This window comes from Lygodium microphyllum, chromosome 17 (genome assembly GCF_053477565.2).
Source record: "Lygodium microphyllum isolate KBCC chromosome 17, Lygodium_microphyllum_v1.1.10, whole genome shotgun sequence".
In the NCBI taxonomy this organism is placed as follows: Eukaryota; Viridiplantae; Streptophyta; class Polypodiopsida; order Schizaeales; family Lygodiaceae; genus Lygodium; species Lygodium microphyllum.
In genome coordinates, this window is record NC_141151.1 from 81,444,281 (window position 1) to 81,732,638 (window position 288,358).

Here is a 288,358-nt window from a genome sequence, read left to right on the forward strand (position 1 = left end):
ATGGGAAAAGGATATTGGGAATTTGTTGCAGGAAATGAAGAAGAACCAGTTCTTCCTGATGTTCCCAATCAACAGCAAATGCAGGCATTCAAAGCATGGCATGAGAGAGCCAGGAAAGTTATGTATTGGCTGTCTATCAGCATTTCAGACTCTATGATTGTGCATATTCAGGATGCAAGTACGCCAAAGGAGGCACGGGATACTCTGTCAAAGATGTATAGCACAAATACGCAAGCCAGGAAAATGCAGCTCAAGCAAGAGTTGCACAATGTGCAAAGAGAAAATATGAGCATCAATGACTACCACATGAAGGTGAAGAAGATTGCAGATGCACTTGCTTCCATTGGGTCGCCGGTGGAAGATGATGATTTAGTTTCTGTGACCTTGAATGGTCTAGGAAAGGATTATGCACAGTTTCGGACATCCATTTCAGTTCGTGAAAGATTTCCTGATTTTGAGGAGTTGATTGCTCTTCTAATTTCTAAGGAGCAGAGAAATGGTGGTGCATCTTCTTCAGGAGGAACTTCAAAAGAAGCTGTCTTCTACTCAAATGCTGGAAGAGGTAGAGGCAGAGGTAGAGGAGGCCGATTTGGAGGCCGTGGTAGAAATCAGAATATGCAGCAAACTCAAGAAAACCATTCCTATGGAGGAGGACATGGTAACTCTAGAGGCAGGGGGAGCCAAAGAGGTCGTGGTGGATGGCAAAGAGGTCAAAATGCAAACAGTAATGTTGAATGCTACTACTGTGGTAAAATGGGTCATATGGCTAAAGACTGCTATAAAAAGCAGAATGACATCATGAATGGAAAACTGCAACAAGGAAATTATGCATCTTCTAGTAGACAGGGTGAAGACAGAAATGAGCATTTGTTCATGGTGCAGCACATGAACAATTCTGTGACAAGTGCAGAAGAAAGCAATGATGTATGGTATGTTGACTCAGGTGCATCAAACCACATGACAGGTCATGCAGAATGGATGGAGGATGCAAGGAAAATGGAAAAACCAGGATTTGTGGAGACTGGTGATGATACTGCACATCCTATTGTGCAGATTGGAAAAATTCCCTTGTCTATGCAGGATGGGAAAAAGAAATACCTGTCTGATGTATTTCATGTCTCGAATATCACCAAGAATCTGGTTTCTGTTGGTCAAATGGTTGAGCAGGGCTTGCAGGTCAGATTTAATCCTCATGGATGCTTTGTTGAGGATATGAAAAATAAAGGTCGCTTGATAGCAAAAGGAAAGAAGAAGGGCAGAATGTTTACGTTGGATGCAGACATGTCTGAATTGAGTGCAGCAATGTTTGCACATGGGACCGGTGTAGTTGCAGATATTGATATCTGGCATAAACGCATTGGTCATGTTAATGTACAGCGACTTAAATCAATGCAGGCCCAAAACATTGTTGCAGGATTGCCTAAATTCAAGGTTGCAGAAATGCATAAGGTATGTGAAGCCTGTCAGTTTGGAAAACAGGCAAGGAAACCATTTCCTAGACATGTTCAAGAGAGTAAGAAGCCATTGGAATTAATCCACTCTGATGTGTGGACTACTAAAGCTGCATCTCTTGGAGGCTGTCATTATTTTGTCAGTTTTATTGATGACTATAGCAGAAAAGTTTGGGTATATTTTATGAAAAAGAAAAGTGAAGTTTTTGGGTATTTCAAAACTCTTAAAGCTATGGCTGAAAAAGAAACAGGTCTGCAGATAAAATGCCTAAGGTCAGATGGAGGGGGAGAGTACCTCTCAAATGAGTTTGCAAGGTTCCTGCAGGAGCATGGCATAAAGCAGCAATATTCATGCAGTCATACCCCACAGCAAAATGGAATTGCAGAAAGAAAAAACAGACATATTGGAGAGGTGTCTCGTGCCATGCTCAATGAAAAAGACCTGCCAGATTTTTATTGGGCTGAAGCAGTTGCTACAGCAGTCTATATAATGAACAGGACTCCCACTGCAACAATACATGGGGTGACTCCAGAGGAGAGGTATACTGGTAGGAAACCAGATATTTCTCATTTGAAAATTTTTGGTTGCATTGCCTATGTACATGTGCCAGATGAGTTGAGATCCAAGTTGGATCCAAAAGCTGAGAAGTGCATCTTTATTGGTTACTCTCTGCAGCAAAAAGGGTATAGATGCTATAACCCTTCTACTCGTAAGTTTACAGTGAGCAGAGATGTTGTTTTTGATGAGATGAGTAGCTGGTATAAACCAGTAAATGTGATTGATGATGTAGATGCACAAAATGGTAATGCTGCACATAATTCACAACATCAGTCACAAAATATTAGTGGACTTGGAGCATCCTCTAGCAGTGGTTCACATTCTTCACCATGGACAGGTAGATTGAGATCAGGAGAATCTTCTTAAAGTAATGCAGATAGTGGTATGCAGGTATCACGAAAAGGAAAAGAGAAGGTTGATCAGCCCATGTTTGATGTGAATGCAGGTCACTCTTATGTGGATGGTGAATCCAGTGGCTCAGAACAGAGCATTGATGATGAGTTGGGTATTCCTTCTATTGTTACACCTGGAGTAAGGAAGACCAGGGATGTTTTGAGAGCACCTGGGAGTGAACCCACTTTGCGCAGGTCTACCAGAGTTAGGTATCCTGTGGATAGGCTGAAATATGATGGATTTACAGCCATTCACTATGCATATATGGTCAAGGTGATACATGAACCAGAACCCACTTCTTTTGAGCAAGCCATGGGAAAAGAAAAATGGGAGAAAGCCATGGATGAAGAAATGGATGCCTTGGAAGCAAATGCTACATGGGAATTGGTACCTTTGCCTAAAGGTAAAAATGCAATTGGCTGTAAGTGGGTTTATAAGGTGAAGCACAATGTTGATGGTTCTGTGAACAGATACAAGGCAAGATTAGTAGTCAAGGGGTATGCACAAACATATGGCATTGACTATGAAGAAACATTCAGTCCGGTTGCAAGGATGGCAACCGTAAGAGCAGTCATTGCTATGGCTGCGTCAAAGGGATGGTCTTTACATCAGATGGATGTAAAGAATGCCTTCTTGCATGGTGATTTGCAGGAAGAGGTCTATATGGAGCAGCCACCAGGTTATGTGCATGATGTTCATCCTGAGTTTGTTTGCAGGTTGAAGAAAGCCTTGTATGGCTTGAAGCAAGCACCTAGAGCATGGTCTGACAAGATAGGACAGTATCTTGTCACTATTGGCTTTCAGATTTCCAAGGCAGATTTCTCACTTTATGTGAGAAAAACAGAGAAAGGTATTATGCTACTTGTCATTTATGTTGATGATTTGATTATGACAGGTGACAGTGATGAAGATATCCTTCATGTGAAAATGCTATTGAAGCAGAAGTTTGAGATGAAGGATTTGGGAGAGCTGCGTTATTTCTTGGGCATTGAGGTGATTAGATCACCAAGTGGGATACAGCTCTTGCAGAGACAGTATGGATTGGACATGCTGTCCAAATATGGAATGACAGGCTGTAAGCCTATTTCAGTTCCTTTGGAGCAGAATGTGAAGCTGAGCACAGATGTAGGTGAGCTTCTAGAAGACCCTACTATGTACAGACGCATAGTAGGAAGTTTGATTTATATGATTATTACCAGGCCAGATTTGAGCTATGCTGTTGGATTGGTAAGTCAGTTTATGTAGGCTCCAAGGAAACCACATTTGGATGCGGCTAGACGCATACTCAGGTATGTGAAGTCCACATTGCAGTATGGACTATTTTATGAGACTGGGGTTCAGATACAGTTGCATGGATACACTGATGCTGATTGGGCTGGTAGTATTTCTGATAGACGGTCTACCAGTGGATATGTGTTCTCTTTTGGGAGTGCTGCAGTCACTTGGAGCAGCAAGAAACAGCCTACAGTTGCCTTGTCGAGCACAGAGGCTGAGTACAGGGGTGCAGCAATGGCTGCATGTGAGGTAGCTTGGTTGCATAAGCTACTTTATGATATGCATCAGTCTACAGATGGACCAGTTGTCATTTATTGTGACAACATGAGTAGTATACACTTGGCAAATAACCCAGTCTATCATGCTAGAACAAAGCACATTGAGGTGCATTATCACTATGTGCGAGAGAGGGTTTTACTAGGTCTTATTGATCTAGTTTATGTCAGCACAAAGGATCAGGTAGCTGACATATTCACGAAGGCATTGGGCGCAGAGAAGCTGCGCAAGTTCAGAGACCTGCTTGGTGTGCAGGAATTGGGATTGAGCTCGAGGGGGAGTGTTGAGATATCGAGCTCCACTCGTGATACGCCAGGGTGACCGTTGTGTATTTATGTCACTGACTTGTCAGTTGCAGACGCGGTTGGTACACCGCCCATGAATAATAGCTACATGATAGCTATCCTTATCTACTCTAGTTCGTGGCTCAGTTAGTATGCCACCTTAGTTAGTTGAGTTTGGTTTGAGACCCATATATAGGGTTCTTCTATTTCTTTGTACTTGACTTCTTTTGGCTTACACAACTAAGAAGAGGAAAACTGTTTTCAGCCTCCACCCTTGTGTGTCTTCCCCCATTGTGCAAGCAAGAAAGCTTCAAGCGAGACTCCTTCCTTCTCTCCCACAATCTTGACACCGAGGTCTCTGCCTCTGCGTCTGTGACCCTCTTTCTCGTTACCAGCATAGTCGTTTCCTCGGTTTTAAGGGTTATCTTTGCATTAGCCCTCTTTTTCCATCTCCTTCGGCTTTTCTTCCCTATTGAGGTTGTATCAAGGTTACTTGGCCCTGGTAAGGAGATGCCTGCTTGTTTCGTTTGAGCTCGCGTCATAGCATGTAGTGGGATGGGCATATCCTCACTACCGAAGGTTTCAACTCCAAAGAGTCCCAAAGGCACCAATGGCATGTTGGTAGCACTTGTTGATGGCTTCCGCCTAGGACAATCAGGAAACAGATGTGTGATTCCACACTCTGTGCATCGGAGATCCGCTTTGTCCTTGTTAGCTTGTTCTCGCTCTGGGCAGCGTGATGAAATGTGGCCTGGGTGGCCGCAAGTCCAGCATGTGATCGGATCCTGGCTTGGCCCTCCAAAGCCTCTGCCTCATCCTCTTCTTAAGGCCATCACCGGTACTGGCCGATAGTCCATTAGGACTGGGTTGCCCTCCTCGTTGTAGGATACATAAGGATTGACATATGCCTCTTCCTCATTGGGCTTCTCCACAAAGTGAACAGGAGCATCGCTAGGTGGGTGGGTCACAAAAGGCCCTGGTGGCCTAGGTATGCCAGTTGGGTTCATCTCCAGCCTAGGCATGATAGGTCTTGGGTCAGTTGGTGCTGGAAGAGCTAACTGGGTTCCCCTGCCAAAGAAATTAGGTGGCCTATTGCCTAAGTATGGAGGGTTGTACTGTTGCGTATACGGGAGTCTCCTCGGCATTCTACAGTGCGCTGCATCATGTCCGAATCTACCGTAATTTGAGCACGGCCGTGATCTAGGATCTTGGCACTCCACTGGGAGGTGGTTACCACCGTAGTACACACATTGTACATGCGATCTCATAGGCTTTCTAATGAGCTCTTGCAATCGCGCAATCTCCAGTTTCATCTCTGCCATCCCTTGGTCGTGGTCTACACTCTTTCCCTTTTCCTGCGCGCTAGCAGTTACTTTTTCCCCTAAGATGGCTGATCTCTTAGGGTCTCTCTGGCTCACACTATCTCAGTTGATAATCCTCATGCTACGTTCCCTCAGTTGATCATCTACGCATATTGCCTCCTCGAAGACTCGAGCTAGCATGTCTCGTTGTAAAGTGGAGTTACTGGCCAAAGCCTTGTAGAGATCCTCGCTTCGAATTCCGTTCATGAACACTGTAGACACTGCCCTCTCGGTGGGTCGCTCATTGGTAGGGATTCTCTTATAGAGACTACACACCTGGGTAACGTAATCCCTAACGTCCTCCTCCCTTTGACTGATATTCATCAACCTAACGATGAGGTTGTCCGAGTACCCTGCCTCCAAAAACCTCTTGATGAAGAGGCCCTTAAGACGAGCGAAGTTTGTACATTCTGTGTCATCTAGACTAGAGTGCCACGTCCTCCCCTTGTCGCCTAAGCACAGGCCAAAAGCTTGAGCTCGCTACGCAGGGTCAATAAGGCCGTTCGCCTCACATACTTGCTCGAATTGCTCCATGAAGTTGTACGGGTCACTGCTAGGTTCGTATCGAGCTAGTTGTTTTGCTACTATGGGGATTCTAGCTTGCCCTTTAGCTCCTTGCATGACTCCCAATCCTGACAGTAGCGCAGTGGCTAGGGCAGTAGAACTTTGCTCCACAGATGTATTGTCCATGAGTCGCTTTGCCACCAATTCACTCAACGTCATGCCAGCCTCTGCTGCCCGTTCCCTCTCTACATTCGGTCCGGACTTGGCTGCCCCCACTAGGTCTAGTACTCGTCTAGCCTCGTACATATCCACATCCTGTTGCAGCCTTCTAGCCCTCTACTCATGGTTGTAGGCAATTATGCCTTCCAATGCTCTCTTGATAGCTCTTCTCTCTTCTTCCAGGTTAGCCACCACTTCCTCTATAAGTCTACCTTGGATCTTAGTCCTGGTGAGTAGATCGTAGTCGTGTACTAGTTCCTGGACCGAAGTTGGAAATTCTCCTAAATCTAATTGGTCTTCCCCTTGATCGCCTCTTGATCCCGACATTGTTTCTGCTTCCAGCTCCATGAGTTTGTCGATGAATCCAATCAGCTCCTGTAGCTTCCACTCCTCTATCTTGTTGCTTCCCGTGTCTTTGTGTTTTCTCCAGGTACTACTAGTAGGGCTCTCAGGCACCTGTCTAAGTCTTGGGGTCTCCTCCTGCTAGTGGGTTCCTTAATGTTATTAGGTATCTAGATGTGTTCCTTTTTATTTGAAAGCAGTGTTGATCCTTACTCACACATTGTGCTTAGTGCTTTCGTGGTGCTTGGTGCAAAAACAGGCTTTTCTCTTTTCTTGCTGTGTAGGTTTAGTGGAGCACAAAAGTGAGATGCCAATGCAAAAAGAGTTAAATGCAAACTCCACCTTGTTTCTACCCACGTTCTGAGCCTAATTTGAGTTTTCAACTCGGTTCCTGGCTATTCTATGGTCCTTCTGCACCCTGAGTTCGATAAATCTCTGAGGTTCTAATGGCCCAATTGGGTTCTGGGGGTGTTCAGGGTTGCGTCTTGGGGTCAGGTCTGTGGTTAGGTCAGCAAAAGATCCTTATCTTTGTGTTCTGGCAAGATGGTTCGATTCTGGGAATCGGACCATGATGGTCCGACTCACGGTCCGATTCTGGCAATCGGACTAATATGGTCCGACTCTAACAGTCGGACGAGGGTTGGTTCGATTCTGGACTGGTCCGAGTCAGACAGGGGTGGGTCCGATTTCTTCGATCAGACGAGGTGTCTGATCGGACAGGCTGGTCCGAGTGGTTCGATCGGGCCGGATGGTCCGATTGGGCAGTTGAGTGTCCAATTATAAGGGGCAGTCCGAGTGCCACGTGGGATGTCCGATCAGGATGGTCCGATTCTGGTATCGGACCGGGATGGTCCGACTCACTCGGACGGTCCAACTCCAGAACTTGGGTGGTCCGATTCTGGCAATCGGACCACTGTAGGTTGGTTCGATTGCGTCAGCGGCGGGTGTGATTCCGGCGCGTTTGAATCCTCCTTACTGTCTGCTACACTCAATCATCACAAAACATCCCATGACCAATCAGAGCACTACTGGAACTCACTGGACTCACCTGAAGTAGCACGAATCGAATGCGCCTAGGATCGGGGTTGCGTTTCCTCGTCCTATGAACCAGAAACTCTCTTTCTCTCTCTCTCTTTGAGTCTTGTCCCCTGTTTTCCTTTTTCCAGCAGCAGCCAGAACCTCTGTTTCCTCTGGTTTTACCCTAATCTAACCTCAATCTAGTGCAGCCAATATGAAAAACAAAAACGCAGAACAGTAGTCCTAATCTAATGCTTCCAACAAACCCAAATACTTACCTGTTCCTCAGATTAAAACCTCCGAAGTCTCCTAGTTATCTCGAGCACTGGTTCAGGCTACAAACCCTACTTCAACGCTCGATCCGATGTGCATGGCGCTCAAAGCTCGATTCCACTGGTCCCGGCAACGTAACCAAAATGTGGGAGCTCTTCGAGCTCTACCCGAGACCTACGGACCACTTATTACTCAAGTGTTTCGAACTGAGCAGCCATGGCTACCTCTCACATAGCCGTCGCGCAATGCCTACCTTGTGGGTGTAGTGAGCTTACCTTGATGCTCGATTGAGTACCTTCCTCTCTCTTGCACCCCTGCAGCTCCACAATCCTTGAGGCAAGCTCAAGCAACCTCAATCCCTCTCCCATGAGCTTCATCCTCCATAGCCACGTTTGAGACAAGAGAAGAGAAGAGAGGAGGAGAAGATGAAGAGAGAAGATGGAGAGCTTCTTCTCCAAGATCCCTCGCCCTCACACGATCACTCCCTCCCTCCCTCACACTCTCTCAGTCCCTCTCTCAAGCACAAGCAAGGAGGCAAGAAGGTAAGAAACAAGAGGAGAAGAAGAAGACGCTGTCTGCCACACACGAGAATGCTCTTCTCATTCATTTTTTAACTTTATATACATGCCCTAATTTCCATGGGTGGTCATCCCCCTTTTTTACATGGCCGGCCATTAGCCTAGGCCCCTTTTCTCATTGTCTGTCTATCCTCCTAGCTTCCTTTCCACCGCCCGTCTGCATTTACAAATTGCACGGGTGAGAGCCCGGCGCTCTTTTACAATATTTCAGGGTGCGCCTTTTCCATTTTAAAATGCGCCTTTTCCCTTCAGCATTTGCCTTGGACTTTTAAGGTTTCCCTTGCGCTTTTGGTCTTTTTTCCTCTTCTGCCTTCAGTCGGGCTATCCTTTTTCCTGCATTTGCCCTGCGTCTTTTCCGCTTTCTCTTGCTTTCTTCGTGTTGGGGTTAACACTATATTTAAAACCATTCTCAGAGGGATTAATATTCATAACAATACAAAATGTATCCCATGACTTTTAGTGTGACAAGCAAGAACATAGACTTTATGTTATCCTCAAACTTGATGTCCTATGAGACAAGCTGGTTAAAAATAGAGTGAAACTCATTCAAATGAGTAGAGATAGGATTGCTCTCCTTTATACAAAAGTCCATAAGCTTCTTCAACCAATATAACTAATGCAAGAATCTGCTAATCATAAAGATCAAGGATATTCTTCCATAAGTCATATGCATCATATATCGAAATATATGATAGTAGACTTATATAACTCATCAAGCTTATCCTAATCATCTCTATCCCAACCTTTTGCTTAGACAAAGATAATATGATAGTGAACTTGCACAACTCATATAAAGGTCATCCCAATAATCTCTATCCCAATCTTTTGGCTTTATGCCCTTTGTTTTCAATAGGCTAGCCTACTTCTTTCACACCAAAACTTGCCATATTTGCATGTTCCAATATTGGAAGTCGTTATCATCAAGCTTTTCAATGTTCAAAATAGCACTATCAATTGATGTATGATAAGTACCTGCCATAATGACCGCAAAGGATTGCAAAGTATAAGAGTATGTGTTGCTATAATTACAACAACATAGTCCCAACACTAAGCAAAAAGGGTGGGTAAGAGGACACAAAAAAAAGATGGTATAGATGTCCACAAACTACAATAATCAAGGGAGTGCCAAATCAAAGTATCTACTCTCCAAAAGAATTTTGAAAACACTAATGATATCATTACTATAATAAATGCAACAGTGTGTGTCAATCTAACCATGGAAAAGTTAGCAATCTCTCACTTCCAAGGATATTTGAGTAGCAACCAAGATATACAAGATGCAACTAGCAACAATATATAGGCATAAACTATCGATACCAAAGGCTGTCAAGAACTCAAAGTGTCAGTAATCCATACATCCCATAAGCATATACATCATGCATATAAAAGATACCAGGAGTAACTATAGAGATTCACCAAATGCACAATGAATAGATCAAAAAGCAATAACACTTAATACATAACCAATATGAATGTATACATCACTAACAAATTGCTAAGAGATATAAGTACATGTATCTAAAGTATACAAATTCAGATTAGCCCACAAGCAGAAGTAATCGCATTAAGTAGCATACATGAGAGCATACATATAAGTCAAATGAGTTTCATTGTCTCAAAGAAACAAGCTCTACCAAGTAAATACAAGTGTTTGCTATTGAAAGCAAATCTAGAAGAAATGTAAAGTGAGTGAACAAAGCTCAAGACATAAGTGACATAGCATTCGGGAAGCCCAATTACAACATAAATATATTCAAGAGTATGTACATCTAATATGCCTTCAACTCGCAAGTGAATAACCATTGAAGTGACTGAGAAAATCTCAAACACATCAAGTATAGCTTAAATCCAAGCTTTGAAGCATGTCATAAGCATATATGGGCACGTAAATCAGCCAAGTAGCATATCCAAAGCATATGTAGATATAATAGCATAAAGATTTCAATAAAATGCTTATTATCCAAGGGTTTATAGTAGTAAAAAACTCTATAAATGCTGAGCTATTCCAACTTAGAATATCCTAGGAAGCTCCTCAATACATCCATTGATGATCCCAACACCAATACAAGCGCATATGAGCATTAATGAAGCTCAAATAGTGAAGAGATGGGATGTCCCAAACCTATATATAGTGGATCTAATGTGTATTATAGTAATGATAGACTAATACCACTATAATTAGGGCTCAAGATCAACCCACCAATGCCAAGATAAGTGTCAAAGTGTTTATTGAAGAGCTGGAGAGTAGAGCATAAGTTATAGTCAACCTCTAAATCCAAGATAAGGGATTGAAACCTCCACACAAATTGTGCTTGTTTGCTGATGCCAAGGGATGGAGCTAATGAAGTTCAAACATTTATTTTCAACACTCAATGTATCCCCCAGAAGGTCCTTGAGTATTTTGGAACAAGCTGAAGCAAGCCAAGTGAAGGAAAGACTCAATGCATACCTCAGGAAGAAGAGACAATGGCAGCCATGAGACCTTGAGACGAAGCTTCTTCATGAGATAAAGCAAATGATTGATGAGGCTCCTCAAATGCTTGCTCTAATACCAATTGAAAGATGAGTGGATTATGGAAGCATGAGTAGAAGCAAGAAGAGTGTAATAACTATGGAGGTTCAAGCAAGAAGAGAGAGACTAGTATGTGGGAACTCCAACAATCACAATATATGACATGCCTTTCCTTATTCTATTTTTCACTAAATGAATAAAGGATAAAGCAATAATGATGGGTGCTCACCACCAATAGTCTATAAGTGTATGGGTCTATATATAAGTAAATGTAGGCAAACATTTAACCCTTAAGAAAATGGGGATTGTGCCTAAGATTCCAACAAATAAACTCTTGATCATGAAGAATTTAACAATTCCGCCCACATAATCTTTCTTATTAGCATTATATTTATAGTTTTGGGTATTAAAAAAAACCATTATATTTATAGTTTTGAGTATAAAAAAAAAACCAAGTTTGAAGTTCAAATGCAAAAGTTATTGCTAGATGAAGCTATATGAACTTTCTTGTTTAGCAATCGTGGTCATGTTGTAACACATAGTCTTGGTTAGGATAGTCATGGTCACTTGCTACCTACTCAAAACCTATCTGCACTGCAACCAATCCTCCAAAGTAAAACAATCAATGTACTTGTCTAAGCCATGTATAAATCCAAATATTCAGCTTTACCTTACACAAGATTAAGGATGAGATATTTTTTCTTTAAATTTATTTGAGAAGACAAAGAATCTAACCTTCTACATGCTTTACTCATTCTCATTCATCATTCCATCCTGAACTAGCCTATTCTTCCCTATCTTGATGACTATATCTACTTTTTGGTGAGGTCCTCTATTCAACCATTCCATGAATTTTTAATGAGATCCTCTATTTAGTATATTGATATGTATGTTCTTGTCCCAACAATAGAACCAAAAATTTAGGTTCTTGAGAGCGGAGTTTTGAGCCCGGAATGTGCCTAAAATTTGCCAAAAAATCCAAAATTTAGGTGAAAAACATTCGACATCGAAGGCGGTGGTTGTAGCTAGGACGATTTTAAGTACCAAGTGAAAGACGGCTTTTAAAAGGCGCCAGAGCGGCACTTGTGGATTTTTGATAATTTGTTCGACTGCCGTGTAGTATGTTGGGAGCTGCTAGTCAGTGCGGGATGCCGAGACGGACGCACAAGATTTTTCAGAGGTCGAATCGGAGCCCGGATGCGAAAGAGGCCAAAACTTGGCCAAGATTTGAAAAGGTGGACAAAAATTAGGCCAAAAGGGGGGTGCCCTTTGGAACCCCCCCTCATTTTTTTTTCACATGGCGTGGAGATATGGCAACGCCTGCAACAACGACATGAAAAAAATTGGAGCCCCCCCCCCCCACAACTCGATTTTGGGCTGCAAGTAAGCCATGGAACAGATATACCCGGTAACTTCTCCTTCTTCCCTGATTCTATCGCCCGTCTTTACATGAGATATGGCTGATTGAATGAAGAGGTCAGAATCTAGTATGTCTCTCTCCTCCCTCTCTCTTCTCTATGGGCTATTCATGCGCACTATCTTGAAGGAGGAATCAGGAAGGAGATTGAAGCAAACGGTGATGGAGATGGATAGAGATGCTGAAGATTGATGTGCAGCATTGGATTGAGAGCAGTGGAGGCTCCGTTCACTGGTCATGCAGTCATTTAATGTGTCTCGAGTTTCGTAAAAACACGGTATGACTATTTTTATGAAGAAAATGAAGGGTTTTTGGTATTTTATGATGGTAATGATGTTCTTGTTGGATGAAAATTTGTTTGAGTGCTGGTTGCATCATGATTAATTGCTGTTCATCAGAAAATTTTGATTTTGCAATGATTTACATGCGCTATTTAATTCCCGTAGAACTCGAAATGCAGTTTTTAAGCGGTAAAATGATAGTTTTGTCGTTTCGGGTGGGTGAAATGTGTTCCTATGGGGGGAAAATGGAAAATAAATTAGATGTTAGTATGCTGAAGTGATTGGAACAGGAAAAATAAAAAAATAGCATATTTTATTGACAAATAAATCAAGAAAATAGAAAAAATAAATAAAAAATAGAAATACATTTCACAAAAATAAAAAAATAATAATGATTGTTTGTGGATGTATGGTAGTGGCAAAGCATGAGGTTTAGCCTGAGTTTGCCCTATCTCCTTGTCAAAGTTTGTGATTTATCGCTTTTCATACATCAAAACATAACAAAATGAACTTCTACACCTATGCAACGAAAGCAATACCTAAACGTAGGGGGTTGGGATGTTTGAATGGTGCGATTTGCGTGTTGATTGTTGCTGATTTTTTGATGCATATCATGACATAGAGTTTGTTGTATTTTAATTAAGAGGATAGTAGCACGAGTGTTATCTCGGTGCTATCCTTACATCATTGTAATGAGTTAGTGAATGAGCATTGGAAAGCCTGTTTGTACACAACATGTTTCTGATTGAAAATTATGTTTGAGCACTTTAGGATCATCTATTTTTGCATGTGCATGTCAACCATGGTATCAGAATACAAAGAACTGGATGCATAGCACCTGTTTTCGATGACGATGACCCACGCTTGAGTGTAGAAAGGCAACCTAAGCCGTAGGATAGATGTTCGTTTCTTGGGGAATCATTTGGTAAGGACACATGGTATTTCCTGGAATACTCTCAAAATGAAAGAGTGGAGTTTGTTCATTTGTTCTATATGTTGAGCAGTGCATCAAGGGGCCAATCCCTGCGATGTAGGAGAGCTGTAGTGAGGCCACGGTGATTCCACTGAGAGGTTGCCTCCCATGTATGTGATTATCGTGGCATTTATTGCCAATGTATATGGGTTCTCCCTCTATGGAGTTTATAGAAAGGAAAACTTTGGACAACAAAACTATAAATGCATAGATTAGGCTTTAGGACAGTTCGTCCTTTAGCAGCAGACAGACGCTCCTGGCCCGCGAGGCTGTGTGGGTGCATTTGTCTGTTATGAGCATGAGGTCCGTCTAGTGCTATAGCCAATGCCGGCCCATTTGAGGTCCCATCAATAGTGCATCTACCGAGAGCTGCCAACAAGTGGTGGTTCTCGAATCTAGGGTTTTTAGGGACCAAAAAGTTGGTTTATGTCCTTTGACAAGGACCATCAAGCCGAAATACAAAAAGCAGAGCGTGCTGAGAGGGCTAGACGGCGGTTGGAGATTGTAAGTCGCTATTCTCCTCAAAGGAGTAGCTCGATACGCATAAAAGGTAGTGGTCTTAGTAACCCAACTGCTGCATATAGTCCTTTAGGTGCAGGAGGAAGCACAAGTTCTTCCTCTCTTCCAGCAAGTCAACCCACTTCAAGTGGGGGTGTGATCCCATCAGTCCAAACTTCTATTGTCAATCTGATTGTCGTCATGGCACAACCCATTGCAATTCCTGCAGGGACGACGGATCTGCCAGCTTTAGGAGTTCCTTTGCCCATTTTTAATGGGTTAGTCGAAGAAGATGCGGAATTTCACATTTGTGAATTTCAAAGATTAATATTTAATTACCGCATCCAAGATGAGGGACATCTTATGATGTTCTTTAATATGACATTAAAAGGAAGGGTTGCAGTATTGTATCATAGCATAGAAATTGGAACCATAACCACAATCGACCAAATTTATGCACCTTTCCGAGGATAATATGCCCCTGAAAGAGATGGCCAATACTGGTTGCGTGTTTTGAATGTAACACGCCAAGAATCCCATGAGAATGTGAAAGTCTATGCCAATAAGCTTAAGGAAGAAGTGTTTCATAAGTTACAAACTTACATTCCTATTTCGCCGACGGCTGCCCAATTGCAATACTTCTTGCATGGATTGGATTTTAATATTCAGGTACAATTGAGCAGTGTGGCTTTGGTTGATATAGACACCGCCATCACACAGGCAGAAGGAGTAGAGTCACGATTACAAATGGCCTACTCCTCTCGAATAAATCTTAATGCGGGTCTAGTACCTAGAGGCAATTTACCATTGATAAATGGAAGTCACGGGATGCCTATGAATAACCCTAATGGGAGAGGAAGCAAGGTTCAAAATGTACCTTTGCTGCTAGCTCCTCCCAGTGTGACTATGTCTATGGCCAGTCAATTGGCTCCACCAAATGTTGGAGGCCAAGCTTCGAACCCTAATGTTGTTCTTGTGAGTCAACAACCAATGCCCAATCAAATTGTTAGGCCAATGGAACGACCGATAGATGATCAAGGCTATGAGTCGAGTGTCTCTAATGTCATTGGTGAAGTTAAGGATATGATGAAGCACTACACCGACATGATTTTTGAACAATATCGAAAAATAGCTGTTGACGTCAATTTCCTGAAGAAGCAACAGAATCTGATAGGGAGTCGACGCCCTGAAGAGGGTGGTCCCTTAAGATTCTGCTGTCAGTGGTGTGGCGGACAACATTTCCCTAGAAACTGTCCAAATGTTAAATGTGATATTTGTGGGAAGTCAGGCCACTTAGCTGCTACCTGTTGGAGTAAGATTAGTTCCCTCCAACAAGGGAGTAAACAACCAGGTCCAGTTAATTATAAGGCGCAAGGTAGTAACCTCCAGCAAAATGATGGACCAAGACAAATACTGCAAAGGGGAAAGACCACTATAGAGGAGTTGCCACAAGGCAATGGAGTTAGCCTTATCAAGGCTGTAGGCGTCAATAGCGCTGAAACCTCTAACCTACGAGCCGTGACAAGAGGCCAAAAGGCTAAAGAGGATGATAGAGATAATGAAAAATCGGTCGAGGAAAATCCTAAGCAAGGGGATAAGGGGACGCAAGTCGTGAATCCTGGTGTGGAAGGTGGACCTCTAAGGCCTGTTGATAAAAAAAGTCAATCCTAAGAAGGATGAGGAAGTGCCAAGAAAGAAGGCAAGATCTAAAAAAGAAGCACCAAAGCCGGTCCTGAGACCAAAGGAAAGGATGGTTTGGCGAGAAAAGAGAGCTTTGGCTACCTATCATGATTTTGATTTAGAAAGTTCTCTTTGTGAAGTCAAACCAGATGTAAACCTCTTACAGTTGATTAAATTATCTCCAGGAGTACGCAAGGAATTCAAGAAGATTCTGCGTATGGGTATATTGTAGAACCTTTGGGCATAGCACGAGTAGGGGAAGATTGGTTTTATCATGCTAAAAAGAATTACCCTATGGTTCCAGCATATGTGGATGGAATATTAGTGGAGCATGCTATCGTAGACACTGGGTCCTCCGTCAATATCATGAATTCAGAGTTGATGGAGAGGTTGGGTCTAGGCATCCAAAAAGATAGCTCCACCCTTCTTAGAATGGCTGATGATAGTCTAAGGCAACTAGAAGGTTGCGTTACTAAAGTCCATGTTACATTGGCAAGTGTAGAATGCTTCTTGGACTTTAGGGTGATAAGATTTGCAGGATGTCCTAACTATTGAGTCTTGCTAGGTAGGCCTTGGATCTTATGAACAAACTGTCAAGTCGATATATCCGCCGGTCGAGTGGTTCTAGGTAGAGGTGCTAATCGAGTAATAGTCGATGCTTATCCTGAGTCTCCTCAAAGTGAGAGAGCTCCTTTATCCTCTACTGAATTAGAGACAGCAGATGATCTATCTGGTAGTGAGACATCATCCAGTGATGAATCTAAAGAGGGGTCCACTACAGAGGATATTTATCAGATAACTCTAAATGAGCCGATAGAGCCGCAAGATAGGATAAGAGACGCGGATGTGATTGAGTTGGAACTTAGCAGGCCGAATGATTCACGGCCAATTAAATTAGGTTCCATGCTCAATTCAGCAGAAAGGGAGGACTATGTGTCCTTGATTCAAGAATTTTGCGGCATCTTTGCTTGGAGTTATGACGAGTTGAGAGGCATTCCTCCTAGCCTGGCTGTTCATACTATTCCTGTAAAAGAAGGCAGTCGTCCTGTGCGTCAGAAAGTAAGGCGTATGCCTTTTGAATTGAGGGACGGGCTGTTTGAGGAATTACAGAAGTTATGGAAAGCTGGTTTAATCTTCCCTGTACAGCATACAGAATGGTGTTCACCAGTTGTCATCAGGAAAGAAGAAAAACAACCAGATTCGACTATGTGTAGATTTTAGAGAGCTGAATAAGCAGACGATTAAGGATTACTACTCGTTGTCATTTATTGACCAAATTTTGGATCAATTAGCAGGTAGGGAAATATATTCGTTTATGGATTGCTTTGCAGGATACAACCAGATGGCAATTGCAGAAGAGGATAAGTTGAAAACAACTTTCATTACTATCTTTGGTACTTTTGCGTACCATGTGATGGCCTTTGGATTGTGCAATGCACCTGGATCATGACAACGAACAGTAGACAAGACCTTTGGTGACATCTCCCCAGATGAGTTGAAAGTATTTATTGATGACCTGGGGCAGCCATTGTAAGAAAGTGCTTTGAGCGCTGCAGACAATTTTGTATTGCTCTTAACCCACGGAAGTGTGTCTTTGGAGTGCCTTATGGGCTATTGCTAGGCCATGTGGTCAGTTGAGTAGGGATCGCAATTGACCCTGAAAAGATCAAGGTTATAATCGCTATGAGTCTACCACGCACTCCGAAAGAGGTACATAGCTTTCTGTCATCGATAGGGTACTATCGGAGGTTTATAAATGCCTTGGCAGAAAGGACGTTGCCATTAACGAACTTGTTATCCTTCAGCTGTCTATTTGTATGGAGCGACCCTTGTAAGGTAGCTTTCGAGCAAAAAGGCCCACTCTGTCTTTAGAGTTATAAACCAATCCCCATTAATTTGTAGGTTCCCGATGCTCACCCCATCATATACATATGGCCTTTTTCTCCATTTTAGTCCTAATATGTGATTACCCCTTTTCGACACCAGAGCCCCTTGGTTACATGTTGCCATAGGAGGGAAACTTTTGTACAAGATCTTCCTATGCTCAAAGGCGATATCTCAGCAATTGGGGGAGATACAATCTACTTAATTGTACCTATATCTAGGCACATGCAAAAGTCTCTAATAAATTTATTGGTTTTACATTACACATAAACATCCAATGCAAGTAGTAACCAATCAATCCTTCTCAAATAGTATTTTATTATTTAAATAAAAAGAGAAATTTATATATTTTATATGACTGCATTTCCTAAAATGATCGTATCAACCAAGTAGAAATTCAAGTATTCAATCTTTTGCTAAATTTTCCACACATCACTTAGCTAGAATTACATGCTTTTAACAATGTGTGACTAGGTGCAACCATTTGTTTTAATTTATAGAGTAGTTAAATAATTCTATATATTAATTTAATATTTTAAAATTTATCTCATTGGCTAAGAGAGAAACAATCTATAATTTCTTTATGTCAAAGTAGATATTTCAACTAGATTTTAACAAATTTAAGATATGTGTTAATAATTTAATGAATTATTTATGCATCATTATTAATACCAAGGTCATGCTTCATGCAAGAATACTAACATTTAGATTTTTACTAACTTATTAGTGTGCATGTAAAAATGTGATAAAAGAAATGCACCTTGGTTTTGGCTAAATCCTATGGTTTAAGGATATATATGTAGATAAATATCAAATAAAATATCAATTAATTTGGTATTTTAAAGCCATTAATCTAATATTCTATAATAAAGTTTATATTAAGATTTACATATGAATACCTAGGTGAAGAATATCCAATTTTGCGCATTGGAATGGATAGTATCGTTGGCCCTATTTCCCATGTACTAAGGGTCACCAACGATGAACCCACCATGTTAGAAGGCCCTATCTCGTCTAACATGTTAACCTTCTTATACAAGGGGAATACGGATGGAGAGAAAAAAAGAGATTAGTACAAGATAAAGAAGGTGGGTAAAAATATGGATGAGGATAAAAGAGGGTGGGTAAGAATTATGGCGTAGCAAAATACACATAATGAAAATTTAGACTTTTCTTGATCAACTCTCTCACATGAGAGCATTTCTACACATCACAATCACTGCACCTAGGTACCACCCTAGCCCTTTCCAACTTCACAACTTAGGGCATATTAAGGGTATGTCATTTTGATAGACATGTCTTCCTAAGCACTCACAACACCTTCCTTTATATAAATTGGGTCCTCAAGTGTGGGACAACACCTTATGGCCTTTGCCTATGGTTTGACCCATCTCTCAATTCCACTATCACTTGCACAGTGCATTGCACAGTAAGGTAGACACATCCCCTAAGAAGTGTCGTTTTGCAACACACTACCTTTTGAGAGAAACAACCCCACATACATGCCATATCCAAGAAGGGTAGGGGTGGACTTCAACCCTGACATCCATGGCAAATATGATTTCTCAAAAATATACAATGTAAATGCCACCAATCCACCGGAGGATGCCTTGACCTTCTGAGAACAACTTACGGGATCCAATTGCCCATTTTCTTAATGAGTTCACTTCTTGCTAAGATCCCGCCTCTATCACTACTTGTAACTATCTTAGATTACTTAGGATACTACTTAAACAGGATCCTACACCACAAGGATACCGCCTCCTGCACCTATTTTGAATCTTAATGCTGGCATAGAGATAGCAGTGCCATGGCTAGGTTGATGATGCGAGCTGCCCTCTTACCATCCTTTTGCATGGCTCTCTTAGAGGACATGAACAATAGTTGCTTCACTAGGTGCAACCACCCATTTTTGTTCACAACTTCTCTCTAAGTTAGAATGAACCTAAAAGGATATATGTAGGGAAAAGGCTTCCTTAGCAAGTCCCTTAAGCCCTCAACTTCTTCTCATGTCCATGATGACGAAGGTTAGTTCTTTGCTACTTAAAAAAAAATACAAAGGAAAAAGAAAAAGAAAAACGAAAAAAAGAGAGCAATAAAACAAATAAGAAAATCACAAGAGAAAGCAAGAAACTCACTACATGAGCACCACAGTCATTGCACCTAGGGGTCCTCAAGCTAGATGCATAATCCGGTGGCCTTGGTGGTTGACCGACTAACCCCCTAGCCCCTTTTTGATTCCCCACTTCATGCTTAGGGCACATCAAGGGCAGAACATACCTAGGAAGATCACACTCACCTATGGTTAGACCTATCTCCCTAAGATTTACCCATCGCACCTCCCTTATGCACGAACTAGGTCCTCAAGTGTGGGACAATACCTAGGCTTCGATCCCACCTCCCAATTCCACTAGCATGACCACATTACATTGCACGGTAAGGTAGACACATCCCCTAGGCAACATACTTTTATTTTCCTTTCAGGTAAAGATGAAGGTGACCAACCACTGATCTTGGAGGCCTCGTTGACATACCCTCGGCCTCCACCACCTCAATCATTCGATAAGCTTCTCTTCCATGACTAATCCCCACAAGGCCCCATCATCGACTCACATGACCACCCTTCAACTCTCCGATCCCTCATCAACAAAGACATGTAAGTGCCATGGGACTAGCACTCAACTAGGAGGGGGATAATGTTAACCCCAGTGCAAGATAGGAAAAAAAAAAGCAAAAATAAATCCAAGAAAATTCTGAAATGCGGACCCAATGAAGTCAATAAGAAGGAGAAAAGGCAAAAGGTGCAAAGGCAACCTCAGAAAAATGCAAAAGATGGAAGAAACATTTTTAAATGAAAGATGCCCCAAAAATTTTGTAAAAGAGCACAAGGCTCCCTCCTGTGAAAATTGTAAAATATATAGGAGCATAGGTGAAGGGATAAGGTAAATAGAAGGGAATAGGAAAAGAGGACCTTGGTAAGATGCTCGGTCATGTAAAAAAAGGGGATGGGTGCCCAAAGGATTTAGGGCTTGTTTTGTAAACTCAAAAAGTGAATGAGAAGCTCATTCTTGGTGTGTGGCAAAAGTAGCTCTCTTATTCTTTTCTTCTCTTCCTCTTGCTTGTGCTTGTGCTTGTGCTTGAGAGAGGGAGTGTGAGAGTGTGAGGGAGTGTGTGTGAGGGTGAGGGACTATGGTGGAGAAGCTCTCCATCTTCTCCTCTCTTCTTCTCTTCTCTTGTCTTGTGCATGTGGCTATGGTGGATGTAGCTTGAAGGTAGAGGGTTGAGCTTTCTTGAGCTCGCATCATGGATTGTGGAGCTACCGGAGTTCTTGAGGGAGGAGGTTACTCATTCAAGCATCAAGGTAAGCTCGCTACACTCCCAGGATCGGAAGCATATCAGCTAGGTGAGAGATAGCCATTAGAGCTCGCTTGAAACACTTGAAACAACAACCAGTCCATGGGTCTTGGCGATCGAGCATGAGCTCCTACTTCAATTTTGATTGTTTGGAGAGGAAAAGAGAGTGACTAGGCGAGTGATAGTCTAGCAAAGTAGATTGAACTCTTGAAGGGGTAAGGACTTTTCTCATGGCCTACTATTAAGTGCATAGGAAGCTTGAAATTTGTAACTAGGACATGGGCGGAATCAACAACTAAGGTAGTTGTTGTTGCTCTACTATGCTTAGGAATAGTAATCTTGAAAGCTTGGCCTTCAAAACAAGGCTCATTAGAGTAGAAAGAAAGTGAGTGTTGCATGATGCCTATTCAATAAACTGAGGATAACTTAGATATTGATTTGTTATGTTTGAATTCATTAGAAATTAGGTGATAAAAGAGAACTTGGTAACACTTGAAGTGTTAACTTATTATATGAGGGATTCAACTTGGGGATTCAACACAAAATCAAGGGGAACTAGGTTGAGAAATAGTGTGATGAAGTAGAGAAAACTATATTCAAGATGGAATCCCTCCTATGGTGTGTGATGAAGTAGAGAAAACTATATTCAAGATGGAATCCCTCCTATGGTTATGATCTAGTCATCACTTGAGAGAACTCAAGTCAATTGTTGAGCTTTGAGCTAGAGTAAAGAAGGAAGGAAAAGAGAAAGGGAGAACAAGAAAAGAGAAAGGACCCCTTGATTCTACACAAATGAAGAAGAGAAAAGGGGAAGGGACAAAAATGAGAGAATTTATTACATTAATCAAAATGACACAAGTTTGATGATAGATTTAGTGTGTTAGATAGGACAATAATTGGGAAAAAAGGCACCTTAACAACATAACAAATAATTGGGAAAGAAGATGACATGACAACAACATAACAACCCCACCATGCACGATGCTTGAGGGTAGTAAATTCCATTAGTGGATTGTGGGACCATTTGCAAGGATAGCCTTGAGTGTTAAGGAACTTGTGCCTCTCTTAAATAACAAAAGCACTAGAGACTAGAGATCAAGCATCCCTACTCAAGATCAAGTGGAAGGGAAAAGTCACGTACAATTACACCATAGCACTGACACGGATCTTTGCTCAAGGACATAACAAGATATACATGGAATCAATTGAGTAAAGCTTGACTAATTGAGGGCTCAAATGAGACAATCGGCTACATGGGCTTAAGGATACTAGCATAAAAGCCAAATGAAATTTGACTCAAGTACTCATAATTGAGTAGACTGATGTTTGCCAAAGAGTGAGAGTAAAAAGAGCATGAGAGAGAGTTGTTGCAAGATCAAGAAGGCACCATAGCCATAAGAGGAAGATAGAAGGAGGAGTGTGAGATAGACCATAGGAACATGCACACCATCTCCACCACCACCATCACTACTACCACCACACTCATCTCGATAGAAAACTTTTCATTGTGCTCTAGTGACTCATGCTATGATGCCATAGACATAGTGCTTTACCTTTTTTTCTTACACCTTTTGATTGCATGTTTGCAAAAGATTCTTAATCATAGGATTTCAACATTCACTACACTTGACATGTTCTACTTGTCTCCACACCACTAAAACCATGCACCATTGCATAAGTTTTGAGTATTCATAATAAGGCCCCTTGCCATTTTCAATTGACCTTGTCAATTACTTGAGACTTTAAACTTGGTGCTTGACTCCTTAGGAGTTGGTTGACTTAGATATTGACTCCTCTCACCTCAAAGAAACTCTAACATTTTGTTGCTCGAGTTTTAGTAGAACTCTAGCCTATCAAACCATAGCACTACTCAAACACAAGCTAATGGTCAAACTTGTATGCCATTTGATCTTGGGCTTACTTTTACACACATAGTCACTCAAGACCTCAAATGTTCAAGTCATGAAATAAAACTTTGACCTTTGATAATAGGACCATTCAAGAGCCTTGCCTTGGCCAACAAGATTTGAATGTCAAGAAGAGCATAGCGATCTAGATACTCAAGTATAGATCTCTCAATTGTCTCCGTCAACCAAGCTACTCAATCACCCACGCTCGAGACATCTCAACCTTAGAGACTACACCTAGGACCATTTACACACAAGAACAATTGAGTGTGCTTCACTCAAACCTTTTCTCTCAAGTCGACCTATCTAAGGGCATGTTTACTCAAGCTTGTGACAACCCCACAAGAAGGCTAAAGAATGATGAGAGTCTATATCTATTGATTTTGAAAACTTCTTAAAGGCTTGTCCCCACAAAGTTAGCCACTTGAGCAATAAAGTGAGACTTTCACCCAAGCACCATTGAAGACCCTATTTACACCAAAATACTCGAGTGGGCCTCACTTGAGCCCATGACCTCTTGAACACATAAGGTTTAGCCTCACTCATGCCACACCCTTGGGCTTGGAGGGTTCAACTAGGTGTAAGGCTTCCATTAAGGGCCTTGTCACCACCTAGTCAAGAGGAGAAATCCTCGAGTCCCAAGCATACTAGTCGAGATTCAACTTGACTGGCTTTGACAATAGTAGCCCAGTGCAAGAAAGAGAGCATGTAGCAAGAAATAGACAATATTAGAAGGCTTCTGAAAATGTAAGGCTTGCACGATCATCAACAAGTCCTTATTGTACAAGAAATTTTTTCTACAAAAAGTTCTAACATTAAGGCTTTCATGAAAGGGATATGAGATGAGTGAATCTATGTAGCAATGGCCAAAAACACCACTTTAGATACATCTACACTCAATGAGGTTTCAAAGGAGGCTGACAACCAAGCTTGTCAAGGCCTTGAAGCAATGTCAACCTTACTCTCAAAATATCAAATGTGTACACTATGGAGGTGATCACCTACCATCAAAATGTTTGCAAAACCACCATGAGTGTGCACAATTCGTTGATGCTTTGGGTATGAGGCAGCCTAAGACAAATCCTTTAGACACCTGCCCTATCCAAACATGTGCACTAACAATGTTTACCCAACATAAAATAGGGCACCCTACTATTCTAGGCCTCTAAAAAGTAGCCTTGTGAGGCCTTTCTAAGCCAAATTTAGTCCCACAAAGACCCAATTTCAACCCTTTAGATGCATTGCACACCCTGCCCACATTATCATTCACCCTTTGAGTGACATGCCGATCCACAATGTGAGAGGAACTAATCAAGGAGGAGTATACCAACCCATACATTACTTATGATGAGGAGTATAACATAGCCCTCATGGACTATTGACCCATACCCATCATGATATTAGGGTGAGGAAGGTGAAGGGCTCTAGCTCAACCTAAGGGCCTTATCAATTGTGGAAATTTCAAGGAGCTAGGGCATGCATCCTAAAGGTGTCCACAAAAAGTAGAACTTGACAATGATATTCAAGAGGATTAATGATGCCCTGAATGTACTCGAACCATCACAAGAAAAGGGCAAGCACAACCAAGGTCATTGTCTCTCTGTCCTCCTAACCTCTTGGGGTGGAGATGATAAATGACGAGGATACCATGCCTATCCCCCATAAACCCATCACACAGATGAGAGTAAAAGAGCTCACGTAACCGCTCTTGAATCCTCCAATGCTAATGGATCTATCATAGGGAAAAGGAATGCCCAAGAAGAGAAGAAAGAGAGACATATCCAAGATAATAGTACAAAGTGAATGGATCACTATAATGCCTACTAAGAATGTTAACAAAAAAAGTTGTAGCCTCTAAGGAGAAGTACCCTAATGTATAATGCTAACTAGAGATAATAGATAAGGTCAAGAAGTGGATACAAGAGGCTCAAGTAGTAGAATGCAAGCTTGAAGATGCTTACAATATGAGTATTGTAGACCTATCTAGCATTGCATCATTATCTCAACCAAAATGTGAGTGGATGCGACGAAAGAATTAGCATTGAATCTAATAAAACAAAGAATGAGCCTAGGATTGACAAATGAGAGGTAATACCATAATCAAAAAAGTAATTGCTTTAAAATCCAATCTCATTGCCACATTGGCTTCAACCAACATCTTAATGGTGTTAGGGTTGCTACTATAGAGTAGTCTTGACTTTTGGAAGGCATTCAAATGCCGGAGAGGTTTTTTCCAAGGATGACAATGAGTATGAGCAAGACAATGAATCTCGAGACATTAACTCACATGGAGAAATAATAGAATAGATAGTAGCTAATCCCAAGCCCAAAGGACTACTAGTATATGTCAGAGTAGTAAGAGTAAGCTCAAAGTTGGATTGTCCAGAGTACCTAGAGCATCTCAACCACAAATGAATCAGGTTTAATCCCATGTACCTTGTTCCTGTGCTCAAAGTCCTTATGATAGAAGAAGGCAAGGGTAGTGATAAAGACTTTGGACGAGAGTCAAACTCAACAAGTAAAAGTTAGACGATGACATAGATATCGATCTTGAGATCCAACATCCTAACAAGGCCAAACAAGCCAAGAAAAATCTATCCATACACCCAACAAGTTGAAAACTAAATGATATTTTGAAAGATTGAGACTCTAAGGATGATAACCAAAATAAGCCATAGGATCTCTCCAAAAAATTTACTTGGGTTGAGGGAGATTACATTGTTCTAATGCTTGGTACCAAGAGGAAGGGAGAATCTAGTGAGCCTATCAAGGGACCCACAAAGGTCAAGAGGTGAACCTTGCTAAGAAAGGGGAGCATCCCAAGGGAAGGGGAACATCCTAAGCCTATGTGTATCGCTAACCATCTCTCTATAGAGGATGATGGGAAGCTCATTGAACTACTCAAAGAATTCCAAAATGTGTTTGCCTAGGAGTACATTGACTTTACAGGAGTACCACCATACGGGCTTACCTATATCATATCAATGGACCCTAATGTTGAACCTATAAAACAAAGACCCTACCCAATGAGCCCCAAACATATGCACATCTTCTACGAGAATATGGATCAATTAAAATTAAAATATGGATCAATTACAAAAAGACGAATGCAGCTACTAAAGAAGAACTACTACTTATTACCATCCATCGAGTACATGATTGAGTGTGTGGCAAGAAAGGAGGTGTACAACTTCCTAGATTAGTTTTGATGTTATATTCGGGTGAGGTCCACTAAAGCAATTAGCACAAGAATACATTTGCCATGAAATGAGGAGTGTTTGTACACATAGTCATGCCCATTGAGAGCTAATGAATATGCCTACTACTTTTTGCTCATCTAAGAGGGGGGTAATGTTAACACTTGGTAATAGTAAAAGAAGTTCAAGGAGAAAGCCCAACACTAGAATTTAATGAATTAACTTTTGGGGAATATCTCCCTACAACAATTAAGGAGTAATTAGTCTAGATGTAATCCACTATAAATTTTTTTTAAAGAGAGCCAAGCTCACTTAATCCACTACTTTAACAATTATGGTGTAATTAGTCACCATGTAATCCACTATAAAAGTTTCTTTAAGAGAGCCAAGCTCACTTTTATGTGAGTTGTAAAAAAAATCCCATAGAGCTTTAGACAAGACAATTTGTAGTCCATTAAGGCCAGTTCTTAAAAGAAGGATCAACTAAAAGGCCCAACTAGAGAAATGGGTGCCTAATGTAGGAGGAAATCCAAAAAAGGGATTCCATGTATATAAGGTTAAAAAAAGTAATAGAAAGTCATTTTCATATGTGTGCCAATTGCTTATAAGCCTTCTTTCTCTATTTTTCACATTGACGGCTCTTGCTTGTTTTCATATATATATATATATGAAGCATTCATGGAGTCCACTATCCCAATCTCCATCTTCTTCTTCTCCTCCTCCTCCTCTTATAAGGGTGGTTTGAGCTTGGAGCCACTATGGTGTAGATCAAGCACTTAAAGTGAGAGGACCATACAAGGATCACAAGGCTCAATGAGAGGGAGAATGAGGTGTGTCTACTATAATCTCAAAACCATTCGGTTTACTTGCTTGCTTGAAGGAGTGAACATAAAAAGAAGAATCTCAAACAAGAAAGTAGAAGACAAAGATACCGTGAGTGTATGAGAGGAGTGAGCTTTTGGAGTGAGTTTTTTTGGCAACCACCATATTTTTATTCCATGTAGTCCATGTTCCACTCTGTGCAACCTTTTAGCTCCACTCTTTGCAAAACCAAGTAGTCCACTTATTCCTATTTCTACCTTTTAGCATGCTCTCTCTCTCTCTCTCTCTCTCTCTCTCTCTCTCTCTCTCTCTCTCTCTCTCTCTCTCTCTCTCTCTCTCTCTCTCTTTCTCTCTCTCTCTTTGATATCCTATCCTTCACATCCCCATATATATATATATATATATATATATATGTATGTATGTATGTATGTATGTATGTATGTATGTATGTATGTATGTATGTCACAAATCTCTTAACCTTCACAACCCCCTATTATTCTGACTCTATGTAGTGCATGTGTACATGCCCATGTGTGCACACACTTATGGACCTTATCTTAATCTTTAGGTGTATATACCCCTCTCCCTCCCCCTCTTTGTTGGTGTCTCACCTAAATGCCTCTCTTTCTCCATGTACATGCATCTCTTATATAGAATTTTCCCTCTATGGGAGAATAAATAAGTATGTGTGCATGCGTGGATGTGTGTGTGTTTAAAAAGACAACAGAGGGAAACAAATTGAGGGCTTAATATTATTGCTCAAAATTTTTTAAATCCACCTTTAGTAATCAATTTAGAATAGGATACCTAGTCTTAGTTTAAAAATATTTTAATCTTGAGTGTCAAAAAATATTTTTAAATAATTTGCAATTGAAAAGCATTGGGATGAGAGAGAGAGAGAGAGAGAGAGAGAGAGAGAGAGAGAGAGAGAGAGAGAGAGAGAGAGAGAGAGAGAGAGAGAGAGAGAGAGAGAGAGAGAGAGAGAGAGAGAGAGAGAGAGAGAGAGAGAGAGAGAGAGAGAGAGTGTGTGTGTGTGTGTGTGTTTTGAAAGATCTAATCATCCAAAGCTATTAATGTACAAAAGGCCCAAAGGTAATATTGTAAGAGAAAGTTGCTAAAGTTTAAGTCACATACACACACACACACACATAAATAAATAAATATATATAGAGAGAGTGTGTGTGTTTTGATAAAGGTGCAAAGCAATTAATGTAAGAGAGGGTTCAAAAATGCTAACAAACTCATATGTTAGGTAAAAACATCCGTGGATGTAGTTGATTTCATGGTGAATTTTGAAAGCATACAAATGAAAGGGTAACTATAGAGAAAAAAATCCATTCATGGAGATTACGATCCTCCTTCTAAATGGAGATTCTAATATCCTTAATGTTGAAAAGTAGAAGAATAATTGAGAAAAAACAAATGAAGTTTAGACCCCCTAACAAACGATTGGGGTTCAATTAGAAGAATTTATGGGAAATATTGCAAGTATGCAAATTAATTTGTAGAAGATGAACATGCACACACACAACTAAAAAATTTCTAGCAACTCTCTCCTATTATACTACAACACTACTTTTGGGCCTCTCCTATCTCAATTTGATATACTTTCCTTATTTTTTTTCTCTTCTCTCTTATCAATAGTTTTTAAAAAAGACACCTCTCTCTTGTCTCTCATCAATAATTATTTTTTATCTCCTCTCTCTCATCCAAAAGTTATTCTCTCTCTCCATTGAGTTTCAATACCCCTCCAATTGAAATTCTTTGGATTCAAAGTAACTCAGAATATTTTTTTTTATTTTTAAAGACTACATGACCCATTAACGAATTATCTACTCAAGGTGGATTAGAGTTTTTATGAGCAATAATCTATAAAGATATGTCTTTAGCCCTTTGATATACATAAGAGAAACCTACCTTGAGTGCTCTCTCTCTCTCTCTCTCTCTCTCTCTCTCTCTCTCTCTCTCTCTCTCTCTCTCATATGTGTGCGTGTGCTCATGCGCATTTGTGTATGTGTGTGCGTGTGTCTTATTAAGGATCACACACACACACACACACACACACACACACACACACACACACACACGATTAGTTCAAAGAAGTGTAACTATATTTTATAACCTATGACATGTTAGCAAAGATACACACAATGAGATATCAAGATGGTGCTCTCTCTCTCTCTCCCTCCCTCTCTCTCTCTCTCTCTCTCTCTCTCTCTCTCTCTCTCATTCATTGAGCATAGAATTCATATTTGTTTTCACCAATCAACATCCCTTCTTGCTAACACCGTAAATCATAAACAATTATGCAAGCTTTAATAACGAATTTTTGTTTTTTAACCAATATCTAGTGAGGTTGCTAGAGCCATGTACAAATAGAAATTCTAAGTTACTAATGGATGATCTTGTATGGTTCACTACACACACACACAGAGGTGATAATGGTGGTGGAGGTGGTGTTGGTAGTGGTGGTGCTGCAACTTGTGGGAGTGGTGGTTGTTGCACCAAAAGGTGGAAAAAGTGTACTATGTGGAATAAAAATAAAGGGTTGCCAAAACAAAGAAAACTTGCTTCAAAAGCTCACTCATTGCTATTTCCCAATACTATAAAAGAGTGGCAAGAAAGGTGTATGTATAGTAATGAGATGAGGTACAAGCATTTAATGAATATGGAGCATAGAATCATGTTGGCATGGTGCTAATTAGCATGATACTCTCCAAGAATTCATAATTAAGGGGGAGATTTCCCTCCTATTAAGCAATAATATTGTACTATCTATACTATGGTGAGAAAAAAATAAAACACTAATCTTATCTAGATATTGAGTGCTTAAGTTTCCCATATATTGGTTATCTCATATTGCTCTTCATAAAATAAAGCTTGTTAATCTACACCATTACTAAATCAACATCAATGTATCATTTGAAAACACCGCTTAAGAATATAGATTTGATACAATGACTCACTATAGTTGTTAAAATGGATATGGAGATTACCTTGACAACTTCATTATTAGCCATGAATGCCAAAGAACCCTATCATATATGTATATAGTTAGGAATATGTTTCTTCTATCTCCTACATAATACTCCATTGATAAGATATAGATGATGAATCCTAATCAATGGAAATGGGAATAAACATCCTTCTCCACGACCTATGTCAACTTCGACACTAAGGAAGTTGAAAAGGGACAAATAGAACGATTGATATGATAAGAAGGCAATGTGTCTATACATACTGCAATATAATGGAGCGATGAAGCCTTGCTAATATATTTGGAAGATCAATAACTCCCAAAGGTGGAGTAGGTGGATGCTCTCGAAGTGATATTTTTATACATCTAGGACTCGGATGGGCACCCACATATGACATGGATCACTTTGTGAATAGGTTTGGAACATGCCCTAAGGCTAAGGTAGTTAGAGAATCCCAAAAAGAACTTAAGGCTCAATTGTACCACATCTTCTATAATCACCACACTTGGGATTCTATCCCATAGGTCATCTCATCCACACATTGGGATGGTATGGAATGGTTGTAGGGGATGCAATGTACTATCTTTCAATGCAATGTAATGGCTTTCATCCACACATGTTCAATGCAATGCAATGGCTTTTTTTTTTTTTTTTTTTTTTTTTTTTTTTTGCATGAACTAGCTTTCAATCACATCTTGCCTTGATACTAACCATGGTTTTATGCTTGTGTAGCTAAGTGGAGGCATTGGTAAGTCATGAACCTAACCCAAGGTGTGCCCCCATGCCATTAGGAATCTCGTGGAGGATAGATGCCAATAGTGTGAATGGTTATCTAGGTAGATACTTAAGTTGCCAAGTTGGGTTTAGAAATGCTTCTATTGATATATGTAGAGTCACAATGGAAGAAAAACCTTTGTGCATCAAACATCCCCTTGGAGGGATGGAATGATAAAACCAAGATGTGTGGGAGTAATATACCATACACCCTATGGAGGGTGCATGACCCACCAAGTTTTGCCATGGCCCAATAACTTGAATTAGAAGATGGGAGTTCTAGATGATTGAGAGAAATAAGAGCATTAGACTAGGGCTACTACCACCGTTGTATACAATTTTCAATAAAACATGTTTCTTATCCATACTTGATGTATTGTCTAAACAAACCTTGTGAATTAACTTTCTAGCCAAAATGAAGTCCTTTTAAATGTCAAAAATTATAATAGGATGTTTTCTTAAATAGCCATAATAACATTGTGAATTAGCGAAAAGGGATTGATGGATACACAAATGGTTCCACTTAGAGAATAATGGACTCAATTTAAACAAACTTTCAATTTTGATGATGAAAACTTGACACAACTCTAACTTAGGAGTTGCCAACACAAGTCGCAAGCACCATGCATTACATGCCAAATATTAGAAATATGTAGTTTTGAAACACTAGCTTTCTTATCATTGACACGTGTTGGATCTTACACACGCTTCAAGCCTCTCCCTTTTTCTTTTTTTGATAACCCACAGTCTAAAAGAGTAGTTTTGTTTCAAGCAAGCTTTATAGAGTATATTTACATGTCAATACATGATCTTAATTTATCCTCTTTGATTATCATGTGCCCTTCATTGGTTAAACACCTTCCAAAACACTTGAAATACAAAAATGGGCATTGTTTTGTCATTAAATTAGACATCTAACAACATATGATTGATATTTGATTTAGACTCTCATGCTACAAACTATTAAGATATAGTTGCTTTCTATTATTCAAAAGTTGATTCAAGCAATGCTTTTTATGATTGGGGAGAATGTTATCTAATATTGTTTACACTTAACATACTAATCCCACATTGTACACCCACTCTTCATTTATTAGCTCATGATTGTTGTGTTCTAAAACTCACCCAAGGTTAATATTCAACAATGTTCTTTACAATACTTGAGAAGCCTTTTTGTGTATAAACAAGTAACATTCCCAAATATTATTTTCCAAGGATGCATTGAATTAGGCGGGGCATGAAAAAAACTTAGTAAAGCTTGTTATGACTTTTTGGGAGTTCATATTGTGTCAATCGCTTGAGGGTGAAATCTAGTGTTTTCAATATATTTGTTCAACAAAAGTTGAACAATATGGCATTAAAGCATGGGTCTCTATTGACCCAAGCTAGTAAAAGAAAATGTTCTAGTCTTTGTTAAGGGTTTTGAAGAATGTTTGTCCCAATTGTTGAGAAATATAATAGCCTAAGCCTTACAAGCAAAGCACAAAATGATGTCAATGGAGTGCAAAATCATAAAATTATTGCTTGCCTGGTTTCAAGGAACAAATAAAGATGCGTGTTTCCCAAGATAGCCTGCACAACCTTGGCATGAAGGGTGTATAGACTAGAAAGAAAACCCAAAAGTTACATCTAGACTAGCAATACATGATCAATATGATGCTGAAAAGACAAAACGAAAGGACTTTCTCTATCAATAGGTCACCACGATGGAACTTCTACTTTTGTTCAAAACTTTGGCAAGTACTTTATTTGCTTAGTACAATGAAGTCCAATTTTGATAGGATTGTGTTGGTACTCAACATTGTGAGAAAAGTTCATTCACAATTCAAAGGAACATAGAGTCTTCAAAGCCAACCAACCTTCTTGGGTCCCTGTGCTCATCCCAAATTGATGGATGCGCAGTGGAATTCATAAAATGATCAGTTCTGTTTTTGGTCTAGCACCATTTCCTTTTGCATGATGGATAACTCAAGGAAGGAAGGACTCACATTAAAGAAACGTTTGACGTGGTCCAATGGAGCAACTTCTTAGTTTGATGTGAAGAGGCTGTTCTATATATTACAGAAGTGATGAAATGATGGAAATTTTAGCAATTGCAAATACTAATCATGCTCTTTCAGAAGATGCTTAAAGAACCATAATACAAATTCAACCATTGATGGAGTGTGAGCCCACATGCTTCCATTGACCTTTGATTTGTTCCCAAACACCCAGTCCCCTACTAGGATGCAACCAGATCACACACAACATGGTGCCAATTGTCCAGTGGCCAGTAAACACTACAACAGGAATCACCACATGAATGCATGCCCCACAAGCTTGAATCAGAACCTTGTCTTTGAGCTTCAAATACTTCAACCAATTCGCATGTGTATGCACACATGCATGAGCAAATAAAACACTTTATACGTTTACATGGATGTATATACCTCTTATTCATCAAATTACTGCAACATAAATCTGATTGATACAGATGCATAATGTGTCTGAACAATTTGTATGACTGGAGATGCCAGAAGCTAATATTCTCAATCCATTGCCTAGAGATAGCTTCACATGGGAGGACCAGACTGGCCTATTCTCATACAAAACAGCCTTGGTGTGCTAACAGCTCCATCAAATTGCACCACTATTGACAATCCAGCTGCTTTGAGAAGTTAGCAGCGTTACATGTAGTAGCAATTACTTATACAATTTTCAAAATTTGAATCCACATATATAATATCTAATTTGAGACTGAATTACGATGATTAAAATGAGCAGCAGCAGGCATTCTGCATTATTGCATGTTTGGATTTCAAATGCTTTACATTGAAGAAACATTATACAACATATACAACCCCGAACAGATGCAAATATTGTGCTTTTGCACTGTCAAATTTACCAGGTCCTTACATAAACCTCTGCTATAAAGAACTTCAAGAACTTTATGCAACTTACTGATTTTAGTCGCTGTCAAGACCATAGTAGATATCAAATATTGGATCAGGTTGCTGAATTGTCTGTCTATTTTCATCCTTTTCTCCATGCAGATGTCGCCATTCCACAATTTTCCCCTCCCATGAAGAACTCACCAGAAAGGGATAATAAGGATGCCAACTGCAATCCCTAACTGTTGACTGGTGAAACCCACGCAGTTGGCCAACACATTGTCCATTGATCTGCACAGATACGTCATATCCTTAAAACGTATCACTCTCTCCAGCATAAATTTCAAGCAAAGAAGCTGTACAAGTTGTGTTCTAAAATACATCACCCCAAATTCCAAGCATAAGATTTAACATAGTTGCAGAATTGCTGAAACAAACACTTGCAAATGTTTGGAAACTGGTAGCCTGACACAGACATACCTCACTCCTGTAAAGTGGACTTAAATTTTTGGGGGCCTTTACAATACCCTTTCCATGATAGGTTGTATTACAACAAGAGCCAAATATGTTGGCAATGCCTCAATATTTTCTGATGGTCACTTGCCGTCTTAAACATTTTTTCCACTTTCAATGAGACTAGCATACCCTACAAGGCATCTTGCCCAGCTGAGCATGTTGACAATCTTCACCTGTATCTGAAAGCTGGAGGTTACACAAAGTGTTCTTTTATAGACAAATCTAACCCTAAAATTGTATAACCATCATAAAAACCCTAACCCAAGTGACACTAGAGTCTTAGGTGACTAGGGGTAACAAACGTCTTAAGTGACACTTTTAATACAATAATAAGTCTCAAACATGGAACCAATGCCATTAATGTGGAGCCAATGGGATGACCTACAAACCCCCCTCCATGATATGGGAGAACTAATCTAGAAAAGATGACAAAATCCTAGACTATTAAAAATATACAAGGTCATGGTTGCACAAATTCATCCAAGTGGATATAGCAACCCATGATAGTACTAAGTATGATAGATCATGGATCAAGGCTTGTTAAAAAGCCTAGAACTTTGTTTGAGGAAGCGCCTTCATGGAAAGATCTTCCAAGTATCTTCATTGGGTACATAAGACAATAATATATCTCTAGTTGACATTTGCTTGTGAACATAGTGGTAATGAGCTTCAATATGCTTTGAGTGGGCACGGAACATGGGGTTCCATGAAATGGGCAAAGCACTCTATCTATCACTCCAAAGAAGTGTCTAAGGCATGTCGTGAGCGTAGAGATTTTTAAGTACCTTACAAAGCCGAATACACTTCATTGTGGCTATGAATGCTGCTCTGTACTTGGCTTCAGAGCTGGAAGTAACAACTTTAGTTTGTTAGCATTTCCCTTTAGGGCATATGCTTATTCAATGGTGGGGTGACAAGGTGGTGCAGGTCTCCAAAAAATTACCCACTATTAACTTTAGTTAAGTGGTCCACTTAGCCGTAAAATGAGTTTATTCTAGAAAATTAAAGAAAAAGGCTGCTCTCTCTCTCTCTCTCTCTCTCTCTCTCGTGCATGCGTAAAAAAAAGGATAATGCTCTTGCATGCGATAGTGCACCCTTGTTCCTTATTGGTAGAACCAAGAAACAAGAGATGTACCTAAAAAGAACCAATTGCTACTATGAGAGGGACTCGTATCTGAACATCCAGCCCAATCACTATCTAAATGTCCATGTAGAGTAAATGAAGAATCACCCTTGTAGAAAAGGCCTTGGGTGTCTTTAAGATATCCAAAGACATGCTTCATTGCTTGCCAATGAAGTATTGAAGGGTTATGCAAGAACTTGCTCGAGTAAGGGACAACAAATTGAAGGTTTGGCCTAGTGTGACATAAATAGATCAAGCATCCGACGGCCCCTTGATTAAAAAGTAGCATCGAAGGGTCCACTCATTATTAGCAAGATTGTTAGCTCACGTGTGAGTTTGTGCATGCCTATCAAGGCTAGGCACATCATTATTATTTAAGACATTATTTTAGTCAACCAACATTTAATGCTGGCCAACCAGCTCCTCTATTTGGCCTATTTTGTCCCTATTTATAGTGGGACTCCTCCTCCTCAGTCATCATCATCACCATTCACCATGTGGACTTCTTGTTGGAGAAAGGAGCCAGTTATAGTGCCCACGCAACTAGTGACTCATTGTTGTACGTGACTGTCTCGTGTTTTGTATATGGATTCCATTTCCCGAGCACATCTTTGAGTTCTCTTCTTTACCAGTGTTCTTCTATTTTCTTTCTCTTTTGTCTTGTGTTCAACAGCTTATTTCAATACCCTAAAACAGTACCTCATCAGAGCACCCATCTTGCAACCTCCTGACTAGACAAAGGAGTTCCATGTTTACACAAATGCATCGGTCAAAGAGCTAGGCGTTGTCTTATGCCAAAAGGGTTCTTCCAAGTTGGATTAACCAATATATTATGCAAGCCAAAAGGTCACTAATAGAGAACGGAACTATACAGTGACAAAGCTTGAGTGCTTAGCAATGGTGTTTGCGTTGGATAAGTTTCGACACTATCTGTTGTCGACACATTTCAAGTTTTATGTGGACCATGAAGCCCTATCCTTCACGATGAACAAAGCAGATGTCAAGGGAAGAATGATGAGATGGGTCCTTTTGTTTTAAGAGTTTGATTTTGAAGTGGTCACTAAGCCTAGCCATTCCCATGTCCTAGCCAATCATCTGTCCACGGATCCCTCAAACTGCAGAAGTGGAACAAGATGATCCAGACCTCCCTAATGCTTTCTTATTCTTGGTTGAGACTGTAACTCCCTCGTATGCACACATAGCTAACCTCTTGGCAACTCAACATTATCCCCCTGGCATCTCGAGCCGTGAGAAGAAGAAGCTTCTGTTAGAATCAGCCCCCTACACCTTGCTAGGTGGTGCACTGTACAAGAAAGGAAAAGATGAAGTGTTGCAAAGATATGCTTCCATTGCTGTATCACTTCTGACATGCTATCAGATTGCAGGATCTAAGCTCCTATTGCATGCTTTTGTGCTGATTACACGCCAACTCTACCTCCTGTTGATTTGGCAATTGCTGCCTGCTGCAATTGCCCTGCCTTTTATCCTCTCAAGGCTGTGTTTTTGCACCATTCGTTTGAGTTTCCCCTGTTTGCTTCTTCAGATTGAGGGAAGAGCTTGGTAGCTTCTTCCTCTTTTGCTTTCTAGTCGAGGTGATGCGGCCATCCCTTACAACTCTCTAGTGCCAAAGAGGGAGAGTGAGAGGGTGGTAAGATGGGGTAGCTGTCATGAGGACATGTATTTTTAAAACCTCACTTAACATGTGGATTAGTTTTTAATCACATAATTAAGTAAATGTTGCACATGTGAAGTGCAATTGGGGTTAGAGTAAATTTATGAGCTTGGGACCAGAGAAGATCACAGGATAAGAAAAAGAGAGCAGCTGATCGTCATAGGCGTGCTTTGCACTTTGCAGAGGGAGATTATGTATTGCTGCGATTTGAAAAGGCATGGCTGAAAAAGATGAAGGGCAAAGAGGGATTGTATCCAAAGCTGTCTATGGGGATACTATGGGCCATTTCAAGTGTTGATATATAGAGCAAAGGTCTAGAGTATTACTTGATGCTTATGAGGGAGCTAGTATCTCTGCTCCTCAGTAATAGACAAATCTAGAAGTAGTGGATCTCGAATGTATTCAACATACATTCAGGATACTATAGCTGAACAGTATGTTTTGCCAGGAGATCACTATTTAGTGTACTAGATACTATGTTTGGTATGTAGATTGGTATGGTTTTCACTACAACTTTGAAATTGTACATTTGCATCCATTATGCTCAGTGTGTAATCAATTATGCTTGGTATGGCATTGGTTATGCTTGGTATAGCATCAATTAATGATCATCAGGGGTTGATTATAGAATGTTGGCTTTCAGCGTATGATCATTAATATTCATTCGTATTCAGCTGGTTTTGTGGACAACAACATGTCTTATGATGCCATTGATGTTTCAGCCATGGTTTATGCTTAGTTTTCGCTATACTATAGTTTGGTTTTGCCAAATGAGTTGAGCTCATGAGAAATGGACATGTCACATGATATTCTGGCAATGTTTTTAAGATTCTTTGCGAATCTTATCTTATGTTATGTTGGCTGGTAATTTTCAGCATATGTTGGGCATATAGAATGGTTGATTGTGCAATGTTGTCTTGACTATGATGCCCTATGGAAATTCTAGTGTAGTACTTTGCTTTTGATGCATTTGGCTGTGCAATTGAGGACGATTGCAAGGATTTTGAGGGAAAGGGCTGTCGTGAGGACATGTATTTTTGAAACCTCACTAAACATGTGGATTAATTTTTAATCACATGATTAAGTAAATGCTGCACATGTGAGGTGCAATTGGGGTTAGAGTAAATTTACGAACCGGAGACTCCAGAAAATCACGGGATGTCAAAGGCAAAAGTTGTTATAAGTTATATTGCACAGGTACTTAGTGATATCTGGTGTCAATTGTTGGCCTAGATCATTCATTTGGCCATAAGTGTCAATTGGTGACACTAGAGATGTGGCATTTAATAATACGTAATGCCGATCTAATGGTCAAAGATGGCATAGAGAGACTCGGGAGTGGAAGATGCCAAGCCAAATTAATTATTGGCCGGTTAGATTATTTTTCTGGGCACCAAAATAAAAATTAGATTAATTTTCGATAATTAAAGGCTGAAAATTACTATTTAATGATGGATAATGTTGAAAAAACCATTTGGGAAGCCTGCCATTTGGCAAACTTGCCCATATAGGCTGGTAAAAGGCTGAAGAAGAGGAAAAACGAGATCATTCTTGCTGTAGCAAATGTGGGAGAGCTATGAGCAGCCATGGCCAGCCTATTTTCAGCCATTGCAGCCAGCCACGAGCGAGTTTTGAGGAGGTGATTGCAGATTTGGACCCTCCACGGCTGGGCGACTGCAACTAGGTACAAGGTGACAACTGATTTGGATGTCTCATCCGTAGGTGACAACATTTAATGCTGTTGTGGCAAGGCAACAGCTGCATTTGACTGACTTTCAGTCATTCTTTGCAACAAAACTCTAAATTTTCCCTCTCTATAGCTTTCTTTCTCATCTCCTAGCCATTTCATAGCCTTGCTTCAAAGATCTCAGCATTTGGACAGGTTGAGAAATTGCAAATTTCTCTGCTATAAACCCTAATTTACAACAAAAATTAGGGTTTAGCAACAGCCTCAGGAAGCGTGCCAGAAATTGGAAGCTCCAAGACTTGGACTTTTTAGGGCTGAAGGTGAATTTCAGCTAAATTCAGATGGAGGACTAGCCAGCCATTGAATTTGGGGCCTTTTCATCGTGTTTGAAATGGATGAAGGCCAACTAAGTGCCCGAATCAAGGGGCAAAACAAATTGAAGACTTGCTGGTCACTTTGGACAGCAAGGGGAGTTTGGATTGCGAAGGGGATCGGGAGAATGCCATTGTAAATCTTCTTTTTCTTCAATAAAGCTAAAGAAATACCGAAAGGGGCGGCAATTTTGGGGCCAATTAGGTGAGCATTGTCCAAAATCAATAGGTAAATTTGTATTTTCAAATTTGCATTTATTGTTTGCTGTTGTAACTAAGTTGTGATCAGGGATTTACCACCCATCCACGTAAGGAAGGCTGGTTTCAGTAGCCGAGCCTCATCTATACAGGTAAGTAAGTGCACAAATTCCAGAGAGGGACATCCTTGACGCATTGACCGAAGTCTGGTAGGTTCAAATCTTGAAGTTGGTTATTTGCCACAGAGGGGGCTTGGCTCTTAGTCTTGTGCTCACAAGGGGACACTTTGGCGGTTGGAAATCCATTGTCACATATGTTCAGAGGCATTTTTGACAAGATGGTATTGTATCCTACGATGAGACATTCATGACAAACATAGAGACATGCTATGATTCTTCTCTACTTTCAGGAGTTGGAATGATCAATATTGACATCAGGTTCTCTCCGAGGCCCCTTGGCGGTGGCTTGATCACCCATTGCTTGGGTATCCATGGTTCTATGTTGTATGGACTATGATGAGTTATTATCCTTGTATTGCATTAGATCATCTATGATTGAGAGTGGGTGTTAGCAGGATTGTCAGCTCATGTGTGAGTCTATGCATGCTTGTCAAGGCTGGGCACATCATTAGTATTTTAGGCATTTTATGCCAGTCGATCAGCATTTAATGCTGGCCAACCAGCTGCTGTATTTGGCCTATTTTGACCCTATTTATAGTGGGACTCCTCCTCATTAGTCATCATCATCACCATTCACCAAGTGGACTTCTCCTTGGAGAGAGAATTTGGTACTAGTGCCCACCAACTAGTGACTCACTCTTGTACGTAATTGTCTCACGTTTTGTATATGGATTCCATTTCCCGAGCACATCTCTGAGTTCTCTTCTTTTGCAGTGTTCTTTTGTTTTCTTTTTCTTTTGTCTTGTGTTTAGCAGTTTATTTCAGCACTTCTATGCTTCCATTGTTGCACCACTTTTGACACTCCTATCATCATAAGAAACTTTGAAACCAAGCTCCAAAGAAGTAATCTTCAAATTGAAAGCACTAAAGAAGCTGTCCAATATACTTGGATGTGTCATGATGATGCCCCCTCAATGGTGGTGAATTGGATACTGAAATAATAAAGAAAATTGAAATATGTCATGGCCAAGGTTTGATGTACATTAATTCTAAATGATGCGATTTGACTAACATCGGTCCCAATGACAAGCACATTATCAACATAAAGTATGGAAACAAGAAAATTTGATCCCTAGTGTCAAATGTAAAGAGTACCCTGTATTGGCTGATTTACAAGCCAAGATGCAACAGATGAGAATGTATGCAGGTGCACCAAGCCCATGGACCATGCTTTAAACCATACAAATTCTTCCTTAAATGGAAACTTTTTGTTTGGAGCCTTTGACCTCAAATCCTAGAGGTGGTTAAACATGTATCTATTTGTTGAGATAGCCATGGAGGAATGCCATCTTGATGTCCATCTGATGCACATCTTAAGGCAGCAAGGGCAACAATACTCCTTACGGTACTAATGCAAGAGAGAGGGGCAAAGGCCCTCAAAGTCAATTGTTGTTGCTAGGCATAGCCCTTGACAATTAGGCAAGCTTTGCTCAATGTCGAATATGATATTCCAGAGATTCTTTTGTGGCAAGAACACGTCACATCATGTAAGTTCATATCTAGCGATTGGTGCCATCAAGCTTGTCATCGGCACCAAGCATATCCAACAAATCATCATTATTATTAATGCTGGCCATGAATGCAAATCAGTAAATAAGATGTCTAGAATGAAAATAAAAAAATTGAATCCTTGAAATATAGAGATGTCAAACCACTTGAAAGAATGAGGTGTTGGCCTCTTATTTATGCCAATAAATCTAGAAATAATAATTCTTCTCTTGCTAGTTTTGAGTAGTAGAGACAAATATGCTGAAATGGATGTCCAAATAAATAGTGTTACCCAATAAATGCAGCAAACAACAGTATGCTAGAATCAATGGTTGAAGGCTTATGATGCTCCAAAGATGTGGAAAGCAGCAGAAATAAGTAATATCCACCTAATAGATGCGCCCGGAATATAAAATGTGTCTTCAATGTTGGAAAAAATCACCAAGAAAAAATCCCAAATTGAGATTTTTCACTTGCAACAATGAAATTATATGTTTTGAGGCAAAAGCCCCAAATTTTGGGTGGCGAAGAAGTGAAATTGAGCAAATACCCCAAATGTTTTCAACTGATTGAAGATGAAATTCCAGAAATTATGAGGAATTTTTGTGTGAGTGTCACCCAATGTCATGCTAAATATTGAATTGAGCAGCAAATGTCATGAATTCCAAGATTTGCAAATAACCCCGAAAATTTGCTGGAAATTGAAGAGAAATTTGGGTACTTTTGTGAAATTTTTAGCTGAATGTTGCTCAATCTAATGCCAAACAACAAATTAGGTCTCAATTTAGATGAATTTAGTCTAAAATTGGCAAAAGCCCCAAGTTGCTTGTGCTTTCGTAGGCTAGGTTATGAGAGCTTCATTTTTTAAGTTGAATTCATTGTCTAGTCAAGGTCGATCATCCTTTACTGGTAATCCTTCGCTTCATGGCATGGTTGTAAATAGCATCTACGTTGTCTATCGCTCGCCTATCAACATCTTACATATAACTTTGAGATGTAAAGAGTCTCATGTCACTTACAAAATACATCTCATGATACTTAAGAGTTTGAACCAATCAAAGATAATTGAATGCATGAGTTAGCATGTATGACATAGTTTGTTTCAATAAACAAAGATTCTAGAGCCAACTATATAATATATCTCACAATTCTTTAAATTAGAATTAATCAAATGCAATTAAAGGCACATCTTAGCACCCACGACTCGCTATTGGAGACATTTAATAAAAAACCCCAAATTTGACGATGACTGGTGGTGAATTTCTCACTTTCCATGAAGAATTTCTCAAATTAATGAGAAACCCCAATTTTGGTGATGATCTCAACCGGACAAGGCCAATTTGAGAAAATGCCCCAATTTGGTCAAAAAATGCACTTGGGTGGGGTGATTCATATGAACAAGGGCTTATGTTTGAAGATACCAAAAGTTGGGAGGTGTCAAGGCATCTTGGGGAAGCTAACATTGCAATGTGAAGAAGTGTATCGATAGGTGAATGCAACGAGCTAATTGTTCATGTGGCGAACAAAAGGGTAGAAACTTAGGGAGCAAGTCGGCGTACAAGGAGATGAGCAAATCGGCAAATTCAAGGTGGAGTGTTTGCTAGAGGGCATGGGCTGCAAATAGTGAGGACCAAGGGACAAGCAGTGATTGGGCACAAGGCAGCTCATTGCCCACAATGGGAGACTAAGGACTGAAGGATCAATGTGTAAAAAAAGGGATCAAGAGGTGACGTTAATGGTGGCATGATGATGTGCAGCCATCCAAGACTGTGTGTGTGTGTGTGTGTGTGTGTGTGTGAGAGAGAGAGAGAGAGAGTCAATCACAAATGAAACCCAATGTGCCAATGAATGAATGAAAGTAAAATGCTCAAAAGACCACAATGAATAATGCCACACTTAATGTGCTATGTTTACACATTGTCCTTTTATAGACAAACCTAACCCTAAAACGGCTTAGCTGTAATAGAAAACCCTTACCTTGGTGACACTAGAGTCCTAGACAACTAGTGTATCTTAAGCAATAGTTTAAACACACTAATGAGCTTGAAACATGCAACCAGAGGCATCAACGTGGAGCCAATGAGATGGCCCACACCCCATCACAACCTTGGTCTCTATTGTGCCGTTAAAGACCATATTGAGGATTTTGCTCCATACCTCCTAAGCTTTGGGACAGTTCCATAGCCAGTATCTTTGCGTCTCCTCTAGCTCATTACATCCCACATATGTCCACAGGAACCCTACCATACCCAACCCAAGCCATGTACCATACATCTACATGCTCCGATAATGATAGCTGCAAACATTGTTAGCCTGCTCTTATTCAGTCTCAGTCTGTCATCTCCTGGTTGTGAGCTCCTGTCAGAGTCTGACAGGAGACAGAGGAGCTCTGTCAGTGTGTTTTCAGTCTGCTTTAGTCAGCATGTAGCCCTGGGCATTTTACAGCCCAGATCTGGGCTGTTTTTGGGGTGACTGCCCACTATTTTGGGGAGTCGGACCAGTTCTGGTCAGTCGGACCAGAACTGGCCAGTCGGACCAGATCTGGCCAGTCGGACCAGATCTGGCCAGGTCGGCCAGTTTAGCTGGTCGGCCAGTTTTCTGGCTGGGGGCTATATATAGCTGCCCCCCAGTCAGTCCAGCATTCATCTCATTCATGCTCTGCAGGTTCAGCACTGCTCCCTCCGTCTCCGTCTCCGGCATTGGTGCTGCCTCTGCTTCCAGTCTGTCCTGGTTCCCTCACTGACGCTCTGGGCTGCATGCAGGGACTGTTCTGTCCATTCCAGTGTATTCAGCATTCATCTCAGTCAGTGCAGATTTTCTTCCTTCATTCTCTGCTTCATCTCTCCTCTCCTCTGTGTTCGTGTTCTTCTTTCGCTGCGCACTCTCACATGGTATCATCGCCTGATTGAGAGCACGGAGGACGCGAGAAATACCTTACTGCTGCTGTTCACAGTCCCACAACAGCCAGGCGATTCCTTCAGGAGGCTGCCAACAGGTCTATTCCAGCCAGGCGACTGCATCAAAAGGCTGTACAGCCTGCGTTTGCTGTACACAGGGGCTGCCACGTCATCCAGTGACGCAGCAACCCTGCGTTTGCTGCCAGGCGACCTCCTCTGCTGCAGGGCGACCCTCCTACAGCCTGCGTTTTGCTGTTTTGCAGGTCGCTTCTACCCTGGCTGCTCCTATCCTGCAGGCGACCTCTGTCTGGGCAAGTTCCCGGTGCTGGTGGTCTCGTTTCTGGTGTTCGCCATCAGATCTATTTGCGTTTTGCAGATCCAGGTGGCTGTAGGCACTTTCTGCCTGCATCTTGGTGGTTGGTGACCACACTGTTGGTCCTATTTCGTCAGCGGCACAACTTTCTTTGGTATTTTGCAGATTGGAAGATGTCTTACCAGTTTTCAGGCTTTGAAGACTCAGAGGATGAGCTTCTTTCTCATCATTCCTCTGAGCGGAGGCGGGACTATTGTGAAGTTCGACAACGGGATGACCCTCCTCGCACTCGTCCTTCTTCAGTCCATGCATCTCAGAGGGTTCCATCTACTGCGAAGGTTTCTTCAGTGAAGACTGCATCTACTGTGCGGATGCCTTCCTTGATTCCCTCTATCCAGGTGCCGATTCTCCCTTCCTTTCCGAAGGAAGACAAGTTGGATGGTTCCAACTATTCCCTATGGTCATGCAAGGTGGCTTGCATCCTTGATACCTTTGATCTGTGGGATCTTGTTTCTTCGCCCATCGACCGACCCCCCATGGATTCGTCCGATGGCACCTCTATGGACCGTGCAGCCTTATGGGATCGGCTCAACTCTCGAGCCCGTTCCTTTCTTTTTATGAGTCTCCATGATTCTGTTCTTGTACATGTTCACAGGTTAAAGACCGCGGCGGAAGTATGGACAAAGCTTGCGTCTTTGTATCAGCACAAGACATTTGCCCACAAGATTTCCCTGGAGAAGAAGTTGCGGATGCTCAGTCTTGATGGTTCTTCTTCCATGAAGGAGCACATCACGAAGATGGAGGATATGCGAGGCGAGCTTGCCTCTCTTGGTCGTCTGATATCGTCTGAGGATATGGCGATGATTCTGTTGACTCAGCTGCCATCACCCCGCTATGATGTCTTCTACACCAGCCTCATCACCACGAGAACCCGTGAGACTCTCCTATGGGAGGAGCTTTCCCCGCTTGTCTTGGAGCATGACGAGCGACTCAAAGAGGTGGGAGCCAGTGGCTCCACCAAGGCATTTACGGCTGCCACAGGTGGTGGCAAGAAGAAGAAACAAAAGAAGGAGAAGTCCAAGGACAAGAAGGAGGAAGATAAGAAGGATGCGAAGGAGAAGAAGCCCAAGTGTCCCCATTGTGGGAAGGGCACTCATCCCGAGGAGAAGTGTTGGCAGAAGTATCCCCATTTGAAGCCTAAGGAGAAGGACTCCAAGGCGGCCCCAGCCACAACAGAATCTGCGTTTGTGCATCTCTTTGTTGAGGAAGACACTGCCCTAGCTTCTACCACTCAGGAGAAGCCTTGGCTCGTCGACAGTGGCGCATCTTCACATATGACCTTCCGTTAGGATTGGCTTCAGGATCTTCGTTCCAGAGGGGGTACAGTCACCATTGGTGACAATTCTACAGTTCCTGTTCATGGAGTGGGGACTTTACCTATGTTTTCAGACAGGCGGTCTTCCTCCGCCAAAGTGCTCTATGTGCCTGATTTGGGTTTTAACCTATTATCTGTGCATGGTCTTACTCAGTTAGGTACCCGAGTTATTTTTACTCAGGATGCAGTCACAGTGGAGGATGCTTCTACAGGTGATGCCCTTTGGACAGGTACACAGGAGGGTGGGCTTTATACGCTCACAGCCTTGGCTGCGCGGACTTCCCATGAGCTTGGGCTACTCTGGCATGCTCGGTATGGTCATTTGAACCTTGATTCTCTTCGCCGGGCTTCTACGAGGAAGATGGTGGAGGGACTTCCTGATTTCCCTCCTCTTCACACTTTGTGCCCTAGCTGCTTGAGGGGCAAGCAGCACAGGCAGCCTCACCCGCAGGTTGCTTCTAGGAGGGCTACTTCACCGCTTGAGTTGGTTCATACCGACCTTTGCGGACCTATGGGCACGGCCTCCCTTGGGAAGGCCAAGTATTTGATGCTGATTGTGGACGACTTTAGTCGTTATGTGTGGCCTTATTTCTTGGAGTACAAGAGCGAGGCGTACTCCCGTTTCTGTGAGTGGCAGGTGTTTGTGGAGACCCAAACAACTTCCAAAGTCCGTGGTGTTCGAGCTGATCACGGTGGAGAGTTCACTTCTCACCTTTTCTCTCAGTTTTGCAGGGATCATGGTATTCGGGTGGAGTATTCCCATCCGAACACACCATCAGAGAATGGTGTGGTGGAGCGTGCAAATCGGACCATGATTGAGATGGCCCGATCTATGCTGGAGCATAGGAGTCTTCCTCATTTCCTTTGGGGTGAGGCGGTGGCTACAGCGGTGCATATACGCAATCGCTCTCCGACTTCGGCGTTACAGGACATGACTCCATATGAGGCTTTCTTTGGAAAGAAGCCTTCCGTGTCCCATTTTCGCATCTTTGGGTGCGATGCTTTTGTCCATGTGGACAAGAAGAAGAGGAAGACGAAGTTCGACTCTAAGTCGAGAAAGCTTATCTTCGTTGGTTATAGTACGACCACGAAGGGATATCGGCTCTACGACCCGACGACGCGGCAGGTTGAGGTGAGCAGGGATGTGATCTTTGATGAGGCTTCGGCCTCTGAGGATCCGATTGATGGTTCTATTTCCGATGTTTCTTCATCATCGACGGACCCCCCCCCCACCTTCTCTCCCTTCACTTCCTTCCAGGATCACCCTTAGCACCCCCCCTATTCCTCCTCCTCCTTCGGCTTCCCTTACCCCTTTGGTGGATGTGCCTTCGTCTTCTACGAGCTCTTCTACCGCCTCTTCGGGATCTTCACGGGATACACAGCCTTCTTCAGATGCGGAGGATTTACCTTCACTCGGTGAGGGGGAGTCCCTCTCCGATTTGGGTGCTTTACAGGTTCCGGAGACCCCCCGGTCTCCCTCACAGAAGGAGTCTCTCAGGATTCCTTTATGGTATCGCTGGCTCATGCAGGATTCAGGTGTTACTCACTTTCCTGCTTTTTCTACAGGTCCTCGTCGATCAGCCCGTTTACAGGCCCAGCGGGATAGTTCACTATGTGTGAACTATGCTCTTATGTCACAGATTCTTCAGGATTCCGAGCATCCTGGTTTTCTTGTGCAGGGGAAGGAGGATCATGTCTACAGGCTGCGGAAGGCTCTTTATGGCCTAAAGCAGGCTCCTCGTGCTTGGTACCAGCGGATTGACCGCTTCTTTCTACAGAGTGGCTTTGCGCGCTCCGCTTATGATCCCAACCTCTACTTACGGGTTGTGGATTCTCTTTCGGTGTTCCTCATCTTGTATGTGGATGATCTTATTATTACAGGGAGCGACACTCAGCAGGTGGAGTATACTCGGTCCATTCTACAGCAGGAGTTTGACATGACGGATCTAGGGATCCTTCACTTCTTTCTAGGTCTGGAGATCTATCAAATGGCACAGGGCATTTTTATCTCGCAGCACAGGTACATCTCCGAGCTTCTTTCGGAGTTTGATATGGCTGAGTGTCGGCCTATCTCATGCCCTATGGACCCTGAGTCCAAGCTTTTGACAGCTGGAGTTCCTCTTACCGATCCCACCCGTTACAGGTGCCTTGTCGGCTCTTTTATCTGGCTGCTTCACACTCGGCCGGATATCTCCTTTGTGGTGGCTTTATTGTCTTCCTTTATGCAGACTCCTACCCAGGATCACTGGCAGGCGGCCTTGCGGGTTCTTCGCTATTTGCAGGGGACTCAATCCTTTGGGATCATGTATGGAGATGGGATTACCCTTTCTGGATGGAGTGATTCTGATTGGGCAGGTGATGTGGATTCGCGACGATCCACTACAGGTTATGCTTTCACCCTTGGATCTGGTGCTGTCTCTTGGAGTAGCAAGAAGCAGCCTACTGTGGCACTTTCTTCTACAGAGGCTGAGTATCGGGCCCTATGTTCGACCGCTATGGAGGCAGTTTGGCTCCGTCGCTTACTCGCGGAGATTGGCTTTACCCAGACCGGACCTACGGAGCTGCGCGTGGATAACCAGAGTGCTCTTGCTCTGGCCAAGAACCCGGTGTTTCATGCTCGTACGAAGCACATTGAGGTTCAGTATCACTATGTTCGAGAGCGGATCGTGGATTCGGAGCTGGTGGTGGTCTATTGTCCTACGGCGGGCAATGCAGCTGATCTCTTTACGAAGCCTTTGCCTCAGGCTTCTTTGCTTCATCACATGCGGTTCTTGGATCTTCAGTCTCTCCCAGGAGTTGAGAGGGGGTGTTAGCCTACTCTTATTCAGTCTCAGTCTGTCATCTCCTGGTTGTGAGCTCCTGTCAGAGTCTGACAGGAGACAGAGGAGCTCTGTCAGTGTGTTTTTAGTCTGCTTTAGTCAGCATGTAGCCCTGGGCATTTTACAGCCCAGATCTGGGCTGTTTTTGGGGTGACTGCCCATTATTTTGGGCAGTCGGACCAGTTCTGGTCAGTCGGACCAGATCTGGCCAGTCGGACCAGATCTGGCCAGGTCGGCCAGTTTAGCTGGTCGGCCAGTTTTCTGGCTGGGGGCTATATATAGCTGCCCCCCCAGTCAGTCCAGCATTCATCTCATTCATGCTCTGCAGGTTCAGCACTGCTCCCTCCGTCTCCGTCTCCGGCATTGGTGCTGCCTCTGCTTCCAGTCTGTCCTGGTTCCCTCACTGACGCTCCAGGCTGCGTGCAGGGACTGTTCTGTCCATTCCAGTGTATTCAGCATTCATCTCAGTCAGTGCAGATTTTCTTCCTTCATTCTCTGCTTCATCTCTCCTCTCCTCTGTGTTCGTGTTCTTCTTTCGCTGCGCACTCTCACAAACATAACCTCAAAACTCCTATGTAAGTCTCTAATCCCAATGTCCTGAAAGATCCAACAACTACATCTCATGGTTTAGAGTCTAAGCACTTGTGGTCATTTTGTCCTCTATACTAGAGTGAATTGAGGCTAGCCGACCTGATTTCAAGCGTCCACTTTTGGGCTCGCCAATTGATAGTCATCTCTGGCACTCCATTTTTGAATTTATTAGCAAGCTCCCTCCTCCACTTTTAGTCATCATCATTCACTTGCAAATAAATACTGATCTTGGTGGAGAGAGGGAGACCACACCCATTGCCGGTGACTAGTGCTCAAGCTTTGTACCATTCTTGTGCCTTCATATATGGATTCTATTCCCCGAGCATATTCTTCTTGAGTTCTTGTGTTCTTTGCAGTGATCTTCTTGTTCTTTGTGTTTCTGCAATCTATGACAGCAGTTACTTCCTACTTGCATTGCTGCCTCCTATCTTGACATGGTACCAAACATCCATGTTAGTGTTCTTGGTGCTGTTTACTACTGCAGGTGAGTGTTTTCCCCCTTTTGCTCCTGCTCCTACCTGCATTTGATTGCTGTGAATTCATCCAAGCCTGGATTTTTCAGCTTGAGAACCGTAATTTCTGCTGTAAATTAGTTTTTGGACAACATAAACACTGCTATACACCTTCAAACAGCTAAGCAAAACTGAGAATGGCTGAGATTTAATGCACACTTCTTGAGAAACTGATAAAACCTAATTACAGCAGTAATTAGGTCTGAATTCAGTAAAACAATGCCGAATATCTTCAGATTTGGTGAGATGAGGGAGAAAGACAATAAGGAGAGAAAAACCTTCAATCTAATGCCACGAAAGTGCTGTAATAGCAATTCCCTCTGTTTTAGAGAGACTAAGTCAAGTTACCTGCTAGTTTTTTGGGTCTTACTGCTGTTCAAAACCCTAATTTCTGCACAATGACCTCGTTTTTAGGATTTCTTGCTGTTTACAGCCCCATAATCTGTTCCAAAATCAAGTTGCCTTGTTGTCTTGATGCTTCAACAGCTGTCCCCTACTCACGACTACATTCTCCACCCTCAAATTTTCCCTCAACAGCCCCAATTGGGAGAACGGCCCAACATGGAAGATACACTTGCATGCAGCCCAAAACTGATGTAAACTTAACATTTAGCAAATTTCCATTTTGACTAGGACCTCCATGTGCAAAAACGAGCTACCTAGCCCTTGGCCCTACTCTCATTAAGAATAACATGCCAATCTCAATCAATTTAACATTCGTAACCTATTTGAACTTGAAAGTGTTGAAACTTTTCACAAACCTTAGTCTAGGACATTAAATCATTTAAATCTCTAATCTCCATGACACCAAATGCCATTTCCAAGGGGAAATTCGATATCTAACTCATGTGCCCCATCGGAACTTATTCATCACAACTTTTCCCAATGTCCCCCACTGCAAAGGCTAGGATTATTTTCACAGTGACACACATTTAACTTAATCTCACATTTACACCTCAAATGTGCACAATTTAAGTGTTCCAACTTAAGTATCCAAAGAGCATTAAGCTAAAATTTCACATCCTCATGATAGGGGTATTAGTGACAGCCACCTAGATGAAGCCCTAAAGGGTTTTTTTTAAATGGGGTGGTGATCATTTTGAAAGGGGGGAAGGTAAGCTCTTGTATTACTTAGAAGAAAGAAAGGTACAACATAGACACATCTCCAAACTATACCCTCATGATGCCATACGTATCAGGGTTCGTGATGGAGTATGGGGAATCACACCTAGAAAGTCAATTGAGCACACCACTTTTCCCCATATAGATGCATGTGGCTCCAACACCAATGTAGAAGCTACAAAGCCTTGAAAGTGGGGAAGGGGGAGAGGGAACCTCATACTCACCTCCCCCCTCCCCCTTCCCCCCTCCCCTTTTGAAAGAGCTTCTCGTCCCTTCCAAGCTTGCTGGGCTCTAGGCCACTAGTTACAAAGTTTTGCTAACCTATTACAAGCTAGGTTAAAAGATGCTTCCTAGTTCTATTACAATCTAAGTAGTGACTCAAGATACATTGGAAGTATTGGTAGGGTTCTCCTTGAGCCAATTAGTGAGACTTCTTTGCCCCATTCACAAGCCTCCACCTCTAAGATCCAAGTCACTTCCTTGAGGGGGCACCCTTTTCACTTGACGAGGTATTCAAGGTAACCCTTGTGTTCTTGAGCCAAAGGATTGCCTCAATTTCAAACAAGCCATTGGAATGAAGTAAAGGAACGTGCTGCCCCTATCACGTATCTGGGTGGAACTTGCATATATGAAGGCATAAAAGTCGTTATGCACACAAATGCTCTCTGGTAGGTTCAACTTGTAGGTGACTTCATTGAGGACTTCTATGATTCTGTATGGGCTGTAGTAGCAATGATTAAACTTGGTGCACATGCTCTTGGGCAGTGACATGTGCTTAGAACTGACTAGGACCATAATCCTCTTGGTAAAAAATACTTGTGTTTTTTGTTGACCTACATGATCATGGTGATTTTACTCTATTCTAGACTCTTCTTAGCTGCTGCATTTATTTATCTCCATTTCCTTAGGAACTCTTCTCCATCTTGGTGTCTTCAGCTTGCATTGTCCCCGAGGCCAAGGCCAAGGGGGAAATGACTTCCTTCCATGTGCCCAACTCCAAAGGGATGTAGCTTGTTGCTTTGTGGATTGAATTGTTGTAGTTAAACTTAAGTACATCAAGGTACGAGGCCCAATCCTTTTGATCCACTCGTGCATAGTTTTTCTAAGATGGTCTTCAATTCCTTGATTCACCCACTTGGTTTTCCCATCTATCTCAAAGTGAAAGGAGGATGAAAGTTTGAGTTGTCTCCATTGTTGAGAAGAGTTCCTTCCACATGTTGCTCATGAATGTGACAGCCCATGTACCTTAAAGATGTGTGAAGAAAAGATGGGTTACTTCCTTGGCAGTAAAGGGTGTTTGGCTGGGATGAAGTGTGCTTGAGTAGAAGTAGTTCACCACTACAAAGATGATGGTATAGACAAGGGATTTAGAGAGTTCAAACAATGAAGTCCATGCTTGTGACACCCCAAGGGTGATTTGATATGGGGCATGAGTTGAAGCAAGCCTCCTGGCTTATAGTGAGGGGCCTTCACCATCTGGCAAGTTTGACAAGTATTTGAATAATCAATGATCTCCGCCTTTACGTTGGGCCAAAAGAGTTGTCTCCTTAAGGCTTCTAAGGCATCTCCTTGTCACTTTCTAGCGCTTCCTTCACCAACTCTTGGAAGTTATTGTTGATTACACTCATTGCCCTTAAGTCTACCTCAACCAAGCCTTTGAAGTTTGAAGTTTGATGCCGATGCTAAGGCTGCGCCTAATTGCATATCTATGCTACCACCACCAATCTCGTTTAAAATTCTGTGGTCATGGCAAATATCTATCAGTCATGGCCAAGTGCTTTCACCCTTTCCTTTCCTCCCCATGTGGTGATTCAAACATGTGTCTGTGGAAGGTGACCTACTACCTCTACTAGACTCAATAATACATGCCATGTAGTTTAAAGACCACTCATACCAAAAAGTAATTTGCCTTCTAGGCTCAAGACATCAGTCACTGTGTTACTCCTCAAAGGGTAAGCCAAGATCAAATCCATTATGGAGGCAAACCCTTTGTCATCACATGTTTTAGCTCAGGGACCAACTCCTGCCAAGAATCTTAAACCATTACACCGCCTGAGCCTGTAACTGCTAGGCAGCCACTACTCCTGCCTTTTGACCTGCAGCAGGACAACTGTCCATGAAAATGATAGAGCAGTCATCAAATCAGCAAGCTTGAATAAACCAGCCAAATGGCTGTCTCTATATCAGTCTTAAGCTTGTTGACTCCTATCTCAAGGCCAGATGGCAGAGAGTCAAAGTGTCTGTAAACATCAATCCATTTTGCATTCAAATTGTTTACAATCTGCTTCCAACTGTTAAGATCAAAGAAACATGCCTGATCTACACTAACAGAAACTTACAATTTGCAGTTCAGGCACCAAATTCTTGTACCTCCCACAATCATGACCTTCAAAATGCATGCATCTTCTAAGTTTCAGATTTGTCTTCTATTTGAATGAGCAGAATAACTTCATGTTCTTGTTTGTTTTATTTATCTATTTGCCTTGTCTGCTTGATTGTTCAATTACCAGTCCTTTGTCAATATACATTGTGTTTGCATATATACAGGAAAAAAACGGTGGACTATTGAAATGATTTGTACCAAGTCATAGATGTAGACGCATCCATCATGTGATCCAGTGTATATATACTTCTGCCCAGTCCTGCAAAAGAATTATACAAGAACTGGTAACTCAAATCGTAAAGATGGTGTATCTGAATTGCCTATATTCATCAACTATCATCAAATTCAAAACAGTTCGCAAATGGAAAAGAGCAAGATTCCACAAAGCCATCGTACTTTGTCCTTGAACAATTTTGTTGTTTGTAACAAGCTCAACAAATATGATGGTTTCACTAACACAATTGTTTGTAATATGCACAACCAATAAGGACTCATAGTTGCAACTTCCAATGGCACAACGTGGTGGTCTCATTCTTCAACACACTCACTCTTTTAAACATGATGGAGTCACATAAGGCAACACAAAAGGTTTAACCTGATGTCTGAAGTCCCTATATTAATAAGCATCAATCGTTATAGTTGGAAGAAACAATTTCATATGCATGACAATTCTTGACAGATACAGGAATGAAGCCTGTTCGAGGTAAGTTGGGAAGAAAAAATTAAAGTAACTACTAAATGAACGCCAAAAAGCATAAAATATTATCTGTAGACAATAAGTGCAAAGTATTAGCAGATGTGTTATTCTATGTCATCTTTTTGTGTGCATGTCCTACTTGTGAGCCTCAGTTTGAGTCAGACAAGGACTTGCAGAGCTTTGTCACTATTTCAGTCTATAATTCACTTCATGTGTGTCGGTCTTCTTCATTTCAATCACATTAGCTGGAGACTGGAGTGTCTTCTCAACTTCATCTGGCAACTTCTTCACATGCACACTGATTTTAAGGAGTACATTTGCCACTTATGTCACATGGCAGCTGGGCGGCCTCATTTGCAGCCTGTAGACAGCCAGTTCAGCTGGTTGGACATCCTTTTGGACAGGTCAGCCTGTTTATTGGTCATTGCCTACTCAAGGTTTCCCTGATACATGCCTCCTACACACTCCACAATCATCCTCATTCTCACTCATCCTCCATCAAATCTTCTACCATTGGTCTGATGCCCTCATTGACACACCTCAACAGCGTGTAGGGGTGTTAAGCTTTAAAATCCATTATACGTTGATTAGCTCTTTATTACAGCTCCAAAACTCAAATATTACCAGCATCTCCTAGAGAATGTCAGTGTCCCATAAGTGAAAACCCTAATTTGGGAGGATCCACTCATCTATAAATAGACTGGCTACCTATCACTCAGCCCAATCCTATTTTGCAGACTATCAACGCATGTTCTCTACTGTCCACATCTGTTTTCGACAGATGTCCCAGTTGGAGGTTGTTGTCCATCAGCTGGAGCCATTAACCAACAATTTCCAGCCATCATCCACTACTTTGGAGTCACTAAATGCTGCACTCACTGCTCATCGGGCATCTGCATGCAGCCTGTGTTTTCAGTCCAACAGCTGTTGCCAGCGTGCCACATCCTGATTACTATTGCATTTCCTGTTCACAGCAGTTACCTGCATCCTTTTGACAATTTCCAACTTGCTGCCTACTCTTTCAAGCTGTCCAATCAAGTTTGGCATTGATCCGAACTCTCCAAATCTGTGTTTGCTGCTGCCATATGCATTTGGAGGTTGCATGTGACGTCTAGGATCTGTACAGAGTATCACACTCTCCGTCCTTCAAGGACACAAGAGTTCAAGGTTCTCTATTCACTCTAGATTTTGCATAGTGCGCGTACTACATTAAGCATTGTATTTATTTCATAAATTATTCTTTCAATTCTGTGTCTATTGTCTCTAAGTTACTCTAACCCTATTGAGTTCTTTTAGCAGCCTCTACTTCGTTGTAGGATTGTGTTTGCATTTTGTGTTCAAGTATTTCTTTACATGATATCAGAGCTAGATACTCTTTGAAGAGACCTAGGCCATTGATTGGAAAGCTCGACATAACAAATAGAAGCCTTTGAGATTTCACAGGCTAAGTATGATTTGATTCTCATGTACCGAGCCTAGCAAGCCATTAAAGGTAAACATAACCTTTTCCCTTCAGATGTTGCTCATAAATCTCAAGATGTTGCAAGATCATCAAAGCCTCCATTAGGGATGGGCATTGCGTTCCCTATTGGAGAAAGAGATCCGAAGTATATTCCATTCTTCCTACCTAATACATCCACTCCAATACAAGATACACAAGTTTCTACCTCTCACCCTTCTTTTGTTTCTACATCTTTGTCAGATTCTAGATACGTCAGGAGGAAGATGATGCGAGTTTATTGACTATGGAATAAATCCTGAAGAGGACCGATTTTTGTGTGGATATAAAAAACAATTTAGTACTTCTTCCAACTTTCTTTCTTTGAATCTTGCTTCATATAGTCAGTTTGATGTTGGTATCTCATCTTCATCTGCTAGGATTTGGTAATTCTAGGTAGTGCCCAATGTATTTCGTATGGTGTGGACACTTATTCAAGAGTCAATTTAGTGCGTGTACCTCGTGTCTTTAGACATTAAAGTAGTGACACTAGGAACTAAAGTAAGTTAGTTGGTGGAAGGCTGGTTAGGTCAACCTATGACCTAAACTAGTGTTGTACTTCCACTCTATCTTTCAATTCAGCAAGACTCAAGTACACTCTTACTCTCTTGCTTCAACTTGCTCATTGTCACTATCTTGTTTCTCTCCTCCATTGCTAGTCTTGTTTTCTCATTGTTGGTATCAGAGTAGCTTCTACATGCGGACTCCAAACAGCCACCATCAATTGGTGCCACTCCACCAAGTTCCTACTGTAGCCAACCAACATTCAGCCCGAGGAAGAGGAGGTGCTGCTGCCAGCTGACATAAGGAAGGAGTTGCTCAGCCCAACTCAGATGTCAGCTATGTCACTTGCCTTGGCTGTCCAGCCAGTCCAACTAGCTCCCACTCCCATCAGCCCGTGCCGCCACTACTACCCGTGTGCGCCACCACAGCTAGTTTGCTGCCTAGCCGCCACTGCCCTGTGCGCTTACCTACGCTGCTCTAGTCCAGTGCCTTTTTGCTGTCTCCAATGCTCACGCCAATTGAGCATTTTCCATAGCACCATCTGCACTTGCAGACATGCACTGTCTGCAATTTGCTTGCCGCGGACTATAGCCACCTGGCACCGCTAGCACCTATTCTTGCCGCCCAAGACCATCCGCCATCCTGCACTAGTCCGCCTCCCTTCTGCTAACTGCCACCAACACTTAGCAAGGCCACCACAAACAGTCCCACAGTCTCTGCTCAGTTGCATCGCCTCCTGCAGGCACATTTGCTACTATTCCTGCCACTCTTATTCTTGAGCCGTCTCTGCTGTGACTCTTGCTTGGCATTTTGTTGAATCTCATCTTGGATCTCACATTTTTGTCCGATTTGAGCTCCCACACACGAATCTTCACCAACAAGGCCAACATTGCACAATTTCTTCACAATTTGTGCTAGAAATTTGGGGCTTTTTGTTCCTAGGAGATCTAACACACATCCCGATGCAGATTTCAGCTTCTATTCCCTATTGGCACACATCCCAAGGTTATATTTAGTAGAAATTTAAGCTGTAAGGTAAAAATCTTTAATTTCTTTGAAATTTCAAGAAGGAATTTGGGGCTTTTGCCATGCACGCACTCCAAGACAGAAAATAAGTGGGTATAGCAGCATTTAATTGCTGCTACAGTCAGATTGAGCAACTTTTTTTGGAAAAATTCAAAAATTTTGGTGAGAATCGGCATTAAATTGCTGAAATTTGTACTTTTGTGGGCATGCATTATGAGGCACGTGTGATACAACAGTGCATTGCTATTATCTTTTGGCCGAGTGTTGGCATTTGTGTGATAGTTTGGTACTTGTTTGATAATCTCGTGGGATTTTTGGTACTCTAAGGAGTACAAACTCTACACTTCAGCATTGAAGTATTTAGCCACATATTTTTATTCATTACTAAGTTAGGGAAATAATGATCAAACAATAGTCTTTGTGTCCTCACTCAAGAGGACAAACTTGATGGCTCCAACTACCCATTGTGGAGTTTCATGGTTCGCAACCTTCTTGTTGCGAAGGACTTGTGGGACTATGTTACCAATGACTTGCAGCAACCAAAAGGTCTCACACCTTAGACACCTCAACGTCACACTTGAGGATAGGTTGCTAGTGCTACTGTTGCTACTGCTCATATCTTGGTTTCCACACCTCTTTGATGTTGTCGTTGAGGAGGGGGGGGGGGGGGGGGGGGTTAGCCTCTTACATTTACAGGTTGGAAGGCCTCTGGTTGCAAAAGGAGCATACTCGGAAGAATGTTGCATTGCGTTTAGGTGATATGGCTATGCTTTCCAAGTTTAAAGGCAATGGTAAAGCTAGGCAAAATATAAAAAAAAGCAAAAGGGTGACACTTGACAACCATCAAACAAGGCTCTTCAAGACTCAGATAAGTCTAGAAAGAAGGAAAAATGCCATTATTGCAAGAAGTCCGGTCACTATATTGATGAATGCAGAAAGAGATCGGCCAAGGAGAAGGAGAAAGACTACGATTTGGCTGTCCAACCAGCAAATCGGCAAATAGTGATGCTTCAACTAACTTGGTAGAGGAGGATTGTGCATTTCTCACATGCAGTTATGATTCTTCTATGGCTGACTCAACATTTAATGTTGTTAAAACGCAGTAGACATGGTATTTTGACAATGGTGCATCAAAGCATATCACTTCTAGGAAGTACTTGTTCACTTCTTTGCATTTAGCCCCTATTGGGAAGTGTGTCACATGCGCGAACATCAGCAATTATGATGTATGTGTCATTGGGATAGTCACTATTACTACTGCACATGGTTCTAACTTCATGCTTCTAGATGTTGTTTGTGTCTGGCATTACAAAGAACTTACTGTCTATTTTTGCCTTCAATAAGCATGGCTTTTAGGTCATCTTTAAGGATGACAAATGCATTATTAGAGACACAAAGATGGTTTATACACCTAGGCTGTCCAACACCTTGTACAAGGGTTTATTCTTGTTGGACACTTATGACTAACAGTCTCATGATGCTCTAGCAGTCACTAGTCTTACATCCGCTATGCAGAATGCGGAGCTTTGGCCTACCCATTATGGACATACCAGCTTTGGGAGTTTCATGACCCTTCAAAGGTGTCATAGGATAGATGCATTGCCTTTTGTGGACTCGAGAGATTCCAACTTTAGCATACTTGTTATGGACATACGAGCTTTGGGAGTTTGATGACCCTTCAAAGGTATCATAGGATAGATGCATTACCTCCTGTGGACTTTGGAGACTCCATCTCCTCATGCATACTCGGGATGTATTTTGGGCAAGATGCATAGATTTGCCTTAAAAAAGGATGGTGCAGCACGTGTTGTTAAAAAAATGCAGCTTATTCACTTTGATGTTTGTGGTCCTATGAGGACACCTGCACTTGGAGGTCATCTTTACTTTGTTGCATTTATCGATGATGACTACTCATAGTATACATGCGTGTATGGGTTGAAGACCAAATTTGATGTATTCATGCATTTTAAACATCTTGTGGCCAAACTTGCCAGTCGAAACTAGTTTAAAAGTACAGACACTTCACATGATAGAGAGAGGGAGTACATATCTCGTGCATTTGAGACATATTTGTTGGATCGTGGCATTATGCATCAAGCCACTATAGGAATGACTCCTCAACAAAATGGAGTTGTTGAAAACAAGAATCGCACTCTCATGGAAATGACTCGTTGTATGCCAAAAAGCAAGGGGATGCCTCATAAGTTTTGGTTAGAAGGTCCTCAATGTGCAAATCATGTATAGATGTTAAATCAGAGATGACAGCTATTAGCTCAGTACACTGTGTAGATAGTAGAGAGAGTGAGAGTGTAGACATTGCACGACACTTGATTAGATTCAATGTGCAAATCATGTATTGATGTTAAATCAGAGATAGCAGCTATCAACTCACCACACCAAGTGTAGACAGTAGAGAGAGTGAGAGTGCAGATAGTAGAGTGTAGACACAACTCGATACTTGATTAGGCTTGACAAGTGATTCTCTCCAACAAGTGGGAGAAGCAAAAGCCACATGCCCTCTCTGATCTACATAGTATCTTAACTCCTCTACCACTGCATTGTGGTCATCAAGAAGGACCATACGAGTCAAATAAGCAAGCTGGTCTGAACGGAACTCTCTATCATCCATGACCACCAATGACTTGTAGCCCGGATGTACCAATGCAGCAAAACCATGGATGGGCTTATGCATCCACGTCCATCTCCTCTCTGCTATCTCTAAAACATGTGCACACTGTGTCTCAGTGATCACTGTACAAGCATGTGCCTCCGCCAATGTCGCCCTAAAAAAGTAAACGAGAAGGCCCATGGTGGACCCCTTGCAATCACTCATATGTAACACCCTATAAAAGAAGTCACGACAATGACAACGGCACAGACTTTTTGCCAAAACTGCTCATTAAGGCACAAGCGTTGCATGGCTTTGGCCTCCTTTGTCTCATGCTCATCCCACTCATTCCATAGAGTGGACACCATTGTTTGGCACAAGGCGGACCGCACCTCATAAAGACGCTCCAGCAATAACCACATGTAAGCAAAGCGAGTTGAAGAAGGCTTCTTCAACTCCAATGTGCTATGCTCACAATACATTGCAAGCACCTTTATCTTTACCGTGAAGAATGTGAAAATTGATATAGCTTTGCGGACCACCCTCTTCACCCACTTGAGCTTCCCAATGTCCTCCATGAGCAAGTCCAAACAATGACTTGCACATGGAGTCCACACAATCGTAGGGAACTCAGCCTCAAGCAAACGGCCCATGTGCCGACAATTTGATGCATTGTCGGTAACAACTTGCACCACATTTGAGGGGCCCACCTACAACCACAATTTACAAATTACAAGTTATGTATAAATCAAACTTCAATTATGAATCATGATATTATCATAATGAAAGAAAGTGAAACAAATTGAAAACGCAAATTGCAATGTATACCTCAATGATAGATTGTCGAATGTGGCGGTAGATGAATGTGCCCGTCGTTTTTCTCCCCCTCTTGCCGGTATACGGCCCGCAAAAAGTAAGTACTGAGTGGACATGAGATGAGTATGTTGATGATGCCCCGTTTCTTACGATCACTCCATTCGTCGGTGAGAACGGAGCAACCATATTTTATCCATGCGGCCCGAATAGAATCAAGGGCTCTATCAATCCTCTCATTCTTTTCATCAATTTTTCTCGTCCTCATATTGTTGTATATGACATCGGTCCATCCTTCACATGGACCCACATTGGCAATGGCTTTTACCATCTTCTTCCATTGCTCTTGCTTTAGGACATTGAATGCAAGATTGCACTCAATCACCGTGCGTGCAATTTCAATGTCCACAAGTCGTTGCCTTTCTCTAAGAAAGGCAACCAATCTACGCACATGACCGGGAGCTTGAGAGAGAGACGATTGTCTCGCCGGCACCGCATGAGCCTTCACTCTTTGTCTTTTACCGGAGCCGGATGCGGATGTGAAGTCCCCACCACCAATGGTAGAGGCCTCTCACATCGGTTGAAGATACGCCCACATTGGATGCTTCCTCGTTAGTAGATAGAGGAGTTAGTGCCAATAAGCCACTTCCTCCTCCTCTTATGGATCCCCCTCTCATCTTGGCGAGAATCTCCTCCACAATGTTTTGAGGGATCTCCTTGCATGGAGCAACTTGCCCCCCCCCCGTTTTGGAAAGATGTTGGAGAAGCCGAGTTGCACCACTTGTATAGCGCTTCCTGCAATACTTGCATATCCAATGGTGGGAGTTGGACTTCTTTGTGTCCCTCTCCACATGGATCGCATGCAAATGCCTCGCGCTTCTCACGAGTCATGGTGATGATGACGGATAAAGAGGCCCCACAAAGAGAGAGAGAGAGAGAGAGAGAGAGAGAGAGAGAGAGAGAGATGCTTGAGTCTCGACTCTTGAAAGTTGAGAGGGAGACTTGAGAGGCTGGAGGGTTGGGGTAAAGTTGAAAGAGCAAGAGTGAACTGTGAGAGAGAGGAAATGGGAGATGCGAACGGCAAATGCTTTGATAGGGTGCGGAATAGAGGGGATGGGAGATGAGATTTGAGAATGGCAAATGCTTCGATAGGATGCGGGAAAGAGGGGATGGGAGGTGAGATTCAAGAATGACAAATCGCAAGTCCATTCAAGAATCAAGATCCAAGAGAGGAAGATGAGAATGGTAAGTGCTTGCTGAATTGGTAGGAGAGGAGCACCTTTTGTAGATGAGAGAAGGGTCAAAGTTCAAATAGTCAAAGAGGGGTCAACAGTCAAAGAGACGGCTGCCAGCTAGAAGGAATCCAAAGAGGGCTAGGGAGAGGAGTGCATGGCTGGAAAAGGGGGTGAGATGAGGTATCCAAGGCTTCCCACCCCACAAAAAGTGCCACATGCAAGCGGAGTAAAAGTGCGGGCGCAAGAAACATGTGATGCGGGACGCAAGACGTGCATGCGACCTGGCCTAAATAGGCCCTAAATATTGTACGAGTCCGTTCGAATACGTACTGTACCGTACTGTACGGTTTGTACCATATAAACCAGTCCATACCACGTACGAGGGTAGCTATGTTCAAAATGTATAAGTGAGAGTACAAAAGTACAACCCTTAGACTTTAGGGTTATGTAAGTACCTTAAGATCCGTTAGCATACAAAAATGTATAATGTGTGATAAGTGACGGAACTGTGAAACATAAACATAAATAAAGAGTAATATGACTTGAGAAAAAAACCTCTTACGGAGAGTAAAAAGTGTCCCAATGTTCTACTATAGATCACCGACGCTCCTATGCGAGTGTAGCCATTAGTAAAACCCAACAAACCCCCTTGGAATGAAAAGTGATCAGTATACAAGGTTTATCCACCAAAGGAGATCAAATTTAAAGCATTGTGAAATGCTTCAAATTTGTCTCAAGAAAGAGCTTTGGTGAAGATGTCTGCCATATTGTTGTTGGTAGGGCAACACACAAGGCTGATATCCCCTGCATGTAGCCTCTCTTTGACAAAGTAATAATGTATCTCTATGTGTTTCATGCGTGCATGAAACACTGGGTTCTGTGTCACTGCAATGGCACTTTGACTGTTAGTAAACAAAAGAGTTGGTTCTGTGGTAGATACATCAAGATCGACCAACAAATGCCTTAGCCATACACATTTAATTGTAGTAGTGAAAAATGCCTTGTATTCAACTTCACAAGACGATGTAGCAGCAATGGATTGCGTGTTGCTAAGCCAAGAAATGCAAGAAGAGCCAAAAAAGAAACAATTTTCACTTGTAGAGTGACAATAATTAAAATCTCCAGCCCAATCAAAATCACTGTAAGCATGTAATTGTAGCAGCCCCCCATTGGCATAAAGCAATCCAAGAGTCCTAGTGTCTTGCAAGTAACAAAAAATAAGTTTCATAGCTTGCCAATGTGACATGCATAGGCTATGTATATATCTACTCAGGGCTGAAATTGCAAACTGAATATCTAGCCTTATGTTGCATAAATAAATGAGACATCCAACTGTTGGAGCATACGTATGAATGTCAAACATGTCACTGTCATCATGCAAAGACAGCTTAGGTCTAGTCTCCATTGGTGTGCTTACTGGCTTGCAATCTTAGAAGCCAAATCTCTCAAGAAGTTTACCAATATATCTAGACAGTGACAATCAAATGCCTCTAGTATCATGAATAAATTGAATGCCCGAATAGTAATGCCAAGGCCCCAAATCAAACATTTCAAAATTTTGCTACAAATTTTTCTTAAATGTTGAAATTTGATTAGCGTGTGTCCTTGTGAGCAGAAGCTAATAAAGACAAATGACCAGCAAGGATCCCCCCTCTTTGCATACGTAAAGAGTAGACTCAAATGGGTTGTAAAAACCCTTGGCTGAGTAAGAAGGCATCAATTTTGGCATACCAAGCTCGCGGAGCTTGCTTCAAACCATACAAAGCCTTTTTCAGCTTGCATACCAAGTGTTGGGAACCTTCAACTACAAAACCCATGGGCTGCTAAACATACACTTCTTTCTGAAGTTCCCCATGTACAAATACAGTTTTAATGTCAAGCTAATGCATAATCTAACCATAATGGGCAGCCAATGCAACTATACACCTAATAGTAGTCATACGGGATGTAAGAGCAAATGTCTCCTCATAATCAATGCCTTTCTTTTGGACATAGCCTTTTGCCACTAACCTGGCCTTGTACTTATCAATGGATCCATTCACTTTTCATTTCAGCTTATAGACCCATTTAGTTTATCACCAAAATAAATAGGCAGCATCCCTTCAAACACATCATTTGCAGCTTGATATGAGTCATAACCAGCAAGAGACAATTCTGACTTTTCATCAAAAATCACATCTCTATTGACAAAAGCTTTCTTGGAAACAGGATCATACAATTTGTACCCTTTTCTTTCACTATTGTATCCCACAAATATGCACTTGACAGCCTTATTGTCTAACTTCTTTCTCAATACTTTGGGAATGTGAGCATATGCAAGACACCCAAAAGTACGGAAGTGACCAAAAGTATAGAAGTGACCTACTGAAGGTTTACGGCTATTCCAAGCCTCAAAAGGTGTTATATTTTTCAATGCCTTAGTAGGGCACCTATTCAAAAAGTGACAAGCACACATAACTACTTCCATCCAAAATCCCTGTGGCAAATTTTTAGCTTTTAGCATACATCTAGCCATCTCCATGAGTGACCGATTCTTCCTTTTTGCAACCCTATTCTGCAGGAGTACATGTAGCAGTATACTAATGCGCAATGCCTTTTTGCTTCAAAACATTATTTAGCAAAGAAGATGTGTATTCCCCCCCTTGGTCCGAATGGAGAGTGTTAATCTGACAGCCAGATTGATTTTTCACAAGAGCAGTAAAAGCCAAAAATGTATCATACACTTTTGAATTTTTCACCAATGAATAGACCCAACAAAAATAAGTAAAGTCATCAATGAAGGTGACAAAGTAATAACATCCACTCAATGACTTTGTCTGCATGAGTCCACACACATCCAAATGCACAATCTGCAACTTGGCTGTAGCTCTAAAAGCAACATCACGAGAAAAAGAAAATTGATGCATTTTTCCCAAAATGCATCCCTTACAAATGTGCTTAGGAAGTCTCTCCAAGAGAGGTAAGCCTTGCAACATCTGAGTACATTCCATAAGCATCAAGCTACCATAGTTAACATGCCCTATATGAGCATGCCACAACTCTGCCTGTGACAAAGTAGGAGTAATAGTAGATGCCAAATATACTAGTTGATCAACCGAATGGACATCTAACTCATAATGTCCATGACATAATGTGCCAGTAAGTACCAAAGTCAAGAATTTCTTATCCCTAACCATGCATTTATCATCATCAAATGTGACTTGCATTCCACACTTTGCTAAAGAAGAAATGGACAGCAAATTCCTATTTATCCTTGGCACATACAATGCATCTTGCAAACGAAGAGTAGAGGCATCAATGGCTTTCAAGACAATCTCTCCAACACCTCTAACAAGATAAGATGCATTGTTAGCGTATTGCACTAATTTGCCAATAGGAGTTGCAACAACAAAGGTAAATAAATTCCTACGGGATGTAATGTGCTTAGAAGCACCACTGTCAAAGAACCAAGTGTTGGCATCCTCTGTAGAGCCAAATGCTCTATCTGCCCAAGAAGAATCATAACTGCAAGTGTAAAAAAAATAGTCACGCTCAACAATGAATGCCGCGGACTCTGTAGTAGTAGCAATGAAAGGTGCATCTGAAACAGACATCCCAGATTTCTTCTTTTTCTCCTTGGCAATGCATTTCTTGCAATCTATAATGTAATGACCTGATTTTTATAATAATGGCACTTGTCCTTCTTGGTTTGTGTGCCCCTACTTCTTGATGTTCTGTGAAGTTCTTGAACTTTCAAAACTTTGTAGAGCATTCTTGGACTGCCTTTGCTCTTTTGTCTTGCCATAAAAGCCTATTCAGAGGCTACAACATCCACCCCACTATTTTTTCTTGTTTATTTTCTTCCAACAAAAACAAACTAACCAACTGAAGGAAGACAAGCGGTTGCAGAAAAATTCACATTGTGAGATTCAATGCCGTGTGAAAGACCAAATAAGGTGGAAAAGAGTTCAAAGTAATAGAGATCATCTGAGCATTAGAATAATACTCATCTACATACATTAATTGCTCGAGCAAGTCCTGAATTTTATTAAGATGATTCTGCATGGCATCACCTTCTTCCATTTTCACATTTTCAAGCTCCTTTAAAAAAGAAATGAGTATCATTTTTCCAGCAAACATATGCTCAAGTATAAGCCACACTACTCGCGAAGTAGTTGTAGAGTAAATATGTAGGATTATAGACTACTGAACTGCCAATGCAATAAGTGACAATGCTTGGGCATCCCTAGTGTCCCAAGCCTTTTGCGTAGTTGTTCTTTGGGGTGGTGGAGCTTGCATTTGACCACGACCTTCTTGTGGAGTAGCAAAAGGAGCCATATCTCCAAGACGAACTTCTTCCCCACTGACATAATCCCAAAGATTTTTTGCAACAAGTACATTCTTCATCATGAAGGACCATAGAGAATAGTTATTGTCATCCAATATATCCTCTTTAGATACATAAGTGAAGACATCACTTTGTCCTTGATTAGCCATGATAAATGTCACTCTTCCAAAATGCACAAGATCAATAATTTGGGTGTAAACTTCCATTAATCCCGTGCATATAAACTTATGGGTGTGAACACACCCTTTACTTGTACCCTAACATATAAATACACTTTTATTCTTTGTGTACCGTGAAACACATTGGTATACTCACATTTGATTCCCTCACTCTCAGCTCTCAGCTCTATCCTTGCTCATTCCTATCTCGCACTCCATAGCACTCGCGCAACAACGCATGGTCGTTCAATCAATTTCATAACGCGTTCTCAATAGAGGGAGCTCTAATTGCATCTTCTCAAAGGGGGCAACAGGGCAAGGGCAAATAAAGCTCAAATCAAAATCAAAATTCAAATCAAAACACGCTAGTGAATCCCAAAGAACTACTCAATCTACTCTCAAACTTGGATGGTAGAATGTACCTAAGAAGAATAGGTGTTGTCAACATTGTCAAAAGATTGGCCATTGTGATGATGAATGTCGATCTAAGGCAAGAGGTGCACAACCAAAATCTAAGAATCAAACCCCCGCACCCTAGTCGGGTAATCCCCAATAGGGGAATCAGGGTAGTGCCAACCCTTAGCAAGGACAGTGGCAAGGCCAAACCCACACTACCACTCGTTAATCACCAGAGTTCGCGAACTACTCAACTCCAGAGGGTTTGTTTGACCGGTCTGCAAAGGCCCACATCGTCTCCTTAGAGACATCAAATGTGAGTCTCATTCATATCTGCAAGCTGCTTCCTGATGAGGTGCCTGCAGAGGCCCACTCGTCACAACCCAACACCTCAACACCTGTTCCGCTTGCGGATGATGAGCTATGCATCACATGACTCCTAGAGTGGACATTTTTATTTTCCCAGCCCCTGCAATCAAGAGTGTTTATATAGGAAACAAGTCCTCGGTCAAGATTCAGGCCCAGGGTTGTATCAATTTTCCCATTGACCTGGGTTAGATCTCGCTTCGTTGCATGATGTCTATCATATCTCCTAGCTTGGGGTGAACTTGCTATTCATTCAACAGCTTTGCCACTTGGGGCGAGTAGTTTTCTTCACCATGGCCACAGTTGAGATCCTAAACTCTCAAACTCATTTGGTGATTGCTCAAAGGCAAGGCAGAGCCGAATGGCCTTTACCACATGACACACTTTCTTACGAAGCCGATTGCCGATGATTTGGAGTTCCATCACTTCCAAGCCTTAGTCACCACACGCGAGCCCACGGATTCTGAGTGTCTTTGGCATTTTCGTTTAAGACATCTTGGCTACAACTCTCTTTATGAGCTGTCACATAAGGGATGGTTGAGGGCCTTTCATGCCTAAAACTATCTCAAGAGGTCTGTAAAGCATGTCAACTAGGTAAGCAACATCATACACCCTTTCCTTAGCACTATATCACTCGTGTTGCTAAATCCCTTAGGCTCATTTATGTAGATCTTTGTGCTCCCATATCCACTACTTGTATGGCACATTGTACTTCTTTTTTATAGTCCATGATTTCTCTAGATACATGTGGGTGTACTTCCTAAAGCACAAGCAGATGGCTAATGGTACTTTAGACAAATACAAGGTTCACCTTGTAATGCAAGGTTTCAAGCAAAAGCATGGCATTGACTATGAAGAAACCTTTGCACCTAATGCTCGGTTGACATCATTTCGTCTATTGGTTGCACTCACCGCTCACCACAGTTGGCCAATCTATCAAATGGACATTAAAAGTGCCTATCTAAACAGTTATTTAGAGAAGGAATTCTAGGTGGAGTAACCTAAAAGTGCCTCTTTGAATAGTTATTTGGAGGAGAAATTCTATATGGAGTACTCTCCCATCTTTTTTTCCACTATAATTGGATTGATCAACTATTTCACTTTGCAGAAAGCTCTTTATGGGCTGAAGCAAGTGCTAAGGTCTTGATACTATAGGATGGACGAGTTCTTATGGTCTCATGGATACCATTATATCCCCTATGATCCAAATCTATATATGCACACCACTAGCGCACAGGCCACCTCTATCTTGCTATACATCGATGATATATTACTCACCTGGACCCTACGCCTATCGCACAAATTAAGGCACAACTTTGCTATATATTCAAGATGACAGACTTAGGATTGCTGTCTTATTTCTTGGGGATGGAGATTGTTACGTCCGACGGAATTCTTTCCGTCATAGCAAAAGTACGCCCTACAGCTTGTGGAATAGTATTGCACTGATCAGGCACGGCCCATGGCCACGACTCTAGATCCCACTATCCATCTGCACAAGGATACCTTGGGCCACCTTTTTGATGGTATCACAAATCCTCACTATGCTAAAGAAGGTAGATGGCGTGGGTCTATCCTCTCGTGGTCTCCTGGAATATCCCTGCATCCGTCCTCATGGCTCCATTACACTTCCACATTGTGAACTTCAAGTGTGTCTCATAGGGTGCCCCATCATGGGTGCCTATCTGTGTGATAATGATGCATCCGTCTCTATATACTGCCCATTTGCCTGCTTTGTGGGCCTCCATAATCTGCCGCATGCATTCTTTGCGATGGGCTACCTAGGCGGGTGCGAGATCATCCTCAAGGTATACTTTTGCTCCTTTGAGAGTCTTCTTTTTACAGAGAAAAGCTCATCGTGACTCCAGATCAGTAAATTTTATTATAAGGGGCCTGCCCTTTTCAATATCCTTCCCTATGCACCATACCTTTTTCATCATGGAGGGGTCCTCCACTCCCATTTTTTCGCATATGCTCTTGGTATCTTCTAGAAGGCCATCTCCCTCTTTCCACTCAACCAACCAATCGTGCAATGCTCTGATTTTCCTTCTCTTCTCCTCTTCAAGTGGTACATTCAGAGCTCTTTCTGTCAGAAGTGATGCAGCAATGAAAGCGTAAACATAAGCTGTAATAAACTACTAAAACACAAGACAAAAGAGAAAGGGAAAGAAAGAACACAATACAGATGACAACTCAAAAGTATGCTCGGGAAATGGATTCCATATATCAAGACATGAGGCAATACAGAAGCAATATGAGTCACTGACTATGGAGACACTGGCACCTGCTCCCTCTCCCCAAGAACTGACAAGTGATGAATGAATGTCGAGGAAGGAGGCTGACAATAAATAGGCCAAAATAAAAGGCTAAAATATAACTGGTCAAGCACCATTAAATGCTAGCCGACTGGCTACAAATAATGCCTAAACATGAAATAAACAATGGCAAATAAAATGCCTAAATAATCTCTAAGCCTAGCCTATTGTACCACAAGTGTAGACTCAACCATGAGCTAACTAATCTGCTAACACCCTCTCTCAGATCATGGATGATCTGATACAATACAATATACAATGATAATGTCGCATCAAAGTACATACAACAATGTCCATCAGAGTAGAACCATGGATACCCAAGTAGTGGGTGCGCAAGCCACCACCAAGGTGCCTTGGAGAGAACCTGATGTCGATGTCGATCGTACCAGCTCCTAAAGATATAGAAGATCATAGTAGCTCTCAATGTCTGTCAACAATGCCTCTAAAGTAGCACACGTGACCATCATGTCACCAATTCCGTAGCGCATAAATCACCATGAATTCCCCTTCTTTGGCTAGACCGCCAAAGTGTCCCCTCATGTGAGTTCCAGACGAAAGCTACCTGCTCTCTGTCAAGTAACCAGCCCATCATGAACTTGGATGTCAAGCTCCAGGATTTGTACCTGCCAAACTTCGGTCGATGCGTCACGGATGTCCCTCTCTGGATCCTGTGCATCCGTATAGAAATATAGAAGAGGCGCGATTGCCCCATCTCACCACCCTCTCACACTCCCTCTCTGACACTGGAGAGTCATGAGGGATGACCTCATTACCACCACTAGAAAGAAGCTGAGAAAGGGGCCACCAAGCCCTTCCCACGATTCGAAGAAGATCCCTTTCACGCCTTGGACTTCGCCTTGGCCGGAGGAGCTCAGTCGGAATCTGAGGCAGATGATGACTCGTCAGAGGAGTCCGCATCCCGCTTCATCTTTTGCTCCTTTTTCGTCCTGGAAGCCGCTAACTCGTTGCACTCCTTCCTTAAATGACCTTTCTTGCCACAATGGTAACACTGGGCCTTCGACTTCTTTGTCTTCGAACCCCTCTCTGAAGCTACAAGAGCCTCACCTGAACCTCCATGGAACTCGTCATCAATGGATGTGCATGGAGAAGCCATCTGTAGAGGATTTAGAAAAGAAGTAGAGAAGACAAAGTATGTGGAGAGGGAACACAACCAAAACACGAGCACAGACTACAAAAAGCAAGAGTTCACATACAATATAACCCAAAATCTGACCAAAATAAGACGAGCTGCTGTAAAAAGTCAAAAACTATCCAAAACAGCAAAAACGGCCTAAGAATACAAGCACCCAGCCAAGAGGAGATGCAGAGGCACCAAAACACAGGCTGAAACGGACACACAGGCTGTACGAATGCTGATGTCAGCAAAAAACGCAAGCAAAACAGGTCGCCTGGTTGGAACAGCAGCCGCCTAATCAACAAGGGTGAAAACAGTCCTGAAATCAGCAAGATAACACAGCAGGAACACAAATCCTGAAATCCGATACCACGTCAGAAGTGGTGCAGCAATGGAAGCGTAAACATAAGCTGTAATAAACTGCTTGGAAACACAAGACAAAAGAGAAAGGGAAAGAAAGAACACAATACAGATGAGAACTCAGAAGTATACTCGGGAAATGGAATCCATATACCAAGACATGAGACTATATAGAAGCAATGTGAGTCACCGGCTGTGGAGGCACTAGCACCTACTCCTCTCCCCAAGAACTGACAAGTGATGAATGAATGTGTAGGAGGGAGGCTGACAATAAATAGGCCAAAATAAATGCCTAAAATATGACTGGTCGGCCAGCATTAAATGCTGGCCGACTGGCTGCAAATAATGCCTAAACCACAATAAACAATGGCAAATAAAATGCCTAAATAATCTCTAAGCCCAGCCTATTGTACCACAAGTGCAGACTCAATCATGAGCTGACTAATCTACTAACACTTTCTTCTTTGTTGGCACCTTCTTTGCCACTTCAATCCATTTGGACTTTCCAACCAGCTCCACTTGTACTTATTTCACTATGGTTACCCATGTATTAATCTCCTTCATGATGTGTGTTTTCAGCTCATCTATTTTAGTTTGTACATTGTTGAGCATTGCTTCGGTGATTCCCCCCCTCCTCCCCCTTAAGGAGGTCAAGCCGGTTCCAATGTTCAGTGATCTCGTGCCCGAATTCTTCCATCACCCTATTTCTCTCTTCGAGAGAAGCTTCAGTGTCCACCTTCCAAGAGGTGAAGTGTGTTGTAATCTCCTCATAAATTTCATTCTTCCATTCTTGCATCTTCTTAGTCATCTCCTCCCTGATTTGTTGTATAGCATCATCACTCATAGCTGCCATCATCTCTTTGATATTTTCCATATCTCAATCCTACATTTTGCACACGTCTCGGAGCACCTCTAGGCCCTTCTTCAAGTGAGAGTCTATCACTTTGTTGATGCTGCTCCAGATAAATTGTGGTAGCTCATTAGTTGCTATAGGAGTTTATAATCATTAGGGAAATTTTGAAACCAAAAAGGGCACCATTTCATTAGTGTCCACTACTAACAAGATTAGTGACTAAGCCAATAGGACATTGCCATGAGTGGTCTAGTGTAACATTTGACATTCCACTAATTTGGCCAAACCTCATCTATCTCTAGCAAAAAGTTAAAAAGAAGCCTCCAAACTTATTTTTACAAAATAATTGCAACCAAATGGTATGTCATTAATCACGGAGTATTTCTCACTCTTCTCCCCTCTTGTGCACCTACTAGATGTTGGGGATACTCGGCTTTTCTTGGGAAATCCCGTTGTTACTTTCTGTTTTCTCACTAGCAATCACAAGAACGACATTGTCCAAGTGGCACCTACTAGATTGGCGTTCTCATCATGTAGCACACTACTCTAGGCATCTAATTGTGCAAAGTAGACTATTGGGTATGGAGCTCACATCTATGAGCAGCAAGCTATGGTGGATGAAACTCCATTTGCCAAGGGAGAGGTACGGAGGGGGTGCACGAGAGAGAGAGAGAGAGAGAGAGAGAGAGAGAGAGAGAGAGAGAGAGAGCTATATTAACGTCTACAAAAGACTAAAGCCAACTATGAGATCAAAATGTTACATCTGAAAACTCAAGGAATTTTCCATGTCCCAAAATAGCTATCATCTAATGCTATGACTATCTAAATGAAAAATAAGCAATGAACAAGACATCGTTGATGAGTACAAAATGATGTCTAAGCCAGATACAATGTGGAACTGCTCGGGAGGCACTCTCATCTCCCAGGATATCTCTCATGGGTCTATCTAGCATACAGAGGCTAATGCAGCAAGATTAGGTTTCCCTAGTGATGCTGTAGTATCCTCTGTATCTACAGATGATGCCTCCTGTGAGGGCGTGGATCAACTAGGCATAGGCAACAAGCTTTGCATCTCTCTGTGGTTGTGTCTAGGGTAGTGATATATTGATGGTGTGTGTACGTGTGTTGCGGGTAAGGAAGCCTAAACAACACCTATAACTACCCTAAAAGTAACCTTGAACGGTCACACATGGGCACTTTAAAACAACTAAACACTTTGGATAATCATGCATCTTCAATCGTATCGTGCTGGACAGAATGGATCGCACTAGTCAATCTGTCCATTAGATGTGGACGAAGACTTGGATTGTTCGGTACTCCTTACCTTGGTTGCCCTTTCTTGATGGGGCTTCACACTCAACCAGCATTCCAAGGACGAATTCTTGCCTTCCTTGAGGCAACTTTGGAGGCCATTTATTTCACAAATTTTTAGCTGGACATGCAACTCACTCTTTTCTTCAGGTGCTTCAACTTTCCCCCATCAACATTGACATCCTGGGGAGAGAGGGGGTGCTTACTTCTCCTTCCACTATCCAATGGTGAGAGGAGGCGGTATTCTCTTGGAGCTTACAAGATCTTGGACATCCATACCTTTGTATCATCATCCATTTCCATATTGTTGATCATAATTATAACAGGGCACTTGGGCAGCACTGAACAATTCCCTTCAAGGGCATTGTCCAAGCAACACCGTTGCATCACATTTCGCTTAAGCATGACCTATCACATTGCCCTCTATATTATCCCATGCTTTGGCATTATGTAAACATGTATCCATGCATATTCATCCCTTTTCATGCAAAGAGTGGTCAACTATCCACCATATTTATGGCAGCTCACATGGCAATCTTCCTAAGCAATCTGTATGGTAGCCCTACACACATACTCCCCATACTTTTCTTTTTCACCGACACCCACGAATGGTCAAGATAGCTTGTCAATTTTGGATATGTTGGATCTAACCATCCCTTTCATTCTTCCCAAGGGCATACGAGATAGCTTGTCAATTTGGGGGTATGTTGGATCCAACCATCCCTTTTATTCTACCCAAGGGCATACATACTTAATACGATTACATCAATCTCCAAAAGAAAAAACGAAAACAAAGGAAAAAAGTTCAAAATTTTCCATCCCCTTTCCAGATCCTAGTAGGCCACTAGGCAGCCACTGAGCACCCTTTGTTCAATGCCTTTGCCTTTCTGGGGTGACCCTTTCAGCTCCCTTCGTAAGCTAACAATCACCTATGCAGTCTTAGTAGTCCTTGGGCAGCTGATGTACACCCTTGGCCTCATGCCCTAGTTGCTTTGAAGTAGAATGCCTTGGGATGATTATGAGCTGAGCTATGCTTGCAATTCCTTTCTAATTCCAATTTTGGGTATAAGACAGGGTTTTGAGCCAACAAATGCATTATAACTTGATAAGCTCTTTATTACAACCCCAAAACTCAATACTACCAGTATTTCCAAGAGTGTGTCTGTGTCCCATAAGCAAAAACCCTAATTGGGAGAATCCACTCATCTACAAATAGACAGGCTGCCCATCACTCAACCTAATCTTGTTTTGTAGATTGTTGGAACCTATTTATACTATCCACACCCCTTTTTGGTGGATATCTCGGTCTGAGGTTGCTGTCCATCAGCTAGCACCTGCATCCAGCCCTCCATCAGTCAGCTGGTGGCTGTTTTCTGTCCTCCATCCCTGCAGATACTGCTGACGACTGTTCTACAGCCATCAGGCAACAATTTTCAGCAATCATCCACCACTGCCTTGGAGTGACCAGACTGCTGCATTTACTGCTGATCATGCATCTACAGCCTGTGTTTTCAGTCCAGCAGTTTTCACCAACCTGCCACATCATCATTACTGCTGCCTTTACTCTTTACAGCAGTCGCATGTATCCTTCTGACAGTTTCCAGCATGCTACCAACTCTTTAGATCTGTCTAGTCCAATTCAACACTAATCCAAACTCTCCCTATCTGCACTTGCTGCTGCTGTATACATTCGGAGGCTGCCTGCTGCATTTCAAAGTCTGTACAGAGTAAGACACTCTCTCCAACTCATACCCTCTACCTCGGTCCTTCAAAGACACGACAGTTCAAGGTTTTGTATTCTCTCTGCATACTGTGATTACTACAGTGAGCATTGTATTTATTCATTCATTATTCTTTCATCTTTTATGTTCATTATCTTTGTTTGACCCTACTCAGTTCTTTTATAAGTCTGTACTTTGTCATACAATTGTGTTTGTATTCTATGTAAGTCTTATACTTTGTCGTACGATTGCGTTTGTATTCTATGTTCAAGTGTTTCTCTACAACGCGCATTTCATCTTTGTTCTCTCTCTATGTGTTCCTCCTTCATTGCACACTCCCTCATGGTATCATCGCCAAATCGAGAGATGAAAATCCCACGCACTGCAGCCTTTTATCATAGATCTGCTCTGAAACCAGGCTCCTTGAGTTGGTGGACCCCTCCTCTGCTATCATAATCCCAAAAAGATGATGGAAAAATCAAATCCAAGCTTCTCCAACTTGTGCGAGTTGTTTTCCTCAGGGCAACAATCTACAATCGTAAACATCTTTCTTTACATCCCTTCCCTCCACCATCCCTTCAGAACTCCTATCTTTCTTCATCGTCTAATCTTTCATCCCATGGATGACCATCACAACACTGCCAGTTCAAGTGCCCATCCTTCCCCAACTCCCAAAGAAAGACAAGCTTGACAGCTCAAATTGGGCCCTAATGCAGTCCAAGATCAAGTGTATTCTAGGCACTTTTGACCTCTAGCATTTCGTCACACCCCCAGGCCCCAACTCTCCATCCATTATTGGATCCAATGATTGGATCTTCACTAGATTCAGCACTCTGATGAGACCAGCTCAATTCTCAAGCCTTGTTGTTCCTCTTCATGAGTTACTATGATACTATCCCAATCCACATTCAACATATCTGTAATGCCTCAATGTCTTGGACCAGGTTGTGTTCCCTTTACAGTTTACCAAATCAAGACACTCACCCATAGGGTAACCGTCAAGATGAAGCTACAACTTCTTTTTGTCCAAAATTCCCCAACCATAAAGGATCATGTCACAAAGATGGAGGAGATACGGGATGACCTTGCATTTTTAGGTTAGCATGCTAGCTGTGACTCTGTCTCTAGAGCTCTTTTCATTGAAATATGATGTGTTTTATACCACTCTTCTCACCTCTAAAGTTGGGGATACCATGGGAGGAGTTGATCCCCATGGTTCCAAGCAGCATGTGCAACATTGTGAGACAAGATTAGGAGGAGTAAGATCCATTAGACAAGCTTTTGCAGCTAGTACATCATTGTGGAAAGGACGAAAGAAGAAGAAGAAAAAAGAGAAGAAGGATAAATTCAAGTCTTACCCTCTAGTTCTGACAAAGAGTACAAGCACAAAAGCGTTTAGCAAGTGCCCACATTCTAGGAAGAGCTTGCATCATGAAGATAAGTCTTGGTAGTACCATTCTCACCTTCATCCTTGTGGGAACAATGAAGTAGAGAAACTCTTCTACATCCACATCTACTCCCATTCTAAAGACAAGATAGCTGAAGGAGAGACCTCTGCCCAACAAATGTGAAGGAAAACCAACTTGCACACAATGACAGCACCAAAGTAACAAAATTTGAGAAATTGCAAGCCACACACACACACGCACTCATATAGGAACCTAGATCTGCTATGACACCATGTTGATAAACACCGTGGCTCAGCAAACAAAGCAAAGAGAGGCCTAAGCATAAAAGCAAAGTGCAAAAACTAAAGTTGACAAGAGGAGACAGTTTTGCTAAACATAGAGGCAAGAACTAAAACCAACCATAAACTGTCCAAGTATGCAAACACAATTGACACTAGCTAGAAATTGTCCCAAGCCTAGGACACCCTGATACCTGCCCAAAATCTAGATCAACTCAGAAGTGGAGATACCCTAGAAGTCCGCGGCTTGAACAAAGGCAAGTTGACAGCAGGCTTCATGAAGATGACACCAGCAAAAATAAGTGTACAGAAAGCACCAAGGCTGCAAGGGCACTTGTGAAGAGAATAACAAAGAGATTAGGGAGGGACTTTCATAGGGTACAACTGATGCATGCCCTCACATGCAGTGACTAGACAATAGGAAAAAGTTTCATACAATGCACAAACAGTCCTTTCTTGAATAAGGTCACAGTTGTCAAATACAAAAGGTACGATACAGACTACAGTACAACGCAATAAAATACAGTGCTAAATCAAGTATGAAAAAAAAAGTAACTTGATTTTTAAAAAAACCATAAATTGTTATATGATAGAACACATGTTTAAAGTGGGAATAGCCATTTCATTACAAAATAAGATGAATACATGAGGGTTGCCCTCGCGGTTGCATGCGCTGTGCGCAACATGCGATACAAATTAGAGTCTAAAGACTAGTACATATATGAATAATGGATCATAGTGGCATGTGGATACAATGATAGTAGATACGAAAAAGAGAGAGACCTATGAGTCTATAGACTATGATGAGGCATCACTATCATCATCGTCATCATTATCAAAACCATCTAAGTACTCATCAAGAGAGTCTAAAGATGACTCCTCCAATTCGGATGATAAGACACTCTCTTACTCATCTCACTAATGAGGTTACCATCATCATCAAATGATGGCTCCCTAGGTGCCAGCTATGTAGGCAAGGGGGATGTCATTATGAGGCATGAGACGGCAGCTACTAGAGCCTCGCCTTACAAATGTCTGCAAGCCACTCTAACCACCCCTTCTCGATGTTAGAGGGCGCCAAATGACCATGCCCCTATTACCACCTCCTCACCCATGAGCACACTAACTACAAGTGTCATGACTATCTGCTGCTATAAGCTCTCTATAAAGCTCTATAAAGTTCATCTCCTCCTCCTCATCCATCTCCTTATGTACACTCAGAAGAGTGTCGCCCATCAACTTGAATGTATCAACATTCACCTACAAAATGCACATAAGATTGTAAATGCTAAAGTCTAAATTGTAAAGCATAAACTTTAAAGTTTAAAACAACAATTTCTAAATTTTATGGTTAAGTGTTTACTTGCTTTGGACTACCCATGCTCATCATAACTATCATGTGCTAAGCCAATTGCAAACCTTCATATGAATGAGAGAATAGGCACTCCAGGTTCTCTCACATACACCCAAAGAGTAATCCTTAGCAAGGACTCTCATGGCTAAGGGCTAAAGGGTCTCAAATGCCTATCCAAAGTTTTGCCACCAAAATAGAGGCTTCACAAGTGACTCTCTCCTCTAACAAGTGGGCGAAGTAAAAGCCGCATGTCCTCTTTAATCCGCATAGCATCCTAGCTCCTCCAGTACTGCATTGTGGTCATCCACAGGAACCACACAAGTCAAATAAGCAAGCTAGTCCGAATTGAGCTCTCTATCATCCATGATCATCAGTGACTTGTATGCCAGATGTACCAATGCAAAAAACAATAGATAGGCTTATGTATCCATGCCCATCTCCTCTCTGCTATCTCTAGAAATGTGCACGCTATGTCTCTATGATCACCATGCAAGCACGTGTCTCCATCGATACCGCTCTAAAGAAGTAAATGAGAAGGCCCATGGTGGACCCCTCGCAATCACTCATACATAACTACCTATAAAAGGAAGTCATGACAATGACAATGGCATGGACTTTCTGCCAAAACTACTCATTGAGGCATGAGCACTGCATGGCTTTGGCCTCCTCTGTCCCATACTCATTCCACTTATTCCATAGCATGGATACCACTATTTGGCGCAAGGCGGACTACACCTCATAAAGGCACTCGAGCAACAACCATATGTAAGCAAACCGAGTTAAAAAAGGCTGCTTCAATTCGCGTGTGCTATGCTTGGGATATATCGCAAGCACCTTTACATTTACCATGAAAAAGGTGACAACAATTGATGTAGTTTTGCAAACCACGCTCTTCACCCACTTGAGCTTCCCAATGTCCTCCATGAGCAAGTCTAAACAATGACTTCCACATGGAGTCCACACAATCATGGGAAACTCAGCCTCAAGCAAAAGGCCCATGTGCTGACAATTCAATGCATTGTAACAACTTACACGACATTCGAGGCGCCCACCTACGACCACAAATTACAAGTAAGCAAGTAAGAATACTTGGAGATTAGAGGGAGAAAGAGAAAGTTGAACCTTTTCAAGATTCAAGAATCAAGAGAGATAAAGACTTAGGGGGAAAAGAGAATCAAGATAGATATTTGAGACAATAGGGAGATAGATAGTTATACATATATTATAATGAAAGAAAGTGAAGCAAATTTAAAAGACAATATATACCTCAATGATAGCTTGCCGAATGTGGCAGTAGATGAATGCTCCTGTTGTTTTCCTCCCCCTCTTACCGGTGTCTACGACCCATAAAAAAGTGCCGAGTGGACATGAGACGAGTAAGTTTATGATACCCCGTTTCTTACGATCACTCCATCTGTCAGTAAGAATGGAGCCGCCATATTTGATCCATGTGGCACAAATGGGATCAAGGGATCTATCAATCCTTTCCTTCTCTTCATCAATCTTCTTCGTCCTCATGTCATTGTATGTGGCACTGGTCCATCCTTCACATGGACCCACATTGGCAATGGCTTTTACGATCTTCTTCCATTGTTGTTCCTTTAGAACATTGAATGTAAGATTGCACTCAATCACCGTACATGCAATTTCAAAATCCGCACGTCCTTGCCTTTCTCTAAGAAAAGGCAACCGATCCACAAACGTGATGAAACCAGCCTTCTTGGAATGGGTAGTGATAACCTGATTTAAGAGTTAATTACAGCAATAAATAAATGCACATAAAATGAAATACACACTTTACCATAACATTCTTGGACAATAGACTCCCTATTGGCCCCAAAATTGGCGCCTCTTGCGGTATTTCTTTAGCTTTCATTCAATTGGAAGGAGTACAACTTGAGATTCTTCAATCTCCTCCTACTAACCCATTGCTCTTGCTGTCATAAATGACCAACAAACCTTTTGGGTCATTTGCCCCTTGATTCACCCAGGACTTCTTCTCCAATTTGACCCTTGGCTGGCCAAATACTGCCCCAAATCAATTCGGGTCGGGATGGGCTGGCTCTTGAAATCCCTTGATAATCTTCAATTATCAGCTGCTGATTTCAGTCCCTTAAGCCTTCAATCTCTGGCACAAATCCCAAGGTGGCTACTAAACCCTAATTTCTGCTGTAAATTAGGGTTTACTGCAGAAATTTCAGATCAGCCCATCAAAAATAGCTGAGATCTCCTCCAAATGGCTAAGAATGGCTAAGAATGGCTGGGCATAGGCTGAAGGAGATAAGAGAATGTTGTAGAGAGAGAAAATTCTGAGATTTGTCACGAAGAACTAATCAAAATCAGCTGCTGCCCTGCTGTACCAGCCCCAAACAGATGCACCAACAACAATAGGAGTATCAAAGGCTGTGATCTTCAAGAGAAAGTGCATCAGCAACAATTGCCAGCTTCCCAAGGTCAAGAATATGCAATCTTCATCACCAAAATGGTCTCCAATGGTTGGGAAATGGCCCCAAAAGCTGGCAACAACAGTCCAACACCTCTTTCCAACAGCTCCAAAATGAAAAAACAGGATTTCCCTCTCCCTTCAGCCCTGTTTAGCATTTCCCCCACTTGCATGGGAAAGTTTTGCCAAGTGGCAGCTTTCTTAATCGATTTTCAACAATTTCCAGCCATTTAATTAATTTTTAGAATTAATTAATTCAGCCCTTAATCCATGCCCAGAAAATTGACCTTGCCTATCAAAAAATTAATTGGCTAGGCCATTTGCAACCCAAAGTGGTCCCATGCATTCATTGACCCTTGAACAAGCATTAATCCATTAATTAATGCCTAGTCCCTAGTGTCACCACTGACATTTAATGGCCAACTAATGGTCCTAGGGACAAACTGACACCAAAATTCACCTAGAATCTAACAAGTGTAACTTGTTACAACTTTTGCCTTTGACACCCATCTTTTTCACAGGGTCCTTCGGCCTTCAATTGAGAAAAATTAGCTTGCACCTCACATGTGCAACACATGTGCATCTTTTAATTGCACATTTGATTAATCCTTTAATCAAATGTCAATTAAACATAAGCAAAGCATCAAATTTTCACGTCCTCGTGACACATGACTAAGAGCTTGAGAGAGAGAGGATTGCCTCTCCATTGCCGTATGAGCCTCCACTCTTTGTCTTTTGCTGAAGCCGAATGCGGATATGAAGCCCCCACCACCAATGGTGGAGGCCTCTCCAACATCAATAGAAGATACGCCCACATTCGACACTTCCTCATTAGTAGGCATAGAAGTTGGTGCTGATACGCCATTTCCTCCTCCTCTTGTGGATCCCCCTCTCATCTTGGCGAGAATCTCGTCCATGATGTTTTGAGGGATTTCCTTGCATAAAGCAACTTGCCTCCCCGTCTTGGAAAGATGTTGAAGAAGCCAGGTTCCACCACTTGTATAGCGCTTCCCACAATACTTGCATGTCCAATGGTGGGAGTTGGACTTCTTTATGTCCCTCTCCACATGGATGGGGTGCAAATTGAAGGCCTCGTGCTGCTTACGAGTCGTGGTGCCGATTCGTATGGAGAGGCCCGAGGAAAAGTGAGAGAGAGAGGGACAGTGAGATCCTTGAGTCTTGACTCTTGAAAGTTGAAAGAGAGGGAGAGGGTTGGGGTAAAGTTGAAAGAGTAAGAGTGAGAGAGCGGGGATGGGATGGAAGAGGTTTGAGCCTTAAGCCTTGATAGGGTGCAGAAAAGAGAAGAAAGTGAGAGGCTAGAGCTTCATGAATCACAAATCACCATCAAGATTCAAGATTCAAGAGAGGGAGACGAGAATGACAAATGCTTGCTGAATTGGTGTGGAAGCATGGAGGAGAGAAGCACCTTTTGTAGATAAGAGAAGGGTCAAAGAGTCACAGAGGTCAAACAAGGCAGCCAACTGGATGGAATCCAAGGGGGGCTAGGGGAGGAGAGCAAAGCTAGAAAAGGGGGTAGGCTGAAGTATCCAAGGCATCCCACCCCCCTAAAGTGCCACGCAGGATGACACCCACCAAGAAACACACAAGCGGAAATGTGTAGGAACACACAGAAATGCGCTAGACACTATGGCCAGGAATGGCCAATTTGACTCTATGAATTCGTATGGATACGCACCATATCGTATTGTAGGAATCATATGGTACTGTATGAATCCGTACCATATCGTACGGTACGAACAGTACCGCACAATGTACGAAGGCAACTATGAATTATAACGTTTCAAAACTAGAAAAGGCTTCAAACTTTAGTGTATTGTTGAGTCCTATAAAGTGGGTTTACAACCATGGCTAGTTACTCTAAGACTCATGGCGTTTCTAGCCTTGATGCACTATAATTACAATTCTTAATTTATTTATCATGTCACCCTGGCTCAATTACCAAGGTCACACATGAGACATGACATAGACACACCCTCTTCTGGTCTCACAAATCATTTGTTGGCAAACAGTTGTATCCCGTCAGACTAAATTCCCAATATCTATTTCCCATATAACATAAACTTCTTTAATTCCAAACAAGCAGATACAAAGACAGATCTTGTCCACCAGTACGCTTTCACTGCGAAGCTTAGATCGCAATCCAAACAAATGATAGGCGAAGAGCTTAAGGCTAGCTGGAAAAACTTTGACTAGATGAAAGATAGATTGATAATGGCTTTGAAGGGATCTTCCTTTTATAGCCTGGAAAGGTGGTCAAGTCGGCTTGTCCGATCTATCATATTATGAACATTGCCTAATCAGCTAGAGAATATTCCCTTTACCGTCAGGCCAGGACCACTACCCTCGAACCCTCATCAAGGGACTACTTGCCCCTTAAAAAATGCCAGTTAGGGGACCGTGGACCCCTAGACCCCAAAATAGAGGTTCCTAATGAGTCCCACACCCCACAACAAGATGCAATGTGCTCAAATTGCTACCAACTTAATTACACTATCTAACCCGAAGGCTAGACCCAAAAAGGACACCTTTTTGCCATCCAATCACACAGATCTTATTTAGCATACAAGTTCGGACCTAACCAATGTCTAGGTTCACACATGGCTTCTCCTTAGAATAGGGCCTTACAACTTTGAGCACCATGGATCATTGGTGGCGCCATACAAGGGTGAGCATATCTAACAAAAACATTTCAGCCCTTAAACATTTAACCCCTAGGTAGGTCTTAAGTGAAATAGTCAAATAATTAGGTTAAGAAATATAATATCAAATAGTAGGTGACCCATATTTCTGGACAGAAATGGCCAAACATTTCACCTGCAGACTGAAAGATTTCAGCAGTAAAACGGTGAACCCTGTTTCATGGCTACTATGGGAATCCAAAAGATGATTAGCTAAGTGATTTAATAATAGATGCCGTATTTTCACAATAGATGATAAGTGCTGACCAGGGAAAGGAAGCAGTAGCCCGCTGTTATAGCTAATCTGTCCAATGGTCTGATAAGACCTATCTGGAAGAAACTGGCTCTCAAGGGCTTCTTTGTCATATTGGGTGATGGAGTACTATCTCAACTTGTTGATATTAAGCTGCAATTTATCTACAACTGCATCCCCAACCCTTCTCAAGTGTGTAAAAGATAAAACCCTTCAACCAAAATGGATGCAATGCTTTTGGTGTGTACCCAAAACATAATCAGGCAGCAGTGCTTATCAGTCAATGGTGTAATGAAGACTCCACTCCAGTGTTCTGGCAACCGCCTTGTCTAAAGAAAATATGGAAGCACTTCTTTCCATAAAAAATAAAGTGAGATGTATGTCAACACCCACGGATACTTGATTTTACATGTTCCAACTACCATGTATCTTTGGTGAGCAAAGCCATGCACTTAGCCATAGCCTTAAAACCTTTTTTTCTGATTGGCCACTGTTCCTGAAAAGGAAGATGACGCATTAATAAACATCAGCACAAGAAAGAGAGTATAGTTATCATACGTGAAAAGTGGTGAAAAGTAGCAACGAATGAGCGTCCGCAAAACCCGATGTCCTTTATAAGTCATAAGTGACTGGTCATTCGGATGCTTAATATCTTTTCCAAGGCCCGGATAATCCATCCATCTGTAATCCCAGCTGAATGATGGTATCTTCTTTCCAAATTTGCTACTCAAACAAGAAGCATTACATAGTTAGCAGACAGAAAACAATTTTAAACAAGTGAGGGTGTTTAATGTGCCAAGCAAAAATTAATTAAAAAGCATGAATTGCTGAATTTATAAAGCAGAAAACCACATCACAATTCTACTCTCACAAGGAGACCCAGCAATAAGATAATGCACCTCACACACTACAGCTGTTGAACCCTAGTGCTCATTGAAGAAATTTGATGCAGCAGTGGCATTGACAGCACAGGTGAGAGAATAGGTTTGTTATGACCAATGCACTATCCTGGAGAGGTTTTTCCTGTCACAGTGCCTCCCTTTTTCTAAAGAACCTTGTTACTGCATTTTTACTCCATCTATCAGATCAGACAAGCAAACATGCATATATAACACATCCATTCATACATGTGAAGTTTTGTGTGTGTGTGCACATGCGTGTGCGCGCACGTGCAAAACTTTTCACACAAGTGTTTACACAAATGCATTTTGTTGATAGAAGTTGACCGTGTTACCTTCCTGAAATTGTGTTTGCCATCTTGCGTATATCCCACAATTTGATTGTTTGATCTTTTCCATTTGAGATTAGATACCGTCCATCTCCACGACTATCTATATAGGTAATTCCTTCTAAATGCCCAATAAGTATTCCTGCTGGGCGACTCCTTGACATCAAGCACCTCCTATCCCAAACCTAAAATCAGATACCCGGACCCCCACCCCACAAAAAGAGGAGAAATATTTGTCATACAAAACAGCACCATTATTCTCCAGCTTACAGAACCAGCAGTCCAAGGAAAGTGGAAAGTGTCTTTCATATGTGGAAGTCAATTGATCATTTCAATTACTGACTAGAAAAAGAATACAGATCAAAACAAAAAGACAAGAGGTTATATGTACATACATAAAGACGTCCACAGGTTATATGTACATTCATAAAGATTCACATGGGTTGCACGTGTTCACATTGCAATTGCCTCTAATTCACATGGAAGTGAGAAAAACTTGAAATGCAAGTCCTACTTCAGCTTTAACTAAAACATGCATGTAAGTTATCACTCGTGATGTTAAATATAGATATCATTTGCTCTAGGTTTTGTTGTGCTAAGAAATGCACTTAGCCACTTAAATAGCCCGAAAACAAGCTTATTTTAGCCAAAACCCTAAAATGGGGAGCGGATCGAGAGAGTTAAGTGGGAGAGGATCTCGAACCCTAATTTTCTATAAATAGGCAGCCAACCCTCCACTCTTGTTCAATCTCGTTTTTGATAATTTCAGGTGTTTCAGCTTGCTGCCCACACCCCGTTCGCACAGGACATCTCAGTCGAAGCTGTCCATTGCTGTCTCCATCAGTTGGCGCCTGATTCCCAGCCCTCTTCACACAGTTTGGAGCTGATTCCAGCCAAGCAATTGCTGTTCCTGTGCAAACCTATTGCCATACAGCCTGCCACGTCATCACAATCCTGCTGCCTACGTTTTTAGTCTTTCTCTCTCTTGTAGGCTGTCTTGTCTGCGTTTATAGTCTTTCTCTCACTTGCTGCCTGCGCTTTTAGTCTTTCTCTCTCCTCACTGCTGTCTACATCAGATCCAACTTCTCACTGCTACGTTTGCTGGTGTTTGACATTCGGAGGCTGCCTTGCTGCAATTCGAAATCCGTTCGGAGTACGACATACTCTCTAGCTCATTACCCCTGCCCTGATCCTTGAGATACAGGAGTTCGAGATTCAATATTCATTCACTGCATAGTGTATTTGTTGCATGAGCATCGTATTATTCAGTAGTTATATCACTTCATTTATTTACTATGTTCATTGTCTCTGCATTTCTTTACAAGGTATCAAAACCTGGTACTCTCTGAGAAACCTAGGCCTTTGATCTGAAAGCTCTACACAAGAAGCAAGAACAATAGTAGGTTCAAATGACTTCAAACCAACAACACCGATTCAATCTCCAGAATCAACTATGCCGAGAACCGAGTGAGAGTGGGCTGATCAGCTTGCTCCACAAAGTTCCAACATGGTGTAAGACACTTCTGATTACATGGAAGAAAAGCTAGGCAAGCTAACCTCTGAAGAATATAAATTGATCATAGTTTATTGACGAAAGAAGATTGAGAAGCTCAATCGAAGGATTGCCCTTCAAGAAAAGCTTCTAAATGAAGATATGCATGAATTTCTCTCTTCAGATGTTGTGCATAAATCTGATGATGTTCCAGGGCGGTCGAGACCTCCATCAGGGACAGACTACATACACTCAGGCGTGACGGGATGCTTCTGGCGTGACGGCTCAAGCATGATGGCTCAGGCGTGATGACAGGATGCTTCTAGCGTGACGGCTTAGACGTGACTACTCAGACTCAGGCGTGACGGCGTGTGACGGCCGGTGTGACAACGGGATGCTTCTGGCATGGTGACTCTCAGGCGTGACGGCTCTCTCTTTCTCTAGCATGACAGATCTCTGACGGCTTGCCGGCGTGACAGATGCTAACGTGACAGATACTACATTCATTGGTCATGGTGAGCAGTCGTGGCGTGAGGGACCTAGCGTAAGGTGATGTACCTGGCGTGATGGAATGCAATCGTGAGCAGGTTTCTCTCACTCAGTCGTGAGCAGTCGTGATCAGAGAATGCAATCGTTCTCTCTCACATGCTGGCCTGAATGAATGAATGCAGTCGTGAGCAGGGTCTCACATACTAGTTAGCAGGAAATGTAGTCGTGTGAGCAGTCTCTCGCACACGGGTTTGAATGAATGCAGTCGTGAGCAGGGAATGCAGACGTGAGCAGTCGTGACCAGAGAATGCAGTCGTGAGCAGTAACTGAAAACGGTGTGAACGCATTTGGGCTTGTAAAAGATTACTGGGCTTGCAAAAATTTAGTGAGGGGTTGGGGAAACCCTGGAAATTTGCAAGAAATCGCAGAAATTGCTCTGATCTGACAATACAAAGTACAAGTTGAGTGGCTTTGCACACAGTGTATGAGAGATGGATAATGTAGACAAATACAAGCATCAAACCGTGGAAAATGAATATCTAGGAGACGAATCTAATCAAGAACTAACACAACCGTCCATGGAAGCAATGTTCAACACCCCTTCTAAGAACACACAGTACAAGACGTATGGCCATAGGGTCCGTGATTGGACCGTCTCCCCAGCATCTGACAGGAATGGAAAGACTTCACGCACCATGAATGAAAAGAAATACGAAGAAATTCATCTCATGATTCGCTCTGAATTACGAATTATGAGACAAGAATTAGAGAAAGAGATACGAGAGCAAGTCAAAGCCGAACTAATAGTAAATGAGAGGGCAGAAACGCAAGACATGCAGATAAAGATTAAGAATGACCTACAAGCACAAATGCTGTCCGAAATGCACGCGCTGAAAATTGAAATGCTGAAAGTTGTAGATGCCTACAAAGCTGAAATCTTAGAACTGGGAGAAGAATTGAATACATTTAAGAAAAAAGAAATGAACGCGCAAGAAGAACTATAAAAAGAGAAAGAGGCTTTGAAGGCATGTGAAAGGGAGGTTCACTCATGGGCAGCAGTGGCAAAGACAACACAGAAGCAGATAGAAGAAGCCATGGATTGAAACAATAAAAAAGAATAAGGGAACATCACTGAACAAGATTGAAGTAATGAATGCTACCTTGGAAGAAAAGGCTAGGAGACGGACTAGGGTTTTACATGTACGGGTAGTAGAATGGCAGGAGAAGAGCAGCCCACAGGAAGATGCTAAGACACTTGCTGACAAAATTGGGGCTTTAGATGTAAGTCCAAGGCTCTAATTCTTCACTTTGGAGATAGAGAGAAAAAAAAGGCCTTCCTCTCCAAGAGGAGAGCCCTCAAGGGTGAGAAGATTTATTTGGATGAGGACCTTACCCCAGCACAGATAGCGCATCGCAGAGAACACATGCCCAAGGTATTGGAGGCTCGCAAAGAGGGAAAGTGGGCTGTTTATAGGGATGGATGAGTCATCATCACTGACAAAAGGACTTCGTGACGGTATGGGGCCTATGAGACACTTCGGATGTAAATATGAAATTGTAATGGAGCCCTGCGCTTGGATACTAGTTACTTTGAAGATAGCTTCCGAAACATAGATATAGCAATGTACACAGAAACACACCAATGTAAAGGTAGCCGACTACCAGACATGCGGGGATACAGGTGGGAAAGTGCATTTCGTCCAGCAGCTAGAAAACTAGGAAGCACTAGGGGCTCTGGAGGTGTGGCCATACTATACCAGGAAGACCTCAAAGGGATAGTGCAAGTAATGAAAAGAGATGATGATGCACGATATTTATGGATTAGGATACATGCAGGAAGACTACGGGATATATTCATCGCAATATGTTGCTTTTCTCCTGCAAATTCTACCTATGCCACACGAGATGGATCTCCCTTTGATGTACTCTATGAAGATATCATGAGATATGCTAGCAGTGGGAACATATTATTAGTAGGAGATTTCAATGCACGCAATGGAGATAGACAGAGTGACTTTTATATGCATGACAGTGCCATGTTCAAAGAGATCGACATAGATGAAATAGGCCTACGCAGTAGAGCCCAGGATAAAGAAGTGAGTACTTATAGGTGAAGAGCACCCTGCCACGGCACAAATAGAACCACGAACCGGCTAGGTAGAGGCTGCAAATACATTGCTGGACACAAAACCTGCAAGAAACCTCTTCTTTCTCACCAAGAACCATGCTCTCCAAACACACAAGAGAGGGACACACAAGAAATTTGACAATTCTTCCATCCTCACCCTCTTCCTCTTCCTCACTCTCCATGAGAAATGAGCATGAAGCACAAGAGAGGGAAACAAGAACAAGAAGGCAAGAGTTGTGCCAAAATGAGAGAAGGAGAAATGAACCGTGAGAGAAGAAGATAAAGGAAGAGAGAGGGTGTAACCACCTCAACCTCCCACCTCCCCAAATCCCACGACTGCAACCACCTCCTTTTCCTTTCTTGAATTATAAAATTCAAATTTGCATACATGGACTAAGGTCTAAGGACCCTTCAATTTTTAGCATAAGACAAAAGGATTTGACATTTCATTTTCCTAGGAATATTTTATAGTGTGTCTCTTTTGGACTACACATTTTACATTGCTTCATATTTGATTTTAACAAAGGGGTACATTTGCAAAGTATCAATTTAACAAAAGATGTTTCCATGTGAGCACATTTTGGTGCCTTTATTTGCACTGATTTCCTGGTTATCATTCCTCCCATGCTTAAGTGTGAAGCGTCCCCGCGAACAAACTTGAAGAAGAACCACGATCAGCTCTTTGAAAAACTTCATCTTCAATCTTCGGTCTTCATTTTTTTCTTCATCGTCTTTTAATTGCCATTGGATAAGGAGGGAAATACACACAAAATAGAATCACAACTAGGACGTTGAGCCTAGGTTATAAAACACTCCAAACAAAAACTCGAAAGATAGGGCTTTTCACCAATTTGTGGACAAGAGCAACATCACACTCAATATAGAATGAAAGATAACCACGAATGAAGCACATAAGAAAACCCAAAAATGATATATAAATGAAGTACACCCTTACAAAAGATATTGATTTAGAGTTCTCCCACCCAATTTATGGATTACAGAAACGGAAAGGATAATAGGTTTTATTGAAGCAAAGAAATGAAAGAACCAAAAGTTGTGTGATTAGGATAGGATGATCTTGATGAAGGGTCATGGTCATGTTAGAATAGAAAAATGAAAGTGTGTGAAGAAGCCTTAAAGAAGATTTTGATTATGAAAGATTTAAAATCCTGGCTTTAACATATTCAAGATTGAAAGGATTAAACAAAAAGAAATGGAAATTGAATGGTCATCGTTACTGCCGTTGGGCGCCATTGCTATTACTAATGTGGAGCAGATGAGGATGTGGATAAGGAGGATGTTGCTACGTCCGAAGGAAAACTACGAGCTGTATTTGCAACTCTGCCACTTGCTGTTGCAATGTGGATATGGCACCCCCACACCCATATATTGGGTCTCGGACTCTGGCGTTGGCTTCAGACATCCTACTGCTCACAGCGTCTCCTCTTTGAAGTCGTGCTGCTGCTTCTTCTTCTGCGCTGGCAACGATGAATGATGATGATGCTGAGGGAGAGGAGAGACATCGCCCTTCCTTCTTGGGGGGAGATAAGGGGTTTGTGGCCGCTCGACATGAGGAACTACCCTCAATTCTTTCCTTTGCCCTTGCCAGTCTGCTTCTTCTTCTGTGCTATATTGATTCATGATTGATTCGCTATGTTAGCGCCTACCCTCTCCCACACGACCTTGGATGAATTGTACAATGGATAGGCAGTGGGGAAGTCGACGTGTTGCAAATGATGATTGAAAATGAGTAGTAAAAGGCTGTGGGAGCAGTGCTATAGCGTGGAGGAGAGAGGAAGTTGAGACGGTGGATAAGGCGAAACGAGTGTGGATAAGGCAAGACTAGATAGAGGCATTAAGGCTCGTGCAATTGTGCAGAGACAAATGGAAAATTGGCTATTGTAATGGGTATGACAACGATCTGCAACCATCTCCTTCTTCATCATCTCTCTCATTCTTCAAGATGCAGCCAAGAATGAAGCTTTCCATGATCCAAATCTGACCGTGAACCCTTTGAAGCTCTTGCAAACTTCATAGCCACCTCTTTCCCGGCCAGTGCACCAAATGAAGGGCACCCTGCCACGGCACAAATAGAACCACGAACCGGCTAGGTAGAGGCTGCAAATACATTGCTGGACACAAAACCTGCAAGAAGCCTCTTCTTTCTCACCAAGAACCATGCTCTCCAAACACACAAGAGAGGGACACACAAGAAATTTGACAATTCTTCCATCCTCACCCTCTTCCTCTTCCTCACTCTCCATGAGAAATGAGCATGAAGCACAAGAGAGGGAAACAAGAACAAGAAGGCAAGAGTTGTGCCAAAATGAGAGAGGGAGAAATGAACCGTGAGAGAAGAAGATAAAGGAAGAGAGAGGGTGTAACCACCTCAACCTCCCACCTCCCCAAATCCCACGACTGCAACCACCTCCTTTTCCTTTCTTGAATTATAAAAAGGACCCTTCAATTTTTAGCATAAGACAAAAGGATTTGACATTTCATTTTCCTAGGAATATTTTATAGTGTGTCTCTTTTGGACTACACATTTTACATTGCTTCATATTTGATTTTAACAAAGGGGTACATTTACAAAGTATCAATTTAACAAAAGATGTTTCCATGTGAGCACATTTTGGTGCGTTTATTTGCACTGATTTCCTGGTTATCAATAGGACACACCTATTGACTTTGGGAAGTGCACATGAACTAGCCATCTTTAATGGTCTGCCACAATGGCCAGGATCTGACAATTTGACATGTTGGAATCACAAAGGAGGGGCAAGTACTGTGGACTACCTGATGGGCTCACCAGCATTGACACCAGACATCCAAAATTTCAAGATATCTAAGAGGCCAGTTGGCATAGCAGCAGATCATGCTATTCTGACACTCATGCTCTCTTGTGTACATATGAAACATGAAACACCATGCCTCCCTAAACATCCCAAATACTACTTTACAGAAGACACCTCACACATCTATAGTGGTTCTCTGCAGACCAGTTTACATACATTGGACTTGAGTAGATCTCGTCGGAAGAATGTACAAGGGATTTAGCAAAGGCCATACATGGATCAGCCATGTATACATTCCCATACATCTTGCCCCGATGTAGACCCACACGATCTACTGCTCCCCAAAATAGCTGGTATGATGATGAATGTAGAGTCACCCGAGCTCGCTTACAGAGGGAAGTGGAGCTAGGCATTCAAACACATCACCCAGCAAAGACGTTCTTCAAACGCCTTGTGCGGAAGAAGAAACGAGACTACCTAACAAAAGCAGAAGTAGAGATATATCAGCTATTTTTGGGGCGGGACAGCAAGAGCGCATGGAAGATGTTTCATGAAAGACATCCCCCCATACAGATTACATCACCAGATGCTTGGATTGACTATGGGAGACAGTTGTATGACCTACCAAGACAACCACCTATGCAGCCCCCACAAGCTTGTAGGCCAACACAGTGGTCTTTCTTCACATGGAAAATGGTTATGGATGCAATCTATAGATTACAAAATGGGAGGGCACAGGATGAGAATGGACTAGTAGCAAAACATTTCTCACATGCTGGTGACATATTAGCACCCATATTAGCACACCAGACACCTTACAGGCCACACTGTGGAGTCACATTGGGTAGAGCCATTTTCCTTCGTCAAGCATGACGACCTCGTCTACCAGGACCACGTCCGAGGAGGCCACACCACAGTCGGATTAGAGCCATTATCACGAGACACCACAGAGTCACCACCAGGCATATCAGTGAAGCAGCTAGGGACCGCATCATAGCTGAGATCATGTGCAAATCTTGAGACCAACTACAGCCCATAGTTTCCACCACACTTTTGTACATGGCTAAATCAGATCTGGTTCTCCTTTCCTTTCCTTTCCTTTTCTATCGATGGAACAACACTACACACGGTTCAACCCTAGTATAGCCCCATCGTATAGTTATTTTCAGTATTGTTTCATAGGCCACCCACTTACCTGTAATGTTATCTTTACCTTACTGATGAGATCACATTAGACACGGATGTAATCTGGATTTTGTCTCATAGGCCAAATTGGCCTTATGTAGACGTTAATATATCTTTCTTTCTTTCTTTCATGCTCTTCCGTCCACTCCAATGCAAGGCACCTTAGATTCGTCTTTTGTTCCCTCTTCTTTTACCTCTTCTACTTTGCAATATTCTGGTAGAGATCATGTGGAAGAAAGAGTCTAGTCTGTTGACTACGGAAAAGGTCCTCTTGAGGACCAATTCTTGTATGTTAACACACGTCTGGGGATTATAAGAAAAAGCCAGGTACCTCTTCTTCTAACCTTCCTTCTTTTCAGTCTCTTTCACAAAATCAGAATGAATTTGGTATTCCTTTTTCTTCATTGATTGGTGTATCATCATCTTCACATTTCATTTCTAATCATTAAATGATAAAAATGAACAAAATGCATCTGTACCTCAAACACCACATTTTCAAAACCCACCCATCCCACCGTATTCTTCCGCTGCTTCTCCACTTCCATTCACACCATTTACATTTCCATTTCAGACACCTCATGTCGCACCGCACATCACACCGAGGGGTTATGGAAACATATGCATATCCTTTAGGACCTCATCCTTACCTCTGCCGGGTGGTGTTCCACCTACTTCACACACACTTTCAGGATCATTGCAACCTGAGTATCCCCCCCCCCCCCAGTCTCTCCCGCTTATTTGAAGAATTTTGAGCTTGCGACACCACATTATCCAGTAATATTCTGAGTTTAGCCATGCTGGATGACTTATGAATTTCATGACATTTATTTTTAATATATGGAGAAACTGGTGGCAAAGTAGTTCCATGGGACCCTCCTACCCGGATACTTCATAAAAGACAAAAAGCCCGCTTACATGTCGAGTAACATCTAGCCCAGTTGCATGTCGTGTGTTCAGCAGCATTGGCTTTCATCAGTGTCTATATCTTGATGGTGGTCCGAATGAGAGGGCTTGTGAGCTTATCAATTGAATTCTTCCTAACTTGAGAATAATCCCACTCACATGATTGATCGGTATCCACCCACAACTTTGACCCTTATTAAATGCTAAGTGGTGTAAAAGGTGTCCATACCTAAACACGCACTTTTACACACAATAATGTGTGTTACACACAGTGATAAATAAATCTAACAAATTTCCCTTCGGGTCATGGGTGGCTAAACCCATAACATGAAATATATGAAAAAGAAAAAGAGAAGGTCTTATCTCTAAGAGGCAGTGTCTAATCCCATACAATGATCCTGGAAAGGAAGCACATAAGTGAGAGAGATGCACCATGAGAAAGATCATGATATGGTCTACCAAAAAGCTTAGGGACCCAAAGTAAGGCATGGTTCAAAGGTGTGTGTGCATGTCTCAAAGACTAATTAAAAGCATGTGTGCCTCAAAGGCACTAGGCACATGACCAAAGGCCAAATACATGGGTATAACTTTTAGGATCAACTCAAAGGTCATGTGGTAAGTGGTCCCAATTCCTCCTGAGCTATAACTCCTAATAGAATCATAAATACAAACTACAAATCTTTTTGGATAAAATTCTAGGCAGAGTACCCCACGCAATAAGTGTTTGAAAAGGTCTTAACACATATATGGGCATGGTCAATGTCTAATTCTAAAATACATTTATTTATTTATTTAGGATTTGATTCAAAAAGCATGCTGATAAGGTTTTGCATTGTCAAGAGACAATGATTGAACAGATACATTAAGGGCCTTGTCAAAACTAGTAGGTGGCTCATTAGGGTCACTATCTGATAAGGTATTAGCAGTAGCATATTAGGCATGTTGCTTGTATTGCTGCTTGTCTTTTCTCTTGTAACCTGGTCAATAGTGTGGCCAATATGCTTACAATATCAGTACTTGATTGGTTGTTTCTTGGTGTAGAAGGCTACTGGTATTATGTCAGCATCTATGTTATGCCTTTCATTGCCCAAAAGGATGGTGACCATTTCTTCATATTTCATCTCTCGAGCCACCTTGAGAGTTGTCACAGTTTTATGGAATTATACTTCTTTCATCAAGCTATTAAGAAGTATAGCCTTTTTATCATCATCCTCCAAACAGCTATTGAGAGTGGTTAATTGTTCGTAAAGAAGACTTAAATGATCAAGATGTTGCTTAAGAGTCTAAGAAGGATTGTAGGAGATATTAAACAATTGCAACTTTATAAATAATTTGGAATTATTAATATCTCCCCCAAATGCTGCTTAAAGGCTTACCCATATCTCTTTTTCCGTTTTTGTAAGATCAAGGTGATGAAGAAGGTTGTCAAAGAGGCCGAGCCCAATGATGGTGAATGCGCTTTCGTTCTTCTTGAGCCATTCTTGATGAAGTTGTGCATTGCCCCCAACATGCTTTGTCTTGTTAGTGGAGATGACTCTCCATGCGCCTTCTCACAAAAGTATGAGCTGAATCTTTGTCTTCCGGATGGAGAAGCCAACGCCCGAGAATTTTTTAATTGCGATGCCATATCTTGACATCTCAATGGTAGTTGCCATGGAGAGAGCCCAAATTGAAAAATGACGAATTTTCATGGAGAAATTTGAGGAAAGAGGCTCAGATTTGAAAAGCCCAAAATGTTGTGCACAGCCCTTTACAAGCAAATGTTTAAACATTAATTGTCTAAACTTAGTCATGTGAAGTGGTCAAGGGTTGCAGATGACGATTACGTGGAGGATGATGATGTGCACCTGGTTAACAACAGAAAGCGCCAGACAATCTATAATGTGGCATGAAACACATGGCACAGGACCAGTGATCGGCCCCTGACGGGCACATGGGAGTCAAGAGGCAAACGAACACACAAGCGGCAGGCGGTCGTTTGTGACATGGATAGTTAGCTGTGCGGAGCTGTTAGTGCATGGCCGGCAGATGAAACGGAGAAAGATCAAGTTTTTGATGAGCAAAGAGGCTGAGGAGGAGGCAGGAAAGCACACTCTCTATGCAAGATGACTAGAAAGGTAGCGCTCAACACATGGTGACTGGTGCAGGAAGCAACACCCAACATGCAGCAGATGATGATTTTGAATAGGTGCAGGTAATGCAGTCCAAGATAGGCAGGAGAGGCGTAGAGACTAGGGAAAGGCCACAGCAGTCCTGGCAATGTTGCTGCAAATTGTGGTTGTCGCTAGGCAGCATGTCTACAGTAGATGCAGAGCTGATGTGGCGGACAGACATGGACAGTGTTTTTTGGACAGGGTGAAGCTCAAAACTGATAGGTGGTGATGAGCTCAAACAGTATGCAGTGCTGGCAAAAGTTGGGGCAGTAGCTACTTCTCCTCTTTTTCTACTTCAGTGCATCACCATGAACATGTAGCGAGAGATGGTGGCAAGCTAAATTGAACCCAGTCTGATACCATTGTTGGGCATGGAGCTCATGAAGATGGACCAACAAGCTATAGAGGGTGAAGCTCCATGGTAGAGAGAGAGAGAGAGAGAGAGAGAGAGAGAGAGAGAACTCTTGCAAACACACAAGCTAAATAGATTGATGTGATAGTTTGTGATGAAAGTATAGAGTGATAGGGCTTGAATGTATGGGCTGAGGTATTTACCTATACCTTCGACCCTTATTAAATGCTAAGTGGTGTAAAAGGTGTTCACACCTATACACAATAATGTGTGTTCACACACGGGGATAAATAAATCTAATAGTTCTTAATGTTCCATGCTTGGACTATCATTCCCTTTTGATGAGCAAGATTTGTGGACTTGGCCTTACAATTGAGCTTGACAAGGACTCCTTTTTCAGGTTCTTGATGGAAAGCCACAACACATGTTTTGTAAGAGGCAAGAGGAGAATGGTGTTTGAAAGATGCCAAGTTCCTGAGCCATCTGCTGTGTGTATCTTGCATCCGTGGTAAATAGCATAGAGATGCAATTCCTAGCAAGGCTTCACAAAGGGCAAAGGAGCCCTTAGAGCTTGTTTCTATAAATTTGTGTGGACCAATGAGCACAAAGGCACTCAACAAGGATCTTTACTTTATGTTAATCGTGGATAATTACTGTACAATAACATGGGCACATTTTTTGGCACTAAAATCTGAAGCTTTCTCAGATTTCAAGGATTGTCTCATCTTCAAGGAAAACCATTCAAGCAAGAAGCTTAAAATAACAAAGGTGGAGAGTTTGTCTCCAATGAATTGTCTCGATTTTGTGCAAATCAAGGGATTCATCAAGAGTGTGCTAGCATGAATACTCCTCAAAAGAATGGTATTTTGGAGTGGAAGAATCGAACTTGAAGTGCGAAGTTTTTTGCACAAAGCTTTTGTATCTTAGACATGTCGTCTCGGTTGTGATGGCATCCAAAAAACATCTTGAAAAAGTTTGAATAGTGTTTTATTTGTCTCTTCCAAGACCATTAGGTAAGTAAAATCCTTCTTGTATTTTACTAGTTTCTTTCACAATTTCATTAAGAATTATGCTAAGATTGTTACAGTCTTGACACAATTAGTTAAGAATATCCAAAACAAGAAAAAACACGATAGTCCGCCCAGTGTTTGGACTAGTAAGCTTGATCAATGTTTTCAAACATTGAAAGAGCTGTCTACTATCATGCAAATGTTGTAGATTACCAAGCCAATAACCATATGAGATAAGTGATTATGCTATAGGCGTTGCTCCTTATCAAGATGGCCAATATGTCATATTTGAGAGTCATAAGCTTACGGATGCCCAGACACATTACACCACTCAAGAGAATGAATTAATAGCGGTCATTCATGCACTTAAAATTTGGCATCGTTATTTGGATGACACCCAATTTATTATTTGGACTAATCACCATTTACTAAAGTACCCTTGAAATCCACCCAATCTTTGCAGGCGTAAGGCAAGACGGGTGGAGCTTATTCACTTTGAGATCCATTACTGGAAAAGTGTAACTAATATGGTTGGTAATACCTTTAGTTGGATCCTTCAAGTCAATGCTTTGTCTTTCTCCAAGATTTCAACTAATTTCCATCTTCCTCTCAAAAAACATTGCCAAAACGATCCTCATTTTAGGATCTAGCAATTAGATCTAGATGGACCTAGCAGCCTAGGAAGATTTAGCAGTCTGAAGGTCCAAAAATTGGTTATCAAAGTTTACACAATCTAGATACCAAAAAACTAGCTATTGAGAGGAAGATAGTGAAAAAGTATTCCATTCAAATGGATTATTATTTAAACAAGGCCAAGTGTGTGTGTTTAATGATGAGAATATCTGTAAAAAGATTTTGTATGAGTGTCATGACGCATCAAGCATAGGACACCCTAACCTACACCGAACTTCGAACTTTGGCCGGCCTTACTAAAAAAAACTTGTGGCCACACGTGAAGACTTTGGTTGAGTCTTACGTGCATAAGTGCCTACAGTGTCAACTTAACAAAGCTAATGACACAAACAAGTGGGGATGTTACATCCTTCACAAAGTCTTGATAAAAAGTGGAGTAGTTTCTCCATGGACTTTGTAGTAGGATTGTCCCATACAGATTGAGGTTGTGATGCAATCTGCATTATGATCGACCAATTAACAAAAATGAATGGATTCATTCTAACAAAGACGACCATTGAAAGCGATGAATTGGCCAATTTCTTTGTCTAGCACTTGTATTAACTTTATGGCTTACCTGAGGAAATAGTCAATGGCCATGATCCTAAATTCACTAGCCATTTCTAGCTAATGGTCTTTCAAAATTGGAGACTCGATTCTCCATGTTATCCTCAGAACATCCTCAAACCAATGGACAAACCAAGAGGAAAAATCAAACCATAAAGTATATTGGGTGCACATGTGTCTCATTGACAATCTGATTGAGAGTGTTATCTTCCTCCAATTCAGTTTGCTTATAACAATGCTAAGCATTTGGTTTTTGCTTAGCTTTTTTATGGTAATGTATAATTATGAGCCAAAACCACCAATTGTTATCGAGCTCAAGGGGGTGAATATGCAATCCTTGGTCAACTTTTAGCACAATATGCAAGAGATGATGATTGCGAGTAAAAGCATTAAAAGAGCTCAAAATCGTGCTACATTTTATACTATAACTAGAATCATAATCCTCGAGAGCTCCAAGAGGGCATTTAGGTTTACATTGAAGTCCCAAAGGACTCTAATTTAATAACTACTGACAAGTGCTATAAGTATCTTCAAGGCAATGGGGTTCCTTCCAAATTACCAAGAAAATAAGTAGTACGTCTCAAGAGTTGGATTTACCTCCACATATCCAAGTTCACTCGGTGTTCCATGTGAATCATTTCAAAGAATAACTAGGGGAAAGTAAATTGATAGTCCTAATTGAGGAAATTCCACAAGTTGCAGACATTCTCGTTACATTCCACTCAAACCCAAATTATTTCTTGACTATAGCACTAAAATTCCAAGTATTTAGTTAGGTGGAAGAACTGTAAAGAGGCGGCTGCTACATGGCAATCGATACATTCATTGAAGAGTCATTTTCCCCACTTTGTTCCTAAGGATATTGCTGAGGACAGCAATCATTCATAAATAGGGAAGTGTTACATCCTTGGACATCCAGATGGGTGCTAGAAGCATGGTCACAATGGTCATTAAAATGACTTAGTGCAAATGCACTAGGGGGACTTTAGGGTTAGGGCAATCAAATCTTATTTATAGGACCCAAGGCCCTATTGTGCAGATCATTGTGTGATCACCAATCTTGGACTCTTGGCCCATTGGTCAACACGTCCATACAATAGATTGGTATGGGATGGTAGTATGGGACGCCAGCTCTTGGGTATGGTCATGACCCGGCTGCTGCTAGGGTATGGTTTGTTCCATGTATTGTGTGCAAGTTGGATCCTAGGGGGACATTTCATTCTCCTTGTGCCTTGACCATATTCATGTGTCCCAAGGCTTAGCAATCTCTTATACAGCTTAGAAATGCTCCACTTTCAATATCAGTATTCCAGATTTATGCAATGCTCACAAGTGCTGCACTTTCATTGTCAATATTCAAGTTTTATGCAATAGAACAATCTGACAGTATCGTTATTTGATTGCTCTTTACTAATCTGTTTATTAACAAGAAATCAACATACATTGCATATGTACATACTTCTAAATCACTTCTGATCCTGTAAATTTAAACTTCATAGAAATTATAAGCTTTCCATAACCTTACCTACCTAATTCTTCAGATATTGCAGAGAAATGGTGGCTGAGTCTAAACACTGAATTATTTAAAAACAGACCTTGCATGTGTGGTCGTCACTTCCAGAGTAAATTAAATGGCATGTTTCATCAGCATATGTTACAGAATTCACATCATCCTGCATGAAAATCATAATTATTTATGCTACATGGAGAAAGCTTTAGTTTCAAGAACACAAACATGTGTAAGTTTCTGTCACTTAGAAGCAAAGAAACAACTATGATCACTCTAATGCTTCATTAACTACATAACTGATTCTTTACCTTATGAGCCTCCAGACACAGTATAGGCTTATTGATTTCCAGATTGTACACATAAATTGAGTTTTTGTTACTCCCTGCCACAATCTCCCTACCATCTTGGGAAAATTGGACAGAATATAATCCCAGTGAGTACTCTCCAGAACTTTCCATAGAAAAATCTAAACCCTCATGAAGCTCCTGCACAAACACCATAACTTTCAAATCAAACTCAGGTTTAGCAAAAGGGGAAGATAATTGTGTCACACATCTAGAGTTGAACATGACAAACATGCTACTAAAGAACTGCTTAGCAGCAGCCTTTATCACAACAAGATTAGCATATCGTAATATCAGAATGCCTAGACACTAGTGTATCACAGAATGTCCTTGCCCTTAAGAACTTTGCAAAGATTTGCTAAGTTGGTTGTGTCAAACACGAGGCACACGGGGAGTGCCTGCCCCAGGTGATCATACTGTCCCTCCTCACTCTCATATCCCTTTCTCTCAAATCAAGTGTAACACTTAATAAATAATATAGATCTCTTTACATATCTATCTAGCTACCTAAGTATTTAGCTACCCAAAACCCAATAATGTGGAATGTCCGAACATGAAATTTCATGTACATAAAGAAAAACCTTTTCATATGTAGTGACGGGTTTGGGCACAGAGATTGAGACAAATAGGTGTTACACGCACTGAGAGACAGAGAGAGTGAGTGTAAGTACAAGTGCCATAAGAGGAGAAAAGAATCAACTAAGTCTAGATATGTACAAAGCTGAAATACATATATCTATCCAACTCCCATCATCTGTCAGCAATGAGCAAACCGCTCTATTGGAAGACCCTTGGTGAGAAGGTCTGTAGGATTATCATCTGTATGCACTTTGACAAGCTCAATGCTCTTGCTGTCAAGTACATCTCTAATGAAGTGGTACTTCACGTGTATGTGCTTTGTCTTTGCATGAAAGACAAGATTCCGTGCTAGCATGATAGCACTCTGACTATCACAATGGAGAACAGATAACTCTTAGATGCCAAGCTCTCCCACCAAACATGAAAGCCATAAAGCCTCTTTGCATGCCTCAGTGGCAACCACATACTCTGTCTTTGTAGTAGACAATGCAACACACTTTTGTAGCCTTGAGATCCAAGAGACTGCTCCTCCTGTGAAAGTAAACACATACCTAGAAATGGGCTTCCTGCAGTCCGCATAACCAACATAGTCTGCATCCGTAAAGCCAACAACAGATGCCTTCTGCTTTCCAAAGCAGATGCACAACTCCTTTGTGCCTTTGAGGTATCTCATAATACCTTTCACTGCATCCCAATTATTCTTGCCAGGGGTTGCCACGTATCTGCTAACCACTCCCACTGCAAAGGCAATGTCAGGACATGTAGCAACCATAGCACACATCAAACTGCCAATAGCTGAAGCATATGGTAACTTGGCCATTTCAGCCTTCTCATCATTAGATGTAGGGTTGTCCTCTGCACTAAGTTTCACATATGGAGGCAGTGGAACCCCAATTGTTTTCCCTCCCCTCCATATTGAAACGCTGTAAAACTTTGGAGATATACTCTTGCTGAGATAGATGAGTAAGCCTTTCGATCTATCTCTGAGTATTCGCAAGCCAAGAACGTGATTTGCATCACCAAGATCCTTCATGTCAAAGCTGCCATGAAGACTTTGCTTTAATGAATCCAAGGCATGAGTATCCCTGCCAGCAATCAACATGTCATCAACATACAAAACCAAGATAATTAGGCTGCCATTCTGCTGCCTTCTTGGTGTACAAGCAGTGATCCACTTGACTTCTATGAAAGCCTTGGGATTGCATGAATGTATCAAACTTATGATACCATTCTCTTGGTGCTTGTTTCAGCCCATACAAACTCCTTTTGAGTTTACATACCATCTTTTCTTTCCCTTGTTCAACAAACCCTTCAGGCTACTACATATAGATGTCTTCATGCAGATCACCATGTAAAAATGCAGTCTTTACATCCATCTGTAGAAGCTCCATATCCTCAACTGTAACCAAGCCCAAAATGATTCTCAATGTAGTCATCTTGACTACAGGAGAGAAAATCTCATCAAAGTCAATTCAATGCTCCTGCTTGTACCCCTTTGCAACTAATCTTGCTTTGTACTTTGGTGAGGAACCAAAAGTAACCTTCATCTTGTAAACCCATTTGCATGGAAGTGTTTTCTGCCCTTTAGGCAACTGCACCAAGTCCCAAGTGCCATTTTTCTCAAGAGATTCCATCTCTGATAACATGGCTTTATACCATTTTTTGCTATTCTGTCTGTCCGTTGCTTCCTTGAAGCAAGACGGTTCACCACAATCTCTCAACATGACATAATCAGCCACATTGTTTGCACTAGGAACAAATCTGTCAAGTTGTCTAGTAGCCATTTTCAACGTGCTGTCCTGGCATTTCAGCCTGCAAATCAACATTAACAACTTCTTATCCTGGCTGTTCCTGTACATGTAGTGGCTCATTATCATGGGCAATAGCTGGCTGATCATTTCCTGCATTTACAGGTTCATTTACAACAAGTATTTGCTACCGTATAGTGGGCACATTTTACTGTCCAAAAGGTATTTCTTCACAGAATACAACCTACGGGCCTCCTCAGTCTTTTCAGGCTGTTTATGCATGCGATCTTCTCGGAAGATAACATCATTGCTGCATACTACTTTCCTTTTCTCGGAATCCCATAATCTATACCTGATTTCACCCTCGTCACCATATCCTACGAAAATGCATTTACAGGACTTTGGCTCAAGTTTGTTGCATTTTTCTTTACGAATGTGCACAAAAGCCTCACAGCCAAACACTTTCAGATGAGCATATGAAGGTGGCTTGCCCGACAATGCTTCTTGGGGAAGTCCCCCTTCCCCCCTCCAAAGACCTATTTGGTGACCGATTAATTAAGTGAATAGCTGTCATAACAGCCTCTGCCCAAAAACCATGGGGTAATGCAGCATGAGACAGCATCGTATAGACCTTATCTTGTATGGTCTGATTCATACGCTCTGCAACTCCATCTTGGGGCAGATTATGAGGGGCAGTGAGCTTCCTCGTTATCCCTTTACTGTCACAAAATGCCTGAAATGCCTTGGACACATATTCCCCACCATTATTAGAGCGAAGACACTTAAGTGTCTTATCTGTCTGATTTTCAGCCAATGCCAATAATTTTTTAAACTTGTCAAGCACTTCAACCTTGCTACGAATAGGGTAAACCCATAATTTCCGTGTAGCATCATCGACAAAGGTGACAAAATATTTATTTGTCCCTAAAGATAATCCTGGCATCTGATGTACATCCAAATGTACTAACTCTAGAGGAGAAGATTTCAAAGAAATAGACTTTTTGTGAGACGTTTGTGCATGTTAGCCATAAATACAATGATCACACTGCTCAAAATCAACATAATGAAGACAAGGCAAGTAACCCAAATGAGAAAGCACTTTCATTCATGTTTGACTTATGTGTACCAACCGGCCATGCCACAAAGATGTGAGAGTGCGCAACGGAAGAAGAACACGAACACAGAGGAGGAGAGAGAGACAGCAGAAAACGAAGAAAGAAAATCTGCACTGACTGTAATGAATGCTGAATACAAAATTGTGGACTGATCAGTCCCTGCACGCAGCTCAAAGCGTCAGTGAGAGCACCAGATCAGGCTGATGATGATGGCAGCACCGAAGACGGAGGAAGATGACGGAGTCGGAGTGTGCACCTGCCAAAGAAGGAGGGAAGATGATAATACAACTGACTGCCAAGTGGGAAATGGCTATAAATAGCCAAAAAACCCAAAAACTGGCCGACCTGAAATTTGAGGCCATAAATATGTCCGACCAGCATTTAATGCTGTTAAAAATGCCAGGAATGCTCAGAAAAATCCCAGAAAGGGTGGACAATGTCCGGCAGTGAGGCAGGCTGAAGAATGCAGAAACTGCCCTGGAAAATGCACATAAAATCCCGACTGGAGGAGAAAATGCACTGAAATGCAATAAACTGAGTGCTCTAAAATGAGCTACCTCCTCCGTCAAAACAAGTGATAGACAAGTCAGAGCTCCTAAAGTCCTCATCTGACTCAGACTGAGGCTCACAGGCAGGAGATGACAAGGCATGACAAACATGACTGCTAACAAAAGAAACCCTTGGTTGCTCGGTCACGGCAACAACATGGTCATGCACACTAGATACATGAAGTGGATACAAAGTATCACTCTTGCAACCTCTGGCAATCACTCTTGATTCCTTACACATCTTTCATTTTTCATCACCAAAGGTGGTAAGAAAACCGTCATCATCTAGCTGCCCTGTGCTAATCAAGCTCTTTTTGAGCTGAGGTACATGCCGTACACGCTGAAGTATAAAGACAGAGCCATGCTGAAACTGTAACTGCACACTGCCAATACCTGCAATCTCACATGCATAGTTGTTCCCAAGATGGACAATACCATATGGACCCCCTATATAGGCAGAGAACCCTTCACGATGAGGGGTGACATGAAAGGAAGCACCTGAATCGAGAATCTAGGTATGCATGTCATCATCTGTATCTGTAAGTAAAGCATGTGCACCAAAGTGTGAAAAGACAAAGAGTACATCACTCCCACTATCATTGTCATGAGTGACTACATTAACCTCTTCAATTTTTACACTACTTTTCTTAGGCTCACTGTCCTTCTTCTCTTCCTTGCAATCATTTCTCTTCTTATCTTTTCCTTTCTCTTTCTTTCATTTATAGAAATCACGTTAAAAGTGACCCTTCTTGCCACAATGATGACATTCAACATCTTTGCCGCGTGATTTACTGTTAGCAGTCATGTTTGTCATGCCTTGTCATCTCCTGCCTGTGAGCCTCAGTCTGAGTCTAACGAGGACATTAGGAGCTCAGACATGTCTATCATGTGTTATGATGGGGACAGCCACTGGCTGCTCGGCCACTTTTTGGTCACTGATGTGGGGCACCCATTTTAGGGCATTTTTAGGGTTTGCGCCCATTTTAGGGTTAGGGTTTGTCCTTTTGCCTATTTATAGGCAGCCCCCCTCCCCACTTGATCACTTGCCTTCTTGCAGATTCCGACACTCCTTCCCCGTGGTGGTGCTGCCATCATCATCAGCTTGATCTGGTGCCCTCACTGACGCTGTGGGCTGCGTGCAGGGACTGATTAGTCTCCTTCCGCCTTCCCGTTTGTATTCAGCATTCATTTCAGTCAGTGCAGATTTCTCTTCCTTATTTTCTGCTTTCTCTCTCTCTCTCCCTCCGTGTTCGTATTTCCTCTTCCGCAACGCACTCTCACATGGTATCAGAGCCGAAGGAGAGTACACGGAGCTGAGATTTACGCACGAGAACACCCACAACTTTGCGTTTGCTGCTGCTGTCTCTTCCCCAACAGCCAAGGCAGCCCTTCCAAGAGGTCACCATCCTTGCGTTTGCTGCAGGCGCCCCCCTCCAGAGACTGCCACGTCATCACAAACCACTTCCTGCTTGCGTTTTCAGTCAGGGCGGCCACTCCTACAGCTAGGCGACATTCCTCCAGGCTGCGTTTTGCTGATCTGACTGTCGTTCCATCTCCAAGCGGCTCTTCTCCTGCTGGCGACCTACTCCCAGGCTGCGTTTTGGTGCTGGCAGCTTCTGTCTTGGAGCTATTCATCAGACAACCTTGCGTTTTGCAGCTCAAGATGTCTGTAGGCCTCCCCAGCCTGCGTTTTGGTGATTGGTGCTCAGACTGCTGGTCATTTTTCGGCATCGGCAAAGTTTTCTTTGGTGTTTGGTGTTTTGCAAATTGGAAGATGTCTCATCAGTTTATGGGCTTTGATGACTCAGATGACGAGCTTTTGTCTCGACACTCATTTGAACGGAGGCGTGATTTCTATCACAAGGACCATCGTCCGGAGTCTATTCCTCTTTCCCGTCCCCCTTCTACTCATGTACCTCGGCGAGCCCCTTCCAGTGGGCCGAAGATGTAGCCTTTGGTACCCCCTATACAGGTATCCATACTTCCTCAGCTGCCCAAAGAGGACTGGTTGGATGGCTCCAACTTTTCTCTATGGTCTTGCAAGGTGGAGTGTATCTTGGACTTCTTCGATCTTTGGGAGCTTGTTTTTGTACCTATTCCCCAGCCTAAGGTAAATCCCGCAGATGGGACATCTATGGATCGTGCAGCCTTATGGAATCAGCTCAATTCTAGAGCCAAATCTTTCCTCTTTCTGAGTTTGCAGGATTTTGTCCTTGTTCATGTTCACAGGTTGAAGACTGCAGCAGACGTGTGGAGAAAGCTCGCGTCTCTCTATCAACAGAAGACGTTTGCCCACCGGATATCTCTCGAAAAGAAGTTGCGGATGCTCACTATTGATGATAGTCCTTCCATGAAGGACTACATCAACAGATTACAAGATATGAGGGATGAGCTTGCATCCCTCACTCGGACGATATCTTCTGAAGACATGGCTATGATTCTTTTGACTCAGCTGCCATCGCCTCAATTTGATGTCTTCTACACCAGCCTTCTTACATCGAGGACCGGTGAGAAGCTTCTATGGGAGGAGCTATCCCCGCTTAAGGCTAAGAAGAAGGACAGTTCTTCAGGCTCTAACTCAAATTCAGAGAGACCATAGTGCCCACACTGTGGGAAAGGGACACATCCCGAGGAGAAATGCTAGAAGAAGTACCCTCACCTTCGTCCGGGAGTGATTTTATGGCCTTACGAGGCTTGGCACACGAGTGATTTTCACCGAGCATGCCGTTGTTATTGAGGATTCTTTTACAGGAGCTGTCTTATCTACAGGTTGGCAGGAGAGCGGGCTTTACAGGCTCCATTCCCCTTCTTTGATACAGGGTCCTCCACAGCAGTCTCTTGCTACACCCGTTCCCGCTTCTGCACCTTCTATTCCACATGTTCCTTCCCATCCCCCACCTTCTCCTCCGGTGGTTCCCTCGTACCCCCCCTCCCTTTTAGCGGGAGGCAATCTCGGTGATGCGGCTGTGGATTCCCTAGTCCCTAGTGTTTTAGAGGGGGATTCCCAGGATCGTGAGGAGCTCCTTCAGAGCAGTCTACATCGACGAACTTCATCGACATTGGCATTCCTCTTGCCACCCCAGGATCTATTTCCTCTTCGGCCTTCAGCCACATCCAGGATCTGAGAGGGGGTGTTAGCAGTCATGTTTGTCATGCCTTGTCATCTCCTGCCTGTGAGCCTCAGTCTGAGTTAGACGAGGACATTAGAAGCTCTGACATGTCTATCATGTGTTATGATGGAAGAGGCTAGTCACTCTCAACTGGCTGTCTTAGGATGTGTGTTTCTTTTTTGCCTCTTTTAGTGGGCAGCCACTGGCTGCCCGGCCACTTTTTGGTCACTGTTGTGGGGCGCCCATTTTAGGGCATTTTTAGGGTTTGCGCCCATTTTAGGGTTAGGGTTAGGGTTTGTCCTTTTGCCTATTTATAGGCAGCCCCCCCCTCCCCACTTGATCACTTGTCTTCTTGCAAGTTCCGACACTCCTTCTCCCCCGTGGTGGTGCTGCCATCATCATCAGCTTGATTTGGTGCCCTCACTGACGCTGTGGGCTACGTGCAAGGACTGATCAGTCTCCTTCCGCCTTCCCGTTTGTATTCAGCACTCATTTTAGTCAGTGTAGATTTCTCTTCCTTATTTTCTGCTCTCTCTCTCTCTCTCCCCCTCCGTGTTCGTATTCCCTCTTCCGCAGCGCACTCTCACATTTACTGCGTCCCTTGCTATCATATTTGCCCTTTTGTTGTGATCTTCCCCTAGTATGCAAAGCACTGGAAGACTTGCTGGATGCATTGTTCTACCGATTCATCTCTTACATAAGTAGAGCACTCTTCTGTGCATAGAGTTCTTCCAATCTAGTCCATACAGCATATGCAAAATCCAAACCTTCAATGTTGAACAGCAAGGCATCAGAAATCGATAGCTCTATGATGGAGCATGCAAGCTCATTTAACTTATCCCAATTGTCCTGTTCCATGTCAACGGGCTTTGCTCCTTTGGTTTTGATCGGCTTTGCCTGCTTCTTTTGTAACAGGATATTGTAGCACTGCTTTTGCCAAACTGCAAAGTTATGTGTGCCTTCAAGCTTCTTTATGTGCATCAGATTACTGCTGTCATTGCTGCCAGCCATGATTTTAAGCCCAAATGTGACCAAAAAACCAGCAAATGCAGGCCCCAACTGTCACCCAAGTGACCAAGGTACAAACAAGTACCAATCAGCAATAAATGACCACGCAGAAGCACAAATTTCAGATCTGTAATTAAATTTTCAGAAGCACCAAACCATATGCTACAACATTCCACAACTCATTACAGCTGTTCCAAGGGCATATGCATAACATTACAGGAGAAATCCCAAAATTTCAGCTGCAATTTCTATTGTACATGTACCCACAGGCATAACATTTGACACGAATGGTCAAATGCCCTAAAATTTTGTGCTCAAAGCATCAAACACACATCTGCATTTTCTCTGTCGTGCATAGGACAGGTCAATTTTGCCAAAATAGAGCAATTTCAGTAAAACCCTCAAATTTTACCAAGTGTTGATGTCCAAATTGCATGGAATTCAACCTGCATGTACATAAAATGTCTAAATGCTGCACAAATTTTGACCAAACTGCAAAAGCCCCACATTGCACGGGGTCCAATGTGCATCAATGTCGAGAAATTCGGTAAATTTCAGCCCAATTTGTGCATATACATGAAAAGCCCCAAACGTCGAGGACAAAGTGTCACAAATTCCTACAATTTCTGAGACAGATTTGCTTGTTCTGCATCAAATTCCCCAAATTTGGGAAAAGCCCCAAATTTCTGGGCCAAGATTGCACGAAAATTGGAAGATGTGCCTCCACACGTGAACACCCGTCAGTGGGCAAAAGGAATTTCAAGAAGAAATTGATTTTGTAAGAAAATTATGACAGGTCCGTTGACGCGCTAGGCGGGTTGCGCGACTGATGGCCCGCTAGCAGTCGTCCCTTGCCTGTCGCCCGTCACACGTCGCGTCGTTCGCTACCAATCGCTGGTCATCGCCAATCGCCCACCTGTCGCGCAATCCTCGTTTGCAGGCTGCGCGCTACCCACTGCCCGTTGCATTTCCAATGCTCCGCTGGTCTTGTCACACACTCTCCTCGCTGGAGCCTAGCCCTGTCGCCTGTGACAAAATGCCGCTTGCTCGCGAATTGGAACTGTCGCCTCGACAGTTGCCTCCTCACCCAGCTCACGCTTCACATCTCGAGAAGCGTGCAAAACTTGATGGCTCTGATACTAGTTTGTAGTGACGGGTTTTGGCACGGAGACTGAGACAGACAGTCATTACACGTAGTGAGAAATAGAGAGAGTGAGATAGAGCAGAGACGAGAGTGAGCCCGTTTGTAGGTACAATAACGAGAGAGTAGCTTTAGGTTTTTTTAGATAGATATATATGTGTAAGTACAAGTGCTAAGGGTGTGTTCACACCCGAGCACATTTAAAGGCATGAAGCCTTTATTCCCAACATCGTAATCTCCTAGGACAGGGACCATGATCCTACTGAGTGTCCTGAGGGGTGCATGAAAAACACACAAACACACACGCAAGAAATGGGAACTGTGTGCCCAATCCATTCTACACTGTATTAAATACATAAGTGAATAGTACCAACTTGGCAAGACATTGCCTGTAAAAAATTCAATGACTAACCAGTAATCACACTGGCCCAGTAATGATAATCCTACATCAGTTAACCAATATAAAATATCCGGTCAGTCTTGTTGAGGAAGAGAAATCATTTGGTTAATGATTAAAATGCTAAAAGAGCCTAAGACAAAACACTTCAGGAAAATTGGAGCCACAGGAAAGGCCTGCTACATTCTCCCACTAAGGCTACAATCAAAACATCCTTCTAGGATCCAACCTACACATGGGACACAACAAAGCCGTGCCTACAACGTAGATTATAAAGGGAATGGACATTAGCACACATCCCTGCTGTAGGGCCTCTCTGCCCCCCCTGCTTCTGCCCATCATGACTCTGCTCACTTTGTCGGTGCTGTTGTTGCCTCCTCTTCCTATCACTGTGCCATCTCTAATGCTCTGTCCCATTCCTCCTACAAGGCTGAGGCCTACCATGTCCCTTGTCTTGAAAAGAAGTCTATCGCTAACATGCCCTAGGACTGTCTACTCCAAGATGGCCCATCATCTTGCCAGTAAAACACTGCCCAAGGAGGCCTGAGTATGAGACTCCTAACCTAGGAATCCACCATGAATAGATGGGATCTCAATGGTACGAGGAAGGGCATCAAGAGACCTTGTAGAAACAAAGACCCTGACTGATGAGTATTGAAAGGTGAAGTTTCGTTGTTTTCTTCTTCTTCTTCTCTCTTTTTTATGGTTGTCTTTTTGTGCCAGGGCAAGGGGTTCTTGAGATCACATTGGCAAGATCCTCTCTCTCTACTTGATGTGGCCACACATTGCAAATATCAGATAGGTAGGAAGACTTGGAAGGGAGATGGTAATGATAGTGTCATCCCCAAATGTAGGGAGATGGTAATGATAGTGTCATCCCCAAATGTAGAATAGTCCTAGCCCTTGACCCATCCATCACAAAAGGCTATTAAAGATCTAATGTCAAGCACTGCCACCATCTACCTAAGTTAGTGGGAAGTGGTTCCAATTGTGCAAGTCCTGGGTGAAAAGTCAAGGGGCAAATGGCCCGAATTGCTACAACAGAGGTTGGGGACCACTTCAAGCTACAAATGGCCTAGCCAATTTAATTATGGATGGGTGCATTTAATTTTGGGGTAGGGTCAAAAGGGCTAAATTATGAATGTCCTTCAATGGTACACAAGATAGACTGAAAGCTTTGACTTTCAATCAGCAATTTGATACAGCCTATCCAGGGGGAAACTTCATCGAGTCCTCGAAAATTCAAAAGGGAATCACTTTCTTAAAAGGGAATGCATTGCAGTGGTGGTCCACTCTTTTAATGCAAGGTAGAGCACCGTCAACATGGATACACTTCAAGCAAATGTTTGCATCGAATTGGTTGACAAGTATCTTTGAGGTGGACATCATGACAGCTTGGAACAAGCTGGATGCTAAGGAAGGCAAGAATTTGAAGCAATATAATAAGAAGTTTTTGGATGCATTGCTGCCTATTACTTTTTATCCCCCCGTACCCCTTCATGAGCAAGTGGAAAAATATATTTGTGGGCTGCCCAAGAAATTAGGGATTTTTGCATTAAATCCACTATGTCTAGCATGTCTCAGCCAATGCTTTGCTGCGTGGAAAGGATTTGGGCTTCCTAGAGAGTGGGGGAGAAGCCGAATAAAAAGTTCCTTAAGCCTGAGAAAAGAAGTAGATCTGAAAATCAGCCTAAAAAGAGGCCAAAACAGCAAAGAAAGGGCTCGAAAACACTGACACAACATAGAGAATTGATGGCTGAAAATAAATGTTTTATTTGTGAGCACAAAAGACACATTGCAAGGGACTGTCCCAATAGACAACAAGCTAGAAAATTAGAAAATCGGGGAGATTCTAAAGGAAAGAAACCTAAACCATCAGTGGATTGGTACCCGACGTTGTTAGTAATCAGCCCAATGATGATGCTACTAAGTTGTGCAAAGCTTGGGCAAAATTAGGAATTAGCATACATTGATTTTCTTTGATTATGGTGCAAGTGCCTATTTGTGGTGTTGCCTCTTTGCCTTTATTTCCCGACCGCACATCGAGCTCCCTTTCACACGCTCTTTATATTCCGGACTTGGGCTTTTCACTCCTCTCAGTTTATGGCCTTACAAGGCTTGGTACCTGGGTTGTCTTCATTGAGCAGGCCGTCTGTATTGAGGATTCTTCTATAGGGGCTGTTATCGCGAGAGGTTGGCAAGTCAGTGGGCTTTACAGGCTCCATTCCACTTCTCTTATGCAGGATCCTCCGAGGTAGTTGTCTATTGCTACACCTGCTACCGCTTGTGCACCCTCTTTTCCATAGGTTCCTTCCCATCCCCCACCCTCTCCTCTAGTGGTTCCCTCGTATCCCCCATCCCTTTCAAAGAGGGACGATCTCGGTGATACGGCTATGGATTTTTTGGCCCCTATTGTTTTAGAGGGGGCTTCCCAACGCACTGCTTGCCCGCGATCGTACCTCCCCCATCCATCCTACCGCCATAGCGCCTCCCCCCTCCTCTAGCTCCCCTTCCCTGGCCGCCACTACGCCTCCCTCCCATCGTTTAGCCGCCATCACGCTCCCCCTTCCTCCCGGCAGCCATCGCGCCTCCCCCCCCTTCCTTGGCCGCCACTGCGTCTCCTTCTTTCCACCTATTCGCCACTAGGTCCACTGCACCTCTATTATGGGACTAGGACTAAGTATTACAGGACTGTCTTTGTGCAGACACCCCCCTGGGAAGGAAGCACGAGAACTCACAATTCGCCACCCAGCCACGCTTAAGAAGATGCTCGAGAAACCCAACGTATCTCTCTTGCCAAACGTCAATTCCTCGTCAGTTATACAAATTTATAACTCACTTGCTTCCTAAGCTCCCCTAACCCCGTACGGGCGCCCAAAGCCCCCGGACGGTCATCTCTCGTGCTATTCCCAATAAGTTACATTCATTAATGTAACATTTCCTTCCCCTTAAAAATCAATTTCGTCCTCAAAAACGATACTTCGAAGGTCCAATTGTAAATTGGGAAACTTTTTTCTTAAAGTGCTTACTCGCTCCCATGTTGAGTTTTCTTCTGAACAATCTCTCCATTTTACCAGACATTCTTGATAAATAGTATGCCTTGTTCGTCTATTACAAACATTTAAAATTCTTTCTGCTTCATGTGGAATAGGTTGGTCACTGAATAGCTCCTCAATCTTATCATTTAAGACTAGATTATCCATACCACCCAGCTTCTTTCTTAGCTTGCTTATATGGAAAACTGGATGTGTTTCACTACTAGCGGGTAGTTGGAGCTTCTAAGCTTGTTCCCCCACCCTCTTAAGTATTGTGAAAGGACCACAATACCTGAGTGAAAGCTTTGGACATCGTCCCGTTTTCATAGTTTAAGTTTCTCCAGGCACTTTAAGATAGACCAATTCCCCTTCTTCAAAGGAGATGTCTCTTCGATGAGGATCTACATAAGCTCTAGCTCAGTCTTGAGCTTTCTTAATATTTTCTTGAGCAAATTTTAACATACTATTCATATCCTCCAAAAAATCCTTTACTGCCTAAACCTTTTCCTTATGCAATCCTACTACATGAGAAGCTCTGGGCTGAAACCCATACATTAGTATAAATGGACTATATCTAGTGGAAGAGTGTTTGGCACTATTATATGCAAACTCTGCTATCGATAAATACTCTTCCCAATTAGTTTGCCTTTTACTTACATATGCTCTCAACATATCTTCAAGGATTTGGTTAATCCTTTCAGTTTGCTCATCAGTTTATGGATGCTCCGCCGTACTCATACTCATCAGTTTATGGATGCTCCGCCGTACTCATGCTATGTTAAGTATCCAACTTCCTAAATACCGCACGCTAAAATTGACTATCAAATTTTCTATCCCGCTCAGAAACTATATTTACCGGAAGACCATACAATCGGTATATGTTCTCTATGAACAATCTAGCCGATTCTGGTCTTTTAACATCAGTAGAAGTTGGAATAAACCTAGCAATTTTGGTTAACCTATCCACAATCACCCACAAAGAGTCCTGCCCCTCTTGTGTCTTGGCTAACACGACAATAGAGTCCATGGAGATACTCTCCCATTTTCCCGAAGGAATCTCTAAAGGGTGGAGAAGTCCTCCCATTTTCAATCTTTCGGCTTTATCAACCTGGCACTAAAACATTTGCCTACATAGTCAAGGACATCCTTATTCATTCCATGCCAATAGAACTGCCTTTTAATAAGACTATAAGTCTTATTAACTCCTGGATGTCCCGCATTGGGGGTATCATGACACTCAAAGAGTATCTTGCACCTTATTTCTTCATCTTTCGGGACACATATCCTACCCTTGCAGAGTAAATAACCATTATCAATGGTAAAATTCTTCCATTTGAATCCCATTTGAGCAACCCCTGATGCTTCATTTCCTTGTTGAACATCCTTAGATCTTCCTTCCTCAGTGGAGGCCCTTCCATTTGGATCCCCATTTTCAATTGCTTCCCATATATTGGAATATGCTGGATCAACCTGGCATTTCCCTTTTAAGGATTCAAGCAAATCGGTAGAAAATTGACTAAAACTCAATTCATTTATGATGGGTATTCTACTGAGTGTATCAGCCACTGTATTATACTTTCCTTTTCTATACCTTATCTCATAGTCGAACTCTTAAAAGAGTTCGGCCCATCTGGCTTTTCGCCCTTGTAGATCTAGTTTTGGTCGTTAAGCCACTGAATGCTTTCATGATCCGACAATATCAAAAGTTTGGCACCATACAGATAGTGCCTCGAGTTCTTCATTGCATGTACTATTGCATACAGCTCCCTCTCATAAACCGACGAATAATTCCATTTTGCCCGGTCTAATTTCTTGCTTTCAAAAGCAGCCGATCGACTCTCTTGTAATAAGACCGCACCTACTGCCCTGTCATAGGCGTCAGCTTAAACCACGAATGGTTTATTGGGATCCACAATTAATAGTACTGGAGATGTAGCAATAGCTACCTTGAGTTTTTCAAAACTTTCATTTTGGTCTGTTCCCCAATTAAAGCTCTTCCCTTTCCATTTAAGTTGGTCCGTCATTGGAACAACTATCTTGGCATAATCTTGAATGAATCTACGATAAAATCCAGATAAACCTAAGAAGATCTGCAGCTCAACCAAGTTCCTTGGAGATAGCTATTCAATAATTGCCATTACTTTTTCTAGATCCATCTTCATTCCCTCATTCGAGATAATATGTCTCAAATATTTTACCTCTTGTGCGAAGAATTCACATTTAGTTTTGCTCGCATAATGGGAATGGGTTCTTAGCAATTGGAATACTAACCGTAAGTGTTCCAAATGTTCTTCTCTTGATTTACTAAAGATCAAGATATCATCCAAGAAGACTACTACAAAACGTCCTAGATAAGGCCGTAACACACTATTCATCAACTTCATAAAAGTAGTTGGTGCATTAGTGAGGCCAAAAGGCATCACCAAAAAATCATAATTCTCGTATCTAGTACGAAATGCCGTCTTAGGAACATCTTGGGCCTTAATTCCTACTTGGTGATAGCCTGATCTTAAATCAATCTTTGTGAAGAATTTTGCCCCTTGTAATTGATCAAAAAGATCTTCCATTCTGGGCATAGGAAACTTATTCTTCACCATTATTTTATTAAGTGCTCTATAATCAACACAAAGTCGCATAGAACCATCTTTTTTCTTCACCAATAAAATTGGCGAAGCCCAAGGTGAATTGCTGGGTTGTATAAACCCCTTATCAAGATAATCTTTGATTTGTCTTTCCACTTCTCGGTGCTATGTTTCACTTAGCCTATAAGGTGGTTTAGAAATAGGGTGTGTATCCCTATCTATATCAATTCTGTGAAACATCACCCCTATCTGGTGGAAGGCCACTAGGTAAGTCAAATGGAAACACATCTTTAAATTCATCTAACAAACCACTTAATTCATTATTTACATTCAACTCACAAACATAAGAAAATTGTTGCTTTATATTACAAGAAGTAAAAGTGTCCTGTACAAGGAGTGACCATAACATGTATACCTCACAAGCTTCCTTCTTCGTCAACTTCTGTACTTCAAGGGAACACATCAAAGGGTTATCAGATACTTCATGTTCACCTTGAATCACAAAAGTCTTACCATCCCTTTCAAATTCCAATGTATTATGATAATAACTACGCTTTAAGGATGGTTCCAATCCCCATAGCCACTCCCTCCCTAAAGCAATATCGGCTCTTTCCATATTCATAATCTAGAAATCAAGCTTATCTTTATATCCTTGGATCTCGATTTCCAAATTGGATACCATTGTATCCCATATTTTATTATCCTGACCTTACATCATACGAACAACATATTGATGCTCACTCTTTTGTTGGGGAAGTTTCAACTTTTTGACAAGTGCATAATTTATGAAGTTGTGGGTGGCAAAATCATCAATCATGACTCTAACCCTCTTTCCAGCTATCAATCCATGTACTCTAACTAAACCATATGGCCCGAAGGTGGGTTGCCACATAGAAGTTGACATACAATACCTGTGTTGCACGTCCTTGTGCAAGACCTCTAAAGATTTATACTTTCCATGCCCCTTTAATTCCAAGGTTTGTACTACATGGATTTGTTTATCTTTTCCCTTGCCCTTGTCCTTATCCTTTCGTTTATCTTCCCCCTTTTTCCTTTGAGGGCAATTCCAAGGAGCATGGTTAGGAGATAGGCAATTGAAATACAGCCTTTCTTTTTTGGCCTTATCAAAGTCATCTTGACGTAGCTTCGGCCCTACATATTGTTTCTTTTCAAAGGGTTGTTTCTTACCCTTAAGGATTGGCATTTTCCTTTTGGATTTGCCTACAAATTTTGAGGCTTCAAATTCCTTAGTCTTGGGCTCTGTATCAATGAGACTAGTGAGTGCACCTGGACGCGTATTATCTTCATTGATTAATGCAAATTTAATTGTCTCTTCAAGCGTCTTGGGTGAACTCCTTTTCACTTCCTTTTTACAGGCCTTGCCTAGTCCCTTTATGAATCCTCTTGTCTTTTGAAATTCATCTATTCCTTCCAATTCGAGAATTATCTCACGATACTCCTCGAGATATGTCAACAAAGGTCTTCCGTTTTGGTTGACAAAATCCCAATCTTCCCAATTTCTTTCCATTTCATTTTCAGGAAGAAATTCTTTCAAAAAGACCGATTCAAATTGAGCCCAAGTTTCAGGTATTTTATTTGCCTCCTTTAAAGTTCTCCACCATTTATATGCTTTTGGCCCCAAGGTTAAACTAGCCTCCAGCACTTGGAGATGTGGTGGAGTATTCTTTAATTTGTGTAAATCCTCCCATTTTTGGAGGAAATTAAAGATAGTGTCTTTGTTTCTATCTTTTTGCTCCCCATGAAACTAAGGGGGTTTCATATCTTTTAACATTGGGTTATCCCTTAGCTTTTGGTGGGGTTCCGTTGGGTCTCGCATAGTCACATCTACATCTTTCAATAAAGATGGAATATCTGAGATCTCTACTTTACCTTTATCCCTTTCTAGTAATAAGGCTAATTGGGATTTTATTTCGGTGAGTGCTTGAGTTAGCAACTCCATTTGAACCCCCTGTGCTTGCACACGAGCAGTTAGATCATCAAATTGCTCTTGTGTAGCAAAAAATTCTTCCCAAGGTTCTTCTTGCGTTTCAGTTTCATGGGGATCCACCATAGAGTGGTCCCCGGAACTAGAGCCTTCCGTTACCCCCTCTCTCTCTTTCCCCTGCATCTATACACTGGAATTGGAATTGGAAAGAAATTGTAAGAAATTTGGAAACAAAGGGTGGGACACTTCCCTGTATTTCGTCTGCCTAATTTCTGACAGGCAGTGTGACAATAAACGGGCCGTGGGAGGTGAGGTGGAGTTTTCGTGCTTTCCGGTCGAGCAGGAAAGCCAGGCTGCCTTGTCACGCTAGATGCGGTCCTGAATGTATTATATCGCCTGCAACCCAAAGAGGAGAAATTTACGACCGAAGGGGTGGATGTCACCAGCCACATGTATTACGGGGTTGCTTGAACTTGGGCGACGGCCCTAACAAATTACGGGGTCGCTTGGACCACCAGACACCAGCTAGGTCGCCCGTCTTCAAATCACGAGTAGCCCTTAGTAACGGCGCCCGTCTCCAATTGCAAATAATTCGCTCGTCTCTAGGTCGCGAATGGCTCTCCATGTCGCAAAATGCTCTAATACCAGTATTAGGGGACTGGGACTGAGTATTACGGGACTGTCTTTGTGCAAACATCCCCCCCCCCTTGGAAGGAAGCACAAGAACTCACAATTCGCCACCCAACCACGCTTAGGAAGATACTAGAGAAACCCAACGTATCTCGCTTGCCAGCCGTCAATTCCTCGTGAGCTATACTTATTTATAACTCACTTGCTTCCTAAGCTCTCCCAACCCCATACGGGCGCCCAAAGGCCCCGGATGGTCATCTCTCGTGCTATTCCCAATAAGTTACATTCATTAATGTAACAACCTCCCTCCTCCCGCCTGGCTGCCATCACGATTCTCCCTCCTCTTGGCAACCATCGCGCCCCCCCCCCCCTTTTTGCCCGCCACTGCGCCTCCCTCCTCCCGCCTATCCACCTTGGTGCCTCCCCCTGCATTGTGTGCCACCATTCCCTTGACGGGCTGCCCCCCCTTCTCGTCAGCCTCTTCCTCACACGCTTCACATCCCCCCTCCCCACCCTACTAGCAACCAGGAAATCCCTGCACGGCCCACCCTAGAATCCCCCCCACCCTCCCGCCGCATCCCTCGCCTTGCGGCTCAGCCCGTCAAGCCCCCACCTGTGGTATCAAGCCACCAGTGGAGTCCAACACTTTACCCACTGCTGGAAAACAGCAAACCCCCGCCCCCCATTCCTTGTCATCACCGCCCCTTGTTACTCCCTCCTTTTGCAGCAACACCCCCCGCCGATAACATAGCAACGTGATTGGTAGGTTCTCAGCAAGGACGCGCAATGGAAACCTCTGGTCAGACATCGATGTATTCTGCGAGAGCCCCCCAGTCAAACACCTTGCGCATCATTCTCTCTGAGGAATAGCTCTTAGTCGTCCGTGCCACAAAGTTGGAGCTAAAAGAAACAGCAATCTCTAGTCAGGTAGTAGGACATTTCCCATCCAGGGCCCAGCTTCGAGAGGACTGGCTTCACTCCACGCTATGCATCCGCATAGCACAAATCGTGGAGGTGGTTCTAATGGGTCAAGGAATCTTCATTGTTCGACTCACCTTGGCAGACGCAGCCCGTGAGCTACTGGCCAGTTCACCCTATGCTTCCACAAAGGGGGCCATCTGCATGGTCCCTTGGTACAGTGGCTTCACAGTGGAGGCATTCGCGCTCCACAACAAGTTCCTTAGACACCTGGTCATCCTACTCTTTCCCGGACTAGCAATAGACCAGTTAGTGGAAGACTTTGGACGGCTCTGCAACAATGTCCTTCCCATCTCTTTCGTGGACGCAGTGACAGCCGCCGCAGGAGTCCCAAAGGTACAGGTGGTAGTGAAAGAGACAAAGAATATACTACAATTTCTAGAGATCGAGCCAAGCGGACACTCTTTCAAGCAGCAGGCCATTGTGACGAGGCAGCCAGGACAATGCCTGCGTTGCCATGACTTTGGGCATCAGGCAACAAAAGTGCACGTGTTTCGGAGCCAAGGCGGCTTTGCCGACAGGCCCACAGGTGGATGCGGATGGCTTTACACGGGTCTAGAGACAACAGAGAGGGAGACGGTAGGGGGGGCGCAAGTCAAGGAGTGGCAATCTTCGTGGTACGCAAGTCAAGGAGTGGCAGGGTTTATCTACTAGCACCACCAAATGGACCAAACTACACTTTCTTCCTTCAAACCTCTCACACAGGAGATTGGACAATGACTTAGATAGAGGAGGAGAGGTGAAGAGTCAAGTGGCAGACCACGTCTCCCAGTGGATGGAAGAAGGAGGACTGACACTTTTTTCCCGGCAGTGGCCAAGTTCCATGATGGATATTAACTGATGGGTTGGGGCTGAGGTCCCACATCTAAGCATTATCTTTCGAGCCCCCCTAAAGTGGAGAACCCCGATGGATGTGATCGAGTGGCCCCTGGCATAGGCGACCCGTTTCTACCTGTGCACAGAGTCCCACCTCTCAGCCTACCTGATAGATGCCTTGGTGGTACCACCAGGCCCATTCATCACCCACATGGTCCGCCCGAGGGTTACCATGGGGGAATGGAGTTCACCGTCCAATCCAGCAACACCGGCGAGACCTAGCAGCCACACAGAGATTACTACAGGAGGCGCCAAGGGATCTCATCCTCCATGCACAGGAGGTATGCGCACGAGCAGCCATCGCTGGCCTAGAGGACAAGCGCTCGGAGTTCTCATTCCGCACCTCAGCAACCTTCGGGGGGGACACGATGTGCACGGAGTTTTTCCAAGTGCACCAGCCCCGCACCTCAAGAGAGCAAATACACAGCCTTCGGGATCAATATGGGAGGACTCGTTCTAGCCCAGACGAGGTGATGGAGATTGCCACTGACTACTATAGACGCCTTTTCCAGCAAGACATAGCCTCAACTAGAAGACAGCGATGTAGACAGCAAGTCTAAGATCATATACCATCCCTCGTCACAAAGGAGATGGGACGCTCCCTCCTAGTCCCCTTCACAAAGAAGGAACTAGAGGAGGCTTTCCATACACAGGATGGGCAAAAATGCCCGAGAGAGGATGGCCTCTCTAAGGCCTTCTTCACTACCAACTGGGAGGTGGTGAAGAACCCCTTACTGCTGGCCTTTCAGGAGATTTTCACTTCCACACGGATGCCAAGGAGTCTTTTGGTAGGTCTTATCAGTCTCCTCCCCAAAGGGGGAGACCGGTTGGAGCTATCCCAGTGGACACCGATCACCTTGTTGTTAATGGCCTATAAGGCACTGGCAAAGATGATTGGTAGGCGACTCCGCCCCATGCTTCCACACATCATTCATGACACACAGACAGGTTTTGTCCAGGATAGAAGCATCCTAGACAATGTCTTCACCTTCTTTGAGGCGACAGAGTGGGCCCAGCACAGTGGTCAAGGATTGGTTGTACTACTCCTGGATTTCAAGAAAGCCTATGACAAGGTGGATTGGGACTTCTTGGAGGACACCATGGTGAGGTTGGGCTTCCCCCAAGCATGGATCCATGGGGTCTCCGCACTTTACACATCGGCCACCAGCAAGGTTCTCATAGGTGGCAGGCGAGGAGAGGAGTTTCGGCTGGAGAGATCAGTACGGCAGGGCTACCCACTGGCCCCGTATCTGTTCCTACTCTTTGCAGAGGCGATGTCTCAATTCCTCGGATCACGTATGAGCGGGTTACGCAGCCTCCAACTTCCGGTGGGAGAGAAGACAGAGCTATTAGACTCAAAGTATGCAGATGATACATCACTTTACATAGAGGACGATGAGTTGATGCTGGAGAGAGTGAGACTAGCTCTCGAGGTGTTCTATACTGCAGCAGGAGCGAAAATCAACTGGCGGAAGTCGGTTGGTTTCCTTATAGACCTGGACTCTAGTACAGAGTAGGGAGTCCACTTGAAATTTAGATGGGTGTGCAGAGGGCACCGTCTGTTACCCAGGGTTTAAAGTGGGACTCGACATCACTCCCGCCCAACAGTTTCTTCCAGTCGACTCTATTCGGAAGAAGCTGACCTACTAGAGTACTGCTCGCGTTTCCCTACCGGGCCGAGCTCTGGTGGTCAACCAAATCCTCCTAGCGACGGCTTGGTACATCGCCTCGTGTTGGTGCTTCTCCTCGTCCTATGTGTCTCAGCTTCACCAACTAGTGGGGAACTTTCTCTGGGCAAGGTCAGATGGTTCCAGGGATTCTCGGGCCAAGGTGGCATGGGCGACCATCATCCGGCACCGATTAGAGGGAGGACTTGGGATCATTGACCCAAAGTATCAAAGTCTGGCCCTTTTGGGCAAGCTAGTAGTCCGCGGTCTCACACCAGGAGGGCAGACCTGGAAGGTCCTACTGCAGGAGGGTCTCCACAAGTGTCGACTGAGGCTTAGCGGGGATTGGAGACCGTCCTTGAGATGGATCTTCACGACGGCCCAAATCACGCCCCCCAAATCCCCCTTCCTACACAGCTTACTTCATGTGTGGCAGGGCCTCCGTAAGGCCCTAATTCAGAGCCCCCCCCGGCTACCAGGAGGAGATAGACCACCAGCCGGTGATCTGGAACCCCCAAGTCAGAGATTAGGAGGGGGTACAAATTGGCGAGCGCCCCCACATCCAGTGGGCTGATTGGGAGACCGACCCGGCTCGCATCATCAAGACCTAGAGGAAGGTGTACAGGATGGTGGACGACGAGGTGTTGGAACGGGCATTAAGTTGCTAGAGAGAAGTTGAGTTGAGGGAGGAGAAGGAAGATTGACGCATCAATACCTCAGGAGTGGCTTGGCCCCCTGATACAAGAGCCGGTAGAGCTCGGGGAGGTATGGGTCGCTAAGTTTTCATTGACAGGTATTCCCCTATGGCTAGCAAGTAGAGTGGGCGATGCCCCGCATGGGATTTTCTTCATCGTGCAAGGGGGGTGGGCTGGCCCTTAACAGAGGGCAGTAGGATGAGGGGATAGCTAATCTTTCGTGGAGGAGGATTCGGGTGGTTGGCCTTCAGGGAAAGACATGGCGACTAGACCCATATGTTTCCTGGAAGGAGCTCAAGGAGTGGCGTCTCTCAATTTGAGAGGGCATGCCACTTGATGAGCTGGAGTGGGATCCAAGAGAGTGGCTATGGCCAACCACTGTGGTTGCCAAGAAAACTGTAAACCCTAAATTTCTACAAAAAATAGGATTTGACAGCCACCTCCAGACGTGTGCCAATTGGTGAAGGCATCGTATACCGAATTCAGCACCTGAAATTTGAGTAATTGTCAAGGAATCAAATGCCAGCCCACTCATTGTAAATTGGAGTAGCATTTGGCCAATTGGTGGTTCCATTTGTGCAATTTTTGGATGAAAAATCAAGGGGCAATTGGCTCAAATTGATTGTTGATTGTTGGTACACCACATGGGCTTTTGGAACAGCAAAGGAAATTGTAAATCTCAACTTGTACTCATGCCATTAGCAATCAAGTTAAAGAAATACCGAAAGGGGCATCAATTTTGGGGCCAATAGGGTGTCAAATGTCTGAGATTATTAAGGTATTTTACGCATTTCAAGTTATGTTCATTTGTTGATTATTGTAATTAAGTGCTTAATCAGGGAATTACCACCCTCTCAAAGAAGGAAGGCTGGTTACAAGTACCGAAAGGGGCGCCAATTTTGGGGCAAATCAAGCAGTGATGATGCCTCACAGTATGAGCACTCGCATGGGAAAAAACGAAATCCAATACATGATCTTGGACAAGGCTCAGACCATGGACAGCAAGCTGAAAATGTTGATGTTGGGCAAGATTCAGAGCCTTCAAGACATAATGAGGCTGATAACCAGCAAAGTGAAGAGAAATTTAACAACCAATTCAAGAATCAGATGAGGATAGCAGCAAATCCACATACATGAATGTATGGCACAAACCCCTATGGTATGCAATAGCCAATGCATGATGTGCAAGGCCCAATGTATTCGGGTATGACTAGAAATATACAAAACCCTATGTATGGCAGCATTGGCTTGATGCCTAGGACACAAAGTAGCATGTTTGGTAATGCATCTACACCCCTTAATGCTTATGGGGCTCAAGGAATAAGTGATGGTCATGCAAATCGTTTGGTGTTGGTTTTGATGTCAATTCAGTGAATGCACCCTTGTTATCTTGACACCCAAAGGAGCAGCAAAAGACTATGATAAGGGTGGAAAAGCAATGAAGTTTGAGTCCTTCAATTGTGCACGATAAGTTGAAAGCTTCAACTTTCATTCAACAGTTTGAAACAGTCTATTTCTCAAAGGGAAACTTCACGGAGTCCTCAAAGATTCGAAAGGCAACCACTTTCTTGAAGGGGAATGCATTGCAATGGTGATCCACTCTTTTGATGCAAGGTAGAGCACCGTCAATATGGGTACAATTCAAGAAAATGTTTGCAATGATTTGGTTGACAATACCTTTGAGATGGACATCATGACAACTTCAAACACGTTGGATGCTGAGGAAGTCAAGAAATTGGAGCAATACAATAAGAAGTTTTGGGATGCATTGTTGCTCGTCACATCTTATTGCCCCATACTCCTTCATGAGTAAGTGGAAAAATATATTTGTGGACAACGTAAAGGGATCATGGATTTTTGCATTAAATCCATTGTGTCTAACATGTTTCAGCTCATAGAGACTACTACTACAGCAAATGCTTTGCTGAGTTAGAAAGAATCGAGCTTCCTAGAGAGTAGGAGAAGCCAAATAAAAAGTCGTTCAAGGCTGAGAAAAGGGGCAGATCCGAAAATCAGCCTGAAAAGAGGCCAAAACAAAAAAGAAAGGGCTCGAAAACATTGGCCCAACGTAGGAAATTGATGGCTGCAAATAAATGCTTCGTTTGTGAACAGGAGAGTCACATTGCAAGCGGCTGTCCCAATAGACAGTAAGCTAGAAACTTAGAAAATCGAGGAGATTTTAAGGAAAAGAAGCCCAAAACATCAATGGGATTGGTGCCCAATGTTGTTAGTGATCAGTCCAATGATGATGCTACTGAGTTGTGCAGATCATGGGCCAAAATTAGGGATCAGCATACATTGATTTTCTTTGATAATAGAGCATGAGCCAACTTCATCTCTGTTGACATAGCAACCTGCCTAGGCATCAAAGAGGATAAGATGGGACCCATGGGGGAAGTTGAAATGGCATGTAAAGGCCATGTAGAACCTGTCACACCACTCATTGGAAAGCTTCAGTTGCATATACAAGGATATGCGGACAGCGAAGAGTTCTTCGTTGCTCCACTTGAAGGTTATGATATATTGCTTGGAATGCCATGGTATCACCATATACATGCAGTGATTGATTCTCGTACAAAAGAGATTACTATTCAGCACAAGGGAAAGACACTTGCACTTGATGTAAAATCGAAAGGTGAGTCTATTCCTATTGTATCTGCAACTATCGTTTCTAAAGTAATGAAAAACCATCTTTTAGCGTACTTGGTTTTTACTAAGGATAAAGATGATAGTAAGAATGTTGAGAACATGTCTAAGTTAGAGATGGATCACATGTCATTTCTGAAAATATATACAGATTGCTTCTCTCTGTCACTTCTAGGGCAGCTACCACCTAAACGGCCTGAAGATTGTGGCATAGATCTTAATCCTAGAAATAGTCCACCTAATAAGCCACCCAACAGAGTTAGTGCAGCCCAATAAGAGGAGATTATGAGTCAGGTGAATGAGCTATTAGAAAAAGGATTGATTTAGCCTAGCTCATCTCCTTTTTGTTCTCCAATGCTTTTCGTGTAGAAAAAGGATGGTTCATAGCATATATACATTGATTATCATGCTTTAAACAAGATCATGATAAAGAATCACTTTCTGATTCCTCTAATCAATGATTTTATGGATAAATTGCAAGGGGCAACCATATTCAGTTGTATAGATTTGAAAAGTGGGTATCATTAGATACGCATTAGACCGGAGGATGCATCTAAGACAGCTTTCAGAACATCTTTTGGGTACATGAGTTTCTTGTCACGCCTTTTGGGCTTACGAATGCACTTGCCTCTTTCAACCAAATGCTGGATTTCATTTTTAGGCCACAATAGAGGATTTATGAGAACTTTCTTTGATGGCATGATTGTCTATTCAAAGAATGAGACAAAGCATAGAAGACACTTGGGCATTGTGTTCAATGAACTACGAGATCATAGACTGGTTATCGATGACAAGAAAAGTGAAATTTTTTTGTATGAAATCCACTTTTTGAGGCATATTGTATCAGCTGATGGTATTCACATGGACCCTGCAAAGGTTAAGGCAATATGATCATGGCCACCTTTGGAAAATGTGTATGAGATCCGCAGCTTCCTGGATCCATGTTCTTACAACAGGAAGTATGTACGTGGGTTTGCCAAAATTGAATCTCCGTTGTATGCCTTGCAAAAGAAGGATGTGCTATTTAGATGGACCACAGTGGAAATTTCAGCATTTCAAACGTTGAAGGATAACATGACTTCAAATCCTGTGTTTATGTTGCTCGATCTCAGAAAGACATTTTGGTTCTGTGATGCTTGTGGTGACAACATTGGAACTGTTCTCATGCAAGATGGCCATGTTGTGGCTTATGAGAGTCGAATTCTCCATGATGTAGAGAAGAATTTTCAAGTCTATGAGAAAGAGCTCTTGGATGTAATTTCTGGAAACATTATTTATTGGGGATTGATTTTAAGTGCAAACAGATCATCAAACTTTGAGGTACTTTCTGACGCAGACAAAGTTGTCAAAGAAGCATATGAGATAGGCAAATTCTCTCTCTATGTTTCATTTTCAGATTATATATATTCGTGGTTTAAAAAAATGTTGTGGCTGATACACTATAATGTAAGTCCCAAATTTCAGCAATCAACATGGTTTATTACACTGAGTTAGATCCATGAAAGAGCATTTATTGCTGATTCAAACTTTCCTAATGTTTATGATTAGTTGTGCAAGGCATGAGCACTTTGTGTTAAGAGAGGGATTTTTTATGATGCATTGACGACTATGTGTCATGAAGCAGTTGAGGCCTAGAGTTCTCACTAACAGTCATGCTCCTCCGTATGCAGGACACTAAAGTATTGATGCCACAATCAAGGCAATGGAGCATTTCTTTTATTGACTAGCTTTGAGCCATAATGTAGAGCAATGTATCAGGACATGCATTGTATATCAAAAGGTAAAACATGATAGGCAAAAGATATCGGGCTTATCGCAGCCTTTGCCTATTCTAGATAGGCCTTGGAAGAGCGTTGCAATGGACTTTTACTTTTAGCTTTTTGGAACACCTACAAGAAATGATAGGATATGGACTATCATTTGCACATTTAGCAAATATGCTATTCAAGTGAGAAAGAAAATAAAGGCTATCACTTAGTTGAGGCCTTTTCGTGGTGATGTGCCAAAGGATATGTCTGCTAAAATTCAACCTGAGGTTGAGGAGATGGATGAGATTTTGGTACCTAAGCAAATATTGGCACATAAGGAAAGAAAGGTTAGAGATGAAATTTCTTGGAGATATTTGGTGAACTTTCAAAACTATTCATCAATGGATGCAAAATGGATGAAAGAGAATGACTTGGCACACCATTCTCAACTGTTGCAACTTTACCTAGACCCCTTTTAGTTAGAGCCAACTTCAGTTTAGACTCACTCAAGTTCAATAGACCATCGATTCAGGGTATTACCTGATGCTCAAGAGGAAGGTAGGACTCCTCCATTTGTGGACATCTCTTCTATATAGTGGATCTTAGATCTATTCAGCATACATCCAAGGTACTATGCTGACAATATGTTTGCCATGGGTCACTACTCACTGTACTAGTCACTATGAGATGTATACAAATGAGTACGGTTGTTACCATGGCTTTGAAACTACACTTTTCATCAGTTTTGGATCAGTTCATGATCAATTGGGCATCAGTTTTTGCCTCAATTTTAAGATCAAGTTATGATCAATTTTAGCACACTTGTTGATCGCTTTGAGAACCGTTTATAGTCACTTTTGGGGTCAGTTTTGCATCAATTGTTGATCAGTTTTTGCAATCAGTTTGTGATCAATTTGGAGTCACATTTGGAGAAGTTTATGATCAATTCTCAGATCAGCAAATGATCAGATTATGCTCAGTTTTCAATGGTTTACAGCTGGCTCCATGGAAAACAGCATGTTACTAAATGCCATTGACAATTTCAGCCATGGTTTATGATAAGAATATGCTTTACTATAGTTGTGGAGTCAGAACAATTGAGAAACATGAGTTATGGATGCATCCAATGGGTTTCTAGCAACAATTCTAGATTGTATTTCAAATTTATATCATGTTTATGCTAGTTGGAAATTTTCAAAAAATTTGAGGCATATGGCAAGGTTAGACAACAATGGCCAATGTTGTGACTGTGATGCCTTCTGGAAATTACAATGTTGTATGTTTTTCCTTTGGCACAATATAGTGCAACCAAGGACAATTGCATGGATTTCTAGGGGTAGGTCTATCACGGAGACGTGAAATTTTAAGATGCTTTAATCTTGTCGATAACATTTGATTAAGTTATTGATTAAATTTGCAAGGTTGTTTAGCACATGTGATGCACATGGTTGTTATTCCATAGTAACAAGCCAAGGACCCCGAGAATGCAATGGATGTCAGATGCAAAAGTTGTGATAAGTTATGCCAGCTGGGCTTTGGGGGTCAGATTTAACCCTAGCACAGTTGTTTCGCCAATAAGTGTCAGTGGTGACACTAAAGACTAGCATTAATTAATTAATTAATGCAAGTCTAAGGATCAATAGAGGTCGGAGACCACTCTAGGTTCTAAATGGCCTAGCAAATTTAATTTTGAACGAACACATTTAATTTTGGGCAAGATCAAAAGGGCTGAAATTAATTTTCAGGATGATTTAATTCTTAAAATTAATTAAATGGCTGGATAATGCTGAAAAATGGATTTAAAAGACTGCCACTTAGCAAAAATGCCCATGCAAACTAAGAAAACATTATTGGGAACTGGGTCTCAACCATTCAGTTAGTTTACAGCTTGGGAGGGAGAGAAGGGAGCTGTTGGTCCATTTTCTAATCAGATAAGAGCAATTTGTTGTAGAAGACGACTATCTAGGAGCAGAAAAGGCATGGAACAAGAGGGTGACACTTTCCAAGGGCTGGCAACAACATTGTTGATCAGGTGACAGCATTTTGGAGGTACCCAACAGTATGTTATTGCATTAAATGCAAGCTTGAGCACGCAGCTACAAGATTTTAGGGTTTTCTTGCAAAGAAAATCAAATTTCTCTCTCATCTTCTTCAATAATTTCTCAAAGATCTCAGCATCTCTCAACCATTTGGAGCATATCTTAGCCATAGTTGGTGGACAACAAGAGGATTTCTGCTATAAACCCTAAATTTCTACAAAAATTAGAGTTTGACAGCCACCTTGAGACACATGCTAATGGAATAAGGCATCGTACACTAAATTCAGTACTTGAAATTTGTGTACTTGTCAAGAAATTTAGATGCCATCCCATGCCAATAGGAGAAGGTAGCGTACATTGAATTCGGCACCTGAATTTTGTATAGTTGTCAAGAAATTTAGTGCATCCCATTCATTGTAAATTGGGGCAGCATTTGGCCAGTTTGTGGTTCCAATTGTGCAAGTCCTGGGTAAAAAGTCAAAGGGAAAATGGCCCGAATTGCTTGTTGATTGTTATGACAACAAGGGACTTGTGGATCAGCAAAGAAGATTGTGGAATCTCAACTTGCATACTGTCCATTAGCAATCAAAGTTAAAGAGATACCAAAAGGGACATCAGTTTTAGGGCCAACCAAGTGTCTATTGTCCAAGATTGTTAAGGTAATGTGTGCATTTCAGTTTATACTCACTTATTAATTGTTGTAATTAAGTACTTGATCACCTTTTACCACCCTATCCGAAGAGGAAGGCTGGTTTCAGATGGTGGCAGTTTAGGCTAGAACCTAGATGAGAACAAATAGAGCTCTATACGGCAGCATTCAGGGCAAAAGACTAGTGCTACTACGATCTTCTCCTTCTTCTTCTTCTTCTTCTTCTTCTTCTTCTTCTTGAGGCGGTGGCAGCACAAGCAATGTGGCGATGGCCATGATAGTGCCTCCTGTCCCTTAAGCTTCTTCTACTTCTATTTTGCTGCTCTTCTTCTTCAGCAATGGTGGGCAAACATGGTGAACATACAAGATGGGCACATGAAGAGAACCAGCAAAAGATTGGGCAGCCATGGGCGAAGTGTAAGTCAAACCCACGCCATACCACTATTGGGTATGGGGCTCACATGTGTCCAGCAGGTTACAATGGATGGAACTCCATGGAGGTGAGAGAGAGAGAACTCTTGCAAGTACACACAAACTGAAAGATAGATTGGTAATGATAAGTGAGATATAAGTGGGATCAAAGTACAAGTGATTTTGACCCTTATTTATTGCTAAGTGGTGTAAAAGGTTATTCACACCTAAACACGCACTTTTATACACAATAATGTGTGTTCACACATGAGGATAAATAAATCCAATGGTAACTACTTGCCCGCATCCCAAACAATGCCATAAATGCATCTAATCTCTCCAAGATATGATATCACCAACCACCTGTCAACTGTTGCCACTGTCCTGACTCCTGGACTGCTTCAAAAATGGACAAAATGATGAAATAGGCATAAATAATCAAAATAGGGCACAAAGTGACTCAATCAAGGCATAAACCGCTTCATGAAGGCTCCAACTTGTTCCAACATGTTGTGAACTGCCAGAACTGACTGAAAACCAGTCACAAGAAGCTGCTGCAGTCACAAACCCTGACCTGGCTGAAGTAGGAAGATACTGAAAATTCATAGTAGCTGTACATGAGAGCTGGCTGAAGTAAGAAGGTGCTGACAATGCATGGTAGCTGGCAATGAGAGTTGGCATAAGTAGAAACATATTAAAAATGTGTGGCTACTCAATGCAAATCCCTGTACATTGGTGACTGATACAGATTATCAGCCTAAAAGCAAGATCTGTGGATTATGATAGGGACTGAGATATCAAAGAAAATAAAATGGATCCAGACTTCTGACCAGCACAACTGGAGAGAAAATTTAGTTATAAAATTGGGGCACTTCAGTTTAGGCTTATACTTTTTCTAATGGATTCTACAACTTACTGCAGAAATGCAAATTGACACCAAACCAACACCTATACCACTGTAGACTATCATCTAAAATGATGCACCTACAATCACGCTTTGCCTCAGCCTTTTGTCTCTAGAATAGTGTGTGCTCCTTCCTCCCTCCCTCTCTCACTTTGGAACTTCATAAACAAGAGTTAAACCAAAAAACATACCGTAATATTTGCAAGAGACTCCACTCCACTTTCATTACCAACATTGACAAGGTGTACAATGGGAGAGATTGTTGCATAAATCTGTTTAAAGAATCAGGAAGTTTAGTAAAATGCCATATATCTCACATTAGTGCCTTCAACAGATTAAAAACAAAGGCAACACTCCCCATATCTGCCATGATAATTAAGAGATATGAAAGGTCCCCCCCAAAAAAAAGCATCCCCTACAAAAGTGGACTCTTTCTTCCTCTCTTTTTTTTAAATAACACTATGCAAGAAATGTGAGATATATAGCAAAAGCTACAAGAACAGTCCTGTTGTCACTAACCACGTCTGGGAACAAACAAATATTGACTCAATATACAATCTTTAATCTTGGATTATGGAATCACAAATTATTCCTGAAAACTAACCTTCAGAACATGAAGGCAGAACTCAAAATGGCATAAAGTTGAGAAATACTCCTACAATTAGCTAGGAGTTTCAGAAAATGCAGCCAGGAGTTTCAAAAATAGATGGTCCGATACACAAAGAGGGTTTCATTTAAGTAAAGTAACAACAAGAAATAAGCCTTATACAGCACATGATAACTATGTAAAATGCGTGTAAGCATAGTTAGCCTTTTGCTGCCTATAGATTTTCAATGAGGACATGGAAAGTGCATTTGAACTTGACTTATAAAGCACTTACTTTAAATCATATATCACTATATCGCATTGAGGAATAAAGTTCATGAGGGTAATCTATCTATCAATCATGACACATCAATATCAACCTGTCAACCATGTAGCCCTACAAGCTTTACCAAGTAACAAGCCAAGTAAAGATGCAAAATGGACATTACTAAATCCTAGAAGCAAAATGTAGAAGAAAACTCTTCCAAAAAAACATCATTTCTTGTTTTTGTCTTTTGTAAGAAATTTGTTAAATGTTTTAATCACCCACATTTTGGTTTCCAAAGATGTTTTGTGTTACTCCAGATCATTCTTATATTCTACATCATTCATATTTATGTTCTTAAAGGCTTGTGCATGTTACACCCGCCTGTTTCTCTTGTAGTTGTTCCAATGCAAACATGCTCTCCTCGTATAACAGCTCTCTTACTGTGGTAATGTGGTACCTTAGAGATGTAGTTGTTTTTCATCCATTCAACACTTTTCCTAATACAAGCTATCATTCCAATTATCTCTTCCCCGTCACTTTATCTATGTTCTTGCTTCTTATGTTGCGTGTGTGCACTTTTGAATTCCACTTAATAATCAAGGACTAACAATCGTATCAAAGTAGAATCTACCTGGTCATCTCATCAACACACATTCAATTTATTGCCCATCACATCGCCATCTCATCAACACACCTTCACATCACCATCTCATCAACACACATTCATTTTATTGCCCTTCACATCACCATCTCTTCTTTGCTCTGTGGTAGCTTCTTTCTGCATCTCTATTCTTTACAATAACAGATTTTACCAAAAAGGAGAGCTGTCATAGTTGCAGCTTTAAGTAATTTAACTAATTTGGCAAGTCGTCAAATTGTGCAGTGTCTCTATAAATAAACCCTAAACATATTATGTCAGGTAAAACCCTATTTTGTAACAACAAAGAATACTGAGATGATAGGTGTACTTTTTTTTTAATGCAATATATCAGCTTTCTCAAACCGCATGTGCACTCCCTCTTAAAATTCTTTAAAAACCTTACTAGGCTTAGAAAACTTGAAGAGTAATTTGCTCTTTTAACGTTTTCATTAATAGCTACATGTCCCCAGCTTGACCATTTTGAAGCTGAAAATGTAAAGAATATAGAGCACCACCCAACCACCAAACAAAAACTCCAAAGCCACTATAAACACTTAGCATCTCAAGACAAGAATAATGAAATAAAGGTTAGTGCTCATATACAGAAAATCTCACAGATACAACCATACCTGTGGCCCTAGGTGGCCATACATTTTGTCACTTATTGCATGGCTTTCGCATAGTTAAGTTGTGCACATGTAAAGTGCAAGTTATTTTGGGCACACTGACAGTTCAAAACCCAAGTTGGGCAATGGGGACACTAGCAAAAGTTGTTACTAGTTATATTGGACAGGTACTAGTGGGTGCATTGTGACGATCTTGAACTTAGGCACTAAATGGGCCCTTAGAAATGACTAGTGGGTCATTTAGGCTAGGAAAAATTAAACACTTAACCAAGGTGGTTTCGTACGTTTAGTACGATACGTTCAGTACGCAAATATGTGCGTACCTTGTTTCTTACGTTCATTTAAAAATACATATAAAAGTATATATAAAATCAGCCTACCCACATATAAACTGTGCGACTTAAAGATAGATCATGGAAAGCACAAAGTTTCCATGGATTTGAGTTTAGACAACAATTGCAAGGCCATATAAGACTCAAAACTTAAAACTAGAGTCAGTAAACCATAACATGTTCGATTGAAATAGAGAAAAAGATACAAAATGGCATTTGCCATGGTAGATGCTATAGCCTATCACTCAATGCTCATAAAAAGACTAAATGAAAAAATATAAAATGGCTCATCACTCATGAGGACTCCTGATAAGGCCAGGATACATTGGAAGGTGGAGAGTCGCGCTCACTAGAAGAGGCCTCAGACACCTCACTCAAGTCCCCATCACTAATGACCTTCACGTCGTCATCGTACTCAGACTCTCTAACTAGAGCATCCTCTTTAGACTGCAACAACTACATGTGCACAAGAGGAACTCCCCAAGCCGAGCCTCACATAGGTCTTGATGGGTGGTGCAATGCTGGTCTCGGTACTCACAACTCGAGTAACAACTCGACGGCCCTGTTGGATGTGTAAGACTTGATGATCAATCTCCTCAAGCTCCATGTAGAGTTCCCTAAAGATAGGGATAGGAGAAACTTGGAAGAGAGAAGGGAAAGGAAGAGGGAGGGAGGGAGAGAAGGGAAAGGAAGAGGGAGAGAGAGAGAGAGAGAGAGAGAGAGAGAGAGAGCGGGGGGGTGCGCTTGAAAAGGTGGTGGCTTGAAGAAGATTAAAGAAGATGAGTACGCTGCAAACTGATTTGTGCGGTGAGATAGGGGGGAGGGGGCTGCCCTTTTATAAGGGCTGAGCCTTGAGGTGAAGGAGAAGAGGAGAGGAAGTATGATTCATGAAGGACAGAGGAGTGTGAAAGAAAAAGTGAAGTTCAAACTTCAAACTCCAAACAGTCCCAAAAGACAATCAAAAAGTAGCACCAATGGTCGAATTCTGCATGCAAACAACGGTCACCTTCTCGGTGCAGTTTGAACACATGGATCTTGTATAGAACCGTACAGTACAACTGTACTGTATTAAACGTTCCAAATGAGCACAGAATGCAACCCTACACTTAATGTCTAGACTAAGGTTAATGAAAGTTGGATAAACTTTCAACTTCAAAGGGCTCAGCACATTAATTGTGGATGGACAGTGGCCAATTTATGGATAGATGATGAGAAATTTTAAATTCCACAAATAGTAATGATTGGAAATTAGAGTCTAGAGGTTGAGATTACATTGGAATGCATGCCACACTGCCACTTGGCAAAAGAGAGAGAACTGCCCATGCACCTTAGTGAGAGAGAGCAATAGAAGAGGAGGATTCAGCAGCCGCGCTGAGGTTTTACCTTCTTTCGAAGAAGTTGTTGGAGCTCAGCTGGGGATGTGCAGCAGTTCGAGGAGTGAGAGTCACGCCAAGTGAGTGGGAGAATGAAAGTACGATAAGAATAAAATGTACTTATACTTGGGGCATATAAGGGTGCATTCATATGTACAACTGAATAGTGTGTGAGCACTATACACGGAGGTCAAACAGGACTTTATCCCAAGAGCCTCCCACTTAAAGGTCCAAAGTGAACCTCTAACCAACTCCCACTAGTCGTATGCAATGCTCATGCTGAGCTTTGCTTAGACTTTTAGTGAGAACATCTGCAAGGTTATCCTGTGTTTTAATCTTGGTCAATGTGATTAGACCATCTTCCAGAATCTATCTGATAAAGTGATATCGCACATCTATATGCTTTGTGCGTGAATGATACATGGCATTCTTAGCCAGATACACAGCACTATGGATATCACATCCCAAAATTGCAGTGCCCATAGACATGCCAAGATCCTTTGTAGGTCTGCTTACATATAGCTTCCTTAGAAGCTTAAGTAGCTGATATGTATTCAGCTACAGTAGTACTCACTGCGACGATGTTTTGCAACCTAGAACACCAAGAAATAGCTGCCCCACCAACAACTATAAAGACATGCACACTGGTAGACCTACAAGTGTCCAAGTCACTGCCATGTCTGCATCACAATAACCCTGCAAACTAAGTGCACCCTGCCCATAGCAAATATATTTTCTTTGTGTATCCTTTAGGTATCAAAGAACACACTTGACAGCCTCCCAATGTGTTTTGCTAGGATTTGACATAAACCTACTAACAACTCCCACTGCATGAGCAATGTCTGGACTAGTAGCAACCATAGCATACATAAGAGAGCCACAAGCTGATGCATAAGGGACTCCCTTCATAGCATTTGCTTCCACGTCATCTTTTGGGCTATTGGCTTTACTAAGCTTAAGATAAGGAGGTAAGGGTACCCCAAAAGGCTTAGCTTCAGCCATGTTAAATCTATCCAATACCTTTTCAATGTACTTTTCTTGAGATAAAAATAACAATTTCTGCATTCTATCTCTGCGAATCCTCATGCCCAAAATATGCTTTGCATTCCCCAAATCTTTCATGGAGAAGGCTGATTTCAGCTGATTTTTTAGAGCATCCAAGCTAGTCTTTCTTTTCCTAGCTGGCAACATATCATCCACATACAAAACAAGCATGATGGGACTACCATCTGTATCCTTTTGCATGTACAAACAATGATCTGCATGGCTGCATGTAAACCCATGAGATAGCATAAAAGTGTCAAACTTTTTGTACCAATGTCGTGGTGCTTGCTTCAATCCATACAGGCTGCATTTTAGTTTACACACCATCTGCTCTTTTCCAGGAACTAGAAAGCCCTCGGGCTGTTTCATGTAAATTTCCTCATCAATGTCACCATGCAGAAAAGCTGTTTTTACATCCATTTGGTACAGCTCTAAGTCCAATATAGAAGTGAGAGCAAAAAGCACACGTAAAGTGGTCATCTTCACAACAAGTGAGAAGATTTCTTGGAAGTCAATCCCTTCCTTCTGTGCATACCCTTTAACAACCAATCTTGCCTTGTACTTGGGTTTCCCATCAATTGTCTTTACTTTGTAAACCCATTTGTTTGGAAGATGCTTCCTTCCTTTGGGCAACGACACAAGATCCCAAGTATCATTTGCATATAGAGATTTATACTCTTCCTGCATAGCTAGCTCCCACTTACTGCTGAATTCACATGACTTGGCCTCTTTGTATATAAAAGGCTCACCCTCATCTATAAGTATCACATAATGCAATGAGGGGTCAAACCTATGTGGTTTCCTTCTTATGCGTGTAGACCTGAGTACCCAATGATCAACATTTTCAAGAATTGGGTCTACATCTGGAGGTGTGTTATTTTCAGCATTTATTGGCTGCTGTAAGCCATTTTCAGCATGTTGTTCATGCTGTACAGCACCTTTATTTTCAAAATCAACAAGTCTATGTTGCTGTCCATGACCTCCTTGTGCTCCTATTTGCTGTCCATCATCATCTGGCTCAAAAATAACCGGTTGATCATCAGTTTTAGCCTGTGGTACAGCACCATGAGGCTCATTTTCTGAGGTAATAGGTGGCTGCAAATTCTGAAATTTGATCTTTTTCATATTTTCATTAGAGGCTAAAGTACATTTCAGCAATTTTGCCTCATTAAACACAACATTACGGCTGCAAATAATTTTCTTGGATTGAGGTAACCACACTCTGTAGCCAAATTCACCCTCATCAGCATAGCCCATGAAAATGCCTTTGGTGGATTTTGGGTCAAGTTTGTTCCTCAGCTCATCTCTAACATGCACAAAAGCATCACAGCCAAATATGCATAAATGGTATATAAGGCCGATTTGCCAGACCAAACCTCCTCAGGGATGCCATTATTTAAGGACCTGTTTGGAGAGCGATTGCAAATGTGAACCACAGTTTTGAGTGCCTCTCCCCAAAATTCATGAGGGAGATTAGCAGTGGACAGCATGCACCGCACTCTTTCACATAAAGTCCTATTATATCTTTCAACCACCCCATTTGAAGAAGGGTTGTAAGAAGATATAAGCTCCCTCTTAATTCCATGCAAGTCACAAAAGGGCTTGAATTCAATAGATGTGAACTCACCCCCATTATCAGTTCTCAGGCATTTCAGCTTTCTACCTGTCTGAGTAGTCACAAATGCATGAAAAGTTTTAAAAACAGCAAACACTTCACTTTTCTTTTTCAACAGGTATACCATATCTTTTTGGAACAATCATCAATAAAGGAGATAAAATATGTAGTACCACCCAACGATTTCAAGAGCATACTACATACATCAGAATGCACCAAGTCCAAGACATTGAACTTATGAGAGACACCACAGTAAAAGAAATTTTTTATTTGCTTTCCAAACTGACACTCATACAAAAGTCAAGTTTAGATCCTTTTCCATCAATCCTCTTCAAAGAGGTAAGGACATCAAGTCCTTTCTGGCTCATATGGCCTAATCTCTTATGCCATAATTCCAAGTGACTGCCAATTTCAGCAACTGCAAAAAACTTGCCATTCAAAGCTTCTTGGTTCCTTCTGCAATCAACATGGAACCCTTTTTCACTTTCCACAAACCACCACCAAACAATGTAGTGTAACCATGCAAGTCAAGCTGACCAACAAATAGTAAACTCTTTTTAATGCCAAGCACATATCTAACATCTTTCAATACAAGCTCTTGCCCATTCTCTAAAGACAAGTATACAGTGTCAATCCCATCAATGCTACAAGCATGGTTATTTCCAAGATACACCTTTTCATAACTGCCTGCATTGAACATAGCAAAACACTCCAAGCAGCAAGGAGTTACATGGAAAGAGGCACCAGAGTCTACAATCCAAGTCCGAATGACACCATCATCAACTGACAAAAGTGCATCAATCACATCAGTCTTGGTAATCTGCATATCCTGCATGTGACATACAAGGGCATCATAATCAACTGCACATAATACAGCAGCCTCTGTATCCGAAAGCTCCTCTATGACCACACTGGAGGCCACATTGGCCTTTTCCTTGCCTTTGGCTGCTTCAGATGCATCTATCTTATCTTCCTTCTTCTTTCTCTCTCCTACATTCTTCTTTCTCTCTTGTTCCTTTTTATAATATCTACAATCAGGCTTCTTGTGGCCCTTCCGACCATAGTGCTAGCAAGTAATGTCATTATTTTCTTTTCCTTTGCTCTTGCTTTTGTTTCTCTGTCCTGCATTTTCATTTTTCTTTTCAGCCCTGCCTCTTACATTATAAGCTGAGTTGTTGCCTTCTCCACTAGACATACGTCTAATTTCTTCATTCAAGATTAAACCCCTCACCGAGATCGGGGTTATTGCTGAGAGAAACCACCAAGGTCTCCCAAGAGTCAGGTAGTGTCATGATCAAAAGATCGCCCTCAACTTATCAAAATCCAAATTTGCATCCTTGAGCTGATTTAAAATACCTGTAAATGCACTCAAGTGCTCAACTGCAGGCTTTGACTCATCTAGTCGCATATTCACCAACTTGCGCATTAAATGCACCTGATTAACAGGTGTGGTGATCTCATAAGTAGTTTCCAGCTTCTCCCATATTGCATAACATGTATCTAAACCCTTAATGTCTGTCAAGATGTCATCAGTGACACCCATCTTAATGTAAGCCACAGCCTTTTTGTTTACTCTGGCCCAATCTGCATCAAACATTTGTGCGAGTTTATCTTCCTACAAAGCATCCTCACAATCCTTTAGGAACAATATGCCCTGCATACGGTCTTTCCAAAGGTCAAAGCCATGACCATCAAACCATTTGATTTCCATCAAACTCTTGATGTCTAAACTGAAAGAAGTGCAGCTATTTCATCACGAACACGAGTAAATGCCCTGGACTGTAGAAGCACAAGCTAAACTAGTAAACACACTATTGTTCTTCCCCAAACAGTAATAAATCTCTGTTGTCTGTACATGAACCAGCCACCACACAGACAAAAAATGCAGAAATTTACCAAATTCTGCACAAAGCCCCAATTTTTTAGGTCCAAAAGTGCATAAATGTCAGCCAATCTGACCTAGCTAAGCAAAATTTTACCAATACATGAAAAGCCCCAATTTTTCAGGATCCAATGTCAAGAAATTTTACTCAAAAGAGTGAAATTCTAACAAATTTGGCAAAATCCCGAATTTAATTGAGGTCACCACACGCAATGTCTGCAATTTCTAACCTAAATATCACTGCCAATCATAGATGAGGTCAAATCTAGGAAAAGCCCCAAATTTTTGGGCTCAAATTTGCACGATTCTAAGACCTGTGCTTCCACGCACACGAACTCTTATCAAGGCAAGGGAAAAAGAATTCAGAAATTTGAGAGATTTTTTATTTTTTTAAAAACCGATTTCTAATTTAAAAAACGAGGAGGTCCATTGACCCATCAAGCAGCGGGTCACGTCTAACGACCCGGTGGCGTCCATCCTGCGCATGTCTAGTCCCCGTCGCCTATCAGCAACATGCCTCGTCGACCATCACGCCCTACCCACCACGAACTCCAACACTCCAGCTATCACATCTGCATGCTACGAACGCTAGTTCTCTGTTGGGCACGTCATCAGGTCGCCTAGTTTCAGACGGCGTCTTCACACCCTGTCGCCACAGAAAGCGCCTCCACGCTGATCGAACGCTGGGACTTGCCACAAGCTACATGTGTGTCACCTAAGCTGAGAGCCCACGAGTTCGACCAGTTCACGAGCTAACTTTGAGATGCTTTGGTCTCAGGAAGTGTCCACTCTGCGCTCTGATACCAGTTGTTGGAGCTCAGCTAGGGATGTGCAGTAGTTCACAAAGTGAGAGTGACAGCAAGTAAGAGAGAGAGTGAAAGTGCAATTAGATTTGAGTGTACCAACAGTGTGTTGGTACACAAAGAATAAAATGTATTTATACTTAGGGCATATAAGGGTGCATTCACATGTACAATTGAATAGTGTGTAAGCACTATACACGGAGGTCAAACGGGCCTTTATCCCAACAAAAGTTAGTGCCTTTAGAATTGCCAATAGAGCTACCATTCAAAAGATTCTCTCCCTCGTTCGGTAGTTGAGCTGAGGTGTTACTCCTTTTTGAAGCTATTGGTGCCATCAAATTTGCCATTAGAGTTACCATTCAAAAGATTCTCTCTCCAGCTGCTCTCTCTCTCTCTCTCTCTCTCTCTCTCTCTCTCTCTCTCTCTCTCTCTCTCCCCCCAAAATCTGAAAATATCCGATATTGCTTTGTTGTAACTAAACATGATTAATACAATAATTAAGGTTTCTCGACCATCTAAGGAAGCATGCCCATAAATTGGAAGCCCACATCCACATTGAGGTTGGTCCACATGCAATTGTTCTTGGTTCAATTTCTCCCAAATTGTGTTAGATTCAAGGGGCAAATTGAATCTGATATTGTTGGTCATTTGTAACAACCCAAGGACTCCAAATTTGTAGAGAGATCAGCCTACATCTCAATGCATTACAAATTCAAGCAATATAAGTTAAATAAATATTAAAGGGGCAGTGGGCACCATTTTTGGGGCCAATCTGGTGTTGGCATCCAATAATAAAATGGTAAAGTATTAATTTCAGATTTGTACATTTAAGTTTGTTGCAATTGCTATTACATCAAGTTACTTACCATCCTATCCAAAAAGGAAGGCCTACAACTAACCCTTCTTCTCAAAGGTCGTAATGACCTGAATTTACACTAATTACAGCAAGCATAAAATTCACATAGACGAATTGTTAACCGATCAATCTTGGACATTGGACAGTCGATTGGCCCCAAAAACTGGCACCCCCTTGTGGTATTTCTTTAGCTTCTATGAGGATTGAATGAAGTACACTGAGATTCAACTCCAATCTCCTTCACTATCCAATGCCTCTTGCTGTCATAAATAACCTATTGAGAAACCCTTCACCCGCAGTTTGCGATTTTGTGTTTCTGCATTTTGCGTTTAGGGTTTGCAGCCCCAAAAAGGGGCACCACCCTATACTAACTGTGCCTATTTATAGGCCACTCTCTCATTCATTCCTTACAGCTGATTCATTCAATTCATCACCTTTTCTCTCCAACCTCTCCACTACCCTCACACCCCTTCAGGAGGACATTGCGGTTTGTGGTTCGTGGTTGTCTTCGTCATCTTCCTTGTGCTACAGCACCCTTGTTCCCTTGTATCACATTCATTCCATTCATCAGAGTTTCTTCTCTCTTCTCTTCTCTTCTCAATGTTTGTTGAGTTCACTCCGTGTTCCTTCCCGCAAACCCTACTATCTCGCTGGTGCATCATCTTTTGACATGGTATCAGAGCTAGATCTGCTCAAATAGTGGCAAAGATCCTCCACTCCAGTGAAGGCAAACACCGATGGCGAGTTCAGCATCCACTTCTATTACATGTCCGTTTTCTAGTGTCGACACCCTCTGATCTCTCTCGACCTCCCCCATGAAGCACAAGAAGTCTTCTTCACCACCCAACCGTGCCTAGAAAGATGCTTGAGAGAGAACGACATCGTGACTCCTCTGCCAGCCGTCATTACCTAGTGAGTTATACTATTTTTTAACTCACTTACTTTCTAACCTCCCCTTAACCCCGTACGGGCACCCAAGGCCCCCGGACGGTCATCTCTCGCACTTGTTTCCCAACAAGTTACACAATAAATGTAACATTTCCTCCCCCTTAAGAATCGGTTTCATCCCTTGAAAATGATACTTGGGAGGTCCAATTGTAAATTGGGAAACCTTTTTCTTAAAGCACTTACTCGCTCCCATGTTGAGCTTTCTTCTGAACAATCTTTCCATTTCACCAGATATTCTTGATAAATAGTATGCCTTGTTCATTTGTTACGAACATTTAAAATTCTTTCTGGTTCATGTGGAATAGATTGGTCACCTAATAGCTCCTCAATGTTATCATTTAAGATTAGTTTATCCATATCACTCAGCTTCTTTCTTAGCTTGCTTACATGCAAAATTGGATGCGTTTTACTACCAGTAGGTAGTTGAAGCTTGTAAGCCTGAAAGGACCACAATACTGTCAGAAGTGGAGCAGCGGTGAAAGCATAAACATGTGCTGAAATAAATTGCTGAAACACAAGACAAAAAGAGAAAAGAAAAGAACACGATACAGATGAGAACTCAGATGTATGCACGGGAAATGGAATCCATATATCTGAACACGAGACAGTCGCATACAACAATGAGTCACTAGCTGCGTGGGCACTGGCACTGGCTCCTCTCTCCACAGAGTCTGCAGATGGTGAAGATGAAGTGACTGACTGAGGAGGAGCCACTGAGTATAAATAGGCTGAAAAAGTGGGGAGCAATAATGCTGGTCGGACAGCATTAATGCTGGCCGACTGGTGCATAAAAATGCTCCACTGGCATAAAATGCCACACCAGAAAAATACCTAAAATACCGAATAAAAATGCCCAGCCCAGATCAAGCTCAGACTCACACATGAGCTGATAAATACTCTGCTAACACCCTCTCTCAGATCATGAGTGATCTGATACAAGACAATAGTACAATGAAAAGGGATCATAAACTATACAACAGAGAACCACCAAGTAGAACCATGGATACCCAAGCAGTGGGTGATCAAGCCACCACCAAGGTGCCTCGGAGAGAACCTGATGTCGATGTCGATCGTACCAAACACTTGAAAATAGAGAAGATCATAGCATGTCTCTGTGTCCATCACCAATATCTTGCAGTAGCATACAAGACCATCCTGTCAAAAATGCCCCTGAACATAGGTGACCATGGATTCCCCGCCTTTGGCCAGACCGCCAAAGTGTCCCCTCATGTGAGCTCCAGACGAAAGCCTCCCGCCCTCTGTCAAATAACCAGCTCAGCATGAACCTGGATGTCAATCCCAACTCCAGGATTTGATTCCGCCAGACTGAAGTCGATGCGTCAGGGACGTCCCTCTCTGGAACCTGTGCACCTGTATAAAAGTATAGATGAGGCGCGGCTGCCCCATCTGAACACCCCCTCACACTCCCTCTCTGGCAAAAGAGAGTCGTGAGGGATGACCTCATCACCACCACTAGAAAGCAGCCGAGGAAGGGGCCACCAAGCCCTTCCCACGATCCGAAGAAGAGGATCCCTTCCGTGCCTTGGACTTCACCTTGGTCGGAGGATCGGAGTCGGAGTCTGATGAAGGAGAGGACTCATCGGTAGAGTCAGCATCCCGCTTCGTCTTCTGCTCCTTCTTCCTGGAAGCCGCTAACTTCTTGCAGTCCTTCTGCAAATGTCCCTTCTTGCCACAGTGGTAACACTGGGCCTTCGACTTCTTCCCGTCACCCCTCTCTGAAGCTACATAAGCCTCACCTCCATAATGTGCCGGAAGCCGCCCCTGTAATCTCAAGGATGTCTCATGCAACTTATCATCAGGGGAAGTGCACGGAGGAGCCATATGGAGAGGAGAAGAAGAGAAGTAGAGAAGAGATGGAATTTAGAGAGGAAACACAGCCAAAACACAAGCACAGACTACAGAAAAAGAGAGTTCACATGCAATAGAACCCAAAATCTGATCAATAGAAGACAAAATCTGCTGCAGAAAGTCAAAAAATCAGTCAAAAACTGCCAAAAACAGAGAAAACGGCCTGAAGGAACAGCCACCCAGCCACGAGAGATGCTGAATCAGCAAAACGCAGGCTGCAAAATGGAGAAAAACAGGTAGAAAACTGTCGCCAGCAGCTGCAGATGAAAAACGCAGGCAGCAGAGGGTGCGTAGGCAGCAGAGGGTGCGGAGGCAGCAGGCGATCGCAAAACTGCAAAAAACGCAGGCTGAAAACAGCCCCAAAACAGGTCACCTGGCTGCGACAGCAGTCATCTGATCAGCAGGGGTACAAAACAGTCCTGAAATCAGCAAGAAAACACAGCAGAAACACAAATCCTGAAAACTGATACCATGTCAGAAGTGGAGCAGCGGTGAAAGCATAAACATGTGCTGAAATATATTGCTGAAACACAAGACAAAAAGAGAAAAGAAAAGAACACAATACAGATGAGAACTCAGATGTATGCACGGGAAATGGAATCCATATATCTGAACACGAGACAGTCGCATACAACAATGAGTCACTGGCTGCGTGGGCACTGGCACTGGCTCCTCTCTCCACAGAGTCTGCAGATGGTGAAGATGAAGTGACTGACTGAGGAGGAGCCACTGAGTATAAATAGGCTGAAAAAGTGGGGAGCAATAATGCTGGTCGGACAGCATTAATGCTGGCCGACTGGTGCATAAAAATGCTCCACTGGCATAAAATGCCACACCAGAAAAATACCTAAAATACCGAATAAAAATGCCCAGCCCAGATCAAGCTCAGACTCACACATGAGCTGACAAATACTCTGCTAACAAATACTTGGGTGAAAGCTTTGGACATCGTCCCATTTTCATGGTTTTAGTTTGTTCAGGCACCTTAACATAGACCAATTCCCCTTCGTCAAAGGAGATGCTCTTTGGTGAGGATCTGCATAGGCTCTAGCTCGGTCTTGAGCTTTCTTACTATTTTCTTGAGCAAATTTTAAAATACTACTCATATCCTCCAAAAAGTCCTTTGCTACCTGAACCTTTTTCTTATGCAGTCCTACTGCATGAGGAGCACTAGACTGAAACCCATAACATTAGCATAAATGGACTATATCCACTGGAAGAGTGTTTGGCACAATATTTGCAAACTCTACTATCAGTAAATACTCTTCCCAATTAGTTTGCCTTTTACTTACATATGCTCTCAACATATCTTCAAGGATTTGGTTAACCCTTTCAGTTTGCCCATCAGTTTACGGGTGTTCCGCCGTGCTCATGCTAAGTTTAGTATCTAACTTCCTAAATACAACACGGCAAAATTGACTATCAAATTTTCTATCCCGATCAGACACTATATTTGCCGGAAGGCCATACAATCGGTATATGTTCTCTATGAATAATCTAGCCAATTCTGGTGTTTTAACATCAGTTGAAGTTGGAATAAACCTAGCCATTTTGGTTAACCTATCCACAATCACCCACACAGAGTCCTGCCCCCTCTGTGTCCTGGGTAACGCGACAATAAAGTCCATGGAGATACTCTCCCATTTTCCCGAAGGAATCTCTAATGGGTGAGAAGTCCTCCCATTTTCAATCTTTCAGCTTTATTAACTTGGCATTTATTACATTTAACCACATAGTCAAGGACGTCCTTATTCATTCCAGGCCAATAGAACTGCCTTTTAATAAGACTACAAGTCTTATTAACTCCTAGATGTCCGGCACTAGGGGTATCATGACACTAAAAGAGTATTTGGCGCCTTATTTCTTCATCTTTCGGGACACATACCCTACCCTTGTAGAGTAAATAACCATTATCAACGGTAAAATTCTTCCACTTGAATCCGATTTGAGAAACCCCTGATGCTCCATTTTCTTGTTGAACATCCTCAAATGTTCTTTTCTCAGTGGAGGCCCTTCCATTTGGATCCCCATTTTCAATTGCTTTCCATATGTTGGAATATGCTGGATCAACCTGGCATTTCCCTTTTAAGGATTCAAGCAAATCGGAAGAGAATTGAGTAAAACTCAATTCATTTATGATGGGCATTCTGTTGAGTGCATCAACCACTACATTGTACTTTCCTTTTCTATACCTTATCTCATAGTCGAGCTCTTGAAGCAATTCGGCCCATCTAGCTTTACACCCTTGTAAATCCGGTTGGTCTTTAAGCCACTTAATGCTTTCATGATCCGACAAGATCAAAAGTTTAGCACCATACAAATAGTGCCTCCATTTCTTCATTGCATGTACTATTGCATACAGCTTCCTCTCATAAACGGAATAATTCCATTTTGTACGGTCTAATTTCTTGCTTCCAAAAGCAACCGGTCGACCCTCTTGTAATAAGACCACGCCTATTGCCCTATCACTAGCATCAGCTTCAACCATGAATGGTTTATTGGAATCCACAATTAATAGTACTGGAGCTGTAGCAATAGCTACCCTAAGTTTTTGAAAACTTTCATTTTGGTCTGTTTTCCAATTAAAACTCTTCCCTTTTCCTTTAAGTTGGTCAGTCATTGGAACAGCTAACTTGGTATAATCTTGAATGAATCTACGATAAAATCCAGATAAACCTAAGAAGATCTGCAGCTCTTCCAAGTTCCTTGGAGATAGCTATTCAATAATTGCTCTTACTTTTTCTGGATCCATCTTCATTTCCTCATTCGAGATAATATGCCCCGAATATTTGACCTCTTGTGCGAAGAATTCACATTTAGTTTTGCTCACATAAAGGGAATGGGTTCTTAGCAATTGGAATACTAACCATAAGTGTTCCAAATGTTTTTCTCTTGATTTACTAAAGATCAAGATATCATCCAAGAAGACTACTACAAAACATCCTAGATAGGGCCGTCACACACTATTCATCAACTTCATAAAAGTAGCTGGTGCATTAGTGAGGCCAAAAGGCATCACCAAAAAATCATAATGCCCGTATCTAGTACGAAATGCCGTCTTAGGAACATCTTGGGCCTTAATTCCTACTTGGCGATAGACTGATCTTAAATCAATCTTTGTGAAGAATTTTACCCCTTGTAATTGATCAAAAAGATCTTCCATTCTGGGCATAGGAAACTTATTCTTCACCGTTATTTTATACACAAAGTCGCATAGAGCCATCTTTTTTCTTCACCAATAAAATTGGTGAAGCCCAAGGTGAATTGCTAGGTTGTATAAACCCCTTATCAAGGTAATCTTTGATTTGTCTTTCCACTTCTCAGTGTTGTGTTTCACTTAGCCTATAAGGTGGTTTAGAAATAGGGTGTGTATCCCTATCTATATCAATTCTGTGAAACATCACCCCTATCTGGTGGAAGGCCACTAGGTAAGTCAAATGGAAACACATCTTTAAATTCATCTAACAAACCACTTAATTCATTATTTACATTCAACTCACAAACATAAGAAAATTGTTGCTTTATATTACAAGAAGTAAAAGTGTCATGTACAAGGAGTGACCATAACATGTATACCTCACAAGCTTCCTTCTTCGTCAACTTCTGTACTTCAAGGGAACACATCAAAGGGTTATCAGATACTTCATGTTCACCTTGAATCACAAAAGTCTTACCATCCCTTTCAAATTCCAATGTATTATGATAATAACTACGCTTTAAGGATGGTTCCAATCCCCATAGCCACTCCCTCCCTAAAGCAATATCGGCTCTTTCCATATTCATAATCTAGAAATCAAGCTTATCTTTATATCCTTGGATCTCGATTTCCAAATTGGATACCATTGTATCCCATATTTTATTATCCTGACCTTACATCATACGAACAACATATTGATGCTCACTCTTTTGTTGGGGAAGTTTCAACTTTTTGACAAGTGCATAATTTATGAAGTTGTGGGTGGCAAAATCATCAATCATGACTCTAACCCTCTTTCCAGCTATCAATCCATGTACTCTAACTAAACCATATGGCCCGAAGGTGGGTTGCCACATAGAAGTTGACATACAATACCTGTGTTGCACGTCCTTGTGCAAGACCTCTAAAGATTTATACTTTCCATGCCCCTTTAATTCCAAGGTTTGTACTACATGGATTTGTTTATCTTTTCCCTTGCCCTTGTCCTTATCCTTTCGTTTATCTTCCCCCTTTTTCCTTTGAGAGCAATTCCAAGGAGTATGGTTAGGAGATAGGCAATTGAAATACAGCCTTTCTTTTTTGGCCTTATCAAAGTCATCTTGGCGTAGCTTCGGCCCTACATATTGTTTCTTTTCAAAGGGTTGTTTCTTACCCTTAAGGATTGGCATTTTCCTTTTGGATTTGCCTACAAATTTTGAGGCTTCAAATTCCTTAGTCTTGGGCTCCGTATCAATGAGACTAGTGAGTGCACCTGGACGCGTATTATCTTCATTGATTAATGCAAATTTAATTGCCTCTTCAAGCGTCTTGGGTGAACTCCTTTTCACTTCCTTTTTACAGGCCTTGCCTAGTCCCTTTATGAATCCTCTTGTCTTTTGAAATTCATCTATTCCTTCCAATTCGAGAATTATCTTACGATACTCCTCGAGATATGTCAACAAAGGTCTTCCGTTTTGTTTGACAAAATCCCAACCTTCCCAATTTCTTTCCATTTCATTTTCAGGAAGAAATTCTTTCAAAAAGACCGATTCAAATTGAGCCCAAGTTTCAGGTATTTTATTTGCCTCCTTTAAAGTTCTCCACCATTTATATGCTTTTGGCCCCAAGGTTAAACTAGCCTCCAGCACTTGGAGATGTGGTGGAGTATTCTTTAATTTGTGCAAATTCCTCCATTTTTGGAGGAAGTTAAAGATAGTATCTTTATTTCTATCTTTTTCCTCCCCACGAAACTGAGGGGGTTTCATATCTTTTAACACTGGGCTATCCCTCAACATTTGGTGGGGTTCCTTTGAGTCTTGCATAGTCACATCTACATCTTTTGATGAAGATGGAATATCTGAGGTCTCTATCTTACCTATATCCCTTTCTAGTAATAAGGCTAATTGGGATTTTATTTCGGTGAGTGTTTGAGTTAGCAACTCCATTTGAACCCCCTGTGCTTGCACACAAGGAGTTAAATCATCAAATTGTTCTCGCGTAGCAAAAAATTCTTCCCAATGTTTTTCTTTTATTTCAGTTTCATGGGGATCCACCATAGGGTGGTCCCCGGAACTAGAGCCTTCCATTACCCCCTCTCTCTCTTTCCCCTTCATCTATACACTAGAATTGGAAAGAAATTGTAAGAAATTCAGAAACAAAGGATGGGACACTTCCCTGTATTTCATCCGCCTGATTTTTGGGGCAATGTGACAATAAACAGGCCGAGAGAGAAGAGGTGGAGTTTTCGTGCTTTTCTGTGGAGCAGGAAAGCTGGACTGCCCTGTCATGCTGGATGTAGAAGAAGGTTTACTGCCGAAAGGGAAGGACGCCACTAGCCACGTGTCACAGGGTCGCCTGAAGTTGGGTGACGGCCCAAACGGATTACGGGTCGCTTGAAGTCAAGCGACGACCCAGATGGATTGCAGATCGCTTGGAGTCGAGCGACGACCCAAATTGTCTACAGGGTCGCCTGGCCCCTAAACACCAGCCATGTTGCCCGTCTTCGATCACAGGAGTCGTGACTTAAAGCTTTCCGTTTATAGTGCAGCGAGGCAGGACGTGGCCGAAGTGGTAGTTGGCGTGGCCCGGCTTCAGATCGCATGCCTCTGATACCAGTATTACGTGCCACTATTTCGTGTCTGTTTTCTAGTGTCGACACCCTTTGATCTCTCTCGACCTCCCCCATGAAGCACGAGAAGTCTTCTTCACCACCTAACCGCGCCCAGGAAGATGCTGGAGAGAGAACGACATCGTGACTCCTCTGCCAGCTGTCATTACCTGGTGAGTTATTCTTTTTTCTAACTCACTTACTTCCTAAGCTCCCCTTAACCCCATACAGTCGCCCAAGGCCCCCGAACAGTCATCTCTCACGCTTGTTTTCCAAAAAGTTACACAAAAAATGTAACAACTTCTCTTCTTCTTCCGCTGCATCAACACTCTAACTGGCAGCAGCTCCCTCCTGCGTTTGTTGTTTTCCAGCCTACGTTCAGGGCTGTTGCTGCCGCCTCCACCTCCCCTACTGCAGCGTTTTACTGCGGCGTTCTACTATTGCATTTTATTGCCGCGTTTTACTATGGTGTTCTTCTGCTACATTTTATTGCCGCGTTCTACTGCGGCATTTAACTGTGGCATTCTACTGCTATGTTTTACTACCGCGTTTTACTGGGTCATTCTACTACAACATTTTACTGTAGTGTTCTACTGCTGGCGGCTTAGCCACTCTGCTGGTTATTCTCTACAGCCCGACAGCTCCACCATACTACTGTTGCAACCTCTTACTGCAAGTAGCATCCTCCTCCCACTGGCACCTCACTTCTAGCCCTTCCACTACCCTCCTAGCCCTTGAGGTGGACATTGCAGTTCATGGTTCGTAGCTGACCTCTTCCTTCTTCAGCAAGGCACAAAGGAAACGTGGGACATGAAGTGGCAGGTGGGAGACGCATATACTTCGTGGGGGTGGGGAGCAAAGGTCGAAGTCGGCAAGCATCGGTGGTGTGTCCGGTGATGCCACAGTAGGAGCACCCAATAGTTTGGTCATTTGTTGGTAAAGAAGCCATGGGTACCATTTGGGCCACATAGATCGTTCTGCATCGGCTATCAAAGTATTATGCTCAAGGCAATAAGCTGCAACCGACACGCACTAAGTCCTTTCGAGCACATAGAGGCTCTAAGACCTTACGAGGCAATAAGCCCTCCTGGAGATGAAACCAGCCTTCCTTCTTGGAATGGGTGGTGATAACCTGATTTAAGAGTTAAGTACAGCAATAAATAAATGCACATAAAATGAAATACACACTTTACCATAACATTCTTGGACAGTAGACTCCCTGTTGGCCCCAAAACTGGCACCCCTTGCGGTATTTCTTTAGCTTTCATTCAATTGGAAGGAGTACAACTTGAGATTCTTCAATCTCCTCCTTCTAACCAATTGCTCTTGCTGTCATGAATGACCAACAAGCCTTTTGGGTCATTTGCCCCTTGATTCACCCAGGACTTCTTCTCCAATTTAACCCTTGGCTTGCCAAATGCTGCCCCAAATCAATTCGGGATGGGCTGGCTCCTGAAATCCCTTGATAATCTTAAATTATCAGCTGCTGATTTCAGTCCCTTGAGCCTTCAATCTCTAGCAAAGATCCCAAGGTGGCTGCTAAACCCTATTTACTGCAGAAATTACAGATCAGCCCACCAAAAATTGCTGAAATCTCCTCCAAATGGCTAAGAATTGCTGAGAATGGCTGGGCATAGGCTGAAGGAGATGAGAGAATGCTGTAGAGAGAAAATTTTGAGATTTGTCGAGAAGAACTGATCAAAATCAATTGCTGCCCTGTTGTACCAGCCCCAAGCAGATGCACAAAAACAATAGGAGCATCAGAGGCTATGATCTTCAGGAGAAAGTGCATCAGCAGTAATTGCCAGCTTCCCAAGGTCAAGAATATGCAATCTCCATCACCAAAATGGTCTCCAATGACTGGGAAATGGCCCCAAAAGCTGGCAGCAACAGTCCAGCACCTCTTCCCAACAGCTCCAAAATGAAAAAATGAGATTTCCCTCTCCCTTCAGCCCTATTTAGCCTTTCCCCACTTGCATGGGAAAGTTTTGCCAAGTGGCAATTTTCTTAATCGATTTTTAGCAATTTCCAGTCATTAAATTAATTTTCAGCATTAATTAATTCTGAAAATTAATTCAACCCTTAATCCATGCCCAAAAAATTGGCCTTGCCTATCCAAAAATTAATTGGCTAGGCCATTTGCAACCCAAAGTGGTCCCATGCATTAATTGACCCTTGGAGAAGTATTAATCCGTTAATTAATGCCTAGTCCCTAGAGTCACCACTGACACTTAATGGCCAATTAATGGTCCTAGGGGCAAACTGACACCAAAATTCACCTAGAATCTAACAAGTGTAACTTGTTACAACTTTTGCCTTTGACACCCATCTTTTTCACAGGGTCCTTCAACCTTCAACTATGAAAAAGTAGCTTGCACCTCACATGTGCATCTTTTACTTGCACATTTGATTAATCCTTTAATCAAATGTCAATTAAACATAAGCAAAGCATCAAATTTTCACGTCCTCGTGACAGGAGACCACCCCACTACGCGGAGGTTTCCCCCACCCACTTGTAGGTACAGTGGCTTCCCCGGCCCACATCTCCTCCTCAGTCCACTCTCTTGAGAGCTTGTAACTATTTCCCACCCTCTTCCACTTAGGTTCAAGAGGTTGTTAAGGAGACTGCTAGGGTTTGCACTAAGGACACACAAAGTGTACGACCACGACAGAAATACAAAGACACAGACACAGACACGATGGAAAAACTCAAACCCTAAACACAAAACTCCAAAATCAAACACAAACAGAAGAAGGGAGAGAGAGAACACAACTCTGAAGTGAATGAATGCTGTAAATGAATGTAAGAGTGTACAGTGTGCTCAAGGGCAGAGCAATGTCGGAGTGTGACGTCCACCGAAGACGGATCCCAAGTGAATGGCAGCAGGCTGGTCACCAAAACGCAGCAGTCTGGAGGCTGGAAACTGGTAAATGCAAAAGTGTACCACCGATCGAGGGCTGGAAACTGTGCACAGTCTGCTGTAAACAGCAAGCCGAAACAGTATCTGAGAGTGTCAGGACCTGCAATGCTGAAAACGCAGGCTGGCTGACCCTGGAGATGATGGACAGCAGGCTGAACAACAGTCTTGGACAGTTTGGAGTAGTCGCTAGCAGCTGAGAGCTGTCGCCTGCAGCAATGGATAGACTGAAGATGATGTGGCTGCAGTCGATGATGGCTGGACAGCAAATGGAGGCGGGCTGCAGGCTAGAAACTGGGCGCCAACAGCAGCAGAGGGTGTGTGGGCTGGTGTAACCTGCAAAACAAGGATGATAGCTGAATCGGGGCAGCCTGTCTATTTATAGATGTGGAAGGGCGCCCCAAAAATTAGGGTTTCCACTAAACTTTCTCGAACCGCTCCCCGTTTTAGGGTTTCCATTGAACTCTCTCGAACCACTCCCCGTTTTAGGGTTTTACTCTAAAAGAGCATTTTTAGTGTGTTTTGGGGCCGTTTAAGAGGCTAATCAGCAAGTAATGCATATTTTAGCTCAACAGAGGCCACTTCTGGGTGCTTTCTGGCCTCTTCTTTTGAGCCCCAGATACCTTCTTCAGCACGACCGGCAGCTCTTCCTTAGTCGTCTGATGCTTCGCAATCCATGAGCCATGAGTGGTTGGATTCCCTTTCACTCTCAGACTGGGATTCAAAGGGGGATTTTCTTACTTTGCCCTTAGAGGGGGCTTCCAGTTCTTCTTCGGCTTCAGAAGGGGATCCTACTTCTACTCCTTCCGATTCAGAGAGGGACCCTATGTGCTATGAAATTCTTTACACACCACCGCCTTTCACTTTCGAGGAGTGGCTTTCCTTTAAGTAGTCATTTCTTCTTCTCATACCAAGGATCTAGAGGATCTACCCAGATTAGGGCCCTTGGGTCTTCAGCAACAACTTGGTGGCTAGGCCTTCGTATTTCTTTCAGCATGGAGTCATGGAGCTAGTGGCTTCTCTCCCGAGGTTGAGTTTCGAGTTCTACGACTCACCCAGTCTCCTGACTATCTTCAAAGATCTCCTTTCAAGTGGTATTCTCAGATTACAGGGTGGATCTTCTTCGTCCCTTGGTCAACATGGAGCCAATTCCCAAGGATCGAGTACAGGCATATCCTTATAGTTCTCGGCACCACACAAAGTCTGACATCCCTCCTATGCATTACATATTTTCATCATCTTTGTACTAGGGCCCTTGGGCAAGTGAACACTTTCCCCACGAGGGACACTGTCCAAGTGGCAACTATTGCATGAGCATTTGTTGGGAATAAAGGGTCATCGTGCCTTTTATATGTGCACGGGTGTGAACACACCCTTAGCACATTGTACTTTCATACATATATCTATCTAAAAACCTAAAGTGGTACACTCATCATTGTATCGGAAAACGTGTTCACTCTCTACTCTGCTCTCTCACACTCTCTCTCTCTCACTCGGCATAACGACCGTCTGCCTTGATCTCCGTGCCTAATCGATTCCTATAAACTTGTATCAGAGCATAGAATGCACGCTCCCCGAGGTCAAAGGCAGCTCACGTATAGCTACTGAGTGTGTGACCGTCAACAGACAGGAAACGAGTAGCAGTTCCAAGTTGCAGTCGCAGGTAAAGAACGTCAGTAAACAGTCGAGCTAGTCATGAGTTGCAGGCATCGTGGGTAGTCAGGTGTGAGCAGGAGTCGCTGGCGGATTGCTGGTGGGCAACAGTCGGTGACGGACTAGCTGCGTGACAGATAACGGACTGCAGTTGATCGGGGGTCCAGCGTAGACTACGGCGACTACAGGCGTGACGCGATGGGTAACAGCGGGCGCTGACGAGCACGACCAGCCGGCGAGGTTCCAGGCTCACAGCGATGCCTGGCGGATCAACAAACCTGTCGAAAAAAAATCTTTTTTTTTAATTTATACCCACTGATGGGGTTTCGCACGTGTAAGCACAAAATCTCAAATTTGTGCAATTCTGGCCCAGAAAGTTGGGGCTTCACCAGACTGAGCACTGTTTGTGAAAAATTGAGGCATCTGCGTTGGAATTGCAAACATTGTGCGCATATGAATTGGGGATTTTGCCAAAATTGTTGAAATTTTGCTCATTTGAGTGAAATTTCTCAACATTTGGCCCATAAATTTGGGCCTTTTCCCAGATTTGGGAAATTTGATGTAGGACAAGCAAATTTGTCTCAGGAATTGCAGGAATTTGTGACATTTTGTCCCCGACATTTAGGGCTTTTAATGTACATGCAAAAAATTGGGCTGAAATTGACCCAATTTCTCGACATTGAGGCACATTGGACCCCGTGCAATTTGGGGCTTTTGCGATTTTGGCAAAATTTGTGCAACATTTCGTCACTTTATGTACATACAAGTTGAATTCCACGCAATCTGGACATCAACACTTGGCAAATTTAGGGGGTTTTGCTGAAATTTCTTTATTTTGGCAAAATTGGACGGTCCTATGCATGACAGAGGAAATGCAGATGTGTGTTTGACGCTTTTGAGCACAAAATTTTGGGGCTTTTGACCGTTCGTGTCAAATTTTATGCTCGTAGGTACATGTACAACAGAAATTGCAGCTGAAATTTTGGGATTTCTCATGTAATTTGATGCACATGCCCTTGGAACAACTGTAATCAGTTGGATAATGCTGTAGCACTTGTTTTGGCGCTTCTGAAAACTTAATTACAGATCTGAAATCTGTACTTCTGCGTGGTCATTTATTGCAGATTGGTACTTGTTTGTACCTTGGTCACTTGGGTGAGAGTTTGGGCCTGCATTTGCTTGTTTTTTTATCACATTTGGGCTGAAAATCATGGCTGGCAGCAATGACAGCAGTAATTTGATGCACATAAGGAAGCTTGAAGGCGCACATAATTTTGCAATTTGGCAAAAACAGTGCTACAATATCCTGTTACAAAAGAAGCAGGCAAAGCCGATCAAAACCAAAGGGGCAAAGCCCGCGGACATGGATCAGGATGATTGGGATGAGTTGAATGAGCTTGCACGCTCAACCATAGAGCTCTCAATTTATGATGCCTTGCTGTTCAACATTGAACGTTTGGATTCTGCATATGCTATATGGACTAGACTGAAAGAACTGTATGCACAGAAGAGTGCTGCAAGCAAAGTGTATTGGCTGAAAAAGCTTATGGATTTGCGTATAAAAGAAGGTACAGCAATGTCTACTCACTTGAGTGAGTTTAACTCCATTTTCAGCCAGCTGGTTGCCTTGAAGTTCATGATTGATGAGGAATTTAAGGCTACTTTCTTGCTTTGCACTCTACCAGAGAGTTCGGATACATTCAAGACTGCTATGAGCAATTCTAATGTGATCCTTTTGTATGCTGATATAGAGAGTGCTCTACTTATGGAAGAGATGAATCGGCACAACAATGCATCCAGTAAGTCTTCCAGTGCTTTGCATCCTAGGGGCAGATCACAGCAAAAGGGCAAATATGATGGCAAGGGACGTAGTAAATCATGTGGCAAAGATGTTGAATGCCATCATTGTGGCAAGAAGAGTCACTTTAAACGTAACTGCTACAAATGGAAAAAAGAGAAAGGAAAAGGCAAGAAGACAGATGATTGCAAGGAAGAGAAGAAGGACAGTCAGCCTAAGAAAAGCAATGTAAAAATTGAAGAGGTAAATGTAGTCACTCATGACAGTGACAGTGGGAGTGATGTACTCTTTCTCTCTTCACATTTTGGTACACATGCTTTACTTGCAGATACAGATGATGACATGCATACCTGGATTCTTGATTCAGGTGCTTCCTTTCATGTCACCCCTCATCATGAGTGGTTTTCCACCTATACAGGGGGTCGACATGGTGTTATCCATCTTGGGGACAACTATCCATGTGAGATTGCAGGTATTGGCAGTGTGCAGTTACAATTTCAGCATGGCTCTGTCTTTACACTTCAACAAGTACGGCATGTACCTCAGCTCAAGAATAGCTTAATTAGCACAGGGCAGCTAGATGATGATGATTCTCATACCACCTTTGGTGATGGAAAATGGAAGATCTATAAGGGATCTAGGGTTATTACTAGAGGTTGCAAGAGTGATATTTTGTATCCACTTCATGTATCTAGTGTGCGTGACCATGTTGTTGCCGTGACCGAGCAGCCAAGCATTTCTTTGTGGCATGGCCGGTTGGGACACATGAGTCAAACAGGAATGAAAGTGCTTTCTCGTTTGGGTTACTTGCCTTGTCTTCATTATGCTGATTTTGAGTATTGTGATCATTGCATTTATGGCAAACATGCACACACGTCTCACAAAAAGTCTCTTTCTTTGAAATCTTCTCCTCTAGAGTTAGTACATTCCGATGTATGTCAAATGCTAGGATTATCTTTAGGGGGAAAGAAATATTTTGTCACCTTCGTCGATGATGCTACACGGAAAGTATGGGTTTACCCTATTCGTAGCAAGGATGAAGTGCTTAACAAGTTTACAAAATTCTTGGGATTGGCTGAAAATCAGACAAATAAGACACTTAAGTATCTTCGCTCTAACAATGGTGGGGAATATGTGTCCAAGGCCTTTTAGACATTTTGTGACAGCAAAGGGATAAAGAGGGAGCTCACTGCCCCTCATAATCCACCCCAAAATGGAGTTGCAGAGCGTATGAATCGGACCATATAGGATAAGGTCCGTACGATGCTGTCTCATGCTGCATTACCCCATGGTTTTTGGGCAGAGGCTGTTATGACAGCCGTTCACTTGATTAATCGGTCACCAAACAGGTCTTTGGGTGGGGAGAGTTCCCCAAGAAACGTGGTCGGGCAAGCCACCTTCATATCCTCATCTGAAAGTGTTTGGCTGCGAGGCTTTTGCACACATTCGTAAAGAAAAACACAGCAAACTTAAGCCAAAGTCCTGTAAATGCATTTTCCTAGAATATGGTGATGAGGGTGAAATGGGGTATAAATTATGGGATCCCGAGAAAAGGAAAGTAGTACGCAACAATGACGTTATCTTCCGGGAAGATCGCATGCACAAACAGCCCGAAAAGACTGAGGAGGTCCATAGGGTTGTATTCCGGGAAGAAATACCTTTTGGACAGCAAAATGTGCCCGTTGTACAACAGCAAATACCTGCTGTAAATGAACCTGTAAATGCAGGAAATGATGCTGGAAATGATCAGCCAGCTATTGCCCATGAAAATGAGAAATTACATGTGCAGGAACAGCAAGGACAGCAAGCTGTTAATGCTGATTTGCAGGCTGAAATGCTAGGACAGCATGCTAAAAATGGAAATTTGCAGGAACAGCCAGCAAACAATGACCATTGGGTTAGGAGATCGTCTAGGGCTACTAGACAACCTGACGGGTTTGTTCCTGTGCAATTAATATAGGTGAGTATGTCGCGTTGACAAACTATTGGAACCGTCTTGCTTCAAGGAAGCAATGGAGAGACAGAATAGCAAGAAATGGTATAAAGCCATGCTGTCAGAGATGGAATCTCTTTAAAAAAATGGCACTTGGGACTTGGTGGAGTTGCCTAAAGGGCAGAAAACCCTCCATGCAAATGGGTTTACAAGATGGTCACTTCTGGTTCCTCACCAAAGTACAAAGCAAGATTAGTTGCAAAAGGGTACAAGCAGGAGCATGGAATTGACTTTGATGAGATTTTCTCTCTTGTAGTCAATGACTACATTGAGAACCATTTTAGGCTTGGTTGCAATTGAAGATATGGAACTCATACAAATGGATGTAAAGACTGCATTTTTACATGGTGATCTGCATGAAGACATATATATGCAACAGCCTAAAGGGTTTGTTGAACAAGGGAAAGAAAAAATGGTATGTAAACTCAAAAGGAGCTTGTATGGGCTGAAACAAGCACCAAGAGAATGGTATCATAAGTTTGATACATTCATGCAGTCCCAAGGCTTTCATAGAAGTCAAGTGGATCACTGCTTGTACACCAAGAAGGCAGCAGATGGCAACCTGATTATCTTGGTTTTGTATGTTGATGACATGCTGATTGCTGGCAGGGATACTCATGCCTTGGATTCATTAAAGCAAAGTCTTCATGGGAGCTTTGACATGAAGGATCTGGGTGATGTAAATCACATTCTTGGCATGCGAATACTCAGAGATAGATCGAAAGGCTTACTCTATCTATCTCAACAGGAGTATATCTCCAAAGTTTTATAACATTTCAATATGGAAGGGGGGAAAACAATTGGGGTTCCATTGCCTCCATATGTGAAACTCAGTGCAGAGGACAGCCCTACATCTGATGATGAGAAGGTTGAAATGGCCAAGATACCATATGCTTCAGCTGTTGGCAATTTGACGTATGCTATGGTTGCTACACATCCTGACATTGCCTTTGCAGTGGGAGTGGTTAGCAGATACATAGCAATCCCTGGCAAGAACCATTGGGATGCAGTGAAAGGTATTATGAGATACCTCAAAGGCACAAAGGAATTGTGCATCTGCTTTGGAAAGCAGAAGGCATCTGTTGTTGACTTTACGGATGCAGACTATGCGGGTCATGCGGACTGCAGAAAGTCCACTTCTGGGTATGTTTTTACTTTCACAGGAGGAGCAATCTCTTGGATCTCCAAGCTACAAAAGTGTGTTGCATTGTCTACTATAGAAGCAGAGTATGTAGATGCCACTAAGGCATGCAAGGAGGCTTTATGGCTTTCACGTCTGGTGGGAGAACTTGGCATCTTAGAGTTACCTGTTCTCCATTGTGATAGTCAGAGTGCTATCATGCTAGCATGGAATCTTGTCTTTCATGCAAAGACAAAGCACATACAGGTGAAGTACCACTTCATTAGAGATGTACTTGACAGCAAGAGCATTGAGCTTATCAAAGTGCATACGGATGATAATCCTGCAAATCTTCTCACGAAGGGTCTTCCAACAAAGCAGTTTGCTCATTGCCGACAGATGATGGAAGTTGGATAGGTATATTTATTTCAGCTTTGTACATACCTAGACTTAGCTGATTCTTTTCTTCTCTTAAGGCACATTGCCTTTAGGTGGAAGGTTGTTGGGAATAAAGGGCCATCGTGCCTTTTATATGTGCACGGGTGTGAACACACCCTTAGCACATTGTACTTTCATACATATATCTATCTAAAAACCTAAAGTGGTACACTCCTCATTGTACCGGAAAACGTGTTCACTCTCTACTCTGCTCTCTCCTGCTCTGTCTTGCTCACTGGGCATAACGACTGCCTGCCTCGATCTCCGTGCCTAATCGATTCCTATAGCATTCTTCAACATGTAGCATTGTATCTCCACCTCACTCTTCTCATTCCCCTTTTTGGGCCTGAGAGGGGGTGTCAAGAAACCCTTCACCCACAATTCGCATTTTTGTGTTTCTATGCTTTACATTTAGGATTTGCAGCCCCAAAAAGGAGCGCCACCTAGAAGAACTATGCCTATTTATAGGCCACTCTCTCATTCATTCCTTATAGTTGATTCATTCAGTTTGTCACCTTTTCTCTCCAGCCTCTCCACTACCCTCATACCCCTTTAGGAGGACATTGCGGTTCGTGGTTCGTGGTTCGTGGTTCATGGTTCGTAGTTGTCTTCATCATCTTCCTTGTGCTACGGCACCCTTGTTCCCTTGTATCACATTCATTCCATTCATCGGAGTTTCCTTTCTCTTCTCTTCTCTTCTCAGTGTTTGCTGAGTTCACTCCGTGTTTCTCCCCGCAAACCCTACTACTGTCTCGCTGGTGCATCGTCCTTTGACATAACCAACAAGCTTTCTCATTAAATTTGCCCCTTGATTCACCCGGGAATTGGCCCTTCAATTGACCCTTGGGTGGTAAAATCTAACCCCAAATGCAATTGGGATGGCCAGCTTCTTGAAATGTCTAGCGATTCCTCAAATTCCAAGTGTTGATTTCAAGTAGCCTTCAATTTTGTGGCACATGGCCCAAGATGGTTGCTAAACCCTAATTTCTACTATAAATTAGAGCTTACAGTAGCAAAAACACAACTACTCTTCACTGGGGTCTGAAAATGGCTGAAATTCTATTGAGGGATTTCTTGTGGAGAGAGAAAGAGAGAGACGAGGAAAGAGAAATTTCTGAATTCTGTCGTGATTAAGTGCTCAAATTTGCTACTACTCTGCTGGAAATGGCTAAATGACTAAAGTCCAACACCAACAAGAGCCCCACATGCAGTTGCTTGCCCCTATGGGCCCCAAACTTGTTGTCACTTGCTTGCAGACAGTCTACATGGGTTGTCACCTGCCTCCAATGGCCTTGTGATCAACTGGCAACAGTTCTCTGGCAATCTACAATGGCTAGGCCGATCACCAACAGTTGGAAAGTTGCAGCAGCAACTCTCTCTCCTACTCTGCCAACCTCCACAATGCTAGAGTGATCCTCTAATAGCCTCCAATAACCTTTCCCCCAATTACATGGGAAAATTTTGCCATTTGGCAACCTGTTTTACCACTTTGCAACCTTCTAAATGGACTTTTCAACAATTTAAATTAATTTTCAGAATGAATAACTTTGAATTTTAGTTTAGCCCTTTGTTCCTACTCAGAGAATTAGTAATGCCCATCCACAATTAAATTGGCTAGGCCATTTTGACTCCCAAGTGGTCATGTGCATGAATTGGCCCTTTAACTAAAATTGATTTATTAATTAATGGCTAGTTCCTAGTATCACCACTACTTATTGATCAATTAAACACCCTAGGCCAGAGCCGACACCACGCACCACCTAGTACATATCTAGAATAACTTATTATAACTTTCTCCTTTAATACCTATTAACATCTCAGGCTCCTTGACCCAGCACTCTGACTTAACAAACTTTCGCATCCCATATGCACCTCATTTGTACATGTTTCATTGACATCTAGCCAAAATGCCAAGCACAGCATTTTGGTTCCCCTCCCCGTGCGATGTCCGGTTTCATGGTTTCAAGTCTATCACAAGGACCTATATTTTTTATTACATTGCTTTGGCATAGTTAAGTTATGCACATGTAAGGTGCACATATGAAGTGCAAGTTATTTTGGGCACAATGTCACGAGGATGTGAAATTTTGATGCTTTGCTTAGAATTTCATTGTGTAGTAATCAAAAGTGCATATGTGAGTTCCACATGTGATGTGCAAATTAGTTGTTCCACAATAACCGGCCAAGGACCTCGAGATGTCAATGGGTGTCAAAGGCATAAGTTGTACTAGTTTATCTTTTGCAGGTACTAGGTGGTACCTCGTGTTAGATTTTGGATTAGAAGATTTTAATGTCAGTGATGACATTAGGAACTAGGCATTAATTAATTAATTAATTAATGCCAATTCAAGGGCTATTACATACTCGAGAATACTTGGATTTTCAATATTTAATTTAATTGTTGATGGGTATAGTTAATTTTCATGCAAGAATTAATAATTAAATTAATTTTCAATATTTTGATCATTTATCTAATTGGGCTGAAAATTGCTGGAAAATGCAATTAGAAGGCTGCCACTTGGCAAAACTTGCCCATGCAAGTGAGGGAAAGGCTATTAGAGGCTAGTAAAGCTTCACTCCAACATGGTGGAGATTGAGAGCGGAAAAGAGTGTTGTTACTGCAATTTTCAAGCCATTCCTAATCAGCCCAACCATTGGAGGCCATCAAAGAGCTGCCCCCAACTGATCACGAGGCCATTGGAGACAGGTGCCAATCCATGTAGGCTATCTACAAGCAAGTGACCACATGGGGGGGATCCTGTTCATGGTGCACTGCGATAAATTTGTTAGCGATCAGAGCCAGGCGGTCCAGTCGGACTGTAGCCAGGCTGTACAGTGGGACTGTGCAGTCGGACTGCCACGTGGCAGTCCGACCTGGTACAGTACAATCGGCAGCCGACAGGCAGTTATTTGGTGCCCAGTTCTTGGCTATTTATAGCCGTGATTTCCAGCAGTCTCCTACACATTCTTCTGCTCGCAGATTACAGGCTGGAGGCTCGCACAGATTCTATCTCTGTTCGCAGATTTCAGACAGGAAATCGTGCAGACTGCAACGGACTTCGAGGTGAACAGCAGGTTGCATCGTCGAGGTGGAGACACGCAGTCCAGCGCACTGCGCCCGTGTATATATCTGCATATCTTTGTATACAGCACACTTTATACAGCAGATCTTCATCTTCCACTGTCTCTTTCTCTCTCCTCTCTCTCTTTGTGTTCTCTCTCTCTCAGTCCTACGCTTCCGCACCGCTGCACTCTGACATGGTATCAGAGCAGTGTAGAAGGGCTGACTGAGTGTAGAACCAACCTGAAGAGGAGTTTCCATCGCGACACAAGGCTGTGTTTTCAGCGTTTGAGGGCAGGCAGGAGGGTTGTGCCTCGGAACAAGGCTGAAGCGAGCATGGGCGCGCGGGAAAGGAGTCCAGGTGGTAGATTTGCTGCTGTTTACTGCTGTTTGACGAGGAGGAAATTTGAGTTTTCAGCTTTCAAGTGCAGGTTTTGCTTTTTCATCGCCTCCAGCGGGTGAAGAAGTTTCAGGACACGGAAGAGCCCTAGCAGGCTGAGCTTTCACAGTCAGAGGGGGCTGCTTTTGCGTTTGTGAAGGCATTACAGGTGAAGATGTCTACAGAGATTGACTTGGAGTTCCAGACGATTATGGACCGGAAGGTGCCTGTCTTACCGGCTCTTCCCGCAGATCAGAAGCTCGATGGCGACAATTACCGCATCTGGCGCGTGATGATGTTGGCCATCCTTGAGTCATACGATTTGGCGGAGCTTGTACAGGAGATCGACCGGCCCTCGGTGAGAGATGAGTCCAAACTCTCTTCCGATGCTCATGCGGAGTTGGCCAAGGCACAGTCTCACTGGGACAAACTGAATGCCAGGATTCGTTCCTTTCTTTTTCTGTCTTGTACTACAACCGTGATAGCTCACATCGAGCACCTGACGGTGGCTCGGGAGATATGGCTGGAGCTTGATCAGATGTATAACCGGATGACCCTTATGAAGCGGGTTTCTTTGGAGGTGCAGATGCGGACCTTGTCCGTGAACAAGTCTTCTTCGTTGCGGGAGCACATCAACAAGCTTAGACAGCTTCAGATGCAGGTTCAAAATGCAGGGAAGCCGATTTCCTCCGAAGACATGGCGATCACACTCGTCCCAGTTGCCGCCACGATTCGGTGCTTTCTACTCTGCCCTCATTGCTTCGGGGCGAGAGTCCACTCTTCGGTGGGAAGAGTTGGTTCCTATGGTTTTGGACCAAGAGGAACAACTGAAGGGACAGAATGCTTCCAAGTCGGAGGCACTAACAGGTCAAGCCTCTCAGAAGAAGGGGAAGGACCAAAAGAAGAAAAAGGGGGATAACAAGTCAAAGAAGGACAAGGACAAGGACAAAGAATCCACATGCCATATTTGTGGAAAGACCGGCCATTGGAAGAAGGATTGCCCTGACAAAGACAAGAAGGACAAGAAGGATTCTGGAGCGGTGGCTGCACCCTCATCAGCTGCGTTTCTTCATCTAGCTGTCATTGAGGACTCTACACCGAATGCTTTTGATGCTGCAATGATAGCTCCCCAGGCTCGAGAGTGGATCGTAGACAGTGGTGCCTCCCAGCACATGACTCCTTCATCAGATGGTGTTGCCCATTTGCGACCTTCGCGTGGGCAGATTCTCTTGGAGATAGCTCTTTAGTGTCTATTGCAGGACGGAGTGAGATGCAGCTTATTCTAGATGGACGTGGTGGTACCCATACCTCAGAGGTCTTGCATGTACCAGGTTTAGGGTATCATCTATTGTCAGTTCATAAGATTTGTTCCCTTGGACTTATGGTGGAGTTTGACAGTGATTCGGTACGAGTCCTTGATCGTGGGTCAAGGAAGGTTCTCTCATCAGGATATGAGGAGAACGGCATCTACAAACTGAAGTCTTCTACCGCCCTCTCTACTCTTCTTCTTACCTCTCAGACATAGTCAGAGCTATGGCATGCTCGGTTTGGTCACCTTAACTATGATTATCTTCGGAGGGCGTCACGTGGACAGCTTGTTCGAGGGTTGCCAGACATAGTGGTGAGCCCGCAGCCATGCATCTCCTGCATTCGTGGGAAACAGCATAGGAATGCGACTCCCAACAAAGCTTCGCGGCGGTCTACTTCACCCATGGAGCTTGTATCTACGGATCTTTGTGGCCCTATGAGGAACAAGTCCTTGAGAGGAAGTTCGTACTTCATGTTGATCGTAGATGACTACAGCAGGATGACATGGGCCTATTTCTTGGCGTTGAAGTCAGAAGCTTTCTCCCACTTCAAGGATTGGCTTCTCTTTGAGGAGAACTGATCAGGCCGGCGCTTGAAGACCTTGCGATCCGACAAGGGTGGTGAATTTGTTTCTAATGAGTTTGCTCATTTTTGTGCAGATAAAGGTATTCACCAGGAGTTTGCTAATACCCACACTCCTCAAGAAAATGGCATTCTTGAACGGAAGAACCGAAGTGTGATCGAGATGGCGCGAATGAAGAAGGCAGATATGTATATGGGCTGTCGAATGTATCTTCACCGGACGATCTCTCTCCCACTTGAAAAACCAAGTGAAGATGACCAAAGGCTAGCCAACCTATAAATAGGCAAGAAATAATCAATTAAATAATCAAGTCAACCAGTTAAAACTAGACTACTGCAAAAGTGGAATCATAGCAATAAATAATGATTTAAAAATGTTGTGTGCTAATGCCTATGCCATGTGGCATCTACATAGCCTGCATGGCCACTAGCCAGCTGCATTAAACTATCCGACTTATATCCAAGAAATGTGTAACTATGCCCAAGCATGCTAACTGTACAATAGTATACTTACTGCCAATGCCCGTCCAAGGGATGACTAAATTTCTAATATCCCCTCTCAGATCCTGGACACGGCATAAGGCTCAATGACCGCGAGTGCCATCGAAGAACGGCCTCAAGAAGAGCCTTTGTACACAAATCTGCCAAGTTATCCTCCATCTTGTAGTACACCACATCAATGGTCTCATCTAAGATCTCCCGAATGAAATGATACCATATCTCAATGTGCTTGGACCTAGCATGGAATACGGGATTCCCCGTGCTAAGCAATGCAACTCTCATTCTCGCAGTGCAATGTAGTAGGACCTGCCAAGCTCTCCTAACAGTCTGAACATCAGAACTATTCGAGTGAAACAAGGATGCCCACTCTTTTTGGGCCATATATTGATGAGATATCAAATTATATTGATAGGCAAAGTATTAATACCTCTACTATTGTATGCAAATAATATCTTGCTCATCTCAAACACCCAAGAGGCGTTGTAGGACACCTAGATGCATTACATGCCTTTTGCCAAGATAGAGACCCTACAATGAACCTTCGAAAGACCAAGGTAATGGCATTTAACACCTTCACCTAGTGGATCAGACAAGTAGTGCCTCAGTTTAGATACGGCGAGGAGACAATGGAGCACGTCCAAAGATATATCAATCTAGGGATTACTTTTGTGTGGCCAAGATTGAAAGATTCACTATGAAGAGAGCAGCTAAGGATAGACTTACCCAAGACTATGCGGCATTAGCAACCATGGAGAACCAATGCACACACATATAGTTCCACAACCCTAGAGGAAGCTCTAGCTCTTAAACATTGATTATGCTAGCAATCTTATATGGAGCTCCTATTAGGAGGTCGAGCTGCTATCATAAGAGAAGATCCACAACAAATCTGAATGGGAGTAGATGGAGATACCCCTATTGATGATGATCTCCACGATGATTGGGAGTAAGACCTCAATGCCACATGAGACCATTATGTGAGATGGAAGCATCACCTAGTAGGACTCGGGCCCTTTTCCAAGCATTGATTTTTATGCACAAGCTTTGGAGCCTTTCGAGACACTGATACTCTAGACTTGCTCTAGAGTCATCTAGACAACTAGCATTGCAGGGTGACATTGAGTGTCAGTATGCTCAAACAAACACATGAACACAACTACATGGGCTATGTATAAATCACCTTCCGTCTCATAGTACAGCTTGGATTCCCCTTTCCAGGAGATCAGTCAGATAAGCTGAACAAGATCATTAAGATAGATATTATCCAACTACAAACAACCAACACTTGATTGACACCTACCAAGGATCTACAGACAAAGATGGCTTTCTACCACAAAGCATCTTCTATACTTATCCCTTGATGGTTTTGTGATCTGGCCGACGTACATGGACACACGCTTGTCCTATTAGTGTGCCATTGGCCAGCTCCACACTGAGATCTGGCTGAGGTACATGGACACACACTTGTCCTTATAGTGTGCCATTGGCCACTCGGCACATCCTGACACCAATTATGAATGTAGATTGATCACTATGGAGTAGATTCCCTTGCCAAAGGAGCAGATCTACCAGCTTTGCTAGCTTGAGCCCAGTGTACTATGAGATCAGAGGGTGCTTCCATTGCTAATTCCAAGAGGGATTTGAACAACTATCTGAGGTGATGGAGTTCGTAGATCAATGTTGCCTTGAACTCTTCCTCTTGGAGCTACGCTAACATAGAGGCCACCTTGTATAGTCCCAAGGGAGGCAACTTGGCGATACACAGCAACACACCCTTACTGACTTTTTCAAAGCTACAACTACATCTGACATTTCAAAGCACACACCAAATCAACATGTGGTTGCACTATAGGGAATCACCTTCAATAGAGCCATTGAGAGTGCAGAGCACCGGCCACAGCCCGCTGGTTCACATTGCTCGAGACACCACCAAAGGATACACATGATACCGCCATGCCATCAAGCAGCCCTACCTCGACACTTCACTTTATCCATGTAAATAGATCCATGAGAGATATCTTGTTGTTTCTAGTATTTTTAGTTATTTGATGTTTACTAGCTAGATGTTTCCTCTTACATTAAGGTTCTTTATTCTACTTGGGAAACATGATAGTTCCTTGAATTTCAAATGTATCTATTTCTGTCTCATATGGAGAATTGGCCTTTTGTAGACATTAATACAGCCTTCTTTCTTTCTTTCTTTCTCTCTCTCTACAACAAGCATACATAGATTCATACATACGAATTGAGTGTTTGCCAAGAATGTTCCAAGAGAAGCAACTTACAAGAAATCGTTGGTCATTTGACATAGCAGTATCAGTTACTGTCCATCGAAGCTGTCGTGCAAGAATGTCCTTCCGAATAGTCCACCCTTGATCCACATTATATATACGGATATGACGCTCCTATTAGTTGACCACAAAGGAAATTAACTATGTGCATACTTCTTTGATAAAGCATTGTAAAGTGATGTCTTTTTGGGAGAATATAAGATTTTTATAGGGCACCTGAAATCCACCAACAAAAAGAGAGCCATCTGCAGAAAACTTTCCAACATAGACTCTACTACTCATCTGATCAATAACTCTTGGACTGTCCACAGGTAGATATCTAGCTGTCATATGGCAACATTCAGCTCGAGACCACCGCCCAAGCTTTGATATGTTCATCTCTCTCCCAGACAGCATAGTTAAAGTTGAAACATATCCATCTCTGACAGGACCAAGTTTAACATATTCTTCGCTTGGGGAAACCCGTGCTTTTGTCAAACCTGTGATATCATGATCTAAATGGACTCTCTCTACCCCTGTCTCTCTATTGGACAGGGCTGATTGAGTTTGGAGACGCCTCCCTTTACCCTGCTCTTCATCTAAACACATGTCAGCTTCACATTCTGAATCAGAATCCTTGTTTGAGTCAGGCTCCTCATCGCTACTTCCCTCAGAATCCAGTTGCTGCCATGCCCTTCTTGTCCTACTATGTGAACCCTGATCCTGGCCTGCAGTTGTGTTTCCACTTCTGAAAAGGGGTCCCAAGCTTGGAATGTCTTGCATGCGGACTCTGCGAGCGAGGCGGACAGCTCGCAGATAGAAGCTAGAGGTGATATCATTTGTTCTTCCAGGAGACGCCATTATAGAAGACAAACTAAGAAGTGTAGACTTTGTTTTAAGTAGCTTCTTCTCTGCAACTGCTAGAAATCGCCATCACAGGGTGGAGGGCAGCAGCAGAACTGCTTGACAGCCCAATAAATCTGCAAGCAAAAGAAAAGTTCATGCACCTGTAAATGTAAATGTGCACTGTCAAATATTTAGGCTGAAGACTTCCAGCTTCATTGGGTGATTCGTTCAACATACTATTTGACAGAATTAAACCAACATAATTTGGTGAATTTACAGATCAGTATGATCCATCTCTTTGCTTGATCACAGCCTGTCTGATTGGCAAGGTGTGCTAAATATCATTCAGCATAACTAAACCACTAACCTACCTGATTAACTGAAGTGAAGCAGAATAAAATCGACACAATTTGGTAAATTTACAGATCGGTATCATACATCACCTTGCTTGATTACAGACCGCCTAATTGGCAATGCGTGCCGAATATCATCTGAAGCATTATCCATCTCTTTGCTTGATTACAGCCTGCCTAATTAGAAATGTGTGCTAAATATCATCTGGAGACCTACTTGGTTAATTGAAGTGAACGAGTTGTGTTACAGGTGTAACGCACCTAAAACCACAAAGTATATTCCGGATTAGACAGGCCAGGAACGCAAACCAGCGTGAACTACTAGCACAGCAGAATCTGATGCTGGAATTGAACCAGAACGAGCGAGTACAGGCGCATCCCTGAGATGAATGCAGAAACAGCAAAAAGGGGATGTTAGCTTCTGATCGAGAAGACCCTTTACCAAATCCTTTTACAAGGTGGTAAAGCACCAAATCGATGGAATTAGGCCTTGGCCGGATAGAAGATGCTCAGTTCCAAGTGGAGTGATGGCAGATTTATAGTTATGGCGCACCTCGAATAATGGAAACGATGAAATCCTAGCAGATTACGTCGAATAATGGACAGAGTGGAGCCTGCAACAGTGGGAACGACAGGAAGATAGCTCGAATTGGTACGGTCTGCGGCTCAAGGCTCACTTGGATAGATTAAATTTTGCCCCTTCTGTCTCAACCTCGATAGAGCTTAGCTTTCAGGAAACGAGGTGATGGTGCAGAACCCTGCAGAACGGGAAGGGGAGATGGGCAAAAGGGAAGATGAAAATTTACAGTGAGTGACTAGAATCGTGACTTGAGAGAGAGAGAGAGAGAGAGCGCTGTAAGTTATCTCGTAGCAATGCAACCGGCCTTGCCGGTCTCTCTCTCTCTCTCTCTCTCAATGCTCAGCCTTCGTGTGCTTTGCTGACCAAAGTACACAAGAAAGATACCACTTGCTAGTAAAATTGGCACCTCATGGTTATAGATCCTTTGCAGGTCCAAACTATTATGTCCATTGATCTCAAACTACTATGTCAGAATCCATTGATGAATGAATATAGCAACTACTATGTGAAAATCCATTGATTTCAAACTATCAAACTACAATGTGAGAATCCATTGATTTCAAACTATTATGCGAGAGTCCATTGATGAATGCATCTAGCATGATACCTTCCATTTTTAACACTCCTTATGAAGCAAACTATTATGTTAGAATCCATTGATTTCATACTATTAAGTCGTTCTTGAATGAACATTGCAATTACTATCTTAGAATCCCTTGATTCCAAACTAATACGTGAGAATCCAATGATGAATGAGTATAGCATGATAACTCGTGTTTTTGCACTCTTAACATAGCACTACATGCAATTATATGATGCTACAAATGAAGATAATGATCTATGTGGGACAATGGCCCATGAGAAGTCAAGTGGCCTAAACTTGTGTAATTTTTGATTAAAAAATAACGATATTTTCTATGTGTAAGGGAAAATTGGATCAAGCCGTTAAATTGCACCTTTCTCAAAAATTGAGGCTTTCAGGATATCCTCTTATCATGGGTGCATAGTCTCAATACCCATGGGTTGGGTTCTACAAGATGGCTTGCCAAAAAAGGTTGGTAGCTTTGATGAAATGCTCATGTCTCACTAAGGTAGGTCTTTGAGCTGACATTAAGGTTTGCACTAGCTACACTTTCTTCTTGGGAAAAGCTGTTGAAAGCATTTGTGCATATGCATCAAATGAGGGAAACTCTTTCTCTCAACACTCTTGTAATTTGTGCCCCTATTGAATCCCAAGTTTCACCCACAATCTTTGGATCTACAAGCTTTGACTTGTCATGTAGTACTATCTTGAACTTGAAAAATACTTAGTGATCTCATTTTTGGCTTCCCATAAAGATTCAAAGGCAGCATGGCTAAAGAAATCAACTCTAAAGGTGTTTACTACTTAGCAAACCATGAGCTATTCGAGACAATTCTCAATGCTAGTACTAGTACCAAGATTGTGCCTTGATCAAGAGTGGGTAGTATGCAAAGAACATGCAATATTTTCCAAATGCAATGTAGGTTGTTATACTGATGATGATGATGATGATGATGATGATGATGATGATGATGATGATGATGGAGAAAGTGGTATAAATGGCTACCCAAGTGAAGGCTACATAAATAAAATAGACCGTGATAACAAAATCCCTCCAAAATGTGATGAAAATGTTAAAAACCTACAACTTGAAGGCTAATTCTCAATGTTACGAAAGCTCCAATGCAATAAGATGAGGTTGCATACATCAAAACTAAATCCAAACTATCTTTATTAGCCATAGTTATGGCTCCTTGAAGCAATCATATTGCTTTGCTAACTGCATGAGATAAGATAGTGCATGCAATGATAAGTTCTCTACCCAATTATATCCTCCCTTTAGAATGAAGCCTACTGTAGTTGAATCCAATACTATTTTAGCCTACTCATGCATATCCATAATAGCACACTAGATACATGCCCATAGGCACATCTTACTAAGGCACCTTGCCCAACCCATGCCTAATGGCTTAAGCTCCGCCCAATTATATCCTTGTTTATGCCTACCCACACCAACACAATGGATACACACCCATAGGGTAATCATACTAAGATAGCTTGCCAAAACCCATGCCTAATGGCTTAAGCCCACTTTGCTTATGCACGCCTCATCCACTAGTCTAGGACAAACATATATTGTTTTTGTTCACATAGTCCCCCTAACTTATCCATGTCCATTTTATGCATGTCACACAAATGCATATTCTATGCAACACCCTACATGTCTTTCAATTTCTCTCAATGCAGCTAGCCTACAAGAAGCAATGTACGATCAAGAAAAAGATCAAGGAATGGATTACTAGTTCTTATTTCTTTATAGATCTAAATTAAAACTAATATGTTTGGCTAGGAGGGGCAACCCTACCCACAAACTACTTCATCTATTAGAGGACCATACAACTTTCACACTTTCATCTCATACGGGTATATCCAAAACAAAGATGCAATTAACTCATGAGTTAATGGAATAAGACATATATGCATGATAAAGATTTGGGTTACTTCCAAAAAAGGTAGGTGTAGCTAATCGAAGCCATTTGGTGTTCCTTTTTCTCTAGTACTATCTTGCTATCATGTATTATATGTAGGCCATTTATCTTCTAATCCCATGCATAAAATATAGATGACCATAGCAATGTTCTCTCCCTCATTCAACTTCAAACATATTGATGCATCTGCCAACTATTTTTCCTCTGCATCTTACAGTTGAATATCTATCAAATGCTTCAGTCATGCTCTAGGAAATCTAGAACTAGGTTTATAAAACACCTTAAAATCATGTAACCAATTAAATGATTCTCTTGTACTTTAAAACACATGCTTGGATCATAGGCCTTGCTATTGGGACTCTAAACCATAAACCACCAAAAACCTTGTGATCATGAGCGATTTATTGAAAGAGTGATACTACATTGTGGACCCAAGGAAACTCCTATCACAAACTCCAAATACACTTGCCCACTTCTAAATATATCCTTTAAAAAAACACCCTTTTTAAGATCATATCATCAATTTTTCGTCCCTTGTGCTTCAAGGTGCAAATTTGTGAGTGTAAGCTTCTGCAATTAAGGTAAACCAATCAAGGATCCATGAACACTTGCCCAATATTTATTTGAGATGGTGGAAACAAGCACTACAAATGATGCAAAAACTTTAGTGCTTCCACCCAAAGGGAATTAGTTTGCCAAAGGTCACCTTAGACACTCTCCAAGCCTCCATGGCACCACATGCACCAAATGACCATCCAAGAGTCGAGGGCCCTCTATAGGATCCCAAACCTTGCATACATTGTATGGAACAAACTGTCAAAGTAGCCCATAGATCATTCCATTATATCCTTGTCTACCACTACCAATTATAGCCTCAAGAATAGTTATATACACCCAATCATGTGAACCCAACTAATGAATCTAGAATAACATACCTCTCATGAAAGGAAATAACTTCTTACGTCATGGTATCCAGACCTGAATTTGCATTTGCATCATTCATTTTAGGTAAACAAGTTATCCTTTCTATATTTGTGTCAACATAATCCTACATAATAACATTGGTATTTCACAACATATTGACAAAAGCCACATCTCCTACAACAAGAGGGGTATTTGAAACCTTGGTTTGTAACCCCTTCAAGGTCAATTCTTTCCAACATCTTCTACTTCATTTCCCACCCTTAAAACTCATGTCATAACACTCATGATTCCATGTCTATAGGTTATATCTATGGTATGTTGTATTGTCATACATGTGTGTGCATGTTTACATGCATGTGTGTATGTCACATATGTACACTCATGATCATGTATCCATATATGTGTAATATTCAAGTCTTCTTGGTACTCTTAAACTTTGGTTATTGCTAAATTTTAACTTGAGAATTGAATGTTTACTCATAGAATCCACATGAATTACAAGGCTGCCATCACAAGCCTTCTTCGTGTATAAATACAGATCCATATCACTATAGGTATATCCTTGGGAATGCATGAAAGCATTGAACTTGTTTTACCATTTCCTAGGTGCCTGCTTAAGGCCATAACTGCTCTTTATTAACTTGTGCACTAGGTGTTACCTGTATTTTCCTCAAAGCCCTTAGGCTACTACATATAAATCTCATCGTACAAGTCCCCATGTAAGAAAGTTGTCTTGACGTCCATCTGATAGAGGTCTAGATCGAGCTATGTAACCAAAGCCAAAACCAAGTGTAGGGTAGTCATCTTGACGAGAGGAGAGAAAACTTCATCGAAGTCACACCATGCTCTTATTTAAAACCTTTAGCAACCAATCTGGCCTTATAGGCTGGCTTGGGGCATCCAGGGGTACTCTTCAACATGTACACCCACTTGCATTGCAAAGGATGTTTTCCACTAGGCAAAGGAGGCAAATCCCATATATGATTTTTTTGCAGTGAGGCATACTCTGACTGCATGGTTCTCTCCCAAGAGTGACTATCATCTTTGCGCATGGCCTCACCATAGGTAAGAGGCTCACCGATGTCTATCACAATAACAAAATCCATAGAGGATGCAAGCTGATTAGGGTGACGTCTATCTCTAGTAGACTAGGCTATGGAGCACATACTTCCTACCTAACTCCATGGTCTTGGGCCACTAATGTATCAACTGCTCCAAGTTGTCTAGCTAGTTATAAAGTAATAGGAGGCTCCTCTTGAAAGATTACCTTACGTACCTCAACAACATGCTCAGCCTGCTTATGCATTTTCTCCTCATGGAAAATAACATCATGGCTACGGATGACCTTCCAAGTAGCCTGTGGATTCCATAGGCAATAGCCCATTTCACCTGCCTCCCCATAACCAAGAAAGATGCATTTCACATACTTAGGATCTAGCTTATTGGACTTGTCCTTGGGACCATGGCAGAAAGCCTCACAACCAAAGACATCCAAATGAGTATATGATGGAGGTTTTCCAGACCATGCTTCCTCTTCAACCTGATAGTCAAGAGCACTATATAGGAATCAATTAATCAAATGTATGGTAGTATTAATTGTCCCAAAAGTGATGTAGTAATCCTGATTGGCTAATCATACTACAAACTTGCTCCTAAATTGTTCTATTCATGTGCTCACCTGTATTGTTCTAGGGTGGGTTGTAAGGGGAGGTCAACTGACACTTAATACCCCTCTCATCACAAAACTACTCAAAGGCTTCAGAGATGTACTCTCCCCCATTGTTAAAACATAGGCATTTCAACCCCTCTCATCACAAAACTACTCAAAGGCTTTAGAGATGTACTCTCCCCCATTGTTAAAACATAGGCATTTCAACCTATATCTAGTCTGATTTTCAAAAAAAGCAAGCCAACACTGAAAGGTAGCTAAAACTTTCGATTTCTAATTTATAGGGTATGCCCAGACTTTATGCGAGTAATCATCAATGAAAGTAACAAAATACGTTGCACCGCCTGACAACTTGCATAGCATAGGTCCACAAACATCAAAATGAACAAGAGCCAAATGCTCACCCATGTGCGCGGATGAAAGATACTGCAAGTGGGTAAGCATTTTCATTTCCTATAGTGACATGTGTCCAAGGTGATGATCCCATAGCGATACATGTGGTATTGCAGCCATTGCCAAAACATGGTCGATAGACGTAGATACAAGTAAGGGATAAAGAGTACCAGACTTTGCACCTTATTCTAGGACAAGATTCCCAAGGATAAGCTTCCATGAGGAATCACCAAAAGGGACAATATAACTTGCATCATCCAATTATCCTACTGAAAGAAGGCTTTTAGTCAAAGCCAAAACATGGTCTATACATTGTCATTACCCAATTTGATAGATCCTATCATTCTACGGTAGGAATGGAACCACTCTTGACGAGGGGTGACATGAAATGAAGTCCATGAATTAAGCAGTCAACATTGAGCATAGGTAAAGGAGATATCATTCAACTTGAAACATCAAGAGAAGAAGTTGCCAATATATAATCATCATCAGAATCAAATTGCACAACATTCATGTCTTCAATCTTGACACTGGACTTGCTAGGGACAATGTTGCGATCATCATTCTTTTCCTACACATTATCCTTTCCCTTATCTTTGTGCTTGTCATTATGCATTTTATGGCATTGTGGCCGAATATGACCCTGCTTTCCACAATAGTGACAAGTCAATGAGGACTTATGGCCACGGGACTTATTATGAGACTGTATATATGACTAAGAAACGAGGCTTCAGAGAGTCTCTCCCATGCCGGTCATTACCGCTCCTACTATTATTGCCTCTGGTTGTCAAAGCATGAAAGGTATGGGAAGCATCAACATTCTTTATATTAACCTCTTCATTCAAGAGCGCACCCTCTACATCCTGTAATTTTATCCCACCAATACGCATATTTTGACACATAGTAGTATGAAATGTGTCCCACGACTTGGGCAATGTAACGAGTAAGAAAAAGGGAGGAAGATTGTCCTTAAATTCAATTCCCTAGGAAGTCAAATAGTTGAAAATAGAATGAAAATTATTTAAGTGGGTGGACATGGAGGTTCCCTCTTTCATATGAAGGTCCATGAGTTGCTTCAACCAATACATTTGAGAGGTAAGGCTCTACTTATCATAGATATTGCGAATCTTATCTATAACTGCCAAAGCAGTTTGCCCGTCAAATACAACATTATAGTAGACCTACTTAGAGAGTGATAAAATGATTGTAGATTTACATAACTTATCCAATTCATCCCAATCCTCTCTATCAAAGCATTCAAGCTTTACATCCTCATGTCTCAATGGCTTAATTTGTAATTTCTACACTATAAACTACAAGATTTATGCCTTCTAATAGTTGTAATTTGTGCCATCCAACTTCTCAATGTTGAAGATAGCATTGTCATTCGATCCATTAGCCATAATGCAAGAGATGAAAGCACACCAAGACAAATAGATAGATGTAAATGATAGCATATAAGCCCCAAAATCACAACCAAATCAAGGGACGAGGAAGAGAAACTACCAAAATGATAAGCTGACCATAAACTATAATCAAGTAACTATCAAATCCAAATGATAAAACTAAAATGATAGGCTATTGTAATAAACTGGAGCAATATGCCAACAACCAATTATGAGTAACCGAGAAAGAAATCGTAGGAAAACAAACAGCATTAAAAGCCGTTACAACTACAATGTGTCAATAACCATATATACGATAGGTGTAGACATCATATATATATATATATATATATATATATATATATATATATATATATATATATATATATATATATATATAGACATAAGTGCTAGGTCCAAAGTGAGTGATTAAATTAGCCCAATGTAGGGTAATTGTATCCAATACATATCAAGAGCACATGTACATGAAGTAAGTCTTCCATGATCTCAGTGAAAGTATGCTCAAGCTCAATTGCATAAATCCAAAACTCTATGGAATATCCAAAGTAGCACATATAACTCCCATTGGAATAAAATTCAATTTCAAAGGAGCAATGCAAGCCCAAAACATCATACATGACATCCGAGTATCCAAGATACACAAACCATAAGCTGAGAGCATAGAACCCAATAGAGTCTTCAAGTTCGTAACTGTGTAAATGATAAAAGTAACCAAGGTATGTAACCGCAACCAAGATCAATGTAATAGAGCCCAAATTTTAGCTCAAAATCATACCATAGCATATTGGGAAGTATGTGTAACAATCGAAGTAGCAATACATCCACTGAGTATCCCATAAACTATCAATGAGTATTAGGCATAAGCTTTTCACTGCTAGTAAATGCTTGCTGCCCTGTTATTACAACATTGAAATGATAGTGAAATCTAAGGTATTTCAAATAAAAGGGGTCCCAAAAACATAACCATACCATCTAGGCACCAAAATAGCATATCCAAAGCATCAAACATGAATTATAGAATTTATTGTTTGTTGTTCAAACCAGAACTATTTTTTTCTGTACAAAACAAAGAATAAAAAATTACATGCAAGCAACTCTATGAGTGCCTAGATCTATAGTTCTTATCACACTCCTCATTTTAGCTATAGAACATCTAGATTTGATATCATATACAAAAGTTATGGCTAAAATACAACATTGCTATCAAATTGTCATAATTGTCCATGACTTCTATAGCATGCTCTATATCCACTCAAAATGGGAAAAATGGCTACTTCTCAACTCAATAAGTACTCAATATGGCTCAACTAAGCCTTGGGGAGCTTCTCAATAAGCACGGAGCAAACTAGAACAAGCTAGAAGAAGGAAAAACTCGGTGCATACCTTGAGAGAAAGAAAAAATGGTTGCCATGAAACCTTGAGTTGAAGCTTTGAATTTAGGCTGAAGCAAAGGATGAAGAATATTGTTGCTAGTCATATATAAGATTCAATTTGCCCTTTTAATAGAAAAGTGTAAAAAAGTCAAAATTTGAAAATATAGAATGACTTAATAGCATAGGTTGAGAGAGGGAAATGGGAAATGCACATTAACAAATTGTGCCTACTTTACCTAAGGACAAAAGCAGACTTGGATTATGTTAAGATGACTTATAGCATGGAGTAGGCACACATGACAAACATATTGTGAATGCAACCATCCTAAGAGAGGGTTGGAGTCATTTCCATACAAAACAAACATTGCAAAAGAGCATATGGATCTCTTCCCAATATCTCTACTTATGGGAGACAGATTGTTAAGCCCACAATCTCTTCTTTTGTAGACCTCCATCTAAAGCATCTAATGCACATTTTTAGAGAATGAGCAATAAAATTTTGTAACATGGATTATAAAAGAATTGAAATTTTTGTGATGCATTGAATATGATATTTGAAGGATTAAAAAAGTATATAGTAAATTATTCCTCGTTGACCAACCTTTGGCCCTTGCTACTCTCATCCCACATTTTAGAGGGGGACGTGTTAGTTTTCAAAGCTAAAGCTTAAGAAACATTGAATTGGCCCATTACTTGAACTTAGACAAATGCAAAATCAAAGGTCAAAATGAAATCCAAGTTAAAATATATATGAAGAGAAGCATGGAGTTTAACCTAGTGTAGAAGTGATAATGCCTTGATTCTCAACCCTGGGTTTTGGGGTGGCATGGATTAAAGTTTGGACTTCAAAAAATGAGGACACTTATGAAATTTCTTAAGTCTATGCAAAAACACACATATTTGGAAATTGCAATCTTTGCATCTAATTATATGTGGACCAAAAGCATGTCTATTGTATACAATCGCCTACATGTCAATCATTTATGCAAATGCAAGAAATGGTCATGCAACCATCCAATCTTGGCATCACTTAGCCAAATTTGTTGAAAATGTCGAAGGAAGACAAATCAAAACTTACATAAATATTGCACAAGAAGAGTTTTTTTCAGAAGGATAATATGTATATTACATGTGGAGACCTTTATTCTCTAAGAGACCATTTATTAATGGCCTCATAGTTTTGTGACCAACCCAATTAATTATTTTAATAGAACTACGCACTTGTGTGTGAAGAACATTTTAAAGGTTGCCACACCCTTTAAAAGGAGTTTATATTTCCCCCTTGGGAAAATGTGTTGGCCTTAAAAAGGATTGTCCTAATAAGATTTCATACTTCTACCCTTCGTAAAACTACACATTTTAGTTAAAACGTAGTGCTACTCTTAAGTCACCCCTCAAAGTGAAATTAACGTTTGAGGAATGATAGTAAGTATCCCTAAGGAGACATCAACATCAAGGACCTTTAATAATAGTCAATAATTTTCATGAAGTGAAAGGCCATATCCTTTTGTCATTATGGCACATGCACCAACACATTATATGCATGGGAGGACTCATGAATGCAATATGTATTTAGGAGCATGCAAACATCAATCAAGGAATCAAACATCACATTTGTCGTGTGGCCCAAGAATACAATTTAATAGGATATTTTGTGTGTGTGTGTGTGTGCGTGCTTTTTTTTTAATAAAAAATCTTTGTGATTCTTTAGATACATAAGTATCCTTAATTCACTAGTGAATTTATTCATTGTAAAGTGTACTTAACCTCTTTGTTTCAAGATAGAACATTTATAATTTAGGAAAGCTACTAACACATATAGAGGTGAAATAATGAAACTTGATTTAGACACATTTTGTTTTAGCAATTGCCATTCAATTTGGAGTAAGAATAACAAGTTAAAAAATGGGATATGCAAGTAATTAAGAGCATCTTATCTTACTACTATATTATTTTAGCTATAGGTTCGGAAAGCCCCAAACTTTCAGAGGGCTTCCCGAACCTACCCCCTTTTCCAAACCTCCCTTTTTCAATCAAATCCCCTCCCCTCCTCTCTTTTTTACGTGCAATATCTTATTTTCTCTTCCCCTTCCCTTTTTTCATTAAAGCCTTCTCTACCCCACCTCCCTTTTTTAAATTAAAACCCCTTCCCCTCTCTCTCACTTATAATCTCTCTTTCTTTTCCCTATCCCTTTTTTAATTAAATTCTTCCCCCCCCTCTCTCTCTCTCTCTCTCTCTCCTTTAATTAAATCAAACTTATTTTTATATCAAAAGTCTTTCTCTCTCTCACAGCTAGATTAAACTTTTTAATTTAAAATTTGTAATTAAATATTTTAAAAGGTTTTTTAAATTTAAAGTTTTTCAAACATAATTTTTCACACATTTTGAGAATGAGATAGAATAAAAGAGAGAGAGAGAGAGAGAGAGAGAGAGAGAGAGAGAGAGAAGAAGAAGAAGAAGGATAAAAAGAAGAAGACGGAAAGAGAAGTGGGAGAAAGAGGAAAGAGAATAATATTTTTTAATTAAATATTTTTCTTCTCCCCCTCCCCCCTCTCTCTTATGTGTAGGACCTAGGTTTTCTCTCTTTCTCTTTGTTAGATTAAACTTTTTAATGTAAACATTTTATTTAATCAAAATAAGGGGGAGAGAGAGAGAGCAAAAAAAAGAAGAGGAGAGGGAGGGAGAGAGAGAGAGAGAGGAAAAGAAAAAAGAAAAAGAGAGGACAAAGATAGAGAGATAGAAAGAAGAAAATGAGAGAGAAAATAAGAAGAAGAAGAGAAAGATTTTGAACACAGTGAGAGAATTATAAAGAGAGGAAAGATAAAATTTAAAAGAAAGAAAGAGAATTATAGAGAGAGAAAATATAAAATTTAAGAGAGAGAGTGTGTGAAGAAGAGAAAAAAGGAAAAAAGAGGAGAGAGGGGGAGAGAGGCAGAGAGAAGAAAATGAGAGAGAGAAAATAAGAAGAAAAATTATAGAGAGAGAATTATAGAGATAGGAAAGATAAAATTTAAAAGAAAGAGAAAAGAAAAAGAAAATAAAAAAGAGAAACTTTCTTTTTAATTAAAATAAGGAGAGAGAGAGAGAGAGAGAGAGAGCAAAAAAGAAAGAAGAGGAGAGGGAGGGAGAAGAGGGGGAACAAAGAGAAAGAGAATTATAGAGAGAGGAAATATAAAATTTAAGAGAGAGAGAGAAAGAAAAAAGGAAAGGAGAGGAGAGAGGGGGGATAAAGACAGAGAGAGAAAATAATAAGAAGAAGAGAGAGAACTATAGAGAGAGGAAAGATAAAATTTAAAAGAAAGAGAAGAAAAAAAATAAGAGACAAGAAAAAAAGGAAAAAAGAGGAGAGGGGAGAGAGAGAATAAGAATAAGAAGAAAAAAGAGGAAAAGAGAAAGAGAGATGGGGAAAAAGAGGAAAGAGAAAATTCTTTTTAAAATTTAAACATTTTTTGAGAGAGAGAGGAAGGGTGAGAGAGAGAGAGAGAAGATAAAATTTAAAAGAGAGAGAAGGAGAGAAGAAAAATATAAAATTTAAAAGGGAGAGAGGGAGAGAAGAAAAAAAGGAAAATTAGGAGAAAGGGGAGAAGAAGAAAAAGGGGCGAAGAGAGAGAGAGAGAGGAAAAGAAGAGAGAGAATATAAACATAAAGAGAGAATTATATATAGGAAAAAGATAAAATTTACATACTTTAAGAGAGACTTGGGGGGGCGAGAAAGTGAAAGAAGAAGAAGAAGAGAGAGAGAATATGTAGAGAGAATTATAGAGAGAGAAAAGATAAATTTAAAAAGAGAGATAATAAAAAATAGAGGAGAAAGAGTGAAGGAAAAGAGAGGAGAGAGAGAGAGAGAGAGAAAATAAAAAATTTAAAAAGAGAATGAAGAGAGAGAGAGAGAGAGAGAAGAAGAAGAAAAAAGAGGAGAGGGAGAGAGAAGGAAAAGAGAAGAGAGAAGGGGGGAGAATAAAAGGAGAGAGAGAAAGGGAAGAAAAGTGGGGAGAGAAAAAGAGAGAGAGAGAGAACCAGGAGAAAAGAAAAAATAAACTAAAATAGAAGGTAAAGAAAGAGAGAGAGAGAGAGAAACAAAATTAGACATAGGGAATTTGGGGGAGAGAGAGAGAGAAGAAAAATAGGAGAGAGAAAGATGAGAAATAGATTGTTGAGCGAAGTTGCTGTGTGATAGCACGGCTGCTTGCCGCTTCGAGGCAGCGAAGCGGCCTAGCGTTCTGTGCGCGCGAAGCGCGCACAGAATGCTAGTAACTTATTAATGATGAGTGACAACTTAGATGGTTGGGGTGTGTGTGTGTGTGTGTGTGTTTTAGAATGTCTTGGGCTCAATTCCCACATTTGAATGGCTCTGCAATGTGTTATCCTACAAGATGAAATGCCCCACTTTGGGGTTTTAATAAAATATGCTGAAAGGCACATCACTTTTAAAAAAAGAACTAGAGCACAACCTGCTCTTCATTGATCCCTCCTCTTCCCCTTCTTGCTCCTTCAAGCTTAGGAAATAATGTTTCCAAATCACGAGCTACCTCTTATGTGCCACACGGTAGAATAGAGGCTAGCTAGGTTTTCCGCCTTATGAAATGACCTTTCCAACCATATGAGCTATCCTCGATTTACTACACGTTTGAATAGAGAGGCTAGCCAAACAAAATGCAAATATGAATAAAAATATACAATGACATAAGCTACTTCATGGTAGCGAGAGATGCTTCTTCTTAATTTAAAAGCATCTAAGCCTTGTCCTTTATGGATAAATACACAAATAGTTAAATATTATATATGCATGAAAAGTTATCAACAAGACATGAAAGTAGATGTTGATGTTGTGTCCATGTGATTTTATAAACTTTGACTTAGGTTATATAGATTAGCTTATCGAGTATATACTCTAAGAAAATAGATTGAATACTGTGTACATTCTTTGAGTCCAATGAGTCAATGGCATTTACTTTGTGATTCTATTTATAAATGAGGCCTAAGTAAATGGTATTTTCAAGAAGAAAATCAACGTGATCTTAGTTTCTACAAGAGCTATTGTCCAAAGATAGTTTATGTCAAAAACATCTAAGCTATAACATGTGGAGATTAAAACTACTCTTTGTCACTTGGGAATCCTAACATACTGTGCTTGCAAATAAGAAAATCAACATGACCTTGCTTAATTTAAGAGCCAAAGTTTTTATGCAAAGTTAGTATATGTCGAAAAAATTGTGCTTCAACACATAGAGTTGATAATAGTTATTCATTGGTTGGTTATAAAGAACAATTGGTGACAAGCACATGATTGTAAATATTACTCGTATTTAAAAAACCTTTGATCAATTGTAGCACAAATTTTGACTTGGGGATATCTATTGTCTAGACTTTCAATGCAATTACTTCATAGGGCTAAGAACCAATGTAAAATAAGGCAAAGGGGACCTAAAGAGCCATTTTTAAGGCTAGATAGGTTTACTATGTCAATTAAAGCTTGTTAAACACAAAATACCATGTGAGAGTCTACATGTCTTATTAAACTAGTTCAAAGAGAAGTTATAGTCAAAGATATTGATCACCACAATACTTGACAATTTTAAGTAGCCTTTCATTCCTTGAGAAACTACATGCAAAATGAGATTAGGTTACAAGATTAGTTGTGTTGAGAAAAGAGCTAGCATCATTACTAGTTAACTAAGGGTTAAAACATATCCCACAATAATGGATGTGGAAGTTTGAATAACAAATGATTAAAAAAAGGGCACAACTATAGGTTTTATGATGTAGAAGGCTACACCATAGTCAAATCTATACATGAATAAGTTTCTTGAATTATTGTAAGAGATCACAAACCATGTCTAAACTTACCATTACTTATGCTCACCAAATAGGAGTTGCTACTTGCTAATGTATCAAGATCCAGTGTTGGCGGGATTCAAATGCTTTTAGTAGGGAGGTCAAGTTAGCATGCAGAGAACATATACATTCAGCATGAGGCCATTGGGGATTCTCTTTGAAGGCCGTACTATTCCTCTTAACCTAGATAAACTTCAATGTCATTGCACACAGAAGTACAATCAGTTTCCATGAAGCATAATCCAAATTGCTATTGTCTCACCGAACAGGGCCATGGTGAAGGTAGACTCCATTAGTGCCTTTCAACCATTTTCTAATCCTATGCCAAATAGGGTTGACTGTTGGGAAGTCCCAAAAGAGATGTTTTCATCCTTTGGATGCCTTTTATAGAATACATAGAGAGGGGTCACAAGGATCTTCTAGGATAGTCTACAAATTGTTGCCTCTTTTACCTATGCTCTCTGTCTCTCTATCTCTCTAATATGGGCATATGCTAAACAAATTCTATTAGGCTAGAAATGATAACCAAAAGTTGACTTGGAAAAAACTAAGCGGTTTGCTAGACCTTGCCAGTTGTCTAATGGTACACACCATTTATGTCCATCAAGAAAAGATTCAACCCTTTGTTCACCTTCCAACTTGATAGGTAGGGACATCCTTCCAAATCAACACAGGGAGACCGTCAATGGACCTTGCACACACTCTCTCTATCTACTGCTTAACTATTGCTCTCTCTCTCTCTCTCTCTCTCTCTCTCTCTCTCTCTCTCTCTCTCTCTCTCTCCCCCTTCTTTTCTCTCTCCCTCTATTGTTTACTTCTCTTTGCCTATCTCTGTTTGTGGTGCATGATACCCATGTCTTTTGCGCGCGCGAGAGAGAGAGAGAGAGAGAGAGAGAGAGAGAGAGAGAGAGAGAGAGAGAGAGAGAGAGAGAGAGAGAGAGAGAGAGAGAGAGAGAGAGAGAGAGAGAGAGAGAGAGAGAGAGAGAGCGCTCCACAACCACATCAATGGCAAATTAGGATTTCTGAGGTGGGGAGAAATATATTTAAGGGTGGTAAGGGTCAGGGTTTCTCCAACCATGTAGCTAATGTTTTCAACCACTCCAAGACTTCAAGGGTGCATGTGGGTAAGGTATTTGGAATCTATCATGGGAAGAGTAGTATTAGGACACTTAAGAGGTGTAGTGTGAAGCTCAAGCTTACATTTTTAAGGGTAGGGGATTTTTATTTTAGGTTTATTACATTCCATGAGGGAGATAGGATACTCATGACCCAATGAAGTGGCATGAGGCTGGGGGTCCACTTAAGGTATGGGGGCTTAGGGTCTTTTGATTAGGTAGGTGACTGGTACTTTCAGAACATGCTCTCTCTCTCTCTCTCTCTCCCCTTGATTTTTTCTTCTATTTTTTGTGGGAATATTTGAATGAATGAATGAAAAATTCCCTTCCCCCCTCTCTCTCTCATTATAAATTAAAAAGTAAAAAAGTTCCCTCACACACACACACACACACACACACACACACACAATGTATTTTAATGTGGAAGGGTTGATAAATGAAATATTTAATAAAATCCTTCCCTCCCTCCCTCCCTCCCTCCCTCTCTCTCTCTCTCTCTGTGAAAGTGAGTTAATTAACAATAAATCTCTCTCTCCCTCCGTGTTTTTAATGTGAAAGTGATTTAATTAACAACAATTCTCTCACACTCTCTATATGCTCTATTGTGGCAACTATAGCTTGTCATGCTTCCCCTATGCCATATCTACATCATGATGTGCATTGAACTTGTGCAACCCTCCTATGTTGCCTACCTTTTTTAGTGTTTTGCTACCATATTCATCGCCTTGTTGTTCTAGTAGGCATGGCACTACAAGAGTTGTGCCAACAACTCCCATCATGCCATTGCTACAACAAATTCACCCATTATCACACCTTTGAGAGAGAGAGAGAGAGAGAGAGAGAGAGAGAGAGAGAGAGAGAGCTATTGTAATTGCTCTCTCTCTTTAGACCCCTTGTTGATATCACCTACCTAATGCCTCCCCATTGTTGTGTTTACTCTTCTCTTTATATTTCTGTTTTTCCATCTCTGTCTCTCTTTTTTCCTCAAAGTCTCTCTATGTCCCTCCCACACACACACACACACACACACACACACTCTCTCTCTCTCTCTCTCCCTTCTTTTTTCTTCCCTTTATTTGTTTTACTCTCCCCTCTCTTTTTGTCTTCTTTCTTTATTTCTCTCTTTTACCCTTTTTTTCCTCCTCTATATATTTCTCTCTCCCTTTTTCCCCCCCTCTCTCTCTCTCCCTCTCATTCTCCCTTACTTTTTCCTTTGTGTGTTTCTCTCTCCCCTCTTGTTTTCGTCTCTCTCTTTCTCCCCCTCTCTCTCTTCCATTGCTCAAATTTTTGTTTACACACACACACACTCTCTCTCTCTCACATCATGGATTGGAGTCTTCCAATTATCTAAAAAGGGTTTCATAATCACCATATGTTAATATTACCCCTCTCTACCCATGCACACTCAACGCAAATCCTAACACAATATTCTGCATCACTTAGAGACGCATACACAAACCAACTCTCTCTCTCTACCCTTGCACGTATGGATCGTAATATCCTTCACCTGATAACGCTTACACACGACTAAATGTACAACATGTTGAAGTACATGTGGCTGTGTTGCCGGGGTAGGTGGATGACGGGGCAACGACGGTGGAGGTGGCGCACTTCACTTGGCTTATAGGGAGGCGGTAACGGCGCTTGCGGAGGGCGGGAAGGAGGCGGAGAGAACGAGGGGGCTTATGTTCACCCGGATATCGCCGCCAGCAGCAGCAGAATAATCGTCATCATCGAAGAGGGCCTAGGAGAGGTTCTTCATGGTCAGGAGACGGTTGGCCATCAGCTGCATGTCCACTAGCAGGGCACCATGTTGGCTTGCATCCAGGCGGTTGCATAGTGGGAGCTAGCACTAAGCCGCTTGATCATTGCCGATGCCCACCAAGAGGGAGATGTTGCTCTCCACAATGGCAGCTACTGCATCCATTGCTTGCTGCTCGTCCATTGCATCTACCTTTACCTGGTGGGTTGGCGTGCTATGCTAGTTTGCTGCGCCAGCCCTCTGTCCCGTTGTACCTGCGCCCTCTGTCCCACGACGCCTGCGCCTGCTTGGATGCTGGGATGAGAGAGAGCGTGTGTGAGCGCGCGCGCGTAGAGCTCTCTACTTGGATGCACATTGAGAGAGAGAGAGAGAGAGAGAGAGAGAGAGAGAGAGGCCATTAGAGCTCTCTCTCCCCCTTCTTTTCTTCTTCTGTACTCACGAAGAGAAAGAGACCCACTCATCTCCTTCTCTTGCACTCTTGGAGAGAGAGAGAGCTTTCAACTTGCGAGCTGTAAACAAAGGGGGAATATTTTAAAATAATAGGTTTGGAAGATGGGGTGGGTCAGGACTCAGGAGGCCCTCTGGAGGCTCTATCCTCCTACAACCAGTTTAATATAATAGTAAGACTGGTTACACACCAAGTAATGGACGGCCAACCCCCGTCCAGAGTGTGGGCATGCACTTTTTGAAATTGGGCACGAACATGGGTGTCATACTTTACACACCAAAGGGACACAGTTTGTATAAAAAAAAAAAACTTATAAATGTTTTGATTGGTTGCAAATGCAAAAAATACACCCTTGTCCGCCACTTTACAAAGTGGGCAGGGGAGACTCCCCATCCAAAAGTGGGCGGGGAGTTCACCTGTTTAGCAGGTAAACAACAGGTCATGTCCTCTCCAGTGTGTAAAGGATTGTGGACGCCAACCTTTAAATAAGTGTTTTGATTGGTCAAAGCCAAAGTGGGCGTCCCTTTTTTGGTGTGTAACTGGCTTAAGATCATAGTATAGATTGTGCCAGCCATTTCAACCCCAAAAAGTTCAAAAAAGTGAGTGTGACCCTCATGCTTGAAATGTGAAGAAGTAGAAAAAGGAAGGAAGAGAGTAGTTAAAGTGATGCTACCTACCCCCACGCTCTCTCTCTCTCTCTCTCTTTCTCTCTCCCTCTATGTGTGTGTGTGTGTCCCCCCCCCCCCCCCCTCCCTTTCTAAACACCTTCCCTATTTAAGTATACTCCAAACTCTAAACTTACTTCTTACATATTATACAAACAACATATCACCCTCTCTTATTGTTTCCCACAATAGAATGCATGTTTATGAGAAAATAGGGAAAACTTTGAAATTTCCTTTCAAATTGTATGCACATATAGCCAAAAAAAAGAAAGATCAAAGAGTAAGAGCTCATAGACAGGTGTAAGGTTAGGTTGCCAAAAACAAATCTTAAATCCCTTTAGTATTTTGAGTGTAGGAGCTCAAAGAGCTCCACACCACAACATTGCATATTGGAGTGCCCTTCCATATTGGATTAACATCTCAAATATGGAAGGATACTTGATTAACATCTAAATTATAGTGTGTTCAAACTACACAAGCAATGAGGGGTATGCTTTTATCATCAAGTCTTATATATTATCAATGTCGTTCAAGGCAACCCTTAAGCCCAATATCTAGATTGTGCATCACTCATCACTCTTGTAATTGTCAATAGTTAGTTTCTACCACATGACATACCTCGATGTAATGTTCAAGCAAATACGACACCTTTCAAGCAGAGAGAGAGAGAGAGAGAGAGAGAGAGAGAGAGAGAGAGAGAGAGAGAGAGAGAAGGATCACTGCTAGTTTTCTGATGCCAATAGGTTTGCATCATTTGGGCATTAGGCACGACTGTTAAAGGCATCGACGTGACCCTTAAAGACATTGGCACCAAGTGAGCGAAGCAATGGAGATGTCATCATCTAAGAAACCTTCAAACTCCTCATTGTGTGCATGTGGGGGTAGTTTGATGAAGGAAGCTTCTAGATGCATCCATCATAGGGCATCAATGCACAAAAGATACTTGTGTTGCTACATGTGTTGTTACCCACCCATGTATCCATGATGTTGATCATGTCCGATAATATTATGGGCTTCCATTCTTGCAATATGATGTAGGTGTCTTAGAGTTTGGTAACCATTGTCTTCTAAGGCAAGGTGGAGGCCATATTGGATTGTAGCTATGGTGTCCACTTTGATATCATGGCTACACGTACTACGGTTATGGCCATAATTAATTGCAGATATAGCAAGGAAGAGAGGTTTATGGGGTTTATGGCGAGAGAGAGAGAGAGAGAGAGAGAGAGAGAGAGAGAGAGAGAGAGAGAGAGAGAGAGAGAGAGAGAGAGAGAGAGAGAGAGAGAGAGAGAGAGAGAGAGAGGGGGGGGGGGGGGGAGGCAACATGTGCACTCACTAGAGAGAGAGGAATGTGGATTAAGAGGCATGAGGTCCCAATCACTATTTTCACTACAATTTTTTGGAATGTAGTGGCTTTTGTTTTGGAATGAAGTAGTTTTTAATGAGAGATTTTTAAAGGAATGCTAAAATAAAATAAAGAAAATAAGATTCAAGTGTTGGGAGCTTTGAGAGTATTCTACACTTGTGATGTAGGATTGGTCTTTAGCGGGAGATTTGAAAATAAGTAGTATTGATTGTAATGCATGTATAGCACACGCGCGCGCGCGCGCGCGCGCGCGCACACACACACACACACACACACACACACACACACACACACACACACACACACACACACACACACACACACACACACACACACACACACACACACACACACACACACACACACACACACACACACACACACACACACACACACACACACACACACACACACACACACACACACACATGAGGAGGAGGAAGATTTTCACATAGCAACAACAATCTTATTTGGAAGATGCACTAATATGTATTTTATTATCTAGGTTTTGAGATCTTAGGGACTCAAACTTGAAATTTGGAAATAATTGCCTTGCCCATTTTGTCATCATGAAGGCAATGAAGTATGAGTGTATATTGTCTCCACACTCTTTTTTGGGTGAAACCACTATTCATTATATTGTCAATATGGAAATAGAGGAGAAGTAGGGAATGCCAAGTGAAAAGGGAAAGTGAGAAGATGAGAAGTGAGATTATAATCAACTCATAGCCTTAAATACCTCATTTAATCTAACGTCAGGATAAATGTTTTAGTTTTATCCTCCATAGCATGAGCTAGAGTTAGAGTATGGTCACTTGCTTATATATGAGAGTGTTCTTGAGCTTGAGAGTGTGAGAATTCACCTGTTGCTCTCCCAAACGCTTTTCTTTCTCTTCTTCGCTCTCTTGCTTGCTCTAGAGTGTGATTTTGTGGATTGATGAAACATAAATCAAAGGAGTCCATTAGAGCTTGCATCATGGCTTGGGAGACCATGGGGAGCATCTCTCTAACCAACAAAAGTGCACTGGCATAAATGGAACCTATAGCGAGTGCTTGTATGCTCTATTGAGATCTCTTCTTTGTCTTCTTGTATTCTTAGGGATAAGACTAAAGGAGGTGAAGAGAGGCTAAAGGAGATGGTAGAGGAGTCTAGGTTTAGTATTATATTAACTTCTCTAAAAAATAGTAACTACTAAAGTCTAAAAGGTTAATGAACTTTCCAAAAGCGCTAGGAGTTATTAATCATCATTTTAAAAGTTATCAAAAGTAGTAATTTAAAATATAACAACTATCAAAAATAGTAAGTAAAGGTTGATACCTAAAAATAACAAGAACATCCCAAGGTGGGAGTAAAAAATAACACATATGTTTTTGGAGATATTTAAGGTGCCATCATTTTTTCTATTTATATTTTTAGTTCCATGACTAGGCCACAACATTTTAGAGTTAGATTTGGAATACTTATAGCATGTGGAGAATAATTATTCTTAAATATGAGCATCAAGCTCACTCTTGTGAAAATTGTACAAACTCATAAGTGAAAGTAAAACATCTTGCAAGCTTGTGTGCATAAAAATATCCCACATGCTAAATAGGAGAATCCCATGCATTTTAAAAACATGAGGTCAAGCCAAGAAGGCATTGTTTAGAAACTGGACATTGTGAGTGGATAGTCAAGGGAATAGGGTTGAGGGTACCCATCCAAAAAGAAACCCTACATATATAATGTATAAAAATGACTAAAGAGCTACATCTTGGCTATGCATACTTTGGAGAGCCCTTCTTCTCTTATCTTTTTCTCCTTTTTTCCAACTCCATAGAGAGAGAGAGAGAGAGAGAGAGAGAGAGAGAGAGAGAGAGAGAGAGAGAGAGAGAGAGAGAGAGAGAGAGAGAGAGAGAGAGAGAGAGAGAGAGAGAGAGAGAGAGAGAGAGAGAGAGAGAGAGAGAGAGAGAGAGAGAGAGAGAGAGAGAGAGAGAGAGAGGAATCAATTTTCTTCCTTCTTTCTCTCCCTCTTCTTCTTATTTACATGTGGGAGAATAGAACAAAGGGTCAATGAGGAGCAATAGTCAAAAGGAACTTCCATAAATTGTGTAGCTTGGATCAACCAAGCATCAAAGCTCTTTGTAATCTAGATTACAATGAAGGAGTGGCTTGACTGAGTATTCTTGTGCTCTCTTGTTTTCTGTTCTTATTTGCTTGCACCCATGTGAGGTAGAGCTCAAGAGAGAGTATCAATGAAGAGGAGAATCCATCAGCTATATTCTTGGTTTCCTTCTACTTTTTTTCTTCTTCTTTGCTTTCACTTGTAGAAGAATATAAAATGGATGAAGGAGGTGCAAGAGTCAAAAGCAACTTCCATTGTTTGTGGACCTTTGCTCGAGTAAGTATCAAAAATTCATCTTTGAAATTGAGATTATAATCAAGAAGGAGAGGCACCAGTGAGCATTCTTGCATTCTCTTGTTTTTGATTCTTATTTGCTTGCATTTGTGGGACAAGTAGAGGAGTAGGCAAGAGATAGAGAGTAAGGATGGGAGGTAGAGCCATTTGCATGTGAGACAAATGCATCAAGTGAGAGTGAGGTCTTGAAAGAGTAAGAACATTTCATCCATTTTCCACTATTAAGCTTGTAGAGTGCATTAGTTTGGTTTCGTTGTTGAGACTAACAAAAATCACTTAGCAACAACAATCTATTTCCTTACCAATTGGATGACTAGGAAGAAGTGGTCATTGCTTAGAAGGATTAATTGGTAATATACTATCCTTTCAAGAAGTAATAGCTTGTGAAACCCATCTAACTAGAATAGGAGGAACCAATTTGTTGGAATTGGGAAGAATAGGAAACATTAAAGAAAAAAGTTAATAGGTTAGGAATATAAAATACTGTAAAATAATAAAACTTCATAAATGTGTTTATATCGCATCTCTTATGCATTGGACGTATTTTGGGCTCAATGGAATATATAATAATCAAGAAAATGACAAAATTTGCTTCTCTTGAGAAAAAAAGTAGATTTTTAAAACCTATCGATAGCAATCTAAATGCATTCTAGACTTATTTGATTCATTCTACATCTCTTCTACCACTTGAACATATGATTAGTCATACTTGGAGGCATTGCATTACTCTAAAGTCGGATTGCTTAAGTGTTTGACTTGCAATCATCATTTTGATATTAGGAAGCTTTTTAATTGGATTTTCATACACACCAAGAGCTTATTTGATGCATCGAGAGCAAAGAAATCATTCTAACATAGCTTGAGTATCAATGATATAATCTAAACATTGAGTAGAAGGGAGAATAAGCATTGTTTGATTTGTCATCATGAAATACCTTGATTATGTTTTTGCTTTTCCCCAATGATGGCATTTGAATACTTTCCTCAATGATGGCTCAATGATGCATGCTTTTGGGCTTTCTGCAATTGTTGGTTTTCAATGATTTTTAGATTGCACTTTTCCTTAGCAATGCATATCTTGATCAATGGTTGATTGTGCTCTTTACTCAAGTGACTTTCCTCGAGGACACTCACTCAAAATGACATATGAAGGCTATAAATACATGTGAAAATAGTTTGAAATGTTTGGCTCCACCATTAGAAATGCACGTTAGTATAATCATCGATATATAGCAATGCCTATATTAGCACATATTTTGACATGTGCAAAAAATCATGATGATGCATATATCAACAAACGTAGCTCTGTGTGTGTGTGTGTGTGTGTGTGTGTGTGTGTGTTGTCCTTACGCATTATGTTTGTCCTTAGTATGGGCCCTAGTTTTTACTATTTCATGTGTAAAGCAGTCTTAAAATGCCTCATGAAGTTGTATGCCTCATGAAGTGTAGTTTGTAGATAGTTGTAAAATGTGACATGAAGAGGTATTGTGTGTCTTTCTCACATATGGATCATTAGTCTTGATCACGACTAGTTATATGTTAGAGTAATTTCTTGCTTAGCAATACAATATGACAGTGGACACCATGATTCATATCTCTGTTTTTATCTTATTTCTAGCATATTCTTATATTTCTATCTTTGATTTGCCATTATGAGTGTTGTAGAGTGTAGTTCTATGTCTTTATGTAATTATTTTTGGGTTTTCTATGAGTTGCTTGATGAGGTATTAGGTATTTTCTACACTATTTGATGTGATTTACTCTATTCCTATATGATGCAATTCAGTCCTATTATTCATTCGACATAGATTTGGGGCAGAAATTTTGTGTGTGCGTACATGTGTAGAGAGAGAGAGAGAGAGAGAGAGAGAGAGAGAGAGAGAGAGAGAGAGAGAGAGAGAGAGAGAGAGAGAGAGAGAGAGAGAGAGAGAGAGAGAGAGAGAGAGAGAGAGAGAGAGAGAGAGAGAGAGAGAGAGAGAGAGAGAGAGAGAGAGAGAGAGACCTTGAAAAGGCACAATCTTTGTTGTCCATGTTTATTATCTTATCAAACATGGATTGATGTTCAAACCTACATGAAATGCTGACAGGCATGCAAAGAAAATTTGTATTTATCTTCAAAAATTCAAATGAGATATTTAGACTTTTCATAAGATAACAAAGATAATACTAAGTATGGAATGAAAGCACTATGAAAATACAAGTGATACAACAACAAATGCATATGTATAAATGGAAAAAAATATGTATATAATACTAAGTATAAAGTGATGAGATTCCTAATCCAAGATCTCATCCTCCTATAATCATTGTCTCTCAATGTTATAATAAGAAAGAGATGCATATTTAGGGTTTCTTAATTTAAATATAAAATGCAAGCATGTGTATGCCTATAATAGTTGATCACTTGTTTTCCTTGCACCATAGCCTCTCTAGAGCCAGTTTAGCATGTGTCACCATGCATGCTCCTTCTCTAACTTGGTTGTTGGATTATCAATGAACCTATACTAGAAAAACAAAAAACACACAATAGATATCACTTATAAAATTAGCAACTAGAAGAAATTAAAGACTAATATACTTATAAAATCTGTCTCTAAGAAGGCCCAACCAATGCTCCCAAAATGTGATGCCAAGCTAGCTATGAGTTGTGCATGTGTTATCTCGTTTTGTTGCTTTAACTTGTTGAGATTTTCCCTTATTTCCTTGTGTATCTTCTTTTACTACTCTTGATCAAGCTAACCAATTTTTCCTAGCCTATTATTATAGGCACCATGTGCTTTTGAATGAATTTGGGCTAGGAGTTTTACAATACACATCTATATGCAATCATTGGAAAATCTATCAAGAGGGGATGGCTATGGAAACTCCTCTTGGAGAATGCTTATGGTATAATCCTTTAATTGGGGGATCCTCGTCTCTCCACCTCTCGACTATGTTGTGCTTATATATCTATATATGAAGCTCATCTAGCCTATTGATGACTCTTTTCCCTTTGTTATTCATGACCGAGTGACCTATACAATCACAAATCAAGTATCTCTATCGTCACACTGCAATGAATAATCATTGTCTTAATGTTTTGGAAAAGTAAATCATTATAAAGTAAATTTTCTTATATTCATGAGATGCTAAGTTATGCATATACAAGCTAGAATCTAAGTTAGGCTAGATTAGGTATGTATAAGCAAAATCCCCATTTATCCTGATAGTAGATTCGCACTAAAGAAATATCAAAGAAATGTGAGAGATTTTTTAAGCTACACATAAACATCCACACATTCCTATTTAACATAAACTTAAAAGATGTAGTAAACTTAAGCTTAACAATATCATAAACTCAAAGGCTTGGGCTAATGAGCTTAGTTTACACTAACCATTCTATACTGTTACTTAGATTTGGTGATCTCTTCGTCGAGTTTGTTGGACAAGGCTTGACACAATTTTTACAAACGATAGATGGATGAAATTGAGAACACCTTACAATGTACCAATGCAATAAAATTATTATAAGTTTAAAATCAAAAGTAAATTATAAAATAAATGTTAATTAATAAATCATAAATAGATAAATCTTATGAAAAAGTAAACTTAAATATAAAATTATTTAATTACAATAAAAATTAATTGAGAGAGAGATTATGTGAATGTAGAGAGAGAGAGAGAGAGAGAGAGAGAGAGAGAGAGAGAGAGAGAGAGAGAGAGAGAGAGAGAGAGAGAGAGAGAGAGAGAGAGAGAGAGAGAGAGAGAGAGAGAGAGAGAGCGCAATGTGAGCGAGTAGAGAGTAAAGAGCAAAGAGGGAGCATAGTTTTAAGAAAAGGCAATAAACCACAATAAGATGAGAGAAAGTACAAAGAGTAGAGTAAGAAGGTGACAAACTCTAATAGGCTAGGTATAATGAGGCATGTTTGGATGTGACAAACTTTGACAAGTGGAGGTTTTCATGCATGAGAGAAGAAAACCCAAGAAGATACATGTATACCAAGAGAAGATTCTCTTGTTTGAGAAGATGAACTATTATACTAGGCATTAGCCCTACCTCGAATGAGTGCCATGATTCATCTCTTTGTTTATGTTCCATTTCTAGCATGCACTCTAATTTCTATCTCTAATTTGTCATTATTAGTATTGTAGAGTGTGGTTCTATGTCTCTATGTCATTGTACCCGAGTTTTTTGATTGATTGCTTGATACAACATTATGTATTTTCTACATTGCATGAAGCAGTATACTCTATTCTTCTATGATATAGTTTAGTCCTACTATTCTACATAGATTTGGGGCTGAAATACTTTGGCCATCGTGCCATGCTTTCTTGAACCTCTGGTATGAAAGTTTAACAAAAAAATGCCTCTGTTTGATTATAAAAATTTGAATTCTTTTGCAAAAACCTAAAATAGAGATATATTACTCGAAGCAACATGATGCAATCTAAAGTCCTATTATTGTTTTTCTATGTATATGTTATACAATTACCCATATCAATCAAATGTTATTTTGATTAGGAGAAAATCTAGGGAACTTCGAGAAGTGTGGGCAAAGCAATAGTAGCATGGAGAAGTGAAGGATGATAGTAAAGTAGTGGGAGGACTCAATACAGTAGATCAAGAATAGTTTTCACATTATAGGGATGATTATGGAGATGCAAGTACGTCTAGTATCGTGACAATCTACCGCTGGTACATCTACGGAATCTCCCACAATTCCTCTGACCTGTTCAAGTTTATCAAGCTTGTCAAATGATGAGGAAACAATGGTATTGTCGAAGGATCAAGATACTCCTCCTAAGCAAGCATTTGAATGATTGTAGCATATAGTACTTGGGAGGATAGTACATCTGCAGAGTACAAGAGTTGTAGTACAAAATTCTTTGAAATTCAGCCCTTTATCCCCATAAATAAAGCTTAAGCAACAGTACACAATGAATCCTAATTAGCTAGTCAATCCTAAGGTAAGAGCCTTCAAATTCTCTAGTAGGAAGGGAGAAGACCTAGTTTGCCATGTGGCTCAATTTTAACCAAGGTGGATTGCAAGTGGCTTTAGTACCATGTATAGGGATCAGCAAGCCATTATTGATGTTTGAGTTAAAGTATGAGCATACTATGAGCAAGTCCACTAGAGTACTTGAAGATGATGTCCAAGAAGTTAATTTGGATGTTGAAGCAAAGTCTAAACCTATTAAAATGAGTATTTTTGTTGAGGAAGATCTCAAGGAGCAACCAATTCAGTTATGTAAGGAATTCCAAGGCATTTTTGCATCAGAATACGTTGATATGAAAGGTTTTGACCCATAGGTGTGTCAACCTAGGATCAATTTGAAGGTTGATGCTGAATTCATAATGCAAAAGAGATGCCTCATGAATCTAAACGATGCTAAATAGGTGAAGGAAGAGATCGACAAATTGCTCAAAGTTAGCTTTATTAAGCCTATGAATGAGGTCACTTGGCTCTCACCTATTGTACCAATGCCCAAAAAGAATGGGAAAGTAAGGGTCTATGTTGATTATAGAAAATTGAATGTAGCAACTGCCATTGGTCCATTTTCTTTACCATTTATGGATTCTTTGCTAGATGATGTGATTGGACATGAGATCTGTAGTTTTTTGGATGGTTTTTTAGGCTATAGTCAGATTAGAGTGCATTTAGATGATGTGACTCGACATGAGATCTTTAGTTTTTTGGATGGGTTTTTAGGCTATAATTAGATTAGACTGCATCTAGATTACATGGACAAAACATCTTTTTTATAACTAAATGGGAAGCATTTGTGAGGATTATTATAAACTTTGGATTAAAGAATGGATCACTGGAGCTCCAGAGGGCAGTGCATAAAACTTTTGATCCATACCACACTACCTTTATAAGAGTCTTCATTGATGTTTTCTATGTTTTTGGTAAGAAAGCATCTAAGGCTTTGTTTTGAAAGATGCCATAAATTTGGAATGTCTCTTAACCCATTCAAATCAATATTTGCTGCAAAAAGAGGAGTTCTTTTAGGACATATCATCTATGTGGAAGGGATGGCAATAGATCCAAGGAAAACTAAATCAGTTGAGAAAGCATCATCTCCTACAACAATTCAAGAAGTCATGATATTTGTGGGACACATTAAATGGCATAGTAGATATCTTTAGTACTTAGCCCATATATGTGCCCCTAACATTGCTCACTAAGAAGGGTGTACAATTCATATGGAGGGAAGACCAGCATAAAGCTTTTGATATATTTCAAAAGATGTTGTTGGTGACACCCATCTTACAACCCCCATAGTGGGATATTCCGTTTCATCTCTTTGTTGATGCTTCGAACATTGTGGTGGGAGAAGTCTTGATGCAGGAAAATATTGTAGGTTGGTTTACACCCATCTACTATGCTAGTAGAAGGCTTACAACTAGCAAAGAAGAATTATATTGTGACTAGGAGAGAAGCTCTTGGAATGGTATTTGCATTATAGAAGTTTCGGCACTATGTGTTGGGAAATTGAGCCATTTTTCATGTGGATCATCAAGCTCTACTATATCTTCTTAAGAAGCCATAGCTAACAGAAAGGTTAGCAAGGTGGATGCTCTTGTTGTAAGAGTTTGACTACAAAATAGTGCATACATTGGCAAAAAGATCATGATGTTAGCTAATTTTCGAAGTAGAATTGAGTCAACAGACCCTAAACAAGGGGTGAATGATTATTATTCAATGTCCATGTACACGCCTTTAACTCATTCTATGATCAAATGCTTAAGTTTTTGCTTGATGGAGTAATGCCCACAAAATTGTCTAGAGATCAGTGGAGAAGGTTGGCATCGCAAAGTAGACACTTTAAGGTTATAATGGGAGTACTATATAGGTAGGGAATTGATAATGTCTTGAGAAGATGTGTTCCTGTGTTGAAGAACATCCCATTGTAATTTATGAAGCACATGTAAGATTATCAATATGACACCTTAGGTGAAATCGTAGGAAAGAAGATCATCCATGCACATTTATGGTGGCCAACTGTACTCAAATATGCTTATCAATATGCAAAGGAATGTGTTACTTGTATGTAGGGAAGTCAACCTCAACCAAGGGATGGGATGCATGATCATCGCATTGACTTTGTAGGCCCAATAAAACTTGCAGCTACCAAGATAAAAAATCAGTATATTTTGGTGTGTATAGATTATTGTACAAAGTGGGTTGAGGCTAAAGCTTTGTGGGATAATACTATAGCAAGTGTCACATAGTTCCTTTACTCTGATATCATGACACGGTTTGGATGTCTTATTGAGTCAGTTAGTGACAAGGGTAAACACTTTTTGAATGAAGTTATTTGAGAGTTAACTTCCATGCATATGATTCTTCATAAAAAATCAACACCATATCTTCCTTAGGCAAATGGACAAGCGAAGAGCTCAAATAAGATTTTGCTTTATGGATTCTCAAGAATATAGTAAGTGATAACTGCAAAGATTGGGATACTAAATTAGATTCAACATTGCGGTCTTTCGAAACTACTTATAAAGTGACCACAAAACTTACTCTGTTTAAGTTGGTTTATTGCCTAGAAGCTAGCTTAAGAGTGGTAGTAACTCATCGGTTAGTTCATGTAGATTCATTAAGGATAGATTGGAAAAGTTAATGTAGCTTGATGAGGATAGGATAATTGCACACTATCTGTCAATGCTAGTGCACTCAAGACAGTAAGCCTAGATCAATAGACATATAAAAAAGAATATATTTAAGGAAGGAGACCTTGTTATGGCCTATAATTCTAAGCTTGGCAAGCATCCAAGGAAGCTTAAGTTGTGGTATATAGGCCCATATGAAATTATCAAGGATGTTGTCCAAGGGACTTTTCTCCTAATAACACTATAGGGTGACATTATAGAATCAACTATTAATGGTTTCGGGCTATGAAGATTGATCCAACCTGATTATGAGGATTCAAAGCAAGAGTGAAAGGACAAGATAACAATTGTAGTTAATATACTTTAGGTGTCTACAATGATACCTCAAGCAATAAACTATGATTTTTTGACTCTCTTGGTTGTTTGTAAGTTTGCAAGAATTCATTATTTCAAGAACTACCAAAATACCATTGTGATATAGTTACAGATGTCTTTATTCTTCAAGTTATTTTTGGCTCCCAACAAAATGCCCAAGTTTTGGTCTGTTGTGGGAGGTGCAGGATATCATTCATCTTTCCATAGTCCTGTTGTAGGCAATGTGAGAGTTTATGCTATTGCAATATTTTGTGCAAACAAGAATTGTTCATGAGAACATATCTTATGGTCAACATGTTTTTAAGGCCTTGTCACAACATATTATGTTTTGGGTCAAGTGGTATTTTAAGGGTCTTTGGATGTTTAACCAAAAGTTTATGGTTGATGAGACATGGAATGGACTAAAACTAAATGGAGGGAGTTGTCCACTTAAACATGGAATGGCTGCAATACCCTTAGTTGATTCTATTCTTTACATGGACACATCAAAGCCTAACACAAGGGATTGGTTAATGCAAATTAGTCTCTTGAAATTTGTTGAAGTGCCTTGGTCATCTTGGACCAATAATCCTCATGCCATACAATAGTTGTCTATTCTCCATGAAATGGGAAAAATAGGATGTAAATTAGACATCACATCTTCTCTTTTATCCAAAGTTTTTGCTCTTGAACTCAATGATCATGTCAAGCATTGGCATTGTATGGAGGAAGCCATGTAGGAGGAATTCAGTAATACCACAAGTGCAAGGAATCAGTACGTACTTCACCATGCTAATCCTAAGCAGAGATATTTCATAAAATGATTTATGGAAATATTTTTGCTTTTCATTAAGATTGATACCGTTACCAGGGATACATTTGGAATTTTATGGTATGTTGAAAATGTGGCCATGCCCGATTGGCGTGGGACATTGCATGATAAGTTTATGCAGGAGGTAAATGTTCCTACTATGAGGAAACAACATCAGAAAAATTGCATTCGCTCAATGTGTGGAGCTCTATATGCGCACTTCTAGGTGGTATGCCCTGACATAACACCTTCTTTAGGTGCTGGACATCAAGGGGAAAAGCTTACTAGTTGTAAGAAGAAGAGGATGGTTGACAGCATTCTTATTGATGCCCATGACAAAGATATGGGTTATTTTGGTGCGTTGGGTGATAACGAGATTGATCATGCACGTTAATCACTTACTGCTTTGAATGTAGGATTCAATTTGCATTATGCATAGTAGGATGTTGCTTTTGTTTCTTCTATGCTTGTGGACTTTGTTGAGTGTCTCAATGATGATACCAAACATGACATGTCTTATGATGATGTTGTTATCACAAGTATGAAGAAGAAAGTCAAGTTTTCTAAAGTCAAGATGGAGACAATGCATAAGACACAAGGCTTGATGTAGTAGCAAGATGTTATGCATGTAGAAAGGAAACGAGTAGTTATAGCTTATGTGCCTAATAGTCTTGGAGAAGCATGCTCTATCATGACATGATTGCATAAGTTCATGATGGATATGTATGCAAGTGGAGTGGTTAAGCTTGATGTGGTTTAGTTATTATAGTAGCTATTGGATTGTGAAAAGTCAAAGAGGGATACTATGACAGTTGAGATGGATAAAATAATGTAGTTGCATGAGAGTGAGATAGATGCACTGATAAGGAAAATTGATGAATGGACATATGCTTCATAAATATAAGATATCTTCATGTGCTTTCAAGTAGTGAATAACAACTATGTAGGATAGGTTTCAAAATGAGATTGATATGGAAGCATAAGAAAATGATAAACTCAAAATAGAGAGGATTCTCTTGGATGCACGAATGCAATCTTCGTTGAAGGTCAAGAAGTAACCTCGAAGTAACTCTTACATGACATGAAAGTGGATTTGGATGGTTCGATATTCATGGAGAAAGATCTAAATGCCATGAAGAATGCATTGAATAAGTCTATGTGTGATCAATGGAATCTCATTGCAGGGAGAATGTCTCAAGTAATCTCTCAGCCATATGCATTGATCTGGAAAGGTTTTGTATTTGAGAATTTGGAAGCATTAATACATGGATTCTTTCAAGAAGACGTTGGATGGATTGCAAGTTGAGTATGATAAATTGTTGGTTATGCTTTTTGGTTTGCAGGGTTTTAAGCCACAAGATAAAGTTGAAAATCTGTCATTTGAACTTGATGCCATAAGATCTGATATTAGTGAGGTCTTGCAAGATGTCAGTTAGCAAGTTAAGATAAGAGAACTCACTGTAGACAAAATTCATCAAATTGATATAGTACCTTTTACATCACATAATCATCATGTACAAGAACAATCTCATGTGATGTCCACTAGTGAGTTTCATGATGCTCATGTTTGTTGAGAGTTGTGCAATCACACCCATGTATTGCCTCTTTGTATGGAGCAATAGGGCAAGACTCATACAGTTTACTAGGAAAAGGTGTCTGAATCCCATAAGCACAGTGGTGGAGAATGCTACTATCCAACTATTATAAAGCATTGCACTTGACTATCACTTTCAAGAGTTGAATGCAATATATCATGATGCTTTCTTCTTTTAGTTAGTGTCATTGTCATTGTTAGTCTCTAACACAATATTGTGTTTATGAGTCCAAGCCTCCATCTTGGAACCTAATTCACTTGAATAACAGTTGGTCTCTTCAGTCTATGTCATCATGAGTCTTGTATTCATCTTCCAACCTCCATAGCTCCTATCATGCTCTGGATCTGTGCTTTTCACATGGTATCAGAGCTCAATTGAGCATGGCTTAGCTCTTCTCTTTGCTCCTCTAGTCCCTCTCCATCTTTGTTCAAATCAGTACTTGCTTATGTCTACCATAGCTAAAGTGCACCTACCCTACTTGGAGCTCTTAGATCTCTTCAACCAGGTAATATTTTGACAAGCTTCCTTCTGGAGGCTTCTCTTCCTACTCTTGGATCTCCTCTCTGTCACCTCAGAGCTTGACATTGCTTACCACATAGACTAGCATTGCTGAAATTCGTCGTTGTTATCTTGCCTATGCTTGTCACTATTCATACCATTGATTCTCCTCTTGCATGTAGTGGTTCTTTTTACAGCTATAGAGCATTGGAAGCCCATCACATAAGCTTTCTCTTGATAAATTTTGAGCCTAAATAGTCCACTGTGGGAGCTACTAGAATAGAAAAACCATTCTTGTCCTGAACTCCATAGCCATTTTGCTTCAATATTTTTTTTTTCCCACTTCAATTTTTCATTCTTCTTAGTCAGCTGGAGTTCCTGTCACTCAGATCTAAAGTTTCTAGCAAGTCAAACCTCAGGAAGAAGATTTGGAGCAACCCACTTGAATTTAAACAATCCACTTGAAGATCAAGAAGACTACTTGAAATCAGGCAACATCAAGCATAAAATCAAGCTAGTATCTTTTGATACTATTTTGCTTGTGTCTCTTGACACACTGAAGTATAAATCTTTTTGTTGGATATTCTCAGTTATTTGAAGAGCGATTTCCATCATGGGAATGACCAAAATCAAGTCTTTTATGAGGATGCTTCTCATGAAGAGTGACATAATCATTATTGCTTACTTTAACTATATGGGAGACTTGTTTGACCTACTTGCAAGAAGAAATGTAGCTGCCCATACTAAAGTGCAATCAATGATCTTATTTGAAGACTCTGAAGGAATTTCTACTGCCTTAAAGATGATACCTTTGCTTGAGGGGGACATGAAGACTAATGTAAGTAAAGAATAAGACCATAGAGACCATGAAGAAGAGGACCAAACGATCAATGCAAGCAAAGCAATGAAGAAGAAGAAGAAGAAGATTAACCATGAAGACACTAAAGTTGTAAGCAAAGTGAAGGACAACAAGGACAATGAATAGAAGATCTATGCTAAAAGAAATGTAAAAATCACAAGGGCGTGTTGGTCCTTGACCCAAAATTTTACTAGACTTTTTTGTTGTATGTACTTGCCTCTAATGCGCCTTGTAAAACTTCTCATGTAACTTGGCACTAAAGCCTTTGTACACTTTGTGAAGCCCTTGTTATAGCCTCTGGATGTCCACCATGTTTTTGATACCCACACTTAGCCTTTTCTACGAACAGCCTCTGGATGATCACCATGTTTATGGTGTGCCCACACTTTGCATGTGGTTTCTCACTAAAGCCTCTACATGCTTTGTGTCTTTCTAATTGTGATTGAGGAGGGGTGTTGAGAGTTATGCAATCACACCCATGTGTCACCTCTTTGTATGGAGCAATAGGGCAAGACTCATACAATTTACCAGGAAGAGGTGTATGAATCCCAAAAGCACAGTGGTGGAGAATGCTACTATCCAACTACTATAAAGCACTGCACTTGGCTATCACTTTCAAGAGTTGAATGCAATATTTCATGATGCTTTCTTCTTTCAGTTAGTGTCATTGTCATTGTTAGTCTCTTACACAAGATTGTGTTTATGAGTCCAAGCCTCCATCTTGGAACCCAATTCACTTAAGTAACAATTGGTCTCTTCAGTCTATGTCATCATGAGTCTTGTATTCATCTTCCAACCTCCATAGCTCCTACCATGCTCTAGATCCATGCATTTTAACAATGTTGGGGGTAAAGGCACCTATGCCTAGCTGCCTGTGTATTTCTACACTGACAATACCCATACCTACACAGTGCAGGTGATGGGTGCCCATCACTGTTACCATTCTTTATTCTTTCAGTGATATTTGAATAAAGGGGGCCAGTAACACATTGTGACTGTTGGAGTTTGCACATCTTGAGTCTCTCTCTCTCTTGCTCTCTTGCTTCATCCGCCATAGCTCACACCTCTCTTGCTTTTGCCTTGCTCATGCTTCCACTTGGGCTTCTCCCATCAACTGGTGTCAGAGCCACATTCTCCATGAGTTTGAGCTTAATCCGGCATTGCTTCAGTTCTCATTCGAGTTACCTACAATAGGGTTTCACCATTGACAACCATAGCTCCACCTCTTGAGGTTCATATTGAGCTCTCATTGCTCTAGACTTCTCAGGACCTATTGGGGCTAGCAATCTAGAGCCTACATTGAGCTTATTTCAGAGAGTATTCATCTCAATATTCAGGCCTAGAAATATAAATATGTTTTTTCAGTTGTGGTTACTTTCAAGCACTTGTGCTTGCTCCGGCATTGCACAAAGGCTTTGGCATTGTTGACCACTCCTCTTGGCATTGGCCATTAACATTGAGCATTGGTTTTTAGTCATTGAACTTCAGCTAAAACTGTGCAAATAGGGCAGTATGCTATCATAAAATAGGGACAACCATATCTTCAATGTTTGGAGCTCATATATGCTTCTCGGGATACTCGTATACCTATGTTTTGTTGCCAAATACTTGGGGATCATATGCCATTGGTTTGAGATGGTATTGGACTGATTTAATCACTCTTTTAGCTTAGTTTTCTCATAGATATCATTGCTATCATAACATGGTTGAATGCTATTTATCTAGGAAATGTCATGCTCTTGGCTTATATGATTCTCCCGGGATGCTCATTTGATGCTGGACACTTGGGAAATGTTTGACCAATGTATTAGAATGCTTTTGGATAGATTTGAGCCCATATTTAGCTCAATTTTACTATGATTTTTACTGTTGTAATAAGTAGGGCAGGGCTGAAGGTTATTTTATTAGTAAAAGCGTATGCCTATTGCTTGTTGATGGTTTCCGGCTACTTGGGATGGTACATTGATGTCTATGGTTGATGCCACATGCTTGGACATGCTCCTAGAATGCTTTTGGGTTCCGATTGAGCTCACTCATGCTTAGTCTTGACATCATTTTACTACTATACATACAGTGGTCATCAAGCTTTTAACATGGAAAGTCTATGCCTAATGCTCTTTCATGCTATTTGGGCATTCTATCGGATGTATTGGTGCATGACATTGAAGCTTTATGCTTGGTTATGCTTTTGAATGCATTTGAGCTTTGATTTGAGCTTACGACATTTGACATCTATCGTGAATTACTTCATTGGATGCTTTAGAGGTCTATGACCTTACGGGCTTGAAGCTTTTATTGGGTCTTATGCTCCCAGCTATGTACTTGATGTATCTTGGATGCTTGGATGCCACTCACAAGGATTTTAGCTTCGTTTGCTCATCTGACATCTGATTTTGTTCCAGTGGAAGCCACTTACTTGACACTTGGATGTTACATTGAGCTTTGGATTTTATTTGCATTGAGCTTAAGTATGCTATACCTCATTTTTAGCATCCTATAATTGCAGACCATTATATTATTTATGAGAGCAATCTCCTCCATTTGATGCTATTTTGGTCATAGTTTGTGGACAGCTCATTATTTGGTCTGTATCTCTTGTTTTTAGCTTGTTTTGGCAGTGGTTCTGGGGTTGTTTGTAGGCATTACAATAGCTTTTTTAGTTTGTATTGTGCCTCTTTTTCCTGTAGTATGGTTGGTCATTCAAATGATAGTGCCATCATCTTTAACATTGAAAAGCTGGATGGTAGTTATTATGGCTATTGGAAGACCCAAATTTGGTAGGTTTTGGTGTAGAAATCTCAGATTAGATCCATCAAATGTAAAAGCATTAAGCATGAAGGTCATGATCAAGATGTGTAGGATGACTTAGATGAGCTTTGCAGGTCCACGATGTCGCACCGAATAATACGCGTGGGGGTTCGTAAAAGTCACTCGCCATAGGGACACTTAGCAAGATGGGAGCAAAAGATGATGAATATTTGAAGTAAAAGAAAAGCTAGAATTCACATTTGATTGAATACAGGTGATGACGTGATAAGGTGAAATTGGAAACAAGAATTTCTATCTTCACAAAATCCAATTCACCAAATTCTTGCATTCAAGAATAAATTTCATGAGTCTTTCTCAAAGATATTCAAGGCTCATTGCTTACAAGAGAAGGTAATTTTGCCATGGTTTTAGCATGAAAGAGAGGTAAATTGAAGTATAGCAATGATATGGAACTTCCAAGTATTTAGGATGAGAAAGCCTTTTCCTTGAAGACAATTTGATACCATCACAGTATTTCTTTAGAACACCTTCTTCAGAGATAAGGCTATCGTTGTCACCACCTTGGAATGTGACTTAGAAAAATTTGTGATAGGTCCATCACAACTCCATAGAGTCAATCCCTCTCCACAATTGAAGTGCCTCTTCTTGAATATCTCCAATCTCTTCTTCAATTCAATCAAGCTCTCGTCCCTCCAAGCCTCCATGTCCTTTACCATCTTCTTCCAATTTTTCCACCCTTCACTTGCAATCAAGACATGAGATAGGAGTGCATGATAGCATGAATAGCTAGTCACCTTTAGAATTATACATGCGAAGTTTTCTTCAATATGAAGTAGCAGTCTCGGGGATTCGATCATCACAAATCCTTGAAAATGTCAGTCCATTGGTGCCACATAGCGAGTATGGAGTAAAATCGATAATCTGCTACATCATTGGGCGAGGAGAAGTGACTGAACATGGAGATGAGGCACCGCATGGAGTGGGGGTGCGATACGATGGCTGTTCGTGCAAAATTCATGCGACCACATCAAGGCTGAGGATAAATATCAGTATGGGCCCCCCTCTTTGATCGATGTGGAAGGGGGGCCCTGCTGATCAGCGCCCGCTCAAGAAACGTGAAAAACTGTTTTCATCTTTCCTCGGTGCCCCCATGGCCCCACCCCTCGCATTTCCAACAAATACATGTCAGCAGTTAATACAATGCCTTTTTCCTCCTTCAGACCCGCTCAACCCATGTCCTTTGTGAATGTTATTTTTAAAGAGCTCATGCTTGGCCCTAGGGCTATGTACCACATATTGTGAAGGAGTCATAAGCTTGGCCCTGTGGGTGGCATAACTATACTGTTATGTAGAATAGTCAATCCTAAAAATAAATCGACCTCAAATGATTTGTCTTTTCTTCCTAGGGCAAATACATTTTCAACTATATTATGTCACATAGGTGAATAGATGACATTTTTAAAATAGCTAGTGTGATCTATAACTGCATAGGGGATGCCTTTATATGGATTTTCATATGGAGAGGTTGGTTAAATTCTAAGAAACAAAAGCATATTCATATATGCCCTTCACTAAAATGAATCTTTTTTTCACATTAGGAGTTCTATGAGTTACCTAAATTATGTACATCTTGGAATTGTTAATATGGGATATCTACATGGAATTGTTAATATGTTACTAAGTATATCTACATGGAAAATTTCCACTGTTTAATGAAGTATACATGATAAAATTTGTAGAGTTGAAAAACAAAACTTCCCAAGATTGAGTTATGGAAATGTTTATGGCCACTTGCACATGCAACCATGTTCTTATGTGGCAACATTCTGCCATCCCTCTTCGTGTTTACACCATTGATGGTATGTAAAGAATATGTTCACCTTATTGTCTACACTACCTTAACCATGGATGGTAGTTCAATTTTGATCTTGCTTGCCAAGATGTTAATCATATTGTCTTCATTGTCACACATGTTTCTCATTCTCCCTTTTTCCCCATGGAAGGTTGCCTCTTTGGGTTTCATTTGATTGAATGCTACTCCATGTTGGTTGATGTTTGATATTCCACAAAAAATAGATAATTTTTTGTGTATACTTGGATATTTTAATTCATTTATGATGTCATTTTGCTACAATATACATTATACTTGTTTATTCTACAAGTTAGTCATCACGTAACTTGTCAATGACATTGGAGAAATTTAGCTCAAATATGTGTTCTTTACAGAATATACAAGGAGAAGGAAAATAGACACAAATGTACCTCATGCTATCATGGCTCATAAGGCCTACTAAAACTACAATAGTAGTAGTAGAAAGTTGGACATACATTGTCCATACAAAGTTTCATGGAGTGAGCTTTCTAGGTACAGAAAGCAGGACATACATTGCCCAATATTCGGAAGGATGTTGTAGCTGCTAGTTTGGATTGGAATGTGTAGTTGGGGAGATGAGACTTAATTAGTCCCAAAATGATTGGATGCATTAGCATTAAGGTAAGCAATAATCTACTCGTGGTGTGGGTACCCACTTCAAGATAAGTAGTACTTTTCTATCCTAGGATGTGGATGCAAAATGGAGGTTACTTTGCAAAATGTAGTGTGGATGCAAATAACTCTGCAAAATGGAGGCTTGGGGCATCAGACTATGGGCAAGATGCTTTTGCTGTGTTGATTGCATATTTTGAAATACCCTTAATTAGCTATGGGCAACATTGCTCTTCTATCTATATCATAAAGGAACCTAGTTTGACTCTGGCACATGGAAAATAGAGATCTAGGTATAGGAAGGAGAGATAAGGTGCAAACTTGGTAGAAGAAGAGGTATATCCCTACTCTAGAACCACAATGCTATGTGGAAAGTAGAGGTCAATTGGCATTGTGTGGAAAGTTTTTTGAATAAATGGAAATGGCGCAACTATTTTATGGCATTATGCCTTTCATTGATTATCCTTTTAATGAGGCATGATGTCCATTTGGAATTGGTATGTTTGAGAGAAAAAAAACATACAAGTTAGTCTTTAAGAACTTATTCAATAAATTCACGTTTGATGTGGATGTAGAATGTTATTTGAAAGCCATCTTAGTATATACTCTAACTATAAAGAAAGCTATGTAGGATGTAAAAAGTGGTGAAAAACAATTATCATGTAATCACAATGTTATCTCCCACTCTTTTTGAACAAACCTTCTCTCAATTAATTATGAGCAACAATCAAGCATCTAAGTGTGCGAAATAGTAAAGCGTTAATAATCTTCTTGCCAATAAGGAAAATGGTGTCACATCTTTTGGTTGTGGTTGTTGTGGTTTTATAGAGATTTCTCTCTTAATGAATAGCTTGGCTCGTTGGATAGAATTATTGAATCCATCATTGATCCTTTGCAAGAGAGTTAAGGGACATGGTCTTGTCCTTGCAAGCTAGACTTTATGTGGGCATATATCAGTCAATGCAACAAATACCCTTTCTAAAAACAAGGAGTTGAAAATGCATTGCCAAGAAGATAGTTTGCAATACTATATCAAATCCTCCATCTCACAAGTGGCGCATCCAAGTATTAAGTCAAAAGTGGCCTTTCTAAGTATTTCGTATAAGTTACTTTTACAATGAAAACACTATTGAAAAGAAGAATGCACCATCAATCACAAAATGTAGTATCATTTCCAAGAAGATAGTTTGCAGTGTTGTATCAAACCCTCCATCTCACAACTATTGTTCCACGTACTTCATATAATTTGCTATCACAATTTAAAAAATTAGAGAACAACAATCCAAAATCAATCACAAAATGGGTAGTGTTAGTGAGGCTCTTTTCAATTTGTATCAGGCACAACATTTGCCTCAGAAGTTGCGTCTGAATCAAGGCGTGCTTGCATAGATACCCTCTTATGCTTTGGAGGAATTGGAAATGGTGTGACATCTTTGGGTTGTGGTTGTCGTGGTCTTTTGGAGAGTTGTCTCTCAATGAATGGCTTGGCACATTGGATAGAATTACTAAATCCATCATCGATCCTTTACAAGGGAGCTAAGGGATAGGGTCTTTGTCCTTGCAAGCTAGAGTTGATTTGTTTCAACTTGAGGCAAGCAAATGACTACTCAAGCACTCAAGATGCATTGCTAATTCAAGATCTTTCTCTATCATAAAGAGAACATCTTTAGTATATGTTTTGATACTTCAAATATAAGAAATCAAGGTGTATTCTATTGTAACTGTATTTTACCTGCTAAAGCCATTGCTTCACAAAACTTTTCTTTGGCACCTTGCAATGCTTGGCCTGCAAATTGAGATAGATATGATATACATATATATCTAGAAATAACAAAATACCATATATACTAAAGGTTTGATTGACTTACCATGATCTTGTATGTCACTATAAGTGTCGTCTAGCGTATTTGCATCATTCTGTATAGGTGTAAGACTACTCTCAACAATGCTGGTAGGTTGTTCCATATTCATACTTAGAGAAGATCCTATTTGATAAGAATTGATATTAGCATCGAATAAATGTATTCACAAAAATAAGTCCATGTACCTTCAAAATTCTTGCCTTCATTGTGGTCGATGTCAGCTTCGTCGGCAGTCTCGTTCAGGTCATCGTCTGCAGCTCCACTCTCCTCCTCCATCGTGCGAGCTCATCTCGTCGTTTCCTTTTGTCTCTTCGTCAGCTTGCGCTCGTTGCAGCTTTGCAGTTCTCCTTCCAACGTTGTCCTTCCCACCTCCTGTGCAGAGCTTGCATCCTCTTCCTTTTATAATCGGCACAACACCTAAAAGCTCATGGCTTTCTTATTACGAAAAAAAACTTCTGAAAAGCATCGTACAATATTGTCAGTGATGACGCCGCCTTGCTGTGTTCTCTGCATTGAGCGCTATGAGGAATAGCCAATCTAATCGTCTTCATCTCGTAAAAAGCTTTGAGTTATAAAAGCATCTCATATTGCCGAGATTCGTTGCCCTCCTCTTTTTCCTCCTCCATGCTAACCACTTTTGCCTTACCCCATATCTTGTCCTCATTTTTCTTTAATTTTTAGACTATTGGTCCTATTCGTAGGTACCATCCAAGCCTCCATGCGATGGGCCCTACAATAATGCCACCTTCAACCTTGACACTACCATGGATAGAGAAAAAGAGAATGAATTCCTTCTAGATTAAGGAAGTACAAAGAGTCCTCATTATGTATAGTCCATGTAGGCGTAGAGAGAGACAGAGCCATTGTTTCTGTTAGCTTTCGTTTTCCTTTCTAAATTGCATTGGGTAGCTCCAATTTACACGGCTATCTTAAGCTTGTGAAAAACTTTGCCAAGAAGATAATGCCAGGATATATAAAAGATAGAAGGACAGTAGTCAAGTCTCCACTATCTCCACAAAGAATGCAAGTGTCCAATGTAATGATAGGCAATAAACTCTAATGTTCATGATATGAGCGGTTAACCTTATTGTATTCAAGGTCCCAATATTTGACTTGCTTATCATCACTAGCAGAGAACATGAAAGGAAATCTTGGACTAACTGCAAGCCCTCGTACTTGCCCAATGTACCCTTTTAGCTTTTGTAGACTGCTAAATGTTAATCCAATTTCACATATGAAGAGACTTATCATCTGCACTGGCAACATCCGAATTACAAGTCACATGGGGAAAGACCAAAGCGAAGGATCAACATTACAATCTTTTCCTCAAGTCCTTGAGTCTTCAAAACAGAAACCTTCATGTGAACCTATTTCCCATGCATTCTGCCCTATCAAGAACATGCTTTGGAAAACAACTTCATGTCCAATCACTTATGCAGTTTGCAATTTAGAATCCTTGCTATGCAATCAATCGAGCGATGCTTCCACAAAAAATATTATGAATACATTAAAGAAATTATGCCTAGCCTATGTGCTCGTGCGTCATACAAATGCAAACAAAGAGACACACACAACAGAAAATAAATTCCTAATGACGCTGTCTAATGTGATCAATTTCTTGGTGGAAAACTCTGCCCTCAGATTTGTAGTGGTGGACGTGCAGCGTCATGACAATGATTATCATGTCCCTCAATAAGCAAGTTTATTATAATGTTGTCACAGATGGGCAGTCTGCACGGGATCTTTGGGAGGAAATCCGTAATCTCTATGATAAGTAGAGCCCTGCTTCTTAGATGTATTGGCTAAAATAGCTTATGGACCTTCGTGTGAAGGAAGGTACTAGTGTTTCTTAGCATTTGAGAGATTTTCATTCTATCATTGGCCAACTATCATTGCAGAGTATTGACTTTAAGGACAATCTTCTAACTTTGTTCTTGTTGGTCACACTGCCTGAGTCTTGGGACACATTTCATACCGCTATGTGTGCAAATATGCCCAAGAATGGGTTGAAATTGCTTCATATAGAGGGTGCACTCCTGACAGATTCTTGTTCTTCTCATGCTTTGACTGTTCGGGGTCACCATGATGATAAGAATAGGAATGACCGCCATGGTAGAGACTCACAGAAGTCTCATTCTAAGTCTTGTTGGACAGTCTCGTAGTAAGGCATGTGGACATAAGTTTGATTTGACATACCATTATTGTGGGAAAGTAGGACATATCAGGCCCCACAAGCAATGTCATAAAATGTGCAATGACAAGCACAAGGAAAAGGACAAAGGGAAAGCATAGGACAAGTCTGATGATCGTAGCATTGTCCTTGCTAAGTTCAGCGTTAAGATTGAAAATATCAATGTAGTACATCAACATGACTCTAATGATGATTACATACTTGCAACTTCTTCTTTGGATGAATCACAACAGCTGTCTGATTCCTTGCTTGGTTTTACGTAGTGTTGGTTGATGGATTCAAGGGCTTCCTTTCATGTGACCCCTCATAGAGAGTGGTTCCACTCCTATCGTAGTATGATTGGATTTGTCCATTTGGGGAATGACTCGGCATTGTAGATAGTTGGTATCGGTGATATTTGACTACATTTTGGTTCAGGTAGTATGTTTACTTTGCATAATATACATGTATCGGCTCTCTTGAAGAGTCTTATCTCTATTGGCACACTGGATGATGAGGGTTACTTTGTTTTGTTTTGAGATTCTTCTTGGAAGATCACCCATGGGAACCTTGTTCTGACACACGATGCCAAGTCTAGCGCTTTATATCCCTTTGTTGTATCTAGATTCGCAGATCATGTTTTGTCCATGGCTATAGTTCCATATTATCTCTTTGGCATCATCGCCTTGGGCACATGTCCTTTACTCATTTTTGCAGTATCTTTTGCCCCTTGACTATAAGTGTTTTGAGTCATGATCATTGCTTGTGTGGTGGTAGTAATATGCATAAGAAGTCTGGTACTCTATGCATGGGTAACCCTTTGGCCCTTGTTCATTTTGATGCTTATGGACCTATGCCTTGTTAGTCGCATTAAGAGGTGAGAAGTACTTTGTCACTTTCATTTGATGATTACTCACATAAGGTGTGGGCATGTCCCATAAAGCTAAAATTTGAAGTTTTGGCTACCTTTTAGCATTGGCTTGCATTGGTTGAGAGTCAGTTTGTGTATATGTTGAAATGCCTATGGTCAGATAATGGGGGTGAGTATGTCTCTAAAGCATTTGAGTAGTTTTATGATGAGAGGGGTTTTACACATCAATTGATCGCCCTAGCCACCCCACCCCAGAATGGTATGGTTGAGCGCATGGATAGGACAATACAAAAAAGGGTATGTAGTATGCTTAGCCAGGTAGGCTTATCACAACAATTTTGGATTGATAGTGACTATTGCCGTACACTTGATCAATTGATCTCCTTGCAACCCTATTAATTTTTAGGTTGTAGAGGAGGTGTGGTTTGGAAAACCTCCCTCGTATGATCATTTGCATATCTTTGGTTATGAGGCTTTTTGCCATGTACCCAAGGACAAGTGCATAAAGTTGGATCCAAAGTTTGTGAAATGCATCTTTGTTGGTTATGGGGATGCATGTGTGATGGGCTATCACTATGGGATCCAAAGGCTCGAAAAGTCATCTGCAGCCATGATGCAGTCTTCCATGAGGAAAAGATGCATAAGCTTGAGTAGATAGTTGAAATATGTAGGGTTACCTTTCAAGAGGAGCCTCTTGCTCCCATACAACCAACTAGACAATCTATAGTAGCAACAGCAACAGCTGATGCTCCAGTAGCCTCGGAATTGCAGAAAACCAAGCGGCCGAAGCAAGCCAAGTTGCAACAATGGGCCGCGGAGCTCTCGGATTTGAAAATGAGGAGATTTATATGCAACAACCTAAGGGCTTTGAGGAAAAAGGAAGGGAACACCTAATGTGTAGATTGAGAAAGAACCTTTATGGCCTTAAGCAGGCACCTAAGGAGAGGTACCACAAGTTTGATGCTTTTATGCATTTACATGGATATACACGCAGTGATATGGATTGTTGTTTGTATAGAAAAAGACTTGTAATGGAAGCCTTTTGATTTTGGCACTCTATGTGGATGACATGTTGAATGTTGTTGGTAGAGCTCCTGATGAGCTAGATGCCTTGAAAAGTCAGCTCAAGAAAAGTTTTGAGATGAAAGACATGGGACATGCCTCGCATATTCTTAGGATATGCCTAACCACTCTTAGGGGCTTCTTTACTTATCACAAAAGGAGTATATCTAGAAGGTCCTTGAGCGGTTTCATATGCAAGATGTTAAGCGCATTGGTTGTCCTTTGCATTCTCATGTGAAGGTGAGCCAGGCCAATTGTTTGCAGTCTGATGAGCAGAGGGCCGAGATGGCCAAGATCCCTTATGCATCCACAGTGGGTAGTTTGATGTATGCCATGATAGCTAGACATAGCTTTTGCAATGGGAGTTGTGGCATGCTATATGGCTACACCTGGCAGGTGGCATCATTGGGATGATGTTAAGGGTATCATGAGGTAGCACAACAGGTATGTGCATATGTTATGGTGGCTAGGATATAGGAATCATGGGGTACACTAACTTGGATTATGTAGGACATGCAAACATTAGAAAATCCACCTCTACATATGTGTTTACCTTTGCTAGGGATGGTGTTTCTTGGATGTCCAAGGTGCAAAATGCACAGCACTCTCTATTACAGAGGTTTATGTTGCAACCACTGAGGCTGTAAAGGAGGATCTCCTCTGGTTAGGCCATATGGTGGTGGCAAAGCTTGGTATGATTGATGTGGTTCCTATACTGCATTCGAATTCTATGAGTGCTATCCAATCAGCCAAGAAATTGATATTCTATGCAAAGATGAAGCACGTTGAAGTGTGGTATCACTTTATCAGAGAGGTCATTGAGGACAAGTTTGTTGACCTTGTCAAGATCTCAACTAACCAAAATCCTATAGATTTTCCCACGAAAAGTCTCTCAGCAAAGCGTTTTGCCTTCTTTTGGAAAGTTGATGGGCGTCGGATGAGATGACCTCTATTCTTGATCCTATTGTTCTCTATGTCCACATTCCCTCTTCACTCGAGACACATTCTCCTTTAAGAGGGAGGTTGTTGGGGGTAAAGGTGCAGGCGCCTAGCTGCCCATGTATTACTACATTGACAATATCCACACTTACACACACTATAGGCAATGGGCACCTATCACTGTCACTTCATTTTTTATTCTTTCAATGACACTTGAATAAAGGGAAGGCTGATCACACATTATGACTATTGGAGTTTCCACATCTTGAGTCTTTCTCTCTTGTTCTTTTGCTCCATCTACCATAGCTCACACCACTCTTGCTTCTGCTTACTAGTGCTTCCACTTGGGATTCTCCCTTCAGCTCATGAGTAATCTACCTCATGAGGTGTTTTGATAGCATTGTTAGACTTTAAATTTCCATCATACTATGATATGTTTGCCTTTGTTTGTCTTGACTGTCTTTTGGGTGGTTCATGCAACTATATATGAGATTTATGAGTATGCTACTAGAGAGGCTCTACTCATGGTTTCTTTGTGTGGCTTACTTCATTGTGCAAGGCTTTGGGTAAGACATATCTATTTTACTTGATATGTCTCTTTTGATAAGGCGTTTGATATTGTGATATGGAAGGGTTTGGCTCATGGCTGTGCCATCCACCCATCGGGATGTGCCAGGTGTTAGCCATTGGCTTTTTGACACATTATCTTTTCCCTTAGCATGATCTATTACCTTAATCTTTACCATTTTCTATATGAACTATACTTAAAATGTCTCATGAAGCTAGATGCCTCATGAAGTGTAGTTATGTAGGTAGTTTTCAAGTCTAACTTGAAGAGGTATTGTGTGTGTCTTTCACGTTTTGATCATGATCCCTAATCATGACTTGTTGTATGATGGAATTTCTAGATAATCAATGCAATCTGATAGTGGGCACCATGATTCATCTCTTTTTTCTGCTTGAGTATTAGCACACACTCCAATTTCTATCTCTAATTTGTCATTATTAGTATTGTAGAGGGTGGTTCTATGTCTCTATATCATTGTACTTGAGTTTCTAATTGATTACATGATATAGCATTATGTATTTTCTACATTGCTTGAAGCAATATACTCTATTCCTATACGAGGCAGTCCTACTATGCATTATGCATAGATTTGGGGCTAAAATGATGCTACCTAATATTGATAAAATTTATATGAGAAGGAGGTTGACTCTCATTATAATGTTTAATGTAACATTTTCTTCTCAAACTTAATAGTTTCTCTTTCTATTTTTAAAAATTATGGGTCTTCTATGCACCTACCATCTATATGCTATTAACATTTGCCCCCCTTCTAGAGGAGTGCTAGTCCCATGGCAGTCACACCAAAGTAGCTCCATGTGGTTGGAAAGAGGTGTTGGGACACTTGATGAGGAGGTCCTAGCAAAGGAGGGATATAGGTAGGTGATGAAGGGCAAGGTAAAGGGGTGGAGTTTGCAAGTTGCAATGAAGGGCGGATAGTGTCATTGTGGGTTACAAATGTTGATGGCTCGCAAGTCTACCTTTCATATTATTGTGCTCTTACTAAGCAATATGTCTGCCTATTTATTGTAGTGAGTGGTGTGCATACTGTGCAATTGGGAGATGGATCAAGTATGCTTGAAATGTTGTCCCACACTCAAGGACACGATTGATGAGAAGTTAAGGTGTTATGGTAATCTTAGGGTGACAAGTCTAGTGAGCTTGCTCGAATTGTCCTGCCATTGATGTCCCTTGAGGTTGTGATGTGGGGATGTGAGCTAGGGGTTTAACCCCTAGGTATAGTGGTTCTATGTTGTGCTCTCTCTTCTCTTCTTTTTCTTGTATCTTCTTCTTCTTCTTCTTCTTCTCTTTCTTTCTTCCCTCCTTTTCTTTTGGAGATATAATTAATGGGAAAAAGTACAAGCGTCACGCTACTCAAGGAGTGTCCTGAGTGTATGTTGGAGGCACCCCTTACTAAGTAGATACTCTTTGATAGAGGTTCATAGTTGCAATTGTAACTCTGGGTAGAAGGAATGTGAGCACATGTCAAACTTGGTATCCCCCATGTCTTTTAGAAGGAATGTGAGAACATGTCGAACTTGCAATCCCCCATGTCTTTTAGAAGGAATGTGAGAACATGTCGAACTTGCAATCCCCCATGTCTTCTAGAAGCTTTATATAATATATGGCTAGTAAAATGTCCCAAAGATGGAGTTAGATCATAGCTACTCGATCAATCCTTGTATTTACATCAAAGAACAATGGAGTGAGCTTGTCTTCATATGGTGTGATGGACTATTGCAATAACAATATAAAAGGTCTACAATCATTACATATCGTAATGAAGGAGGGATCTAGCAAATTGTTATACAAATGAGAAAAGGAAGGTATTAAATCTAATGGCTGGAATAGATATGATCCATTTACATGTGTGCCACTAATATTTGAGATCCCAAGAAAGTTGTACCTACCTTGTTCATCTTCTTTAAACTCTTTGCCATATTGTTGGGGGTAGGATAATGGTATTGATTTGCTTTGTCAACTTCACTTGAGTAGATGAAGGCCTTCAATGCCTTCTTGTCATTTTCAAGAATGGGATAACTCCACTTTAATTTTCTTGGCTAGGCTTCCCTCAACTTTAAATTTAGATACCCACTTTTACCTCCCTTTGCTAGGCATGCCTTTTTGAGGACACAATGTGTAATCGAGTGGCCCATTTTTTAGATATGCTTTTTCCTACTTGAATGATTATTTGCACTATGCATAGAGGGTGTGGTTTTTAAATCTTTTTCCTTCAATAATTTTGAAATTGAATAGCATAATCTCTTTGGATCCTTCTTTTTCTTGGTACCTTTCCATCATCCATTTCAGGTTATGATCTAGGAACTCAAGAGGGATAGGATGATCAATTACCTTTTATGTGACCAAGCCCTTAAATTTTGTATCATGGGTTCAAAATCCTCTTTCTTCGATGGCGCTTCATCAATTAGTTGCTCTTTTTGCTCCCTCGAGTTGAATTGTGGTAGGTCCACTAATGGTGTCATGATTACTATTATTGGCTCTAAGGTAATGGAAGATATTAGAGGGGGTGAGTTAGGCTACAATAGCTTGATTGCCTATAGTTCATGATCCTCATACCCCTTCTATTGCAAGTGATGGATGAAGTTTTGCTTGGTTGGTTCTTAGGCCTAATGACCTCCTTTTTTTTGCTACATGCATTTCAAGAGGCATGTAACCATTTCGAGTCGAGCCTTGAGTTGATGTGGATCATCTATATGTGAAATTTGGGTTGATAGTGTTGCCTCTCTAAACTGCTCTTGTTGCTTGTCCATGACAAACTTATAAACATCCAAGAAAATCTTGTGTAGAAGTTCTTCAAACAATGTAGTTCCTAGGTCAATGGAAAGCTTCATAAGTGTGATCTCATGCATCAACTATGTTTTCCCTTCCATTGAGGCAATTGCCAGAGTCCTGGTAGCTATTATTTTTTGTAGATTTGGAAAAGTAGTTCTTCACTATCCCTCGGCCAAAAATTACTTTTGATTTTGCTCATAAGTGTGATCTTATGCATCGGCTATGTTTTCCCTTCCATTGAGGCAATTGCCAAAGTCAAGCTAGTAGCTATTGCTTTTTTTAGATTTGCACAAGTAGTTCTCCACTATCCCTTGGCTAGAAAGTCCTTGTGATTTTGTCTTTCTTATGATGCTACTTTTGTCTTTTCTTAGAAGAACTAGAGCCTAAGTTTTGTCAGTAGATGATTCATTTCAAACACTTTCTTGCATAGCTTGTCCACTTTTGCTTCCATACCCTTAACGTTGCCTCCTTTTCATTGAGTCCCATAGCCCTCTCTTAAAGAGTGGATTCCCTTTCTTACAATTGCTTTTGGAACTCTTTTATCTTTTTTTCTAACTATATGATAAACTTATTGCAAGCTCCTTGATTTTCCTCCAATTTATATTGAATCTCTTACTTTTACTTGAGGTCTTGTACTCTATCTTTTCTAAGCTTGTCATATATCTGCTCGAAGGCTTCTAATCCGCCTACTCTACCTTGTTCTTTAGGATGTTCCTATGTATTTTTGGTGGATTCAATTAGGTACTGTTTTTCTTGTGGTGTTGTGGTGGTCACATATAGTGAAGTTTTTGCCTTGGCTAACTTTGATATTTGTGCTTGCATTTGTTTCCTCTATTTCTTTAAGTTGTGAGGAGATCTGTGTCTACTTGTTCAGATTCCTCGACAACTTTTTCTTTCTCTTTTCTAGAGCTACTTTCCCCCTCTCTCTATTATGATCACATCCACTTGCTTATGCATTGACTCAATAGATTCTCTTATAGGGCTACTTGTTGATACTCCTCCCATTCCTTTCTCATAAGGTTTTCCCTACTATCAAACTCCTCCTTGGAATACTTAAGAACTTCTTTGAACAAACTCCCATCTTTTGAATCTTTGTCACTACTAACTTCTCTACATCTTTTGTGTCACTTTGAATGCCCTTTTGACTCTTTCTCTTTCTATTTTCATTTTGGTGGTGGTGTGGCACCTATTGGACCCTTTGACAATCCTAATATGGAAGGGCTACTAACTAATAAAGATTATTGCCATAATTGATGATGGTATTTTTTTCTTCCATGTGGCTTTTATCTTGGTGTTTATTTGCAATCTAGCCATAGAGCCTTAAGATCTTGATTTTTCATATATCATATTCGGATGTATTCCAAAAGCCGTCTAAGCACTCTAGACTTAGCCTTTTGGAGGGCCTATTATGAAGTGAACAAGTGATGAATCACTTGTGTTGTGACTTGCAACTCTTCTTCTTGCACACGGGCCAATAGTACTCCTTCACTCCTAACGATGAAATCCTTCCACTGTTGAGGCACTTGTATAGATTCCTTGGTTTATACATATTCTCTTGACTTTGACCTTATGCCCAAGGTTTTTTCCACCACCTACAAATTGAGCTCAATCATGGTCTCAGGCTCTCCCAGTATTTCCCTTTTTTGATAGAGTATCTAAACTTGAATCCTCTCTTATTGGGATTATAGTACCAAATGGCTATCTCACAAGATGGGAAATGAATGTTGTGGGTAGTAGCTTTGAACCTCTCTATGTTTCTGAGAGCTCAAAATCAAACATAGCCTATTTCATACATTTGTACTATTATTCCGAAATCGGTGTGTTGTTGAGCATTGCAGATAGCCTTGTCCTCATTCAAGGGATCCTTGATGAAAACATGCTGATTTTCACTCCTTGGTTGTTGTTGTTTAAAGCACCTTGACTTTGCAAGCCAAAAAGTTTTTTATGAGTTCTTTATAATAGTTTTATTGAAAAGAATTTTTATTTCCTTACCAAAGAATATTTCTACACCTAAAAGCTTGGATTGTATATGTTGGAATAAAAAAAACTTACCATATCCTTACCTTCACATCATAATTATACTTGTTGGTTGGCCTTGCCAGCTTGATCTTTTGGTCACGAAGTTGACCTCTGAAATGGCATCTGAAAGCTGGCCTCTTAGTTGCTTAGGTCTTGAATGTTTAGAGATCTTAATTATGGTCTTTGGTCTCTCTCTCTCTCTCTCTCCTCTTTTAAAATAGGAGGAAGCTTCCCAGCTTGGGAGAGTAGATCATAATGTGTGTGGAGAGTTTAATAATTTCAAAGTTTTAGTATTATATAAAAATGAGATTGATGGTTTTTTATTTGTATACAAGAGAAGAGGGTTCTAGATTTGATTCTAGTTTAGTGTCGAAACCTAAAACGGGCCTGACACTGGCTCTAAGGCACTAGACGGGCCTCTACGTACACTACAAGGGAATGGGGCAATAGTGACGGCCATTTGTAATGCAAAAAAGTGGTGTCGCTAAAAGCGTCGCTAATAAAACTAGCGATGCAAATAGCGACGCATGTAGCGATGCTTTTAGCGACGCATATAGCCACAAAAATAGCGACGCCGGTCTGGGGAAAAAGTTTCGAAAACCCGAGCGTAACATTTGTCGAGAAAACATTTGCGAGAAAGAATGAAAGAGAGAGAGAGAGAGCTTAAAGCTTTGAGAGAGAGAGAGAGAGAGAGAGAGAGAGAGAGAGAGAGAGAGAGAGAGAGAGAGAGAGAGAGAGAGAGAGAGAGAGAGAGAGAGAGAGAGAGAAGGAGCTCATCACCATTGTCATCGCCGCCGCCGCTATACATGAAGAAGAAAGAGAAGTGTGCAACGGAGAAGGGAGGGAAGGTGCAAAGAGAAGGTACAAAGGGTTTCATCTTCAGGCCTTCGAGGTAGGTACATTGCCTCTTCTTGCTTTATTTTTGTGTTCTCTTGTTTTCTTTTTTTGTTTTTCTTTGCAAAGAGATACATGGAAAGAGAGGGAGGGAGGAAAGAAGGGAGAGAAAGAGAGAAAAAGAGAGAGAAAGGAAATAAAGAGAAAGAGGAAGAGAGAAATGAGAGATGAAGGGAGAGAGAGAGGATGAGTGAGAGAAACAACGAGAGAGAGAGAGGGGGGGAAAACAAAGAGAGAGGAAACAAAGAAAGGAAAATAGAGAGATAAAGAGAGGGGGAGAGAAATAGAGAGAGGGAGAGGGGAGGGGGAGAGAAATAGAGAGAGGGAGAGGGAAGGAAGAGAGGAGGAGAACATAGAAAAGAAGGGTGAGGTAAAGAGAGGAAGGAGAGTGAAAAGAAGAGAGAGAGAGAGGGAGAAAGAGAGATAGAGAGAAAAAATAGAGAGCGAGAGAGAGGGAGAGAGAAATAGGAAAACAATGAGAAAATGAGAGAGAAGGTTAATAAAGAAAAGTAAAGGGAGAGGGGGGAGAGAGAGATAAAGAGAGGTGGGGTGACATTTCTTTTAATATCTTTGTTTCTTAAGTTTTTTATTTTCTATCTTTGATTGTCTTTGCAATGAGATGAGTTGAGTAAGAGTGGGGAGGGAATAAGGGAGATAAATAGAGAGAAGAAGGGAGGGGAAGGAAGAGAGAGATGGAGAGAAATAAAAAACAGGAGACAGAGGGGCTTCATAAAAATTTGTCAAAACCCGAGCATGGCATTTTACAGGTTTGTAAACAAGCAAGAGAGAGAGAGAGAGAGAGAGAGAGAGAGAGAGAGAGAGAGAGAGAGAGAGAGAGAGAGAGAGAGAGAGAGAGAGAGGTCGCTGCCACCACCAATCCACCACAAAAAGAGAGGGGACAACTGCAAAGAAGAAGGAGGAACCCATGAAGGAGAAGAAGAAGAAGGAGAGAAGCGCGAAGGGATTCTTCTTCAAGCTTTGAGGTAAGTGCATTATCTCTTCTCTCTTTATTTTTCTCTTTTCTTTACTTCTCTCTTTCTTTTTGTTGATGAAGAGTGTATAGAGAGAAGAAGTGAGAGAGATCAATGTACGAAAGGGAGATTGAGAGAGAGAGAGAGAGGTCGCTGCCACTGCCAATCCACCACAAAAAGAGAGGGGACAACTACAAAGAAGAAGGAGGGAACCCGTGAAGGAGAAGAAGAAGAAGGAGAGAAGCGCGAAGGGATTCTTCTTCAAGCTTTGAGGTAAGTGCATAATCTCTTCTCTCTTTGTTTTTCTCTTTTCTTTACTTCTCTCTTTCCTTTTGTTGATGAAGAGTGTTTAGAGAGAAGAAGTGAGAGAGATCAACGTGCGCAAGGGAGATTGAGAGAGAGAGAGAGAGAGAGAGAGAGAGAGAGAGAGAGAGAGAGAGAGAGAGAGAGAGAGAGAGAGAGAGAGAGGTCACTGCCACCGCCAATCCACCACAAAAATAGAGGGGACAACTGCAAAGAAGAATGAGGGAACCCATGAAGGAGAAGAAGAAGAAGGAGAGAAGCGCGAAAGGATTCTTCTTCAAGCTTTGAGGTAAATGTATTATATCTTCTCTCTTTGTTTTTCTCTTTTATTTACTTCTCTTTTTCTTTTTGTTGATGAAGAGATGTATAGAGAGAAGAAGGGAGACAGATCAACACAAGGGAGATTGAGAGAGAGGGAGAGAGAGAGAGAGAGAAGCTGCCATTGCCACTACCATTGCCACCACATCCACTAAAAGAGAGGGGACAACTACAAAGGAGAAGGAGGGAACCCCCAACCTTTGTCTCTTCTCCATCTTGCCCTCCTCGAGCTTGCATGGTAGGCATCAAGTAAGCATGTCCCCGTTTCTCGAACATGGAGAGGCCTCATGCCAAAGCCCGCCACCTGGAGTACAAGGTGGAGCCTCCTCTAGTGCAACACCATAGAGCACAATGACCACCAGAGAAGAAGAGGAGATGGAAACCAGGCACTATCGCCCTTGGGGAGATAAGGAGAATGCAGTGTGGATACGAGCTTCTCATCCCGAAAAGATCTTTTCATAAGGACGTTGTTCAAGAAGTCATGAAGACTTGGAGCTAAAAGGGATGGAAAGATTTTGGACACGAGTGCGAGACAGCCCACCAGTAGGAAGGTAGACTGCTGCAGCTATGACGATAGAAAGAAGAGCCTACATGATGTACTACATGTACCTTCTATTACCAAGAATCTATTGTCGATTGGACAGATGGCAGAACGAAATTTGCAAGAATCTAGTGGTTGGATAGATGATTTCAATTGATACACATGGCTATACATTCGGAAGTACAAGGATGAGGTACTCGATGTCTTTAAGAAAATGGATTTATAAAGAGAAATGCAAGTCAGATGGTTCATTGGAAAGGTATAAAGCCCGGCTCGTTACAAAGGGATATGCATAGTAATACGGCCTAGATTATGAGGAGACTTTCAACTCGGTTTGCCAAGATGGAAATGGTGAGAATAGTCATTGCATTAGTGGCTTCTAAGGGCTGAAAATTATGAAAAGTGGATATAAAAAACACATTCATGAATGGTGACTTGCTTGAAGAGGTATATATGGAGTAGCGTGAGGATTATGTATACAACCTGAGGTGTATATGGATACTAGCTAGCAACCCCATCTATCATGCTAGATCTAAACACATAGAGATTCATTACAATTTCATCAGAGAAATGGTACTTGTAGGACAGATTGATCTACTTCATGTGAAGACACAAGACCAGGTAGCCGATATCTTTACCAAATCACTTGGTAAAGAGAAATTTGTTTGTTTCATGGATCTACTTGGAGTACAGTAACTAATATGAGCTCAAGAAATGGAGTTTGAGAAGGGGGAGGATGAGCTTGATTCTTTTGATCTTAAAACACCTCCATCCATTGAGATTCAGGGTGAAGACAAGAAAGAAGAGATAGAAGATGACTTAGACGTAGGTAAAAACAAAAAGGAAGAAATAGAGCTTAGAGACACTACCACTCCCTATATAAGGGTTTCTAGCTCCAACACCATGGTATAACTCTTACAGATGTCCAAATGCTCCCCCAAAAAGGCTTGAACAATTTTGGAATAAGCTGGAGTGAGCAGAAGATCAATGGGACTTATTCATACCTCAGGGTCCTGACTATAATGAAAGCTTGAAGTGAAGCTCTTCTTCTTGGGCCTAACAAGTGATAAAAAAGCTCCTTGAGTAATACTTTTTTGAATTGATTATATCTAGCTTTTGTAATCACAATCTCTTTTTCTTCTCGGGCCTAAGCAAGTAGTGAAAAAGCTCTTTGCAAAATACCTTTTCGAATTAATTATATCTTGCTTTTGCAATCAAAGGATTCAGTTTTTTTTAAATAATCTGATACACAATTTTTAGACATTAGATGTAGCTGACATTGGCAAATGAATTATGCAAGAATATTTAGTGCATATAGCTAGAAGGGTGGCAGGGCTACATGCCCTGCCATCTATTTTTCTCCCCCTCTGTAATCGTCGATATTTGCATCGCAAATTTACTCTACAATCGTCGCTATTAGCGTCGCTAACCCAATTAGCGACGCATATAGCGACACAAATAGTGACGAATCGATCGCGTTGCTAATAGCGACGTGAATAGCGATGACGGGGGTAATTTTTTCCATGAATAATTTTGTCGCTTTAAACATCGCTATTGGGTCTTCTAGGCATGCATTGTAGAGTAAAACACCTTCCAGTCGAGTACATGGATCCTAGATCTAGGCCTTATGCCGATTGCAATAGGTTCGGCCATGATGTAGTGCATTGTTGATTGCCAAGGCGGTTGCCATATCCACAGCCATACAATCAACCTTACTACCTGGGAAATAGAATACCAACTTATGGAAGGGGAGCTCCATTAGCTCTTCTAACACCCAATGATTCAAGGCCATCAATCCCTAGGATGGACATAAACCCTACAAGCATACCTAGACCACCTGGACCCTTTGTGACCGACCCACTGAGCGACGCTCCAATGCATTATGTCGAGGAGCCAAATGAGGAAGAGGCATACGTAAACCCTTAGGTCTCCTATGATGAAGAGGGTAATCCCATTCTAATGGATTTTGGACCGATATCGATGATGGCGTTAGGTCAGGGAAGGGGTAGAGACCTAGGAGGTCAAAACCAAGAACCTATTGCATGTTGGACTTGTGGCCACCCAGGATACATCTCCTCTCGTTGGCTTGAACGAGAGCAAGCTAAGCGAGAAAAGGTGACCTGAGATGCCCTAAGTGTGAAATCACTCAATTGTATGTTGAGTTCCCTAGGCAAAAATTGTCCACTAGATCAGGTATTGTGCCATCCGTGCCTCCGGGACTATTTGGAGTCGAGATGCTTGATGACGAGGCCACTCCCATCTCATTGAATGTCATGACTAGGGTGCGACGAGGCATGCTGGTATCTCATTACCTGGTGTCGTCGTGTTGGGGGTTGAAGGTCTACCACCGGGGTTTAGAGCAGAAGAAGAGTGAGGGATTCAAGGTTAGGAGAGGGAGAAAAAGAACGGGGTTTGATAAGTCTTGGGTTTTAGAGATGATTCAGTTGGAGAAGAAGACCTCAAGCTTTTTCATATACTTAGCATACATGAATGGAATTAAAGACTTTGACTCGATCACATCAAATGCATATGAGGTAAATAAACCAATACATATAGAGATTTTATCTCAGATTTAATCCAAATGCATATTTCAAATGCAAGCTCAAACGGTTTCTATTTCATGAATGCCAATGAACAACAACTCCAAGATACAAGTATTTGAGCGGTAGACTCCTCTATATCCAAGACATAGATAAAAAACTCATGAAATGCATTATCAAAGCTTATAATTTACTTCAGCCCTGTTTTAAAATAGTAATTTCCAGCCCATAAACAAGCTCCAAAAATGCACATAATCTCAAGAATAAACTTCTCTAATCATTCTCAAATGAAGTCTTGATGTTTAGAAGTCAATTCTATCACTTACAGTTGCATAGATCACTTGATTTCCCTTCAAGTGGACAAGAACAGTGGGCTACCCTATTTATGATAGGTTTTAGCAGTCCAAAACAGCCCCATACACCTCAAAATATCTCCCCTTTGCTTGCCCCAAAGTCACTCAAGTACTTGGGCACAAGACGGGCTTCATTGGACCATGAATATGGTAAAAGAATGGAAGAAGATGTACATAAGAGCAAGCTGAATACTTTATCTTAGTTTTCCCCTTTTATGGACTACCATACCATTCATTTTCGTGATACCAAATGGATGGGCCAGAAAGATTCTCATCTTCTTTGTTCGTATCTCCTCTCTTTCTTCAGTTTGCTCAAAGTTTGCATGATTTGGAGCATGCACCATGGCCTTCAGCTCACCCTCCATCTGCCACAGGTATACAAGCTCGAAAAATGCGTCGAAAAATGCGGGCTGCTCTTCCTTCACTTCCCACACAAAAGTTTGACCATTTAGGTCACTCACAAGTCACATAAGTCCATTATATCAGGTCCCATACAAACCTAGTGGACTTTTGGGTACTTTTCTTGATTTCCAAGCAAATATTCCTCATGAACCATGTGACATAACCTGCAGACTGTCAATTACCTCTTGTTGATCAAGTTGTGGGTTCCCATAGACTTAATTTTTGTCAATTTGCATGGTACAACTAAAAATTGCATGTCAAGTTACAAAGGAACTTATGAGATTAAGTGATATCTAAGTCAGATGTTGAAAAATAATGACATAAATTATGTAAGAAAATTTCTTATGTGGATGTTAATGAAGTTCTTCTACAAACATAAAGACTCTATAATTTATATAATGAACATAAAACTTTTTGACATTCACCCCCTCCTAACCTGCACATCCTCCAGCATGTGCCATTTCATGAAATTGCAGGTTAAGGATGTTCTTATTCTGACATATCTCCATCTGCTTCCTCTAAGTCTTCTTCATTTTCCTTGTCTTCAAGTAGATGGCTCACATCCAAGTCATCAAGCTCATAAGTAGAAGACTCTCTTCGTTTGAAGAGTTTGATACGTTTGCCAGCTATTGGTAACTTGACCATGGATCTATCCATTTCAACCAAAGTGTAAGTAGCATTATCATGCACCACCTTCACCACATATGGTCCAAACCATCGCTTGGCTAGCTTCCTATGAGCACTATATTGATTGTCTAGGCTGTTGTCATAGACAAGTACCCAATCATTATCTTGAATAGCTCTTGGATAGAGTCGATGATGCTTGTCAAACCTCTTCTTATTCTTCAATCTTGTTGCCTTCAGCCTTTCAATAGCTGCCTTGACATCTTCTGGCCTTCTTTCAAGCTGCCTTATGCGCAAAATCAACAGCTCTTCTCTATTTATGCCTTCATCCCAAGGCAAGATACTCCATGTGATAATAGACTCCTCAATAGGTATAATAAGTTGTTGCCCATATATTACTTCAGCCGGCATATAACCTGTTACTGTACTATGGTTTGTTCGATCAGCCCATAACGCGAATGGAAGCATTTTAGGCCATTCTCTCATCTTTCCTCTGTAAGATTTTGCCAATGCTTTGAGAATTGGTTGATGACCTCTTTTACTCTTACCATTGCCTTCAAGATTGTAGGTTGATGTAAGAGATAGCTTGATTCCCAATTGAGCAAAGAAATGGCGAGCCTCATCGGCATCCAATTCTCCTCTATCAGCAGTTACTTTGGCAACACAGCCATACCTGCAAAATACTTCCTTAAGTAAAAATCTACAAACAGCTTGAGTGGACTTTGTTGTAAGGCTTTTCCTTCCACCTGATTTGTGAGATCTTCTCTAGCAAGCACTAGATATCTCATGTTTCAAATTCCTGTAGGCATGATTATTAAATCAATAACCCATTTTTAATGAATAGAGAAAGGAAAGGTAGGCTGAAGCCCATCTCTATGCTTAACCATAGAGTACATTTGACAAACATGACAACTCTCGACAAAATGCTCAATGTCTTTATACATGTTTTGCCACCAAAATTTCTCTTTTATTTTGGTAAAAGTGCCCCATATGCCTCTATGGCCAACCAATAGGCTTTCATGAAATTCTTGCGTGACCTGTCTTTGAGTCTTCTTATCTCCTAGGACACGAACATGCGCTCTCCCTTTCTTCTTCGCATGTCTCCAAAGGTAGCCATATTTGAGAAAGAAGCCATAAGCCTTTCTCCTGATTCTCTTGAACTCTTCATTAGTCCAATCTTCCTTCTTTGTCATAGTGTTCATGAATTGGCCAATTTTTAGCCAATCATCTGCATAATATTCTTCTTTAAAATGAGAACAAACTAAAACAAAACATTGAGCATGCTGTCTTTCAGCTGCCCACTGTCCTTCCATGGTTGTTTCTTCTATCTTTGCTACTGTAAATTCTGTTACAGCAGCTGAACTTGCTCTACTTGCCATAATTAATGATGTTCTTGCATTTATGATAGTTGTACCATCATTAGGAATAACTGTACTTGCTATTTTCAGATCTGAACCTACAATTACAGCATCATTTTCAGCAAATATAGACTCTGTTTCTTCCTCATCCATCATCTCTTCTTCATCCTTTTATCTGGCACGTGAAAGCATGTCAGCAACTGGATTATCTCTTCCTGCAATATGTTTCAAATCAGGATTTAAGGATTTAATATAGGCTATCCATCTTAGCATAGCTATGTCGGGAGTGGAATAGTTGGCAATCATGCCCAAGAGTGGAAGACAATCTGTTTCAACTACTACATGTGTGCCCATGAAGTATTCCTGATCATACTTTAATGCAGTTACAACTCCCCAAAGTTCTCTTTTAATTTGAGTATATCTTCTTTGGCATTCATTAAGAACCTTTGCTCCAAAGCGGATTGCATATCTATTGCCCTCAAGATCATCTTGACCGACTGCCCATCCTATCCCAATAGGACTTGTGTCTACCGTGAGTATGATAGGCTGTCCATTAGAGTAATTAGCCCTCTTCAAGATGGGGACTGAAATCAGCAATTTCTTCAATTTTCGAATAGCTTGGGTATGCTCTTTTTTTCACATAAACCTTTGGCCTTTTCTTAACAGTCGATAAAGATTTTCAGCAACATGAGCGAAGTGTGGGATCCAAATAAGATAGAAAATACATCCTCCAAGAAATCTTCTAACCTTCGAAATATTTATGCATTTTTCTCTCATTTTGCTGATAGCATCAATCTTGATTGGAGAAGGCTTCCGGCCATATGGGCCACACATATGCCCAACCATAAGAACTTCTTCGACTCCAAAAACAGATTTAGCACCTGAAAGAGTAAGATGAACTTCTTCCAATTCAGACAAGATTTGAGCACAATCTTTAATATGATCGAAAACAAACTTGTGGCATCTATGCTCATTGAGCTCTTCATTCTTCTCATGAATTTCACATCCTTTGATTGGTACATCATCAAGGAAAGGAAGAGTTAGTTGGGGAATATAATCTCTCAATACTTTATGCATGGCATTCATCATGTGAGCCACTGAATTTGTAGCTCCTTGAGGTAGAGTACACATGCGGACTAAACCAAGAGGCATCTTCATTGTGGTAATGTCTTGGCTCTCCAAAGCAAGTTGAAATTGGTCATAGCCCGAATATAAATCACCCATGGAATAAATTTCTCTACCTACAAAAGCCTCAGCAAATTCATCAACAATTGGCCCCGAACCAACATTTCTAATAGTGACTTTATTGACAGGCTGTAAATCTTGAATGAATCACAATCCATTCTTCTTAGGCACGGTAAACCATCGGTTGGAATACAGAACTGAAGATGGCTCCAATATTGGCATCTTTATCTATTCATTTAAAAGCTCCAGTAACTTAGGCAAATGAGCCCTTGGTACTGGAATTGATTTAAGATTCCAAGGGATGTGTGGGACTGTGAAAATCACCATTGATGCCACAACACTTGGATCCACACAACCAATTTCATGAGGCTGAAATGAAAAAGCTTTTCCATGTTTCTTTAATATCTGCATAAGGCTTGCTTTTTCAGCTAGCAAGAGAAAATAGTCTTCACCAATTTTTAGCTTTTGTAAGCTTTCAGCTTTGTAAATTGGTGACGAATATCTTTTGGGTCACGAAGACTTGGCTGTTTGGATGCCCTTTCAGCCAGTCCCTCACTTTCAGGAGATAGTGGAGTTGCCATCGGCTTGACCTTCTTGTCAACTGTCTTATACTTCATTTCTACTCTTGCCTCATCCCTGTTTGGCTGTCCAAAAGCTTCATGATTAGCAAATTCTTGAATTATGTCATAAATATCCAATGTGCATACCTGTATGGACTGATTTTCAGCCTGATTTTCTGAATGAACAACTTCATGTATTTCAGCCAATATATCATTATAAATCAGCCCATAAAATAGTCCTGAAATTTCTTCATTTTCAGCTAAAATATCAACTTGCTTCAGCTCCCGTTCCACATGACATAAATGCTTTCTTTCAACCCTATTCATGGCTGAAAACTGTTTATAACAGGCCACACTGTTGGTCGTAAATGCCTGCAAGTCAGCTTTTGGCATAGCCCCCTTTACATGTGGAGGAAAATTTTTATGACGTGAAGCACTGCCATAGCCTCCACTTACAACAGTGCAACCCAAAAACCCTTAAATTCTTGGGCATTAGGAGGCATAGGATGATCTCTCAATCGATCTCTATTTCGGTGATGATTTACATATATAGTCAGAAATTGGACAGCTTTGTCATTATCCTTACTTCTTATCCGAGCATATGATGAACCATCATCAAGGGCCTTTGTCTCCAAACGGGACTCAAAAATAAAAGGTTGACCAAGAATGATAGCATAGCTACAGGAATCTTGAACAAAGAAATGAAATTCATCTTTTACATTACCAATAGTAACCCGTACATAAGGACATGCCACATAGAGATCGCTAGAAGAATTATTAGCTGCTTTCATGCGCCATCCTGGGTCCACATCTATGGGCCATCCGCCATTCTCATAGAGACTTCTTAACATGACGTTGATCTCCGAGCCATGGTCTATAAGGGCAACGCATGGAGTCTCTCTTTCTCCAATCTTGACAACGGTTTCAATGGTCGCCCTTGCCCAATGGGTACAGGAGTAGTGACTTCTTGGAATAAAATGAGTATCAATCTCTTCTTGCATGTTGTGAAGACGAGCTTCTTTCTTTTGCATGGGCTGCTCTTTGGATTGAGAAGACCCCACCATAACATTCTCTGCAATAGCTTCTTCAAGTTCTGCTTCATAGATGTCTTCATCTTTGGCTTCTATGGCTGCAATCAATTCTTTGATTGCCTCCAATCGAATCCCTTGAGTATTCAGCTTCTCTTCATCGTGCAAATACACATGAAGTGCTTGCAAAAAAGCATGCACAAATTCTTCAATTTCTTCACCAACATATTGTCTTTTTCGTTTAATTACATTAATTATTACATCATGAAATCCTTGTTTTGCAATTTCGAGAATTTCACCCAATGTAAATTCAACTTTGCTTCCAAGGATCCTTTCTTCTAGAATCTGCTTGAGATCCGCCACAGTCTCTATGTTAGACTGCAGCTTGTAGCCGAGATGTTTACATTTTCTCTTTCCTTTCGTTTTCTTTGCTTGTGGGGCATTTTCCATATCATGCTCTGGCGGTGGTGGTGGATTTTCAGCAACCTTCTGCTGATCTGGTTTACTTCTTGTCACACGTTTGGAGTTGGAAGTATGTTTACTCTGGATGCTGGAATTCCTACTATGAATGCTGCTATGTATGCTAAAGGAAAAAATGTTGTTGCAGATATTGAAATTTGGCACAAACGCATTGGACATGCAAATGTACAAAGGCTGAAATTAATGCAATCCAAAGGGTTGGTTACAGGTTTGCCTACATTTAGAGTTGTAGAATTTCATAAGGTATGCGAAGCATGTCAGTTTGGTAAGCAGGAAAGACAACCCTTTTCACATGATAGAGATGTAAGCAAAAATATCCTTGATGTTGTGCATACAGACATTTGGGGGCCTACACAAAATGTATCTCTTGGAGGCAGTTCATACTTTGTCACATTCATTGATGATTGTTCTAGCAAGCTGTGGGTATATTTTATGAAGGAAAAGAATGAAGCGTTTGAGCACTTTAGAACTTTCAAGGCTGCAGTTAAAAGAGAAACAGGCTTGAAAGTAAAGTGCTTGAGGTCAGATGGAGGGGGAGAGTACCTCTCGAATGAGTTCAATGATTTTCTGAGGTCTCATGGGATAAAGAGATAGTTCACATGCAAGTATACCCCACAACAAAATGGGGTTGCAGAAAGGAAAAATAGGCATATTGCAAAAGTTGCACGTGCCTTGATGGGGCTGAAAAGAATATGCCTAAGCATTTATAGTCTGAGGCTGTTCATACTGCTGTTTATATTATGAACAGAACTCCCACGGCTGCAGTTCATGGGATGACTCCTGAAGAATGCTTTACTGGCAAGAAGCCTGATGTATCGCACTTGAAGGTATTTGGCTGTGTTGCATACATTCATGTGCCAGATGAGCTACGAAAGAAGCTTGATCCAAAGGCAGAAAAATCTATTTTTATTGGATACTCTTTAGAGCAGAAAGGGTATTGCTATTATAACCTTGTCACATGTAAGTTCAGAGTGAGCAGGGATGTCATCTTTGATAAAATGAGCAGTTGGTATGCATCTAGTGGTGATGCATTGGATGATGATGATGATCATGACACTCATGTGCAGGCTGAAAAGCAAGAATCACGGACTCTTAGTGGACCAGAGACATCATCTGGTAGTCCTTGGTCTGGGAGACTAAGGAGTACCTTTACATCTTCAGGTGCATCTAGTAGCACTACATGTAAAGACAAAGGAAAGAATAAAATGTCAGATGGCATTGATGTAGTTCTTGATGGAGACTCCAGTGGCTCAGAGAGCTTGGATGATGAGCTTGGTATTCCTTCTGTCAGGACACCAGGTGTACAGAGAGCTCATAGTAATGTAAAGGCTCCATTGAGTGATCCGGTGGTACGCAGATCTAGCAGGGTCAGATACCCTGCTAAAAGATTTGGTTTTGAAGGTTATGCAACTCACCATTATGCTTATATGGTGAAACTAGTTGAGGATGTTGAGCCCACATGTTTTGAGGATGTTGTTGGTCATACTCATTGGGATGCAGCAATGGATGAGAAGATGGCTGCATTAGAGGCCAATAAGACTTGGGATCTAGTATCATTGCCGAAGGGCAAGAAAGCTATTGGATGTAAGTGAGTTTATAAGATTAAGCACAATGCAGATGGTTCTATTAGTAGGTACAAAGCTAGGCTGGTTGCAAAAGACTATGCCCAGACATATGGCATAGATTATGATGAAATCTTCAGTCTAGTTGCTAGTATGGCAATTGTCAGATGTGTGATTGCTTTGGCAATAGCCAAAGGTTGGAGGTTGTAGCAAATGGATGTGAAGAATGCCTTCTTGCATGGTGATTTGCAGGAAGAAGTGTATATGGATCAACCATCAGGCTATGAAGATTTAGAGCATCCCACGTATGTGTGCAGGTTGAAGAAGACACTCTATTGGCTCAAGCAAGCACCTAGAGCATGGTCTGACAAGATTAGAGAGTATCTTGTCAACATTGGCTTTTATGTTTCTAATCTGATCACTCACTTTATGTGAGAAAGGGAGATGCAGGTTTGATCATCATAGTCATCTATGTGGATGACTTGATTATTACAGGTGATAGTGATAGTGGGATTGTTGAAGTCAAGGATTTTTTGAAGAAGAAGTTTGAGACGAAGGATTTAGGTGAGCTAAGGTACTTCCTTGGCATTGAAGTGATCAGATGTGATGATGGTATATGGCTGTCCCAAAGACAGTATGGCTTGGATATGTTGTCCAAGTATGGTATGACAACATGCAAACCACTTTCAGTCCCGTTGGAGCAGAATGTAAAGTTGAGTGCTGATGTTGGGGATGAGATAGAAGACCCTACTATGTTTGGGAGGATAGTGGGGAGTTTGATCTACATGACCATTACAAGGCCAGACTTGAGCTACGTTGTTGGTCTTGTGAGTCAATTTATCCAAGTACCTAGAAAGCCACATTTGGATGCAGTCAGACGCATATTGAGATATGTGAAGTCCACATTACATTATGGACTTTTCTATGAGGTAGGTATAGATGTACATGTGTTTGGATACATAGATGCAGATTGGGCTGGTAGTATGTCTGATAGAAGATCTACTAGCGGATACATGTTCTCTCTTGGTAGTGCAGCAGTTTCTTGGAGCAGCAAAAAGCAATCTACAGTTGCTTTGTCGAGTACAGAGACTGAGTATAGAGGTGACGTTGTAGCAGCATGTGAGGTAGTATGGCTGTAAAAGTTATTGGCTGATTTAGATGTGCAGGTGGAAGGTCGAGTTGTCATTTATTGTAACAACATGAGCAGTATACAGTTGGCTAGGAACCCTGTGTTCCATGCCAGGACAAAACATATTGAGGTACACTACTACTTTGTGAGAGAGAAGGTACTAGCAGGTGAGATTGACTTGGTGTATGTCAGCACACATGATTAGATAGCTGACATCTTCACGAAGGCATTGGGTACAAAGAAGCTTCAAAAGTTTTGAAGCTTACTTGGAGTTGGAGAGATGCAGTTGAGCTTGAGGGGGAGTGAGATGACAAGCTCAACACATGCAGACATTAATGATGGACCGTCTGGTTAGATGGGTCCACATGTCTACGCTTAGCATGTTGGTGGTCATTATGACTCTCACATGGCCATTGACTCATTACTTATTATATTAAGGTTGTTACACCTATTTATAACTGGCATAGTTATAGCGCCAGTCGACTAGTGTAGTCGGTTATGCATTGTTTGACTTAGTAGGCCACTTTCCTTTATGTTGTATCTTATCTATACTTTGTGTACATTGTAAAGTGTGTGGAAGAAGAAGAAGAAACCAGTAAGAAAACGTTTTGGCCTCCATCTCTCTTCTTGTCTCTTGAGTGAGCTTCTCCTTATACATTCTGTGTGTATTCGGCGTAGCATCTTGAGCAAGTCCCCCCACCATACGATTCTTGACATCAATAGCTGCATAGGCTGTTCTTGTTGCCAAATCCTCCAGTCTTTTCTTCATGCCACTGTTACCAAAATTTGGCTCAAGAGGAAGCCCAGTTTCGGTTGCATGAATTTTACCATCCTTCCAGAAGACTAATTTTTTGCTCCTCAGCTTCATGGAATGCACTACACTCCCTCTTATCATGCTGTAGGTTATCACACTAGATACAACATCTTTTGAAGTCTTCTCGTACGAGTCTTTGGGCAATTTTCTGTCCTCTTTCTTCCACTTTCACATCAAGCCTTTCCACCTTGGAATTAATCTCTGTTAGATTAAGATGGAGATGCCGCATGCTCTTGATCAGCTCGTCCATAACATCCTTCTTTGGCGGTGGAACAATAGGATTTCTTGGTTGCTCAGCCATAAAGACAGGAGGTCAAGATACATGAACAGACTCTTTTATGGTTTCAGATGGTGCAGAGGTAGACCCCCACCTTAGGTGCATCTGCTCTCTTCGAGCAATCATATTAACTGCTTTAGTGACATCACCCCAAGCAGTCTTCAATCCCGTCTCAAAGTCAGGATCTTCAAGCCGATTAGTTAGCTTCTCTTGAAGAAAAGGATCCGCAGCCTTCAGAAACAATTCCATATTCTGGCTTTCCATGCTCTACTAATCATCAGGATCTAGTTGAGCAAATTTGCTTTCAAATTCACGGTGAAGAGCAGTGGTAGTTAGTTCCTTATTGGGCCTTTCAACCCATTCAGTGAAGATTTTCTTTGTCATGAGACCAGAATCTTCAAGAAAGAATTATTCTCAAAGAGCCTTCTTGAATGCAGACCATCCCTCATCTTTTTGAAAAAGACCATGAATCTGGTCTTGGAGGCCATGCACGGCCAAACGGGCAAAGTATCGGCTCCAAGCATGATGAGGAACTCCAAAGAAGACCATCTTGTTAGTATAGAGGCGGATAAAAGAGGACACATTTTGCGCATTAAATTGCTTGAGCTCTTGTCCAACTACTTCCAAAGCTTTAATGGAAGCAGCATCATTCCGTGCTTCATCTTGTCTCCTCTATTGCTGCAATTGCATCTGCTGCTAAAATTGCAATTGTTGTTGTTGGCTCTCTTGCATCAGACGAACCAACTGCTGCAAGGCTTCTCCTCCCGAACTTGATGATTCTCCTATTGTACTTTTCTCTTTTGCAGCCGACCTTCACGTCGGGTTCACCACCACTGTCATCATATTGGGGATTTAAGGTCTACCACTGGGGTTTAGAGAAAAAGAAGAGTGAGGGATTCAAGGTTAGGAGAGAGAGAAAATAATGGGGTTTGATAAGTATTGGGTTTTAGAGATGATTCAATTGGAGAAGAAGACCTCAAGCTTTTTCATATACTTAGCATACATGAATGGAATTAAAGACTTTGACTCGATCACATCAAATGCATATGAGGTAAATAAACCAATACATATAGAGATTTTATCTCAGATTTAATCCAAATGCATATTTCAAATTCAAGCTCAAACGGTTTCTATTTCACGAATGCCAATGAACAAAAACTCCAAGATACAAGTATTTGAGCGGTAGACTCCTCTACATCCAAGACATAGATAAAAAACTCATGAAATGCATTGTCAAAGCTTATAATTTACTTCAGCCCTGTTTTAAAATAGTAATTTCCAGCCCATAAACAAGCTCCAAAAATGCACATAATCTCAAGAATAAGCTTCTCTAATCATTCTCAAATGAAGTCCTGATGTTTAGAAGTCAATTCTATCACTTACAATTGCATAGATCACTTGATTTCCCTTCAAGTGGATAAGAACAGTGGGCTACCCTATTTATGACAGGTTTTAGCAGTCCAAAACAGCCCCATACACATCCAAATATCTTCCCTTTGCTTGCCCCAAAGTCACTCAAGTACTTGGGCACAAGACGGGCTTCATTGGACCATGAATATGGTAAAAGAATGGAAGAAGATGTACATAAGAGCAGGCTGAATACTTTATCTTAGTTTTCCCCTTTTATGGACTGCCATATCATTCATTTTCGTGATACCAAATGGATGGGCCAGAAAGATTCTCACCTTCTTTGTTCATATCTCCTCTCTTTCTTCAGTTTGCTTAAAGTTTGCATGATTTGGAGCATGCACCATGGCCTTCAGCTCACCCTCCATCTGCCACAAGTATGTAGACCCAAAAATTGCGCTAAAAAATGCGGGCTGCTCTTCCTTCAGCTCCCACACAAAAGTTTGACCATTTAGGTCACTTACAAGTCACATAAGTCCATTATTCCAGGTCCCATACAAACCTAGTGGACATTTGGGTACTTTTCTTGATTTCTAGGCAAATATTCCTCATGAACCAATGTGACATAACTTGCAGACTACAAATTACCTCTTGTTGATCAAGTTGTGGGTTCCCATAGACTTAATTTTTGTCAATTTGCATGGTACAATTGAAAATTACATGTCAAGTTACAAAGGAACTTATGAGATTGAGTGATATCTAAGTCAGATGTTGGAAAATAATGACTGAATTATGTAAGAAAATTTCTTATGTGGATCTTAATGAAGTTCTTCTACAAACATAAAGACTCTATAATTTATATCATGAACATAAAACTTTTTGACACCGGACCTAGCAACCTTGACCCAGCCTCCATAGGAAAGAGAAGTCGTAGGAGGAGAAGGAAGAGAGTTGAGATAAAAGTCGCACTCACTACTAACATTGCCACTATGTTACCAAAGGGGAAGCAAGTCACGGACGTAAAAGTAGATATATTTGCTCTTAAGATAGCAACAAAGGGAAGTGCCAAGGTTGGAGAATATCCCAATTTGAGGCACCAATTAGAAGTGGTTGATAAGGTAAAGGAGTGGGTGAGAGAAGTCCAAGTGCACCTAAAAGATGTAGAATCCATTGTGGGAGATGAAATCGATGAGCTCTCTAGTGTGAGCATATTGGTCTCGTGTTGAGATGGCAAGCTCAACACTTGTGGACATGGATGATGGACCTCCTGGTTAGATGGGTCCACACGTCTACACTTAGCACGTCGGTGGTCATTATGCATCTTACATGGCCACTGACTCATTACTTATTATATTCAGGTCGTTACACCTATTTATAGATGGCATAGTTATAGCGCCAGTCGACTAGTGTAGTCGGTTATGCATTGTTTGACTTAGTAGGCCACTTTCCTTTTATGTTGTATCTTATCTATACTTTGTGTACATTGTAAAGTGAGTGTAAGAAGAAGAAGAAATCAGCAAGAAAACGTTTTGGCCTCCATCTCTCTTCTTGTCTCTTGAGTGAGCTTCTCCTTGTGCATTCTGTGTGTGTTCGGCGCAGCATCTTGAGCAACCCCCTCCACCACGCGATTCTTGACATGGTATCAGAGCCGTGCCATTGAGAGAGGCTGATTTCGAAGGTTGAAGCAAAGGAGAAGAAGCAAGGTTCGAGCAAGCAAGCCACGGGCAAGAAGCTCTCCCATCCTTCAACTCTTTCTCTTGGATAGTGCCTGTGGAGGCACCGGAAGCAGGGCAGAGCAAAAATCTCAGATTGCAGTGAGATTTGGTGTGCGCGAAGAGCGCTGTGTATTCTGCAGATTAGCCCTTAAGGGCTTTCCCGCAGTTATTTTGGGCATCTAAGGCCGTTTCAGGGCCCGTTTTAGAGCCGCAAGGTTGCGGACAGCAGTTTCAGGGTACGCTGTGACTTCGACTGTATTGACCGAACGTGGGTGCGCAGGTTACAGATTTCAGATCTGTAAGTTCAAAGGTGTTTACCAGTGAGTAAACACAAGGTTTATCTGCAAACTGGTTGCAGATTGCATGTATTGTTGAGCAGATAGTGAAAAAGACTGTCTGGTGTATTGCTGTGCACTACAGGTCAAGGGTTGCAGAAGATTTGCTTGCTGTTTGGTATTAATTTTGGGATAATGGCAGAGAACAGTGGAAGCCCCATCATTGAGAAGCTCGACAAGAACAACTACCCTTCATGGAAGTTCCGTGTCACGAACTTCCTTATTGGAAAAGGCCTCTATGAGTTTGTTTCAGGTGAAGAAAAGGAGCCGGAGATGAGTGATCCTCCAACTGCAGAAGAGACAAAGGCACGGAAAGAATGGAATGCAAAGGATAAAAAGGTCATGTATTGGTTGTCTGTAGTAATTGACAATAATATGCTGGGACACATTAGAAATGCAGAGAATTCATATGCAGCTTGGACCATACTTGAAAGTATGTTTTCTGTAAATACAAAGGCACGAAAGATTCAACTCAAGCAAGAGTTGAATACATTAAAGAAAGGGAAGATGTCTATCAATGAGTATGCACTGAAGGTAAGAAGCATTGCAGATGCATTGGCAGCGATTGATGCAATGCCTGATGATGATGATTTGGTGTCGTCTACCTTGGGTGGACTTAACAATGAAAAGGCTTGGAAGTCTTTTGTAACTTCCGTATATGTCAGAAAGCCATTTCCAGATTTCGATGAATTGGTCTCCCTTATGATCACTGAAGAGATCAACATGCAGAGTGAGACATCTGAAAGAAGTGGTGAACAGGTCTAAGCTTTCTACTCCAGTTCTGGAAGGGGACGTGGCAGGTTCTCTTCAAGAGGCCGTGGTAGTGACAACCAGCAAAATAGATTGAATCAGCAATTTGGCGATATGTAGGTTTCAGGAGGTCGTGGTAACTTTAGAGGCAGGGGGAGCTTTAGAGGAAGAGGTGGATGGCAGAACAGAGGTTCTAACAACTCTAGTATTGTGTGCCACTACTGTGGCAAAACAGGTCATATTGCAGCCCAATGTTATGCTAAGAGAGATGATATCCGCAGTGGTAAGTTGCAGCAAGGAAACTATGCATCGTCTTCATGACAGAATGAAGACAAAAATGAACGTTTGTTCGTTATGCAGCATATGCTGAATGCTGTTACAGGAAAGGGAACACATGAAGATGTTTGGTATGTTGATTCAGGTGCATCCAATCATATGACCAGCCATGCAGAATGGTTTGGAGAGATGCAGGATTTGCAGAATGCAGGTTATGTGCAGACGGGTGATGACTCATGCCACCCAATTTCACACATTGGAAAAGTTCCCTTGTCCTTGCATGATGGTAAGACAAAGAGTCTTTCAGATGTATTGCATGTGCCATCTATTACAAAGAACTTGGTGTCAGTCGGTCAAATGGTAGAGCAAGGGCTGCAAGTCAGATTTAATGCAAAGGGCTGCTTTGTAGAAGACTTCAATGACAAGTGCAGTTTGGTAGCAAAGGGAAGTAGAGTTGGACGTATGTTCACTCTAGATGCTGGAATTCCTACTATGAATGCTGCTATGTATGCCAAAGGAAAAGGTGTTGTTGCAGACATTGAAATTTGGCACAAACGCATTGGACATGCAAATGTACAAAGGCTGAAATTAATGCAGTCCAAAGGGTTGGTTACAGGTTTGCCTACATTTAAAGTTGCAGAATTTCAGAAGGTATGTGAAGCATGTCAGTTTGGTAAGCAGGCAAGACAACCCTTTTCACATGACAGAGATATAAGCAGAAATGTCCTTGATGTTGTGCATACAGACATTTGGGGGCCTACACAAAATGTATCTCTTGGAGGCAGTTCATACTTTGTCACATTCATTGATGATTGTTCTAGAAAGCTGTGGGTATATTTTATGAAGGAAAAGAGTGAAGCTTTTGAGCACTTTAGAACTTTCAAGGCTGCAGTTGAAAGAGAAACAGGCTTGAAAGTAAAGTGCTTGAGGTCAGATGGAGGGGGAGAGTACCTCTCCAATGAGTTCAGTGATTTTCTGAGGTCTCATGGGATAAAGAGACAGTTCACATGCAGGTATACCCCACAGCAAAATGGGGTTGCAGAAAGGAAAAACAGGCATATTGCAGAAGTTGCACGCGCCTTGATGGCTGAAAAGAATATGCCTAAGCATTTTTGGTCTGAGGCTGTTCATACTGCTGTTTATATTATGAACAGAACTCCCACAGCTGCAGTTCATGGTATGACTCCCGAAGAATGTTTTACAGGTAAGAAGCCTGATGTTTCACACTTGAAAGTATTTGGCTGCAGTGCGTATGTTCATGTGCCAGATGAGTTGCGGAAGAAACTAGATCCAAAAGCTGAAAAGTGTGTCTTTATTGGATACTCTTTAGAGCAGAAAGGGTATCGCTGTTACAACCCTGTCACATGTAAGTTCAGAGTGAGCAGGGATGTCATCTTTGATGAAATGAGCAGTTGGTATGCATTGGATGTTGATGATGATCATGACACTCATGTGCAGGCTGAAAGGCAAGAATCATGGACTCTTAGTGGACCAGAGACATCATCTGGTAGTCCTTGGTCTGGGAGACTAAGGAGTACCTCTACATCTTCGAGTGCATCTAGTAGCACTACAGGTAAAGACAAAGGAAAGAATAAAGTGTCAGAAGGCATTGATGCAATTCTTGATGGAGACTCTAGTGGCTCAGAGAGCTTGGATGATGAGCTTGGCATTCCTTCAGTGAGGACTCCAGGTGTGCAGAGAGCACATGTTAATGCAAAGACTCCATTGAGTGATCCACTGGTACGCAGGTCTAGCAGGGTGAGATACCCTGTTAAAAGATTTGGTTTTGAAGGTTATGCAGCTCACCATTATGCTTATATGGTGAAACTAGTTGAGGATGTTGAGCCCACATGTTTTGAGGAGGCTGTTGGTCATGCTCATTGGGATGCAGCAATGGATGAGGAGATGGCTGCATTAGAGGCCAATAAGACTTGGGATCTAGTATCATTGCCAAAGGGAAAGAAAGCTATTGGATGTAAGTGGGTTTATAAGATTAAGCACAATGCAAATGGTTCTATTAGCAGGTACAAAGCTAGGCTGGTTGCAAAAGGCTATGCCCAGACATATGGCATAGATTATGATGAAACCTTCAGTCCAGTTGCTAGGATGGCAACTGTCAGATGTGTGATTGCATTGGCAGCAACCAAAGGTTGGAGGTTGCAGCAAATGGATGTAAAGAATGCCTTCTTGCATGGTGATTTGCAAGAAGAAGTGTATATGGATCAGCCAGCAGGTTATGAAGATTTAGAGCATCCCACGTATGTGTGCAGGTTTAACAAGGCACTTTATGGGCTCAAGCAAGCACCTAGAGCATGGTCTGACAAGATCAGAGAGTATCTTGTCAATATTGGCTTTTATGTTTCTGATGCTGATCACTCACTTTATGTGAGAAAGGGAGATGCAGGTTTGGTCATCATAGTCATCTATGTGGATGACTTGATTATTACAGGTGATAGTGATAGTGGAATTGCTGAAGTCAAGGGCTGTTTGAAGATAAAGTTTGAGATGAAGGATTTAGGTGAGCTAAGGTACTTCCTTGGCATTGAGGTGATCAGATGTGATGATGGTATATGGCTGTCCCAAAGACAGTATGGCTTGGATATGTTGTCCAAGTATGGTATGACTGCATGCAAACCACTTTCAGTCCCGTTGGAGCAGAATGTAAAGCTAAGTGCTGATGTTGGGGATGAGATAGAAGACCCTACTATGTTCAAGAGGATAGTGGGGAGTTTGATCTACATGACCATTACAAGGCCAGACTTGAGCTACGCTGTTGGTCTTATGAGTCAGTTTATGCAAGTACCTAGAAAGCCACATTTGGATGCAGTCAGACGCATATTGAGATATGTGAAGTCCACATTACATTATGGACTTTTCTATGAGGCAGGTATAGATGTACAGGTGTTTGGATACACAGATGCAGATTGGGCTGGTAGTATGTCTGATAGAAGATATACCAGTGGATACATGTTCTCTCTTGGTAGTGCAGCAGTTGCATGGAGCAGCAAAAAGCAATCTACAGTTGCTTTGTCAAGTACAGAGGCTGAGTATAGAGGTGCTGCTGTTGCAGCATGTGAGGTAGTATGACTGCAAAAGTTATTGGCTGATTTGGATGTCCAGGTGGAAGGTCCAGTTGTCATTTATTGTGACAACATGAGCAGTATACAGTTGGCTAGGAACCCTGTGTTCCATGCCAGGACAAAACATATTGAGGTACACTACCACTTTGTGAGAGAGAAGGTACTAGCAGGTGAGATTGACTTGGTGTATGTCAGCACACAGGATCAGATAGCTGATATCTTCACGAAGGCATTGGGTACAGAGAAGCTTCAAAATTTTCGAAGCTTACTTGGAGTTGGAGAGATGCAGTTGAGCTTGAGGGGGAGTGTTGAGATGGCAAGCTCAACACATGTGGACATGGATGATGGACCGCCTGGTTAGATGGGTCCACACGTCTACACTTAGCACGTCGGTGGTCATTATGCATCTTACATGGCCACTGACTCATTACTTATTATATTCAGGTCGTTACACCTATTTACAGCTAGCATAGTTATAGCGCCAGTCGACTAGTGTAGTCGGTTATGCATTGTTTGACTTAGTAGGCCACTTTCCTTTTATGTTGTATCTTATCTATACTTTGTGTACATTGTAAAGTGAGTGTAAGAAGAAGAAGAAATCAGCAAGAAAACGTTTTGGCCTCCATCTCTCTTCTTGTCTCTTGAGTGAGCTTCTCCTTGTGCATTCTGTGTGTGTTCGGCGCAGCATCTTGAGCAACCCCCTCCACCACGCGATTCTTGACATCTCGCCTACTCATATAGAATCCAGAGAAGTTTTTGCACCCCAGACTGCACCACAGATATGAAGCCTAGGTGCCGTAGGCGAATAGACTATCTAAGAGCAATGGCAAAGGAGCGTAGAGCATAATGGAAGGCAAGCAGCTAGTAGCCTGCTTACAGCATTGATATCGGCCGCTGTGACTTTGCTAGTGGGGGATTTGCTTAGGCAAAGCTCCTCATTATGGCAAGAGTTAAAGAAATCCTGCATGCATGGGGTAACCCTCCCGAGGGAGACTGCAAGGTTTAATGTCATACTGGCTAATGGCATGAAAGCTAGGCCATTCGGGGGGATCTTGAAGGACTGGCCCTTGAAAATAGTGGGTGTCTAGTTCTCAATGAACTTCATAGTTATGAAGGGAGTGGACTATGATATTCTGCTAGGCCGACCCTGGATGCAAAATGCACAAGTAATTGAAAACTGGGGTAACAATATTATATTCCTAGATAACATGATGGAGGTAGTCAGAGTTGAGATAGAAGACCATGCTGGTCGACTTGGATGCCATCTCCTCTATTTGAAGGGAGACTCACAGGCCATGAATTTGTATGGGCCATTAAAAATGAACTATATTCCATGTCCTCCTGAAGAGGAGCATGAACTATTTTCAAACGAAGAAGAGGATTATAAGCAAGCAAAAGAGACAACAGGTGAGTCTAGTAAAACCACCACATCCTAGCTATCAAAGGGTGAGACCCCACCTTCAATGCCACTTTGCATGATGGCTAGAAGCCCTAGTACACAACAAAATTCTCTACCTTTCATTATACTTGCTAATAGACTTGAGCAAGGGATTCTTGAGTACTTGATAAGGAAGCTAGTCTGTAACCCAACCCGCCAATCTCAAGCCACTCCAAGACTTCATGGATGAGCCAAAATGGCAATAGACCAAGGTGTACGGAAGAAACCTCAGGTACAATCGAGCACTAATCATGGATGAAAAAAGAACTAAGAATAGAGACCTAGAAAACAACGAGCAATCAAAATGTAGTGATTCAAATGACGAGTATGAGGATTGTTGCTCCACAAATGAGGAAAGTGAAGAAGAGGTTGAGACGATAGAGTATGATATCGGTGGTTGACTAATTGAATAAATAAGAGTAGACTCCAAACCGCGGAGAGCCAACACTTTTAGAATTGAAAGAGGAGTCATCAAAACTGAATGCGATCGCACTTGGTTGGATCACTTAGGCATGATGGATTATGAGTAAGAAGGGCTAGTCTAGCCAAGTGCTGCTCCTCTCCTTAGAACAGAATCAGCCTCAAAGCTGTGATCGCCTAGGGAGATTCCCTCCTCTAACGAGGGTTGCAATTTTATAATGCGCAATCGGAAGTAAGCTCCAAGAGCGATCTAGAGATACCCCAACCACCTAGAACTAGACGTACCAAGGGGGACTTGTCGGTCCATCCGAGGTGTAGACGATTAAAGGAGGAAAGGAAAGAACAACCAAAGGGGTTGGAGACCAAACCAGAAAGAAATCCCTAGGACCTGCCAAAGCGCGTCACTAAATTCAAGAAGGGAGATAGGGTAGTGATCTTGTTGGGAGTGAAGAGGCAAGGATAGGCAAGAGAATTGATAGCAGGGTGGCTTGCAAAGGTCAAGGAAGTCAATTTGGCTAGGGAAGGGGAGAAGCATCAATCCATGTTCATAGCCGATGGCCTCTAACCAAACAAGAGGAGGCTGATCTTGTCAATAAATTGATTGCTTACCACTATGCATTCTCTATTTAATAAATTTATGCCAATAAATTAATGACTCACTTTTCTTTAAGTGTTCATGATGATCTAGCATGGCCATGAGACCATTTAGAGACCAGTATTCCTAGTGCATGACTTAATGGGGTGATTAGAGCACTGTGATGGGGATATGTGGTACAGGTAGTACAAGTTATGAAGGGGGAAATAAGTGTTTGCCAAGTGTAAGAGTGTACACAAGAACCAAGGAGTTACACATAAATAAAGATGGATTGAGTTCTAAGAAGAGGAAGTGTATTAGCATTGTGTATATGTATTTATGTGTGCATCCGAGACGCCTGGGAACGTTTACTTGTGTATAATGAGCATTGCATTCATTTGGGGTCATCCTCTCCCTTACAAGTCAAGGTTTAAGTTCTTTTCTTTCATTAAGAAAGATGAGATAGGTAATTCTCTCACTAAGAAAGACAAGAGACGTGATCCTCTGGAACTAAGGAGAGAAGTGATTTTCTCTTTCTAAGGTCTAAAATGACACAATCTTTTGTGTGGAAGTCAATCTTAAGATTGAGACCCAAGACAATCTAATGAACTCTCCTTAAGATGGTTGCATGGACCACAAGTTAAGAGTACAGTTTAAAAAGCTGTTTTTCTTAAAAAGTTAAGAGTACGATATCTAAAAATGGCCTCGTGGGTTATAGGAAACAACGAGATCTACAACTTTTGTGTTGGACGTTTTTTCATCCGAGCAATGCACAGAGAGATATCTCAAAATTGGTGCTGCAGAGTAGGTCCTAGAATAGCCACATCTTGCATGAAGATCAACCTTTCCAATGTTGGCACTCAAGTCTCTCTCCAAGAAGAGAAGCTCTTGAAAGCCTATAAAAGAGGAGGCTCTCCTTGGGTGTGAGGGAGGTGAAGGAAGCATCACTTTGCATGCATCCAAGAGGAGAAGAGAAGGTGCAAGTGCTGCGAAAGCTTTGCTGAAATCAAGTTCCAAGAGGATAAGAGAAGCTGCAAGTGTTGCACAAGCTCTATTAAAATCAAGCTCCAAGAGGAGAGCCCTACACATATTGTGTAGAAGAGGAAGAGACTCAAGAAGGATCAAAAGGTGCCAACTTCCAAGTTGTGCAAGTGTTAGTCGGTTGTATACCGTGCAAGGAACCATGATCTTGTTCCCAAGATCTACAAGTAAGAATTGGTTTATGTGTAATAGAGGAGCTTGCTCCTTGTCAATAATATAACTCCACTGGGGAGACTAGCCCATCTTCCAATCCCTAGTGTGTTGTCAATCTCTCTATCTCTCTCTACATCTTTCTTTTCTCTGATTTTTTCTCTCTTTGGGGCAGCATAATATTCACCATATATATATATTAAGTATATAAGAAAGTCAAGCGTGTATCTTGGATCTTATAACAGTGGTGTCTATTTTAAGAAAAATAGGTTTTTAAATTGTACTCTTAACTTGTGGTCCATGAAACCACCTTAAGGAGAGTTCATTAGATTGCCTTGGCCTCAACCTTAAGATTGACTTCCACACAAAAGCTTGTGTCATTTTAGACCTTAGAAAGAGAAAATCACTTCTCTCCTGAGTTCTAGAGGATCACGTCTCTTGTCTTTCTTAGTGAGAGAATTACCTCTCTTGCCTTTCTTAATGAAAGAAAAGACCTTAAAACTTGACTTGTAAGGGAGAGGATGACCCCAAATGAATGCAATGCTCATTACACACAAGTAAACGTTCCCAGGCATCCTGAATACACACATAAATACATATACACAATGCTAATGCACTTCCTCTTCTTAGAACTCAATCCATCTTTATTTATGTGCAACTCCTTGGTTCTTGTGTACACTCTTACACTTGGCAAACACTAATTTCCCCCTTCATAACTTGTACTACTTGTACCACATATACCCATCACAGTGCTCTAATCACCCCATTAAGTGATGCACTAGGAATACTGGTCTCTAAATGGTCTCATGGCCATGCTAGATCATCATCAACACTTAAAGAAAAGCAAGTCATTAATTTATTGACATAAATTTATTAAATAGATAATGCATAATAAGCAATCATTTCAGTGATAGATCTCATTGCTCTCTTACGAGAGTACATATACATGTTTGCTTGGAACTCAAAGGAGTCAATTCAAGAGTTGTAATGCATAACATTCCAATGAGTCCTAATGCAACACTAGTAAAGTAGTGACCTTACCCGATGAATCTGAAGCATGCTCATGCCATCAAGGAAGAGATTGATAAACTATTGAAGGCCAAATTTATTTATGATATTGAGCGCATGGACTGGGTATCACCAATCGTGATTGTCTTAAAAAAGGAAGAAAAAATTCGAGTGTGTGTAAACTACAAAAAAGTCAATGCCGCAACTAAGAGAGACAATCATCCATTACCCTACATAGAGCACATGCTCAAGAGAGTAGTGGGAAAAGAAGCCTATATTTTCCTGGATGGCTTCTTGGGCTATAACCAAGGGCTATAACCAAGTTCAAGTACACCCTAACGATAGACACAAAATGGCATTGGCCATGGAATGGGGTGTGTTTGTCGATGTAGTCATGCCGTTTGGACTGACTAATGCACATGCCACCTTCCAACATCTAATGTGCACTATCTTCAAGGACATGCCTAAACGAGAACTAGAGGTATTTGTGGACGACCTATACGTACACTCTAGTTGGGCAAAACACCTAGATAATCTTCCTATAGTCTTTGAATGGTGTAGGTTGTATTGTCTCTCTCTGAACCCCTTAAAGTGCCGATTCTAGGTAAAACATAGATGTATCCTAGGGCATGTGGTATCCAAGAATGGAATTGCCACTACTCCAAATCAGGGTTATTGTCGACTTGCCACCACCAGCAAATTATAAAGGAGTTCAGTGCTTCCTGGGACACATATGATACTATTGGTGCTTTGTGTCTTAAACTATGCATTGATTACTAGACCACTTTACAAGTTGCTGATCATATTCGAGTGGATCAAGGAGTGCCAATGCACTTACGAGAAACTAAAAAAGGCTCTCACTACTGCACCTATTTTATGAGCCTCAGATTGGAACATGACCTTTCACGTGCACATTGATGCATCAAAGTTTGCTATGGGAGTTATTTTGTGCTAGCTTGGTGAATACAATCTTGATTATCTAGTGAGCTTTGCTAGCAATCAACTCACTTGATACAGAGATGAACTACTCCACGATGGAAAGGGAAGGCCTAGCCATGGTATTTATTGTAAAGAAGTTTTGGCATTATCTTTTGGCCGCGCCTTTCACCTTCTTTGTGGACCATCACAAGCTTTTCTTTATCTTGTAAATAAACCCTATGCTACAGGTTGCATAGCTAGATATCAGCTTCTGCTTCTAGGGTTTGAATTTTCTATGGTAGTACGCAAGGGCAAAGCAACATTACATGGCTGGTCACATGTCCCACATACCCACAGGAGAAGCTGCTGGACAAGGGATTGTTAATGACCTACCCGATGTGCACCTGTTTAGCATGTCCAAAAAAAAAGACTTGTTCAAGGTAGACTTAACACCATATTGGGAAGATGACATAGTCTAGATATTAGAGTAGGGATTGCCTAAGAGGCCTATTGAAAAGGCTAGGCTAAAGTGCCTCATCCTTAGGATTCAACCCTATCAATTTATCACCGACCAACTCTATAGGTTAGGATAGGATGGCTTATTGCGAAGATGCATATACGAGCAAAAAATGCATGATGTGCTAATGGAAGTGCATGGTGGAATTGTGGGAGGGCACTTCAACAGAGGTACTATAGCCTGCAAGGTGCTTCAATGTCAACTATGGTGGCTCACCCTCTTCCACGATGTTGCTAAGTTATTTAAGCACTGTGATGAGTACCAAAGGGCCAAGATCCCTATTCGTAAAGATAGGATGGACTTGATCGTAGTCATAGCACGACAATCCTTTGAGAAATGGGGTATTGACTTCATTGGGCTGATTAGCCCCATAGCCTAGTACTCCCAAGCAAAGTACATCATTGTAGCAATAGATTACCTCATGAACTGGGCCAAAGCTCGAGCCACCAAAAAAGAATGATGCTAGGACTATGGTGGCTAAGTTCCATTGGGAGCAGATGATCTCACAATTCGGTTGCCCCATCGAGCTAATTAGTGACCAAGGCCACACACTTCATTAATGAAGTAATTGCTCATTTTCTATCCACATTCCTGATCATCCATAGGGAATCATCACCTTACTACCCTCAAGCCAACGGTCATGTGGAATCCATGAACAAAATCCTAGCAAATGTCTTGACCAAGGTGGTCTCTGCCTAGAGTGGCGGCTGGGATAACAAGCTCATGGCAGCACTATGAGCCTATAGGAAAGCCTACAACACAATAGTGGGGCAAACACCCTTCAAGCTAACCTACAGGACTAAAGTGATCCTGGCAGTAGAGTTTTTCATTCCAAGCTTGAGAGTAGCAATACAAGAGAGATGGGATGGAAAGGAGGCATGGCCGGAATGCCTAATAGAGCTAGAACATCTTTTTGAGTGCCGGCTCTTAGCTACCCATGCGCTCATCTATGAAAAATCATGATGCAAGAGTTGGTTTGACAATTGTGTCAAATAATGTGACTTCGAGAAAGGTGACCTTGTGTTGCTATACTCTGTGAAGGGCCATAAGCAAAAAATGAAGTTTAGAGGATTAGGGCCCTTCAAAGTCTGCAACATTAGTTGAATCAGCAATGTTGAGCTCGAGACCTTAGAGGGCGAGGGCATAGGATTCTTCAATGGTAGTTGGCTCAAGAGATACTACCCTCCAACCCATCTATTGCATGAGCCGCCAATGCTACAACCCCCTATAAATGCAATAGTGGCCACTATCACAAAGATTAAGGACACGGAAGATGAAGTAGTAGCACTGCTTACTTGTAAATAACAGTCGCTGCTAAAAAAATACATGCTTTCGATGCCTTGATTGATGAGGAAGCTAACTTCAACATCGCATTGGACTCTTATTGGTTAGCCCCAATTGCAGCCAATGAATGCTAAGCTCAACCCGTTCGAGGGGGGGTAGTCCTACCCAGTGCTGGGAAAGTGCAAAGTAGCAGTCTCTATCGAGATTGAAAGCCTCTCCATGATTTTCTATGTGCTACCAAACACTAAGGATGCTTGTATGGAATCATTATTGGGCCGTGCTTTCAAGAAGCAAGCCCATTGCAATGTTGACTATGACTCGCAACGCATTCACCTTGCCATTAGGAATGTTCACATAGTGATGGCTTTTAGCAAGGGTAACGTAGCTCCATTGTAGCATACAATGCCACCGATAGAGGAAACAAGTGCAAGGTCTAAGGAGGGGGGTTGTAATCCCACCTTACCAAGACAAACCGCCCGCAACCCAAAGGAGACACATCCAGGACCACTAAGCAACAAATCAAATGGGTGTCCAAATGACAACCAAAGCTTCCTAGAAGCCAACTTGCACGAACTCGTAACCACAAAACCTCACATCTTAGGCCTAGGAGGCAAAGTTGGCACTACCAAAGCAGATAAACATTCAAGCACGATCAGTATCCAAATACCTATTGCGCGCTCTCAAGGCTACTATGAAGGCAACAAATGGATTTGGTTTCCCAAGACTAGGAGCTGCATGCGTGCTCTTTAGTCCAAGCCCTGTAGCGCATCTCCAAAAACTTTGAAGCCACCTAGAATTGAGATACTGCTTAAACTAAAAGCCACCAAACCCATGGAGTCTCAATGGGTCTATCGACCAAAACCACAGCTTGTTGCTCCTCAACGAACACAACCCGACGCTCTCAATGTCCCTATTGTTCCACAAACAAGAAGCAATGCAACATCGAAGCCCCCAAAAAAGCCCCTTACACAAGTCACCATGAGAGCTCTACTGATCAATCCACGCACTAGACATCAATTGCTGAGTTATCTAGCCCAATCAAACCCCAACCTCCTGCAAGACTTAGAACCTTTTACGAGCATTGATCTATTCTCACTTTGGCCTCTGATTTAGCCAAGAATACGAGGGATGACTTGGTTACTTGCATTCGACGATTGGATGCTACCTTCACTATGCTTGCTAAAAGCTATGAGCGATTGGACTTAAGTTTCCTAGAAGAGCCTTTGGCAACAATTGATGTACACATGCTGCCATGCACTTGGGAAAAATAAGAAATCATGTTTGTTAAATTCCCCATGGTAGTTGAGAAGTTGATTGCCACTGGAAATTCTCAAGAGCAAGCTCACAAACAATGGCTAATCACCTCTTATAGCAAGAGCGAAATCTCTGCAACCCATCAGAAACTAGCTGAGATGAAAACATTAGATGACTCTGACTCTTCTTTTCTAAGAAAGACGGTATGCTCTCCATCTCCAATGGAAGTAAGAGGGCTGCCAAATCATGACCAATGCCGAGCAGAGATGCGCCATCAAATTTGCAGAGTATGATCCAACTTATGTAGTTCCTACCTCCTTCAGAGTGTTGGCCATCACCCATAATTGACCCTTAGAAGATCATGTTATGGCCCATCCTTACTTGGATTGCATCTTGAGTGAGGAAGAACTATACATTGCTAGCCAGGTCAACTTTGGCGATTTCCTAACTGATGTCGTGACCTACATCACATGTATCAGCATTGAGCCTTAGGACATGGATCGTTATGCCACCTTAGAGTACAACTCGGAGTTTTACCCTTGACTCATGAAAAAGTAAAAGCATCATGCCCTTGCGCTTAATGCCCTTAACCCTTCATCCTCCAATCCTAGGAAGGATTTGTATCGTTCTTCCGGGGGGGGGGGTAAGGTGGAAAACAAAACCTTTGCACTTGAGAAGAATAGTTAGGAAATGCTTTCTTGGAATTTACAGACTGCTTGAATAAAAAATTTCCATTCTATCTTTGAAGTCTTCTTATTTCATTGCGTAAAGTTGCAATCTTTTGCTTTCATGTTGGAAAATGGTCTTGCAAGTGAACTAATAGAAGTCGTTGTATCTTTGCAAGAACCCAAAATGGTAGCACAAATTCCATTCTCAAAAGAAGAGCATAATAGGTATCGATTGGCCGTCAAGACAAGAGTCTTTAACCAACTCAAGTATCGTAGCATCAAAAACATGAAGGTACTAATAAATGTTTAAGATGAAGGTAGCATCAACTCAAGTATCGTAGCATCAACAACATAAAGGTACTAATAAATGTTAAAGATGTAGTGAAGAGGATAATCGACTAGTACAACCTTCACAAATATGTGGAAAGAGCTAGTCAAGAGATTGACCACAACCGATGCACAAAGTTCTTGAGGACCTTTGATGCAAAGAAGGGCAGTGGTACCGTAACTGCTAGGTAAGGAGGCTCTCCCAGGAAGGTCGAGATTACATTAGGGCCAGAATTGGTGGAGAAATCATTAGGGCTGGCGAATGTCCAAGGAAAAAGTTAGAAGAGGATGTTTATAGCATATTGAAGATGACAAAGGAAAGGGTGCACGCCAACAATGGAATTAGTGTTGAGATGGCAAGCTCAACACGTGCGGACATTGATGATGGACCGCCTGGCTAGATGGGTCATTATGACACTCACATGGCCACTGACTTATCACTTATTATATTTAGGATATTACACCTACCTATAGCTGGCAAAGATATAGCTCCAATCGGTTAGTGTAGTCAGTTATTCACTGTTTGACTTAGAAGGCCACTTTCCTTTATGTTGTATCTTATCTATACTTTGTGTACATTGTATAGTGTGTGGAAGAAGAAGAATAAATCAGCAAGAAAACGTTTTGGCCTCTATCTCTCTTCTTGTGTTCTTGAGTGAGCTTCCTCTTGTGTATATAGTGTGTGTTTGGTGCAGCAGGTCAAGCAAAGTTCCCCCACCATGCGATTCTTGACATGGCATCAGAGCCGCGCCACTGAGAGAGGCTGATTTTGAAGGTTGAAGTGAAGGATAAGAAGCAAGGTTCGAGCACGCAAGTAACGAGTAAGAAGCTCTTCCATTCTTTCACTCTCTCTCTTGGATAGTGCCTGTGGAGGCATCGGAAGCAAGGTAGAGTGAAAATCTCAGATTGCTGTGAGATTTAGTGTACAAGCAAAGCACTATATTTTCTACACATAGCCCTTTAGGACTTTTCCATAGTTATTTTGGGCATCTGAGGCCGTTTCAAGCTCTGTTTTAGAGCCGCAAGGTTGTGGACAAGAGTTTTAGGGTACACTATGATTTCGACTGTATTGATCGAAAGTGGGTGCACAGGTTACAGATTTTGAATCTGTAATTTTTTGAGGTGTTTGTAGGAAGAAAACATAAGGTTTATCTGCAAACAAGTTGATTACATGTACTATTGAGCAATCAGTAAAAAAGGTTGCTTTGGGTATTGCTGTGCACGTGCTGTGAAAGATTGCAGAAGACTAGCTTGCTATGTTATATCCTTGTTTGTGATACTGGCAGAGAACAATGGAAATTCCATGATTGAGAAGCTCAACAAGAACAACTACCCTTCATGGAAGTTCTGTGTGACGAACTTTCTCATTGGAAAGGGCCTTTATGAGTTTGTTTCAGGTGAAGAAAAGGAGCCAGAGATGGGTATCCCTTCGATTGCAGATGAATTAAAAGCATGGAAAGAATGGAATGTGAAAGAAAAAAATGTGATGTACTGGTTATCGCAGTCATTGATAATATGATGTTGGGATGTTGGGACATATCAGGAATGTAGAAACTTCACAGGTAGCTTGGACAATTTTTGAGAACATGTTTTCAATAAATACAAAGGCACGAAAGTTTCAACTCAAGCAAGAGTTGAATGCCTTGAAGAAAGAGAAAATGTCTATCAATGAGTATGTATTGAAGGTGAGAAACATTGCAGATGCTTTAGCAGCGATTGATGCAATGCCTGATGATGATGATTTGGTTTCATCCACTTTGAGTGGCCTTAATAATGAGAAGGCATGGAAATCATTTGTTACTTCAGTGTACGTACGGAAGCTATTTGCCGATTTTGATGAGCTGATCTCTCTCATGATTATGGAAGAGATCAATATGCAGGGTGACTCATCTGAAAAAAATGGTGAACAGGTTCAAGCATTTTACTCAAGTTCAGGAAGGGGACATGGTAGATCCTCTTCGAGAGGCTGTGGTATGGGACATGCTAGCGATAAGCAACAAAAGAGGTTCAATTGGATGGCAAAATAGAGGTTTTGGAAATTTTGCTATTGTTTGCTATTATTGTGGCAAAACAAGCCATATTGTAGCCCATTGCTATGCTAAGAAGGATGATATTCGCAGTGGTAAATTGCAACAAGGAAACTATGCTTCATCTTCACAACATAATGAAGACAAAAATGAGCATGTGTTTGTTATGTAGCATATGAAGAATGCAGTTACAGGAAAGGGGACACATGATGATGTATGGTATGTTGATTCAGGTGCATCTAATCATATGAACAGTCATGTTGAATGGTTTGGAGAGATGCAAGACTTACAAAATCCAGGTTATGTGTAGACAGATGATGATTCATGCCACCCAATTTCACACATTGGAAAGGTTCCCTTGTCCTTGTTGTATGATGGCCAGACAAAGATTCTGACAGATGTATTACATGTGCCATTAATCACAAAGAATCTAGTGTCAGTTGGCCAAATGGTAGAGCAGGGGTTGCAAGTCTGATTCAATGCAAAAGGTTGTTTTGTAGAAGACTTTAATGATAAGTGCAGGTTGGTCACAAAAGGAAGTAGAGTTGGTTGCATGTTCACTTTAGATGCTTGAATTCGTACAATGGATGCTGCTATGTATTGTAAAGGAAAAGGAGTAGTTGTAGATATTGAAATATGGCATAAACGTATTGGACATGCAAATGTGCAAAGGTTGAAATTAATGCAGTCCAGAGGATTGGTTACAAGGTTGTCTACTTTTAGAGTTGCAGAATTGCATAAAGTCTGTGAAGCATGCCAGTTTGGTATAAGCAGGCAAGACAACCCTTCTCGCATGATAGAGAAGTGAGTAGAAAGATACTTGATATAGTGCATACAGATGTTTGGGGGCCTACACAGAATCTCTCTTGGTGGCAACAAATACTTTGTCACATTTATTGATGACTGTTCAAGGAAGTTATGGGTATACTTCATGAAGGAAAAGAGTGATGTGTTTGAGCACTTCAAATCCTTTAAGGCAGCTGTTGGAACGGAAACATGCTTAAAAGTGAAGTGCTTGAGATCAGATGGAGGGGGAGAGTACCTCTCTAATGAGTTTAATGGCTTCTTGAGGACTCATGGGATAAAGAGGCAATTTACTTGCAAGTATACCCCACACAAAAATGAGGTTGTAGAAAGAAAAAATAGGCATATTGCAAAAGTTACACGGGCATTAATGGCTGAAAAGAATATGCCCAAACATTTTTGGTGTAAGGCTATCCATACTGCTATCTATATTATGAACAGAACGCCCACAGCTGCAATTCATGGAATGCCTCCTGAAGAATGCTTTACTGGCAAGAAGTCTGATGTATCGCACTTGAAGGTATTTGGATGTCTTGCATATGTTCATGTGCCAGATGAGCTATGGAAGAAGCTTGATCCAAAGGCAAAAAAATGTATTTTTATTGGATACTCTTTAGAGCAGAAAGGGTATCGTTGTTATGACCCTGTCACAGGTGAGTTCAGAGTGAGTAAAGATGTTATCTTTGGTGAGATGGGCAGCTGGTATGCACTTGATGGTGATGTATTAGATGATGACAATAATCAGGATAACTATGTGCAGAAAGAAAAACAAGAATCACGGAGTCTTAGTGGACCAGAAACATCATCTCGTACTATACCTACAGTGAGCCCTTGGTCTGGGAGACTAAGGGGTAGCCCCACATCTTCAGGTGTATCTATAAGTGTTACATGCAAAGACAAAGGAAAGAAAAAAGTACTGAATGGTAATGATGCATCTACTAGTCATTTGGGATTTGATGGAGATTCTAGTGGTTCAAAGAGTTTGGATGATGAGCTTGGTATTCCTTTAGTCAGGACACTAGGTGTACAGAGAGCTCATAGTAATGTAAAGGCTCCATTGAGTGATCTAGTGTTACGCATGTCTAGCAGGGTCAAATACCCTATTAAAAGATTTGTCTTTGAAGGTTATGCGACTCACCATTATGCTTATATGGTGAAACTAGTTGAGGATGTTGAGCCCACTTGTTTTGAGGATGTTGTTGGTCACGCTCATTGGGATGCAGCAATGGATGAGGAGATGGATGCATTAGAAGCCAATAAGACTTGGGATTTGGTACCCTTACCTAAGGGTAAGAAAGCTATTGGCTATAAGTGGGTTTACAAAGTCAAGCATAATGTAGATGGTTTAGTTAGTAGGTGTAAGGCTAGGCTGGTTGCAAAAGGCTATGCTCAAACATATGGTATAGATTATGAAGAGACATTTAGTCCAATTGCTAGGATGGAAATTGTTAGGTGTGTGATTGCCTTGGCAGCATCCAAAGGTTGGACTTTGCAGCAAATGGATGTTAAGAATGCCTTCTTGCATGGTGAATTGCAAGAAGAAGTGTATATGGAGGAGCCAACAGGTTGTGAGGATTTAGAGCATCCCACATATGTGTGCAAGTTAAAGAAGGCACTCTATGGGCTGAAGCAAGCACCTAGAGCATGGTCTGACAAATTGAAGAGTATCTTGTCAATATTGGATTTTGTATTTTTGATGTTGATCACTCACTTTATGTGAGAAAGGGAGATGCAGGTTTGGTCATCATAGTCTTCTATGTGGATGACTTGATTATTATAGGTGTTAGTGACAATGGGATTGCTGAAGTTAAGGACTTCTTAAAGAAGAAGTTGTGGTATATGGCTATCTGAAAGGCAGTATGGCTTGGATATGCTATCCAAGTATGGTATGACAGCATGTAAGCCTCTTTCAGTACCATTGAAGCAAAATGTGAAGTTGAGTGCCGATGTTGGGGATGAGATAGAAGACCCTACTATGTTTAAGAGGATAGTAGGGAGTTTGATTTACATGACTATCACAAGGCCAGACTTGAACTATGATGTTAGCCTTGTCAGTCAGTTTATGCAGATGCCTAGAAAGCCTCATTTGGATGCAGTTAGACGTATATTGAGGTATGTGAAGTCCACTTTACATTATTGACTTTTTTATGAAGTAGGTAAGGACGTACAGGTCATTGGATACATAGATGCAGATTGGGCTGGTAGCATGTTAGACAAAAGATCTACTAGTGGATTCATGCTTTCTCTTGGTAGTGCAGTAGTTACATGGAGCAGCAAAAAGCAACCTAGAATTGCTCTATTGAGTATAGAGGCTGAGTATAGATGTGATACTATGGTAGCATGTGAGGTAGTATGGTTGCAAAAGTTATTAGGTTATTTGGATGTGCAGGGAGATGGTGCAGTTGTCATTCATTGTGACAACATGAGCATCATACAGCTAGCTAGGAATCCAGTGTTCCATGCTAGGACAAAACAATTGAGGTGCATGCCACTTTGTGAGAGAGAAGGTACTTGCAGGAGAGATTGACTTGGTATATGCCGGCACACAAAATTAGATAGTTGACATTTTTACAAAGGCATTGGGTGCAGAGAAGCTTCGAAAGTTCCAAAGCTTACTTGGAGTTGGAGAGATAGAGTTGAGCTTGAGGGGGAGTGTTGAGATGGCAAGCTCAATACGTGTAGACATTGATGATGGACTGCCTGGCTAGATGAGTTCACACGTTTACACTTAGCATGTTGGTGGTCATTATGACACTCACATGGCCACTGACTTATCACTTATTATATTTAGGTTGTTACACCTACCTATAGCTGGCAAAGATATAGCGCCAATTGATTAGTGTAGTTGGTTATGCACTGTTTGACTTAGAAGGCCACTTTCCTTTGTGTTGTATCTTATCTATACGTTGTGTACATTGTATAGTGTGTGAAAGAAGAAGACGAAATCAACAAGAAAAAGTTTTGGCCTCTATCTCTCTTCTTGTGTTCTTGAGTGAGCTTCCTCTTGTGTATACAATGCGTGTTTGGCACAACAGCTCAAGCAAAGTCCCCGCGATTCTTGACAATTAGCTTAGCGGACATTCCTGATGCTACCGTCCAACTGCAAGCAAAAATGGTGCATGCACTCTTCTCTAATCATAGGTACAATGCACTCATGATGAGAATCCAAGTGCCCATGCTTGAAAGCATTACAGTAGGAGCCCTAGAGGAAATTAACATGAATGCTTATGTCCAGAGGATGATTGAAACTTCAGCCAAGGTGCTAGTATCCATCCAAAAACCGGCAGGGGGCGAGTCATTGACTGCCACCTCCGAATCTGACCACATTTGCATGCATCCAAAAATTCGACCATAGGGTTTGGCAGGATACAAATCACCATTATCCAAGAGGTAGTAGGAGAAGTGGAAGATGAAGAGGAAGTGGGGAAGACCCTTGAAAAATTGCCACTCCACAAGCAGGGTCAATCAAGCAAAAGAACAATGAATGAGGGTGGAGAACAAGAGACACCACCTAGCTGAGGAGGGCCAAAAAAGTTGCAGATTAAGATCCCTCTGAAGAAGCAAGTGGAAGCTAAGGAGAGGATGATGAAAGAAGAAAAGGTTGCACTAAAAAAGAAGCAAGATGAGTCAAAAAGGGCGGAAGAAGAGAGGGTGAAGAAATGGGAAGAAGAAGCAAAAATACTACGCAAGGAGGAGGAAGAGGACACAATGAAAGCTATTTGCATGTCAATAGAACATTGTGCCAAGGAGGAGGAGCTAGCAGCCATGAGCCCATTGATAGACAAGGGACCAAGCACCAGTGCCAAGGCCAAGGAGATTGAGCAAGGAAAGGGCAAGGGCTTACTACATTCAATCCCACCAGTTCTCATGGCCCCAACCGCAAACCATAACAACCACCCAAGGCACCACAAATACAATGAATGAAAGCAATTTAATGGCTTGGGTGCAGTATCTAGTGGGTAGAGTGCAAAAGATAGCCCCATAGCCAAGTGTAGGAGCTCCAACTATGGGAATGAAGAGATCGGCAAGTGCAAATGCCAATCAAGACAGGATCCAAAAAAGCAGAAAGTAGTGGCATCAACAATGTCGATATCTACAACAATGCTATCGTCAATGGGGTATGACGAGTATGTTAAAGAGCTCCATGCACAACAGTTGGAAAGGGCAAAGGGAGAAAACAGGACAGTTGTGGCTAAGCTAGAGGATGAGAAAGAAGCCTCAGCAACATTCCGGTTGGAGAGGATGCGCCAAGTGGTAGGGTATCAAAAGGAGATCTATGAGCTGAAGGAAGAACTTTAGGCTAAGGAAGAAAAAGGCAATTGGCAAGAAAGGTTTGAGGAGGAAAGACAAGAGCCCATAGGGCTGCAAAGGGAGTATAAGCTCCTTATCATGCAATAGGAGGAATTAAGAGAGCAGTTGGAAAGGATAGAGGAGGCAATGGATAGACTTGCAACATAAGACACCTCCAAAGCTCAAGAAGAGGAAAAGCACCGAAAAGAAATGAGGGTTTGGAGAACATGTTGTTGTCAGTGGCATTGGAAGAGCAAGAAAGGTTGAAAGGTAAAGTGAAGCACCTAGAAGAGGAGAAAGAAACTGTTAGCCAAAGGTGGAAAGGGCAGGAGTTAAGAGTGGTGGCTTTAGCCAAAAGACAAAATGAAAGTCTAGAAGGAATGAATCAAAGAACCAAAGAGTGGGAAGCTAGGAGCGAGGAAAGAGTGAAAGACTTGAAAAACCATCTAGCCCATGCGGAGAGTAAGAGAATGCTAGTAAAGAGTAGGGCAGAGGCCATGGTGAGGACGAGGATGGTGGGGCCAACAACATGCCTTCCTCAACACCATCTTGGATATCACGCAACTAGAAGAGGAGGAGGCCATGGACATTTTAAAGAAGAAGTTAGAAATTGCTCACAGAGCCATAAGGCATGAGTTGTACACTCAAACGTAAGAAGCAGAGACCCATCTAAGCCAGCAAGAGCAAAAAGAATACTTGCTAAGGATAGGGTTGATAGCATGAGAAGTAGAGTTATTGGGGTATTAGGAGGAATAAAGACCACTAGAGCTTGCAAGGGGAGAAGAGTAAGAACTGCCACCTCTACCGAAGGAGAGCAAGATTTCGAGGTAGGCAAACAAGAAGAAGAACATGTCACACTATTGAGATGACAAGCTCAACACATGCGGACATTAATGATGGACCGCCTGGTTAGATGGGTCCACACATCTACACTTAGCACGTCGGTGGTCATTATGACTCTCACATGGCCACTGACTCATTACTTATTATATTCAGGTTGTTACACCTATTTACAGCTGGCATAGTTATAGTGCCAGTCGACTAGTGTAGTCGACTATGCATTGTTTGACTTAGTAGGCCACTTTTCTTTATGTTATATTTTTTCTATACTTTGTGTACATTGTAAAGTGTGTGGAAGAAGAAGAAGAAACTAGCAAGAAAACGTTTTGGCCTCCATCTCTCTTCTTGTCTCTTGAGTGAGCTTCTCCTTGTGCATTCTGTGTGTATTCGGCGCAGCATCTTGAGCAAGTCCCCCCACCACACGATTCGTGACACCCACAGCCAAGACCCCCACAATCAAAAGCACAACAAGAGGTTCCACAAGAAGACCCAATGCTAGAAAGGAAAGCCAAAGTTAGAAAAAAGAGAGAAAAGATGTTGGAGCAGGTACGAAGAAGGCTACGGGCACAACCCTTATCAATCCAAGAAGTTCCTATCCCAGAAAAATAAGAATTCTTTCTTGTCAATTGGAAGATGAAACTTGCAATGTGGGAATAATGGGAAAACAAGTGCAAACCCTTTGAGTTCACCTTCCGATTCCCACCCGCAATGAGCCGAATGCTATCCCTTAGAGTGGTGGAAGAGGTGATAAACATGGGTAGAAGACTGGGGGACTAATGGAACAAAGAAAGAGAAAAGAACCCAACACTATGGAGGATAGAGTCACTAGAATATTGGGAAGATAAGGCCAAGAAAGTGCCCAAGACTGTGAAGGGGTATGAAGCACAACCTAAGTGGAGGAGAAGAATTTGGGATGCAAATATGGATGTGTGGATGTCTTTTTGCAGCACCCTATCCCTATGAGAGAAATGACCCAACCTACATGCCATATCCTAGAAGGGTAGGGGTGGATTTCAATTCTGACATCCACGGGTGCTATGACTTCCCCAAAACATATAATGTAAATGCTACTAAACCAGAAGGGGCCCTCACATTTTCTGTAGATGACCTTAGGCCCTCCATCTCCCACTTCCTTTACTGAGTTTTCCTCCTGCCATGACCCAGCCTTCATTACAACATGTGATTACCTTAGGTTACTTAGGGTGTTGCTCAGATAGGCTCCTACCTCTCAAGACTATCACCTATCACCCCTCTTTTTGGACTTGATTGTCGGCATAGAGAGCTGCGCAATGGCTAGACTTATGATGCGAGCCACACTTCTTTCATCTTTTTGTATGGCTTTACTAGAAGATATGAATGATAGCCAATTCACTAGATGTAATCATCCCTTCAAGTATAAGCAATACCTCTCGCTTTTGATGAGCACTACAATCACCTCACCTAGAGGTCCTCAAGTTAGGTGCGTCTGGTGGCCTGGGTCAGCCTTCGTGCCCAACCCCCTCGCCCTTTTATCCCCCACTCCACACTTAGTGATGCCAGGAGGCATATTGCACGGTGGATTTCGTGAGGTTTTACGGTGGATTCCGTAAACTTAGATGACCGGGGCTCATACACAAAGATGCCAGGAGGCATATTCTACGGTGGATTCCGTGCCACGGTGGATTTCGTGAGGTTTTACGGTGGATTCCGTAAACTTAGATGACCGGGGTTCATACACAAGAGGATTCTTTGTGCGAGAAGTTGATGGGGACACCTGTCCTTTTCGGGCGTTTCATTAATTTAGTGTGTACATGGGTGATTCCATAGCGGGTGATTCCGCAAAATGCATATTAAATTAATAAACGTTTATGAATTTAGAGTGCGCACTCGTAATAAATTAAGGTTAGGATTTATTTCTAACCAGTTGATTTATTTATGTAGCTGAAAACTGCTAGGTATTCACTTTTGTCGGTTTAATTGTATTATTTTACTAACGATTGTGAATGCTTCAATTGATGTGTAGAGATAGCAGCAGTGGCGGAGGAAAGCATTGGAGTCTAGCGAGTATTCGACCTTTGGATTATATTTTGATAGGCGCCACGCCTATATTTTGTTATGTCTATTGAGACATTGATTATTGATTATTATTTTGTATGCGCCTATGCGCACGGATATGTTATTTCTATTTGGACATTGAGATTGGGCGTGCCAGACTCTATGGGCACCGTCCATTAGCTTTATTTTCCTATTTTTGTAGAAAGCAAACTCAAAAGCTAAAAGCTTGTCATATTTTTGTAAATTGGGCTATTATTGAGCATGAAGATTGAAATATACATAAAATACATGCTTTGTGAAGCGCTCACACAAGGCATGGGGGAGATTGAACCCAATTTGTCTCTTGCCTCTTGTCGTGCATGCTTTTACATGGTTTTTTGTGCAAAAAGGTAGAGCTCATTGTTCTTGGGGACCTTCAGGGATTCACTACGTGAGCTATCTGCGACCGATCTGCGCACCACTTAGGGCTCATCAAGGGGAGGGCACACCTAGGGAAGTCAACTTCGCCTATGGTTAGACCTATCTCCCTAAGCTACACCCACCTAGGTCCTCAAGTGTGGGACAACACCCCAGGCTCCCAACCCCCAGTTCCACTAACGTGGGCACAATGCATTGCACGATAAGTTAGACACACCCCCCAGGCAACATACCTTCTTTTCCTTTTCAGGTAAACTCAACCAACTACGACAACCCATCGACCTTGGAGGCCCTACCACCCACTCACTCTACTCTTGGCCTCCACAACCTGAACCACTTTGATATGCTTCTTCTCCATGTCTAATTCTCACAAGTACCCATCATCAACCTCCCTGACAACCCTTCAAGCACCCAAGCCCTCATCAACAAAACCCACAAGTGCCATGGGACTGGCACTCGACTAGGAGGGGAGTAGTGTCAACCTCGGGGTAAGAAAGGCAAAAAGTAAAATGAGGGAAGCAAAATAAAATTTTAAAATATGGGGCAAAGCGGAAAAAGGTGACTCGGAAGCAGCAGAAATAAGAGGGAAAACAACCCAAAGCACCAAGACAGCTTAAAAACCCAAGGCGAGTGCAAGAATGAAAGATGTGCATTTTAAAATGCAAAGGTGCCCCTAAATCTTTGTAAAAGAGCACCATGATCCCTCCTATGCAATTTGTAAAGAGTGGATGGGCATGGGTGAAGCCACAATGTAAATAGAAGGGAATAGGAAAAGAGGACCTAGGCTAAAATAGCCAGTCATGTGAAAAAAAGGGTGGGTGCCCAAAAGGAATGAGGGCATGTATAAAAGCTAAAAAGTGAATGAAGAAGCTCATTCTAGTGTGTGGCCAAAACTAGCTCTCCTCTTCTCCTCCTCTTCTTCTTCTTGTTCTTATTTGCTTGAGCTTGTGCTTGAGAGAGAAAGTGTGAGGGAGTGAGAGAGTAGTGTGTGAGGGTGAGAGACTATTGTGGAGAGAAGCTCTCTATCTTCCCCTCTCTTCTTCATCTTCTCTTCTCTTCTCTTGTCTCATGCACAGATTTGGAGCATGGAGCTTGGAGCTTGAGGATCGAGCTTGCTTGAGCTTGCACCTTGGATTGTGGAGCTATTGGAGTGCTTGAGGTAGAAGGAACTCGATCGAGCATGGAGGTAAGCTCACTACACTCATAGGTATGAGAGCGCGTATGGCTATGTGAGAGATAGCCATTGCACTTGGCTTGAAACACTTGAAGTAATAAGCGGTCCGTGGGACTTGGTGGCCAAGGCTCACACATGTAGAGATAGCATCTAGGTCACAGGTGGGGTTTCCAAGGCTCAATCTCAATGGGGATTTCCTCCTTTATATTTCCTAGAAAGACCAAACCATTGCCATAGTCCTTGATGAGAGGTGCACTGCACATCCATGGTCAGTTGAGCAATAGGTGGTAGCCAACTCCTTTTATGACAACAAAGTTAACCTTGAACTATACCTTAGCAATCTTGACTAGCCGAAGTCTTAAGACTCGCATTGGTTTGACTTTGAATCCATTGGTGACAATCATATTAAAATGCACTAGCCCAATTAATGGATTTTCCTAGGCTTGGAGTATACCTTGATTAACTATACTTATGCTAGCTCTAACATTAACAATTCCTCGGTTGTATGGTGTCTCTAAGAGTTTCCATGGAAAGAACATCATGTCACTTAGCTCCATCCTGGAATGTGTTAACCCTCAAAGCACTTAGAATTGGAGGTGTCTTGAAGCCAAGTTATGGAATGTGGTGATATCTAGTGGGATTCATTCTTTCTACCCAATATTTCAAGCCATGTCAAATCAGTGGGCTACCTCTTGATAAAGTTCCAAGTGGAATAATAACTTTTGTGGATGCAAGGGCTACAATGATAATAGGTTCAATAGTCCCATATATATATATATATATATATATAGTGGCCTACTTGCATTGGAAGCAAGATAAGACTCTTGTTCTATGGGTTGTAGGTCATTTAGGGGCTTTGTTGTGATTTCATTAGGTTATCGTGGCTTCTCTTAAAGAGATCTACTGGATAAGCTTGGAATGCTTAAGATCTCATCAGCCTGTCCTATTTGTAACTCATCTTGAGTTGTCTTTACCCACTCCTTAACCTTGTTAATTGTAGCTAGTTGTTGAACTGGATCAAGATTTGCCTTGGTTTCTTTAGTGATCTGTGGTGCTATTGTACCACTCTTTGTACTAGAGGGGATAGCTGTTTGTGGTGACATTCTTGCCAATGACTAATCCATTCATTCCTTGTGGAGACTTCAATGCTCACTCCCCTAATCTCACTTTGTACGTGAGTGGTAGCATGCATTGAAATGGTAATGCTATCTTCATCATTGCTCATTTCCATTGCAAATAGGCTCAACGGAATTGATGGCACTATTGCCTTACTATTGCTTGCCTTACACTTTGGATAGTTAGGATACATATGTTTGTGATTTTGCATTTGGGGAAGTGCTCGCCAATGTCATCCCCCTTAGACAATTCTTGTTTCAATGGACATTTCAAGGAAATGTGTCATGGTTGCCCACAGTTCCAACCAGTGATGGGGTCTCTGTGGATGCCCTTTGTTCTCGTAACAAATGACATGATTTTGTATTCCTCATCCTCCATCAATTCCTCAATGAAGCAAAAAGGGGTATTGCTAGGTGGGTGCATGATAATTGGTAGGGGAGGTGCATGGTTTCCAGAGGGTTTAATTTTAGCTTGTCACATAACCATTAGAGGGGTCAATGATCTCAATTATGGGATAAGTTGGGGCTATCTAACATAATTAAGGCCATAGTTAAGATTTTGGCAGGCAAAGTTAGGGCTAGGGAGCTTACATGGGGCTCTAAAATATGCAACTTGATGGCCAAATTGTCCATAGTTAGTATATGATCAAGGTAGTCGAGGACATTTTGAAAGAAGATGGCTCTCGCCATAGTGAATACACTACACATTTTGGTGGTATGGCTTGGAAATTTTGAGTGATTTTGCAATCTTGAGTAGTGCATGCTATCGCTTTCTAACGTTAGCTATCAAGTCCTAAGTTTTCTTTTTTTATGTGCAACTTTGTCTCGTAGGTATATCCTGATAGAATCCATGAGATTTTTTGTCCCTACTCCATTTGTAGAGGTGAAGGTTACCCACAAAGATAGTCTCACCTAGAACATTGTTGATGTTGGAGCGATCAAGTTCAGAGTTCCCAACCAAGATTTCATAAATCCTTCATCATGAGTGCCCTTGATGAAGGCTTTTGTGACTACCTTGGCAGTGGATGTCTCTATGGTAAGGACCCATTTGTAAAAACTTTGGATCTTTGAGATGTAATCTCTCATGCTTTCATCTTTCGATTGCTTAATGTTCATGAGCCAAACAATGATCCCATACCTTGGCTTTGACGAAGCATTTGATAAATAGGTCACTAAGCAGTACACATGAGGCTTTCTAGTGGCCTCTAGACTAGTAAACTAGGTTTGTCTCTTTTCTTGTAAGCAAAGTTCAAAAGCTTGCACTTACTTGGCATCATTAAGGAGGTTGTTGGCCTCGTAGACTTGCTTAACTTTTTTGATGAAGTTGTAAGGATTGTCATTGGTGCAATATTTGTCTAGTTGCTTTGCAACTAATGGAACTTTTGCATGGTCTATAGCATTTGGATTGTTTCCCATTCTAGTTACAATGGTTTATGCAATGTGGGTCTCTACTTGCATCATATTAGAATGCTCGAACAAGCATCGTTGCATAAGATTCAAAATCTTGTGATGAGCTTGTGGTCCTCGCATTGAACAACATTCTGCGGATACTTTCTATTTTTGCTTGTATAGATGCAAGATGATGTCTAGTGTTGTTATTAAGATCCAACAGTTGGTTGAGGCTGTTTGTCCCTTGGCCTTGTAACTCTTAGAGTTTCCTTTCCACGATCTCAGGGGTCATGGTTGGGATGTCAAATTCCACAGTGTGTTGGAAGTTGTCGATCATGGGGCCAAGAAGTCATCTGAGGTGTCTCTTGAGCCCTCAGTTCTCTCCATTGTGCTTGGTGTTGTCCCCATGGTTTCTCTTGCCTCTAGGTGGTGGACTAACTAGATAACCTAGTTGATAAGGTCGTGAATAGGGGTGTCAATATCTATGGATTTGTTAGGACTGGGTCTCCAGTTCATGAGGGAGTTGGAAGGTCACATCCACTCCGCAAGTACATGTACGTATTTTGGGTTTTCAATTTGTACAAATATTCTTAAGAAGAGTCACATAGACTTTTTTTGGCTTGCAAGCTCCATGGGTGGCCTTATCACTATGGTCTTATAGTAGGGCCAAAAATTGAATTCTAAAATTGTTGGACTGAAGTGTATGCAATTATAGTACAACTAAGGTTGAGTAATAGAGAACATCATCATGGCTACTGCCATTGCCAACACAGGAAGTGCCTGTCTGGCCTCCAGATCCTCTTATTCTTCATCAACATCGTCATCGGCTCTCATCTTCGACCGCAGAGCCCGAAAGCCTTTCCGCCAGCTCTCGTTCCACAGACCACCATGCCTGCTACACCACGATCTCAGGAGCCCACACCGCTCGTCATCACACCGGCCTTTCATGGCATTTGCCTCGGCGTCCTTCCAGAAGCTGTCGGAGGCAGAGACTGTGTCTCTGAGCCAGGACCTCTCCAAGGTGCCTGCCTCCCCTGGGATTTATGCCGTATATGATCAGCAAGGAGAGTTGCAGTACTTAGGTCTCACCCGCAGGCTTTCAGCCAGCCTGTCCAACCATGTCCGGGACCTTCCTGACCTCTGCTCAGCTGCAAAGGTACATATCCATTGTGATTATTAAGTTATGGTTTAGAGGTAATTGTGTGATTAAGTTAAAGGTACATATCCTAGTGTTTAAGTTATGGTTTAGTTGTAATTGTGATTAAGTCATGGTTTAGTTACCACTGCAACATGTCTCAGTTCCTACCATTTAACCAGGGTAAAGGGGCCCATAGAGTTTCATCTAGTAATTTTATACATCACATGGAAAAAAGATCACATGGCTTAATTGTCTAATTTGCATTAAGCTCATCTATACAGTACATAAGAATTTGATTCCCAAGTAGGAGAACAAGTAGCTGAACAGCGAGTACTGCTGCCATGTTAGGTGCAAGGGAGAATAAATGGTCATCTCTCTCAAAGGCCAAATGCCAAAGAACCATAGAAAATAGCAAATTTCAGTCTATGTAGTTCTATGAGATGTGCCTTTGAATGTTGGAATGACACTTAGCCAGATCCCAAACAGCCCTCCTCCAGTTTGCATGGGAAGTTTTGACAACTGGCAGCCTGTTTTGCCACTTGGCAGGTTTCCAAAAGTAATTTCCGGATTTAATTAATTAATTTTTAGAATTTAAACATTTGAAAACTAACTAATTATTCTTTTGACCTTGCCCAAGAACTGGCTAGTGCCCATCCACAATTAATGTGCTGACCCCCATGGGATATTGAATGTCCCAACATTAATTGGCCTTGGACCTAGCATTAATTTATTAATTAATACCTCGTCCCTCTAATGCCACCACTGTATATATAATGGCCTAGACCCGAATTGACACTAGGCACCACTAGTACCTTTCCGACATAACTTTGCACAACTTTTGTCAATGTCACCCATTCATCACCGAGGTTACTAAGGCTTCATTGTCACTATAAAAATACACGTCCTTGTGACAACCGGCACGTATGGAGTACATGGAACGTACATTTAGATGTGATGTACATTTGCAGGGCATGTATGGGGCACATGGATGGTATGCAATGTACATTTGCGGGTCATGCAAGAGATGTACATTTGCCTAAGATACATGTGGTTTTTTAGCCAATGTACGCTTTACATGAGTATCATCTAGTACATCATTACTGAGGTGTATTACTTTGACTTGGTGATGAGAACATGTGGATGCATCCCAAATGCTTTTGACAGTGGTTATGATTCATGCATGTGGATCATAATATAGGACACCTATTTCATCAGTCAAGGAGATAAGACTTACTTGTTAAGTCAGACATAATCTTTTCAATGGAGAGTGGGTGGCACTAGATTATAAGTTCCATAAAGGGACCTGCATTTTGACTAGATGTGCGACTATCTATGGAAAAATAGACCACTTTTCCTTCACTCCCAAGAACCATTTGTGCCCTAGATGCATGAAAGTGCTTAAAACGTTTTAGATTTGATCAGTCAAATAGAGGAGCTCTGAATGTATATAGCTATGAGCATGCATGTGCTCTTCCCTTTTACAGGCTCTCACCATTATTTCGGCCTTCCATTGCTTCTTGCTTTTCAGAAAGGCAAATAGAAGCTGGAAAGTAAAGTGAATAAAATGGTCTACTCTTGTATTGCTTGACAATTTGCAGATGTGTGTAGGCAGGCCGCAGCAGTCACATGTTGAATTGGGCAGTATAATTCTGCTGCGTTTCTTGATGATATGTCTAGTGGAAGTGTTATGTATGTGTAAATAACTGTTGCTGCAAAATTTATGGAATCCTCATATAGGTTGCAGGTTGTGAGGTTATTAAATCTAGTGGTCTCCTTTATGTGATTCTTGGCATCTCAATTTTCTTTGTGATGTTTGGAATAAAGCTAGCACTATCAAAGAAATCAGATGATAAGTGCTAAGAGTATATATGAAAACAGCTGACGTTTGTATGCCAGAGTGACATCAGAGTTTAATGGTGGGCTTTTTATTTGTGCTTTATTTCTTATTTACAGTTTACTGTGATTGACGCTCAAGAAAGACAAGCCTTGGTGGATGCATGGAAAACCTGGATGGAAGAACATTTAGCTTTGACAGGAAAGGTGCCACCTGGAAATGAAAAGGGGAATGATGCATGGACAGCAAAGAGACCAAAGCCTGCAAAACAGGACATACGATTGACCCCAGGACCTCATGTGAAGCTGAATATCCCTCTGGAGGAGTTAATTGATAAAGTTGTGAAACAGAACAAGGTGGTTGCCTTTATCAAAGGTTCTCGTACAAGTCCTCAATGTGGGTTCTCATATAAAGTCTTGACTATCTTAAATGATCATGGGATAGATTATGAGAGTGTGAATGTATTAGATGAGGAGCATAATGCAGGCTTGAGAGAGACCCTGAAACTCTACAGCCAGTGGCCTACAATCCCACAGGTATATGCTTATGGTGAGTTTATAGGAGGTGCAGATATAATGGATGAGCTGGCTAGTAGTGGAAAGATCAAGGAGGTTCTCCAAAAGTCTAGTTAAGTTGCTAACAATCCTGCTCTATGGCAAGTTCAGAGAAGGTGCAGATATATATAGAGTGATGAGCCGGCTAGTATTGGAAATGATAAGGAGGCATATGGAGAAGGTATTTTCCTGTCTATCTACAATCATGCACATAAGGAAATTATCCCAAATTTCCTGCAATGAAGTCGCCGCTTGCCTGTATCCAAGGTAACAAGATTCAATAGGTTCCGGACATTTCACCAAAGTTGTGATGAACCAGTGACTTCATATATCAAGTTGATGTTCATTGGTGAGTGTGTGCTGCTCAATGTACATGAACTTCAAATGGGTCTCTAGGACCTGATTCATGGCACTTTCAGTTAGGAATTGCAGATTTGTTTGTGTTTTAGACTCTGCGTTAAGTGACCATGGAGTTATTCTGGGGCAAAAGCATCAAGGTGTGCTTGATTTGATGGACCAATTTTGTCTGCCGAATCATGAGAAGCTGGAAAGCCACTGATAATGAATGCACTTCAGAGATTATGGGCATTGTTATGATACATCCTCTTTCAAATATATTGCTTTTATGACTTGTTGAACATGTGCTTTATGAAAAGAGTCTGTGAAGCTTTGATTTCAAGTAAATTTTGCATCGTCACGCACATTTTAAACACAAAAAGATAAGATATGTATTTATGCCAACAATTACGAAATAAAGTGACAAATGGATGGTACTTATCAAGAGCAACTAGTCCCTCTACCACCAAGGGTACCAACACTCTAATGACAGCATTCCTATCCAAAGTCACCAAACCTACTCAGTCAGTCCACCTACCCAGAGTGATTTTCATCTGTTCTGATCCCAAATACTAACCCTGGAAGTCGGTGTAAATTTTTATTCTTCACCTCCCATAGCTTTTGTAGAACTCTTTAATTCACTACTTGGAAGGCGGCTTTCAAATCTAGCCGGCATAATGACAAGTGATGCAACATGGGACGGGGATGGGGAATAGGAGGAATGGGTAATGGGAGGAATTGCCGTCACTACTGACTGGCTAGCTAGTCACATGAAATGGGATATGGGACAGAAAGAAGCTACCATCCCGGCAACCCTCAAGTTGAGAATCGGTGTCCCTTGTAACTAAGAATTTGGGTCTATTCGATGGTTCAAACCACATTGTCAACCTGCATAGCACGTGTAATTAAACTGCAGACCAAAGTAGTCGAACACATGCCTGTGCATATATCATTTGCTGTGTAATTATTCCAGAAAATGTTAATCAGAGTCTGTCTGTGTCTGCAACTTGCTCATCCAGCATCACATATCCCACTCAGTTTCAGGGTCTTGCCATATTAAAAGATTTAGTGAGAATTCTCCAACCCAGTAATCTTTCCTTGAGTGTTATGTTACAGCCCAAGTTTTGGTGAGGAAACAATTGAATTGGAATCTCCCAGTTCTTCAATAAATTCCTTTCGGGTGTAGAGAACTAGGAAGTTTCTTCTGTATGAAAGTGTCTCAAAGAGTATAGGCTGCTGGTTTGTCCCAAATTGAACTAGTTTGAAGCTTGTGTCAACTTTAGTGTGAAGCTGTTCGGAAGTGGTAGTCTCAGGCCTTGTCCCAAATTGAACAAGAAAGGGAGGTTTTCATCATGTGTCTGACGAATCTAAGTGATGCCACATACTCAATTAGTAGCCTCTCTCCCAAACTGATTAGCAAGAGGAGAAGAACAATAGCAAGAGGAGAAGATTAAGCTCCAAGTCTACAATGAATTTTCCAGAGGGGTAATTCTATCTTCATTCTTATTCTAATTACAATGAGTTAAATATGAGACCAAGAGCTCAAATGAGTATGGATAATCTTGATCTTTTAGCATTTTAAAAGAGCTCGAGGAAAGAAAAAGGGACTTTCTTGCTAAGATGTCAATGGTCAAGGGCCACACAAGTATGTTCTAAAATGTAATGTGTAGGCAGTTGCAAAAAAAAAAAAAAACTCAACAACCTTGTTAGTTGGAGAATGAGATGGGGACTAGAAACACGAGTGTTATTGATGATTTTAATTGGGAGTGTTATCTTAGTGTGAGACTACAAATGGTGTCAATACTCAGATTTCAATGATGTTGTATGTGAAGTAGTGTATAATTGAAATTTCAAATATTTGCAATGGAGGTGGAAGCAATCTCGCATCGAAGGTTCTTGGTTTTTCTCCATGAGAATTGTGTGCATAGCATGATAGATAGCATCTTGACTAATAAGAAAAAGAGTTATATTCAATTACAAGAGGATTCTATTTTGAAAAGTGAGATAGCTAAGCTCTTTTGTTGACCTTTCAAGAGCATTGGAAAACAAACTATCAACTAGTCAAGGTGATTGTTTTTGCTATGTGCATTTAAACGTATTAATATTGAAATAATATGTACATCTATATGGATGAACAGGCATTGGCCCTATATCTTCTTAAACAAAAGTGCCTTAGACCTTACAAGTTTCAAAACGAACAAAGTGTCACCTTTGGATCCCTTGATTACATTTGCCAAGGGCAACTTTCTTTTTCCATGGATAAAACTAGTCTTCCTTTCGGGAAAAGGGTGGTAGTGACCTTATTTACTTAAATTACAACAATAATAAAATTCACATAAACCCTTGGACAAGCAACATGTTTGGTCCCAAATTTGCGCCCTTGACAATCTTTTTTTATTTTGTATAGCAATATTGATGAAATTATAGCAATAATAAAATTCACATAAACCTTTGGACAAGCAACAACATGTGTGGTCCCAAAATTTGCGCCCCTAACAATCTTTTTTTATCTTGTATTGCAATCTTGATGAAATACACTGAGATTACATGAGTCTCCTTTGTTGTCCAATTGCCTCTTACAATCATAAATGAATAGCAAGCCTTCAAACCAATTTGCATCTTGGTTTGCTCGGGGGATGGGCTTTCATTATGCTCCTTGGGTGACAAATGTAGCCCCAAATCACTATTGGATGGTTGACCTCGTGAATCTCACAAAATTACTCAATTTCACTTGCTAAAATTCAAGTCCTAGGCTTGCAAATCTAAGCACACTTCTTGAGGTGGATGTCAAACCCTAATTTTTATTGTAAATTAGGGCTTCCAATAGAGATTCTTCAAAATCTTTGGTTCGAATTGCTAGAATTTGCCGAACGAGAAATGGATAGAGAATGTGAGAGAATATTGTAGAGAGATGACTTTTAAAGTTTTATTGCAATCAACTCTTCAAACCAATTGTTGCCCGATTTCCAAGTGCATTTGTTGTTGTTGCTTGTTGTTGGGTATATTTCTAAAAATAACATGTGATCCTTATTTAATTTAGATATGTTTCCAACATTTTTATTATCATTCTTATGCTTAGTGAAAAATAAGTAGGTTGAAAGATGATTTTTCATTACTTTTGAAATGGCAACAACCAATAGAATAGGAACAAATTTCCCTTTCACTTTTACATCAAATGGTACCAAGGCATACCAAGCAATATGTCACAATCCTTAAGCGATGCATTAAAAACTCTTCACTATCCACATAACCCTATATATGTGGATAGTGATTACTTAAGGATGGGAGTGAATCATTGCATGTGCATGATGATGTGAAGGCATACCAAGCTATGTATCACAAGCCCCAAGTCGTGCGATAAAAAATAGTTCACTATCCACATAACCTTATATATGTAAGCGAAGCTTTCTAACGAGGGGTGTGACAAGCTCTACGTGGCTCTTGCATGTCATATCAACTTTGCCCATGGATCCCATCTAAACCTCTCTATTGCCTAGATGGGTTGTCATGTCTGTGGAGATAAAGTTGGCTCATGTCCCATTATCAAAGAAGATTAATATATGCTCATTTTTTATTTTTTCTCATGCCTTATACAACTCAATGGCATTATCATTGGGCTGATCACTAACCACATTGGGCACTAAATCAATATATGTTTTGGGATTCTTTTCCTTGGGATCTCCCACATGTTTAGATTTTCCAGCTTGTTGCCTATTGGGTCAATCCTTTGCCATGTGACTCTCTTATTCACAAACAAAATATTTATATGCAATCCTTAATTCCCTATATTGTGCAATCATTTTCCAACTCTTTTCTTGCTATTTTTGCTTCTTTTTAGTGTGATTTTCAAATTTGCATATTTTCTTAGCCTTTGAAAGATTCTTATTTAGTTTCTCATCAATCTCTTAGAAGCTCCAATCTTTCCCATGCAACAAAGCATCGGATGTACTAGCTATTTCAATGAGCTATGATATGCTAGATACTGTAAACTTTATGCAAACATCATTGATTCCTTTTAGCATCCCACAAATATACTTCTCAACTTTCTCATGGAGGGGAGTAGGATGGTAAGAAGTCATGAGTAGCAAAGGATCCCAAAACTTCTTATTACATTGCTCCAAGTTTATGCATTGCGTTGCATCTAGCTTATTCCAAGTTGTCATAATGCTCGTCTCAAAGATACTTGTCAACTAATTTAAAGTAAACATTAACTTAAATTGTACCCAAGTTGTCATAATGTTCAACTCAAAGATACTTGTCAACTAATTTAAAGTAAACATTTACTCAAATTGTACCCATGTTGACGGTGCTCTACCTTGCATTAAGTAAATGGACCACCATTGTAATGCACTTCTCTTCAAGAAAGTGGGTGTCTTTCAAATATTCAAGGATTCGATAAATTTGCCTCTCGAATAGGCTCCATTGAACTACTAAATGAAAGTCAAAGATTTCAACCTATCTTGTGTAGCATTGAAGGCCTCAGACTTTGCCCCTTTTCCAACCTCATGATAGTCCTTTGTTGCCCTTTTGGGAGTCAAATTAAGAAAAACTGACTAATGCAAAAGAGTGGACTTGCTATGCTTCATGACCACCACCATAAAAAGCATTTGCATGACCAACACTTATTCCTTGAGCTCCATAAGCACTAGGGGATGCAAATGAATTATCATACATACCACTTTGTGCCCCATGCATCATGCCAATGCTACCATACATGGGGTTGTGTATTCTACTACCCATACTTGGATACATTGGACTTTGTATTCCATGTATTGGTTATTGCATACCATAAGGAGTTGTGCTATACATTCTCGTATGTGGTCCTTGACCCACCATAGCATGAAAAATAGTACCACCACCAAAGTATCCTCGGTACCCCATACTTGCATGCATATCTTACAATCTAAAACCCATTGGATTGACACTTTTAAGATGGCCTTTGTGTATGTAACCCCACTAGCACTAATTTCTCTTGCTAATCACCAACTTTTGGTGCATGTTGAGGCTACAATGGTTGCTCTTTGGGAGCTTCTTGTTGTCCCAAAGCCTTTGAGGATGACATCTTCTTCTTGCCATTATCGTCCTTTGGAATTCTAAATTCTCTCAAACTATGAATCCTTTGCTAACTAAGAAAAGATGTTTGTTGTCCTCAACGGAGCCTTAAATTGATCATCATATTCTTCACTTCCTTGCTGGTCATTGGCATATTATGGCCTAGAAGGACATGCTTCTTGGTCAACACCCACATTTTCTTCTTATTGTCCATGTTGTGAGCTTATTTTAAGACTAGGTATTACATTTCCACCTTGATTATATGCATTTTCAAATTGAGATACATCATCATTGCTGCTTGATCCCATCTCATTGTAGGAATACATACTTATTGTAATTGCTAAGTGGAATACAATTTAAGCATTAGAAAAATTACCTTATGCTATTACAAATGACTAGCAAGCCGTCAAACCGGTTTTTCCCTTGGTTTGCTGAGGGAATTGGCCTCCATTGTGCTCCTTAGGTGAAAAATTCAGCCCCAAACCACTGTCGACTAGTTGACCTCTTGAATCTTCAGTTTAGAATTTGCTAAGGGAAGATGAGAAATGGTTGGAAGATGAGGAATATGTTGTAGATTGAGAAATTTCAGAGTTTCATTGCAAGAAAGTCTTCAAATAAATTATTACCATGTTTCCAAGTGCATTTGTTGCTATTTGGGATCCTAGAATGGGCTATTCCTAACCGAAACTACTATCACTAGCTACCAAGCAATCTTTCTAGTTGTTTTATGCTATTTTAGACCAACATAGGTAGGTCACTAGCCCCTAAAGGGTCTTCTGATGGCTAGAATTGGCCTATAATCTTCTATAGTAGTAGCAATGACAGCCTCCTCTCTATCTCCCTCAACTTGTACCAAGCTGGAATGACCCTCTTTTAGCCTCCAACAACTTTCTCCCCACTTGCATGGGCAAGTTTTGCCAAGTGGCAACCTTCTTAATCCATCTTCTAGTATTTAAATTGGCTAGGTTAATTTATCAATCAAGTATTTTAAAGCACTTATTAGCTCCTAGACTAGCATTAAATAATTAATTCATGTCTAGTCCCTAGTGTCACCATTGTTCATTAGTACTAATTATGTGATCTAGGCCAATTTTGGACACCACATATTACCTACTACCCATCAAACACAACTTATTACAACTTTTTCCTTTGGCATTACGTGATATCCTGGGGTCCGAGGTCTCAAATTGTGAAATAACTAACATGCACACGACATGCCACATATGCAAGTCACATTTTCACATTTGGTTAATTCTTAGGTAAATGCTAAGAAAATGATCAAAATTTCACATCCTCATGAAAATGGGCACTAAATTTCTATAAGTCCAAATGGACTTCATGACTATAGCTCTAACTATTATATTTCATGCTTTTTTCATCTTTCCAAATAGGGCCCATCTCTGTTTATGGTTTCATTTAACATTTCTCTTCTAAACCATCCCTTCATCTCCTTCTAGACTAATCTCGCATCTTTGCAATGCGAAAGAGATGGGTAACTATCTTAGAATGTAGCAAACAATTACCACAATAGGGACTCACCTTCCCTGAGCATAGAACCTAATTTGATTGGCCGCGAATCATCAGGCGTACCAAGGTCTAGCTCGATAACATCTGCATCTCTTATACGATCTTGGCCCTCTATCGGCTCATTCAAAGTGATCTGATAGATGTCTTCCGTGGTGGATCGCTCTTTGGACTCATCACTCGATGATGTCTCACTGGGGCAGATAAATCTTCTAATGTCTCCAATTCTGTAGAAGATAGAGGAGCTCTCTCACTCTGCGGGGACTCAGGATAAGCATCAACCACCACACGTTGGGCACCTCTGCCGAATATTAGTCGAATGGCGGGTATATCCACTTGGTAGTCCGCTTGCAAGATCCAAGGTCGTCCGAGTAATACTTGGTAACTTGGATGGCCTGCAAAACGAATCACCCTAAAGTCCAACAGGCATTCTACATTTGCAACAGTGACATGGACCTTAGTAATGCAGCCTTCTGGCTGTCTCAAACTATCATCTGCCATTCTGAGAATTGTGGAGGTATCTTTCTGAATCTTTGGGAAAAAGTGATGTATTTTAATATTTTCTAGAGAGTGGGGGTTTTAAATCCCCCTTATGTGTCCTAAATTTGTTTTTGGAAATGGGAAACGCTCTAGAAAATTGTTTCCTATTGAAAATCCACATGTGAATAGCTCCATACGATCCCTTTCTCATTCATTCAAGTAGAATTTTACAAAGATCTCCTCCACATTTAGTAGTTCCATACTTATTGGATTGCATACATCTACCTCATTGTAGCACACCCTTCTCAGCTACTCTTTGGATCATTGATTAGGGGGAGACCTTTATCCCTATAGTCAAATGGGAATGCCTAAAGACACTACAGAAGAGCTACATCTGCTTTCTTGCCTTCATGAGGCTTCCACTCTAAGTGATGCAGGGGCCCCCTTCATGGATAAACTAATTTTCTAATTGTTTCATAACCCTTAATTTTTAGCTTGGTGCCCATATCAAGGATTTTATCCAATGAGAGTCCCCCTTTGTCTTCTAGGTAAACTCACCTTGCAAATGACCGTGTCTAGAGATGATTGCCTAGGGTTGGTTGGATTCCATTCAAGGCAAGAGTTTGAACGCTAATCTCTTGGGCTTTTCTTCTATTTTTTCAAGCCGCAGATGCCATTAGAGATAGGCACTATGATCAAGTCCCATGGTATTGAGTTCCAACTTTCATGTTCCCTAGATATCCACAGGAAGGATCTTATAAGTTTCTTGATTTTGTCCCATTGCGATGTAGCAAATAGTGTGACAATGATAATGAATATGACTATGTGTGAAAGGATTTTATCCAAAATAAACATATGACCAATGAAACTCATAGATAATGAACATGCCTTGCAATTTTCTTTTCTACATTTCCAATGATCCACTTCATCTTATTGAAAGAGGAGACAAGAAGTTGGAGGGGTACGCCCAGTTATCTGAATAATCCACCTATCTTTAAGATCTAAAACCCAAAACAATTAATCCAATTAGGTGAATCACCAAGTCCTAAATATAAGATTTTGGATTTGGCCTTGCTTACATGTTCCTTTGAGAACCGAGCATAGAAATAAAAAACTCCAAGTATGGCTTTAATATTGCTTGAATTCAAATAGTAGAGGGGGAGCTAATGGCTAGCCCTACCAAGCCAAGTGCTTGAGTTGGAAGGGTTGACAAAGGTACCCATTGACCCCACTTTTTATTGATGCATTGAAAAATAATGTAGCAATGATGTTGCAAAGGCCTTGGCAAAAACCTATTTTTTGCCAATAGGAAGTCCCACCTAAACCTATCATAGGCTTTATATAAGTCCATCTTATGTAAGACAAATTGTCCTCCATTTTCCAGAGTGGCCTCCATAGCTACTACAATGTTGAGTATTGCATCCTAAATTTTACGTCAGACAAAGCCATATTGTTATAGGTCACATTCAACATAGTTAAGGGCATCCATTACCTCGGTTTGATTCTAAGTATGGATTTAGGGAGGAGTTTAATTCTTCCTACATTTATCTCGTTGGGGATTTGCTTTATCTTCATGCAATCGTTGTCAAAGGTGCATAGATCCTTCTCGCACGTTGGCTAGATAGCTTCATACACTTCAATTGGGATGTCATCAGGTCTTGGAGACCTCCCTTTCTTCATCTTGTTCAACACAAAATGGAGTTTGTTTGACCTCTGAAGAGGTCCTAGCAAGTAGTGCAACAATCTCATCTCCAACTATTGCTTCGAGTGGTTCCAAGAATTGGATTAAATTCTCTTCATAATCTACCTCGTCTTTTGGTGCTATCCCTATAATCCTAGCTAGATGTTTGATGAAGACTTCTTCTATCAAGACTTTCTTTGTGAATCTATTCATCTCTTCATCTTAAATTAACAAGATTGCTTCTCTACTCAACTTCTTTTGCAGGGCTTGAAAGAATGTCGAAACATGCAAGTCTCTTCCCAGCATTTCACTTCCTTTTAATTGTGTTTTGATAGTTACAACTTTATGACTTTCTTCCATCTAAATGAAATCCTCAATTCTTATAGGAGCCTGGCCAAATAAACATAATTAGGATGCTCAACATGAGCATGGCAACACACATCTTTGACAGTTGATAGTAGTATCCAAATGTCTCCTATGCCTTTGAGCTTGAAATTGGCCATGTTTCATTGTGAAGTTAGTGATGGCTTGAACTCCATGTTGAGTTTTCTTTGGAGGATTTCTTACGGACTAGTAGCCTTTATCCAATTATCCTATAATGCACATTCTCACAAATTGAGCATCTATAAGAAAAGAGCAGCTGAATAGAAAGGGACGAGGGCCATGGTTATAAGTATGAGGAGCATAAATTTTTCCTATGAGCTGGATAGGGGAATGATTGGACTGTAGATTTTGAGTGGGAACTTGGAATGTAGGCTAGGAAACCACCCACCATTCCCCTTGATTGACATACACATGATCTAACGGGACAACCCTCTACGAATTATGATTGTGCCTCTTTCTTCCCCTCAATGATATGTGAGATATCTATGATTTCTACACAGATCGCTCCAACTCTCTCTTTCAAAAGCAAGGATCATGGAAGTGAATTGTGATGCTTGTGTGGGATCTATCGAAACTCAAAGGTTGTCATATCCCAATCTTCTATTAAAAGGTGCACTTGTTGCTTGCTTGTTGATTGAGTTTCTCCCATAATCTAGCTCTACCCATTGATACAAGGGGTCCATAGCTAAGAGTATACACAAACCTGGACTTCCACCACTCCGGATCCATCCTCTTCTCTCCAAAGTGGGGATGGTCTTAGTTCCTCTTTTATGAGGTGCATCAACCCTCCTTCTCCTCTCCCTATCTTGGGAAGCAACCATACATAGCTAGTTATCGCAAAGCCTTGTAAGTTTGCCTCATAGATTTTCACCTCCTGCATAGCAAAAACATCAGAGATCCATGGTGTTCCATGATAAGAACTTAACCTTGCCTCCATGATAAAACCTCCTCATAATAAATAGAATAGATTATGAGGAGTAAATGGTCGTGTTGTCATGTTTCCTAACCTTCCCTCCATCCATATTCATTCTTCAAGAAACAAGTTTCAAGGTGATCATTGCATTGACTTTTCCCAAAGGGGAGAATACATTAGCAAAAGCTTGTACTTTATGGACTCTCGAGTCTCGAAGGCCAAAATATATATTACATTATGGAGTCAAAGTGGTGTCCAAGAAGTAAACTAAAATCTAGCTATCTAGGTCTCATGCTTCTTCCTCTCTCCAAGGACCCTACTTTTGGGATTTGCAAAGGAATATGTCATCACATGTATTGAGTATGGCTTGTGTTTATATGTTATATTGACGTTTGTAGGGAAGCTTGTCTTATTTGACAAGTAGATGGAATCAAAATAGATGAATGGACTTAATTCTATAGGTAACTTGCTCATAAAGATCAATGAGTGGTTAGTTTTGGTGGATGACATAATATAATACAGTTCACTTGTGTGGATTGTTCTTGATGCGCTATGGAACTCTTAGAAAAACTTTGCCTTGTTGAGACAAAAAATGGGCATGGCAATGTGTCTCTTACATTGAAGCTCATTACTGCCTCTAACCCTACAACCTCCATGGCCTTGCATCCATGAGAGTCTCATGTATACTAAAATATTGTGTTTTTGGTGTCTAATAATAAGTACCCTTTTTGAATCCAAGCAACTAGATAATCCACACATAGCGGTGATTAAGTCACCTATCACAACATAAGGTCACTCCAAATAGCTAAGAGTCATGACCTCTTATATGAGTTTTCCCTATGAGTTAGGTGTTGATAGCTAGCCACCTCATCTATTCAGCACTATACAACAAAGGCATATGCTTCTCTCAATCTTATTAAGTTCCTAATGGAGAAAGCAAAATTTTTAGCATGGGATAACCTTATGCGCTTGGCCATGTACAACCAATTGTAATGCAACATTGACCTAAACTGTATGTCTAATGCAATGTACATGGCATGATTGTGCTCAATCATAAAGATATTGAGACCATAAGTGGACAAATAGCCATTTATTTCATTTCCATGTATTCATTGGTCTAATGTCATGCTGCATTGTGGTCACAATGAGCTGATTGCACCAAGGGCTAACCTTGTCCTACCAATGGTTCTACACATACTACATATCATATCTAAATATATGCTCAACATAAACAAGAAGCCAATAAATAAACAATGGTTCCACACATACTACATATCATATCTAAAAAAGATATGCTCAACATAAAAAAGAAGCCAATAAATAAACTTCCTTCTATATCTTGGCTATATTCTATACATACCATTTGGTCTATCAATTCACATTGTGGATTTATTTATTTATTTATTTTGATTCTTGTAAGTTTGAAATGAGCAATGAGGAAAATGGAAATCTTGCACCATAACTCATAGAAAAGTGATAGATAGATTGCTAGTCACACACAAAGGGCACATCTATAATTAGAAACATTTGTTATATAAAGAAATTGCATCAAGTTGAAGTCTCCCTCATCAATGAAATGTTGCCGAAATCTTTTCAATGTTTGATGTGTCCCATGCCTCATCATTCCTCCATTCATTTCACTTTTCCACTTAAGTTTGCATTTAGTTTCATATTTAAAATGTCCCCCCACCATGCTTCCCAACTTTTAAAGTTATTTTTTACAAGTTCTTGATATGAAAATGAGGCTAAATGTGAAAATCAAATGGTGTAGACGACCTTCCACCACTCTTGAAATGCTAACACCACCTCAACTACTTTCGGATTTAAATTTGGAATGGATATGGCCTGCTCCACTTAAAAAATGGTCATTATCATGCACCTTTTTATTACTTTTCACTTCAAATGGCCCCTAAAATAGATGCACAAAGACTTTAAATGCTCCTCTAAAATGTTAATTCATGCCTCTACTTTCAATCCTATGATGAAGAGTATTTAAAAAGCCTCAAAGGTTTAGGAGTTTGTTAAGGCTAAGGCAAGTGTATTGAAGGAAGCCAAGTCATTATACTAAGGAATGGAAGAAGTTTTTAGAGAAAGGGAAATAAGAAAGAGGAAAGTATGGTTCTCACCATCACACTTACAATTTGTGATGCATGCATGTTAGTTGTAGATTCATATATTTGGTGATTTGAAAATGGCCCTATCAAGCACATCACTTCTTAATATGAGAAATTTTCTAATCACTTGAGTTGATCCCTATGTGATTGGCACTAGTATTATCAAGGGATGTAGAACTATTTTTGTTATTGTTCCTAATCATGGTACATCCACACATTTGGATATATTATATGCACCAAATATTGCACATTCTTATCTTTTACACTGACTAAGATTGGCTTAATGGTCAAGTTTGTAGATAACAATTGTAGTGTTCATTAGCTTGGTGATAGTGATTTGATTATTACATTTGGTCTAGATAAATACAATGCACATGAGAAAAATGTGGATGGCACTGACATATTCAGTAGTAAAAAGTTGGCACATTGCTATTATGGGCCATAACAAGATCCTTAAATGGGTTGGAGACTTGGCATTATAGATTAAAGCTCCCTTCTACTACCAAGATCCATAATTTCTTCCATGTGAGTCAATTTAAACCCTTCATTAGCTCATAAGTGGATTATCTTGAGAAGTTACTGCCAATGGATGAAGAGGGTATCATCTACTATATTTCTAAGGAGGTTATAATGTTTGAGCTGGTAGATCTCAAAGTGGATATAAATCATGTATTTGAAGCATACATATTTGGCAAAATGCAATGATCACATTTCCTAAAAATGACTTGGTAAGAGTTGGTCACAATTTGTAGGTTATGCACAATAATGTATGTGGTTTGATGAGGACACCATCATCAAGCAATCATATTTATTATGTGAATTTGATTGGTGACTACTTTAAATATACATAGGTGTAGGCATTGAAAGAAACATGAAATTTTTACATGCTTCAAAAGTTTTGCTATGATGGTTGAAAATGCATCAAGTCATAAGTGGACACCCTTTATTTTTCTTGAAGTGTATATGCCTAAAAGTATTTAAAGCATTTCTAGTTGAACTTTGGATAAATTGTCAAGTTATGGTGCCACATATAACTCCGTAAGATTGTGTAGTTTACAAGAAGAACATGTCACACTTGAAAATGGCATAAAAGTTAAGCATTGTCACATGCATTTTGCATTGTCACTGTTATGTGTGCCACTTATGTGTTGAATTAAGTCTTTTACAATATATTTTCTTATAGTAAATGTTAGGGACTTTATAGCCTTATCATCAAGCTTGGTGTGGTGGGAATCCCTTTGTAGCTCACATGCAAGTTTTTTCCTTGGGCTTATGCCTTTATAGCTCAGGGAATGTGGCAAGCTTGATGATAAGACTATAAATACACATTTAATGAATATTGGAAGTAAATGTTACATACAATTATCATGTATAGACTACAAGGGGCTTGGTCAAGAAGATGTAACTTTTGTGGTTGCAAATATGAAGTATGATGCAATTATAAATAAATAATGTCACATGGTACTTGACTTGTTTGTCTTCTAGAAGAAATGCAGTTAGGAATAAGTCGCTTTAAGAGATGCATCACAAGCCAAATGATAATGTTGATTTCTATATTCTAAGAGGTTATGCTTTAGTATTGATTCTGATGAGCAATTTTCTCCCACTTGCCATATGACTACCATTTGCAATATTTATGCATTTAGAAATTTTCATAAGTGGAATACACATCACTTGGACATCAAAGCCTTATGCCATGTTTTCTACATATTTACCTTAACTATTGATCTTCTACAACCTTCAACATAGTGAATCAGTTGCATCTCCATGGTTTCATCACATAATTGCTGATAAGGGCAAGGAACCTAGGAGGGTTGCTTGATACATGGGTCAAAGGTTGAGTGATGGAAAGGCCATTGAGGTGCAAGCTCTGCTCTTATGGAAGTTTGAGGGTCAAGAAAGCTTTGGACACTTTCATGTTAATCCTAGGATGGAGATAAAAACTTATGTGGCTTGACATTGCAAACATTGGAAGATCTAATTTTAGACATGGGTGGATTATGGTACACATGTGTTATTGATTCTAGGAGGCATATTGGGATTCCATGAGACCACGGTGGATTCCGTGAGTTTTTAATTCCACGGTGAATTCTTTGAGGTTTTGTGGTGGATTCCGTAAAACTATATTTATTTGCAGGGGCTCATACACAAGGTGGATTCCTTGTGCGAGAAGTTGACGGGGATGCCTATCCTTTTCGGGTGTCATATTAATTTAATGTGCACGTGGGTGCTTCCATAGCGGGCGATTTCGCAAAATACATATTTAAATTAATGGACATTTATGAGTTTAGAGTGCACTCGTATTGAATTAAGGTTAGTGATAGAGTTCTAACCTATTTATTTATTTTGTAGCTAAGGACTGCTAGATATCCACTTTTTTCGATTTAATTTTATTATTTTCTAACAATTGTGAATGCTTCAATTGATGTGTAGACCAGGCGGCAGTGGCGTTGGGAAGCACTGGGCGATAGCGTGCATTCAAATTACCTAAAAGAAATTATCATTTTTGAAGGGCATGCATCTTATCATTGAAGGCGTGACGCTAATATTTATTTAGCTGCGTTTATTTATTGAAGCACTTGACAAATATTTATTATTTTGTATGTGCATGGACACATGGTTTAAATATTTAATTATTGGACATTGTATTTGGGCACAACCCGACTTTTGGGGCACCCAATCGCTTTATTCTTTATTTGGACAAAAGCAAACACAAAAGCCAAAGCATACTAATTGTAAATTGGGCTATTTTTGAGCTTGAGATTAATAAATTTATAAATACATGTCTTATGGAGCGCTAACATAAGGCATGGGGGGAGATTGTACCCAATTTGTCTTTTTGTCTCATGTCATGCAAACTCTCTTCTTGTTTTTTATGAGTTTTAGTAGAGTTCTTTGTTCTTGGGGACCTTCCGATGCTCACTACGTACGCATCCAACGTCTGATTTGCACACCAATGGTATCAGAGGCAAAGCTGAGATCAAGGGCTTCCAATTGCTTACCATCTCGCGCGAAGGTGGAGCTCTTGGAACGAATGGGCTCTACAATCAGTCTCGTGATGAACCGTCAATACCAGTGTGTTCCTGGTGGTGAAAAACCCCTTGCTGTGCTGTTGGCCGAATACGAAGGACCACTCTCTTGACTGAGGACCACTTGAGAAGTTCCCTTATCAAGACGTTTTTTTTTTCTCAGAGAAGCAGAGACTTTCATTAGTTATTATTCAATTGGAGATTGTAAAGCTTAATAAGCTTTATAAGAAGTTTAACCCTTCAAATTCTATCGTCTGCAGCGTCAGCATATACTGAGAGGTGCCGAATGTACTGTCAACATCCTCTTGTCCTAGAGATTTCAAAAAAAAAAGTTATTAAGTTTTTATAAATCTTACTAAGGCTTAAAAACTCAATCTTAAATCTCCTTCTCAGCAGCTGTTCAGACCAAATTTACTTCAAACTACTCTTGAAAGCCTCAGCAAGCCCTTGTTCATACTTGCACTCTGATAGAGACAGTTTCCAGCAAGCAAAATTGACAGATGCAGTCTATTTCCCATTTGGAAGAAGACCTTCATCAATTTTCGTACCCGTAAAAAGAAGAAAGATCGGAAAAAGCCATTAAAAAAAAAAGAAAGCAAGCCTTGTAAACCCAACCTTGAGCTACACTCATCCCTCTAACGAGATTTTGAGTGTGTGAGGTTGTTTGAGATTTTGCAAGATGTCCTCAAAATATAGAAGATTTGATGGTTGAAGGTGATTTACCAGAACCAAGATGGAGAACAAATTGGACCTAATTATGATGCAGCTTCAAGAGGAATGAAGAGTATGTAAACTTTGCAAGCTCAGCTGGCTACTATTCAACGATCTATTGTTGATCAAGATGGACCGCAACCTAAAGATGTTATACGATGTACGATCGATGTGACACTCGAAGCACAATCCATCAGGAAAGAAGCCAAGATAAGTAAAATAAATTTCAAATTCCATACTTTTAATGGGCTATGCGATGGAAAAACTGTTCTCACTTTTATCAGTGAGTTTGATGATTACTTCCATGAAGAACAGTATGCTAAAAAAGACAAACTCAAATGTGTCACGAACCATTTAGTGGACAGAGCATCATTATGGTGGATTGTTGTCCACAAAAGTATTGATTGTCCTACTACTTGGGAGGCTTTTCAAAAGAAAATTTTGTAGAATTTTCTTCCACCTCAATTCCATGAAAAAGCAATCAAACAGTGGGATCTTCTGCAACAAAGAGATCGTGAACCTATTCCGCAATACACTGAGCATTTTTGGAATGCCTTATTGCAAGTTTGAATGCTTGAAGATGTACCTGAGGCGATCCACAAGCGCAAGTATATGTTCGATTGGTTGGTCACTTCTATGCGGAGGTGAACATGTTCAAGCCAACGACTCTAGAGGATGCGATTTCTTTAGCCCATGATACTGAAGAAAAAATTTGTGGATGAGATAAGCGACCACAACAATTTTCAACTAATGGTAACTTCTGTACAAAGCAATTCAATTCTAACTTTCGAAGATTCAATCAAAATTGCTTTGTTCCTTCTTCTTTCCATAAATCTTGGACAAGACCCTCTACTATCAAACACAATTTCAAATCCTAAGCCATCTATCCAACCAAATCCCAACATACCTAAACTCCCAGCCATTACCAATAATGTTTCCAAAGCCAAGCCTATAGTTTGCTACAAGTGCTACCAACCTGGACACCTAGCGGTGAACTGTCAATCCAAAAAGTCAACTATTCATATCAATTACTTGGGAGCGACTGAAGATGAAGACCATGAAGAAATGCCAGATTTCACGGAAGATGATGATGATATTGGAACTACGTCAGATACTTTACCGAGTATGCCAAATCCTCATTCATTATTAACGATGAAATGTCTTGTGCATGGAAAATAAAAGATTGTTTTGCATGATGATGGGAGTACACATGATTTTATTTCTGCAAAATTGGTCAAAGAATTAAATTTACGTACTGTTCCAACTCATTATCACATAAAACCTGCATTCTTAGGCACTAGATACAATGGTACTACATAAGAAGTTCATGATTTAGAAATTAAAATTGGTGATCACGTTGAGCGTAGAAATTTCTTGGTTGTGCCTTTGCAATCTAGTGATATTATTTTAGAAATGCCTTGGCATCATTAATACAATCATGATATAGATTATTCCACACATTCAATGAAAATTCATTCTAACGAAAAACAAATCACATTACATAGTACACACACCTTTGATAAATTTTCATTGCTTAGTCACACACAGGCTAAACGTGCATTAAGAAAATGTAGCAAATCATACTTAGTATGGGTGAATGAAATTGAAGCTAAGGAAAATCAGATGCATCCTAGGCACGTCCAATTTCTTTTACGATTTAAATATTGTTTTGCCTACTGATTTACCACTTGGTTTATCACCTACACGTCCTGAAGATCATAAAATAGATTTAATTCTTGGTTCTCAACCACCATGTAAAGCACCTTATAGACACAATCAAATTGAACAGAAAGAAATCCAAGCACAAGTTGAAGACTTGTTAAACTCGAGGACTCATTAGGTCCAGTAGCTCTCTTTTTGGTGCACTTGTCCTATTAGTGAAGAAGAAAAATAATACTTATAGGATGTGCATTGACTATCATGCCCTAAACAAGCTCACTGTCAAGAATAGATATCCGATCCCTAGGGTAGATGACCTAATGGATAAACTACAAGGAGCCACAATATTTAGCAAGATAGACCTCAAATCTGGATATCATCAAGTACGATTGAATACACCTGACATTTTTAAAACTGCATTTAGAACTCAATTTGGTCATCATGAATTCCTTGTTATTTAACTAATGCACCAGCAACATTCAGTAGTATGATGAATTGTATATTTTTGAAGCATTAGCATCGTGTGACTGTTTTCTTTGATGACATATTGGTTTTCAGTAAGAATGAGAACGAGCGTTATGAACATTTATCTTTCGTTTTCAAATTATTGAAAGAGAATCAATTATATGCTAAGCTTGAAAAGTGTGAATTTTTCCTAACCCACATGGATACTTAGGACATATTGTTTCTTCTGATGGTATTCAAGTTGATCTTAAAAAGATAGAATAAATTTTGAATTGGCCAATCCCTAAAAATGTGCATGAGTTACGTTCTTTCTTAGGTCTTGCTAGCTTTTACAGAAAATTTGTGAGGAATTTTTTATTGCTTGCATTACCTTTGACAAAATTATTAAAGAAAGGTATTGTATATCATTGGTTTGATAATTAGCAAAAGTCTTTTGATTTACTGAAACA

At 41.2% G+C, this 288,358-nt stretch overlaps 2 protein-coding genes across 8 annotated transcripts; one reads left to right on the forward strand and one right to left on the reverse strand.

Annotated features, from left to right (window-relative positions):
• Positions 1 to 33,559: 33,559 nt before the first annotated feature.
• LOC148022094 (transducin family protein / WD-40 repeat family protein) lies at positions 33,560 to 168,730 on the reverse strand. 7 transcript variants are annotated; one of them, XM_087697719.1, is made up of 12 exons: positions 168,362 to 168,730; positions 168,070 to 168,188; positions 167,899 to 167,981; positions 166,847 to 167,589; positions 166,625 to 166,744; positions 130,155 to 130,235; positions 99,477 to 99,653; positions 99,254 to 99,331; positions 83,919 to 84,097; positions 83,243 to 83,407; positions 53,124 to 53,184; positions 33,560 to 33,970 (listed from the first exon to the last, which is right to left on the reverse strand). In XM_087697719.1, exons 4-12 carry the CDS (start codon positions 167,468 to 167,470, stop codon positions 33,755 to 33,757), a joined length of 1,701 nt encoding a protein of 566 aa, XP_087553845.1. In that variant the 5' UTR covers positions 167,471 to 167,589; positions 167,899 to 167,981; positions 168,070 to 168,188; positions 168,362 to 168,730; the 3' UTR covers positions 33,560 to 33,754. The 7 variants fall into 7 exon arrangements, with proteins under 7 accessions (XP_087553845.1, XP_087553848.1, XP_087553847.1 ...); XM_087697722.1 differs by having other exon boundaries at positions 166,847 to 167,616; XM_087697721.1 differs by having other exon boundaries at positions 167,894 to 167,981.
• Positions 168,731 to 266,718: 97,988 nt separating this feature from the next.
• On the forward strand, positions 266,719 to 270,194 carry LOC148022095 (monothiol glutaredoxin-S12, chloroplastic-like). The gene is made up of 2 exons (XM_087697726.1): positions 266,719 to 267,191; positions 269,127 to 270,194. Exons 1-2 carry the CDS (start codon positions 266,784 to 266,786, stop codon positions 269,637 to 269,639), a joined length of 921 nt encoding a protein of 306 aa, XP_087553852.1. The 5' UTR covers positions 266,719 to 266,783; the 3' UTR covers positions 269,640 to 270,194.
• The last annotated feature ends 18,164 nt before the right edge of the window (positions 270,195 to 288,358 follow it).

Bases quoted from the DNA above. Each gene is read 5' to 3' on its own strand.
- LOC148022094 (XM_087697723.1), bottom strand. From the start codon at position 167,470: ATGGCGTCTCCTGGAAGAACAAATGATATCACCTCTAGCTTCTATCTG. The intron at 84,098-99,253 runs GTCTGTTTTTAA...ATCTGATTTTAG, and splicing joins GTGACGACCACACATGCAAG to GTTTGGGATAGGAGGTGCTT. The intron at 83,408-83,918 runs GTAACACGGTCA...TTGTTTGAGTAG, and splicing joins GCAAACACAATTTCAGGAAG to CAAATTTGGAAAGAAGATAC.
- LOC148022095 (XM_087697726.1), top strand. From the start codon at position 266,784: ATGGCTACTGCCATTGCCAACACAGGAAGTGCCTGTCTGGCCTCCAGA. The intron at 267,192-269,126 runs GTACATATCCAT...TCTTATTTACAG, and splicing joins ACCTCTGCTCAGCTGCAAAG to TTTACTGTGATTGACGCTCA.